The 218631-nt window shown below is 41.5% G+C and overlaps 5 protein-coding genes, 1 non-coding gene and 1 pseudogene across 9 annotated transcripts; 1 reads left to right on the forward strand and 6 right to left on the reverse strand.

The window, feature by feature from the left end:
• Nucleotides 1-319: 319 nt before the first annotated feature.
• On the reverse strand, nucleotides 320-17765 carry GSTA4 (glutathione S-transferase alpha 4). Of its 2 annotated transcripts, none has more exons than XM_518543.6 (7): nucleotides 17636-17765; nucleotides 16542-16646; nucleotides 9743-9794; nucleotides 7832-7964; nucleotides 6839-6980; nucleotides 4945-5076; nucleotides 320-959 (listed from the first exon to the last, which is right to left on the reverse strand). In XM_518543.6, exons 2-7 carry the CDS (start codon nucleotides 16626-16628, stop codon nucleotides 837-839), a joined length of 669 nt encoding a protein of 222 aa, XP_518543.1. In that variant the 5' UTR covers nucleotides 16629-16646; nucleotides 17636-17765; the 3' UTR covers nucleotides 320-836. The 2 variants fall into 2 exon arrangements, with proteins under 2 accessions (XP_518543.1, XP_009449731.1); XM_009451456.5 differs by having other exon boundaries at nucleotides 16542-16786; nucleotides 17636-17740.
• Nucleotides 17766-23660: 5895 nt separating this feature from the next.
• Nucleotides 23661-63904, reverse strand: CILK1 (ciliogenesis associated kinase 1). Of its 2 annotated transcripts, XM_518544.9 has the most exons (13): nucleotides 63783-63904; nucleotides 60585-60639; nucleotides 55179-55300; nucleotides 53711-53790; nucleotides 41830-41962; nucleotides 40933-41104; nucleotides 38686-38853; nucleotides 36271-36591; nucleotides 34646-34836; nucleotides 34378-34526; nucleotides 32037-32165; nucleotides 28630-28752; nucleotides 23661-27618 (listed from the first exon to the last, which is right to left on the reverse strand). In XM_518544.9, exons 1-13 carry the CDS (start codon nucleotides 63881-63883, stop codon nucleotides 27464-27466), a joined length of 1899 nt encoding a protein of 632 aa, XP_518544.6. In that variant the 5' UTR covers nucleotides 63884-63904; the 3' UTR covers nucleotides 23661-27463. The 2 variants fall into 2 exon arrangements, with proteins under 2 accessions (XP_518544.6, XP_063669196.1); XM_063813126.1 differs by lacking the exons at nucleotides 60585-60639; nucleotides 63783-63904 and adding an exon at nucleotides 56155-56260.
• Nucleotides 63783-64032, reverse strand: LOC129144262 (uncharacterized). The gene has a single exon (XM_063813127.1). It carries the CDS (start codon nucleotides 64030-64032, stop codon nucleotides 63913-63915), a length of 120 nt encoding a protein of 39 aa, XP_063669197.1. The 3' UTR covers nucleotides 63783-63912.
• Nucleotides 64033-88102: 24070 nt separating this feature from the next.
• FBXO9 (F-box protein 9) lies at nucleotides 88103-123102 on the forward strand. Of its 2 annotated transcripts, none has more exon segments than NM_001160295.3 (13): nucleotides 88103-88436; nucleotides 93719-93805; nucleotides 96134-96292; nucleotides 99129-99186; nucleotides 101113-101212; nucleotides 103257-103387; nucleotides 104760-104874; nucleotides 114690-114808; nucleotides 114995-115085; nucleotides 115729-115824; nucleotides 116149-116242; nucleotides 117770-117921; nucleotides 119980-123102. In NM_001160295.3, coding segments are annotated over 13 exon segments (1314 nt in total). In that variant the 5' UTR covers nucleotides 88103-88433; the 3' UTR covers nucleotides 120089-123102.
• Nucleotides 123103-149165: 26063 nt separating this feature from the next.
• GCM1 (glial cells missing transcription factor 1) lies at nucleotides 149166-167931 on the reverse strand. The gene is made up of 5 exons (XM_016955676.4): nucleotides 167733-167931; nucleotides 156253-156505; nucleotides 154204-154316; nucleotides 153000-153128; nucleotides 149166-151146 (listed from the first exon to the last, which is right to left on the reverse strand). Exons 1-5 carry the CDS (start codon nucleotides 167805-167807, stop codon nucleotides 150406-150408), a joined length of 1311 nt encoding a protein of 436 aa, XP_016811165.1. The 5' UTR covers nucleotides 167808-167931; the 3' UTR covers nucleotides 149166-150405.
• A 2080-nt stretch (nucleotides 167932-170011) lies between these two features.
• LOC112209548 (small nucleolar RNA U3) lies at nucleotides 170012-170112 on the reverse strand (annotated as a pseudogene).
• Nucleotides 170113-175974: 5862 nt separating this feature from the next.
• Nucleotides 175975-176078, reverse strand: LOC112209588 (U6 spliceosomal RNA). The gene has a single exon (XR_002944424.1). It is a non-coding gene; the product is annotated as a U6 spliceosomal RNA (small nuclear RNA).
• Between the last annotated feature and the right edge of the window lie 42553 nt (nucleotides 176079-218631).

Raw genomic sequence — 218631 nt, forward strand, 5'->3', positions numbered from 1 at the left:
CAGCATTATATTAACAGACCATACTCTTAGTTCTGAAATGCAAAAAATTAGAAGCCTACAAATAACCATTTTGGGTAGTAAGAAGATAAAAATAATATATATTTGCATTTTCTTATACATGTGTCAGATGTAACTGGAAGGGTACACAAATAGTAACTGCATTTGCCTGTGAGAAGCAGGATTCGGTTGCGGGGAAGCAGGGTTGAAAAGACTTCCAAGACTGTAGACCCTTTTATACTTTTTTGATTTTTGAACCGTGCAAATGTATTCTATATTTGAAAAAAACTAATTAAAAAATTCTCACAACAAGACAATGAGCAATGACTCATAAATTCTTTATTTTGGCTAATACTGATTGCATTCATTACTACCATTTTATTTATTACAGCTCAGAGGAGAGTCATTTACTAGACATTCGGTTGTTATTAAACACTAAAAATTAGGCAGAGACTGGAGGGGATAAGGATAAGAGAACAGGATAAGGAGAGCAGAAAGACGCTCAGGAGAGTAGAAGGACACTCAGGAGAGAACAAGAGATCCTGCCCATTCTTATTATGAGGATGAACTGGCTACAGGACATGAGTAGCCCAATCAGATCTAACTTAAATACCAGCCTCTCCAAAAAAGTTTTCCAATAAAGATCCCCTAACAATTATTTACTGGACAAAAAAGGTTGATATTTCTAGAAGAGATGATCTCTTTGACACAAAAGACCCAACTTAGGACCCAACTTAATACATAGATAGCACCATGACAGAGCTGGGATCCATTAAGACATGACTGTAGATAGTACCATCTCTAGGAACACACTGTCACTCACACATGGATGTGTTGTTTTATGGCCTAAAGATGTTGTAGACGGTTCTCACATAAATTTCATCAGGGGGAGGCTTCTTCTTGCTGCCAGGTTCAAGGAATCTCTTAATTGTAGGGATATTACTTAGTTTCACTGTGTACTCCTGAAAAAGGAAAACCAAAACTTTAAGGCTAACAAAAATGGTATTAGATACTACGAAGATATGGTTATGCAAAATGGCCCATCAAAATTTGTTCAATAAATACTTGTTGAAGAGTTCCAAGCAGAAATGAAATCTAGCATTTGTTTAGCAGGGGTGTCCAATCTTTTGGCTTCACTGGGCCACACATAAAATACACTAACACTAAAGGTAGCTAATGAGCTGAAAAAAAACCCTCAAAATATCTCATAATGTTATAAGAAAGTTTATGAATTTATGTTAGGCCACATTCAAAGTTGTCCTGAGCCACATGCAGCCCGCGGGCTTTGGGTTGGACGAGGCTAGGTTAAGATCTGATCTCTATGATTATTTACAATCTCTGTCATCAATCACTGGTATCAAGATCAGGGTTTACACAAATCTCCAGGTTCACAAAAAGGTAAGCACTCTTTACAGAAATGGCAAAAGTAAAAACATACTCAAAATAGAATTATGACACTTAAGGTGAAAAAAAAGGAAGGGGAAAACTCACTGAAAACACCTCCAGTGTATTGTTTTGTATTGTTTTTTAACAGTAGTCAATTTGAAGCAGTGGGAGTGGGGAAGGAACAAAAATCTGTAACTGGTTGTGATCAATTAGCTGTAAACACCACTCGGACTAGCCACCTGAAGTGCACTGATCTGCTGGGAGAAAATGCATGAGCCACTTAAGTAAAGGTGCTTTAAAAAATCACTAGATGGTACAATTTATATCTTAAGATTCAACTTCTTCAGAGTTTTTACTCCTATCAGTAAATGAATCCTCTTTCTGGCTATGTGCAGGAAATAGCCAGTTGCATTTTTTTCATAGCCTCTGGCTCAGATACCAGATATTTATATAAACTGGAATGGAAGAAAAACATTGTATTTTTCATTCACAGAATCAAATCTTACCAATTCTCAGTAACTGAGAAGAAAAGCCCATTTGATCTAATGAAAAATCTGAACTATATGAAGAAGCATATGCTCATCATATATAATTATTCTAATAAAACCTTTTAAAGATATTTAAATAAAACCATTTATTTAAAAGTGAAGAGGTCATTTTAAATAGCTACTATTTATTAATTGCCTATTATGTGCAAGGCACAGCCTTAATTAAGCACACACACAAACATACATACGTCACTAATAGTAACAAAAACCCTAATGATGCCAATTAATTATATATAAATATGACAATTTTCTCTTTTCATTACGTACTTAAGCTCTACTTGTATGATTTTAAATATTATACCAAAATTTAGAATCTTGTTCCAAATGATGTATTGTTTCAAGATTTATCTGGGGTTCATAGTTATCAAAGTATGGTAAAATTTTTGTGACTTTTTAAATCCATTAATCAACACAGGAATAACCCTTTAAATTCAACACAGATCTGGTGTCCGATTCTGAAGTTTTAAAATATTGATGCTCAATCTGATCACAGATTAAAACTGTATTTATGCAGATAATGCTTGGGGCTTAAAAAAGGTTGTTATTATAGTATCATCAATGTAAAATACCAATAGGTCCTGGTGCTACAGTTTACCAAAAAACCTTGATCTCTATCATTTACCCTAGACTTTTAAAATCTTTTGTGTCCATTCAATGAAAAGTACTTTACTGCCTGTGAGGTGTGTGTGTATGTGTACACAAGCATGTATATATATGCATGCCTGGAAAGATTTCACTTTTTTTGTTTTTTGTTTTTTTTTTGAGACACAGTTTTGCTCTGTCACCCAGGCTGGAGTGCAGTGGCATGATCTCGGCTCACTGCAACCTCCACCTCCCCAGTTCAAGTGATTCTCCTGCCTCAGCCTCCGAGTAGCTGGGATTACAGGCACATGCCACCATGCTCAGCTAATTGTTTTGTTTTTAGTAGAGATGGGGTTTCACCATGTTGGCCAGACTGGTCTTGAACTCCTGACCTTAAGTGATCCACCCACCTCAGCCACCCAAAGTGCTGGGATTACAGGTGTGAGCCACTGCGCCCGGCCTAGATTTCACCTTTAATAAGCTTAGCATTCTACCTACTTCTGGGTTCAGCATCCCACCTATTTGGGGCCAAAGGTACTTCTAGTACTTCTAAATGTGTTTCTCAGAAACCACACAGTCTAGTGGAAAGAGTACAGACTTAGATCCCTGACTCCCCTGCGGCTCCCAACTCAGTCATCCACAGTCTTGCAACTTTATGCAGAATGTAATGTTTCCAAGCTGGTAATTTTCATCTGTAAAATGGAGATAGTGAAGCCCATCTCCTAGGGTTATTGGGGTGGGGTTGACGGGACAGATGAGCAAATGCATGTAAGTGCCTAGCAGACTGACTGGAATGAAGCTGGCACTCAACAAGTTGCAGATCCCTTCCTCTAATTTCCCTTCTCTGCTAAACAAGTAACTTTTTTAACAGTGCAAAAGAATACTTCAGGTGAAAAGTATCCTAAGTTCTGAATGAATAAAATCAAATTAAGGAAAGTCAATCTCTGTGTCTGCAAAAGTAAATGAAAAAAAATTGAAAAAAAAAATAAACTATAACATAAATGATATGGTGGTTTATTGCCTTGTTGAAGATTTTTATTCTCATTTTCTGGGTGTACTTATTGAACTGGTGGTAATTGCTCTCATTAGTATATCAAAATATTTAATAGACTTGGCAAAAAATTGTTTTAAGTATGTGTGTTACTCTTCGGAGAGTTAGTGTATCTCTCTTGGCTTTTGATAACTTGGTCAAACATATAGCAATTTGGTCTGTATCCGGGCTGTTTCAGGGATTGGCAAGCTTTTTCTATAAAGGACCAGTCAGCAAATATTTTAAGTTCTGCAGGCCATATGGTCTCTATCAGATCTACTCAACTCTGCTGTAGAAAAACAAAAGTAACCTTGACATTGTGTAAATGAGTGGGCATGGCTTTGTACCAATGAAATTTATGAATACTAGAATTTGAATTTCATATAATTTTTATGTGTCATGAAATATTATTCCACAGATTTTTTTCAACCATTTAAAAATGTAAAAACTATTCTTAACTCACAAGCTGTATAAAAACAGGTGGCATGCCAGGTTTGGCCCAGGAGTTACAGTCTGCACATTAGACTTGGAGATAAAAGGCTAAGGTTCTAGATAAAACTCAAGCATCCACTGGCTAAGCCAGCTTGGCTGCTGATTTCTTTATCCTGGGTCTCTACTTCCTCAAGTGAATATTGAAGTCATTAAATGAGTTTTTTTTTAAAAGCCCTTCTCTCCTTTAAAGTTCTATGATCAATCCTGCCAGAATAACCCTGAGGGATAATTTGAACCACACAAGTCTTTCCTTGGAATTCTCAGAAGGAGAATGGTAGGAATCCTTTGGGGTGATGTTTAGGGTGCTAATATCTCTCATTTGCTCTCAGAGCTCAGGCTTAGAATTTCCTAACTTGAGACCATACTATTTCTGAGAAAGGGGGTCATAGCCTGATGAATGAGACTGTTTTGATGTTTATCTCGCCCACTATTCCATCAGTAGATACATGTGAGTGTGAGACCACCTCATCTCTATGGTTATTTCTGTGGAAAGTCCCCTGAGGCAAACTCCCTGTGCATGGAGTTTTTTCCAGGAGTGCAGTTACGGAACAAAATTAAGATGAAAATTTCTGAGCTGGGTGTGCTGGCACATGCCTATAGTCCCTGCTACTCAGGAGACTGAGGTGGGAGGATCTCTTGAGCCCAGGAGTTCAAGACCATTCTGGGCAACATAGTAAGATCCCACCTTAAAAAAAAAATCTTTTACACTTCAATGATCTTTCAACTTGAAGAATTTAAGGACCAGAAAAATAACTTTGGGTCCTTACTTTCATTTCATTTGCCAAACTAGAATCTTAAAAATATTACACATACACACACACACACACTCCCCAAAGCCAACCAAACAATAGGCACTGAAGGAAGGCCCAAGAGTTCTAGGCCAATCTTCTAATACATAGTTTTATTTACCTGGAGGAAAGGAAATGCAGACAGGATATTAGGAATTTTCTCTTCTAGAGCTAAAATGGTTTGGAGTAAAATCACATCTGCAAGACTCAGCTGATTACCAACAAGAAAACTTTGTCCATGACTCCTTAAAATCTGTAGGGAAATGGTGTGCATCAGTTACAATATTCCACATGGAGAGACTGATGAGGCTATTGAATCAGTGCAGTATCTGAGAAGAGGTGAAACTATGACCTTGTCATTTCATGCTTTCATAAATAACATCAATTAAGAGAACGCACCCTATATCTGACAGAGAGAGTGAGAGAGAGGGGGAGAGAGAGAGAGAGTGAGAGAGAGAGAGAAAGAGAGAAAGTACAAAAAAGGTGTGGAAATGAAAGCATCCTTAAATATCTGCTGTGGATCTGAATGAGACATTGAAGTGGGGAAGGGAAAATTCCTTATTTCTGGATTTAGCATCTGGTGTTTTGAAAGGATATATCTACTCCAAAAATGTATCTACAGAAATGCATGCAGGAGGCTTGGGGAGGGGCAGGGTGATTTAAGAAATCTAAGTGATAGATCATCTTCAAGGGGCCCACTCTTATTTCCCAGTTCTGTTGCTAGAACATCAAGAGGTGTAGTCATAAACTCAACCCAATTACAAAATTAGACTTCCTCTTACATGTCCCAAAACAGAGAAAATGAAAAGCTTGAGTTCATCTTGACTCCCATTCTGAGGGTAACGTATAGGTGTGGGGCTTATAAGAATAGATTGTGATTAGGGAGAGGCAAGAAGCAGTGGTAGCAAAGGGGAGATCCCCTTCACAGTCAACTCTTGGATGCCCATGGGTGTCTGCATGTGCACAAGTGTGTGTGTCACAGGGACTCCGAACACAATTCCAGGTCAAATATAGCTACTGGAGCCAGAGTGGCATAGTACAATGCATCCTGAATTTGTAGTCAGAGGCCGGAGTTCCAACCCTGCTCTCCATTTTCTGGCCATGTTACCTTGGACAGGTCACTGAATCTCTTCATGACTTCATTTCATTATGTGTAAAAGGGACAATGGTTCTCACCTCATAGGCGTGTTGCAAGAAACCCTGACACAGTCTGGGCCCTTGGGACCTAAGAATGAGCAGTGAACCTTTGCCAAAGCACCAGGTCCTCTGTGCCCGTTCCAGACCACATTTCTTCATTATCCTATTTTACATTCACAAAGTGCCTGTGGGAAAGATACCATAAAACCTAGCTACAGAAACCCCAGAAAATACCTCTCCTTTTTCCTAAATCTAGTTCCATAAAGATGGTCAGAGGAAGCTTGCCAAATAGGTCTTCCCATATTTTCACACCCTCTTCTTTAGTGTTTGCATTGAAACACTAAAAAAGTTCCTCCCAGTTCAGGAATAAAGAATTTGAAGCTCAGAAAAGCAGATATAACAAGAAGAGAAAAACAACAAAACCAAAAACAAAAAGAGCAAAGGGAAGATAAATAAAATGGAAATGGTTCTTCTACTCATATCAAATTATCAGGGAGGATGTCAGCTATGAGACAGCTGTTCGACAACTTTTGTTGAATGAATGAATGAGGTAGTTTTTGTTTTCTGTATCTTCTGAAGTGTCTGCTGTATCCACACAAGGTGGGAACTTGGTGAATGCAAGGAACAATAAGGAACAAAGGCAGGGAGCCCATACTTTTTCTAGACTTCTGAATCATGTGGTCCTAGCAGAGTCCAAGGGGCTCTAAGACACCAGCTTTGTGCTGTGGCTACTATTAGCTCTTAGAAGTCCATTAGCTCTTAGGTTAGTTCAACTGGGCTCAGTTTTAAAATCCTTGGACAGAAAAGGGTGTTTGTGGCAGCTTCTTTATGGTTTGTGGTTTGGTTACTCTGTGTATGTAGGCATCTCTGCCACCTACCTTTTCAAACACAGGAAAGTATCTAATTATAGCCTTCTGGGCCATGTTAACCACTTCCTTTTGTTGATCATCTGGTTTTAAGAAAGGATGCATGATAAGCAGTTCCAGCAGATCCAGTGTCCCCTCCACGTACATGTCAATCCTTAAAACAAAAAAGCAGTTGTCTCAGTTTCTCCTCTCTTTGAAGCCATCAGTTTCCACAACTAAGAATTCAGAGTGCTTTTTTTTTTTTTTTTTTTTTAAGATGCTGCAACTTAAGTCCCTAGAAGCATTTACCTATACCTGTCTCTTAAAAGCAAAGATATAAGGTCAATTCTAGTTGTAACTCAGAAAAATCTGTCACAGATCAGACAGCTTGACAGTCATGAGTGCTCTCTCTCCTGGCATCCTACTCCACTTTTACCCCAGCATCCATGTTTTGGTCTCTTTGTATGGGTCAAACTTCAACTTTATAAAAATAGTGAATACCACTTATTGAGTGCTTAGAGTGTACCAGGCATGGTGCTAAACACTCTCTATCCATTATCTCATTAAATCACATGACACTATGAGAAATGTACTATTCTTATACCCACGTTGCCCAGGGTCATACATCTAAGGGGTGCAAGGACCAGGCTTTGATTTCAAATTATAATCTAATGCTCACTCTCCCAGGCCTTGAATGTCACAGCAGCTCCTCATTCCTAATACTTAACAATAGTGAATGTGCAAGAAAGGGAAAAAGCAGTATCAAAGCATTTAAAAATGTTGAAATCTGAAACAATGACACCCTAGATATAGTATTCAATATCTGAATCCAATTCTTTTCTTTTGTTTTACTCAGACTCTCTCTACTGAAGTTCCAACTGGTCTTCGTGACCTTCTTGGGTTTTTGTTCCCTGATCTCACTAACTATGTAAGACATAAAGTAAATGTGGTGTGCTACAGAGGTTGCTAATCAGCTAAGGCATCAGTAAGCTGACAAGTGACAACACTCGAGAGGGGCCACAGTACAGGGTTCTCTCCTTGAGGTTCTTGCCAAAGAGATTGTGCTTGTCTGCTATGTAGTGGAGAATGCTTCGGGTCTGTACCAACTTCATCCCGTCAATTTCAACCATGGGCACTTGTTGGAACAGCAGGTGGTTACCTGAGAATGGAAGCCCAGAGTTAGAAATGATCTTTTCTTCTCTGTCCCCCAACCCCTAAAAAATGCTCTGTGGAATGAAAAGAAACGGTGGAATCATGGCCTTAGGAAATAGTGTAAAGCTTCCAGATGACAGATAACCTTAACTTCATTCAGGAGAGCAGATTTAGCCACAAAAGAAGCCTGAAGGGGCCAGGTGTGGTGGCTCAAGCCTGTAATCCCAGCACTTTGGGAGGCCAAGGCAGGCGGATCATGAGGTCAGGAGTTCAAGACCAGCCTGGCCAACATAGTGAAACCCTGCCTCTACTAGATATACAAAAATTAGCCGGGTGTGGTAGCAGATGCCTGTTGTCCCAGCTACTTGGGAGGCTGAGGCAGGAGAATTGCTTGAACCTGGGAGGCGGAGGTTGCAATGAGCCAAGATCGTGCCATTGCACGCCTGGGCAACAGAGCAAGACTCTACCTCGAAAAAAAAAAAGAAGGCTGAAAACTAGCATTGTTATAAACGTTCCCTTTTCATTTTCACCCCAGGAAAAATACCTATCCACAGTGATAAGGGATTGAGGGGAATGTAGTGAAGATATTTCTTCAGTGCTACACTGGCCAATACAGCAGTCACCAGCTACATGCAGCTATGTAAATCTAAATTTAAATTAATTACAATTTTTAAAACTTAAAATTCAGTTCCTAAGTTGCACTAGACATATTTCATGTGCTCAACAGTCACATTTGCCTAGTGGCTACCATATTGGACAATGCAGAATAGAACGATTCCTTCACTGTAGAATGTTCTGCTGGACAGCACTGTTTTTAGAGAATCTGATCATGAAACCTAAGTAACTAGCTGAGACTCATGTATACTCTTTGGCTCATGTATACTCTATGGCTACTCTGTAGCCACAGAACAGACCGTTTACTACCAAGTTTGCTGTCACTAGTTAAAAAAACAACCCATTGTTTTATTTAACAAACCTGAATCCAACACTTTCCACATACCAAACCCTGGGGAGAGATGCCGGTATAGGGTACAGCTTGGCCCTTGAGGGTTTGGGCATTCGGAGCAGGTGAGGGGAGAGGCAAGAGGAGTACTTAGCACATGCCTAGTGGCTTCCAGCCACCGTCACACACAAAAGGTGGCCTTACAGCCCTGGAGAGCTGGTACCACACAAGGGAGCCTCCAGCTGGGCCTGAGGACCCTGCTGTGGGCTGGGAGGGAGGCTGCTCACAGGGTTGATGGGCGCATTCTTTATGGGTCTGCTGGTGGCTCCTGCTATAATGGATGGGCAAGGAGGGAGCAGGGCTGACCAGGAATTAAAGGTGAAGGGAGGGGGCAGTTCGTTGATTTCACTTCTGTGTAGTATTTACTTCAGAAAGTATCCCCATGTAAATGGGGATATTTATTTGCATACTTCAAGCAGGCCAGGATGCCTCAGATAGTATGAAGGAAGTAGGGAAAGATGAGAAGGAGGGAAGGGGCAAGGGAGAGAAAGAAAGGGGGAGGAAGAGATTGGAGGGGAGAGAGGGGAGAAGAAAGGGATGGAGAAGAGCTGTTCGCTTGGATGGGGAAGGAACTGCTCACCCCCTTCGGCCAGCTTTTATGGCACTATTGAATAAGAAGTGATTTCCTGGCAATTTCAACTATTTATTCCCTCTTGCTTTTTTTGGTTTTAGGATACTGTTCTGAATGTTCAGTGTCATTGAATACTTTTGCCCTTCCACATAAACAGCAGTTCTTAAAGGAAAATCAGTATTAGAGGCAGTTGTTTCATTTTCATACTCACCATCCTGCAACTTGTACAACTGTTCTTTTGTTTCCAGAAATTCTTCATCAAACTAAATTTTAAAAAAAGAAACGTATATATACATAGTGGAATATTATTCAGCCATTAAGAAAACAAAATCCTGTCATTTTCAGCAACACCAACAGAAACAGAGGTCATTACGTTAAGTGAAATAAGCCAGGCACAGAAAGACAAAGACTGCATGTTCTGATTCATATGTGGGAGCTAAAAAAGTGGATCTCATGGAAATAGAAAGTTGATTGGTGCTTACTAGAGGCTGGGAAGTGTAGAGAGGAATGGGATGTGAAAAGAGGTTGGTTAATGGTACATAAATACAGCTAGACAGAAGAAATAAAATCTAGTGTTCGATAGTACAGTAGGCTATAGTTAACAATAACGTATTACACAGTTCAAAATGGCTAGAAGAGAATTGGAATGTTCCGCCATAAAGGAAAGATAAATGTTTGAGGTGGGTGATGGATATCCTAATTACCCTGATTTGATCACTACACATGATACACATGTATCAAAATATCAAATGTATTCCCCAAATATGTACATTATGCATCAATTTTTTAAAAAGATATCCTCACCCTCCAAAAGGGGGTAAATATCATACAGGCTCAGGACAAAAAATGCCAAGTTAAACAGTCTTAAGAAGCAGAGAGAAAGAGCAGACTTAGCATCCACATCTTGGTTTCTAAATATCACTGCCCCCTAAAAGGAACTAGGGCTCCTATAAGAGAAGGTTGATTTTGTTATGCCAGAAAGCAAGGAAGTGCTCAAATGTGAAAGAGAAAGGCATGGAGGGCCCTGTAAGGGGAATCCCTACCAAATCTGGGAAAATTTAAGCATCAAAAAGAATGATGTCAATTATGGATTATAACACCCAACAACAAAATCTCTATGTCCATAAATGATGATGCTAAAAAAAAAAAGGTAGGAGGAAGGAAAAGCTCTTTTTTACAGAAGACTTAATTAAGTTACTTAATTATGATAAAGGGAAAGTGTCGATTTATAATGGAGAGATCGGGAGATCTCTCACCCTCTGTCTAACCAAACAATCAAACTTGGCTCCCCAGTGGAGAACACTCTGACATCCTGAGGCTTCTGTTGTTAACATAGTGAGAAGGGCACAGTCACACCTGCTAAAACAACACCAAAAATATTTACCCTGAATCTACACACAAGGTGAAAATCAGGTATATTCAGGATGTGGGACCTTACGAACATAATGGCCTGGACTTCTCAAGAGTCGAGGGCATGAAAAAAAAGTCAGGTCCTGTTGATGAAAATCAACTAAAGAGACTTAACCAAATTGGAAGTAGATTTCAGAGGAGAGGAAACTGTTATAACTGCTAAACAGACGTGTAACCATTATATAGACATTTGGGGGAAAACGGAACATTTGAATATGGATTGCATATTAGATGTTGTGAAGGCAGTGTTAATTTTCTTGGTGGTGACAATGGTATTGTGGTTATTAGGACAATTATTTATTTTGCCTTGGTGTCAGAGGCGTGTGAACCAGAGCAACTCCATCTTGAACAGGAGCTGGGTAAGATGAGGCTGAGACCTACTGGGGGGGCTGTATTCCCAGACAGTTAAGGAATTGTAAGCCACTGGATGAGACAGGAGGTCAGCAAAAGATACAGGTCATAAAGACCTTGCTGATAAAACAGGTTGCATTAAAGAAGCCAGCTAAATCCCACCAAAACCAAGATGGTGATGAGAGTGACCTCTGGTCGTCCTCATTGCCACACTCCCAAACAGCACCATGACAGTTTACAAAGGCCACGGCAATGTCAGGAAGTTACCCTATATGATCTAGAAAGGGGAGGCATGAATAATTTACCCCATTGTTTAGCATATTATCAAGAAATAACTATAAAAATGGGCAACCAGCAGCCCTTGGGACTGCTCTATAGAGTAGCCATTCTTTTATTCCTTTACTTTCCTAATAAACTTGCTTTTGCTTTGCACTGCAGACTCGCCTGAAATTCTTTCTTCTGCAAGATCCAAGAACCCTCGGTTGGGGTCTGGATCAGGACCCCTTTCCTGTAACATTGGGAGGAAGACACATGCTGATGTCTGCAACTACTTTGAAACAATTCAGAAAAAAAAGGAAGGGAGAAAGCAAATGTAGCAAAATGTTAACAATTGGTGAATTTAGTTGAAAAACATTCAACTTGGAGGGGTGGGGGAGAATCAGGATCATAGGCTTGGCTTCTGCTACTTGCCAGAGTGGGTGCTCATGGTGTGAGGAAAGGAGCCTCAATGCTCCCAGAGGATCTCTATCTAATGCTCATGAACAGTATCCTTGGGGCAACAATGCTCGAAGCCTAGATGGTCAGATGTAGTGCAGGCAGTACTCCTGGATCAATTGACAATTTGTCTCTCAGATAGATTCAGTTGAGGAATTTGTCCCTGGATATTTGTACTACAACATACTAAAATCAAAAGTCAAAACATCATATTAGTTAACAGAAAGGGTTATTTATTTATTTTTTCTTAGAGGTCTGTCACACAGGCTGGAGTGCAGTGGCTCAATCACAGTTCACTGCAGCCTCAACCTCCTGGGCTCAAGGGATCCTGCCACCCTCAGCCTCCCAAGAAGCTGAGATTATAGGCTCAAGCCACCACATTTAGCTCAGAAAGTTTATATGATATATGCAGGGACAAGGTGCTCAACTGATGCTCCCAGTTAATGGTAGAAATGGTGTAAATCCTCCACGTCTCAAAGGGGATTTGCCTGGGTTTTAAGGGGTCTTCGGGCAAGTAAAGTTCCAAGCATGGAAGAAACAACCAACATAGAGCAATGTCAGTGATGACTCAAATTAAGTGACTGACCAACATTGAGAACTCCCTGAATTAGAAAAGGCTGTTTTTCAGTAGGTTTTAGTGACCTAGTTACTCAGATGTGTGTGCTTCAACTTTAGGTTCAACCCAATCGTGGGATATTGAGAATCATGGACTTGTCTGGTGGCTGCCAGCTGGTCCCTCCCGACTGTCTCAGATCTATGTGAGCACAAACTTAACTGGCAAAGAGATGGGGAGGGCCCCTCCCCACCACCTTGTAAACCATGTGGTCACCCTGGGAGAGAGACCAATCTAGCTTCATCCAGTCTGGTCTGAGGAGTGGGCTCATTACTCTACCTGATCAGCCTGTTCCTGTGATTGGACTGGGGTAGGTGGGTCAGATGACTCATGTTCTTTTTTTGTTTAACTTACTTAGGGTTGAGTTTTTATTACTGTAACTAAAAATGTTGACTCATAGGTGAGTAGGAGGGGCAGGGTAGAATGAAGAGAGAAGATTTGACAAAGGGTTATATTACATACATATATAAGACATCCATTCAAAACCTATGAAATAAATCAAGAATTACAAACTCAGAAGCCTATGGGGGTTAGAAAAATGACAGACACAAGTGAAGTTGAGCAGGTTCAGGGGACCATGAATGTTTTTCACTTTCCTCTTAACAGTTAGCAAACACACACTGAGACAAGAGGGCGAGGTGGGGCAGTCCTTATTCAGATCCAACAATTGCCGCCCTGTGAAAATGAGCTCAGGATCACCACATCTTCCAATTTCTAAAGACAAGTCAGAAATCAGAATTTGCATATGAAAATGATGTCAACTCATTTAGAAAATTGTAAAACACCATGTGGCAAGTTGTCATAGGCAAAAAATAAAAACAAAGAACAAACACAAAACGCATAACCCAACAACTCACATTTGCATCTTTGGAGGTTGCTAGGGCAACAACGCATTATTGTGAAAATTTATAATCAAGCATTTACCTTGCCTTTCCTATATGAAGCATATTTTAAAGTAATTAAATAGTTAATGAGTGACAAGTACTCTCTTAGAAGAGAATCACAGTTCATAAACATAGGTGAAATGATGGAAATGGAAAGAATTGCCATTTTGTAATCCCTAACAATGATGATGATCAATAGCTAGTAAAACCACAAGTTGAAAAGAATATGGGAGAAACTATAATGTGTGGATTGGGGTTGATATCACAGGAACACACTGATGAAGGTCGGCATCACTGAAAACGAGACAACCCCTGATGTGATACAATAGAAGTGTGTTCACAGTATCTCTTCTGACATAGTCTGGCAGGGAAAAAAAAAGTTAAAGAGAAAGAAAAAAGGAGGCTGAAGTGATCATGCCTCTGGGTCCAGCTAGTAATTTATGGGAAGTACAGAGAATAGAGGAGCACGTTAAAATAAAGGTATCCTCACTTTACCATGTTACCTCAAGGCAACACCTGGAGGGTAAGTAAACCAAATCCAGAATGGGGAAAATTCTACAGGGCAGTTTCTTCCAAAAATAAATGGCACTAGAAACAAACGTAGACATCTAGCACCCAGATCTTGGCTATTAATACCTTTTTTTTTTTTTTTTTTTGAGATGGAGTCTCGTTCTGTTGTCCAGGCTGGAATGCAGTGGGGCAATCTCGGCTCGCTGCAACCCCCGCCTCCCAGTTCAAGCGATTCTCCTGCTTCAGCCTCCTGAGTAGCTAGGACGACAGGCACATGCCACCACACCCAGCTAATTTTTGTATTTTGGGGAGAGACGGGGTTTCACCATGTTGGTCAGGCTGGTCTCGAACTCCTGACCTCATGATTTGCCCACCTCGGCCTCCCAAAGTACTGGGATTACAGGTGTGAGCCACCGTGCCGGCTGGTTAATACCATTTTTCTATTGAAGAAATTCCTGATTCTAGGGCTAGGGCAGGGAAAATATTAATACAAGATGAGCACAGAGCATTTTATACTGTCAGAAAGTGCTGAGAACAAAAAAGAGGCCAATCTGAAATAAAAAAGGGTAAACCTGAAAGAGCACCAGTGGCTAAAGCTGAAACAATTTAGGCAATTTAAGTCATCAGACTATAATCTAAAGTATAAAATCAATATACTTAGGTCTATAGTGACACAAAGAATTGAATAACTGAATAAATGAGTGGAGATAAATCTTCCTTATATAAAAATTCCAAATGTAGATACTCCCTCATCCAGGAGGTAGAGCTTAATTCTCATCATTTTGAATGTGGGCTGGACTTCATGATCTGCTTCAGAAGAATACAAGGAAACATAGTAACTTTAAAATGCAGCAACCTGGCAGAGACTACCTTAACCATGTGATCCAGGTTAATATTGCCAGTGACAACTCATGTTGATACGTAACCCCTAATATGATGACGTGAACATACTTCACCTCTGTGGCATTCTTTCCCCAAACCCATAACCTCAGTCTAATCATGAAAAAAACAAGATAAACCCAATTTGTAGAGGATTCTACAAAAATATCTGACCAGTGCTTTTCAAAACCGTCAAGATGGTAAAATGAAGGAAACGACTGGGAAATTGTCATGGATTGTTGGCAACTATGGAAACAGGATGAATAAATATAATGTTGGATCGCGGGATAGTAAAAGGACATTAGCAAAGGGCCGGGCGTGGTGGTTGACACCTGTAATCCCAGTACTTTGAGAGGCCGAGGTGGGCGGATCACTTGAGGTCTGGAGTTCGAGATCAGCCTGGCCAACATGGAGAAACCCTGTCTCTACTAAAAAAATACAAAAATTAGCTGGTCGTGGTGGTGTGCACCTGTAGTCCCAGCTACTAGGTAGGCTGAGGCAGGGGAATTGCTTGATCCTGGGAGGCGGAGGTTGCAGTGAGCCGAGATCACACCACTGCACTCCAGCCTGGGCTACAGAGCCAGCCTCCGTCAAAAAAAAAACCCAGAACATTAGTAGAAAAAACAGTGAAATCTGAATAAAGTCTGTAGTTTAGTTAGTCATGCACCAATGTTAATTTCGTAATATGACATGGTGATGTAAGATGTTATCATTAAGGGAGACTGAATGAGGGACGGTATTATTTTACAACTTTTCTATAAATCTGAAAATATTCCCAAATATAAATTTGTAAAAAATGAAGAGGAAACTTACAGGTTTTTAAAACACCGAAAGAAACATAACCATTTTAAATGTAATGCGTAGACCAATGTCTAGATCCAAACTAAAACAAACTATAAAAACAAACAAACAAACAAAATGCCTGTTTGAGACAATCAGACTGAAGGTTAGATGACAAAGAATTGCTAATTTTGTTGGATGTGATAATAATATTGCTACATTTTAAAATCCTCATCTGTTAGAGGAAAATGTTGAGGAACTCCCAGATGAAATGTTATGATGTTTGGATTTTGCTTTAAAATACTCCCACAAAACAAGGGGAGGGAGGTGATAGATGAAACAAGATTAGCATACAGCTGATGATTGCTGAAGTCGGGTGATGAGTACATGGAATTCATGGCAATGTTCTCTCTACATTTATAGGTATTTGAAAATTTCCATAATAAGAAGCTAAAAGAACAGAACGAAAACAAAAACAGACACACACACATATGTAAGCAAGATACCAAGGCTGCCAGTTTGAAGCCACTGAAGAAAACAAGAAATTTACCCTGAGAATGCATAATTAATAAGAGCTCAGAGTAACTGACAATTTTCAGGTAAATTTCCTTTCTTCTTATTAATAAATATTCATTGGTGCTAGATCAGAAGCCAATAATTAAGTAAAAGTCAAAAGGAAAATAGAATTCCATCAACTACGTTCTAATTATAAAGAAAAATCCCTTCAGGGATGGTATCTGACTCAGTGAAGCGTGCCTGTGATTTTGGTGGACGAGAACTAGAACTGAACGGTGCTTCAAAACGTATTTTTCTTTCAAAGGTCTCAAAAGCTGTATGACAAATCCGTGAAGAAACAGCATATAAGGTACCTCGACTCCGGCGGCAGCTAAAACCCATCTCACGGACTCCATCCGGCCTCTTCCGTTGGGATAGTGGAGCTTGGGCCTTGCTGCCATGATAGCTTTTCAGGCTTTCTGAAATACAAATGCAGCAGCTCGTCGCAGACCAACAGCCCCAATTTCGCGTCTTCAACCCAGTGCTCAGGGGCGAAATGAATATTCAGGATTTTGGCACGGGAAACTGTTCTTTATTTTTGTTGCTGCATTTGCCCTCACTCAAGAAAAAAAATACCACCATTTTAAAACACGGAGAAAAAAACCTTGGCTTTTATATGATTTCTATTTATGACTTCTTATCCTGGATCTTGGGAAGCTGGGGCCATTTGTTGTAAAAACATATGTGCTAGCAGTACGGGATTTCACAAATTCAGAATATTATATATTTTGACCTCGAGAATCTCAGATTTTCCAAATTCAGCTTGGGGATAGGGGGTGGCAGGCGTTGAAGAGGGTAGCGAAGGAAAATCGCACAGCCACTGGAAGCTCTTCAAGTATTCATGCTTTTACATACATCATCATATTTTATTATCACGGCAACTGGAAGGTGAACAGGCCGAGTACTACTACTGTCTGCAAAATGTGCGTCCACCGTCACGCATGCGGTGGCTGCCCCCCCCGGGTCCCGCGTGTCCACCACCCCTACTGGGAGATGAGCCCCCGGCCTTGTAAAACGAGCCGGGGGCCAGGGCTTGGCCATCTGAGATCGCACTCTCCCATGCTCGTCTTCCCCGCTCAGCCCACGCAGGGGCGTAGCGGCAGCCCAGCCAGGCCCGGGGACGATCCGAGCCCACCTTCCACCAATGCATTCAGACTCCGCAGAAGGGGTTTAAAAAAAAAATATGCACACTGAGCCAAGAAGGACCCCAGCTCCAGCCAAGGGGCCCACCTCTGCCCAGACTGGATGGAGCAGGAGGACAAAGGACAAGAGGAAAAAAAGACAAGAGAAGGACTGAACTGGGGGAGTGAGGGAAGAATGCGAGAGTGAGACTCAGAGAGTAAAGGGGAGGGAAAAAAAAGAAGAGAGAAAGGGCGAGGAAGGGGGCGACCGCAGGAGGGAGACAGACCTGGAGTCCACTCGGAGGCCTGGAGCCGCACAAAGCGCAAGGTCAGCGGTCCCGGCTGGGTGAGACCAGCAGGCGGCTCTAGCGCGCGGGAGCTGGGCGAGGCTCCGGGACGACCTCACCAATGGACACTGCAGTATTTAGCATGCCCCACCCATCTGCAAGGCATTCTGGATAGTGTCAAAACAGCCGGAAATCAAGTCCGTTTATCTCAAACTTTAGCATTTTGGGAATAAATGATATTTGCTATACTGGTTAAATTCGATTTTAGTTAAAATTTCCTGCTGAAGCTCTAGTACGATAAACAACTTGACCTAACTGTAAAGTTGAGATTTCCTTCAGGTTTATATAGCTTGTGCGCCGCCTGAGTACCTCGGATGTGAGGGCGATCTGGCTGCGACATCTGTCACCCCATTGATCGCCAGGGTTGATTCGGCTGATCTGGCTGGCTAGGCGGGTGTCCCCTTCCTCCCTCACCGCTCCATGTGCGTCCCTCCCGAAGCTGCGCGCTCGGTCGAAGAGGACGACCATCCCCGATAGAGGAGGACCGGTCTTCGGTCAAGGGTATACGAGTAGCTGCGCTCCCCTGCTAGAACCTCCAAACAAGCTCTCAAGGTCCATTTGTAGGAGAACGTAGGGTAGTCAAGCTTCCAAGACTCCAGACACATCCAAATGAGGCGCTGCATGTGGCAGTTTGCCTTTCTTTTGACCCATTATCCATCTAAGTTAGATGCTTTTTTTAATGTTTTTTTAATTTTTAAATTTTTAATTTTTTTCATTATTTATTTATTTTTTATTTTTGAGACGGATCTCGGCTCACTGTAACCTCCACCTCCCGGGTTCAAGCGATTCTCCTGACTCAGCCTCCCGAGTAGCTGGGATTACAGGCGCGCGCCACCATGCCCGGCTAATTTTTCTATTTTTAGTAAAGACGGGGTATCGCCATGTTGACCAGGGTGGTCTTGAACTCCTGACGTCAGGTGATCCTCCTGCCTCGTGCTGGGATTGCAGGCGTGAGCCACCGCTCCCGGCCCTTAGATGCTTTTTAATCAGCAAGTACGCAATGCTTTCCTGACAGGAATGTCAAGTCCGTCAGGAAATCCACATAAGGGTGTTAAGTAGGCAAAGTACCACATACAGATTAAAATCAAAAGCACTGTCAACCCTTATTTAATTTATACAGTAGACCCTAACTTTTCTAATTTTGTGTATACATGTATATACATGTATACATACATACATATTTTCTTCTTTCTTTCTTCATCTCAGTGGGACATCTTGAGATTTCTCTTCATTTTGTACATTTTAGAGACAAGTGCTCTATAGTCACGGTCTCAAGTCAGCACCTGTTTGGAAGGGGGTCTTTGGAGTTGGGGGTGGTGCTAAAAGAATAATTTGGCTGGCAAGTTAGTTAAAACATTAAAAATATATTAAAACTATCAGGGCTATATTATGGAACAATTGCAAAATTCACATAGATTTCAAAGTTTGAAATATATGCCTTCGAAAATAAATTTTGTTTTTAGAGGCAGCTTCTGCTATTTCTCAGGCTATAGATGTTGTTATTTTCTTCACCCACGGGGGCGCTCGAGAGTACCTTGCTTGACAAGCCTGGGTGCTGAACAATTGCAGCAGCTAACACGATCAGATTTTATTTTCAGTAGGTTTCTCTGGCCAAAGTGAGGCGAATGAATTGGGGTAGTAGGGGTAGAGAAAGAAACCTCTTGTGTCTGTGTAAATTAAAGTAGCACCATGAGTTTGAAGAATATGAGTAAGAAAAGGTGAAATACTAAGGAGGTAGGTGGTAAAGCATTTACTAATCAGATCAAAGGGAAGGGAGGAGGAAGAAAAGTCTAGAATGATGCCCTGTCCAACACACACACACACACACACACACACACACACACACACACGCACACACACACACTTCTTGTCTTTTTTTTAATAACATGTATTGTCATCTAACAGGACATTTTTTATTTATTTGTCTGTAGATTCCTAGAATGTAAATTCCACGAGATCGAGGATTTTTGCGCTTTTGGTTTTCCTTTTGTACATCCTGGTTAGTATAGAGTAGGTATTCAGAGAACACTTGTTGAATGAATGAATGAGCAATGCTTTGGTTTCTAGTTCCATAAAGAGCGGAGAAGGAAGACAAAGTTTGGGGAAAATGGGTTGACTTGTCTTTTGTTGCTATGAACCATCCAGCTGGAAATGCCCACTAGACAGTTGAAAAAGCCATTGAGGGCTGGGCGCAGTGGCTCACGCCTGTAATCCCAGCACTTTGAGAGGCTGAGGCGGGCGGATCACCTGAGGTCAGGAGTTCAAGACCAGCGTGGCCAACATGGTGAAACCCTGTTTTTACTAAAAATACAAAATTAGCCGGGCGTGGTGGCCTGTTCCTGTAGTCCCAGCTATTCAGGAGGCTGAGGCGGGAGAATCGCTTGAACCTGGAAGGCGGAGGTTGCAGTGAGCCGTGATCACGCCCCTGCAGTACAAGCTGGGCGAGAAAGTAAGACTCCCTATAAAAAAAAAAAAAAACAAAAAGACAAAAACCAACCCAGTGAGGACTCAGTAGAGAGAACTGAAATCGGTTGAATTGGTGGCAAAAGAATGAGCTCATCCAGAGAAGGTATGCAGGGTAAGAAGAGAGGTAAGTCAAGGACCACTGGGCACCCCAAAAGTCAGAAAAGTCGTTTTCAAAAAAGACTTAACAGTGTATATCCAATCATATTTCCAGTTCTGATTTAACAGCAATTACTCAGTTTAACAGGAGTAGGAAGCCATATTTTCCAGCCTTGCTGAAAGTGGTCATTCTTTTTTTCTTGCTTTTAGTTTATAATTAAGGAAGCTTTATTGAACATCTGTGCTGAGGTCTACTGGATTTACTGAGACATAAAAAATAAATTATAAAATCCAGTTCTTGCCCTCAAGGAGCTTATTTTTTAATTGACAAATAAAATTGTATATTTTTACTGTGTACAACATGATATTTTAAAGTACAGTCATCCCTCAGTATCTGTGGGGGATTGGTTTCAGAACCCCCTCAGCTACCAAAATCAGACCATGCTCCAGTCCCTTATATAAAACGGTGTAGTATTTGCATGTAACTTAACACACATCCTTTGGTTTACTTTAAATCATCTCTAGATTTTTTATGTTAACCTAAATAACAAACAGAAAGAGGCTCTTTAAAAATATTTATTTGGAAATTGAATTTTGCAATAGGAATATGCATGCCATAGTAAATTACGTGTGTATTCAGGGAGGTAAAATAAAACAAAGATTTTTAAAGGACAAAAATGACGATGGCATAATTGTTTTAAAATAAGTATCCTTTGTTGCAAAGATGAATAACAAGGGCAATAATACCAGTATTTTTTTGTGTAAGACTGCAATGGCCATTGTGGAAGGTTGTGGTTTTTATAGTCTTTTGTGATTGTGTGTTGTTGTTGTTGTTGTTTGTCTTTTGGAGACAGGGTCTTGCTCTGTCTTGCCCAGGCTGGAATGCAATGGTGCGATCAGGGCTGACTACAGCTTCAAGGCTCAAGTGATCCTCCCACCTCAGCCTCCTGAGTAGCTGAGACTACAGGCGCATGACACTACACTGGCTAATTTTGAGTTTTTGTAGAGAAGGGGTCTAACCATGCTGCCCAGGCTGGTCTCAAACTCCTAGGCTCAAGTGATCCTCCCACCTCTGCCTCTTAAAGTGCTGTGATTACAGGCATGTACCTCTGCACCTGGCTTTTGTGATTGCTTTTATTAGACATTTAAGCCAAGCACTTGTCTCCATTTGCTTAGTTCCAACTGGTTGAATTATACCAAATTGCTAATATCTTACTGTTTTTAACCTTCAAAAATGGCAGTTTCAGATGTCCAATCTTATAAAATAGAGGCAACATCATCCTAGAGTTAGGGAAACAGGAGTGTAGGAGAGCCAGGGTGACAGCATTTTAAAATCAACTCCATTTTACAATGAGAACACATAGACACAGGGAGGGGAACAACACACACCAGGGCCAGTCAGGGGGTGGGGGGGTGAGGGGAGGGGGAGCATTAGGACAAATATCTAATACATACCGGGCTTAAAACCTAGATGATGGGTTAATAGGTGCAGCAAACCGCCATGGCACACTTATGTAACAAACTACACGTTGTGAGCTTGTATTCTGGAACTTAAAGTAGATTAAAAAACAAAAAAATCAGCTCCATCTTAAGATGTCTACAGCTGAGGAAATAGCTTAATAATACCTGGAAGGACAAATTCCTATGACAGTAGAATGTCCAGATGTTCCAATATTGCATAATGCTAAACACATTTAAGGTAATTATAGTCATGCTTTCACGTACTTACGCATGAAAATGCCAAGGATACCTTTCTTTAAATTAACAAAGTACTAATTTTTTTCATTCTGTTAGCCCACTCGCACGTAGACATTGCTTAGCTTACCTTTTACATAGATAAGACCCCTATCGAATAAAAACAAAGAGGCATTCCTCCTCTTGCTTTCTGAGAATGCTCTACTCTGTAACTGAGTAGCTTTCAATAAACTGTTACTTCTCATGGCACTGTGTGACTCGCCTTACATTCCTTCCTGTGCGAGATCCAAGAACCCTCTTTTAGGATCTGGATCAAGACACCTTTTTCGGGTAACACTCAGCCTTGTTCACCTGAAAGTGTAACTAAGGTAGCAGCATAAGTGCTATTACACAGGCTTGGGGAGAAATGAAAAATCCTGTTATAATAGTTCTGGCACTCTATGACAGGTACCCCAAAGGCATTTTATTCCTTTGAAGCCCCTGACATCATCAACCTACTTGTTCTTGAAGACCCTTAGAGTTGCCCTCATCCTGAGACAGTCTTACTCATTTTATCTATCTATTCTACCTACCTACCTACCCACCTACCTACCTGATACATTTTCAGAGGCCCTGAGAAGTCTTCTTAGCCTCAACCCTTCACTCATCTGCTCAGTAGTAGGTAAAATTGCTTGCACAAAAGTCAAGAGCTTCAAATCTCAGTTTAAGAGCTTTGTATACTCCCAGAAGAGGGAAACATTTGACTTAAATTCAGCCTTAGCTATAAGCGATTGGTGTAAGACCCTATTCTAACAAGTGGGTTTTCTTATCAGGAAAGATGGTTGAGAGCTTGAAATGGCTTCTTCAGGGTTTCCGAAGGGGCAACATGGGCCCAACGTGATGCCAAAAAGACAAATGCCCATGACTACACAGTAAAGTCACTGTTCTGATGGCAAGAGGCACACTTAGGGATTCACCAATGCAAGTTTGATTGGTAGATCATGTTCCTAGAAAATCCTGTCAAGGAGTCAAAGAATGTTTAGAAAATGAATTTCCTGTGACATTCTTTATGTAGTTCATGAAGTTATGAACTTCTTTTGAAGGTTTATATTGTATATGAGAATGTGCTGTGAAAAGCTAAAAGACATACAAGGCAGGTTAAAATGATGAAATCAGGAACAAGAAACTGTTTCCACCTGCTTTTGCTTTTTTTTTTTTTTTTTTTGAGACAGGGCCTCACTCTGTTGCCCAGGCTGGGGTGGAGGGGGGTGATCTGGGCTCACTATAACCTCTGTCTCCTGGGCTCAAGTGATTCCCCTGCCTCAGCCCCCCAAGTAACTGGGACCACAGGTGCACACCACCACATCTGGCTAAATTTTGTAATTTTGGTAGAGACAGGTCTTGCCATGTTGCCCAGGCTGGTCTCAAACTCCTAGGTTCCAGGGATCCTCACGCCTCCACCTCCCAAAGTGCTGGGATTACAGGTATGAGCCACCACTCCCAGACGCCTAACTTTCTAAAAGCTGAACTTTAAAAAAACCTCCACATTGCAGGATAACTCTTCATTCTGCTGCTCTAAGTGCATGCATCTAATTTCATAGCAGTAGCACGACAGATACTAAGCATTCAGGAGAAGTTAGAAAACATCGAAGTTCCAAATGAACAAAGGACAAAAATTAGAAAATACTAATGGAAGAACATGAAAACAAAAACAGAACACTCAAATCAATTTTTCTTAAACTTCAACTTTATTTGGACCAGGAAATTTTTCCTTACATAAGGTTGACATGTTTAAACACCTTAGGACAAACTATTTAAAAAGCAACATTTTTTATTTCAGAAGGGTCTTGCTTAAGTGGTTTTCTGAATTCTCGTTATTATGAATATGTGCTTTATAAATAAATATATTGTCGGTTACTCCATTGTAATCAAATCAGCTGACTAATTGCTATCTGTACTGAGTTATCTGAGATCAGAAGACTTGATGCAGGTCATTTAAAATTCACATTAGCACAGTGTCTATGAGAAACTGATAATGCAGATTAATGTGATATTTACCTCTAGTTTGTTTTCCTAATGGCTTCCATGAGAAGGTCCTCACAATAAATTATATAACAGTACAGTACATTTGGTTGGAAATCGTAAAAATAATTCTAAAAATTAGCTCCATATATTATGTTGCTACAGTATGGTTTAAATGATATAAAATAATTAGTATGTCAAACATCTTCTTATAAACATATTGCTTTTGGTCATACACTGAACTGAAATGTACAGCATAAATTCCTTTTTTTCCTCTCCTGAATGGCACAAAACAATGGCTTGATGGTAGGGAAATGCTACTTCATGAGAAAGCATGGTGCCCATCAACTCCAACAGTACCTGTATTTGCACTCAAAAATAAAATAATTCTTATTTTGTGTTGTCTTGATTGTATACAATTTTTGATAACTCCAGAAGATGACATAGTGTTACTTTATTAGATGTATATAGTCCTTTAGGCAAGAGATACATTTAAAAAATTATTTGAAAATCAAGTTTCTTCCTACATAAATCCTATCACACATGAGCTGGGTGAGGGCTTGGTAATTAATGGAATTTTTTTGTAAAATGAACAATCATGTCAAGAGTAGTTTTTATGCAAATGCAGATACCCCTACAACGCACCTTCGTCACTGAATTTCTGTCTCATTTCGGCACGAAATGAGAACCAACCCTGTATCATTTCCTGACATCCCAGTAAGCTTTCTGACTGTAAATGAGGTATAGTCCTGATAGGTACAGTTACAGGTATATCATTTCTGTTGGTGTCTTACATTACATTTCATAATTCTATAGTAACAAAAAATAGAGGTAACAAGTAGCATTTTGTTTTCATGTAACAAGAAATGGCTGCAGGTTCTCAGTCAGAACAGAAACAGAGAGACAAAAGAAATGGTTACTATTCCCTTCTATAGTGCATAGGTTTTTTTACACAATTTGTCCTTTACCCATTTCAGAGAAGGGGAGGAAGAGTAATTCACAGCATTTGCTAGTTAAAATTTGTTTTTTCAGTCCTTTAGTTTTCTCAACTGCACATCAGCTACTTGATTTTTTTTATGAATATGTGTTTGGCTTCCCCAGGGAAGTTGCTTGCTGGTAAACAAACGAAAGCATAAAAAGAAAAAAGCGAAGTATTTTCTGAAGTTGGGCCCTATAAAGTATTAGAAAAACAATTTTATAATGTGCAATAATCAGGTAACTAGGTTTTTCAGTTAAAAAATGTAATGACCTTATATAAGCTAGATTACTGAGACTATGGTATTAAACAATCCATTTGCTCCTCTAAGGAATATTTACAATTTAAAACCTGCTTTCCAGCAAGCTGGGCCAGGTTTCACATTAATTTACTTTTCATATATAATACAGAAAATGAAAATAAATATTAACCTTATAGTAAAGGACTCATCTCTGAAAACACATGTTCTGATGCTTTAGATAACGAGTTGAGAATATAATACAGAAATGAATTCAGCTTCAAGTTGTGCTTGCATATATATTTTCTGAAGCTTTGCTGCCAGCTTGTTAACAGGAAAAGACCACCTATCACATCCACATCCATTATGTGCTTTTCTCATGCCCCTAGGGATCATGGTGCTTGGTCAAGTATATATTTGAGTCAGATTCTCCAAAGCATAAATTACTCTCCGATTTTAGGTTAGGGCCCTTTGGAAGCCATGGTAATTTGTTCAGAATGCAACATATTATTAATACACCAAGGCAATAATTTACCAAGTCATTAGGTTGAACCATATGAAAGTGTCTATATTCATTTCACCTATCATTTTAACCTATAAAAATGATCACTTGGCTGGGTGCGGTGGCTCATGCCTGTAATCCCAGTACTTTGGGAGGTGGAGGAGGGTGGATCACAAGGTCAGGAGATCGAGGCCGTCCTGGCTAACACGGTGAAACCCCGTCTCTAATAACAATACAAAAATTAGCTGGGCGTGGTGGCGGGCGCCTGTAGTCCCAGTTACTCAGGAGGCTTGAACCTGGGAGGCAGAGGTTGCAGAGAGCCAAGATCGCGCCACTGCACTCCAGCCTGGGTGACAGAGTGAGACTCTGTCTCAAAAAAAAATAAAAAATAAAAGATTACTTACATATGGTTCAATTTGTCATTATCCTGGAACCAATAGAGAGTAGTTTGAGCCCTAGGAGAATATGAATCAATACACTGTTGAGATTGCATTGCGTTCACTGATGGTGACCTTCCCTCTTGCCTTTAAGGCAACCATAACTGAGGCAAATGTACCATATAGAGATGGATGAGACTGGACCTTTTGTCTTTTTCTGTCTCCAAACTGACTTTGTCATTTTTGAAACTGCTGTAAACATTCCTCTCAATGGAACAGCCTCTGCCCAACAAATAAAGTTCTCACTCTTGAAAGAAACTACACCAGGGTTAGGAGATCAAATGTGGCATGTGACTGTGACTTTGTAGATGAGTGGAACCTCTGCCATAACTCTTTCTGCTCCCCAAATTGTCCTGAGAATTTGGCTAGGACAGAACATTAGTCATTGACTGCTCCTAGCCAGATCTGGAGAACTGAGCTAGGCACAAAATTCCATCTCAGTTACTATAATCAAAAACCTTCTGCTGCTTTGATACTTAGTTTTTTGGCCATGCATCTTGGCAGGAATGCAAGTTTGATTGACTGTGTTAACCTTCATGTTGAGAGCCTTTTGAAGCAGAAATCTCTTTTATTGGTACACATACAACTTGATTTCAAAAATGGAATAAATTAGAATATAATGGCATAGTATAATTAAGCTTGGTTTCATCTGAGATCTGCAACCACATTAAAGGGTGTCAGAAAAATTTTTAAAAATGTATTTACTTAGAGTTCTTTCATCTGGGGAACAAAAGTAAAACAAAGTGAATTATATAATAGTCCTTTTAGAACAGCAGAGTGGTATCCAAAAATCAAACCAATGACCTATTAAGAAAAGCAGAGGATCACTTTTCTAACAACAGTCCAAGAAGGCCTGAAGTACCTAGTGAGCCACACTTGAAATTTCACCACTTCATAAATATCTGCACACACTGAGTAAATAACCCTCTATCACATAGCCTTAAATTGCACCCCTGTTGCAATACTGCATTAATATTATTACATTTTTCAAAATCTGTAGAAAATATTATCTGGAACCCCAAAGGAAAATCAATTAATTTTTAAAAAGTTCATTACAAAGTTGACTGTATAAAATGCTAAAACATAATCCATATATACAAAATGCTGTTGTTTAAGAAAATAATGGGACCCAGTTTTAGAATAAAATAATTTTATACAAAAAAGCCTACTGCATTCAAATCAATATTTAAAAAAAAAACTTTAAAAAAGAATATTGACATGTCTTAGTTCAGAAGAATAACTATAAAGTGTTGATTTGCTTTTATGCCCTCTGCACATCTTGCAGGTAGAACACCAGTCAGCTGAGGGAAAGTATCCTGCTTCTCCCTAGGAAGAGATTCATCACCAAGGCAGACAGTCATCGCCGAGATGCGTACTTGGAAGCCCAGTCTGTCCGGCCATGCACTGGCTGGGCGGCTGGAGGCCGTGGTATCAACCCAGGAGTGCTTCTAGGCTGGGTGTGGAAGAATGGTCGCCCAGGATGAGGTCTCATGGCCTTCAGGGAGGAATAACCTGCAATGAAAGAAAAAGGCCGGCATGACTGATATGGGGCCAATGTAAGCAAAGTACAAATAAATGCATTTTGGTGACAAAAACATGAGAAAATAAGGAGTTCAAGAGGAGCATCTTGTCTCCTACTTATAGTCTTCTCTACTGCAGTTAAAGACATCGTTTTAAAGTTGTCAGGCCAAAAATAATGGCATCATTCTTGACCCCTCTTTTTTTCATATCCCACATATAATTTGTCAGGATATCCTATTAGTTCTACCTTCCAAATATTTACAGAACCTGGCAACTTTTTACCAACTGAACTACTACCACGCTGGCCCAAGCTAGCATCATTTCTTACCTGGATAATTTCAACATCCTCCTAATTGGATTCCCTGCTTCCTACCTTGCCCCTACTTCAGTCTCATGACAACAGCAGCTTGAGGGAGCCTGTGGAGATGGCTGTCAGATCACCTCACTTATGGACTCAAAGCCCTCCAGGGACTCCACGTCACTCAGAATCCATGACAATGTGCTTACAGGCATCGTATCACCCCTGACCTCATCTTGCTACTCCCCCTCTCACTCCTGTCACTCCCACACTCTGGCCTCCTTGCTGCTCCTTGAATTTGCCGGGCCAGTTCTGCCTGAAAGCTCAAGCACAGAACAATCTCCTGTCTGGAAAAGCCTCACTCATACTGTATGCTTGCTCAATCACCTCCTCCAGGTCTCTACTCAACAACTCCTTTGCAGTGAGCTCTTCTTTAGCTACTCTATCTAAAATTGTAACCTGTACCCCACACTCCAACCCCCACAATCCCTACCTCCTGTCTGCTGTATTTTTCTCCTTAGCACTAAGTCAGTAAGCATCTGACTTACTATATGTTATATAGCACTTATTTAGCTTACTTATTGTCTGTAGAGTGCAAGTTTCATTTATTGGTGGATCCCAGGCCTAAAACAAGCCTGGCACAAAGCAGTTGTTGAGTAACCATTTGTTGAGTAAATTCATGAATAATTTAAAATACAACTCACCAGGGGAAGGGTCTGGAATAGGTGCTAGGTGTACCCTCTGCATAGCAGAACCGATTTCTTTTTTCAGAAAGGAAGGGACATAGTTTCCAGTCAGTCCACTAGAACTTGTAGAGCTGGAACCAACTGATTTGCAAAAGCAAAAAGCTCATTACTACAAAGACATGTACCCAGGACACCAACAAGGTTAAATGACAGCACTGCAGAGCAATAACAAACTAAGTTTTTACTTTTAGGGAAAAGAGCAAATCATGATAAAAATGAGTTCAGAGCCAAGCATCCCACCATACTACCCTGTCAGAAAGACCGCGGGGGCCAAAGACAGTGCTGCCACTTTGGGAGGCCGAGGCGGGCAGATCACGAGGTCAGGAGATCGAGACCATCCTGGCTAACACGGTGAAACCCCGTCTCTACTAAAAATACAAAAAATTAGCCGGGCGTGGTAGCGGGCGCCTGTAGTCCCAGCTACTCGGGAGGCTGAGGCAGGAGAATGGCGTGAACCCGGGAGGCGGAGCTTGCAGTGAGCCGAGATCGCGCCACTGCACTCCAGCCTGGGCGACAGAGCGAGACTCCGTCTCAAAAAAAAAAAAAAAAAAAAAAAAAAAGACAGTGCTGCTCCTGTGAGGGGCAACCAAATAGAGGGTGGGTTGGTTGTGAAATTTTTTTAAAAAAGGGAAATGTGACATTTGTTCTTTATTTTCTTTTGTAAAAGTAGATTTAGACTGTTCTAAAATTTGCTTTTTTCACTCCATAATATAGAATAGTTATCCTTCCATGTGAGTACATATAAATTCTAGAGTATGGCTAAACCATAATCCATTTAACCATTTTCTTATTGATCAACACACAGGTTATATTAAATTATTTAGCTGTGACAAGTAATTACACACTAAATATTCTTATCCACATCAGAAAAATTAACCATTTTTTAAAATGTGAAATACCTTAACTTTTTATGTCATTTCCACTTGGGAGTGCTTTAAGGGCAGGGACTGTATGCTACTCGTCTTGGTATTCTGGGGAGGATAACAGAATGCCTTGCATATAGCAGGTAATCAATTAATTTTGGATGGGTGAATGAATATAATTCTTATTATTTAGGCTTAAAGGTACACATGGAATAATGAAGACTGTTACTATTGCCCGTTATAGAAATGGAAATTCTAACCATTAAGAAAAGTCAGTAAGTAGTAGAGTTGCTCTGTTTTCACAACACAGAGCCTTTTCAGCAATTGTTTAAGGCAGAGTGGAAACACAGTCTAGAATGCCTGCGTGAGGAGTTGCGTTGGTCAGCTGGGGTGTATTTTGCACTTTGGTGAATGAAGAAACATGAAGAAAAATGGGAAGAGAATTTGAACAGCTAAGTCACAAAAGAGAAAAAACTTATAGTCAATAAACACAAGAAAAGATGATGAACCTCATTAGTAAATAGGACATGCAAGTTTAAACCACAATAGGATACCATTTCTCACTCATCAGATTAGCACAAATTTTAGTCTTGACAGTACCAAGTGGCATCAAGGATGCAGAGCAACTCCCATATCCCGCTGGAGAGCAAGTAGTTTGGCAATATCTGTGAAGTTGAAGATGAGCACACCCTTTAACCTAAAATGTTGACTCTGGCTGGGCATGGTGGCTCACACTTGTAATCCCAGCACAATGGGAGACCCAGGCGGGTGGATCACCTGAGGTCAGGAGTTCGAGACCAGCCTGGCCAACATGGTGAAACCCTGTTTCTACTAAAAATACAACAACAACAAAAAAATTAGCTGGGTGTGGTGGCACATGCCTGTAATCCTAGCTACTTGGGAGGCTGAGGCAGGCGAATTGCTTGAACCAGGGAGGCAGAGGTTGCAGTGAGCCGAGATCATGCCACTGCACTCCAGCCTGGGCAACAGAGCAAGACTTCGTCTTAAAATAAATAAATAAATAAAAATAAATAAAATAAAATAAAATAAAATAAAATGCTGACTCCTAGTTCTCGTACCCAGAGGAATCCTCACACATGTGCATAACAATAGGGGTACAATAATCATCTCAGCACTCTTTCTAATAGCAAAAATTGCAATCAACTTATGTATTTATCAAGAAGAGAAGGCATACATAAATTATGGTCCATATAAATAATAAGTTATGGTGTTGTATAGATATATATTGTATATGTTATATAATATATAATATGATATATATCTCTATAATTGCTACACATATATTTATTAAAATGCATGAAGCAGTGATCCAAGATTATCTTCACATAAATTTTAAAACCTGCAAAACCACACTATGAAGTTTATACAAACCTAAATAAACACTCGATCAGGCTGGCATGGGGGGAGGTAAGGGGAAGCAGGGAGGCGGGAAAGGCACAGACACTGGGCTTTATGTGTATTTGCCAAGTTCAACTTTTTTTTTTTTTTGAGACAGAATCTCACTCTATCACCCAGGTTGGAGTGCAGTGGCGCAATCTTGGCTCACTGCAACCTCCGCCTCCCAGGTTCAAGTGATATCCTGCCTCAGCCTCCTGAGTAGCTGGGATTACAAGCCTGCTGCCACCATGCCTGGCTAATTTTTATATTTTAGGTAGAGACAGGGTTTTACCATGTTGGCCAGGCTGGTCTCAAACTCCTGACCTCAAGTGATTCACCTGCCTCAGCCTCAGCCTCCCAAAGTGCTGGGATTACAGGCATGAACCACCACACCTGGCCAAAGTTTGACTTCTTAAGCTGGGTGATGGCTACACAGGTGTTGCTATATTATCTCTTTCTTTTTTGTTTTCCTTAAATTAAACAAACACCTAATGGATGAAGCAGTGCACTTGGCAGTGCAGAGGGGAAGCAGCACATGGCAGGGGCTGCCTGCATCAGGGAAAAATGACGCAGGAAACGTCTCTACTGTGAACAGGGTTTGTCAGCCTTGGGACTCAGTAAATTCATTCATCCATTTAACAAAAAAAGTGGGGAGGGTCTTCCAAACTGTCCACCTTCCAACTAGAAGGGATCTTGATACTCTGGGCCTGCAGCTGGGTCATCAGAAGGAGGGGACAGGCTGGAACAAGGCAGACACAGCCAAGGGTGACTTCCACCTCAGGAGGAGGGTGCCTGCTGCAGCCAGGGCTTTAGCCATCAGGCCTAGTAAGAGTCTGTAAAGGTATTTTTGTTTTTCCCTTGAACCAGGGATGACTATGCTCTACTCCCCAGCTACCCTGGAAGGCAGACTCCCATGGGAGCTGGCTGAGTCCCAAGGGACTGCTGCCGAGAAAGAGAGGAGGATAGGGCTGGAAAAGAGGCCTGAGCTTTCAGACGACAAAGGCCCCTGTGCTTCCAAAGCCCGTCCCATGACTCCTTGTGCCCACCTTCCTGCATCCAGGGAATTTGCTTTTTGCCATTTAGGGGTTAATGATCATTACTCACCTGAATTTACTTTGCTGATTACTGACATTGTCCCTGAAGATTTTCCAGACAAGCCAGAACTAGACCATGGATTAGGTGGAATAAATTCCTTGCCTGGATTCGAGAGTATGCCATTTCTTATACTGATCCCTGATAGAGAAGAAATGATTTTAAAATGCAAAATACACAATGAATCTTACACTAGACTACAAAGATAAAATTAATGCAGAACTCAATTTGTCAAAAACTCTCTATGATGCAATAATCAAAGCAAAAACTGACTGTGATGATGTCATCTGACAGATGTCCGAGGAAAGATATCTCACTGGTTGGTGGCCCGAGAGAGGCCTCTTATGCTTCTAAGATCCAATGGATCTGTCCCACCTCTTGGCCCTCTGGTGCCATCCTGGGCTTCACTGCTGCTGGACATGCTGTTCTTCCCCTTCACAGACTACTTCCTTTCAGTCACCTTTTCAGTTTCTTCTCCATCCCCCACCCATGGCCTCCAACTCTGCAGCCCTCTGCTCTCCTCTCTCTGTCTTGTCCCCAGAGTTCCATCTTCTTACCTGACCTGGACCATTACTCCCATTCCCACAGGCACTGCAGCTTTTTTTCAGAACTGAAAGTTTAAATTCCCCCTTTATCCTTCTCCTTCTTCCCCTACAACCAAAAAGAAATAAAATAGCTCTCTGATTCACTCCCTGCTCCTTTTTGCCTGTGGTCACTGTAATTCGAGGCTTGGCCACTCATACTGGATCACTCTATACCTGTCATCTGGATCTCTCTTCTTCCGGATCATCCTGGGGCCTGTCAGGCCAATCTTCTAAGAACAAAATGTCAATCCTGATGAAGTCTAGCAATATTTAGAAGCCACATTCCAAACCAGAGGGTGAGGAATTTCATGCATCAAGAGGGCCTGCCATTCTCACCCCATTCCTCCCTTCTGACTCCAGCTCAGCCTGTGCCGCCTTCTCCCTCACCTGGATGACAGCTACAGCTTGCTGGCCCCTCCCCTACTCAGCACACAGGTGTTGATACAACCACATCACTCCTTCAGTTAAAACCCTTCAGGGACTTCTCATCGCTCATGAAGCAAAATCCAAATTTCTTACAAGGCCCCAAAAATGCCTCATACTACACATTACTCACCTCCTTTCTCACTATGCTCTGGCCACACTGGCTTCTGCCATTCCTCTCACAGGACAAGCTCTCTCCTGCCTCTAGACCTTTGCACTTGCTGTTTCCTCTCTCCCTGGTGTGCTCTGCCCTCAGCTCTCTGCACATTTGGTTCCTTCTCATTCTTTGGGGCCCAGTCAAGTTGCTTATTCAGAGAGGCCTTACCTGACCATTCTTTTACAATCTGTGATTACTATTTGTCTATTTGTTAAAGTCTCTCTCCCACCACTAGCAGATAAGCTGTGTGAGGGTGAGATGTTGTTTGCAAAGCTGCTGTATAAAGCTGCTGTATAAAGCCACTGTGTAGACTACAGTGTGAAGGAATTCCCCAGGGTTGTGTGACCCAGTGGCCCTGCCTGGCTGTTTTGTTCACAATAATATTCGCAGTGCTTGGCATGCAGTAGATGCTTGATACATATGTACTGAATGAATGATTCACTAATGCTGTAAGTTTGGAATATAGAAAATCAGGAGAGAGGCTTGGATACCCACCAAACTATCGCATTGACATTTAACCCCCATAGTACTGCCAGGACAGTGTGACTAAGCTCCTACCCTGGTTTCCCTATTGGCCATTTCCCCTAAACCTGGTCTGGTAGAGGGGCCTCAGACATGCCGCCCAGCTTTTGCCAGTTCCTCCCTCCCTGGAGGCTGGACCCAGTTTCCTATACCATATTTCTTATCTTGGGTGACTATAAAAGATAAAAATGTGAGGCCTGGGCCCAGGCACGGTGGCTCATGCCTGTAATTCCAGCACTTTGGGAGGCCGAGGCGGGTGGATCATTTGAGATCAGGAGTTCAAGACCAGCCTGGCCAATATGGTGAAACCCTGTCTCTACTAAAAAATACAAAAATTAGCCAGGCATGGTGGTGGGCACCTGTAGTCCCAGCTACTCAGAAGGCTGAGTCAGGAGAATCGCTTGAACCCAGGAGGTGGAGGCTACAGTGAGCCGAGATGGTGCCATTGCACTCCAGCCTGGGTGACAGAGAGAGACTCCAACTCAAAAAAAAAAAAAAAAAAAAAAGTGAGGCTTGGGCTTCAGCAAATATTTCTATGATGTTCCCCTCAGTTCTGAAGGGAAGCCCCCTAGTATCTGCCCTCTAAAACAGAACCTTTGTGAATATGTGATTCCAAGGACAGGGTTTCTTATTAATAATCAAAGTAAAGCCAAGTCATTTATATTACCAGGCAAGTATCGAGAGTGCTTCAAATAGTGCTGCTTGGCTGCAGATCTCAGGGTGGGCGTGTCTCGCCGCTGATATGACGTCTGGGTGGGGGCACTGTTTCCTGTGCCCACAGGCTCAGAGGGCTTCAGGTCCAAAACACTCTCAAACCTGAATGAAGAGAGCATGGCTTGGGTCAGCACGAGAGACAGTATGTATTCTCGGATATGTACCCATAATCTCATGAATTCCAGATTCAGTCTGTTTACAAATGTGAGCAGCACACTTGCCTGCAGAGAGTGTCATCACTCTGTCTTTTCTTGTTTTTCAGGTCAATCCTGCTGAGGGATGGACTGAAATCCAAGTCATCCAAGTCAGCCCAATCATCTGAATCCTTTGTTGACCTGGAAATAAGACCCCACCTTCTCCTACTCTTTGGCTTTATCTCACCATTTTTGTGCTCCAGGCCAGCTGTGATTTTCTGTGTAAACAAAGGGGTGGGGGAAAGCAATACTTGGCATTAACAGAACTCATCCATGAGTAATCTCCATCTGAACTTTCTCTGCTATGCAAAGGAGGCTCCTGGGGCATAACATTGCTTATCTGAAGGGGCAACTGTAGAAAACACATTCCCAATCTTTCTGTCTCACTCATCCTTCACGGATTGTATCAGCTGCCATCCATTGATGATGTTAAAGTTGTATAAAATAAGGATAAAAAAAATTTTTAAGATACTTCTTACACACCAGGAAGATGGCTAAATTCATACTCAGTCTCATCCTAGATGAGTTAATATGATCTCTGTTATAAATATGGATGTAAGAAATTAAGGCTAAGATGTCAGTTAGCCTGTCCTTTTACAGAAATCAATGCAAATAATGCTTTTTTTTGCCTTCTCAGTATATATAGTTACTATCTCTTAGCTATAAAGAATTAGCTACAACAGGACATTTCCATACACATACCACTTCTAAATTGTGTGCTGCAATAAAGTGACTAGGCCAGAGATACCACCCTTGCATCTCACATTGTGGTGGTTGGGAGCCAGCAGTCAGCAAATACTAACTGACACAGAAAGTGCCACTTTTTCATAAAGGATAGACAGTTGGCCTCTTCAGACAGCACTGCAAAGCTAATAAAAAATAGAACCCCTTGTCAGGTTATTATTTTACTAAATCTAACACTCATTGTTTTCTTTTGAAAAGCAGCCAAAGAGGAGCAGAAAGATCTGGGCTCAGTTAATAGCCCAGCATTAACGTATTGAATAACAGCAGTAATGTGGATAACAATCTACAAATATTAACACAGCACTTTATGCTTTTCAAAACATCTTAAAAACATCATGGCCTTTGATCCTCATGAACAACCCTGTCTGGTAGGTAAGACATGCACTATAATCTTCCTTTGATAAATGAGGAAACTGAATCCATAGGGATTAATAACAATTACTGACCTTTACAGAGTTGTAACTAGGTACCAGGTATTATTCTAAATTCTTTTCAAGTATTAACTCATTAGTCCTCAAAGCAATTGTATCAGGTAAGTACTATTATTATCCTTATTTTACAGATGAGGAAAATGAGGAGCAGAGAAGCCAGATAACTTGCATAGGTATCAAGCTACTAAACAGCAGAGCTGAGATTTGAGCCCCTGGCAGTCTGGCTGCAGAGGCCAGCTCCCAGCCACTACCCTATAGCTGCCTCCATTAGTGACAACGGTTTTAACAGGCACAGCCAGAACTTGAATTTAGATCTTTCACTCCAAAGCCAAGCGTCTTTACAATTCCATGCTGTTGCAAACATAAATCTACCATAACTGGACCCTGTATACTGAAAAAGAAAATATTTCACACAATAATGGGGTCAGAAGAGGAATAAACAGACACGAAGCTCACTGGTGAATCTGGGCTGCTCACCGACTGTGGATGCTTGTTGTGGAGGGATGGGAAAAGCAACGGGCTTGGCTTGTCCTCCTGGAGATGGCTTGGGTGATCTGTCCTGGAGATCTCTGCTTTGTAGGGGTACGTGAGATGCAGAGGGGGCTGGCTGGCTTGATGCTGTCGTGAAGAAATTCGTGTCTGTGGCTTGGTTGGCGGCTGGGCAGGTGGGACTGGCTTAATATGAGGAGGTGGGCCTGCCTTTTCCAGGATGCCTTTCTGTGGTTTTTCTGAATCCTGAAGGTTTTGTGTGGTGCTGCCTAGTGGGTGTCCAACTTGGAAGTAAGGATATCGAAGTGCCTGGAATGACAAATAAGGCTTTAGGAGAAAAGTCTAGCCAGGAAAGTTACCACTGTCTTGATTACTGGGTTATATTTCATTGTGACCAGTTTACTACTGTTTCTTAGCCCAACTAGAAAACAGTACCTTGAATTTTTAACACCCCTTGTGATTTTTCTTATCTAAGATACCATAAAATATATGTAATGATTGCAACACAAAGTTATTTATATATAGTAGGCAGTTACACTGCTGTTACCCTGGCTACTTCTAAAAAGCATTCTGGATCAACACAGATCCTGGTTTTGTAACTTATTTGCTATGTGTCTTAAATAGAGTATTTCATCCTTCCAAGCCTATTTCCTCATTCCACAGAAGAAGAAAAAAATAATACAAAACTGAAAGAGCCAAACATAATGATCCTGGAAGACTCTGAAGAATTGAGTACAAAATAAGCAGGCACATATGCTTTTATCCCAAAAGTGCCAAGAGTGTAATACATGATATAGTTAATCCTTCCCTATCAAGAACAAAACCGTGTCAGTTGTTCTGGATAACTGAGTTTTCTGGATAGCCAAGAGATAACTTAAAGTTTAGGGGGTTACAATTCTTTCTGAAATATTTCCTGTATTCTCTTGTCTTTCTGAATGAAAGTTATTAAGCATAACATAATCTTTCTGAGTAGGCCTGGGACAGTTATAAACATCTGTAATGATTATATGCAAGTGTAGATACAGAGGCAATTAATGGGAATAGCCTGGTAGAGGTCCCAGACTCTAGCATCTATTATAACTTGAAAGCCTTCTCTGTAGTCACAGACATTTTTGCAAGTCTTAACTGATTTGGGGGGTATTTTTAGCTTTTCACACTATTCTTAAAAGCATACATTCCTCTCTCGCTTCCTTGTTACAGAATCTTTTTCTTTTCATTTCTTATATGCATCTGTTAAAAAACTGGGTTCATCCAAAAGCTTCTTTTCTGCCCTGCAGCCATTTGTGAATTTCACCACCAGAACTGCATTCCTGAGAGCTTTCCAACCCTTGAGCCATCCAAAGTCTTACGGCACCAAATTGTAGTTCTTTTTTCCTTGAGCTTTCAGAAAATTGCTTTTCTACACTCCTTAATTATTCCTCCAATTATTGTCTCCCCAGCTATCACAAATTCTACCACCACATTGGCACTTTTCTTCAAATATCCTCATCACTCTTCTTCTGAACATCTTCTCTGATTAGAATTGGTTACTTATATGATCCTCTGAGCAATGTAATTGTCAGTGAGACAAGTTGAGAAGGGGCCAGATGTAACTACCACAAAAGGAGGCTTGCAAGATGCCTGTGAGTGATAAGAGTCCCCAGCGTTACCATACCTCTTTTGGGTATATTTCATTATTTAAGTCTAAGTGGCCCATGGGAGGATGGATTGGGAAAGGAGCTATGAAACCAGTGGACCTGACTTCATACTTCAGGTCAGTTGGTTGAATTGTAGTTAGTTGCACTATTTGAACTAATTAATGGATGAGTGATTAGAGCAAATTGCTTAAACTTTCCAAGATTGAGTTTTCTCACTCACAGAATTGAAAACAATAATGCCTGTCTCATGGAGTCTTTATTGGATTAAAAATCATATAAAATATATTCAAGCATTTGCACACTGTAAAGTGCTATGAAATACTAAGTGCAGTTACTATCCTAGGTCTATCTCATCTGTCAATCTCTTCAGGTCATGAGTCAGTTGGACTTTTACATAATATGAAGTTCAACAACCAGTACCGGCTTATAAACAAACTACTATATAATTGTAACTCATAGAGAATAGATTTGAAAACATTCTCCAAAGACAGATAAATATATGTTTATTTCCATTTCCATATAAATGGTGATATAGCATGTGAATTACATGCCAATTTTCAAAGCAACTATATTGTTTACATTGTAACTACTTTATACCCAGTAAGTTTCAAACTATTTTAAGTTCTCATACCTTATATAGTACACCCTTAGTGGTATTCTGTACTATTTCTCACCCATAATACTAAATATTAAATATTTCCTGTGCAATTCATAGAAATTATTCAGAGTTAGATATGAACGTTATAACAAGAAAATGGAAGAAAACCTGACTAGCTGTTGGTCGTTTCTTGGGATCCCACTGAAGCATGTCTCTCAGGAGCTGGACTGCTTCACTGCTAGCATTGGGAATCAAGGTCTTTAAGTTATTGGGTACACACTGTGGCCAACGGAAGTTCATTGCACTTGAAAGTTGATAGCCTTCAGGCCAGTCAGTCTGAAAGAAGGAAAAGATAGAAAATCTTGCTCAGCCAATTGCTGTGATATAAGTTTGTATTCTGGCATGTGTGCCCCAAATGGAAAGGCAACCATGTCATTACCCACCCACATTCATTAACCACCCACATTCACTACTGTGGCACTGTATGGAATGAGACATAGATTTAGATTAATAGAGAGACCACCAAGACCATGAAATCTGGGGGAATAGTGGAAAAGACACTGGATTTGCCAACTTAATTATCTTTACATAAGAGATTCTCTTGAGATTTTGGGATTGAAACAAATTAATGTTTCCCCAACTGTGTTCCATGAGACAGAGGTTTTGAAAACCGCCAATGAGATATTCTTTTGGGGAAAACAAAATAAAACAAAACATTTTGTTCCTGGACAAATAAATTTGTGAAACTCTACCTACAGTATCTTCAACTTGATGATTGAAAGTATACATGTGGAGAAGACCAGCAGTAAAGAAAGGTGTTTCACCCAGTCTCAAGCTTTCCACTTTTTCATGCATCATTTCTATGGGACACTAAATGCTGGAGGGAATGATGGAACATGCTAAAGAAATGGTCTTTAAGGTACCTTCTAGTTCTAACACTCTACTATTTTATAACATACAGCCTAAGGTAATTGTTCCTCCACTCCTTTTTAAAGCCAAGTGGCAATACATATAGCTTTTATCGTTCATTCACTTGACAGTTCTGGAATGCCTACTATATGCTTAGTGTTGTTGGAGATCCAAAAATGATCCAATATAAATCCTGCGCTTAAGAGTATTATTGTTCTTAAAAGAGAAAAGAGCATTTATTTAAAAATGGTATAATGCAGAGTAAAAACTGACAAAAGCTGCAAGAGATGTACAGGTAGAGATATGCAGAGGAGAAAGATTCCAGCATTGGACTCAGGAAACTTTCTTGAAGAGGTGGCATTAATAATTCATTCAAATGATTAAAAAATTTTTTTGAGGATCTAGTTTGCACCAGCAATGGTGCTGGGACCTGGGAAAATAAACATACAGCAAATCCTTGTCCTGAGTGAGCTTATGGTCTAGGAAACAACTATGTACGCAAATAATAATATTAATAACGTAGGACACAGCTGAAGATGGGGAGGAGATTAGAGAAACAGTGAGGAGGGGGATTACTGACGGCCATGTGACAGATATCACTCAGGCAGAGGGTGTTATGTGCAGAGCACAGAAGCAGGGAAATTTCAGGGCATGCAGCTGTTAGGTGTATAGGTATGAAGTGAGCGATAGGAATAGGAGTTATGAGGCTGGGCAATGGGGAGTCAACCAATACTTTTATGAGGGGAAGTCAGTACCAGAGCTGTTCTTTAGGAAGCTGAATCTGGCCACAGACTGAACAAGAAGCCAGAGTGAAAATACTTCAAGGCAGAAAGATGGGGAAGATGACATTAGACACAGGGGGGTGACTGTGGTCCAGTCTGTAATGGCAGCAGTGGACTTGAAGGAACAAGAGCCATGTGGCAATATTCAACAGGATTTACCCACCAACCGCTTAGATGAAGGGAAAGGGGAGCAAGAGAAAGACAGAAGGTAAAGCTGAAATTCAGCCTCAAGGTGGGGGCTCTGGGATTATGATTAGACCACAAATGAAAATGGAGAATGAAAGAAGGAAGCTAGTAGGGTGTTAAACAAAAGGCAATGATGAGTTTGAGGTGATGGTGAGGGAGTCAGGAGAAAATCCCATAGAGCGTTGTAAACATGTGAGTGGAGTAATAATGGAGGGAGGCAGGGGCTAAGGATTACATTCAGGAGACTTCTGAACAGGCGTAGGAGTTGTAGCAATGAGAACTGAGAAGTTCTGCAAGGGAGGTGAGATGATACAGAGAGGAAGGCAGAAGGAGCCATGACAGATGTCATACTTAAGAACAGGAGGAGGAAGAGAAGCCGACCGTATCTGAGAATGTGGGCAGTGGAGAATGACTGAGGTCAAGAGAAAGAGCCTAGAATGGGCAGGTGCTCAATCATGCCAGTGCTGAACAGGGCTGAGCGGAGGAAGCATGGGAAGCTGTTGGCTTTGGCCCACTGGCCTTTGTTCTGTATCATTACCTTTTTTGGTGTCCCCAGCACTTGGCAAATTTTAAATATTGTGTCAATTTCACTGGCTCCAGGGAAGAGTGGCCTGAGGGTGTAAACTTCTGCCATGATGCAGCCCACCGCCCAGACGTCAATGGGGGAGCTGTAGTTGGTAGACCTCAGGAGTACTTCTGGAGCCCTGTACCTGGAGGAACAAAGGTTAACTGCTAGCTATTGCTTCCACCACTCAGACATTAAATTAAATAACAATCAGTTCTCAGTGAGGGGGTGTATATGTTCCTATTTTCTCTCTAGTTCACTGTGGTGTAATGGAATTGTGAGAACTTGGCAACTGCCGTGGGCTGCTGTTGACAAGTAGTGCTTCTCTAGTTCACAATATTTTCTACTGAGCATTTCTCTACAGGAGACTTCTCTATGGCATCTTTGAGAAACACAGAGAAAGTAAGAATTAGGAAAAAAGAGAGAAAAGAGAAAGTGGAAGGGAAAAACTAAGAGAGAAAGGAAGAGGGAGGAAAAAACCTACAACTTGTGTGTAGACTACTTGGTCATGGCAAACTGCTTAAATCAAATTCCCAGTGTCTCAAAGTTTTCACAATAGCAATTAGATGGTTCTCAGACAGGTCTTTGCAGAATATTTTACATAATTCTTTTGTTAAGCTGTCCTCAGGAAGGCCTATATATAAAACTTTATTTACATTATAGAAAAGCATAATAAGTTTTCTTTTAACATGATTTAGAACACAAGATTTTTAACCTTGTACATTACCAACATATCTATAAATATATGTTTCAGACTGCACTGTTTCTCTTAGTGAAAAGTTAACGTTTGTGACTTTAATATTATCCTTAGCATAATGATATCTTTTTAAAGAAGTGCAATTAAATAATTTTGAGAAAAATGGTATTCACCATCTGGTAGATACATAATCTGTATATGGAGGTTTTGATCGTATTTCTCGGGCCAAACCAAAGTCTGCAATTTTCACAAGTTCTGGTCCCATGCAGAGGAGGTTCTCAGGCTTTAAGTCTCGATGAAAGAAGCCTATAGAGACAGTAGAGGAGAAGAAATCCAAATGCAAGTTTGCTTCGTATTATTCTTTGCAATTGTATTGCTCTCTGCAAAATAGTTATAATTTAAAAAGTAGTCTGGCATGGCACCAAAGGCTTTATGCATTCATCCCACAGATAATGTAGAGTCCTTCGAACTTCTCATAGGATTACTACATTCATTTCCCTTTGCAAATCATTCAAAGGTGATCTTCATAATTTTTTTTAACTAGAGAGAAAATTTCTTTTAAAATATCAAACTGGATTATAGGCTGAGATAACTTTGCAAAAATAAACTGTCACTCAAGGGAAAAATATCACTGATGGCATCTCATTCTATTGCCTAGGTTGGAGTGCAGTGGCACAATCATAGTTCGCTGCAGTCTGGGCTCAAGTGATCCTCCTGTCTCAGCCTTCCAAGTAGCTGGGACTACTGGCACAAACCATGGTGCCTGGCTAGTTTTTTTGTTTTTTTTGTTTTTGTTTTTGTAAAGATAGGGTCTTGCTCTGTTGCCCAGGCTTGTCTTGAACTCTTGGCTTCAAGCTATCCTCCTGCCTCAGCCTCCCAAAGTATTGGGATTATAAGTGTGAGCCACCATGCCCGGCCCAGATAACTGTCTGATGGGAATTGAGAGTTTATACCACAGCAGAAACACAATTATAATTTTTGTTTAAGAAATAATTTATGAATATGACCTACTCATATCTGAGATTGTGGTGTATGTTGCAACATATGTTTAAATGTTAAGTACTTATTACTTTGCCTAGTGAGGAAGTACAATGGTACATTTGCAGCTCACATGAAAGGCAAAGATAACTCATCACGTAGGAAGCCTGTCTCAGCTATAGCAGAGCTCTGGAGGTACAGGCAGGAGATAGTCAACATGGCAATCTTCCAAGCTCACTCAAACGCCCAGTGAATTGCAATATATGTCTCTGAAAACCCCAAACCTCCCACTTCCTGAGAGTATCACCAACCTAGACATCATTTAATGTGGCTCCAAATCTCAATGGGACACCAATACTGGAAATACAACTCAGCTGCTGCTGATGCTATTATTTGTTACACTTTATCATTGCTATCATTACAGGCTGAGTATTCCCTACTCTGAAAATTCAAAATCTGAGATGCTCCAAAACCTGAAACTTTTTGAGCACCAACCTGACACATAAAGAAATTGCTTACTGCAGCATTTTGGATTTCGGATTTTTGGGTTAGGGATGTTCAACTGGTAAAATATAATGTAAATATTCCAAAATCTGAAAAAATCCAAATTCAGAAACACTTCTGGACCCAAGCATTTCAAGTAAGAGATACTCAATCTGTATCAATGTTGTGAAAGCTGGATTCTAACTAGCACATTATGGGAGAAATTAATAGCCATCACTGAAGATCTACACGATTCCTTGACAACCTGTATGTTGACAACGCTCAAGTCTACATTTCTAATGTGCCTTCTCTACCCTTCTGAAGACCTAAATCTCTATTTGGACAGCAACTGGATGTCACTATCATCCCTATGTTAACTTATCCAAAACCACTTTTGTCCTCTCCCAAATCATCTCCCCTTCCTAACCTTTGGATAAGATTTCTAGGTACCTTGCAGTTATGTTGGATCCATCCTTACCCAGTTATGAGATTGTGTCGTATTTTCTATCAAAACATCTCATATCAGCTAGGCGCGGTGGCTCACGCCTGTAATCCCAACACTTTGGGAGGCCGAGGCGGGCGGATCACTTGAAGGTCAGGAGTTCGAGACCAGCCTGGCCAATATGGTGAAACACCATCTCTACTAAAAATATTTTAAAAATTAGCCGGGCGTGGTGGCACATGCCTGTAATTCCAGCTACTCGGGAGGCTGAGGTGGGAGAATTGCTTGAACCTGCGAGGTGGAGGTTGCAGTGAGCTGAGATCACACCACTGCACTCCAGCCCGGGCAACAAAGCAAGACTTCGTTTTGGAGTGGCGCGGGGTGGGGGTTGGGGGGGTAAATCTCATATCTGTCTCTTTCTACTTTCTCACTGCCTATGCCTGCATTGCCACTTTCTTGCAGACCTTCCTTGCTCCAGCTTCTCTCCTATAATCCTGACCACTTAAACACTATCTTTCCCTTGTCACTCTCTCATTCACCCACAAAAACCATCCATGACTCCTTTTTATATTTAACAGGGCTGAACTCCTTTCACTCTACCTAAAGAGAGGAACTTATTTTCCAACACTTATCAATACATGTAAAGTGTGCTCCAATCAGGTGCAACTCCTCATTCTTTGTAAGTTCACTGTATAGTCATGCACTGCATAACGAAGTTTCAGTTAATGATGGACTGCATATATGATGGTGGTCTTATAATATTATAATGAAGCTGAAAAATCCTTATCTAGTATTCACTATACTATACTTTTAATCATTATTTTAGAATTGTACTCCTTCTATTTACTAAAAAAAAAAAAAAAAAGGTTAACTGTAAAACAGCCTGAGGCAGGTCCTTCAGGAGGTACCTAGAAGGCTTTGTTATCATGGGAGATGACAGCTCCCTGCGTATTATTGCACCTCAAAACCTTCCAGTGGGACAAGATGTGGAGGTGGAAGGCAATGATACTCATGATCCTAACCCTGTGTAGGCCTAGGCTAATGTGTGTATTTGTGTCTTAGTTTTTAGCAAAAAAGTTAAAAAAGTAATAATAATAATTTAAGAACAGTAAAAGCTTATAGAATAAGGATATAAAAAAATATTTTTGTATAGCCATATAATGTGTTAAGCCAAATGTTATTATAAAAGAGTCAAAAAGTTAAAAAAAGTATAAGTTTATGAAATAAAAAGTTTCAGCAAGCTAAGATTAATTATTGAAGAAAGAAATTTTAAAAATTTAGTGTATCCTCGGTGTACAGTGTTTATAAAGTGTCCTAGACCTTCATACTCACTCACTGATTCACCCAGAGCCATTTCCTGCAAGCTCCATTCACAGTAAGTGCCCTATACAGGTGTACCATTTTAAAAAAAATCTTTTATACTATATTTTTACTGTACCTTTTCTATGTTTAGATACACAAATACTTACCACTGTGTTACAATTGCCTATAGTATTCAGTACAGTAACATGCTGTAGAGGCTTACAGTCTAGGAACAACAGGCTATACCATATAGTCCAGCTATGTAATAGGCTATACCATCTAGGTGTGTCTAAGTAAGTGTACTCTATGATGTTTGCACAACAACAAAATTGTCTAACAACACATTCTCAGAACATATCCAGTCATCAAGTGATGCGTAACTGTACTTATTTCCATTAATAATGTGCCCTTTACTCCTTTTTGTCTACATCAATCCCAACTTTTGCCATCCTCCAACACCTGTTTTGAGTTTTGCTTCTTCCATCATGCCATTCTAACATGGTAGCCTTCATTCATTCATTCATTCGACCAACACATTTTCACTGAGCATCTACTCCATGCCAGGCAACAGATTAGGTTCTAAGGATTCAGAAACAATGCAATGGACATGACTCTTGCCCTCATGGACATAATAGGCCCTCCCCTCTAACTCCGGTTGAGCTCTATCAACTTGAGGTATGTTAACCATTTTTTTTTTTTTTTGAGACGGAGTCTTGCTCTGTCGCCCAGGCTAGAGTGCAGTGGCACAATCTCAGCTCACTGCCAGCTCTGCCTCCTGGGTTCACGCCATTCTCCTGCCTCAGCCTCCTGAGTAGCTAGGACTACAGGCGCCTGCCACCACACCCTGCTAATTTTTTGTATTTTTAGTAGAGGCGGGGTTTCACCATATTAGCCAGGGTAGTCTCGATCCCCTGACCTCATGATCCACCCGCCTCAGCCTCCCAAAGTGCTGGGATTACAGGTGTAAGCCACCGCGCCTGGCTAACCATTTTTTATGAATTAGGCGGAAGCACTTTAAGGGCAGAGGCCACATTTATATTTCTTATGAATGCCTGGCACAGTGGCAGGAGCACTGTGGTCTCATAATATATTCTTGCTGATTGAACAAAGGACTTTCGTCTGTAGGGAACATTAAACAGCTTAATGTTAACACATCTACCTGAGCCAAGCACCAGGGTCAACTAGAGAGCAAACCAGAGCTGTGAGGAGGATGGGAGGGAGGAAACCCATGAGACAGCACTGAGAACTGAGAGAGAACAATGACCCAGTAGTGCAGGGGACAATGAGGGCTCAGAGCTGGTTGTCCTTGTGACAGAGGGAGTTGTATTAGTTGAATGAATGAATGAAGGCAGGAACTCTAGTAGGACTAAATCTTAGTCAAGGTTGTTTTCCAAAGACTGTCACTGCCCTAGAGCAAAGGGAGGGTGATTGTGATGTGGTTATATGTGAAAATACACTAATTGCCATTATCATGGAAAGGAACAATATTTTAGTAATAGGACAATCCTCTCTGTTCATCATTCTAAAGACAACAGTACTTAATACTGGGTCAAGTTCCAAATGGATAGTATTATACTATGGCATAATGGCGGATCTGTAGGAGAAGTAGCTGGCATAGATGGACAAAGTGAATGTAATTACAGAGCCTAGAACCCAGTAAATACAGAAGGGGATGAAGGTATAGAAGTGATCAGATACATTCAAGAGGGCATAAGTGAGAGGAGGAAGTACTTCCTTCCCATCACGGGGTTGCTTTTATTTTCCACAATCCAAGGCATTGATGAGATCAAAAAAGTTTGACATGGGTTAAACCAGAGACAGGCACAGCAAGTTTGCTATTTTATAGCACATGCATACACGGGTTTGTATGTATATTGTGAAATATTTATGAATATATATTCCACTGCTCATTCTTTATCCTGCCATTGTACTGGTACATACCTAATGGCCTTCCTCATACAATTCCTTGAAATATCCTAGTGAACTTAATAGTAAAATAAACCAAAATTATACATAAGAACCAAACTTGAGGTTGTCAACTCAACAAATGCAAAGAGCGTTCAGTATCAGTCAAGAATGGCCTTTAAAATGAAAGAAAAGATTTCTGATATGGACACATTTAGATGCTTATGATCAGCCTAATTAAATAAAGATTTATTCATGCCCACCACAGTGGGTGACATCTCTAAGACTTAGTATAACTGAGTCATTGTGTTTGGACCCTCTGTTCTTCAGAGCACCCTCCAGCTTGCAGAAGGCCTGATTGTGTGTTTCCATTTTGGAATTGGCTTAAGAATGTGTAAGGATACAAGCAGTGATTACAGTGATCTTTTGTCAATGCACCTGCGACCTCTGAAAATACATGAATTGTGAGACCATGGTTTGTCTTCCTAAAAACTCAGAGTGTTCAAAACATTCCAGTGAAAAAAAGGAATGGCAGGCATCATTTTCTTACTCAACAGATGGGAAAACTGAATCATGGTGGCAGGGGGCGGTAGATGAATTACTCCCAATTCCACCAAGAAATGTGTCATAGCTATTATAGTGTCCAGCTCTACTCTCCCTTTCAATCCATATAGCTAAATCTTTTTTTTTTTTTTTTTTTTTTTTTTTGTAAGACAGAGTCTTGCTGGTCGCCCAGGCTGGAGTGAAGTGGCATCATCTCAGCTCAAAGCAACCTCCACCTCCCGGGTTCAAGCAATTCTCATGCCTCAGGCTCCCAAGTAGCCGGGATTACAGGCCTGCACCACCATGCCCGGCTAATTTTTGTATTTTTAGTAGAGACAGGATTTTGCCATGTTGGTCAGGCTGGTCTCCAACTCCTGGCCTCAAGTGATTCACCCGTCTCAGCCTCCCAAAGTGCTAGGATTACAGGCGTGAGCCACTGTGCCCGGCCCATATAGCTAAATCTTGATTTGTTGTTTTGATCCTCTCAAGTCTAGATTAATGCTATTTCCCCTCATAGACTCCCTTTTTCTCATTTAGTTGGGGTAATTATTATTTCCAAACTTATGTGGCAGTTCCGTTATAATGGGTCCTTTGTTCTGCAGCCCCTACCCACTATGGCAACTCCCTCTGGCATCATCTAGAACACCCACCACAACAAACTTGTGTCTTCTCTCTGCTCAGTTCTTCCTATCATCAATTCATACTCAGATGCAAGTATCGTGCTCACACTCCAGACCTCGTTCTTTGTTTCCACCGTAGTCATGCTCCTGTAAACACTGGCCACTCCTCCCATCAGCCAAGCTTTATCCTCTCCCTCACTGCTAACTCCTCTTTAATCATACACTTCCACAGAGGACATGCACACTAATGAAATGAGGGGAAGGAAGATTCCGATTCCCCACATATCCCTTTAAGCAGCTTCTCTTTTTATGGGCCCTACTTCAGGCTCAAAAAAAGCAAGGGAAAATGGCTGGGAAAGAAAATTAATTGCTAACAGACTATAAAAATGACTGATGAAAAACTGTATCTGTCAGTTGACATATGCTGTATTTGTTATATTGACTTCAAGTAGAAGTCTTTATAACAAATTTGTGAATATATCTGTAGACTATCTAGCCCTCTGTTAAGTACTGAATAATGTAGCAATGGGCTGTTATTAGCCTTATACACATGAGATCTATTCCTGGTAATTAAAAGTATAAGATCCTTATGTCATATACAGGTGCTTTTCATGTCTATTTTAACATGACATTACTATTTCCTTACAAGCGGCAATGCCGCATAGTGGGTAGGTGTGCAGATCAGCCAAGTTGCCTGATTTCAAATCATAATTCTGTTACTCACTGGCTGAAAAGTACTTATCCTTCCTGTGCCTTAGTTTTCTTATCTGTAAAATGGGGAAATAATAGCATCTACCTAATAGGGTTGTTCTGCAGGATTAAATGTGTTATATTTGTAAAGTTTTTTTTTTGTTTGTTTTTTGTTTTGTTTTGTTTTGAGACAGTCTCACTCTGTCACCCAGGCTGGAGTACAGTGGTGCCATCTCGGCTCACTGCAACCTTTGCCTCCTGGGTTCAAGCTATTCTCCTGCCTCAGCCTCCCAAGTAGCTGGGATTATGACCAGCTAATTTTTGTATTTTTAGTAGAGACGGGGTTTCGCCATGTTGGTCAGGCTGGTCTCGAACTCCTGACCTCAGATGATCCGTCCACCTTGGCTTCCCAAAGTGCTGGGATTACAGGCATGAGCCACTGCGCCCAGGCTATAAAGCTTTTTGAGCAGTGCTTGCACATTAATACCTTGCAAGAGCTGGTCATTAACAGTACTAATATTAACACATTCTCTCATTTTACTCTCCTACAACCTGTTAAAGTAGGGAGGCAGACATGGCTCCATTTTTTGCTAATAAGAATTACATCTGACATGCTCCATCGGTGAGGAGGTAGTACTAAAACTCTGATTCGTAGCAGGGTTCCAGTTCTGCTGATGTGTGCAATGTGACCTAAAACAATAAGCCTACTTCTTCCTTTGGGCTTCTGATTCACAATGGAAACCCTTTTAGTTGGGGTCATTCAGAGATCACGCAACAGCAAAGTGCTATTATGATAAGAACCTTCCTGTTCAAAACTGTTTGACTTCCAGAAGACAGGAACAGACCTTCAATTTAATTTCACCCCTATATGCCAGCTGAATAACAGAGGGATTTTCTTTCATCCTGGCAGAAAATGTGTGTGCTTACTTTTTCATTAATAACCCTTGGGCAAGGAAAACATCAAGCCACAAAGAAGGCTTTCTCCCCTCTACCACATTTTGTTATTGATGAATCAGATATGAATATATGGAAATAACCAGAGAATCTTCAAACACTATGAATTTATACAGGACACTTTCCTGCTGTGGAAACTTTAATTTCCCAGATATTATTAAATTCAAACCTACAATGTTTTTATCAAGAAGGCTAGAACGACGGCAATGCATAGAAAGGCAATGGACTATCTCAAGGTCATGCACAGCAAGACAGTGAGGAAACACAGAGGCAGAGAACCATCTCTTGGTGCAAAACATTGTCCTTCAGACTGTCCAATGCATTTCTATTTCTGGCACGAATAAGTGTGACCTGGATATCTGTAAGGTCAAGTCAGAGTTGAAACAGACCATTTGCATTAATTATTTAATTCCTGCAAAGGACATATGCTTTGGCATTGCTCAATCAGTACCAAGTAGAGCTGTATTTTCATTCCCCGTAGGAAGGAAATAGTGACATGAAGTATGGCCATAGCAACTACCTGCAGCACTGTTCTCCCCTCTCAGAGGAGTCTACCCCCCAGAGGCAGAATGCACCTCCTCACAGTGAGAATGGGCTACCAGAGAAAAGCCTGAAATTTACATGACTAATCTTTGAAGTGCTTTAAGTGCTTTTTTTCCATTGCTGAAGGAAAGAAATATAGAGGTACACGTGCACTTAACCAAAGTCAATACCATACAAAAACCATTAGACAATTTCTAAAAATCATTTAGCAGTGAAAATGGGATAGGGGCTGGGTGCAGTGGCTCACTCCTGTAATCCTGGCACTTTGGGAGGCCAAGATGGGTGGATCACTTGACAGCAGGAGTTCGAGACCAGGCTGGCCAACATGGTGAAAACCCCATCTCTACTAAAAATACAAAAATTAGTCGGGCGCCGGGTGCAGTGGCTCACGCCTGTAATCCCAGCACTTTGGGAGGCTGAGGCGGGTGGATCATGAGGTCAGGAGATCGAGAACATCCTGGCTAACATGGTGAAACCCGTCTCTACTAAAAAATACAAAAAATTAGCCGGGTGTGGTGGCACGCGCCTGTAGTCCCAGCTACTCAGGAGGCTGAGGCAGGAGAATGGCGTGAACCCGGGAGGCGGAACTTGCAGTAAGCTGAGATCGCGCCACTGCACTCCAGCCTGGGTGACAGAGCGAGACCCATCTCGAAAAAAAAAAAAAAAAAAAAATTAGCCAGGCGTGGTGGCATGCACCTGTAGTCCCAGCTACTCAGGTGGCTGAGGCATGAGAATCGCTAGAACCTGGGAGGCAGAGGTTGCAGTGAGCCGAGATTGCGTGACTGCACTCCAGCCTGGGTGACAGGGTGAAACTGAAATTAGTCTCTATACCACTTACAATGATTATTATTTTCTTCACCTCTTATTCTCTTGTTCTCGGTGAGCACAGGCAGGTTTTTCTAATCAAGCATGGCAAACAGGCATAGGCTATCTGAACTAATCTCCACTCAACCACTTTATTGCAATGGGACCTTTCACAGGTTTTTGAACTTCTCTGAACCTTAGTTTCCTCTTTTTTGTAAAGACTAGATAACACCTATTTGTTCTACCTGATAAATTGGCAAGGAAATAAGGTAACAGATAAAATGTTAAGCTCAAACTGGAACTGGGCACTTAATTGCTGAGGAAAAGTGTCAACAAGAATCTCTGGTAATGGCAATGGTGTTGAGGCTATAAAAGCCAAGGTCCGACCTTCTCCATAAACTGAGCCTTCCCTGGTACCTTGTGGTCTGAGTGTCTAGAGCATGGAGGGAAACACAGTGCAGAGTTCCAACAAACTGTTTTGACACAGTAATATATGGATGCTAAATTATGTGCTACAGATGAGTGTGTGTGTGTGTGTGTAAGATGAATGTATATGTAGGTATATATGCATGTGGGTATGTGTACATGTAGATGTTTGCATGTGTCTGCATGTGTCTTGGGGTGCTTATGTGTGGTCTATGTGTTTGTGTGTGTGTGTGTGTGTATATATATATATATATATATATATATATATATATATGCATACATTTGATTAGGTAGAGGCCTGGACAGAAGGCTACTTTCTGGCAACAAGTATCTGGGTCTAAAGAATAGCAACAAAAGTGAGAAAGAAGAGAAAACCAAAGAATATTAACTTTTGTTTAAGTCTACCACTCAGTTCCCAGTACTGAGAAAATAGCCTGAACAACTGAGACACTATGACTGGTCTCTATCTGAAAATGTGTTATCTCTTTTGAGAATCCCATTGAATTCTCATTATTTCTTTTCCCTGAGCTCTTAATCTAATAAGTGACCTTTCTCCTACTTGTCCCTAAGATACCATGCCAGAAGTTTTTAATGTTTTGCAAATTCACACCATCTCTTGTGAATTCTTGTGAATAAAGGCCCAAGTGCTAGTTCTACAAATGTCAGTGGAATCAGAGAAAACTTGTACTAGAAACTTTTGACTAGAACTGGTTCACAATTTGACTCAGTCTTGCATAGTACATGCTGATTACTCAGTATGTGCCTGAGGCAGACTAGGATTTGCAGATAGCCTAGGTTTGTCTGTGTTTCATTTAGTCTCTAATTGTAAGCAGCTACCTCGGAAGTAAAGGACAGGCTGGTAATGATCCCAGATGCACTATGCCACCTTCTTCAGCACAAGGTCTTTTCTACTCACTGTTAATTTACATCAAATCTAAACTAGCTACTCAGGAGGCTGAGGCAGGAGGATCGCTAGAGCCCAGGAGTCCAAGGCCAGCCTGGGCAGCATATTGAGACCTTCTCTTAAAAAAAGTTTAAAAATCTGAACTGACTATATTATCAAAGGGCTTCCACCCAGTCTCCTTGAGTAATAAAACTTATTTGTTGGTGCAATATTTACAATGGCAACAACATCCTTGGACTGAGAGTAAATGGATTTCTACCTATGCAAAATCAGCTTCGCCCATCTGTCTGTATATTACAATGACCTCAAATGACCTCCTGAGAAGACTTCTGGCCCACCTGTGGATACGTCCATCTGGTGGCTCTGTGCTCACAAGAAGTATTGATCCAACCCCAGCTGGGTCTGTGTCTAGTTAGTAACAACAAGCAGCAATACTCCAGGTAGTTGCTGGAAAATAGAACCTCAAACTCATTGCTGCTTAATACCTTTCAAAAGCTCAGCTAAGAACAACGGTGATGGGGGATTTCCAGAATGGTATGTGGTCATCGTTCCTTTGGATATTCTAAATTTCTCCCCAGCCTAACCAGACCATCTGTAGAACAACTCAGACTGGTCCCCGTAGAAATGTTTTCTCTGATTAGGTGATGTAATTGGCCTCCATTGAGGGATATGACAAAAAACTGCCCTCTAAAACCCATCACTGTGTTTATGATAAAGTCATGTTACATACCGTCCTCTCTAAAGGGTCCATGAAAAAAGCTTCTCTCTGGTCTTGGTATCAAGAATAGTTCTGCTTTTCTTGGGTAACTGGTCTCTTTTTACCTACGTGTGTTGTAACTGGTAATATTTCACATTTTGCATGGTCTGACAACGAGCTCACAATCAAATCTTAGCCTGCTTCTTCTACTGAAATGAAACTTGCTGGCATGCATTTTGAGGACTAACCTCACCTCTGGCTATATCCACACCTTGTTTTGCCTTTGTCTCTTTTTTTAGTTGGCTAATTTTTAATTTATTCTATTTTCCTGTGTCGCACACATTTTGTTAGACTACTTTTAAACTCACTTGAAACAAGTTGAAATATAAATACATTAGAAAAATGAGAAGTAACAGTGAAGCACTGTTAGTGGACCAAACATAATACATGAAACTGCTCAGAATTCTAATTGTAGGTTTCTCATTTAACATACTACTCAATGGTCAGAAACAATATTTAGATCTATAACCAACAAGCTTAATGTTAAAGCCTACAGAATAAAAACATGCAGACACAATAAGTAATGAGGGAAATTCAGAGATCAAGTTATAAAAGTTAATATATTTTAAAATCCATTGTCAGCCTCTCAACTCTTCAACCTTTTCTGGGAGTCAGCTACAAAAAATATTAATGTTTCCTACAACTTCTACTTGATAACAACATTTCACTGCTCTTCAAAAGCACAACACTCCGAATCACCTACCGTGTTTGTGAATAAATGCGAGTCCTTGTAATATCTGATACATGATATTCCTTATAGCAGACTCAGGAAACAACTTATTTCTGTATGAGGCAGAGGAAAACAAAGTTATAAATCAGAGGCCAGATCCTTTGATAATAAATACTAAAGAATACCATTTGTCCATACAGGAGAGCTACCTTATAAACACCAAATATATTCACATGTTACAAAAACAAAAAGATTAAACATTTGATAGTAAGCCAAAAAAAAGTTTTTCCTCCAACATAGCATATAAATATCAAAAAATCTCCTCTCTCCATGATTCAAACTAAAACTTTAAAAATTTTTGGTGGGGAAAATTTGAGGTCTTCCAGATGAAGCCCTTATGCAATGCAATGGCTAACATTTTCCTCCTGGCTGGGCAAAACACACAGCACACTGCTGTCATTGTGAATAAAGATGATATTTGTTCATTCAGATCACTCAGAGGAGTACTGTGAATGGCATTCATTTTGCCACAAAAAATGTGCCCAAGAGGCTCCATACGGTTCACCTTTGAAGTTCAAAATTACCGTCGCAGGTAAATTTCTTATTAGCCTCCTCTTGCCAGCATGCAATTACCTGAGTACTGCAGCAAGAGAGGAACTGAAATAAACCTAGAACTTTTCAACAGAGGTCTCAAAATCCAGGAAGCTGTGTCCACCCTTGACTTCTAGTTGCTCTGCCCATATGTCCTAGTGGTAATGGAAAACTGCAATGTCTATTAAGTCTGAGCTTCTTTGGATGAATAACTCTTCTTTTTTTTTGAGATGGAGTTTTGCCCTTGTTGACCAGGCTGGAGTGCAATGGTGTGATCTCCGCTCACTCCAACCTCCGCCTCCCATGTTCAAGTGATTCTCCTGCCTCAGTATCCCTAGTAACTGGGATTACAGGCATGCCCCACCATGCCCAGCTAATTTTGTATTTTTAGTAGAGACGGGGTTTCCCCATGTTGGTCAGGCTGGTTGTGAACTCCTGACTTCAGGTGATCGCCCGCCTCGGCCTCCCAAAGTGCTGGGATTACAGGCGTCAGCCACTGCGCCCAACCTGGATGAATAACTCTAAAATAAGAAAATGACTGCATTGAGAACAGCTTCCCTGAAGCTATCAGAGGGCCTCTAAAGTAGAAATATGGGTGGGCCCCACACCTAACTGGCAGCTTTCAACATGAAAGCCCAGTAGCGTGAATGTTAAAGGATTGGAGAAAAAATCAGAATAATGCAATAAGAAAAGAAGAGCACACCAGCATGGCACATGTATACATATGTAACTAACCTGCACATTGTGCACATGTACCCTAAAACTTAAAGTATAATAATAATAAAATAAAATAAAAAATAAAAAATAAAAAAAATAAAAAAAGGAGAGAAAGAAAACACAAAAGCAGAAAGAAAACACATCTGCTTTGCCTATTTATTTCTATAATAAGATAATGATGACCAAACTGTACCTCTCTTTAATGAGCTGGTAAAGATTTTCCTTCATGTACTCGAAGATAAAATAAAGATGATCATTTTCCCTGATAACTTCTTTTAATTTGACTACATTGGCATGGTTGAGCTTCTTTAAAGACTAAAAGGCAAGGAAGAAACACAAAACAAAACAAATATTAGAGAAAATCTGTTGTTGAAAAAGAAAAGTAATCCTATGTATACTTGGAAAGAAACAACTAATTTTAGAACCACAGAAATGTCCTAAATTATATTTTATTGACAATTTAATAAATAGTATACCTCTGAAATTTATAGTAACTTTACATAGAAAAACTACTTCAATGAACTGAGTAGAAGGTACGTATTCGACCAGTAAATGGTATTTCTGGCTGCCCCCAGCACCAGGCAATGTACCAGGGCTATTTTGGGCCTACCCCCTCCAGATGATGGAATTCAGGCTGTGGAAGAAGCCAGAGGGGAATCAATAAAAGCAGCTTAGATTTTTCTAGCTGCAGCTGCAGTGGGCTGAGATCACCAGCTAACAGTTTGCAGACACTCTGAATAGGAAATTGTTCAAAACGACGAAGGGTTGATGGCCTGCTTCTCTTGACTTTTGTCTGACTCATGTATGTCCATGAGGCATAGAGCACTCCTTCTTACAATGTGAGTTTGAGTTACAGAGGACCAGAAGGAGACGGAAGGACCCTGAAGTAAGACAAGAGAAATCCCTCTGCTTCGAAGAACAACGAAGGCAAAAAGTCAGGCAGTGGATGAGGAATGAGAGGGTGGCTCAGAAAATGGTGCGTGGCCTTATATGTGTGAAGATTACTCATCTTCACACATATGTACCTTTCCTCTTCCTGGAACATGTGCATACATGTGAGTATAGCCATGTGCACACTGTTTTCTGTTTGTATTGCTAGTTCTGTTGATAGTGAACAAATCAATTTTGTATTAGTAAGCAGCATCCATCTTCTTGTACAGCAGACATACCTAAAACTGTTGGTTTGGATAATCAGAATCTGATCGACTGTCTCCTTCATGAAAGCCTCCAAGTGTCACTTTGGCCAGTGAGATGAATCCTTTAATTAAAATAGCCCTTTCCTCATACATAGAGAAGGGAGTCCAATATTAAGTTATCTTCGAATTTCACTAAAAAGAACATCCTTTTTATAAAACAAAGAAAACATCTGAAGAGGAAAGTGTTAAAACAAATATCCTCATCTAGAAGAAAACTCAGTGATAAAGTACCCAGGGTTCAAAGCTTGGGAATGTGTAATATAATCAGTTACTTCAAGCAGCTGGCGAGAGAGAGGAAATATGGTCAGTAAAAGAGAACAAAATAAGACTCTCTGGAGCTTCCTCCCCAGAAGAATAGTTCCTGCCAACATACTTCTCTGGCAGGGAATCCTCAGCTGTTTTGGCCAATTGTTTTGCTAGATCCTTCTAGTATGGACCAAAGGGGCTGATTACTTCTTTTAGTCGGGTTGGATTCCTGGTTCTCCATGAGTAACAAATATAAACATTGCTTAACTTCTAAGTATTCACTAAACTCTCAGTGATCACAGCTATCTTTTATGCCTGTTTGCTTAAAACGCATCACAAGCAATGGCTGAGGTAGCTAGTGGATGAGCAGCCTTGGGGAAAATTCATTCAGCAGAAAATGAAGTGGTTTTAAAGCTTTTCTGGGAGAGAATTCTAGGCAAGGAGTGGGGTGCCTCCAGCTCTTAGCCTGAAGTGTGTTTGGAGCCATGAATTACTGGCCCAACTCTATGGCAGCTCACAGCTCTTGTTTCTAGGTGAGGCTCATGAACAAGAAAGTCCCTAGTAGTTTAATATAAAAAGAATTAATTTTGTGTGGGGGACGTCAAGTGACTGGCTTTATGAAGATGTATTTCCAGAAAGAGGCATCTTATTTTGGCTCAGGAAAGGATTCCAAAGCAGAGATAGAGGCAGGTCAGTTGTGTCAGAGTGGAGAAGCAGAAGTAGCAAATTAAGCCCAATCAACAGTCCAAATGTGGACTGTTTATCCTCATGGATGAAGCTTTCAGTTGGATATTACCAATGTTGTCCACATCAGGGACTGAGCAACACTTTCTAACTATTAAAACAACAATGTACTGGGCCCCCAGGGTATCCTGGGGCTTAAGATGCAGTGCTTGCTCTTAAGAGGCAAACAACCTAATTGGAAAGTCAGGACATGGATACAAAATACATCTAATAAAATAAAGAAGATCATATTAAGTGTCAAGGGAATGACAGAAACAAGGACCATCAGAGATGTGTCAAGGAGTAATCAGCAAACCCTGAGTGGTCAGTGGGAGCATCACCAAGATGTGACTTGAAGGAAGAGTGACACCTGGATGAGCTTGCTGGGAGGGAGCGGGCATGTCAGGAGGGAAGCCCACTGCAGGTAAGGCATGGAAACTGAGTGGAGGACTCTGTGTCTGGGGGATGAAGGATGAGAATCAACCTAGTTTGGTTCTGAGGGAGACTCATCTGTAAGACTTTGGCTGGAGAAGTGGGCAGGGCGCAAACCATTTGGATGCCACGTATATACCTGCTGAGTTCTTCTGGTGAATCTGCTGCCTTAAGTAGAGTTGCAGAGGGAGATGCCTGACTTGATGAGGTTGAAAAGTAAATGGCGTGTGGGAAAGCTGCACTGAAGAAAGAAGTTTGGAAGGTAATGTAAGAAAAGGAAAGAGGTAGAAACTCAAGGGGAGAAGGGCTTGGGACTTTTTTGGGTTAGAGAGAATGGTGGGCACATTTATAGACTAAAAAGAATGAGCAGGTGGAAAAAAAAAGAGTTTAATGATATGGGAAGGAGGGGGAAATTGTTGCAGCAAGAACCTACAGATATAAAAAATTAAGATGGTTAAAGAAAACCAAAACAGCAAAGGAACACGGTAGGCAGAATATAGGCAGCCTATGGTTTCAAGATGGTGTCTAGAACAGCATAGTGCCATGTAAGACTATGCTTCTAAGAAAAATAGCACCAGGTGCCATTCCCCGCATGACATCATGGGAGCAGGGATTCCCCTCCCTGCCATGGCCGTGAGGTGCAGAATATCCCTGAAGTCCACAGGGTCTTCATGGGCAGACATGGAAATATACAGGCAGGCAGCAACGAGGAGAAAGGAAGAAGGAACAGTGGCGTGGTGAGTATCCAGGATTTCCCTTCAGTTCCCTTTGCTGCTGGAATGAAGCAGCTGGCAGGACATGAGAAACGATAGTGATAAGAGGCCTTCAGTGACCTTCCTTTCCCTTCCCCTTCTGAGTCAGCAGGCACAAAAAAGAAGGACCTCATCAAGGAGGAAGGGATGAGGAATCTTGTAAGGTGCGCCTCCTTTCTACCCGCTTCTGCCTTCCCTCCCCGCTGTGTTCAGGGTTAGGCTGTGGCCCAGTGCTGGTAAGTCTGTGTGAGGCCCAACAAGCGCGTGGGTGTGGGGGTGGGGAGGATCCCAGTTGGCAGCCGATGTGGCATCTGTGCAGGCAAGGAAAACGAGTGGGAGTTGTCTGGTGGTCATCAGCTAGAGGAGCAGTTTCTTCAACTATCTTGCCGAGGCAGTCACTTGCTTCCTAAGACGCTATGTGCCCATAGTTTTTCTAAACTGTATATATGAGTAATCTCTTTTGAATTAGAACTAATACACAATTAGCTGTATGGAAAAATAAAGGTTTAACATCCAAGCCATGGATACCTCTCAGAACTTCATGTCACAGAGAAAATGTCCTTGGATTATCTTTGTTTTTTATCTCTGATGTTTGTTTTTTTATATCTGATGTTTTCGGATCATCTCAAACTTTTATTTTCTAGAACAGAAGTTGGCAAACTATGTCCCATGGGTGAAATCCAGCCCACCACATGTTTTTGTATAGTCCACAAGCTAAGAATATTTTTGTTTTTGTTTTTTTAAGACTGAGTCTTGCTCTGTCACCCAGGCTGCAGTGCAGTGGCACAATCTTGGCTCACTGCAACCTCCACTTCCTGGGTTCCAGCGATTCTCCTGCTTCGGCTTCCTGAGTAGCTGGGATTAGAGGCGCCCACCACAACACCTGGCTAATTTTTGTATTTTTAGTAGAGAAAGGCTTTCACCATGTTGGCCAGGCTGGTCTCGAACTCCTGACCTCAAGTGATCCACCAGCCTCAGCCTCCCAAAGTGCTGGGATTACAGGTGTGAGCCACCACACCCAGCCCAAAAAAGATAAAAAAGAATACTTTTATAAATGAACGGTTGCAATCAGTTTGATGACAGGGAACACTAACTTTGAACTCCAATTAAGTTAAATATTATGTCCCCTCAAAAAGAATATCATTCTTCTCACTGGAAGACCTCTAATACAGAAAATTATACTAAATTATTATTACATTTTATATTTTATAAATAAAAATTTTATGGAAATTTGTTTTTGCTCTTGTTACACATGTATCTATATAACATCTTCAATATGACCTTTTAGTCCTAGAAGCATAAAAGACTGACTATCTGGCCCTTTACAGAAAACGTTTGCTGATCCCTGCTTTAGACTTGTAACCTCACTTCCACATACAGGACCCCTTTGGAGAAAAAGAAAGGGTGTTTTTCAGTATTCTATTAGGTGTTTCAAACAGGGCTGGGTGAGAGGACTAAAATTAGATGAAGCACCACTCCACTGCACAAGAAGAGAATTATGCATGTAAAACTCAATGTGATCAATCTACTCTGACAGAGAGAAAAATTGGAACAAAATCAATAGAAGAAGGGGCAGGGGGAAAGGAGGAGAATAATGAATCCCAGGGGCAGGGGGAAAGGAGGAGAATAATGAATCCAGTCAGAAGGCTGAATAAAAGTAAAGATCGGTGCTCCACAATGCTTGACATGGCACAAAAGAAGGACCTCAGCAAGGAGGAATGGATGAGGAATCTTGTAAGGTGCCTCCTTTCTACCTGCTTCTGCCTTCCCTCCCCTCTGTGTTCAGGGTTAGGCGGTGGCCCAGTGCTGGTAAGTCTGTGTGAGGCTCAACAAGCGCAAGGGTGTGGGGGTCAATGAATTTCCTCACAGAAAGTGGAGTGCAAATTATTAGAGCAAGAAACTGAAGTAAGTACTGCTATTATGTCTAGGAAAAACACTCCACAAGTGATTTTCCTTTACGTTAATAATTAAGAAAATAATTAGGCAATAATAATTCACTAAATCAACACATTCAACTTCTTTATATTGAAATATATTGATATAAGTGATCCATTAAAGATGAAAGCTTTCTAATAACAGTATATACAATTATACCATAATCTTCTGCTTCAGCTGTAATGTTATCATTTGCCTCCCTTTCCAGCATTAGTGAAAAAATTCAAATGAAATGACTATATCAACTATAAATCTAAGCATGTACAAAGCTATTTTAATCATCCATAAATTATTCCTTGGTATATTAATATATACCTTAACCTCCCGAAGGTTCATGCATTCCTCCCAGGAATAAAATTTTCTTTTCATTCTAGAAGAGAAGAAAGAAACAAACAGCACACTTATTCTCAGTAATAGGTTAAACTTTGCTTTTAGAAAAATGCTTCCATTCTGATCCTAATTAACAGTACTTAAAGTGGGTTTAAATTTCTACCCAGTATTATACTATCCCAAACCAGCACTTATTTTCAAACGGCAGTGCAATAATCCTAAGTCACAAATTTTGCCAGTAGCAGTGGTGTGGTGCAGTCCAAAGAGGCCTGGACTGCTGTCTTACTCTACACTAACTAACTAACCTTGCTCTGGAAGGAAATTGCTCAGGCTTATTCTATTTAGACCAGAGCTGTCCAGCAGAACTTTCTATATTGGTGTAACTGCTCTGTGCTGTCCAGGACGGTAGCCACTAGACACATGTGGCTACCGAGCACTTTGGCATGTGGCTAGCACAATGTGGGAACTGAATTTTAATTTTAATTAAATTTAAATTTAAATGCCACATATGGTTACTTGCTATCATACTAGACAGCAGAGTTCTAGACCCTCTAGTGCAGGAGTCAGCAAACTATGACCCATGGGCCAAAACCTCACCACCATCTGTTTCTGTACAGCCCACGAGCTAAGAATGGCATTTACCTTTTTAAATTGGGGGACAAGTCAAAAGAAGAATAATATTTCATAATGTGAAAATTTTGTGCAATTCAAATTCCAGTTTCTATAAGTGAAATTTTATTGGAACACAACCATACTCATTCATTTATATACTGCCTGTGGCTGCTTTCAAACTACAACAGCAGAACTGAGTAGTTGCAAGAGACCATATGGCCTGTGAAGCTTAAAATATTTACAGCCTGGCCCTTCATAGAGAAAGTTTGCCAACCCCTGGTCTAGAGCCTCAATGGAGAAAAGAAAACTCCAGAGTTAATCAGAAATCCAAGTTTCAAGGTTATATTTTTCAGTGCATTTCAATCACATTGTCTCATTTGTCTTATAGCAGTCCTGTGAAACAGATAGGACAGCTGAGGAAACAGAAACAGAGAAGGTACACGACTTTCCCGAGGTCTCACTGCTGGCCAATAACAAACTTCCCATCTCTCCAGCTCACTCTGTCCTTGTCACACTGTCTCCCGGTAGAGTGATCAAATCCTTTATTCATGCCCCAAATATTATTTAGCCCCTGCTATGTAGTACAGTAGGTGCCTTGTCAGGCACTGGAGAGACAATGATGAGAAAGACATCCCTCATGAAACTGACATCATGGCAGGAAGGTAGAAAATAATTTTATGTACCAAGTGCTGTGAAGAAAGGAAAAGGGCCTATAAAAGTGAACCTGACGGGAGCAGTGGCTCAGCCAAATGATGCAGCAATTTGTAGGTCACATTAAACATTTGGGGCTTCATCCTAAAACTGCCAGGAAGACATTGGAAGCTGTCTTGGTTTGGATTCCTCCAAAAGCAGGGCCTGGGCAAGAACTTGGGTGCAGGTAGTTTATTTGGGAGGTGATTCCAGGAAGCCAGGGCAAGGAGCAGGAGACTGAGAAAAGAGAGGTAGGGAACCCAATAATGGGTGTATGAGTAAGCCAATAACAGGGTTGGCAACTGGCTCAGGCAGGCTGGGGACCTTTTAAGGAGCTGGACAGAATGCACCTTGGTTGAAAGTCTCCCACATGCACTTGGGATGGGGTGCTGGCATGGGCATAGAGCTGTGCGCTACAGCTGCACTGACATCAGGTGGGAGCAAGGGATGTGTTCATGCAACACAAAGAACATTTGGTCAAGTAGTTTTTGATGATGGAAGTTGTATGTTTAAAATAATCCCTTTGGTCTGATATGAATAGGGGGAAAAAAGCCAGGAGCCCTAGTGGCGGAGGACCTCATGGTGGAGGTGGCAAATGGTAATGGGTTGAATGGAGGTTAGCAGTGGGAATATACAGAAGTAGGTGGATGACATAAATATTACGTAAAATTGACAGTACTAGATGACTAAAGGTGAGGCATAATGGGGAGGGAAGGCAGGAGGACTCCCAGGTTTTGAGGGTATAGTACCAATTATTGAAATAGGAAACACTGAAGAAGAAACAAATTTGGGGTAAGAGAGAATATGCTAAGTATGAGTGTAGTTTTGGGCATGGTGAGTGTGAAATGTCTGCAGGGAATTCAAATATAGATGCTGACAAGGCAACTGGATAGAGATGGTTGTGGCAGTCTCCAATGTGGTTCCCAGAGACTCCCACCTCCTGCTACCCAGGGCCTTTTAGAACCCCCTCTCCTTCAACGACTTGCTTCTAACCAACAGAATATAGCAATTTGACAAGGATGTCACTTCTGTGATTAATTTACAAAAGCAAGATATGACTTCCATCTCAGTACAAGTCTCTCATTGCCTTCAAGACTCCCAAGTTTTGATGAAGCAAATTGCCATGTTGTAAGCTGCTTTTTAGATGCCCACATGGCAAGGAACTGAGGGCAGCCTCCCACCAACAGCCGGCAGGGAACTGAGGCCCTCAGGCCAACAACCCATAGATCAACTCACAATCACAAAATGAGCTCAGAAGTGGATTCTTCCCCAGTCCAATCTTTGGATGAGACCCCAGCTTTGGCCAACACCTTGACTACAGCCTCATGAGAGATACTGAGGCAAAGAACTTAGCTAAGTTGTGTCCAGACTCCTGACCCAGAGAAACTGTGAGATAATAAATGTATGTTGTTTTAAACAACTAAGTCTTGGAGTAAATTGTTACACAACAACAGATAACTAATACAATGTGTCTGGATTCAGGTTGTGAAGGGCAAGGGGGGGCAGAGGGAACAAGACAGCAGTCACCAGACCACCATACGCATGTAGATGGCCCAAATGAAGTCATCTTATTTCTTAGAGTTTCAGTTTCCTCTCATGTAAAATGATGTTTATTAACCTGCTTGTTACTACCTCACAATAAGAGAAAACACACTTTGATAACAAGTACTTTTACTATGTGCAAAGTAGTAAATCTAAAGTGGAAATGTTTTCAGACCTCTAACATGAGTGTTACAGAGTCAATAATCATCTAACCCACAGCCATCATTATCTAAGGTTCTTCTCTAGGCATCCTACCCACTCCCCTTTAGAACTGTTACAAAGATGGGTAATGGTGAGGGTAGAGTTAAAATTATCATGGCAGTGAAGGATCAAACTTACTTTTTAATAGCAATCAGCTCCCCAGACTCAATGCTTCTTCCCAGCAGGACGGAACCGTAGGTTCCATCCCCGAGCTGCCTGATTGTTGTGTATCTATTCATGGTGTGCCTGCTCAGGCCGGACACTCATCTCATGGCCGAAGTGGTTCAGTTCTGCAGTGGTAGCAGTCCTCCCCGGAGTGTAACCAGATTTTTCGATGGCAGCACCAGCACAAGGTATTCAATAGGACGTGACTGTCTCCCAAATACATATTTTCAAAAATCAGTCTTCTGCCTGCAGAGAAAAATGAGAGACAAGGATAAACGTTAATATACATTTTGAGTATACGTGTTTTTGTAAGTCTAAATCTGTGTTTTATTGGAACACAGTCATACCCACATACTTGCATACCATTCATGACTACAACAGCAGAGCTGAATAGTTGTGTGACGCTGTAGAGCCTGCAAAGCCCAAAGTACAGCAGGTTTTGGAATAATGTTGTTTCATTATAATGTTGATGAGGGACAAAAACTTGATTCCCGGCGGGGGCTGCTGTCCATGTGGAGTTTGCACATTCTCCCTGTGTCTGTGTGGGTTTTCTCCAGGTGCACACTAGGTGAACTGGCATGTCTACACTGTCTCAGGCTTGAGTGAGTGTAGGGTGGGTGTGTGAATGTGCCCTGCAATTGGTGCCTGTCTAGGGTTGGTTCCCACTCTGGGCCCTAAGCTGCTGGGATAGGCTCTGACCACCCACAACTATAAACTGGATTAAGTAGGTAAATAATTACCTTACCTTTTTTTTTAATCTTTCTTAAATGTATTTATAGCTCACATTCATTCCAATGTTTAATATTCAAAGTGTTTTAGTCTTTATTTGGAAGTTTGGTGATGTTTTTATGACCAGAAATATGCTGTAGGAACTTAACTCTTGTTTATATCAATTAGCCTATGGCAAAATTGGTTTTGTTATATGTTGTTTAGCATAAAGTCACAGTTTCCAAAGAACCTATTGATAAGTTAAATGAGGACTTAGTGTATTGACTATGTTGCCCTTTACACAGTTCACTAACCCTTGGTCTAAATAATGCTCTTTTCTAATTTCTTATACAACTAGAGATATTACGCTTGGAAAGTAAATTTGTCACTGACTCAGAAATGAATCAGCTCCAATTCAATGCTTTTCTGCTGACTAACCATTCTGGGCAAACACTGAGAGATAACTGTGGTCGATGAAAATTGCCAAGCTATGAAAATTTCGCTAAATATACTGTGTTCTATACACTTGAGCTACAATTAACAATGTAAACATACAAAAGCTAAGAAATGCTAAAGTTCTCCTGATACAGAACTTAAGTGTGCTCCATGAACTATGTGTGGCTAAGCATCAATGGTATTATTATCACTACTAGACATTCAGAAGCTAAACAAAGAACTAGGAATTCAAGGCCTATGTGCAGGGTATGCTCCTTTTAAAGTCATTCAGTTTGTGTCTTAAAAATAATGTCATTGATTTTTCATTTATATAATTCAGTCTGCCTATAATAAAGAAACTGTAGTAATAATGTAAAGTGACTAGTATTCCTACAAAGTGTCCAGATCACAAAAGACAAGGACAGACTAAGGAACTGTCACAGATTGGAGGCAATTAAGCAGACATGCCAAATAAATGCAATGTGGGATCCTTCACAGGACCCTGGAATAGAAAAGGACACTAGTGAAAAAGTTGGTAAAATCTAAGTAAGATCTGTTGTTAGTAGTATTGTGCCAATGCTAATTTCCTGGTTTTGATCATTGTTCTATGGTTATGTAAGATATTAATATTAGGGAAAGTGGGGTGAAGGGTTTCTAGGAACTCTGTACTATTTTTGCAAGTTTTCTGTAAGTCTAAAATTAGTTCAAGATTAAAAATTTAAAAATAGGCCAGGCGCAGTGGCTCATGACTGTAATCCCAGCACTCTGGGAGGCTGAGGCAAGTGGATCACCTAAGGTCAGGAATTTGAGACCAGCCTGGCCAACATGGTGAAACCCCGTCTCTACTAAAAACACAAAAATTAGCTGGGTGCGGTGGCATGTGCCTGTAGTCCCAACTACTCGGGAGGCTGGGGCAGGAGAATCGCTTGAACCCGGGAGGCACAGGCTGCAGTGAGCCGAGATCACGCCACTGCACGCCAGCCTGGGTAACAGAGTGAGACTTGGTCTCAAAAAATATATATATATATATAAAAAAATAAAATAAATAAATAAATCCAGACTGTGTTCTCCTGAAAGCCGTGTGTGAGCTTGAAAAATCTTAAGACATATAAAACTCCTGCCTGATTTTACCATGCTTTATCACAGAATCAAACAAGCTTTTAGAGATCAAGCCCCACTCTACCCACCCTCAGCTCATTCCCTTTCCCCTAGAACCACTGTAAGGCCTCTGGTTGGAGGGGCATTTTCCTTCTTGAAACTCTTCAGGATCAGACTCCCTACAACCTCCTTCAGTAGCTCTTTAGGGTGATGTATTCCATTGATGACTAATAAATATTTATAAAGCACCTTCTGTGTGACAGATCCTATCTTTAAGCTCTGAGGATATAGAGACCAATAAAATATGGTCCCTTCTTTTAAAGAGCTTAGAGTCTCCTGGCAGGGGATGGGGGTGTGGATGGGAGGGGGGAAGCAGATATGTACCACTCATGAATACAAACTAAGATATTTCAAGTATGCTTAGGGCACAGGATGTGGAGGGGAATTAAGGAGAAAGCCCTCTTGGTTTCCAGCTGGGTTAATTCCATCTGAGCTTAGGGAGGGCAGGAAAAATCTTCATAAAAGATTGTCTTAAAAAAGAGAAAAGTAGGTGTTTTGTAGGGCAAATGGGGTTCTAGCACTCCAAGAAGCACAAACTAAGAGGCAGGGCTTGAAATTAGGGGGTGGGAAAGGGGGAACTTGTGGAAAGAGTTGGCAGAGTTTTGTTTATGGAGGAACCCAGATGCCATTTTTTAAAATACAGGTTTTGACTGGATTCTGTACTGGAGAAGAAAATGCAATAAAGCAGGGGTCCCCAAACCCAGGGCTGTAAACCAGTCTGTGGCCTGTTAGGAGCTGGGCCACACAGCAGGAGGAGAGCAGTGGGTGAGTGAGCATTACTGCCTGAGCTCCACCTCCTGTCAGATCAGCAGCGGCGGCATTAGATTCTCACAGAAGCACGAACCCTACTGTGAACTGCCCATGGGAGGGATCTAGGTTGCGTGCTCCTCAGGAGACTAATGCCTGATGATCTGAGGTGGAGCAGTTTCATCCTGAAACCATGGACAGTAGATTAGATAAAAATATTTATCTGTGTTAAAGTTATTGTAGTTGTAGTTACTGTCCTGTGATTCAGAAAGAATATAGTTTCATTCTTGGGAAATATACTCTGAAGGGTTTACAGGTAAAGGGCCATGATGTATGCAATTTATTCTAAAGTGGGTAGAACAAAAATTCTGTGTGCATTGCGGGGAAAACAAATGGGGTAAAATGTTAACAACAGGTAAATCTGGGTAAAGGGTATGCTATGGACTGAATGATATCCCTCCTCCAAATTCACATGTTAAAGCCCTAACCTCCAATGTGATTGTATTTGGAGACAGACCTATGGAAAGGTAATTAGGCTACAGAGGTCGTAAGGGTAGGGGTCTGATACAATAGGGCTAGTGTCTTTTACCTCTCCCCCACACACCCTAGCACATGAGGACACAGGAAAAACGCAGCCAGGAAGACAGCCCTCACCAGAAACCAAACCATTTGATCTTGGACTTTCCAGCCTCCAGAACTGTGAAAAAAATAAATTTCTGTTAAGACACCCAGTCTATGTTACTATGTTATGTATGGTAGCCCAGGCAGACTAAGATAGGATCTATGGGTATTCTTTTGGTATTCTTGCAATTTATGTAAATTTAAAATTATTATAGATTAAAAATTTCAATTATCCCTAAAATGGTAGAAGAAGGGAAATTTTTTAAAGATACAGGCATCTTAAATGTTTTATCTTAGATCAAAACATACAAACGCAGACTTATTTAATACAACTTGTTGAGAAGACAGAACACTATCATATACCATGGTTCCTCCACTTCATGATTACTGTATTATGGAATAGATTGGATTCAGGCTGTGCCTTAACCCAAAAAGTATATTTGGACCACAGCACAAGCAATTTTGGCTCTGCATTTGTTTTCCCCTTTTTCTTATCTTCAACTATTTTTTTCATATAGCATACACACAGTCCTCAACTTATGATGGTTTGACTTACGATATTTTGACTTTACAATGGCGCCAAAGCTACATGCATTTAGTAGAAATCGTATTTCGAGCACCCATACTATTCTATTTTTCACTTTCAGTGCAGTATTCATTATATACATGAGATATTCAACACTTTATTATAAAATGGGCTTTGTGTTAGATAATTTGCCCAACTATAGGCCAATGTAAGTGTTCTGAACATGTTTAAGATAGGCTAGGCTTACAATGATGCTCAGTAGGTTAGGTGTATTAAATGTATTTTTGACAATGATTTTTTAACTTACAATGGGTTTATAGGGATGTAACCCCACTCTAAGTTGAGACACATCTGTGTATGAATCCTCCATCATTCATTATTTCACTTTCCAACAAATTAAGACTCCCAAACCATCGTTGTATGTCATCTTCCTAAAAAAAAAAAAAAATTCCTGGAAGCTTGATTTGTCAAAAAAAAAAAATCAGCCAACTAATAAACAATGTCTTTATTTTTATTTTTTAAAGAAGGCTTTGCCCTATAGACAATGGGAAGTCAACTAAAGTTTTGTAACTAGGGACTAACATGATCAGATCTGCATTTTGTAATCCAGTTAGAATATTTTTCTTCATGTCCAACCAAAACTTGCATATTCTAACTTAAGCAAATTTCTTCTGCCTAGTTTTCTGTGGATATAAAGAAGCTATGTCATAAAAATGTCTATGCACATGAAATGAGTAATCAAGCGTGTGTCTCTCAGCCTTCTCCTGCCTTAATTACATGACCTTTTCTCAGAGGAAGCATTTTCCACTCCTTTAATTACCTTTGGCATTCATCTCTGAATCCTCACACATTTCTCCATCTCCTTGATGAACTATAGTGACCAAAACTTAATAGTAACCTATATTACAGTAGCATGTGGGCTCCCTCATGCTTTTTGCAATGGCATTATACTACTGATTTATATCAGTTATTAATAATAAAGCCTTTTTTGGATAATTAATGTCCCTTCCTCATCCACTTAAATTGTACAATTGGAACAATGGTTCCTAGATTATCACTGAGAAAGCTATCTGTGAAAGAATTAAGAGCTTCATTGAAATCCAGATAGAGTGGGTCATTCATTCAATGCACAGTCACCCCAACAATTCCTCCTTGTTATAGTCTGTCATATTATCAAGGAACAAAATCTAATTACTCTGGCAAGATATGACTCTCACCATACCATGGCAGTTACTTTCTAATTTCTAATGCTACTTCAGGTAATTACCTAACAACTATACAATGGATCAGACTAGTGTCTCTTCAAGCATTGATGGCACATGGTATAATTTTATTTAAACTTTAATAAGATGCTAAGCATTATGCAAGGCTCTTGGGCACATTATGGATAAGGCTAGGGTCTCTCCTTTAAATGACTCACAACTGACAGATACACAAAAAATGTAGAAACTGCTATGAGAATGCAGTAGACAGCAACCAACTCTTGGGAGGAGGAGAGAGATCTGACAATCCTTCAGAGAAGAGGTAGTATTGAGATATTAAAAAATGAAAAAGGTTTTCTTACACAGAAAAGGAGAGAAAGAAATTATAAGTGGAGGAAACTGTAAAAATGTTGGCGAATACAAGAGCTTGGTGTGTTCACAAGAGGGCAGGCACAGCCTAATGTTTCTCACCCTGGTTGAATACAGAATCACCTAGAGAACCTTTAACATTTACTCATGCCTAGCCCCAGCCCCAAGAAGCAGGTCAGGATGGGGGCTGAGCTTTGAGAGTTCTGAAAGTTTTCCAGGTCTAATGTGCAACCAGGGCTGGGTACGAGGCTAGAGCGTAAAACCAATTCAATAGAGGGCAATGGGGCAAATTGCAGGAAATAGCTAGAAAGTTAGGGTGGGCCCAATTATGAACGAGTATGTGTGTCATGCAGGAGTTTTTTGTTTTTGCTTTTGTTTTGTTATTTTTTTGAGACACGGTCTCACTCTGTCACCCAGGCTGGAGTACAGTGGTGAAAATCACAGCTCACTGTGGCCTCAACCTCCTAGGCCCAAGTAATCCTCCCACCTCAGCCTCCCAAGTAGCTGGGAGTACTTGGTGTACACTACCAGGCTTTTTTTTTTTTTTTTTTTTTTTTTTTAGAGATGAGGTCTCTCTTTTTTTTTTTTTTTCCCAGGTTGGTCTTGAACTTTTTGGCTCAAGCAATTCTCCCACTTTGGCTTCCCAAAGTGCTAGGATTACAGGCGTGAGTACACCTGGCCTCACGCAGGAGTTTGATTTTTATCCTACAGAAGGGAGTTCCTCAGAGTTTTTAAAGCAGAGAAACAGCATGAATAAAATCCCTCTGGAGACTACATAGATGTTAGAATAGAGATCAGAGGCAGAGACTAATTAGGAGGTTACTCCAATAGCCCAGGTGAAATATGATGAAAGCCCAAACAAAGGCACTGGACTGGGTGAGTCTTAGATACAACAGGAGACTATGGGTTTGAGATAGGGAATGTGTGTTTTTGTGTTATTTGGACAATGTACAGAGATGTGGGTTCTGTTTTCTCGGGGGCTGAATTTGAGGTATGTACAAAACCTCTCACTGGAGATGCTCAACAAGCAAATAGCTCTAAGGTTGTTTTATTTTTCCCCAAAGATAGAGTATTATTGGAGTTCTTATTGGGAACACAGCATTCAGACAAGGCTGATACACTGTGTAACTCCAGGGTACTCCATTCACATAGAACACAACGTGAAAGGTGCCCACTGGAGTTGTTAAATAAGGCAGCCTGTGTTCAGAACAAGGAATGCAATAGTCCCATCACATCCTTGGTTTACTGCTCCAGAGGCCAAACTTCAAGAGAAATATTAAAGAACATAGTGAGGCATCTAAATGAAAGTACAAGAAGGGTAGATGAAGAAACACCGGATGCTGGAAGCAAAGGAGACTTGGAAAGCCATGATAATTGTTCCAAGTGTACAAAGGATATCAGAGAGAAGGGTTAGTTACACTAGGTATGGTTCCAGAGAACAGAACCATGACCACTCTTTGAGCTTTCTATTATTCACATTAGTGAATTATTTCCCATACTGAAAAAAAGTGAATGGTATTAGCCAAAATAGCATTAGACAAGAAGCACCAGTCAGCTCACAGTCCAATCTGAGCATATCCTAGCAGGATGTGGTTAAATACATTTGAGAATGGTATTGTTCAGCTATTCATCCTTTTTGTGGTGGCCAAATATGATGAGTCACCTCATAATCTGAAAGTAAAGAACAAAAACTTACTGTTGCTCTGGGAAAATAGGGCGATGGACAATGCACTAGAAAAAAGAAGGGAGCCATGGTAGGCGCCTTCGCTGCTCTACTCCATAGCAATGCTCCTCTTCTTGCTTAGTTTACAGAACCTGATTTTACTCAGGATTCGACATACTCAGGCACAGCAGCCACCCCAGGGCATGAACTATGATAGATCTAAGCCAAGCAAAGGAATTCTACTTCCTTACTAAAATCTGTTTAGGAGTGGTGCCATGGCTCGGACTTATGAGAATGAAAGGGAAGTGAGCTGGTGAGGACGAAGAGCTTCTGAGAAGGAATCTACTCCCTAATAAAGACAGCTGACAAAGAAGCGGCATTGAACATGGCTGTGTAAAGTGTGATATTTAGGGCTGAGGCAGAGACGACTATGAGACATCAGCTCTAAAGATGAGAATCCCAGCTGCAGAGGGTGTATTCATAGAAAGAGGTTGAGTCCTTGATGACATCAGTGAGCTGCTGCTTGAACCCTGAAAATATATGCCTTTGGGCTTATTGTTCTACAACCTAATTGAAGGTCTCTGTTGAAGAAGTCACTGTTAATCTATCCACTACAGCTCAAAGCATTCCTGATACTATGGGCTACACCCACTTACAGTGGGCTATACTAACTTTTGTATTTTAGGTGACAAAATACAAAATTCTCTACAGGAGGTGACAGATAGACCTTTATGGTTAGCATAGTTTTGAAGACTGAAAGAGGTGTACAGCTGGAGACAAATTAGAAGTAACTATTAGCCTAATGTTCATTTGCTTTCCATTATCTGCTTCCATTTTGAAAGAAAATAAGATGCAAGTAAAATACAAACCTATTGTGGTAAAAGAATGTCCAAAAACGGCCCTCAGTATCACTCCAGGTTGCTTGGACAACTAGCTAGCTGAAGCTTTGTGACCTTGTGCAATCCAGTCATGTGCCTGTAACATGGCAGGTGGGAAACATGAAAGGATTCCACTTTGCATGACAAGTGGGGCCCAACATGGGGACCACTCTGCATGCCATCCATAGTGACATTTACTACAGATAACCACAGAGCTTCAGTCAAAGGCAACCAAGGCAAACACAGAACTCTCAAGCTGAGTTCTTTTTTCTTTTTGTGAGACAGGGTCTTGCTCTGTCTCCCAGCTGGAGTGCAGCTGTGTGATCATGGCTCACTGCAGCCTCATGGGCTCAGACAATCCTCCCACCTCAGCCTCCTGATTGGCTGGGACTATAGGCATGCACCACCAGGCCTGGTTAATTTTTGTATTTTTCGTACAGACGGGGTCTTGCTATGTTGCCCAGGTTGGTCTTGAACTCCTGAGTTCAAGCACTCTGCCCACCTCAGCCTCCCAAAGTGTTGGGGTTACAGGTGGGAGCCCCTGTGCCCAGCCTCAATTGGAGTTCTAACAGGAAAAAAGGTTTCAGCACTCTAATGACTATTTTTAGTGTATTAATGTTAATACATCCTTCTTTGATACTTAATGGGAGACATCTACATCTACAGAGTCAGTGCTTCAAAGAAAGAAGCAGGCAAATATCAAAAATTTGATACTTGACATCACAATTCCAGCCTGAAATCTCTGAGTATATGACATTAGCATACAAAGATTTCACACTGTGTAGACCAGAGACCACATACTGGCAGCATAATATTTCACCCGTAAGTCACTCCATTGAGACCTCACTCCACAAGTAGAAGACCATTTCTACTGTTGGGTTCTTTACAATTTGTTAAAAAAAAGAAGCCAACTATTATCTTTTCTATGGTTGTAAGGTTTACTCGCATTTGTGTGTGTGTGTGTGTATATATACACATTTCACATACATATAATATTCATATATTATAAATACATTATATATAAGTATATATGTAAATATGTGACATATTTATTTTATAAAATTATATAGGCTGGGCGTGGTCGCTCACACCTGTAATCCTAGCACTTTGGGAGGCCCAGGTGAGCATGTTGCTTAAGTCCAGGAGTTCAAGACCAGCCTGGGCAACAGGGCAAAACCCCATCTCTACAAAATACAAAAATTAGCTGGGCTTGGTGGTGCATTCCTGTAGTTAGTCCTAGCTACTTATGGGGCTGAGGTGGGAGGATTGCTGGAGTCTGGGAGGCAGAGGTTGCAGTGAGCCTAGGTCACACCACTGCACTCCAGCCTGGGCAACAGAGCGAGACCCTGTCTCAAAAAAAAATTTTTTTTAATTTAAAAAAGCATATAAATATGCATTTTTGATATACAGCAATATCTGAAATATGCTTAAGATACTTAAGTGTCAACAAAGCATCACTCAAGTGAAAAATTAAGTATAAGGCCCTACGTTCAGTACTGAGATATAAGATCCACAGAGCTGTGGGTGGCAGATCTGGCCTCTGGGGACTTCTCACGCAGTTGGAGAGGTGGGAAATACACAAATGACCAGAAGACATGGACACTGGATTAAGTTCCTACATGGAGTGGAGATGAGAGTGCTACCAGTGCACAAGGAAGGAGTCACTTTGTGGATCACTGGCTAGGAATCTCAAGGAAGGCTCTGGGCCACCAATTTCTAAACTACAGCTAATTTTTCTTGTTAAGGACATGTCACTTATCCATATTTTAATCCAGGTATAAATAACAAAAAAAATTTTTTAAACTATACAAAGTTTTCCTTGTCAGTTATATTAATTTCCCACAGCTGCTCCAAAAATTTTCACAAAGTTGGTGGCTGAAAATAGCAGAAATTTATTCTCTCAGGTTTCTGGAGGTCAGAAGTCTGAAACCAGTATTCCTGAGTTGAAGCAAAGGTGCTGGCACTTCCTCCAGAGGCTCTAGAGGGAATCCATTCTTTGTCTCTTCCAGCTTCTGGTGGTTGCAAGCACTCCTTGGCTTGTGACCACATCACCCCAATCTCTGCCTCTATGATCACATTTTCTTGTCTTCTGTTTTTAAATCTTCCTCTGTCTCTCACTTATAAGGACTTGTGTTTTCATTTAAGGCCTACCAAGATACTGCAGGATAATCTCTCCATTTCCGATTTTTTGATTCAATCACATCTGCAAGGTCCATTGTGTCATATAAAGTAACACTCACAGGTTCCAAGGATTAGAACCTGGTATCTTTGCAGGCTATTATTTAGCCTATCACTCCCTAGGAAAACATCCCAAAGACTTATACAATCATCTAAATTACACAGCAGCAGTGTTATTCATTCAAAGTTGGGTGTTTTAGAAATGAAATCAGAAATCTGTGCTTACTTACCCAGCAAACAAGGACATTCTGTTTTAAAATACAGAATGTACTTATCTCTTTTATTTTACTTCAAGTTCCGGAATTCATGTGCAGAATGTGCAGGTTTGTTACATAGGTATATGTATGCCATGGAGGTTTGCTGCACCTATTGACCCGTCCTGTAAGTTCCCTCCCCTCGTCCCACCTACCCCACAACAGGCCCTGGTGTGTGTTGTTCCCCTCCCTGTGTCCATGTATTCTCATTGTTCAACTCCTGCTTATGAGTGAGAACATGCAGTGTTTGGTTTTCTGTTCCTGTGTTAGTTTGCTGAGGATGATGGCTTCCAGCTTCATCCATGTCCCTGCAAAGGACATGATCTCATACCATTTTATAGCGGCGAAGTATTCCATGGTGTATATGTACATTTTCTTTATCCAAGCATACTTCTCTTTAACTTTGCACAGTGAACAAGACTTGAAAATTCTAGCCTGAAATCTCTGAGTATACGACATTAGCATATGGAGATTCCATGCTATGTAGACCAGAGATGGCACACTGGCACTCTGGGGGCTGAATCCCAGATTTAAAAATAGGGAATTTCGGCCAGGCACAGTGGCTCACACCCGTAATCCCAACACTTTGGGAGGCCAAGGGCGGCAGATCACGAGGTCAGGAGTTCGAGATCAGCCTGGCCAACATGGTGAAACCCTGTCTCTACTAAAAATACAAAAATTAACCGGGCGTGGTGGTGTATGCCTGTAATCCCAGTTACTCAGAAGGCTGAGGCAGGAGAATTGCTTGAACCCAGGAGGCGGAGGTTGCAGTGAGCAGAGATCGCACCACTGTACTCCACCCTGGGACAGAGTGAGATTCTGTCTCAAAAAAAAAAAAATCAATAAATAAAAAATAGGGAATTTCCTATATAAATCCCTATTTGGAGCTTCTCTGGAAACACTGAAGGTCTAACCACCTGGGGTCCTTAGCCCTTCACGGTAATAAGAAGTGGAAGAAATGTCCGTACCTCTTCAGGCTGGGCGTGTGCTCTGCAGCTCACCACAGTCCCCATTTTTTGCCTGTTGCCACTTGCCATTTTTTTTTTTAGCTGTCCTTTTTTTGTGTGCCTTCATAGCCACTTGTTTTACTGGATGAAAAATATTTCTCTGTTCCTATGCCTATAACAAAACTGACAAAGTAAAAGCCTGAAAGAAAAAAAAAACCTTATACTTAAAGAAAAATTGGAAGAGAAGAAAAATTGTTCTTTTTTAGAAGAGAAGAGCAATTTCTTACTGTTTGACAAGCACACACCCAGCTTCCTTGAGTCTTTTATTTTCCTCCTCTGCCCTGACAGCATTTAAATTCAGCTTCTGGTACAGATAGTTAACACTGCTTGAGAAGTGAATGGAATGTAGCAGCCTGTCCATTACCTTGAGAATTAGCATGTATTTCTAACTCGCAGTATTTCTAAATTCTGCTTTGACTCCAAGAATTAACTTGGATAAATCATTCACTACAACGAATCTACACTTAGCACCCTCATATATCAAATATGCCCAAAACATGATAATTTTAGTACTTAGTATGTGCATAGTACTATTATAAGTGCTTATGCATATATTAGTACATTTAACCCTCATAATTCTACCAGGCAGGTACTATTACAATTATCCCTATTTTACAGAGAAGGAAACTGAGACACAAGTTACATGTCTAGATTATACGACTAATGTGGCAGAAATGAGACAGGAACCCAGGCTGACTGTACCAAACTTAAGGGAAAGCTTTCAAAAGATCATGAAATCTTTGGAGGATCTGAAAATGACAGGAACAGAAGTAGTACTTTGTATCTCAAAGCCCAAATATGGAAATGAATGATATGGCTATGTTCTAATTGTCTTCATTCTCAATCAAATATCAGCGAATCCACTGGAGCCATCGGCAGCACCAACATGCCCACAGTGGAGGCAAAGTGAGGGACTGGTTCCAGTTTCCACTCAGCACTGATCTGCTGTGCCTCGGGGCATCTCTTGGTCCTTGAGTTTACTTTTGGTGGAATTAGGGCATGGGACTTGCTCTAAGGTGGTTTCTTCCTCTAAAGCTGTGTGATTCTGTGACTCTGTATCAGGAATTGAGCTAGCATTTGTCTAAGAAAAAAAAACGGATAAATGTTTCTGCTTTTTGCATCACATGAACAAAGGTTAGCGGAGAAGACAGTGCCACCGAAGGACCCTGTATGCTACACACCTTTCTTTCAAGAGATGCACAAGTGCCCCAGTGCCTCGGCCAGGCCCCAGTAAACATTAAACATCGATTCCTTCTCTTTCGAGCTCACATGTCACCTCTTCCAAGCCTCCTGCCCCAACCTACACATATAGACCCGAGAATGGTCCTCTCCCTTGATGCTATAGTGCCTTGTCCTCACCTCACTGCCAGCCCCTTCCCCGTGGCAATGACCTGCAGGTGTACCCTCTGCTTCAGCTTCGACACTCTCCAAGACTGCTTCATCTTTGTCTTCTCACTCCACTTGCAGTAGCAAGTCCTCAAAGATTGTTTGAAGGGCCCAAATGTGAGTTTTAGTCTTTGCTATTATTTTCTGTACCACCTTGGCTAAGTACCTCAAAATTCTCAGTGCTTCTATTTTGTCATACGCAAAACAAAGAAACTGTTGGGCCCAACTAAAAGTTCTGAAGTTCTGAAGTGGAAGAACAGTGAATACCACAGAATAGCTGGGGCAGGCAGGCAGCCTGGGCCCTCCCACAACAATGCCAGGATGACTGAGTCTCAGAGGATCACAGAAAGTCCCCCTCCATGCGGTCAGATCAGGCCTTTGGCCTTTGGGTAAGGCTGTACTCAACTAACAAAGAAAGACAGCTTTATCTCTCTTTCAAAGAGTTCCAGCAAACCTTTGAAGTCAATGTTATGATGTTCCTGGCTAGGTGACATTGGGGAAAAGCTTCCTGTGATTTGCCCCAATTCCCTCCCCTCAGCGTCAATCCTCGGTGGAGGCAAAGAACATTTGCTCATGGCCAGCAGCTCACATCAGGTGCCTTGCTCATTCACAGCCTAAAAAATGGAGGCGAGGGGCAGGGAAAATTGTAGTTCATTCTTTATTTTGAAACCTTAATCAATGAATTAATGCCATCATTACACATTTTCTAAGACAGGAGACAAAAAATTACAGCAAACTTGGGGTTCTCTGGGAGTTGTGGTTTACCAGGCCCACTGACACCATTCAGTTCCTCAGAAGGAGCTTGTCTCCCTTTGCATTAATTATCTTACATTGAAAAGATTCTGTTACTTTCATTTATCCTCCTAGGAAAAGTGGATTATATGCAAAATCATTAGATGACCCTTCTCATGGTACTTCTGAGTTCCATTTTACCTTTACAGGTTTATAATTACACTTCGTATTCTAGGTTTGAATGTGTCCTAACTTTACAAAAGTCAGTGAATACTGTTAATTTCTTTTAAAAAGGTACTAGAAATAGTATATCCGGGTTTATGTTTTTCTCCTGGACCTAATTCTTCTGCCTCTGTACATTTTAGCAAGCCAACCTTTTAAGCATTTTGCCTCTTGGACTACTGCTTTTTTTCTGCATAAGGAATAGCAGTTACAAAGCCAAAAGGACCTTCTTTACATGGATCTTGCTTTGTCTTTACCTTGACAGAGGAGTGAATTAAAGATGCATTCAGCTATTGCATCAACTGGATGTTAACAAGAGAAGATAATCCGTTACATGATGTGCCTTCTTCTGTGCCCCAGAAACTTCTTCATACCTTTACCATCCCTCTCCTCTTTCAATCCCAGCTTCTGAAAAAAGAACTCGTCCTGCACTAGGTCCTTAATCCCATGAGAAGCTTCCACAACTCCCTGTCGCTTCTCTTACAATATAAAAGGTGCTCACGCCTTGAACCTTAAAAAAGTTCTTCGATCACTTGCAGATGATTTTTAAACTAGGACACATAGTTGGCTTTGGTGGACTGTAAAGAACTGAGGTAAAGGCGAAATGTTAAAAAAAAATAAAAAATAAAAAAACAGCCAGAAAAACAAACCTTTACCCTGCCATGTGTGAAACTGTAGATGAGCTAGAACGAGAGTCCCCAGCTTAATGAAAACTGCCGAGGGTGGCAATAGTCCTGCTTGCCTGTGTTTCAGGGGTGGGCAAGATAAGGGATAGTGAAGATAGGGGAGTGACTAAGAGCATATCACAAGTTCATGTAGATAGTAACTTTCATGATACTGGCAAATAACTAGCTGGACGTTACACAATAATACTTTACCTTTCTAGTTCTAACGCATTATCTTTTATGGTAGTTACAAGGACAGCCACATGTTATCAGTATTTATATGCTATTACAACACATTTGACTAAGGAGCTGATCTCAGTGTAAGATGCTTTGCTAGCATGTATACAAAAAATCAAAATGAATTAAAGTAAAGGAAGTAAAGGCTTAATGTAAAAATAAAATAGGGCAGGGATAAGCACATTTTTTCTGTGAAGGGTCAGTAAACAGGATAGGCTTTGCAGGCTCTCCATCTCCGTCACAACTCCACTCTGCCATTGTAGCATGAAAGCAGTCAAAGACAATATGTAAATACATGGGCATGGCTGTGTTCCAGTACAAATTTATTTACAAAAACAGGCAGCAGGAAGGACTGGCACACAAGCCATAGTTTGTCAAGCCCTGAAAATGAGGAAATCTCCCAAATAAGCAGGAGCACTTTAGTACTCTCCATAGAGCCCTCACTTACCCCTAGGTTACAGGGCTACATACAAGCTGTGTTTAACCTTAGAATATAAGCTCTGTGAGGGCAGAAACATTGCTATATTCACAACTGTATTCCCAGTACTCAGTTCCCAGAGAACTGGCATAGTTGGCACAAGTACGGACTCACAATAAAGACATGTTGAATGAATTGACTAATGAATGAACAACTTATGGAGCTTTAAAAGGCAATCCTGACCATAGATGATTTTCCTATACTACCACGTCCACCCTCACTGTCATCCCGTCACGCCCCACTTCTTTGCAAACTGGACAACTGTACTGGGACTAGGGTACCAAAATTATGACTCCTTCTAAAAACTTTTACACTAATTTAGGAAAAAACTTGCTTTTCAACAGCTAAGATCACATGAAGGCATGTATATCTTACATTTTTCTTACTCCCCTTTGTCTTAGTTAAATGATTCTCTAGTAAATTCTCTTTCAAAGCAAAGGCAATGTCCAAGAGGGCAAAACCATTAATAACTATCTTTTGGGAACCACAAGTTCATGCAGATAGTAACTTTCATGATATGGCCAAATACGTATTTGGGCATTATACAATAGTACTTTCCTTTCCGGTTCTCAGGCATTATCTTTTATGGTAGTCAAAAGGGCAGTCACATGTTATCAATACTTTATCACAGGTCATGCTTCACCTATAGAAAGGTAAAAAATAACTCACACTGATCTCTCCTAAAAAAACGTGTGGTTCTCATAAGCTCTGGGCCATCGTTATACATTTATTAAGTGGCTACTAAGGGTTCTTGACATGGTGGAAAAAGCACCAAATGAAAAGCAAGGCACTATTGTGGCCCTTTCATTTCAAAAAAAGTGAGTTAGGATGACAATCATCTGCTAGGAACTACAAGTTCACGCAGATAGTTACTTTCATGATATTGTCAAATATAGTTGGACATCACACTTATAATACTTTATCTTTTGGTTCAGAGGCATTATCTTTTATAGCAGCCATGATGAGCTTATTTAAAGATAAAATATAACTGAATGCTAATTAACATAGATTTGAATGCTAAATTCATTAGGAACTATGTTCAAAGCCTAATGTTGAACAAACTTCAGACAATAGAGTTAAGAATTTTTTTTTTCTGTAAAGGACCTTAATGATTACTTGACATTCTCACTCTACAGATGAGATCCAACTAAGAAGAACAGAATACTTGCTATCTTCAGAGTAGAATATTTTGAAATGTGTGAGTATAATACATGTTTTATAGCCAACTAAAGATGTATCAAATGTTCCCCACGTGCTCCTTAGTAAAAAGCATATGAATATTTTGCTAATCCTGAGCCCATATAGTTTAAAAAAAGGGGGGAGCAGATGTTTGAAGATGTGCTATCCTGAAACTCAAACATGACTTCACATGTCAACATATGTTGGATTTGATTTCAGCCTGCTCAGGTAAGTCCCACGACAAGACACTCTTCCTACCCAGGAAGACTTCAACTTTCAAAGCACAGAGAGTCAGCTACTTAATGTGCAAAGATAGTTCAGTTTCCTTGGAAGAAAATCAGGAATAGAAGCCTTCTGTTTGGGTTGAGTGTTTCCCTAAAACCTGTTGAGTAGTAGTTTTTCCTAATATTGGACAGTAGTTAACTAGGAGCAGACAGATTGAATGAAGATGCCCATATCAACCTTGGTTACCATCTTGAGGTAGACCTGAGCTGCTGCTTTTACTTCTTTGGCTGCAATCAAAGGCATCTCTGATTTTCTTCCTGCCACAACATTTCCTTAGCATTTTAATGCAATTTGCCCCAGAAAATGATTTGTTTCACCAAATTCTTTTTACTAGGTAATTTTCTAGAACACATGTGCTTTTATAAGGAAGTTAAAACTGTATTTCAAAGGTAAGCACAACCACAAACTAAGACACAATTACACTATAATCCCAAAACGTGTATAAGTCATCCGGCACACACCTCTGTTTGCGCATTCTCCCTGATTCAACCACATCAACTATAAACACAGGTTCACAGATAGGAGAGTTCTAATACTCTAAACATACGCCCTTCTCAGAAAGCCACAGTCATCAAAGACCACAGGTGAAAGACAACAGTTAAATGAGATACTATTCACAGGCTTTCAGATCAACATACACAGAGAGGTCATTATACCCAGAATTCTCCCAAGGAACCACCAGGCAAATACACACACTCACATAGATCCCACAAGCAGAAAAATGCATTTTATAAGGGCAGACATCAATAGAACGGTTAGGTACCACTCCAACTCTGCAAGATCCTACAAAATGAAATGGAGGAGACTGCTGCAAGAGGAGCAGTATAAAAAAAAAAAAATTAAGCAGTAGTGTTCCTGGCAAGGTTCAGATGGAAAAACAGCAACAGATCCCAGAAGCAGAGCTGCAGCCAGGAATAACCTAAGCTCAAGCCATTTTAAGTAAGGGCAGGATAATACTTACTAAGGATTCACTGCATGGTTACCCTGGTTCTCTAGGCCTCCAGGCTGAGTGTTCAGGAATTGGACTCTGTTAAGTTACTGTCAAGGGATAAGCAGACCTTTATCATGTATATGCCAGTTATGGGTAGGCACTATAGACCATCTTCACACCACAACTCGGGGGTGAAACTGGGGGGGAGCATTTTCCCTATTTTGCACATGAGATTAATAGTAGGAGAATTACAGAAGGCCACACAACTAATAAGTGGAGTCAGGCCCTTGCCCCAATTCTGCTGTACTTCAAAGCCCACAATACCACATTACCATGCATAACATATGGCTCCGGCCCTAAAGAGGCTTAAACTAACCTAAACCAATTGGAGATCAATACAGCCAGTATAATGAAGGGCTAACAAGCAAGTATCTTGAGAAATAGAAAGAGGAAATATTATAAGAGAAGTAGACTTAAGCTCCTCTGAGGACAGGTAGGAGTCGCACAGGAGAGTAAAGAGAAGGGAGGTAGTTTCTAGGGAAAGCACTATGAGCAGTGACACTGCAGTGGGAAGAAGCCTGGCACCATTAGCAGGACAGCAAGAAGACCAGACTGCTTAGAGTGCAGAGATGCATGCTGAAATGAAAAGAGGATTTTAGATAGGAAGGGCAAGGCTGATTATGATAGGCCTTGAGAAGTCAGGCATATTATTTTAGACTTGAGATAGTACATAATGGAGAGAAACTGAAGGTTGCACGTCCAGAATAGATATGATGAAGTGATCATTTTAAAGATTAGACAGGCAATAGAACACTGAAAAGACCACAGGGATGCTTCTCATTCATTCATTCATTCATTCATTTAATGAGAGCTTACTAAGAGTCAGGCTTGGGAGGCTGTTGCAGTACTGCAGGAGTGGAAGAGTGAGGACTAGATTAGAATATAGAAGGAGGGATCCATATAAAACATATTTCAAAGGTCTTGATGACTCATTGATACAGAGGATGAAGGAAATGAAGGAAAAGATGGTTAAAGGTAATTCCAATGTTTCAAGATTAACATAATTTCCACTGTTCTAGGAACCTCAAAAAGCAATGAGAATAACAAACAATAAAGTATAAAAAGGGCTCTGATGATGTTGAACAGTCAATAAATAAAACTGCTAAATGGCTTGTTTGATATCCTAGTAGTTCATTTACACTTAGTCTGTGGAGAAGAAACTTCAGTGAAAAGGCCTTTTCTTTGTGATTAAATGCTGAGTTCCCTTGGCAAGGACAGCAGGGGTCTACCTAATCAGACAGGCTCCATCAACCCTCCAGCACACTCCTCCACCATCTGAACCTAGATTGGTTTCATTAGGAAATGTGACGGCCTCCCTGCTGCCTGGCCACCAGTTTTGACTTTGGAGAAGGGGATAAGGCAAAGCAGAAAGGGAGAAATAAAAAGTGGGCAGGGTCACTTAGAGAATGGGGAATGGTACCGGATGTCATTTTAAATAAGGATCCCAGTACTGCTTTCCTTTCTACATCTACTTCTAGTGTTTTACAAGTCCTGGTCCTCAAGTAGATAGGAAAGCCTTAAACAGTCTTTACCAAATTGTAGCGCATTGTTCAGAAACTATTTTAAATGTGCATATTTATGCATATATTAACTCCCAGCACAGTTCAGCAAATGATTGAGACACAAATTCTTCTTAATAATTTATATGTTGACTACAGAAATTTAAAGCTTATTTAAACTTTATATTCGGCAATGGTGCCATTCACTATTGAAGCACACCCTGAAACTCCACTCACTGGGAAATGTGAGAAATGAAAACTGTAACTATCAAACTTCTGTTACTACAAAGAGTTCTACCGGCCAAACAAACAAACAAAAAAAAAATTCAAACCCCACAAGCGCCAATACCTTAGAGAAATCCATCCCGCTTGTAAAATTCAGTGTGGAATTCCCTCAGCCTAGCACAGCTCCAGCAAAAGCAGGTCTTATTTAGTTGCAAGTGGAAAGGAATACTCTTCTCTGCAGAATGATGCATTAGCTATATTACATATAAGTCCTTAATGTTAGTGTCAAAGTCAAACTTTAAAAGGTTAACATTACAAAAGAATCAGTTGTTCTGGAAAATCCGTCAATATCCTTCTCATAACAGCTACTCAGATTAGTAAGAAAGAAATCAGAACAGAAAGAAATCCAGTAAAAAATGGTTGCAAATAAGTACTCGAGGATTTTTGCTCAGATCCCTTGTGGGACAGCCAAGGGCCTAGTCAGGGAAATTCCGAAAGCAAGTCCTCAACGTGCCCCGCAACGAGGCTTCAAATTAGCTAGGGTCTTCCCCCTCCTTAAGACTAAAAGATAAACACCCGTCAAAATCCTCCAGGCTCCGAGTTTTCATACCAGGAAGGAGAGATCCACAGGATCGCGGAAAGAAACTATAACCCATTAGCCTCTTCCTGCGCCTCCGATCCGTCGCGGGGCCACGGCCAGGGGTCTCCCCGCCGCCCCATCCCAGTGGCCACTACAGTGACAGGTCGCCCGGCAGAAGCCCCTAAATCCCAGAGCCCCACTTACTGGCGCCGCGAACGCAGGCGGGGGCCCGCCCCTGAGGTGAGCGCAGCTCCTCGACGAGCGGGGCGCAGCCGCCCGCTCCGGAGCTGGAAATGGGGACAATCCCTGCTAGGACCGGCCGAGGGCTCCGTACAGGGACGCCCGCGAGGTCCGGCGAGTCGCACGGGCCGCACGGCGCATGGTAGTGCAGCAGGAACCCGGCCGTTTTCCAGCCTCCGGCAGGAAAACAAACAAAAGGCTGGGTGGCTTCTACTGGGGACGACCGGCCGCTTTCCCTGGGAAAAGTTACCCTGCAGCTCCCCTCGCTGGCCCTGCGCGTCCCTGCACTGCGTCCTGTTCGCCCTGGCTCGCGCGGCCGAGCCGCCAGGCGCAGCTCTGGGCCGAGGGCAGCACAGCGCCCAGGGACCCCTAACGCCCGCTGACCGCAAGGCGATCTCCGACTCCGAACGAACGCCTCGTTGCAGATCGGCTAGATCAACCATCAAGACTTAGAAATGGAGGCTGTCGATGGACGTTCTGAGCACATTAAATTAAAGATAATCGTTGTGAAAACATTTTTCTGATTTGAAAAAACGTAGATGAGGTGGCACGACATTGTGAAAGTAATCAATGCCACTGAATTGTATTCAAAGTGGTTAAACAGCAAATTTCATGTTACCTTTACAGAAAAATAAAATGAAAACGCAACTGATTGCCTGTTAGCATTCCTTTGAACTCTTAAGAGTTTTTATGTTGTTAGCAAGTAGTTGTAAAGACTGGACTCTTAACCCAGGTGGGAAACTGACTCTAGTCAGATATCCTCTACACAACAATCGTCCTCTGTAACTAGTTATAGGGAATCTGACACTAACATGTAATTTTATAACACATTGATTTATGTCATAAGTGATATTGTAGACATTACCTTAAATCATCCTTATAAGGCTAGAGCGGTTTGAATAAAGAAGTTGCTTCCAGGTCTCTGATTTTAAATTTACATAATTGTTCTAAGCCAACAGTTCTTAAACATTAGCGGGAAGCATCAGAACCACCTGGAGGACTTGTTAAAACAAATTCCTGGGCTGCACTCTCAGAGTTTCTGGTGCTAATGTTGCTGGGTCACACTGCTGTAAGCAACACAAATTTAATTAATAAAGCAGTAACCCTTTAACACTTTGTGGACTGTTCTCTGAGTTTACAATTCCCAGCTGATCATATCAGTTTTTTTCTCACTATTTTTATTTTTGAATTCTACAGACTGAAGATTGTTTTTTACTGAAAAAATCTATACCAAGGCCTGAATCCTTCTCTCCTCTTGATCTTGTGGAAGAAACATGCAAGATATAAGACAGTCAAGCTTCTTTAGATTTCCTCTCCCAAATGGAAAAAGGTCATCTGGCCACTTGACATATGTATAACATTGATATCTACCTTTGTGTTTACCTATTTAACAGCCAGCCCATATGGCAAATGAAAACTGAAAATCATTATCAGTGAAAAGATAGAGACACGACAAGGAATCTACCAAGTCATATACTACTCCCATGAAAAGCAATTTCTAAAGTAAAATGATCAGTTTTAGTCAAATTGTCCAAGCAGGTCTACCTGGCAAACAAAGGTACTGTCTTGGTCTACCTTTTAGCAAGAGTCTGCTAGGCTAGTAAGTAGCCTAGATCAGTAGTTTTGGCCTCAGGAAATTATAATCCTGTAAATATAATATGAGAATATAACCTTGTAATGAGGTCTAGTGGATACTGTGGAACTGACTGAAAATAGAAAATTAGTAGCTATGAAGCATAACAGTATTTTAATGCTCAATTTATCTTTACAAATATTATTTTATTAAGCTTTAATTACTTGCTAGAATAAAAGAAACCATCTGTGTAATTGACCAGGCTATTTTAAACTAGCACTCAACATTTTAAATGAAACAGATTTGTTCCCAAACTATTTCAATACTTCATTCTCAGTATGTAAAAGAGTCACATTTATCATTTTATTCTATTATAAATCTTAGATTTAACCTTTCCCCCCAATTTAAATTTCAAAATTCAATTTTAAGGAGTTCATTGGGAGGAAATTTATCCTTAAAAAGACTTAAGCCCTAGAGTCTCCTTTAAAACAAAAAATTTAAATTTTTGCCCTCTTTTAAACAGTAAGGCATTTTTTATAGGTAGCTGACTTAGGGTGCAAATAAAAACACACGCATCCGAAGGGTGGATCCCAATATTAAAACATGGCAGGCCGGGCGCAGTGGCTCACACCTGTAATCCCAGCACTTTGGGAGGCCGAGGCGGGCGGATCACGAGGTCAGGAGTTCAAGACCAGCCTCACCAACATGGTGAAACCCCGTCTGTACTAAAAATACAAGAATTAGCTGGGCTTGGGGGCGCTCGCTGTAATCCCAGTTACTCAGGAGGCTGAGGCAGGAGAATTCCTTGAACCCGGGAGGCGGAGGTTACAGTTAGCCGAGATGGCGCCACTGCAATCCAGCCTGGGCTACAGCGAGACTCTGTCTCAGCAAAACAAAACACGGCATTTGGACTTCCTTATTGTAGCTCGTTCTCTCTCCCCTTCACTCTCTCTCTCTCTCCCCTCCCTCAGCACTTTCACCTCCATTTCTGTGCCAAAGATGTACTACAATTTTTTTTTTTTTGAGACGGAGTCTCACTGTGTCGCCCACGCTGTAGTGCAGTGGCGCGAACACTGCAACCTCTGCCTCCCGGTTTCAAGCGATTCTCCTGCCTCAGCCTCCTGAGTAACTGGGATTACAGGGGCGCGCCACCAAAGCCGACTAATTTTTGTATTTTTAGTAGAGACGGGGTTTCACCATGTTGGTGAGGCTGGTCTCGAACTCTTGACCTCGTGAGCCACCCGCCTCGGCCTCCCAAAGTGTTGGGATTACAGGCGTGGGCCACCGCGCCCAGCCGATGTACTGCATTTTTAATCTCTCCAGAATAGAATGGATTAGAAATTTAAACTCTGTAAACTCATTGAATGTTTGGAAGCCTATTAGTCCCTGGCACCACTAGAAACTTTAAAAACTCAGTAAATGTTTGCTAAATTAAGGTTATAGGCTATGAAGCCTATCAGTTTTCACAAAACAGGCAAACCCGTAGTTTAAAAGATTTAAATTGTGTAAAAGCAAAGTATCACCTTATGAACAAGTACATTCACTCAAGAAGAAATCAGGTAGTTTGGGCTTTAAGAGGTGGGGCCGAGGACCAAGTGTAAGTTCCGGTGCTCAAACCTGAGCGGCCGACTACAAATCCCAGAGTGCCTCGCGGGCGCCGTCTCCACGGCACTTGGGTTTCAGGGCCATGGAATCGCAAGCCCTTTTCGCACTGCATTATGGGATCTGTAGTGAGACATGCCTTGCGTTGGCTCTTTCCTCCTGCTGGGCACCAAAGCGCGTCTTTTCCTCAATCTCCAGTCTGTCTGTGCTCTCAAAAACTTTAGTTGTTATAACAACTGTGACTGTTGAGAAATTTCACTGTTTTCCCGCATTCCTGGCGCGGGACTCTAGCCAGAGGCTCCGAGGACTTTGTAGCGACTGTCCCAAACGTCCAGTTCGATGCTTCTCAGGGCGGCTTGCTTTAAGGGCCCACCCCTAAATTTGGGTTGTAAAAATTTTTGAGGTAATGCTTGTTCAAGTTCGCTTAAGTGTTCACTCAGCCCAACACGCGGGTTGGGCTTGAGGTTCGGCACCCGGGCAGCCTCACCCCCCGCGTCAGGCGCGCGTACACAGTAGGTCCGCGACCCTTAGCCCTCCACTAGGCAGCCCGCGGGGATGGGTGGCCGGGCCGCGCACACGGGCAGCACCGGCACTGCGCATGCTCGGCGCGTCGGCGCAGATTTCCGCAGCTGAGGGGGCAGCTACGCGGCGGCGTCCGGGGTCTCCAGTAGGGCTGACGCTCCGGTGCTCGCACAATCCCCCGCCTCGGCTGGCAACGGGCGTCCCTCCACTCCCCGAGTCCCCGGCAGCCGCCGCCACCCCAGCGCGCCCCGATCTGGCCCCCTGCCCCGCGAAGATGGCTGCCGTACGCCGGGCCCGCAGTTATTGCCGCTGCCTGGTGCGCTTCTCCGACCGAGAACTCTGCTAAGCTCCGCTGCAGAGACAGGCAGGAGTAGACACCCGGACACCCAGCACCCCTCCTCCGGGGGGCGGTGCAGAGGGGGCACGGAGAGCCCCTCGAGCGCAGCAGGCCGCCCCGCCAGCATGGTAACCTGGCCAGGGGGCTCGAGGGTGGACGCCGCGGGGCGGGAGCGTGGTGTGCAGAGGGGCCGGGCCTAGGGCTGGGGGTCGGCGGGGACTCTGGGAGGAGTGGGAGCTTCACGGCTGCCACCCGTTAGAGGGCCCTGGCCTGAGAAGGAGTGCGTCGGGGGGCGGGGGTGCCAACCCTGGCTTCTCCCCAGGATTCCTTCCTGCTGAGCCTCCCCAACCCCCGCCGAGCTCGATGTGAGGAGGAGGGTTTGCAGGACAGCCGGGGAAAATGTCCCTTTTCGGCTCACTGAGTATATTGAACCGGTCTCGGTCCTCTCGAGGGATTTTATCAGAAGCATTGAGCATAGATTGAGGTAAGCTGTCACAGCGCCTGAATTCGGGAGGGAGCTCTGGCAAGAGGAGACACTTGTTGATTGCTCTTCTGCCGAAAAACCAGGCCCACCGACAGGCCCTGCCGGCACCTTGAGGAGCCCTGGGTGTAGGACGCATCTGCCCCGCGAGGCGTCATTCCCTGGGTAGGATGTTGGCAGGCGGTCCTGGCGGAGTGGGGTTGGAGGGTTCGTCTCCGCGGCGTCGGTGCCGTCCAAATGAGAGACTGAGCTAAGTTGCAGAGCTTGACAGTGAAGATTCCATGAGACTGTTCCATATTGGAATACGTAGTCTCTGCCCTATGCCTTTCTTTGGTTTAGAATAAATTGTTCATCTGAGAAACTAATCTCTGGCTGGGGCTTAAAGAATCAGGGATGCAGTAATTCCAAACGATTTAATTTATAGTGGACTCAAATATTTATTGCATAAATGAATGGCTGAATTTATTTTTATTAAATTAATCTGGAGGATAGAAAAGGCAATTGCCCCTGCCCCTAAACTTTCAGAAGTAGTTCTCTGACCGGGATTAAGTACTTAGCCTTTATAATTTATTAATCGCACCTGTGAAACAGGAGTAACATGATGAAGACATGGACTACTCATACACGTGAGCTATTCAAGTGAAGGTGATATTTAGGTCAAACTCGATTATGAAAAATAAAAGGAAAACCTCCAGGTGGCATCTGAGGCCCTACTTATTTCAAGTAGTAGTTGAATTGACCAAATGTCAACTCAGCCGATCCCAGATATAATAGTTTGTTTTTGTGATCATACTGTCAAAATCAAAGTAAGAATGGTTTAGAGCTCCACTGTAACACAGGGGAGAAGAAAGATGCTGTCTATATTACACTTCTCCCATTTCCTTTCCTCATCCTTCAGATACACATTATCCAGATGGCATTTTATTTGTCGATTCAGCCAATATTTTTGAGTACCTATTAGCCTGGCATAGTGTGAGACTCTGGTACAATACTAGATCTTCAATATAACCAAACCTGCAAGGTGATTTATGATAAACTTTTAATCACAGAATGTCACATGAAAAGGGACCTCAGTAGATCACCATACCTCTTTATAGATGTCCCATAGACATGACAGCTGAGGCCTAGACAGGCCTTTACTACAAATCAAGCAATGTGTTTGACCTTATGGTTACAGAGGTAACTGAGATGTGTTCCTGTCCTGGATGCCTTAAATCTAGTAAATGAAACAGCCAACCTCAGTACAAATGTTGTGATAAAAGTAAGCACAAGTGTTATGGGAACACAAAAATGTTGAAAAATGCTTCTGACTAAGATGAACCCTGAGCTGAATCTTGAAGAATGAGTAGAAATAGCTAAGTGAGGAAGAAGGCATTCCAGATAGAGCAAGCAGCGTATGCAAGCCAACTGGACAGAGCAGGGGAAGCTCTTGAAGTCAGTTTAGAATGACTGCTAGGCAAGAGTTAGAAAACTAAATTACAAAGGATACCCCACAGAACTCAGGTCCCCTCGCATTACCTGTACTTAGAGTTTGCAATAATAAAGCAGACTCTTGAGAAGAGAGAGAAATACACTTCTCAGTGGGATTTATACGCTCAGTCTTTCATTACATATTTTCCTACTAATGGTGTTCTTAGTAGGAAAAGCTCCCAACTTAAAGAAACTAAAAAATAATGTACTTGACAATACATTAATCCTTAAATTTTCCATTTTTCTAGAAATTCATCTGAGTTCTTGATCTCATTTATTTCTTCACAGATGTGTGCTTTACAGTGTGCCCAGCATTTTACCATATACTAACTGGTTCAAGTCTGAAAGGCACCTCTGCTTTGAGTCTGCTTGCCAGAGATAAGATAGGAGGCAAGGCTAATTTATGTTCTGTAATATAGTGCAAGTATATCTGGTAGCTGTGTTAAAGATGTGTGTTAATATAAACATTACCCTCCCCCCACGCCACCCTGAAATAACATATGACTAAAATTTGCAATTGTAAAACTTACCATCTTTGGAACCAGTAAAATTAAGTGGGTTTTATTATTATCTAGCTTACCTTGAAGGCCATTTCCCTGATTGCCACATTTTTTTACAGTAAGTGTTGAGCAAGTTTCATTTGCTAATAAATCTATTAGCTAACAGACTGAACTGAGGCAACATGCCATTTTCACTGGAAGGTAGGATTTAGTTTAATTTAGCAAACATTTATTGAGAATAAAAGGATAAAATTAAAGTCATCTGATTGAAACCTTTATTAAGCTCCAAGTCACACACAGTAATTCCAGTCTAGCTTTATTCCACTGAAGCCGATCCAATATATAAAAATTGGATTTATAGACAGATAAAATAGAAGGGGTTTCTTTACAAAAGCATTTACTATTAAAAGTCTTTGACTAAGCTTTCCTAGTACATATAAAATACACAGAAGTCATATTTGCATAGAACACATTTAATAACATGCTAGCTGTATAAAAGAAGTGACATCATCTTACGGAATATATATATATATATATGTGGGTTTTTTTTTTTTTTTTTTTTGAGACAGGGTCTCTCTCTGTCTCCTGGGTTGGAGAGCAGTGGTGCAGTCTCGGCTCACTGCAACCTCCATCTCCCAGGCTCAAGCGATCCTCTCACCTCAGCCTCCCGAGTAGCTGGGGCTACTGTGTACCACCACCCCCTGGTAATTTTTGTATTTTTTGTAGAGACGGGGTCTTGCCATGTTGCCCAGCCTTGTCTCAAACTCCTGGGCTCAAGCAGTCCTTCCACCTCAGCCTTCCAAAGTGTTGGGATTACAGGCATGAGCCACCACACCCTGCCTGGACTGTATTCTCTTAAGTGATCCATGAAGGAAAAACTATCTGCTACAGCCAGGTATGGCTGCACAAGCCTGTAGTCTCAGCTACTCAAGAGGTGGAGCAGAAGGATCTTTGGAGCTCAGGAGTTTGAGGCCATCCTGGGCTGCATAAGGAGACTCTGTCGCAAGAAAGCAATAACTATTTGCTGAACTCCATAGGACAACTAAATGTTACTATTTTCTGAAACAAAGTTGTTATTTTTAGCCACCTAACAATACATTTTAACCTAGAACCCAGTGGATTTGTTTATTCTACAATATCAAAAAAAATTCAAGTATCAAGTTATATCTGATTGGTATCATTAAACTTACCTGTGAAGAAGATAACTATAAAGAAGCAATGTTGTATTACATTAACATGAAACATTAGAGTATTTTCTGTTTTGGGACTTGTAGAAGTTTATGGACACTTAAATTATTTGGGCTTTTTGCCTTAGACTCAATTATGTTTGGAACATCTGTCACAGCACCTTGTCAACTGCATTCCAGAACATTTCTCCTCCTGATGGAAAATACAATATGACCTATGAGGCAGTCTTGCAAAAGAAAAAAGAAATAGCAGAATCTAATCTAGCCTTTCAAGATCCTGCCACAATTTATAGGAAATAAGAGTAAGAGGTCAAAGGAACATATTTATTGACACCTCAGCAAAATCTAGCTTCTACAGAAAAACGACCCAGTTTCATCCCAAATAAATTACAAGAAAAAAGAGTGAGGATTACAAAAGACTTGAGACATAGCAAGCAATTACAATGTGGACTTTATTTGAATCTTGATTTCACAAACTGTGAAATATATGTATTTTACATATGACATCTTGAGAAATATGAATACTGTGACTTGATATTTGATCTAAGGAATTACATTGATAATTATTGAAGTTGGGTCATGAGTACTTAGGGATTAATTCTCTTTAAGTGTTTTTCTCATAAAAAGTTTTAAAGTCTTGTAGAACTAAAAAAATACCAAAGATGTTCTAATTTTATTTCATTTTTTTCTAAGAAGAAAAAGTGAAAATAATATTTTTCTTTTCTTTTTTCCTTTTTTTTTTTTTTTTTTTTTTTTGTGATGGGGTCTCTGTCATCCAGGCTGGAGTGCAATGGCGCAGTCTCGGCTCACTGCAACCTGCATCTCTCAGGCTCAAGCAACCCTCCCACCTCAGCCTCCCGATTAGCTGGGACCACAGGCGTGTACCACCACGCCTGGCTGATTTTTTGTATTTTTAGTAGAGATGGGGTTTCACTATGTTGGCTTGGCTGGTCTTGAACTCCTGACCTCAAGTGATGCTCCTGCCTCAGCCTCCCAAAGTGTGGGGATTACAGGTGTGAGCCACCGCACCTGGCCAGAAAAAGAGAAAATAATTTTTATTATAGATTATCAGTAGTTATGTATATTAATGAAGAATTTGGCTTCATTTACCTAATTAGATTAATCATAAATCATTTATGAATAGTAATAGACTTGAATTGTTACTTTATATAACACAGTTGGCCCTCTGTACCTGCAGGTTCTGTATCCTGGGATTCAACTGTGGATCAAAAATATTTGGGGGAAAAAAAGCAATACAACAATAAAAAATAATACAAATTAGGAAAAATATACTACAAGAACTATTTACATGGCATTTACATTATAAGTAACCTAGAGATGACTTAAAGTATATGAGAAGATGTGCATAGGTTATATGCAAATATGCCATATGAGGGACTGGAAAACCCAGGGATTTTGGTGTCCTGGGGGCTCCTGGAACTAATCCCCTGTGGATACTGAGGGACAACTGTAATTAAATTGATTTTTGGATGGATGCAACTGATGTTAAATTTGGCGGGGGGGAAATGTTAGGATTCACAATAACGTGAGTACTGTGGGTTGGAGTAGAGAATATGCTTTTCAGACTCATTTTCCTTTGGAAATTAATAGTAAGGTCTCAAGTGCCCCCTACAGCCTTGCTACTCAAAGTGGGTTCCACAAATTGTTGACAGTATGGTACTAAATAGAAAGTGGCTGAATGAGAAATGTAGATTGCAGAGGGCAACTGGTGTGTTTATATTCCTGACATTATTTGGGTTTTCCCCCCTCAGGCAGAAGCTGAGGAAGATTGTCATTCTGATACTGTCAGAGCAGATGATGATGAAGAAAATGAAAGTCCTGCTGAAACAGATCTGCAGGCATGTTTCTTCAATTGTGTCTTTGATTTTTATTCCATTGTTCCCATACATATGCAGAAATTGATCATAATCATGGGTATTTGTAGGTTATTACTGTTTGCATTGAATTTAACTGTTTCCATACTGGTTTATAGAATACTTAAAACTATGTTATGGCTTTCTTTGTGAAAAGAAATATCAATAATGGCTGCTTGTAGTTTAACATGGGTTTAAAGTATTCAAACTAAGGCTTACGCATGACTCAAAACCCATAATCTTAAAAAGATTGATGGGTTTGACCACCTAAAAGTTTAAAACCTGTGTATAAGAAAAGGCATCATAAATAAAGTTAAGAGAAATAGCCAGCTGGAAAAACTGTTTATTATATATGGGCAGAGGATTCATCTCATTACATAGAGCACTCATATATTTGGAAGAACAGAGGATAAAAAGATATGAGTGGACTGTTAATGGCAAAATAATACAAATGGCCATTAAATATTTGAAGAGATAATTAGCCTCATTAATAATTTAATCAGATTGGTGAATAATGTGCATCGCTGTCCAGGCTGTGAGAACACTCATGCAGTGCACATGAAAATGTAATCTTTCTGGAGGGCAGACTGGTGATATGGATCAAGATGAAAAACATGCATTCCCTTGATACAGCAATTCTACTTCCAGGAAATTAATTTTAAGGAAATAGTGGGGAAAGTAAATATGCAAGTATAAAGATGTTTAGTATAGCATTGTTTATCTGGAAAAACATCATACAACTTAAATATTCATTACCTGTTATTAAGTAATGATGCATCCATACAGTGAAAACACTACAGCCATTTAAAAGGATGAAGTAAATCTTTATACATTAAAAGAGAAAAAAAGTTGCTGTAACTAGTTAAGTGTGTCTCACTGCACTTGTAAGGTTAATAATAATTATTTGGAACAGCTCATCTAGTAGACATTGAATGCTGCTAAAGATTCTGCAGGTCAGAGATCTATGTGTAACAGGTTAAAAGCGTAGCAACAAAGCAGTGTACAGAATATAGAGAAAAATTAATTTAAAACATTCTAGATACGTCTTTTTTAAAAAAAAAAGGAAGCCAGGAATAACATATGCATCCCTGTTAGCAATGGCTGCCTTTGGGCAGAGCGTGTAACCCAGTTTGGGTTCCCCAGGAAGCAGACTAGGTGAAGATTGCTGTGCAGGAAGTTTATTAAGTAGTACTCTTGGGATCAACACCTATGGAAGGGAAAGAGGGAAACAAATGGGCAGGGAGAAGACCAGCTGCAATGCAGTCTTAATGGACTGCTTAGCCATCCTCGAGGGAGTTCTGAAGATGAAATACCCTTTCAGAGATGACCTGAGTTGCAGAGAGCCAAGACTTTATTAGCCGTTGATCAGTCATTGGGTGGGGATTGAGAGGACAGTGTGATTTTGCTGAGGCAATACCCAAAAGGGCTGACAACTCAAGTGTTTTCAGATAGAACTCTCAGCAGTTTGGGTAACAAGTTCTTTATTTCTGAAAGGGAATCTGGGCAACACACCAGAGTCTACCTTATAGGGTTCACTTTTTATGTGCTTTTAATTTTTTTTTTTTTTTTTGAGATGGAGTCTCGCTCCATTGCCCAGGCTGGAGTGCAGTAGCACGATCTCTGCTCACTGCCAACCTCTGCCACCCAAGTTCAAGCAATTCTCATGGCTCAGCCTCCCAAGTAGTTGGGATTACAGGTGCCCGCCACCACACCTGGCTAATTTGTTTGTATTTTTAGTAGAGACAGGGTTTCACCATGTTGGCCGGGCTGTTCTTGAACTCCTGACCTCAGGTGATCCGTCTGCCTCGGCCTCCCAAAGTGCTGGGATTATAGGCATGAGCCTCTGTGCCTGGCCTTTACATTTTTGAAATAATAAATATTTGAAAAAACATTTTCTTTTTGAAATACAGAATGTTAATAGATTTTGGGCTTACCTACAGAATTTTTGGCAGCATTCTTAATGTCTACTAGATGATATAGTCATTAAAAAATTATTGGAAGCTTATAACTTCAGTCTGTAAGTGATGGCTTATATTTTCAATTCTAATTAAAATTTGGTTCTCCAATATAATTTGACTTTTGGTGTACTGACATGTATTTTATGCTAATTTTCTTGATTCTTTAAGTTTTGAGCAGAAAATTATTTTAAAAGATGTATTTAATGGATATTTAATAATTCAGAAGACAGTGATTTCTGGACTTAGAGTAATAAGTATATACGTGGAAGTAGATAGATGTTGGACATATTGATACATTGTTCCAGAGTTGAGCTACCCTTCCTTGATGAGTCCTAAAATGCTGTTCTCCCCGTAGGCACAACTCCAGATGTTCCGAGCTCAGTGGATGTTTGAACTTGCTCCAGGTGTAAGCTCTAGCAATTTAGAAAATCGACCTTGCAGAGCAGCAAGAGGCTCTCTCCAGAAAACATCGGCAGATACCAAAGGAAAACAAGAACAGGCAAAAGAAGAAAAGTTAAGTATTATAGATATTGTAACAAATTACATTTTTTTTTTGGCACATGGAAATTTTCACTGACACAGTAAGTAGGCATTATAACCAGACTTTCGGGACATAAACACATACCTTGTAAAATAAAAATTTTGACTAGTATACTAGTTTATATATTTCTCACAATTTCTTCTAGGTACTTTGGATGGTACCACTACTCCTGCATGGCTTTTTTCTCTGTAGGTACACTGTCTTCATTGAGCTGTCTTTTGTTAATTTATAGACCTCCGGGATTCATGTGGTTCCTAAAAGATTGGTGTCTCTGAATGTATTAACAGAACCAAAAAGAAAAAACAGAATTTTCTGAATTTATTAATAGAACCAAAAAGATTGCTCACATGTTAATGTCTTTCCAGAGGTCTTAATTTCATGCAGTATTTTGTTATATTTTGAATTGATCAGCTTACAATAATGCATTAATCATTTCCTTATTCTGGAAAATTTTGAAATATTTTCACACTGAAAATATTTTGAATGCTGTCTAACATTCATATCTCTTCTGGTACTTACTCACACAGAGTAGGCACAGCATACCATTTCATTTCTTATTCTTCTTCCATAGAGGCTGCCATCTTTTTACCATCAGATCCAAGTTTGTGTTTATAATTAGTCATCAAATAATTGGCATTACCATGATGACTTACCTTCTATCTCCTCTTAATTTTTATTTTGAAATAATTACAGGTCCACAGGTATAGGGAAGTCCTGTGTGCCCTTTAACCTCCTCCGATGGTAACAACTTGCATAACTATAGTACAATATCAAAAACGAGGAAATAGACATTGGAACAATCCACAGTTTACTTGGATTTCCTGAGTTTACAATCGCTTGTCTGTGTGTATGTGTATAAATAGTTGTTTGCAGTTTTATTACAAGGTAGCTTCATGTAACCACCACCACAATCAAGATACAGAACTGTTTTATAGTTATATACTCCCTTTCCCTAGCCATTCATAACCACTGGCAACCACTAGTCTGTTCTCCGTTTTGTAATTTTGATATTCCAAGAATGTTGTATAAGTGGAATCATCCAGTATGTAACCTTTTGAGATTGGCTTTTTTCACTAAGTATAATTCCCTCAAGATCAGTCCAAGTTACTATGTATCAGTAGTTTGTTCCTTTTTATTGCAGAATAGTATTGCATGGTATGGATGTACCCCAGTTTAACCATTTATTGGTTGAAGGACATTTGAGTTGTTTCCAATATTTGGCTATTATGAATGGAGCTATGGAAATATGTGTGTAGGTTTTCGCATGAACATAATTTTCACTTCTCTGGGATGAAACCCCAAGAGTACAATTGCTAAGTTCTATAGTAAGTACATGTTTGATTTTAAAAGAAACTGCCAAAGTGTTTTCTAGAGTATCTTATACTAAGTTCCCACCAGCAATGTATGAGTGATCCAGTTCATCCTCATCAGCATTTAGTGTTGCTACTTTTTAATTTAATTTAATTAATTTATTTATTTATTTTAAGACAGAGTCTCACTTTGTCGCCCAGGCTGGAGTGCAGTGGTGTGATTCCAGCTCACTGCAACCTCTGCCTCCCGGGTTCAAGCGATTCTCGTGCCTTAGCCTCCCAAATAGCTGGGATTACAGGCCCTGTCAGTAACGCTGGGCTAATTTTTGTATTTTTACAAATTTGTATTTTGTATCTAGAATGCAAAAAGAACTTCCAAAACACAATATTAAAAATATTAGCAATCTAGCTGGGTGCGGTGGCTCACTCCTGTAATCCCAGCACTTTGGGAGCCTGGGGTTTCACCATGTTGGTCAGGCTTGTCTCGAACTCCTGACCTCAAGCAGTCCACCTGCTTCAGCCTCCCAAAGTGCTGGGATTACAGGAGTGAGCCACTGCACCTGGCCTTTAATTTTATTAATAGCCATTCTGATAGGTATGTAGTGGTATCTCCTTGTCATTTTAATTTGCATTTCCCTAATGGCTTGTGATGTTGAACATCTTTTCGTGTGCTTATTTTTCATCTATTAATATATATTCTCTCTCTGAAATATCTGTTGATGTCTTTTCTAATTGGATTACATATATATATATATAATTTTTTTTTTTTTTTTTTTTTGAGATGGAGTGTCACTGTGTCACCCCAGGCTGGAGTGCCGTGGCACGATCTCAGCTCACAGCAAGCTCCGCCTCCCAGGTTCAAGTGATTCTCCTGCCTCAGCCTCCAGAGTAGCTGAGACTGTAGACGTGTGCCACCACGACCGGCTAATTTTTGTATTTTTAGTACAGATGGGGTTTCATCTTGTTGGCCAGGCCAGTGTCGAACTCCTGGCCTCAGGTGATCTGCCGACCTCAGCCTCCCAAAGTGCTGGGATTACAGGCGTGAGCCACCGCGCCCAGCCAGATGCTAATATTTTTGATGTTTTGGAAGTTCTTTTTGTATTCTAGATGCAAGTCTTTTATTGAATATGTGGCTTGTAAATATTTTCATCCTCTTAACAGGGCATTTCACAGAGCAAAAATTTTTAATTCTGACAAGGTCCAGTTTATCAGTTTTTCCTTTTGTGAATGGTGCTTTTGGTGTCAAGAACTCTTTGCCTAGTCCTAGGTCTCCAAGATTTTCTTTGTTTTCTTTTCTTCTAAAAGGTTTATGGATTTTACATTTAAGTCCATGATCCAGTCAAGTTAATTTTTATGTAAAGTATGAGGTTTAGGTCAAGGTTCATTAATTTGCCTATGAATATCCAGTTATTTTGCACAATTTATTAAAAAGGCCCTCCTGCCATCCATACTAATTTTTAATGCAGGTTTTCAAAAATTTTTACTTTATATTTTTATAGGCTCGAGAACTCTTTCTAAAAGCAGTAGAAGAAGAACAAAATGGAGCTCTCTATGAAGGTAAAAATTCAGAGCCCAGGTTCATATCATAACATTTCTGAATAATGACTCTGTTATTAACCATATTTTTTTTTCTATAACTTATTTGGTATAGAACATCACTTTTCTTAATACATTCTTCCTTCAGTACTCATTGGAAATTGGTTCCAGGACCCTTTGTAGATACCAAAATGCTCAAGTCCTTTATATGAATGGTGTAATATTTACATATAACTTACTTATCATGTAAATAGTTATTATACTGTATTTTTTTTAAAATTTGTATTTATTTTAAATATTTTTGATCTGTAGTTGGTTGAATCAGAGAATGTGAAACCCATGAATACAGAGGGCCAGCTATATTTGAAATTGTTTTTTAAAAAATAAAAAATAGAAATTGTTTTTCTATATAACCTGTCTTTTTGCAAAAAAATATTGCTGGGAAACATCATCATGTTGGTAGGATGAGCAAAATAACTTTTTTTTACATTTAGCTTTAGTTATTCTTCATTAATAAAGTATTTAAAAATTATTCATTTTAAAATATGCTCTTTTTATAGGTGAAAATTACTTCAGAGGATGGGAATATAAAGGATAAATTGAGGAAAAAATACATGTTTTTCTTTCTAAGTTCCAATTTACATATTACCAACAGAAATATGTGGTAATATATGTGTCAGCTTTGTGTCTTTTATTAACCCAATAGAAATGTGTAAATAAAGTGATAGGACTATTTGCCATATTAGGTTTGTAATTATGCTTTCCTTTTGTGATAGTAAAGATAATAATTGATGCATAGGAAAAATCCTTGTGCTTGAATCGTTTGAAAATGCCCCAAAACTAACATCATTCAGAGTTACTGCATTTATATGCAAGTTTCTTCTAGTGATATTTTTCTTTAGATTTTTAGAAAGGCCCAGTTGATCAAGTCCCTGTGCAGCCTTCATTGGTTTGTGAAATTCGCATCTCCACTTAGTGTATGGTAATTCATCCAGAATAATAGAACATGGCAGAATATATTGAATCATAAACTCCTTTGTAGGGAAAAAGAACTAGTCAGCCTCTATAGCTCCAAGTTCTACTGGTGTATCTCTGTGGGGAGAGTTATTGAATATTACAGCTCTAAACTACCTGTCTAGGAAATTTGTAAAAAATAAGTTTTGAAGATTACTTAGGTAAATAAGAGGCAGCTGGGCTAAAAGAAGTTAAATTTAAAGGATAATTAAAAAACAAAACCAAAAACTATTTATTCCACCCAGTAGGAAGCATTTAATTTTCCTCAACTCTGTGTCTTAGAAAAGTTTGCTTAGAAGTGTTTTTGGCCAGGCATGGTAGCTGACACCTCTAATCTCAGCACTTTGGCAGGCTGAGGTGGGAGGATCGCTTGAACCCAGGAGTTCAAGACCAGCCTGGGCAATATAGCAAGATGTTGTCTCTACAAAAAATTTAAAAATTAGCTGAGTGTGCTGGCTGGGGCATGCCTGTAGCCCCAGCTACTCAGGAGACTGAGGTGGGAGAATCACTTGGACCTGGGAGGTGGAGTCTGCAGTGAGCCAAGATCGTGCCAACTGCACTCCAGCCTGGACAACAGAGTGAGACCTTGTCTTAAAAAAGAGAGAAGTATTTTTGTTGGCTATAGCAATTGCATCTTCAGAGCCCAAAGAAAGACAACTATTTAAAAATCATGATACGTAAGAGGGTGAGGAAAAATATGGGAAGGGCTAATATATAAGAGTAAAATACAACATCTTAAGTTTAGGGAAAAGTTTCTTTCTGAGCATTAAGGTTTGGAAATAGTTTTGTGTCACTGAACTACTGTTGCATGTAGAAAAACAGAATTTGGCCGTTTGTAAAGAAAGTTACCAAATTAAACCACAGTTAAGGGTAATCAAAGGAAATGACAAAAATGTGTGGTCACAGCTAATTTAGCTTTATTTCTTCTTTTAGCCATCAAGTTTTATCGTAGGGCTATGCAACTTGTACCTGATATAGAGTTCAAGATTACTTATACCCGGTCTCCAGATGGTGATGGCGTTGGAAACAGCTAGTGCGTATATAATTTGATAGATAGTAATGCATAGAGTTTGTTAAAGTTAAGCATCTTTGCCATGTTGACTCTTAAGATGGTGCTAATTCTGTTGAGCTCTATACTCTTTAGTATATCTTTGTTTATAAAGTTGTAGAAATTTTTTAATTAGGGAAATTGCAAGATAACACATAGAAATGCACCTTTTAAACAGATACAAAAATAAACATACAAAAAAACGGTTTAAAAAAATAAAAGCAGTAGTTACTGAAAGGAGTAAATTAAAGGACACATTTCAACTTTCTGAAACCTATTTGAAGTAGAAAGTTTTAAAATGTAATTAGGCTAAATTTGGCAAAATATTAATAATGGTTAAAATTGAGTGATGGGTACATGGGAGTTTATTACACTAGTTTCCTTTCGTATATGTTTGAAATTTTACATTTTAAAAAAGGCTTCTAATTTTATTAGGAAAATGCTGAACTATAAAAGATGTTATTATTCTCTTAATGTTTTTAGTAAAACATTAAAACTCTAACATTTATTTAAAAGCACAGGTGCAGAATATATTCCTAAAAGAAATCATGTTTGAATTGTATAGTTGCCACTGCATCAAAGCCATGAAGTAGCGTTGGTTTTATATGGATAAAGATCAAGAAAACTTATTTTTAAGGCAATACTTTTGCAAGACAATTATAAAATTGTTTTGGCTTAATTGCACTATCTCCCAAAACTCAATTTGCTGATATTAGAAGAGAAGGGAGTCTGTACCCATGAGAGAATGTCAGGTTAAAAATAGACAGTACAGAGAAAAAAGTTTTGGTAATGAAATATTATATTAGCTATTATATTAATATATTCCCTCTGTCATGAAATAATTGTCACCTTTATTGATAACATATGCTTATTGCCAATGTTTTTTAACTGCATATGGTATTAACACTTAAGCTTTGGATAAGTCATATTAAAAACATTCCCAACGAGGTCAATATTAATAGCCTGTTTAAATTTTCAGCTAATAATATTGTTCACCAAATTAGAGTTAACAGTGTGAGGTAGTTCATACTTAAAATGAATCACTTGGGTTTTTTCTAAACCTTCTTTAAATTTGGGTAGAGTCGTTTAGACTCAGCTCTTAGCCAGTTTTATAAATATGTGCCAGATGCTGTTAAGAAAGATTGTATTAAAATATTAAAGAGGCATTTCTTTTCTTTCCCATTTTTTATACAAACCCAGACGCTATGAAAGTTCTTTAAGGATTCATCTTTTTTTTAAAATAAGATCTGATAAGCCCTGAAAGTTTGCCTTTTTTTTTCTTTCCTGTAACATGTTTGTAGAATAGCCATTGAGTCCATCTCGCCTCAACCACACTTATATTTTGTTGTATTACAAAATGCCCTTCCTGGTTTTTTTTTTTTTTTTTAAGTCTACATCACTTGAAACTTCCTGGTTTTCTAACTTCGCCTTCATCCAATCCTCTTTGTAAGTCTGATCATCTTTAAGATTTACTTCAGTAAAAATAGAAAGCTCATTTTTCTAGCACCATTCACTACACATTTGTGTATACTGGTAGATGATTTGTGAACCCTAAGATGTTTTCAAAGTAGGTATTTTCCTCTCTAAAGGTAGGCTGATAAGGCAAATCTGTTAGAAAACCCTTGGTAAGTAACTACCTCAGATGACATCTGTAGATTTGGTTTTTATCCAGTTAGAAAAAATTAAGGTTAAAGAACATACTACGTTAAGATTTTCGAAATCATTTGAAAGCTTGCAGTAACTCATAAAATCTCTACTGTACAATAAAATTAGTTAAATCTCAACACCTGTATCCAAAAATTCTAACTCTTTCTGGATGATAATTACTGAAGCTTTTTTCTTTGAAAAACTTGATACAGTATTCCTTTGTAAGACAGGATAAATTCATCACATTTAAAAATGTATCACATGTTGAATAAGCTTTAGGTGACTTTTTGTAAAGCAAATTTGAAAATGCTATGAAAAATCAGTTTCTAAACTGTACGCTTGTAGACTGAGGCACTTAATTTATTCACCTCCCTTTTTTCAGCATTGAAGATAATGATGATGACAGCAAAATGGCAGATCTCTTGTCCTACTTCCAGCAGCAACTCACATTTCAGGAGTCTGTGCTTAAACTGTGTCAGCCTGAGCTTGAGAGCAGTCAGACTCACATATCAGGTGTGAATACTTGTTTTTCATAACTCAGTGAGAAATATCTTAACCTTAAAGATTTCCAAATTTATAAGGTCAGATAATTTGCCAGATAACTGCTGCTTTAGTTCAGAATATGGTGGAAGATCTAGTTATAATTATCATTTGCATATACTATTAAGCTGTTTTGTGTTTTGTTTTGTCTTGTTTTGTTTTTTGAAATGGAGACGTGCCCTGTCACCCAGGCTGGAGTGCAGTAGTGCAATCTCGGCTCACTGTAACCTCCGCCTCCTGGGTTCAAGCAATTCTGCTGCCTCAGCCTCCCAAGTGGCTGGGATTACAGGCGTGTGCCACCACACCCAGCTAAATTTTTGTATCTTCAGTAAAGACAGAGTTTCACTATGTTGGCCAGGCTGGTCTCGAACTCCTGACTTCATGATCTGCCCACCTCGGCCTCCCAAAGTGCTAGGATTACAGGCGTGAGGCACCGCGCCCAGCCCAGTAGTAAGCTGCTTTACAATCTGAAGCAGAACAGTTTGTAGTGCTGTTGTTTAAGGATGCCATACCTTTTTCAGTAAAGATCTAACAGGGTAAGTCTGAGTTGTTGAGGTAGCATTTCAGCCATGTTGGACAATTGTCCTGAGACAGACTGAATGTTTAGGAATTAATGGATTTTTGTTCGGGCATGGTGGCTCACGCCTGCAATCTCAGCATTTTGGGAGGCTGAGTTGGGAGGATCACTTGAGGCCAGGAGTTCAAGATAAGCCTGGCCAACATGGTGAAACCCCACCTCTACTAAAAATACAAAAATTAGCTGGGCGTCGTGGCGCATGACTGTAGTCCCACCTACTTGGGAGGCTGAGGCACGAGAATTACTTGAACCCGGGAGGCAGAGGCTGCAGTGAGCTGAGATTGTATCACTGCACTCCAGCCTGGGCAACAGAGCAAGAACCTGTCTCAAAAAAAAAAAGAAATTCATGTATTTTTAATATGTTAAATATTGTTTGGTTCAGGGCTTTTTCAGAGGAGGACAATTAAAAGTTTTCAAGGAGATGAAAATAACTTTAGTGTTAATAGATGCAATATGGATCACACACACATAGATTATTTTTCTAAAACATTTATTTTAATATGTCTGGCAAAATAATCTTATGAGGGAAAAGAGTGCTTTATAAAAAGTAGCTTCAGATCTATACTGAAAAAACAAAGATATTTATGTCTTGATGTTAAGAACCATTCATTATTATTATTGAGTAGCTAAATACATTCATGCTTTAGCTCTGAGCAATACAGAGGGTGTGATTATAAATTTCTAGGAAGGTATAAATGTACTGGGAATGTAGTTGTGACAATAGAATGACATAGAGGAGAGTCACTGAAGGATGATTTTCTTTTGCAGTGTTGCCAATGGAGGTCCTGATGTACATCTTCCGATGGGTGGTGTCTAGTGACTTGGACCTCAGATCATTGGAGCAGTTGTCGCTGGTGTGCAGAGGATTCTACATCTGTGCCAGGTACTAAGTTTTTGTTTTTGTTTTTTAAACAACTGAGGCAATGGTGAAAAGAAAGATGGTCCTTTGCCAATCCTGATAAAATTACTTGATTGGTGTTCTGAGTTAAAGCTTAGAATAAACAAGTTTTGCTAAGCTGTACTTAACTTTCTCAAATAACTTAGAATTTAAAGGCTAGAATATGCTAGGTTTCTAGGGTATAGAATAATATGTAGGACAGATGTAGTAACCCATACTACTACCATAGAGTTTGCATGCTAGCTTAACTGATTTGGGAAAAAGAGTTATATTAGAAAAATATATTCAAGTCATTTTTATACTAACTGTAAACTCATTGTGGTAGTGGTTTAGATTAAAACAGCACTAGCATTTTCTTACGGCTCATTAAAAGTTATTCTATATTTTGAAAATTTTGCTATGTGTGGGAAAGGACTCTATTCAATAAATGGTGCTGAGATAAGCGGCTAGCCATGTGCAGAAGATGGAAACTGGATCCTTTCCTTACAGGACACACAAAAATCAAATCAAGATGGATTAAAGACTTAAATGTAAAACCTAAAACTATATACTTAGTCCTTATATAGAATTTTTAAAAACAACTTGTTCTTAAAATTCAGATGCATTATTTTTAAATTAATTCCATTTGGAATCTTGTAGTTTTCATAAAATATTTGAATTTCTTGAAGACTCTTTTTCACAATTCTGTGTGCTAGTATATTTAACAAGTACCTATTAAACACCTAGTGGATTGCCACTAGAGTCTCTAGCACTGTTATGTCAACCTAAATAATAAGCAGATAGACTCTCTAAAAGACATTTATTTGAGAATAATACATTGCAATGGGAATACACATGCCATAGTAAACTATTCAGGGAAACAAAAGTTTTTAAAGGAAAAAATGAGGATTACATAATTGTTTTGAAATACTTAATCCTTGACTACAAAGATCAGTAACAAGGGGGACGCCAGTCTGAGATTGTACAGACAGTTTCTTGGGCAGATGTCCTTAGCAAAAATATTTTTTGTATAAGGCTGTGATGGCCTTTGTGCAGAGCTGTGTTTTTTGTAGTCTTTTTTGTTAACCAGTCATAGAAGCCTGAGAACCTTCTCTTCATGGCCTTCCTCAGCTCTCTTTGTCAGGGTTTTCTTAACATTAGTGGCTCCATTTTTATTTTAACAACTTTCACATTTTCCCCTTTTGATCAGTAACTTTCTCTGATCAGTCATCCTGTAGTTAGGTTTTGACATCCCATAGTACCAGCATAGACCAGTCCTGGTTTCTAGTCTCATCCCATGTTGGGGAGAATGATTAGCAACTAGGAGTCCGTGTCAAAACCCTTTTAAGCCACATTTGGGCAAGAAGGGACGTTTGAAGGGAATGACTCTCAGGCTGTGTCTACCTGGATTCCATTATTAAGTTTGATTTTTGTCTATTCCATAGTCTTTGTTACTCAAAATGCTGGGCCAGCGTTATTGTTAGGTGTGGTACTTCTGCAGAAATTTAACAAGTAACAAAGTTAATAGTAATATGACAATTCCAATTTGCATAATGGTTTTGAGCCATGAACCTAGGCTTAAGAACAACTAATTGAGTAGACCAGTGACCGCAGGGAATTAGGTGAGACCATGTAATCATGCGACCTGTTTTCTTATTTTGTGTACATGGGTCTCAACTTTATCAGAGGGATTTATCTAGGTACAGCATGTACTACTAGCAATAACACAGATATTTTCTTTTTTAACCAATGAGTACTAAAGGATTTCTTGGGTTAGGTTCTGTTAAGTTACCAGCAGAAGCTATTGATTATGAAATTTCAATTACACCATTATCCTGTCAAGTGAAAAAAGTAGCATTAAGTGGGGGTAAAAGTCTTATGATATGGTTCTGATGTCATGGGAAAAGCTGTCTACAGCTTTCACAAAAACATCAGATTCTCCTCCTGATTTATGTTTGAATGTCTCTGGTCATGATATTGTTGTGTGGCTCATATATCAGGCATGAGACTTGTTTCTTAAAATTTGAATAGTTTCAGCTTAAAGGGCTTTACGAACAGAAGCTTTTGTTTTTAGTTGGCGTGTTGTAGTCCAATCCTGGAGGAAACTAGGAGAATTCATGAAACAGTCCGGTGTACGTGTGGATAACAACAGGTGTATTGCAGTTTTTTTTAAGAAACTTTTTTTTCCTACATTGATCATATAGGAATTTCAGATTTAAAAATCTCTTGAGGCTAGGAAGTCAAAGAGAGGTAGACTTTAGGCTTCACTTAGGGTCTTAAGGTTCTTGGGCCTGCTAGGAAGTGACAGGTTTTACTCACGATAAGGCTGAGAACTCTTAAAGCCGGATGTTTTATGCACATTCTTAAATATGACATTTTCAGTCAAAGCCTTGGTAATATAACTAATGTTTCTAATTGTATCCTCATATAAAGAGAGTAGATTTTTATTGAACTTATATAAATAAAAATAATATGAATAGTTTCTGAATTTTGGAGAAATCAAGTAGGGAGAAAAAGCAAATTGTTCCACCTTTGTTCACAAAAGTCTTCTAACGTCATAAAGACATTCTCTTCATCATTTACATCAATTTTATGTAATTTTTTATTATGCTTGATCTTTATTAGCAGTTCAATGAACCCATGAATTTATTAGAGTTCTGGAAATTTTTATTTAGTCCATTGATCTTAAAGTTAGCAAAAATCTTTGTTCAAGAGTACTGCTAGAGTCTTTTCCATAAACAGCAGTTTTGGACTGTAGCTGATTGCAAATGTTTTTAGAGAATTCAAAATAATAATTGTGATGACAAAAACTTAGAATAGCCATGTAAAATCTGATGAAAGTTCTCAGTTGATGAGGGAATTTAGTTATTTCTAGTACATGTAGCATTTTAAGATAACCAGAATCATGACTGACACTGTCACATCAGGACTATCAGACTTTTATATAAATTTCATCTAGTCTTTAGAATACTCACATTAATAACATCTATACAAATATAACTTTAGAAAATATTTGACATAATAGAAATTTATAACTAATAGCATACTAGATTTTTATGAGTTTACATAGTTTTGGAACATTTATATCAATAATATACCCATAAATGTAACTGAAAGAGGATCTAATACTTATTATTTAACAGTGCCTCCCATACAGTTTACCAAGTGAGGTTAATCATTTGATATATCTACAGGATGAGAGATATGTTCTTTGAGGCTTTCCAGGAGCCCAACTAGAAAATCCCAAAGTTGGCTGGATGTGGTGGCTCACGCCTGTAATCCCAGCACTTTGGGAGGATGAGGCGGGTGGATTACCTGAGGCCAGGAGTTCGAGAGCAGCCTGACCAACATGGAGAAACCCCGTCGCTACTAAAAATACAAAATTAGCCGGGCGTGGTGGCTCATGCCTGTAATCCCAGATACTTGGGAGGCTGAGGCAGGAGAATCGCTTGAACCCGGTAGGCGGAGGTTGTGGTGAGCTAAGATAAGATCGCACCATTGCACTCCAGCCTGAGCAACAAGAGTGAAACTACATCTCAAAAAAAAAGAAAAAGAAAATCTCAAAGTTAATTTTAGATTGGAAAGCCTTAATTTAGGATCTTGACTCTGGGGAAACCTGCCAGAGATGTCAAAGGTTCAAAACATTTGATCAAAGCAAAATTGCTGGCCACTGTGAAGTTACTTATTTAACCATACTGATAATCAAAAGATCTTAAAAGCAATGCAGAAAGTTACATGGATGTAAAAGCCTTAATCCTTTCAAAGCTCAGTTTTCCTAAGTAACCAAAAACCTAATAAAGAAAACACAGGCGTTATATTGATAAAACAATAAATTTTTTTTTAGGCCAGTTGCCAAAAAGATAAAGAAATACCTTTTATATAGGGTATTTGCTTCTCCTTGTGGGAAACCTGTTTAGATAACTTGTAAGTTAAACCTGATTAAAAGGGTACTTGAATTTACTTAGGGACAGGAAGTATCCAGGGTTATATGTCTACATTAGAGAGGAATATAAACAAGAAAACTAGTAACTTGAGCAGGAGAATACATGGCTCTTAAATAGCATAGGAAGTTTCCTGGTTACATGGAGTAATTCAGATGTCACATAAAGCCAAGAGTACAGAATCAAGTTATATTGGAGGAAAACATTGCTCTTCTAGACCTTTAAACTAAACATTTCAGGCCGGACATGGTCACTCATGCCTGTAATCCCAGCACTTTGGGAGGCCAAGGTAGGAGGATTGCTTGAGGTCAGGAGTTCAAGACCAGCCTGGACAACATCTCTACTAAAAAAGCAAAAAAATTAGCTGGGTGTGGTGGTGCACGCCTAGCTACTTGGGAGGCTAAGGCAGGAAGATGGCTGGAGCCTGGCTGCAGTGAGCTATGATCATGCCACACCAGCCTGAGTGATGGAATGAGACCCTGTCTCAAAAACAACAACAACAACAACAAACACAGGTGCAGTGGCTCACACCTATAATCCTAGCACTTTGGGAGGCTGATGTGGATTGATGGGTTGGACCCAGGAGTTCAAGACCAGCCTGAGCAACATGGCGAAACCCCGTCTCTATGATAAAATAGAAAAATTAGTTGGACGTAGTGTGTGTACCTGTGGTCCCAGCTACTCAGGAGGCTGAGGCAGGAGGATCACCCGAGCCCAGGAGTTCAAGGCCGTAATAAACCGTGATCATGCCACTGCACTCCAGCCAAGATGACAGAGTAAGATCCTATCTCAAAAAAAAAAAAAAAAAAAAAAAGAGATAAACATTTCAGTGTCAGGCTATTAACAGCAGAGCTAGAACTGGAGGGAAAAAATTAAGAGGAGTTGACAAAAAGGTTGAAAGAGAGAGTTATCACCCTAGCCAAGCAAAAAGATACACTCTTTCAAGGGGAGAGAGAACAGAAGGCAATGGTGTATGACCTGCAAATCATGTGCAGGAGGGGTACAGCAAAAGTTGAACTTCTGATATAAATCTGAGAAGCTTCAGAAAGAAAAATTTTACCTTGAGAAGTGAAATTACCATTCTGAGTGAAAAAGACAGCATTTCCAACCTGGAACTAGGGAAATTAATTAGATCCCAGGAAGAAATAGAAACTGTAGTTTTGCAGATGGCTGTTCAACAGATTTTAGAATTTAAAATCAAAACCTCTTATAGTTTTATTTATACCAAGAGCAAATTAATACTTTAAGAAAACTTCATTGTTCTAACAGAGGACCAAGTTTTTTAGTTTTGTATTAGTGTATTTCTAATAGCAAAGCTCAATCTTTAGAAAGACTTATAAACAATTCTCTTCAATTATAGCCAACTTGACCACACACAAAATCTTTTATGAACCTTATCACAACTTATATTGATGACATGCTTGGACTTTCTGCTCTGTTGTATACCTTCCTCTTTCTTAACCAGTCATTTTACTTTAGGACAAAAATCTACCATACAAGATTCTTTTTTGTACAAAATTATTCTCTTTTTCATCTTTTTTTAACCAAAAATATATCCTTGTAACTTTCTTCACATCTCTGTCTCCTACTTACTGATTTGTTTCTTATGCCATATTTTGAAATAAGCTTTAAATAACTTTAAAATTACACAAAATTCTTCATTATTTAATCTTGGTCACATGTCATAAGCAGTGAGTTTTATCTCAACATGAATGGAAAAGTCAGCAGATTCAAAGTGTGAAGAAAAAAAATAGAGAACTTAGACTATATATATTCTATAGTTGCAGGTTTTTGAATGATGATAATTTGAGTTGTAAATTTTTCTTGATGTAATTTTGCCCATCAGTTTAAAAATGTGCACAACAATAGGCTATAAGATGTAGTCAGCTGGAATCCCAGAAAACCTGGCATGTTTTAACATTTGAGAATCCCATTCTGTTTCTTACTACTCTCTCCAGAGGAAAGAAAATTCTGCAAATCCTGTCAGAGAAAGTCAGGAGTTTAGACCTGTGTTTTAGGTGGTGGTGACTGACCTAGTGTTTTGTCTTTTTTTTTTTTTTTTTCCTTTTGAGACAGTCTCACTCTGTCGCCCAGGCTGCAGTACAGTGGCACGATCTTGGCTAATTGCAACCTCCGCCTTCCGGGTTCAGGCGATTCTCCTGCCTCAGTCTCCCGAGTAGCTGAGATTACAGGCATGCACCACCACCGCCTGGCTAATTTTTGTATTTCTAGTAGAGACGGGGTTTCACCATTTTGGCTGGCCTGGCCTCTAACTCCCAACCCCAGGTGATCCGCCCACCTCAGTCTCCTAAAGTGCAGGAATTACAGGCGTGAGCCACCGCCCCTGGCCTTAGTGGTTTTTTCTTTTTCTTTTTCTTTTTTTTTTTTTTGAGACAGAGTCTCGCTCTGTCGCCCAGGCTGGAGTGCAGTGGCGCAATCTCGGCTCACTGCAAGCTCCGCCTCTGGGTTCACACCATTCTCCTGCCTCAGCCTCTGTAGCCCTAGTGGGGTTTTTTGTTTGTTTGTTTTTGTTTTTGTTTTCCAGGCGGAGTGTCGCTCTGCCGCCCAGGCTGCAGGTGCAGTGGCGCCATCTTGGCTCACTGCAAGCTCTGCCTCCCGGGTTCACACCATTCTCCTGCCTCAGCCTCCCCAGTAGCTGGGACTACAGGCGCCCGCCACCAGGCCCGGCTAATTTTTTGTATTTTTTAGTAGAGATGGGGTTTCACCATGTTAGCCAGGATGGTCTCGATCTCCTGACCTCGTGATCCGCCTGCCTCGGCCTCCCAAAGTGCTGGGATTACAGACGTGAGCCACCGTGCCCGGCCAGCCCTAGTGGTTTTTAATTAGCCATCTTCTGCCCACCATTCAGAATCTTTATTTTTGCTTATGGAAGATTTTCAGAAGAAGCAAGGGAAAAGAGTCAAACCAAATCAAAAACCAAAATAAGAACATTCACAAATATTTTATCCCAGGCATGCAGATCAAACAAAATATTAAACTGAATGCACAGACCAAATCAAAAGTAAATTCACCAGAAGACGTGAACAGAATGTAAATGCTGTAGAAACCAAGAATACCCAACCTAAAAAGACACTTTTCTTTACACCAGAAAGGACTTACCAGGAAAGACAAAAAGTTTATCATCTCAAAAGGGATGTATGGTCCTTTATTAAGGTGACCTTATCCAAACCAGATCCCAAATGATATCAAGAAGCCTCTACCAAAAGGAAGGAGGCTCAGCCTGAAAGAAGATTCACCAGGGCAGAAAAGGCAAGCCGTGGAAGTAGAGTGCTCAGAGCACTCAAGTAAGTACTGCACACTGGTTCCAAGAATCTCTGATTCCTTCAGTTAATGATCTTTTCAGATCCCGCTTCTGACACTTCTGTATTTCAACCTAAATAACAAATGCCCAAAAGTTATTTGGGATTAGAGCATCACAATGGGAATACACATGCCGTAGTAAACCATGTGCTTATTCAGGGAGGTAAAGGCAGGCAGGTTTTTAAAGGAAAAAATGAGGATTACATAATTGTTTTGGAAATAATTATCCTTGGCTACAAAGATCATTAACAAGGGTAATGCCAGTTCAAGTTTGCACAGGCAGTTTGCTGGGCAGATGTCCTTGTAGAAGTATTTTTTGTATAAGGTTTAATGGCCTTTGTGCAGGGTTGTGTTTTTTGTAGTCTTTTTTGTTATCAGGCATACAAGCATGAGAACCTTATTTTCATGGCCTTTCCCAGCTCTGTCAGGATTTTCTTCACATTCATGATTTAATTTTGATTTTGACAACTTTCATAGTTATTCCATTAACTTGTAATTGTATGTGAGAAAATACTATAAAGAAGGAATTGGGCTGGTCTGAGTGCAGTGGTCGTTTACATCTAATTGATCACAACCAGTTACAGATTTCTTTGTTCGTTCCCCACTCCCACTGCTTAATTTGCCTAGCTTAAAAACAAAAACAAAGAAAGAAAGAATTGGTTAAGCAAATATTCAGGAATAAAACTTCATGTGTCATCATAAAAGTAATTCTTTAAAAGCAAACATTTTAAATATACATTTTAACATAAGTTTGAGGGGACTTATCTTTTTCAATCTGACACCGATCTAAGTAGTTTTTGCTTCATTTACTTATTTATGAATGAATGAACAAGACAAGGTCTTGTTCTGTCGCCCAGGCTGGAGTGCACTGACACCATCATGGCTCACTGCAGCCTCAAACTCCTGGCCTCAAGCCACCCTCTTGCCTCAGCCTCCTGAGTAACTGGAACTACAGGCATGTGTCACCATGCCTGGTTAATTTTTTTTTTCATTTTGTATTTTTGCCTAGTTAATTAAAAAAAATTTTTTTAAGAGATAGGGTCTTGCTATATTGCCCAGGCTAGTTTTTACATCTTTAAAACTGAATACTTAGCTGGGTGTGGTGGTGCACATGCCTGTAGTCCTAGCTGTTCAAAAGGTTAAGGCAGGAAGATTATGTGAGCCTAGGATTTCTGGGCTCTAGTGCACTATGCTGACTGGGTGTCCACATTAAGTTCAGCATCAGTGTAGTAAACTCCAAGGAGCTGGGAGCCACCAGGTTACCCAGGGAGGGGTGAACTAGCCCAGGTTAGAAATGGAGCAGGTCAAAACTCCCATGCTGATCAGTAGTGGGATCATACCTGTGAATAGTCTCTGCACTCCAGCGTGGACAACATAGTGAGACCTCATCACTTTAAGAAAAACAAACCCTGAATATTTTAAGTTAGAGATGGAGTTAGAAATACTTTTAGTTATAGCAGAATCATGTCAATTTTTAGTACATCTTTTACTTAGCTTTTTGCACACTTTTTTTTTTTTTTGAGACGGAGTCTCGCCCTGTCCCCTAGGCTGGAGTGCAGTGGCACAGTCTTGGCTCGCCACAACCTCCGTCTCCCAGGTTCAAGCAATTCTGCCTCGGCCTCCTGAGTAGCTGGGACTATAGGCACCCACCACCATGCCCAGCTAATTTTTGTATTTTTAGTCGAGACAGGGTTTCACTATGTTGGCCAGGCTGGTCTCGACCTCCTGACCTCGTGATCTGCCTGCCTTGGCCTCCCAAAGTGCTGGGATTACAGGCGTGAGCCACCATGCCCAGCCCCTGCACTAATTTTTTAAACAAAGTCCTGTTGGTGCTCCCTTCAAAATTTATCTCCAGTCTGACCATTTTACCACTTCTGCAACAACCCTTCTGACTCAGCCACTGTTCTGTTTGGTTTGGGTTACATAGTGGCATCCTACCTGGTCTTCCTGTTTCCACTCTTATACCACTAGACCATATTCTCCATAAACCACCAGAGTGATCTTTTAAAATAAAAGCATAAATTATGTTCAAAACCCTCCAGTGGCATCCATCTCATGTAAATAACCACTCCTTCCTACAAGATGCCACCTCACCTGCCCCGACTGCCTCATCATAGTTCCCTCTGCACAATGCCCACTTTGCCACAGCTGTGTGCTCCTGCTGGCTCTTGGATGAGCCCACCAGTCACACTTCTGCCTGAGGGCCTTGCACATGCTCTGGTTGCTGCCTGAGATACTTATCCCCATCACTATGATCACCTTCCCAGAGAGGCATTTCCTGGCCTCCCTATTTCCTCACCACCATCATTTCTGTCTGCTGACTCTACTTTGTCTGTTGATTGATTTTTGCACTAAGCATACTACCAGAAGCTTTCCTCTCAATTTGCTTTCCCACAGTAAAAGAGCAGGGCCTTTGCCTTGTCCATTAGTTTCTCCTCAGAACAGTGCCTCCCAGGTGTTCAACAAATACTTGCTAAATAAAAGATGGCTGATAGCAAAAATATTTATGTCTATGTATAGGGACTTAGTTTTTATTGACATTGCGCTTTTATTCCCTAGAGACCCTGAAATATGGCGTCTGGCCTGCTTGAAAGTTTGGGGCAGAAGCTGTATTAAACTTGTTCCGTACACGTCCTGGAGAGAGATGTTTTTAGAACGGCCTCGTGTTCGGTTTGATGGTAAGTTGGATTCTGTAGAACTCAGCAGAAATACTGATCTATAATGCTGATTTTTATAAATACGCCGTTTAAATTTTCTGTGATGAACGTGAGTACTGTAAGCATGTTTAAAGGAAACCACAGTAAATATAATGCTGGGAATATCTGAATATTATAATTTTTAACTTTTTAAAATTATTTTCATAGGAGTGTATATCAGTAAAACCACATATATTCGTCAAGGGGAACAGTCTCTTGATGGTTTCTATAGAGCCTGGCACCAAGTGGAATATTACAGGTACAACTGTAGTACACTGAGTGAGTGGAAAATTCTCTCTCTCCATGTATTAGTTAAATGGACATCTGTTCTTTGTTGCTTTTGATTGACCCGCAAAATGGCCCTCAGTATTTTTATCTAGTACTCAATGTAGGAATTGCACTAAAAAAAAAAAAATAGGCTAATATAAATTACAGAATTTCTTCTGGCCTCTTTTAGATTTCTCCTTGTCTTTTGCCCTGGGTGTATTTACTTGCCTTTTCAAATAGCTTGTGCTTTTATTCCACCTTATTGCTTGCCAAATATTATTGTCATTTAGAAAAAAATAGACATGTTAACCATTGTGTGTGGCTCTCACTTTGTTTGAAATTGTTGCTTTGGGAAAAACACAGAACTTTAATAAAACAATATTTGACTTTTATTCAGTGAGTAAAACTTAAAAGTTCAACAGTTTCCCCTGAGGAAGATAAAATATCTTTGGTTCTTTGTTGCTGGACTAACAGGTAGTCAGTCATATTTGTTTTAATGTTTTAGCAGTTCTTTAGCCCGTGGTATTTCAGTGTTGGTTTCATAGCTATGAATAGGCATAGGTACTAATAGATAAGGACATATTTTATACTTTGTGTGTGGGGTGTGTTTTGGTCTTCTTTTTCTTATTACATAGGTACATAAGATTCTTTCCTGATGGCCATGTGATGATGTTGACAACCCCTGAAGAGCCTCAGTCCATTGTTCCACGTTTAAGAACTAGGAATACCAGGTAGCATTTATTTTTTAAATGGCTTTCCATCCAGTCTATGTTTTATATGGTTGCTTGCAGGTTAAAGTAATCCAGTGCTTCTTTCACGTAATACTGGATGATTTTAAAAGCAATCATTCGGGGTCTTAGGAAAAATACCAATTTCTGGGCTTTTCCTTAGAAAATCTACTTCAGCAGGTCTTTGGAGCCTTGGAATTGAGGTTTACTCAATCCTAGCTGATTCTTTTCAAGCAAGAGTAAACACTGTTGTAATTTGTTACTTCTTAGATTACTTAAATCCACTTAATAACTGATTTAGATTCAATTTGTTTTTTTTTTTTTAAGGACTGATGCAATTCTACTGGGTCACTATCGCTTGTCACAAGACACAGACAATCAAACCAAAGTATTTGCTGTAATAACTAAGAAAAAAGAAGAAGTGAGTATACGAGGTGTAATTAATAGTTTTCTTATCTTAATAGCCTATTCATCCAAGCAGTCTCGATTAGAACAACAACAAAAAAAACCCTTTCTGATTATTTATACTGTTATATAAAATGTATATTAACTTCTAGCAATCACTGAAGAAAGCTGGAGAGTTTTCTAAAATGTTATTTTTTATTGGATCACCTTTTTTGTTTTTTACCAGATAGTTTGTTTTTTATATATGAAAATGTAAAGCTGAAATCTCTTGTGAAATAACTAGTAAAATTATACCTGAATATGTTTTTGGCTCTGCTCATGTCGAATCACAGGGGATTTTTTTTCCTAAATTAGCTCATATAGATAATTCTTTCCATAAGGATATTGTTAGAACTTCAGTTTCTACTGGAAATAACCTAACTTCAGATAATTTTCTTCTTCCTGTTCTTAAAAAAGGAAAAAAATGCCAAGCAAATATGATTACTGACATTATTACATTCTAGAGTGCTTTAAATTGTCCTAACAGATTGGTAGCCTAATTTTTTCACCTTTCTCCATATGCACGTTTTCAGTCCTGGTTAAAAATTGTTATATGTACCCAAGAAGCCAGTTGTATGGTATTTGGAATAAATATTAATATTTACTTGTTGCCTTTATAATTAATACAGCTTTTGAAGGATATTTCTCTTGTATGAAATTCCCCCTTCTCTAACATCATATGTCCAGACAGGGCAGAGTTTCATCTGCGAGTCCTATCACCTTGTGGCCACCTGTTGCTGGCGTCTCCACTTCCCTCTGATGGGCTCCTGGAGCCTGGGCAGCAGCAGCCTGAGAGACAGAGAGAGTTGCTTTGACTGTGACTGCAGGTTTCCTGAGGTCAAAATTGGGAATTTGGAAGGCCTTAGTTGCTTAGGTTTTATCTAATTAAAAGAGTTTAGGAACTCCCATGTAGAATGTCAATTTTCTCTTCAGAATATGATGAAATATTCACAGTGTTTACATTTTTTTGTTTTTAGCAGCAGTATTTGCAGAAGTGTAATTCTAATGAACCTTGTCACAGCTGTTTGCTCATTTATTTTACTGTTATTGCAAAAGATAAGTTATACTCTGTGCTTTTTCAGCATCCTTCACCAATTTATCACTTTCCCTCTTAAAAAATGTCCAAGTGTTTTCCAGTAGAAGGAAATACTAGGCTTAGAGATAGGAGATAATAATTTTATATCCCATCTATGTAATGTTGGTTACATGGTAGTTTTACCTCCCTGGATCTTCATTTTTTAAGCTAGTAAATAGAAATAATGCAATCATATTTAACACATGAGGTTATTATGATGATTAACTGAGATGATGATGATGGGGGGAAAAATCTGATATTTTTAGAGTATTTAACAGTTTTTAAAGCACTCATTCTTGTGATAGTCAAAACAACTCTTTACTGCATGCAAATATTATGTTACTTTTAGTGTCACTGTTGCATAATATTTCTATAAACATAGAAGTGAGGTAAGGTTTCATTATAACTTATGCATCTTTTCTTTTGCAGAAACCACTTGACTATAAATACAGATATTTTCGTCGTGTCCCTGTACAAGAAGCAGATCAGAGTTTTCATGTGGGGCTACAGCTATGTTCCAGTGGTCACCAGAGGTTCAACAAACTCATCTGGATACATCATTCTTGTCACATTACTTACAAGTAGGTGAATGCAATAGAAATAACAAGGTTACACTATAAATGTATACTTCGTATCCAGCTTAAGAATTTCAGATATGTTTCTAATTTCTCAGAGTTAACACTACATTACAAACTAAAACCAGTACTACTACAAACTACTACAAACCAAGAAAATGGCCCAAACGAAAAAGACTAAGCATGCTTGAGGAAGCAGAGCATCTGGAACACTCATATAGTACCCATTGGAATGTGAATTGGTACCACCACCACTTTGGAAATGAAAGTAGCATTCCATGGGAAGAATGGTACTTAGTCAGCTGTGAGCTGTCCATGTATGACTTAAAGCCATTTTAAAATACCAGATCATTTTTCTTTTCCCACAGTTACCATTTTTTGCTTTATTTCCGTTTGTTTTATCCTCAGGGATTATACACTGATTTAATAAAATTGTAGTTAGGAAAGTAACTCTACTAAAAAAATAAGAGGTATTCCAAAGCCAAATTTGTTAGGTGATTCCTATTTAAAACTCTTTGTTCTATGCAGTAGCATTTACCTGTACATCATAATCAGTGAACTGAAGAGGGGAGGTATGAGAAAGGAGCCATACAGAAATACATAAAACTTAAAAAGGAACCAGGGAAGTGAAATATCAAGTCCCGTGGCAATTAAGGTTAGCTCTTGTTCAATTTGAAAGAATATTGGTACATGACTGAAGGCTCTTCGTTCTGCTTGAATCTAAAATTCTGAGAGAGAAGTTTTGAGGTCAGCTTCCATTAGCCTCTTTGCAACCTTAACCACATTGTTGAAAACTGTGTCACATTTCCACTTTACAGATAACTTTTCCCTGCTCATTTGGAAGGTCCTGACAACAGAACGTTTTTCTTTCTCATCTTTGCCTACAAATTCTACTATATCTCCTTTTTGCTTCTCTCTCTAATACTGTGGGATTTTTTTTTTCTACTTTTCAAAGAAAGAAACCTAAGCAGGTGTGGAGGCTTATGCCTATAATCCCAGGACTTTGGGAGGCCAAGGCAAGAGGATCACTTGAGGCCAAGAGTTTGAGACCAGCCTGGGCAAAACTGGGTGACCCCATCTCTACAAAAAATAAAAATATTTGCCGGGCATGGTGGTATGCACCTTGAAGTCCCAGCTAATTTGGAGGTTGAGGTGGGAAGATCATTTGAGCCCAGGAGTTCAAGGCTGCGGTGAGCTATGATCACACCACTGCACTCCAGCCTCGGTGATAGAGCAAGACCTTGTATCAAAAAGAAAAAAAGAAACCAAACCCTGAAGTAGAGCCAAGCAAATGAACAATGGATGGTTATAGTTTATACTTGACCCATTAGAAAAACATTGTTTATTTAGGAGAAAAAAGGACATTACCAGAGGCATTATTTGTAGCTACTAATTATCACATTGACTTCCTTGTAATATTTATAAAATCACTTGAATTCTCTGCTTTCGTTTGTCTCTCTCAGTGGTAGCATAACTTACCACCTACTTTCCCTCCCCCCTGCCTATAATTATGCTGTTGATCATGCAATTATTAAATAATCAAATTCTATTCTAGGAATATAGTTCTTTCTGAAACATTTTAAGAAGAACCTAATGTCTATAGCTTCTGACTTAAAAATTCTATCTTAGGAATCTCTGAAGGACATCAAAATCACATAATTTTTAATTGAGAAATAGTAGACACAACCTAAATCTCCAATTAAGTAAACTGTGGTACAAGCAGACAGTGAAATATCATCCTGCCACTACAAATGGTTTCTGAAAAATAATGATGTGGGAAAATACAAATAATTAAATGAAATAAAAAGAATTACTAAGTTTGATCTCAAGAAACACTAGAAAATATCCTTCATATGGCTCTGAGTGTTGGAATTATGGTGATGTTTCTGTATACATTTCTAAATTTTTCGAGTTTTCTACAATATGCCTATATTATATAGAATTTCCTAAGATGAATTAAAAATAAAAAAGGCTAAAGCATAGAATAACCTTCCCCAAACACACAAGGATTTTAAATGAATTGAAATTTCCTCATACTAGTAATTTTGTGCTTTTTTTTTATAGATCAACTGGTGAGACTGCAGTCAGTGCTTTTGAGATTGACAAGATGTACACCCCTTTGTTCTTCGCCAGAGTAAGGAGCTACACAGCTTTCTCAGAAAGGCCTCTGTAGAGCCTCAAGTCCAGTCCTCTATCACTTTTGCATGAATTAAAGTATATAGCGCAAAAGAGCACCTAAGTTATAAATGTGTGTGTGTGTGTGTGTGTGTGTGTGTGTGTATATATATATATATATATATGGAATTGGAACTTATTTTAAATTGTTGGAGTTCTTTTAAGAAGAATATAAATTGATTATTTTTTTTATTTAAAGGGATAGTTGATTCTTGGGGTGTTTTGAAATTAAGTTGGAATTAAGTTGCTTAAGCATATTTATGTTGTGAGAAACCTTAATATGAGGTTTATCATGCCCTTTTTCAAGCAGATTTATGAGCAGATTTCTGTCACATAAGTCGTCTTCTGCTTGAGTATCCTAATATTTCAATGCATCAGGGGAGCGCTCCACTGGATAAGCATTTTATTTCCCGCATGGCATAATGTTTTTGCACTAAAGGCTCAAAGTGTGAGAACCTGTTCTGGATTTGTTTGAAATTATTTCACCAATAAAGATCATAAATAAATGTTTCTTTCAAGAAAATATATTTGGATGGCCTTTTTAAAGTAACAGGATATTTAATAAGAGTCCTAGATAGCCAGCGGAGACTTTAAGAATCATTGCCTCTAGCTGGGTGTGGTGGCATGCACCTGTAGTCCCAGCTATTTGGGAGGCTGATGCAGGAGAATAGCTTAAGCCCAGGAATTTGAGTCTGGGAGTTTGAGTCCAGCATGGGCAACATAACAAGACTCCATCCCTTATTAAAAGAAAAAAAAATTCCTCATTTCATCATTGGTCTTTATATGTAGCCACAAACACTGACCTCATGTAGGCACCTTACCAATATATGACATTAAGTGAGAGTGAATCCCTTAGGACTGGAACACTTCAAGCTCAACCAACTGACTCAGTTGTCATTCTTCACAAAAGAATAGTAGAGGATCATGTAAACCTGAGCCTAACTCTTGTTCCAGTATGAAAGTTGGGGGAGAGCACCAGCCACCTAGGAAAACTGTATGTTACCTTTTTACTCAAAGGAGTCCCCCTGCCCAGTAACAGTCCTATTAGTGTTTAATTTCAGAGTTTGTGTCTGGTAGACCTCTACCTGATTCAGATTTGGTTTTGTTGTTTCAACCATAGTTAGAGACAAATTCTCATGTACTTTCAGAAATCAATATCTGCAGCCACTGTTACTTTTAATTGACATTAAGAGACACTTCATAGGTTCCCACAATTCAGTATGGGATAGGCTTTTTAAAAAGCACATACAGACCAGGCGTGGTGGCTCATGCCTGTAATCCCAGCACTTTGGGAGGCTAAGACAGGCAGATCACCTGAGCTCAGGAGTCCAAGACCAGCCTGGGCAACATGGCAAAACACCGTCTCTACAAAAAAAAAAAAAAAAAAATTAGCCAAGTACAGTGGGGCACACCTGTAGTCGCAGCTACTTGGGAGGCTGGGGCAGGAGAATTGCCTGAGCCTGGGAAGTGGAAGTTGCAGTGAGCCAAGATCGTGCCATTCCACTCCAGCCTGAGCAACACAGTGAGACCCTATCTCAAAAAAATAATGATGATAGTACACGTTATGTTAAAGGTGAAATGTGCATAGAGAAGGAAGAGAGTTGGCCAGGTGTGGTGACTCACACCTATAATCCCAACACTTTGGGAGGCCAAGGCAGGAGGATTGCTTGAGGTCAGGAGTTTGAGACCAGCCTGGACAACATAGCAAGACCTCATCTCTTCTAAAAATTAAAAAAAAAAAAAATAGGCATGGTGGTACACACCTGTGGTCCCAGCTAGTTGGGAGGCTAAGGCAGGAGGATCACTTAGCCAGGAGGCTGAGGCTACAGTGACCCAAGATTGCACCACTGTGCTCCAGCCTGGGTGAGGAAGCGAGACCCTGTCTCAGAAAAAAAAGAGAGGTTGGCCTTTTGTAGCAATCTGAGAAGTGTGTTTTTCACATTGGAAAGGAAGGAGAAAAGCAACTTGCCTAAGATAAGGTAGCTCTTCATGATATGACTGTTATTTCTGATATACAAATAAATAGAACATGATTAGGACATAGTCAAATATAGCTAGAAAAATATATTCCTAAGGAAAGTGAGATTTGAGGAGTCCCTGTTGTTCTGCAACATCCCTAGATTGAATGATCTGTTGCAGATGGTGGATACCAAGTTCAAATTTAAAGATTTCTTTGTAAGCAGTAAAGTGACTTTCACTTATTTAACTTGGAACTGGAAAAAGTAACTTTTTTCCAGATTACATTTTCTGTATATTTGTAAAATGCAAAAGCAATATATATTTGTTGTGAGAAAATTAGAATATACAGATAAAATAAAATTTAAAAAAACACCCAAAGATAACCAGAAGAAAATTTTTGCTATGTAACCTTTTTCTTCTGGTCTTTGCAAATCCTGCCGTAGAAACTTTTTAACTTCACGGGTGTCCTTCCTTTGCTCTATTAGGACATTACAGAAACCAATACTATGAAAAGCTGACAGCAGTATCTGGATTAACTTTTTAAAAACAATGAAAGCATTTTACAGAAATTACATTTCAGATCGTGCTGGAACTGTGTTCAGGAGATATCCTCAGAGGGAATCTGGCCTGAGCACCATCATGTTTAATCGCCTCCTCCTGTCTTGCATTTTCCTCCCAGCCCCCTTCCTACCCCTTAGCAGAGGGCCAGGTGAGGGTGCTTGGGGCCCATGGGGGCTGGGAGTGTAGACTTCAGTTACACCCCCAGCCCCCAGGGGAAAGCATTAGCCTTGAATCCTCAATCCCAGGCCCTCTACTAACCACTCTCAACCTATGGTATTTATCTTTTGATTATTCTGTGCATCTATAAAAATGGGATTATATTGTACATAATGCTTTGTAAGCTTTCTCTCCCCACATAAGAATGCCCTGTAAGCATTTTGTTAAATATTTTTAATGACTTTAGAGTCCAACTTTATACTCCTCTTTATGCATTTTGGTTTTCTAATTTAATGCTAGTGTAAACGTTTTTGGAATAAACATTCCTGTGGCTAAATCTTTGCATACTTCTTGAATTATTACTTTAAGATGTTTCTAAGAAGTAGAATGACTGAATCAAAGAGTGAACATTTTAAAATATCTTAAAATATACATTTTTGGTAAATAATGTATACACTGTAGAAAAACTGGAAAATAGATGAGCAGACAGAATAAAATGTAAATCACCTGTAGTCACCTCACCCATTATTCACTTTTTGATTTTAATCATCCTGGCCTTTCACATGTATGTGTGATTTTTCAGTCATACAGTGAAACACTTCCAGTTCTGTCTCCTTTATCTGATGCTTTCATGCTCTGGATCTTAAAACCTGGCCAATCATTTCCCCAGTGATGGATGCTGAGTGTCAGCAACAGCTCTAGGTAAGTTGGCAACCATGACATGTATGGGCTAAGGCTTGCAAGGCTTCTCTGGCCACAGAGGATCCAATTGCAGTCAGAGCAGAAACAGAAGCCAAGGTGATGCAGTGGGATCCCAGTTTCACAGTGACCATCCATTGGTCACTGTGACCAGTCACGATAGCCTCCACATCCAAAAAGTGATTTCAGTCTTTGGTTATGTATAGTGAACAACACCTGCACATTTATCTCCACTGTCTCCTGAAACTCCACTAAAATAGTAGTAAAGAAATAGGGCTGGGTGCGGTGGCTCATGCCTGTAATCCCAGCACTTTGGGAGGCTGAGGCCAGGGGATCACTTGAGTGAGGGCAACATAGGGAGTTTGAGGGTAACATGGGGAGACCTCTGTCTTTCAAAAAAAAAAAAAGAAAAGACTTAAGTCCTTCAAGACAGGGAGGACAGGAGAGGTGCTGAAAGCAGACAGGACAGGTTAGAATTTGGAAAATAGAAAGCAGGTAGGCAAGTGGTACAGTGGCATTAAGCACGGGCTGTGTGTTGAAGTGCTAGATCCACGACTGAGTTCGAGCAAGTTAGTTAACTCTCCATGTCATGATAAATTAGAGGAAATATTATCATAATACCTACCCACAGAGTTGAAAGGAGTAACAGATAACACTCCACGTTAATTGCATAGGACAATGCCTGATCGAGTTGGTGCTCAGTAAATAGCAGCCATTATATGTATTATAACTGTTGCTGTTCCAGAGAGATCTGAGACCTCAGCCAGAAGCAGGGGAAGCTAAAAAGTGCAAATCAACTCAACTGGCCTCCCACGGAAGGTAAAGTACCACATGGAAACAGCAAGACCCTGCGGGAAGTATCCCCAGCCAACTCCCAGAACTCAAGTTGTCAGGCTTACACCATCAGGCAGGAAAGTGGAGGCTTCCCCTCTAGGAAAAGACCCCTTCCCACAAAAAAAAGACCTACGGATACTGACATTTAGGAATCAACAGAATAGGTCCTCTCCCACGCCTCTCAGTCAGCAAGTACCACCTACCCACGTAGTTTCTAGTTAACATCGTAGTGGCTCCTTCTTGGCTATCAATGGACAAGCAAGGAACACCAAGTATTTGAAGACAAAGTCTAAATGAGTGACAGAGAATCAGACTTTTTAAATAAGCAGAGAAAGGGGACATGATGGAAATAAAAAAATGCAGGTAGTAGAAGAAATCTGAAAAACAAAATTCTATTTCTTCAAAGACATGGAAGAAGAAACAAGAACAAAAGGCTATGAGGAAACATTGGAAGTCAGAGCCTTTGAATAATACTTACGTGATAGTGAAATATTTTTAAATGTCAGATGACACATAGAATGTCAAAGCTGGAAGTTTCCCTAGAAGTCACTTACTGACCAACTATCCCCATGTGGAGGTGAGGAAATGGGGGCTCATGAAGGGTGAAGTTGTTTGCCTCAGGTGGTATAACCAGGACCCTCACAAATTAAAGGCGTGTATTCATGCAGAGGGCCTGGCAGTTGTAAGCACTCAGTAAATTCTAGTCTTAATAATGTTTATTAAGAACTTAGATGTTACTGCATGATCTTACTTATTTGTAAAATCTAAAAAAGTCGAACTGATAGAAGAGAGTGGAGTGGTGGTTACCAGGGGCTGGAGGGAAGGGTGGATGGGGAAAGCAGAGATATTAGTTCAAGGGTATGTAAAGTTTCAGCTAGGAGGAATACATTGTAGTGATCTGTGGCATAACATGGTCACTGTAGTTATTAACAATGCATATGTTTAAATGGCCAAAAGAGCATATTTTAAATGTTCTCACCACAAAGAAAGGATAAGTATATGAGGTGATAGATAGGTTAATTAGTCTGATTTGCTCATTTTGCAATGTGTACATGTATCAAAACATCAAACTGTACTCCACAAACATGTACCATTATTTGTTAATTTAAAAATGCAGAGAATCAAGAACTTATATGTTCAACCTGGGCAACATAGACCTCATCTCTAGAAAAAATAAAAACAAAATTGGCCAGGCATGGTGGTACGTGCCTGGAGTCCCAGCTATTCAGAAGCCTGAGAAGTGGAGGCTGCAGCGAGCCAAGATCACGCCACTGCACTCTAGCCTGGGTGACAGAGTAAACCCTGTTTTCAAAAGAAAGAAAGAAAGAAATTATATGCAAGTAATAATAAAGTTGTTTAAAAACTTTGAGAGATTATGTGTTAAGTATGGGGCAGAAGGCCTTCTTTTATATGGATTATCTCATTTGTGCTCACAACACACAGGTATTATTGTTCCTATTTTATAAATAAGAAATTTCAGGTTAAGAGAGTTTAAATAAACTTGTCAAGCTCATCCTGGTTACTGAGTAGTGGAGCAAGGCTAACTCCAGAATGCTTTCTCATAGCCAGAGCCAGGAGTAGAGTCCAGTTCTAAAGAAATAACATCAAAACTCCAATATGTTACAATTCCCACTGGAGCTTAGACCAGCGCTGCCCACTAGAAATATAATTTGAACCACATATGTAATTTTTAAGTTTCTAGAGCCATTTTTTATTAAAAAGGTGAAGTTAATTTTAATAATTTATTTTAATCCAGTACTATCCAAAACAGTATCATTTTGACACGTACTCAATATAAAAATTACTAATGGGATTTTTTTACACTTCAAAAAATTCTAAATCTTTGGAATCTGGAGTGTAATTTACACTTCCAGCACACTTCTACTGGCTTAGCCATGTTCCAAGTGCTCATAGCCACATGTGACCAGTGACTACTGTAATGGACAGCACAGCCATCAACCAAGGGGTACATCATAAGAAAGAGAGTCAATGGATGGTGTGTGTCAAGTTCAACCTCACAGTTTCTCTCCTTGTGTAATTGGCATAGGGATAGGTAAGCCGAGCAGGGAGCTAATACCCAATTAATTGTTAGGCTCAGTACCTATGTATACTTTTCCTGATTCCACCAGAAGGTGTCCCTTGTCTGTCTCCAAAATATTCCACATTGCCTCTATCCCAGCAGTTATCACATTCCATGTTAACTCTGTTTTTACATGCGAATGCCCTCCATCAAACTGTGGTTGAGGACAGGGTCCATTTCTTTTAAATCTCTGATTCCAAAGCACCTCTCTGTTGTGAACATGAGATAAAAGGATCCCTATAAAGCACTGGACACATTTAATGGGCTCTTGATGCTCTATTGGAAGAAACTAACAAAAGCATCCTTTTGTCACTAGGTGACACTCTTGTCCCAGCCTTTTTGTTTTTGCTCTTATTCTTCATAGTGTTAGGGGGAGCTGATTTTCACATTCACAAGAAAATAGGAATACCCCAGATCTTTCTGACTGACTTTCAAAGCTGCAAGTGACAGGATCTAAGATTTAAGGTGTATATTCAAACAGAAATGCCATTTTTGTGACAGTGCCCTAACTCCTGCCATGCCAACTCTTCAGCAAGTAGCCCAGAAATCTCAGTTTTCTTGGCCATTGTTTTTTTTTTTTTTTAATCTGGCCAGTTTGTCCTGGCTGCATGAGGAAATTGAATATCCTGATTTGGAATGAATAGGAAAGGGATCCTGGGATTAGTATCTGAGGTTGGGGTTGTTGAGATCCAGAAGAGGGGCCAACCTGTCCCCATTTGACAAGCGAGTGGCCTGATTTGTGACTCTCTTGAGAGGCCCACAGCCCCTCTTGCTGTGGTCTAATGCTCAGTGCAGAGTTTTTGGGGGATCACTGTTAAATTCACTCAAGGCTTCCATATTTGCACCTTCTTCTTATGAATCCAGTAAATATCTAGCAGCAGAATTGAGATTCAGAAAACTGTGCAAGACTATCCTAAGAATGCTGGCCAATTCTGGACATGGTGTGCATGTGTGTGTATGGTAGATTGAAGAAGGATAGTGTGGAGATTGCATAAGCAGCACAGGCTTCTTTTGCTGAAATGGCTTTTCTGTGCAGACTAACTTTTCCTCAAGTCCTGGAAATACATCCAGCCCAATTTATTGTATTCAGGCCAAAGGAGCAGTAAGTTGAAACCTGCTCTATAAGTAGGGTGGTCAAATAGTCAATTTATTGTCAAAATCAGGACACTTTTTAGAGGAAAGAGTAGTGTTTTTTTTGTAATTGCACTGGAACAGCAAGCATAAATCGGGAGGCTCCTGAGCGAACTGGGATGGATGGTCACTCTATACTCAAGGCATGGCCAGTGCCCTACATTTGGCTTTTTGTCAGATGTAACTCAGAATGAAGGTTATCCATTCTTTTCTGGTTATTTTTCTTCCTCTATAGAAGAGAAGAAAATACCAGCAGTGTTTCCTAGTGTGTGACGAGTAGAGTGACGATTAGACCTCACTAATTTCCATGATTTTACCAGGAAAACCACTTTGCAGAAGGGTCCAATGTATCTGTTGCCCTGCACTGGATTCTGAAGTCCCTCGGAATGCTCACTGACTTCTGCATTTGGCTAACAGAGGCTTTAGTACCAGGAATTCCCAACAGCTTAAAAAAGTGAATCCATATCAGATAACAGTTTCTACTTTTCTCATGATCTGTTCTTTATTTCCATCTGATTTCTTTAATGACTAGCTAATTTCCTCCAGGCCTGGACCTATAATCCCAAATTAATGTGGACAGTTGCAGAGAGCTATCTTTCTTTGCCTTATAGTTTGTATGTCTTTGAAGTGTGTAGCTAAAAGCAAAGTCTCCTCTCTTTGCTTGTTCCTTTGTCCCCCACAGGGGTGTGTACCTCTGCACTATCTCCTAGAGGAGTGGATTTATTTTGAGCACTGCGATATAAAGAGCCAACTGCATGGTGTGGTGCAAAGACCACAAACTGGATCAGAAGACATGAGCTCAGTGAACCTAGCACAGATCCTGACCCTAGCAGATACTCAGTAAATGTGAGCTGATTCCCAATCAGATCATTATAGTTAACCATTGCAGTGGAGGGGAGACTTCTGTGGCTTCTACCAACACTGTGTCAGAGGAGTTCTTTGCCTGGGTGCCCCCAATTCAAACCTAGTCGATGCTAGGACCATTCAGAGCAAGTGAGAACTACCAACACTGAGGCCTCTACAGATCTTTCAGCTTTGGATCTTTCAGCTTTGGAGCCTTTAAATCTTAAACATGATTCCTTTAGGTCCCTGGGGACCTGAATAAGAAAGAATCATATTCTACCCAGACATGAACGAGTAAGGCCTTCCTCTAACTCAGAATTTGACAGGAGAAGTAGGGAAGTATCATAAAACAGTGGACAGAATCTGGACTTTGGGGTTAGATAGCCCTGGGTTTTTAGTTGTTTTTGTTTGTTTTTTTTGGAGATGGGGTCTCACCCTGTCGCCCAGGCTGGAATGCAGTGGCATGGCCTCCTGAGTTGAAGGGATTCTCTTGCCTCAGCTCCTGAGTAGCTGGGACTAGAGGGGCACCATGCCCAGCTAATTTTTTGGTATTTTTAGTAGAGATGCGGTTTCACCATATTGGCCAGGCTGGTCTTGAACTCCTGACCTCAGGTGATCTGCCTGCCTCAGCCTCCCAAAGTGCTGGGATTACAGGCATGAGCCACTATGCCTAGCCAGCCGTGAGTTTGAACACCCACCCTTACCAGCATCTACTTAGTCAAAGTCACTTACCACCTGGAGCCTCATTTGTAAACTGGGGATAATGAAAACTACCTGCAGGGTTGCTATGGCAATAAATACTACAGATGTTAGGTCCCAGCACATAATAGGCTCTCCATATGGAATCTATTATTATCTAAAAGGACAGTAACACTTAGGGTCAGTTGAGAAAATAGCTCTGTGCTAAGAAGGGACCAATGACTGGGAGATGCCAGAAAGCAGACTCTAAAATCATAAATCTCAAAACAACAACCCTAAGACTGTACTTGTGAGCCATTTCAACTATGTAGTTTATAGGAGCAATCCCTTTACACTACAGCAAGTTAAGCTTCAACTTAAATCAATAGCTGGGCTTGATCCATTGGTAGTGGTTGTCTGAAGTGCTGGTTAAGAAATATTCTGCTGCTGAGTCAACTCAGTAGGGATGCGTGACATGGCTGACTGATCAGCGATGCCTGCTCTGGGCACAGGATTGGGAAGCAGAGGGAAGTATGCCAAATAGTTACCCTGTGTTCCTCACCCACCAGCGGATGAGACTGCCCTTAATACAGGGAAGAATTTGCAAGTCTAGAGTAGCACTCAGGCTTTGGGTAGCTTAGGGGAAATAAATGAAAGGTAGTGATGCGCCAAAGACTGATGCAAATAGGAAGGTTTGGGAGATTGTGGGAAATCTTGATAGTATGTAGGCAAATTTCAATGATTTCCTAACCCTACCCAGGAGCATCCCCACAACAGTAGTCAAAAGGGCCTGAGCAATTGCCTCTAAGAGTCAAGAGAAAATTCTGAATATTGGGAAACCCTAAGTCAGTCCACAGAGCCTGAGTTAAAGTGCAGGAGGAGATGGGAAGCACAACAGAGTATAAGGTAAAATTAAAGCAAATGCCCAACCTTGTCTTTGGAAACATTCGATTAAGAAGCAGTAGCTTGGGCCGGGCGCGATGGCTCACACCTATAATCCCAGCACTTTAGGCCAAGGCTGGTGGATCATCTGAGGTCAAGAGTTAGAAACCAGCCTGGCCAACATGGTGAAATCCCGTCTCTACTAAAAAATAAAAAAATTAGCTGGGTGTGGTGGTGCATACCTATAATCCCAGCAACTTGGGAGGCTGACGCAGGAGAATCGCTTGAACCTGGGAGGCAGAGGTTGCAGTGAGCCGAGATCATGTCATTGCACTCCAACCTGGGCAACAAGAGCGAAACTCCATCTCAAACAAACAAACAAATAAACAAACAAACAGAAAAACACTAGCTTGGAAACAGCCAAAATGGTCGAGAGCAAGAAAGCCTTAAATGTCCCACAAAGTAATGCTCCTTCCAAAAATCTAATGGCCTTCCTGTAATTGCTGAATGATGTCTCAATACATCTGTTTTGAGAGCTCTAATCTTGAGCAGAATTGAGTAAGAAAAAGTACAGCCTGTTTCTTTCTTAATGATAGAGTAGAAAAGATGACCTTTATAGAGGTCATGGAGATTATAAATAGCAAATTCCTATTCCTAGCCCTGCGTGCCCCCTGCCCCAACTCAACAAGAAATAGCAGCATTTGAAGCAGACCTTCTGAGTTAGGAAAAATAATCCTGAAGAACTTGAAGAGTCAGGAGAAAAGTAAAGATCAAGAGCCTTAACTTTAAGAAAGAACAAGTTTTGGAACAGGCTCTTCTTCTCCTACCAAGACTGTCATTAAGCAGGTTTCTCTTGACGTGAGAACAGCTGCTCATGTGGCCACTTTGTTGCTTGTACCCTGAGGGCCAGCTGCATGAAGGGGCATGGTACAGCTCTCCCCCTAATCTTTTTAAGTTTTTTTTTTTTTTGTAAATCTTTTTAATTTTGGTACCATTCCTACTGAACTCTTTCTGAGACAGCCAATATTCTTTTGTCTTTTCTTCCTACATTTTCCAATGGCACAGCAGACTGGGAAGCACCTGTGAGTTTTTCAAAGTTTTTGGCAAACATTAATATATCAATTCTGGCAAATGCAGAGAGGCATTAAAAGAAATTTGGAATTGCCCATAAACTTACCATCAGAGATAACCACTGTTTACTTTCACTAGCTTAGTATATATCATTGACTAATGGGTGCCCCGGTCATCCTTCTCCATACGTGCTGTGGGACATTGGTATGTTAGGAAGGGGTTCTTAGTGTCTCCTTGCCACTTTCTCACCAGGAGCAGTACTGGCAGGGTTTAGGATGGGGGAGGCAGAGGAAGGGGACAAAAACGGTGATCACTACAATGCTGAGAAGTGGGGGAATGGAAAGTATTTGTGAGCATGGTGTAAATTTAATGCATTATGCTTATAGATGTGGCAACACTAATGGTTGAATGGGGGAATAATTTGGTGACAGTCTTCTCTGATGCGTTCTGGCAGGTGGAGAAGTATTTCACTGTTTGAGAAACATTGTTTTTCACGGTTTAAGAAACATCTTTCAAAGCCTAATTTCTTTACTCCTCAGGTGTCAAGACCTTTGTTTACACCAGATCAATTGTTCAAAGTTCCCTGCAACCTAGAAATGAAGCAATTATTTCAAATCTATTTATGGGACACAGAGGACACACAGTGAGATTTTGCTGATAGTGCCTTTAAATCTCAACCTTGGGTCCCACCCCTCTGCCAGGCCACATTTGTCTAGGTAGGCAGTGACTGCCCAATTTACCTGGATTGGTAGGGGTGATGGGGGAATACAGAGGAAGAAAGACTCATTAGATGCTGTTCTAAGATTAGCTCTAGTTCCTGATCATTGGAACAGTCTTTGGAATTCTCTGCTCAGTCCTGGGAAGATGTTGTCAAGGGGATAATTGTCAGAATGGTGCAAACACTGCAGGAGAAACAGTAGATACACTCACCAAAAAGATAAGGAGGTGTTTTCTGGAAAGATGGCCCCTTTGCACTTAGTGACTATTCAAAATTAAAACTACCTCCTTTCAGTTACCCAAGTAACTGCCATTCATAAATGCCTGAGTTGTGGTTGCATTTACCTGTGTGCAGAGAAACTGACCACAAGACTTTCAGGACTCAGAGGACTGAATTGAGGGGTGGCTGCCTCTCAATGAGGAGTCAGAGGAGCAGGGTGTCTTCCTCAGGACTCACCAGGAACAATAGGACCCATGTGATGAGATTGGGCCCACCTGGATAATCCGGGCTAGCCTTCCCATCTGAAGGTCCTCAATGTAATGACATCTATAAAGTCTCTTCTGCCACGTAAGGTTTTGTCACAGGTTCTAGTGGTTAGGATGTGGACATCTTTGAGGGACCATCATTCTGCCTATCATAGCCATGACTTCCTGGGTATAGCAACACTGCTCAAACTCTATGCCTCCACTTCTAGGGATCTGGACACAGGTCATGAGCTCAGAGTTTTTAGAAGATGGTGTCACTAGGGTAGGTATTAATATTAGCCTCAGCACAATACCAGCAGTTTGGCACCCATGATTATCCCAGCAAGCTTCAGACATCTAGTCTTCCTTCAGGCATCTGTAGACATTTGCATTTTGGCACTTCCATCAGCTCCCAAACCCTTTCCTTTGGCTGGCTCAGAAATACCTAGCACCATGCTTGACCCTCTGGTAGGGAGGTCTAAAGAAAGGTCCACCCCCATTTTATCCCTTCCCCTCACTTTCCACCACAGATAACAACCCAGATGGATGCAGCTGCTGTGTCTTCCTGTTGACAAACACCATGGGGAGTGAGTTGTGCCAATTCTCTTGCCACATCCACGTTATGTCTCCCCTGACTCCTCTGTAACTCCCTCCCTCCAATTCTCTCCTCATGACAAAAAACCTGGGACTGCAGACTGGCTTATGAAAAATGTGGATAACAATGTGCAAACAGATGGGTGCGGTGGTTTATGCCTGTAATCCCAGCACTCTGGGAGGCCAAGGTGGGCAGATCACTGGAGCCTAGGAGTTTGAAACCAGCCTGGGCAACATAGCGAAACACTGTCTGTACAAAAAATACAAAAATTAGCTGGCCACAGTGATGCCCACCTATAGTCCCAGCTACTCAGGAGGCCAAGGTGAGAAGATTGCTTCAGCCCAGGAGGTTGAAGTGGCAGTGAGTGGTGATCACACCATTACACTCCAGCCTGAGTGACAGAGCAAGACTCTGTCTCAAAAATAAAATAAATAATGTGCAAACACTCACACAGCATTTTCTATGTGCTAAGTGCATTATTCACATTAACTCATTGAATCATTGCAGCATCCCTGTAAAGTGGGTGTTATCACCTTTTCTTAAAAGTGAGGAAACTAAGGCACAGAGATATTTAGTAACTTACCCAATGAGTGGTTATGATGGGATTCACATCTAGGTAGGCTGGCTCCAGAGCCTACACTCTGTCCCCAATGCTAGCGTGCCTCTAGACAAATATAGATCCAATGATAATATTCAGACCATCACTGGGAGGTGAAGTGCTTTCTCCTACCTTCCTAGATGTATTTGCAGTTTTAAAAAGCACAGAGAGTGATGCTATGTGTCACACGAGTACACCCTGCCCAAGGGAGATGGATTCAGACTGGGAGCCCATGGGTAAAGGTTTGTTCTGGTTCTGCCATTTTGCTGGCTGAATGATTGTAGACAAATAATAGATCATCTCTGAGTCTCAATTTCTTTATCTGCAGAACGAGGATGACAGTCACAATACCAAGCTCACAAGGTTCTGGTGGGGAATGACATTCCTGATCTCATTGGATAGAAGTGTTAAAGTATTATTCACTACCTAGAGCTAAGGTCATTTGTTTTCTTTTTGTTGAGACAGGGTCTCACTCTGTCACCTAGTCTGGAGTGCAGTGGTGTGATCACATCTCACTGCAGCCTTGACCTAGCTAAGGTAGTATTCTTATTAGAGCATGGGATTCAAGCTTGTTGAGCATGAATCTGAGACAGAGAGCTTGTTGGCCCTCAAAGCACAGCACTGGGCAGCCTCTGTTCCTTCTGCATATAAGGCCACCTCTTTATTTTCATTCACTGCCACTGACTGGGTCAGGACCTCACCACCTCTAGCTTGAACCTATAAAACAGTTTCCTATCAGATATTCTTCCTGTACTCTCGCCCCTTCCCAATCAAAACGCTGGCATCAGGTTAGTCTGAGGCACAACCTTCCTCTGTTATCCGCAAGTTGTGACCTTCTAAACTTTCTACAGCCTGCTGTCTCTGGCAAGGGTGATGAACTCAAACACCTGTGAAGGTCCAGAGGACACTACAAGTGAGTGAGGTGGACCAGGTGTGCAGGCAGTGGCAAGCCAGACCCTGTGTCTCTTGCCTGAAAGGGAAGCGGCTACTCAGCTTCCGTTCGAAGATTCTCTATAAGGCCTGACCTTCCCATTTTTAAAGAGAAGCTGGAAATCCATGTTGTATGTGAAATGTTGTATGTTTAACCAAACTCAAGTTTAAAAGGAAAAAAATAAAAGCACGATACAGGTCAAACAAAAGCCATCTGCAGGATGAGTGGAATCGGCCACGTTTTGACCCTTGGTATGCAGGTTAAAGCCCAAATCATAAACTTCGCATTCTAGGTCTGTACAGGTTCGACACTGACCTACCTTTCCAGCTCGCCTCCTGCTCCTCCTCCAGGTCTGCTCCTAGCCAAGAGTAGTTCTGGTTCCCAGGACACCCAAAGCCCTTCCCTACCCCTGCCCCTTTGCTCTGCTGGCATCTGGAATGCTCTTTCTCTCACCTTCCCCACCCTCCAGCTCCTCCTGGAAGTTCTACTATTCCTCCTGGAGGCTTTCCACAGTTTAACTCCAGCCAATGAATGATTAAATAATTACACACAATCTACTCCCCCTGGGCCTCCAGGGCACTATCAAAGAGCTCTGTTTCACCTATGTTTACTTTCTACCACATCCTGGCCAGTGCCACACCTCAGAAGGCTTCAGAGAAAAATTGTGACTAATTGACTTGTGTCACTTCTCTCCTACTAAATCATAAGCAAGTTGTCTGCAGAGCCCCCCACTGCCAGCTCCTTGCCCCAGCTCCTCCCACCACCACCATGACCCAGGACAGCGCCTTATAGGTCCCAGATGACTGTCAAGGCTTCTTGAAAGCTTTGGCTCTAAGGGATTAAACTGGAAGACTGCAGCTGATTAACTCACTAGGTTTAAATTAAGTTCTTGGGCTTGCTGCAAGCAGAGCAAAACTCTCCCGTCTCTCTGCAGCCCCTTCTCAGGCCTCTGCTCTCTTTGTGGGCATGGCCAGCGTCTCTTAGCTGCATCCTGGGTCACTCAAGGTCTCAGGGTAGGAGAGCTGGATGTACAAATCACACCCTCATCCTCCTGGGGGAGTGGATCCAGGTGCTGGTGGAGGGATGCCAGCATCACCTGGAAGCAGAAAGTTATGCCCTGAGGGAGCTGTCCCTTGTTTGACTAATCCAAATTAATACCACTATTATTGTCTTACAGTGTTAGGGCCATGAGAGGCCATATAGCCATTTAGACTGAAGGAGGAAACTGAGACCCAGAGAAGCATGATTTGCCCAAAGACAAGGTAAGGGTGAACTCTAGATAGGATCCAGGACATCTAACTCCAACTCTGGAGACTTTTTTCCACTAAGCCAAAGATTTGCTGCTATCATTTGAAGTGTTCTGATAAAAACACAAGTGAGATATCTCAAGACTACATTTTTCAGACACTCCATCTCACAGCTGTGCAAAAATGGGCTGCCGATTTGTTTTTGTCCTTTCTGCTTCTGTGAATGTGGCATTTGGAGTGTGACATTTGCTGCTCCAGCCACTTCTGATCTCAGTGTAATTTCCTTAGCTTAGGAAGATGCGTGGTATGTGTCTGTGTGCTTGTCCCTACATTTCAAACTCCCCGGAGAACATGTGTCGCAGAAGTAGACAAAATGAGAAAATAATCACTGGTAGTTTGCTGCAATGTCTCTTGGTCTGTTCTCTTTCTCAACCTTCCTAAGTTTGTAGTTGGGACAGACTTCTGCAACAAAGGACAGATTAACAAGAGAACAGTCCAGCTTATCAACACGTACAGGACACATCACGTGGGAGAAACCTCAGTGAAGAGTTAACTCAAGGCAGTGTTTACGAGTCTGCCATATATAGAACAATATATGCTAATAAAGAACAATAAATTTCAGAGAAGTGACAAGACAAAGGAAAGTAGTCCTGGACTTCCAAAGATGGGAAGCTATGGGAAGGTAAATATATGGGCAAACACTAATGGAGTAAAGTCTGCTCACAGGTCCCTCTGGCACCATCTCTGAGCTGATCAAGGGTTGTCTCCAGTAATGAAGAATGTACATCTTATCTTTAGGTAAGAAAAGAGACAGGGAGGATAAAAAGACCTTTTGTCTCTGTAAATCTCTGTCCTGCTTTTAGGCAAGCAAAGGGAAGACACAGAGGTCCCCTGCATCTTAATTATCTTCAGCTCAACAATCCTCTTATTTTGAGGAGGCATATTCTGGTCTCCCACAGTTGCCATATTTCCCTGGGAACATTCAAACGAGGAATAGCTGCCATGAAAGTCAAGGAAAGACATTTTGGGAGCCTCTCCAAACCTATTCTGGGTCAGAGGCTGCCTGGTTTAAGAAAAAAGGGAGAGAGAAAAAAGGAAAAGATAGTTTACACTTACACTACTTTTTCAAAATAAGAGATTATTCTGTTTATTCTCATGCCCATGATGGGAATCTCTGCTGAAGAGTAAGTCAATGGAGGAAGGCATCTATTGAAGCGCTAAGACAAGATCATTACCTTCATTTTACAGATAAGGAAACTGAGGCTCAGGGCAACTCAAACTAAGCACCTACTATGTGCAGGTTGTGTTTTAAGGACTCTATATTTATTTACCCAGTTAAGATTTACAGTAACACTATGAGGCTAGTGCTAGTATCATCACTCCCATTGTACAAGTGATAAACTGTGGCTCAGAAAGAACTAATATTCCCAGGAGCATTTAGTTCATAGCTTGACAAAGCCAGGATTTGGACCCAGGTGGTTGTACTCAAAGCTGATGTTCAAAATCATTCATCTGTTAATTTTTAGTCAAATGAATGGGCCAGGCACTGTGCTAGGTTCTGCAGATACAAAAGTGAGTGAAATAGACACAGTTCCTGCCTTCAAAGTGCCTCCAGCCTAGCAGGAAAGAGACTGTCAATAAATTATATAAAACTGAAAGGGATCAGAGTGTATTGCCTTAGTAAAAGGATTGTTTTGAGCTGAAGGCAACTGGGAAAGAGCAGACTGCAGAAAGGCTCTCTACTTTTCCCTATTTGCTTAAAAGCAGGGCATATATTTTTCTTTGTGAGGGTGTTCCCCTTCCCTCTCTCATACCAGGAAAGGCAGAATAACTCTTAGTCACCAGAGATAACTCTAGACTCTTTTCATCCCAAAGATGACCCCAAAAGGAATCTATAACACAAACCCTACTAAAATAACACTTACCTTCCATTAGCTTCCCCATATATTTACCTTCTCACAACTTCCTGCCTCTAGAAGCTCAACTGCCTTTTCATTTGTCTTATTAGTTCTCCAGAAATTCATCGCCCTTTGTTAAAATGGTATATACACCTCCAACTCTGACTATGTCTTTGGGATTTTCATTTCATTTCTCTAAGGTACCTTACATGCCCACGAAATAAACTTTTTTCTCCTGTAATTATGGCTTTTGTCAATTTAATTTCCAGGGCCACAGCTGCAGAATTGAAAAGCATAGAGAAAAAAGCTTTTTCCCTCCCCTACAAAATCTCCTGGCACTTAATCCTATGCCCTTTCTAGTTCATGATGTTGATATCACACTCCTGAGTTAGCAGTGAATGACATTTCCAAGATTGTTTGTTCCATCCTTAATTCTCATGTGCTCCTTTTACCCAAACCTGACCTTCTCACCACTCTGTCTGCCTTCCTAAATGGGCTTTATTTTGTGAGGTGAGGCTTGAGATCTCAGTCTTCATGGCCAGCATTTTGTAGGTTTCTTGGCAGCATCTTTCAGAGTCAGTAGCCCAAAGCAAGCTGTGGCCCACATCTCATCAACATTGTGATGATGTGGCCCAGCCAAGGGAAACCAGAAGCCAGAGAGAGAGAGACAGGTTCAAATTGTGTTTTGTTTACAATTTCTTAGTGACACAAACAATGCCAAGCTTTGATGGTTTCTAAGAAATGGCAAGCATTTCTATGAAAGCTATCATTTAAAGTCAGCCGTTGACCTCTGCTCATGCAAAGCATGTTTCCACATCTAGGCCCAGATTTCTTTACCTCAGCCCAGAGTGCCATGTCTCTATCCTAAGCCCTGGCGCCTTCTGCTACTACAGAAGCAATAAAATCCAGCCAGAGATACCACAACTCTAGTAGATTAAACAGGCAGAGGGAGACAGAGTGACAACTGATATGCAAATGTATGTGTTTATTGGAACCTTGGGGATACCACGGAATGTAAAGAATTCTTATTTCCAAGTATTACAGAGGGGGCTTTGCTGGGCCCTAATGGTGGGACCTAGGTAAGTGTCACTGGATGTTGTGAGCACATACCTGGCCACAGTGTCTGAGTCCCTAAGCACTGTGTGACAGGTGTAACCCAGGTGTGCCTCAGGCTTACCTGCTTGAATGTCAGTTATAGTTAGTCACTTGGTAGTTACCCTGAAGTCTACTCCACCTGCTATGTAGCAGTCCATCTTTTTTCTGCTTCTTGAGCCAGGGAGCCCTGCAGTTGGTCAGGAGCTCTACAAGAGTGAAATCAAATCCTTCCATGGCTAGGATAAAGGTGTGTACAAATATGAATGAGGGACTTGAGAAGGGTGGGGGAGGATTGCAGGAAGTGAGGCTATTAGGAGGAAGAGTGGGGATCCTAGGGGGAAAACTCCATGACTGCTAAGGAGTATGGCGGAAAGGCCAGACTCAGCACCGAGACCCAGATCCTCAAAGAAACTCTGAGGGCAGCACACCCCAGACACCACTCTTGCCACAGACTTGGGCCTTCCGGCCCAAGCATCTCTGCAGTGGGACTCCCCTGGAAACAGTTGTGTGTGAAAAGGAGAGGGTCTGCCCCTATTCTAGGAGAGATTGCTGAGTACTGGTGACTAGGAGCAGGTGGTGAGGTAGCCAAGTGCTGATGCTTTACACCCTAATGGTGTCAGAGCAATTGTTGGAGGTATGCACTTCTCCTTTATGCATGAGCAATTCCTCCCCCTTCCAAAGGTTTTAGACATCATTGAGCTTTGAGGGAACGTCAGCTTTGAACACAACTACCTGGGTCCAAATCCTGGCTTTGTCAAACTGTGAACTAAATGCTCCTGGGAATATTAGTTCTTTCTGAGCCACAGTTTATCACTTGTACAATGGGAGTGATGATACTAGCACTAGCCTCATAGTGTTACTATAAATCTTAACTGGGTTAATGAATATACTGTCCTTAAAACAGAACCTGGCATGTAGTAGATACTTAGTAAATGTGAACCACTAGCTAGAAAATAAGCAGGGCCAGTGTGATGGAGTGCCCATAAAGCACCCCCCGGTCCTAGCATATCTCAGCATCCTGCTAAGGTAGACTTTCCATCCAAGTCCCTCCAGGCCCAAATTGTTGTCCCACAAGGGCCCCTACTAGGATACAGTCATTAAATCTTTCAAGGGTAACTCGTTCTGACCTTTAGCAGAAAACTGAACAGAGAGGATAGTTTTCACAGAAGTGGAGGGTAGTTCTCACACAACCCTGTGGGGAAGGTTCCGGGGTCCTAAGGAAAGGACACACCTAGATTGGCTCCAAGAGAACACAGATGGGGACTGTGCTTGTGAAAAGAATTTTTTTATTTTTTATTTTTTGAGACGGAGTCTTGCTCTGTCACTCAGGGTGGAGTGCAGTGGCGTGATCTTGGCTCACTGAAACCTCTGCCTCCTGGGCTCAAGAGAGTCTACTACCTCAGCCTCCCCAGTAGCTGGGATTGCAGCCGCATGCCACCATGCCTGGCTATTTTTTTTTTTTTTATTTTAGTAGAGACGGGGTTTCGCCATGCTGGCCAGGCTGGTCTCGAGCTCCTGGCCTCAAGCGATCTTCCTTCCTCAGCCTCCCAAAGTCGTGGGGTTACAGGTGTGAGCCACTGTGACCAGCCATGAAAAGAATTTTGAAAGAAGATAGGAGGCCGGTGGTTGTACCAGTGAATACCCTCACCATCAATGTATATTAGAGTACCTGGCCACCAGGCTGTATGGTCAAAATCTTGGATTGTTGCTAATCTGGGAGGTGAAAAAAGAATCTTAATGTAGTTTTCCCTTGCATTTCTGTGATTATAAGGTTGAATATCCTGAAAAGAGTTCAAAAGGGATACTGAAGTAGGATATCAAAAATAAACTTACGTGATTCACACAAATGTATTCCAGGCTAGCCCTTTATATATATATACATATATATATATATATGTTTTATATGCTCTCATGTATATATATATATATATATATACTCTATTGTGTGTATATATATATATGCTCTATTGTATATATATATATGTATATGCTCTTATGTGTATATATATATATATGCTCTATTGCCCAGATACTGGTCTGTTGCCCAGGCTAAAGTGCAGTCGCACAATCATAGCTCGCTGCAGCCTCAGACTGTTGAGCTCAAGCCATTCTTCACCTAGTGTGCCACCACACCAGGCTACTTTTTAATTTTTTGTAGAGAAAGTGTCCTCCTATGTTGCCTGGGCTGGTCTCTAACTGCTGTCCTCAGGCAATTCTCCTGCCTGACCTCCCAAAGTGTTGAAATTACAGGTGTGAGCCACTGTGCCTGGCCTCTAGGCTAGCCTTGAGCACAATTACTTGCAGCAGCAAATACCCCTGCCATTTCCTCTTCAAGCAAAGACTGCCTTGAAAAATTTTCCCAAAATTGAAAAGCAAGGTGTCTGGGTACCCCATCCGCCCACTCAAACACACATACACGAGGCAGTATTGCCTGGTTTGAAGGCTCATACTCTTCACTAACCATTACTCATACTATCTCTTAGGCATCCTTGTAAGTTACCTCCTTGTATCTCACAGCTCAGTTTCCTTGTTTGTTAAGTGAGGAAAACAACATGTTCTTCGTCATGATTGTAAGGATTAAATAACTATATAAAGCATTTGGCACAATGTCTGCCACACTCCACACTCTCAATAAAAAAGTATTAGAATATTTAACCTCCTGTCCCAACTGCCATAAAAAACGTTCAGCATCTCAAAACGGAGTTTCAACAGCTCGGGGACTTGAGTTCCCCAAATGAATGTTCTCCATCTCTCTTATGTTCAGAGCAAATACCAATGGGTCCAAACAGCCTGGAAAAAAACAATCCTGGTCTATCGAGGGCATGTGAAGACTCTGGACTGACAGGGAACTAGATGCAAGTGATTTACTATCCTCAGAGAAGAGGATAGCAATTCTGTTTTTGTAGTACTCACAAAGAGAAAAATGCTGGCATGAAGTCCCACAAAGGAAAGGTGAAGAAACAAGAACACTCAGGCTTTTAAATCTTACCCTCCATCAGCCCCCAAAATCTTATGTCTTTAGATTACAATCCAAATATCATTTTATTTTAAACCAAAAGGAACACAGGTGCTCTGTGACAAATCAAAAATCCCAAGGCTTAGCAGGAAATGTTTAGATTCCAAAATCACTTTTTCCTGGCAAGGCAAAAAATAGCTAGGAAAAGAACTCTATGGGGATGTGTCTTCTCTCCTGGTCAGAAAAAAACTGTTGTGGAAGTGGCTTCTATGTAAATATTTGCAGAATGAGCAAATAAACCACTAAAATCACCCAGGGCCTGCCACATTCTGTCTTCCCAGGACAATGCTCTAAATTTAAGGGTGGGACTCTAGTCAGAATCTGAACTTTATTCTTTCTGTTTTGAACATCAGAATTAAAGTTTAGAAGTTGGTTCTGCTTTTAAAATTTGTCCCATTTTTTTCCCCTTCATCATGACATTAAATTGTTTAGTTTCCACTCTTTCTCCCCCAGTCCTCCCCTCTCCCTACTTTTGAAGGTCTCTCTCTCTCTCTCACTCATCCCAGGAGGTTGGAAGGACCCATTTGGCCACAAAGACAGCATTTCCACCTACCAACCCAGCCCAGATGTCTAAGTCCAGCTTAGCTGTGACCCCTGCTTGTGGACTCCATGGCAGAGACAGGTGGACAAAAGCAATGACTGTTAAGGTGCCATCTGGGGTCAAGGCCACATACAGTCTGGCAGCACCTCAGCCAATTGCCTTCACCCCTATCCTACTCCATTGACAAGGCCAGGAATATCTTCTCCCTTGCCTGTCTGAGCTTAGTCCTCTTCATTTACACATTTCCTAATTAAATAGTACCCACAAGTGAACAGGAAAGCACTCCCCTAAATGGAGGGCCATTAGTGTCCTTGGGATCAGCTAATATGTCAGTAGTTGTTTGTAGAAAAGTACTGAATAGTAGCACAGCTGTTACTATTTATATGTAAACACAAATGGTGGCTGGCCGTGGTGACTCATGCCTGTAATCCCAGTGCTTTGGGAGGCTGAGGCGGGAGCCTCCCTTGAGCCCAGGAGTTTGAGACCAGCATGAGCAACACGGGAGACCCCTGTTTCTACCAAAACAAAACAAAACAACCTCCACAAATATTACTAATCATATGCAACTAACAACATAAGCTATTAAAAATATGTGTGACCAATTTACATTAAGATAAGTCCATCTAGTGATTTTTATTTCATTTTTGGATCAAAATCATTTGTACGTGGTAAAAAAATACAATAGTACACACAGAGTTTATGCTAAAAAGTATTGCCCCTCCCCCAATGCTCCCCAAGACATGGCAAATTTAAACCTTTTCTAACTTTGGTTTTTCTGAGGTAACCCTGATCATTCTAAATCACATGCTTATTCCTCAGTTTCTTAATGTATCAAATCTGGATCTCTATTGATTGCCCAGGATGAAAAATGGGGTTTACCTCACTTGTGTTTTTGCTCCTTTCCCTGTCTCTACCTTCTTCTTCTTGACGTTTTGCAGTCATATGCTGTTGTATGATTATTCTCCATGCCTCTACTAGACATCTTTGCAACTTAAAGAAACATTAAATCACTGTTTATTATTCCATCCTTAGCCAGTGTCTCTTGATACCCTCCCACACAAAAATGTGTTGACCCTAACCAAATCTTCCACTTTTTTTCTCTTTTGCCTCTGTCAACTACATCTTTACCACAGTGACATTCTGTGCTGGAACTATTATGGGGTCTTTTGTATTTCATCTGCAGTTAATTAAAAAGTTGGAACCCAATAATTATGTCTACACAAGTGGCTTAGGACACAGCTACATAGCAGCAAGGGCCATCTTTTCTTATCTGTGGCTTTAAAGTTTCCAGCATCAAGATCAAATGTCAGACAGCCTTCACTTCAGAGTGCCTTTAGACCTTCACCTCCAAAATGCAACAATACAAAATACTTTATTCTCGGGAACAAGTACCCAAGTTGAAGCCTCAGTTCCCCTAGAATAGTTAATTCAATTTCTCTTGAGGCAAGTCTTACTTTTAGTATTTTTATTATTTTTTAACTGTTTGTATTCCCTGGGATGCATGTTTGGGTGAAGTCCTAACTGGTAGCAGTTGATCTGCAGAAAGACTTTCAAGTATTGGTCCTGTTTCCGGTGCCCATCTCTCCTCATTCCTACCCTTCAGCTCAGTGACATCAGCCTGCAGCCTTTCCAGGGTCCTGCCTTTCCATTTCACTTCTTTGGGACTCCTCATTGTATGTCAATATACACTTCATCCACTTCCCATCTCCCAGAAATTTGTCGACGTTTCTGATGCACTCATTATCCCTCTTATGTTCTCTTGGCTCATTTTTTTATACTTCATTACTGACATTTAAGATCTCCAGCAAAGGCATACATTTGGTCTGCCACCTTAAGCTAAATAATAAATGACTTTTTATACTAAATAGGCAGTGAAACAAGTCCCTACTTTGGATATTTTATTCATACTACGTTTTTATTAAGATCAGAATAATAGTCCCAACAGTGGTTTGTTGTTGTTGTTGTTGTTTGAGATGGAGTCTCGCTCTGTCACCCAGGCTTGCTGGAGTGCAGTGGCACAATCTCACCTCACTGCAACCTCCATCTCCTGGGTTCAGGTGATTCTCCTTCCCAGCCTCCCAAGTAGCTGAGACTACAGGTGCACACCACTACTCCCAGCTAATTTTTGTATTTTTAGTAGAGACGGGGTTTCTCCATGTTGGCCAGGTTGGTCTCGAACTCCTGACCTCAGGTGATCCACCCGCCTTGGCCTCCCAAAGTGCTGGGATCACAGGTGTGAGCCACTGTGCCCAGCCCAACTTTTGATTGGCCTTTGATACTTCTTTACATTTGGGCCATTCTGAGGCAGTTATGCACACTGAGCATCTCTAGGAGCCTGGCATTGAGCCAGGTGCTAAACAGGAAATGATTTACACATACAAATCAAGACAGTATCAAATATAATACATTTTAGTGCTGTAGTAATATCCATGTTCCCATTTTATTTGCCTTTCATATTTTTTATTTCCTTTTCTCTTTTCTTTTTTTGAGACGGAGTCTCGCTCTATTGCCCAGGATGGAGTGCAGTGGCACGATCTCAACTCTCTACAATCTCCACCTCTCGGGTTCAATCAATTCTCCTGCTTCAGCCTCCCAAGTAGCTGGGATTACAAGCATGAGCCACCATGCCTGGCTAATTTTTGTCTTTTTAGTAGAGATGGGGTTTCACTATGTTGGCCAGGCTGGTCTTAAAGCCCTGACCTCAAGTAAGCCACCCACCTTGGCCTCCCAAAGTGCTGGGATTACAGGAGTGAGCCACCATGCCCAACCCCTTTCACATTTTTCTATTTGTATTTTATCTTAACCTTAACAGGTTTGAATCCTTACACTCAGGATTCAATGTAATATCCTGTAACATTTTCTAGGCCCAAGTGTCTTTCTTGCCCTCAGTCAATGCTTACTAAACAGAGCAGATGCCGTTTTGCCTGGCAGAGCAGCCCACATAAGCACAGCACCCAGGATGAGAGCATTCTTAGGTGCTCCGTGAAAATTTGTTGAATGCAATACTCATCTGAAAAAAGTTCCAAAAAGACAACCGGAAAAAAGAAAGAAAAAAAATTTTTGAAAAATATAAGCACATATCCAAGAACTAAAAAATATGAATGATTATATTAAAAGCCACTGGCTGGGCGCGGTGGCTCATGCCAGTAATCCCAGCACCTTGGGAGGCTGAGGCAGGTGGATCACAAGGTCAGGAGATGGAGACCATCCTGGCTAACACAGTGAAACCCCGTCTCTACTAAAAATACAAAAAATTAGCCAGACGTGGTGGCGGGCGCCTGTGGTCCCATCTACTCAGGAGGCTGAAGCAGAAGAATTGCTTGAACCTGGGAGGCAGAGGTTGCAGTGAGCCGAGATCATGCCACTGCCCTCCAGCCTGGGCGACAGAGCGAGACTCTGTCTCAAAAAAAAAAAAAAAAAAAAGCCTCAGGGCCTTATACAATGAATAAGAAATGAAAAGGCCCATTCAAGCCTTATTGTCATGAAATTTCAAGTAACAAGAAATAATAAAACTATCTGAAAGCTCCTAGAGAGAAAAAGCAGGCCATGTTCAAAGGACCAGAAATCTAAATGATATCCAGACTTCTCAACAGCAGCTCTGAAGTATTCTAGAGGACAGTGGACCAGTAACTTCAGATTTTTGAACTTTTTTGAGACAGTCTCGCTCTGTTGCCCAGGCTGGAGTGCAGTGGCACGATCTTGGCTCACTGCAACCTCTGCCTCCCAGGTTCAAGCGATTCTTCTGCCTCAGCCTCCCGAACAGCTGGGACCACAGGCATGGGCCACCACACCTAGCTAATTTCTTTTTTTGTATTTTTAGTAGAGATGGCGTTTGACCATATTGGCCAGGCTGGTCTCGAACTCCTGACCTTGTGATTCGCCTGCCTCAGCCTCCCAAATTGCTGGGATTACAGGCAGGCGTGAGCCACTGCGCCCAGCCTTTTTTCTTTTTTTTGGATGGAGTTTTGCCCTTGTACCCCAGACTTGAGTGCAATGGAGCGATCTCAGCTCACTGCAACCTCTACCTCCCAGGTTCAAGTGATTCTCCTGCCTCAGCCTCCCCAGTAGCTGGGCCTACAGGCATGCGCCACTACACCTGGCTAATTTTGTTTTTGTATTTTTAGTAGAGACGGGGTTTCACCATGTTGGCCAGGCTGGTCTCGAACTCCTGACCTCAGGTGATCTACCCACCTTGCCCTCCCAAAGTGCTGGGATTACATGCGTGAGCCACTGCACCTGGCCATTTTGTATGAAAATTACTTTCAACCTGCATTTCTAATCTCAGGTAAACTCTGTGCCAAGTAAAAGAACAAAAACAAAAACCAAGTATGTGATTAAGACATTTCCAGACATTCAAGTGCTCCAAAAATGTATCTCCCATGGATCTTTTCTTAGAGAACTAGTAGGGTGTGTGCTCTACCAAAATGATGAAATACATCCAGAATGAGAAAGATATGAACCCAATCAAGAGGGGAGGAAAGTAAGCCCAAAGATGAAGGAGCAACAGGATCAGACAACAGCCTGCCCACACTTGTTCAGAGATAAAAGGCTCCAGGAGTTGCTGGGGGCTGGGGATCCCAGAGGGAATTGACTGCAAAAGGCACAGCAGGACTTTTCAGGGGAACTGCCATGTTCTATATCTTGATTTTGGTGAGGTTTCATTGTATACAATGACCACATGTACAGTGTTCAAAACTCTGTAAAATGAGTGGAGTTTTTTGTTTGTTTGTTTTTTGTTTTGAGACGGAGTTTCGCTTTGTTGCCCAGCCTGGAGTGCAATGGCGCAATCTCGGCTCACCGCAACCTCCACCTCCCCTGTTCAAGTGATTCTCCTGCCTCAGCCTCCTGAGTAGCTGAGATTACAGGCATGTGCCAGCACGTCCGGCTAATTTTGTATTTTTAGTAGAGACAGGGTTTCTCCATGTTGGTCAGGCTGGTCTCAAACTGCCAACCTCAGGTGATCCGCCCGTCTCAGCCTCCCAAAGTGCTGGGATTACAGGCATAAGCCACTGTGCCTGGCCGAGTTGAGTTTTATTGTATGTAAACTGTACTTCAATACTACTGATCTTTGTAATTTGCTGGAAGAATGCATGATCTAGGCGGAGAGTGGTGCATATGTCCTAAATCCTAATCTATAGTCAGAAAACAATAGACATATAAAACTAAAAGATGTGTAAGCACATTCTCTAGTAATACAGAGGTAACTACTAGAAATAACTCAAGGAGTTAAAAAGTGGAAACCTCTTGGAGGGGTGGGAATAGGACTTGGGAGCAGAGACAGCTGTTATTCATAGTAAGCTTTGTGATGCCAGCTGACCTTTAAGCTACGTACATGTTCTTACTTTGATAAATATCAATATAATAGTTTTTGGATTTTATTTATTTATTTTTATTTTTTTGAGACAGGATCTGGCTCTGTCACGCAGACTGGAGTGCAGTAGCACAATCATGGCTCACTGCAGCCTCGACCTCTTGGGCTATAGCAATCCTCTTGCTTCAGCCTCCCGAGTAGCTGGGACTACAGGTGCACACCACCACACCCAGCTAATTTTTAAAATATTTTTTAGAGTCTTGCTATGTTACCCAGGCTGGTCTCAAACTCCTAGGCTCAAGCGATCCTCACACCTCAGCCTCCCAAGGTGCTGGAATTACAGGCATGAGCCATCATGCCTGGCTAAGATTATAGTTTTTGAAAGTGAGAAAAGGTTTGGAATAACAGGATGCCTAGTCTGGTGGAGGTAAAATGTTTGCAATACCCAGAAAGCTTTGGACCAACAGGAGCTAAAGTTTCCTTCAGACAGTTACTGTTTATTTAGCTCTTTCATTTCATTTAGAGTGAGAATAAAGAAATGTATTACAGCAATGAAAATAACAAATTACAGCTACCCTCTTATGGATACAATGTTGAGCAGAAAAGGCAAGATCATAAAAAAATGTACACTAACTAGATGATAGCTAGACTGGTGTGTTCTTATGACAATTGAGCTCTATGCTATGAGCTGTGCACTCTTCTATATGTACATTACACTTCAATTAATTCTTTAAAGTATACCATATGATTCTATTTGTTAGGCTCCCCAAAAAGACCAAACGAAACTATAGTTTAGGGATACATACAAAGGTAGTAAAAATGTAAAGAGCCAGTCTAGTGATCACCTTTGGGATACAGGGAGAGGGTTGTGGATGGGATTGAAATCCACAATAAGGGGAACTTCTGCAGTGCCAGTAGATCCTATTTCTTGGTCCAGATAGTGTTTACACAAGTATTCACTTTACAATTCTGCTAAACTGAATATAAAAGGTTTTTATTGATTGATTGATTGAGACTCTGTCATCCAGGCTGGAATGTGGTGGCACAATCATGGCTCACTGATTTGATAAGCATCGACCTCCCTGACTCAAGTGATCCTCCTGCCTCCCAAGTAGCTGAGACTACAGGTATGCATGATGACATCCAGCTAATTTTTAATTTTTTGTAGAGACGGGGTCCCGCTATGTTGCCCAGGCTGGTCTTGAACTCCTGGGCTCAAGCGATCCACCCGCCTTTGCCTCCAAAAGTGCTGGGGTTACATGTGTGAGCCACCATGCCTGGCCAATATATAAGTTTTATATATAGTCTTATCACTTAGACAAATGAATTTAGAAGATTTGAACAAATCTAAATGTTTATCAATAGGGACTATTTAATTATAATAGTCATGTAATGCATAATGCATCATTAAAAATGAAGCAGCTGTGATCCTATATGCTTATAAGAACTTAATGCTCAAATTGGCTCCTAAAACGACAAAACCATGTTAGAAATGAATCTGATATGATACCACTTATGTCGTCTCTCTTATATATATATAAAAATATATTTTATATATAAAAGATATGTGTGTATTTTATGTAATGTATTTCATACACATTACATATAATTATATATATGCAGAGAACATCTCTAATATCTGGAATAATAGACAAGAAACTAGTCAGTGTTGCAGAGAGGAGACTAGAACTAGGAGACTTCTTTTTTTCACTTTTGAATTTTGTATCATGTGCATCTATTACTATTCTAATAAAGAAGAAGGAATAATTTATTTCAAAAATACTTGTTTATTGCATGGTTCTCTCCAGATTTTATGCCTAGGCTTACTTTTATCATAAAGTACTTCAGCAAAGAAGAGAAACTGGCATTCAAACATGGCCAGCCAATCATTGCCAGGCTAATTGCACAAGAGCTTCTCCAAGCAAATATTTCTCACCTATTACAAACCCCACATTGATGTAGGTGCCACAAATAATAAATGGGACAAAACAGAAGCCCCTGTGCAAGGGGAAGTCAGTGAGGAAGAGGGAAGGAAACGAGAGGCAAGGAGACCACGCACATCACTGGTATTTCTCTTCATATGGCAATTTAACATTGCTGTTCTTTGTCTTTATGAAAAATCGGGTTAGGTCAGGTTCCTTGTCATCACAAGTCTTAGAAATCATCTAGAAAACATATATTTTACACACTAATCTCACAACTAGACAACATATTCAGTACTTCAGTGGTAGAATCTTCAGCTTTTCACACCTTAGGCAGTTCTTCCACCATCTATTTCTGTTTCTTCATTCTCAGTTCCCAAGAAGGCATAGATCAGGTCCTAGATAGGTTAGCATTTCACATGTCTACTCCATTTCATTTGCAACAATGGCAATGAAAACCCAGCATGCAATGTGGCTGAGGTGCTGGGAACCCCAAACAATGTGGGGGAAAAAGCAGAGGGCATTTCACATCCCAGACGGGACAGGTTTCCATTCCTTACTAAGGGTGGAAATACTAGAGTGGAGGAGAAGAAGCCAAAAAAATTACTCATGTGAAGAAAAAAGCCTTGTCAGCCGGGCGCAATGGCTCACGCCTGTAATCCCAGCACTTTGGGATGGTGAGGTGGGCAGATCACTTGAGATCAGGAGTTTGAGAGCAGCCTGACCAACATGGCAAAACCCTGTCTCTACTAAAAATAGAAAAATTAGCCAGGCGCAGTGGCAGGTGCCTGTAATCCCAGCTACTCGGGAGGCTGAGGCAGGAGAATCACTCAAACCCGGGAGGCAGAGGTTGCAGTGAGCCGAGATGGCGCCACCGCATTCCTGCCTGGGCAAAAGAGCAAGACTCTGTCTCAAAAAAAAAAAAAAAAAAAAGAAGGAAAAAAGAAAAGGAAAAAAGCCTTGTCTACTGCTTATCATGATTCTCATTTATCTGTGGTTATGTTTTAAAAATTATTTCCTAAGGAAATTCTTTCAGCCCTTCCCCATTTTTGAGGGGCTGGGGTGCACATAGTGAAAGATTTGGGTCATCTCAAAGGACACAGGTTCAGAAGCATATCATTGTTGCAGTGATCCAAACCCAAGTATGTCATTTCTTCCTCAAAATCCCATTTGCTGCTCTTGCTTGGCAGTGAATATTGCTGATGAGGATGAGAGGCGTAGGTGAAGAGAAAGGGGTCTTCTTGAGGTGAATGGTATGCAGGAGACTGGACGTAGCTGTTAAAATCCACATGTACTTTCTCTTCATAAAGATTACCCGCTGGATTTGGCCATAATGGGGGACAGCCAGTTTTGGCTGCAGGTGGCTCCAATGGAAGCTGCTGGTAAAAGGGTTCTGAAGAGTTTTGGGAAGGAGAGAAGCTGCAAGGCCAGCTGGTCAGAGGAAAAGGATAATTGGAATAACAGTTGTCAGTAAGATGATTTCTCCCCAAAGCAGCATTTTTACTCCACGCTTGTAGATCGCCATGATCAGAGTAGACTCCGGAGGCAGAAGGAGGAAGCAGGTCTCCACTACTGTAGGTTCTGCTACTGGACAATTTGCGCTTTTCATAGAGCTTCGTGGGGTCCACAGTGGAAGTCTGGTCAGTCAGATCTGTGATTCCTCCCAGACCATAACTCTTGGAGAAGGAAAAGCAATCATTTAGTGAGTTCTGCTGAGGAGTGTTAGCTATTAAATGTCCACTGTAACTACCAGGCAATTGGACGCCTTCCTGGAAAGACCAAGTTAAAGGTAAACTCCCCTGACTTTGTGTTTCACCTGGAAGAGACTGGAAAGGAAAGTGAAATGCTCGTGTTAATAAGTTAAGCAAATCAAAACCACTGCCATAGGCACCCATGAGTTACTCTGTACAAATAAGAGCTCCATCAGATTTTCCTCATTCCTTACACATTAATACTTGACGCACAAACACATGCAGCGGCTTGACCACAACCACGAAACACTTGAAAAAAGCAAAGGCTGCCTCTGTTTCCATGTTAAAGCTTGCTAACCAGTAAGAGCCAAATTTCCCTACATTCAGTAGAGACATGAGTGTGTTTAAGATGTTTCACACTCAAACACAAATCTGATATCCTAATTGCTTTTTATTTATTCTTTTTTTTTTTTTTTGAGATGGAGTCTCGCTCTGTTGCCCAGCCAGGCTGGAGCACAGTGGCACGATCTTGGCTCAATGCAACATCTGCCTCCCGGGTTCAAGCAATTCTCATGTCTCAGCCTCTCAATAGCTGGGATTACAGGTGCCTGCCACCACGCCCAGCTAATTTTTGTATTTTCAGTAGAGATGGGGTTTTGCCATGTTGGCCAGGCTGGTCTCGAACTCCTGACCTCAAGTGACCCACCCGCCTTGGCCTCCCAAAGTGCTGGGATTAGCGGCATAAGCCACAGTGCCTGGCCTCTAATTGCCTTTTTAAGAAACTTATAAGGAACTATTTACAAAATATCAAAGTATAACTTCAAAGATTTATATTATACTCAGCACAACTCCCAGGGTCTCTGTCTCTCAACATTTCCTCCCTTGACTATTCTATTTCTTAGTGCTGGTTGGAGTGTGAGAGACCATGGTTGCTATTGTTTTTTAGTTTTTCCTTTCCTCAAGAGATTTTTCTCTGAATTCGTGGGAATTTTGTTGAACCATAAATCAGACCTCTAGAACACGAGTGGTACATTCATTTATTTTTCTAAATGGAGGAGGTATATTGTTCTTTAGTTAATCGTTAAAAAAAGGATCTGGTTGAGAATTAAGTTATGCTCTTGTTTAGGTAAAACTACTAGCTGTTAAGGGGATACTTTTAGGGGGTAGAGAAAAAGGGCTGTGACCAGGTAGATTGGATGAGAGACTGAAATGCCACTTGACTTGTCCCATGGCTGGGAGAAAGGATGAGGAAATAGCCATTTGGGTTTGGGGGGCTTGCATTTCCCTGCAACAGATCCACATTACAATTGTTTTAAATAAAGTACATTTACAGCCTCTAGGGATGGACCAGCTCCATCTCTGTTCTCCCAAAAAGAAATGTGCACCTTTGAACAGTAGAAAAAGTATAGGAACTACTATCAATATTAAACAGACAAACGCAAAAAAACCTATGATCTGCTGCCCATAAAGCAGTGGACTTCACATCAGTTTGTCTATAGGGAGTAGCCTCCACTCCACTATTGCCACCCTGGGACAGCTATCATTTTCGGAAACTGCTTGCTTATTTCATCTTGGTAGAGTGTGCTAAGAAAACAATCTGTTTGGGGACATATGGAAATTCAGGAGGGGGGGGAGGGGGCAGGCGGTGAAATGCATAAGGCTACTATTTTGTGGAGATTGTTTCAATTGTTTTTGGTTCTTGCCAAATATAAGTTAAGTGCTAATTCAAGTTTCTCTTTGTAATTGTAGTAGGGAAGATGATTCTCCAATTACATGGACTTTATGGTTCCCAGCATGCTACAAAGATGGTAGAAAGTAAGAGTAAAGCCTCAGATTTAATTTCTTTAGCAGATGCTTGTTTGTAGATGAGCCTGATCATCCATGATTTCTGGCTTTCCTGCGTCAGCAAGGGACCCAGGAAATCTACCGCCCCCAGCACAGGCGTGGCAAGCTACTGCATGTATTGAACATACATAATGAAGGATTACCCTGGTCTCTGTGCTCCCCTTCAGGCTCAATGAGACGGAGGAAGGTGCTGTGTTCACTTTCTTCATGGCTCTTCTTGCCTCAGCTTCTAACTTGGTTTCTGGTTTTGGATGATCATGCTCTCCCTTTGACTGAAATGAGACAAGGAAGTAGAAAGGAAATGATATAACACTGACTAGACTGTGCTTCATGGTGCATCAGTTTTTATTTACTGTGTGTCCTGCCCCGGGGGTGGTGTTGCAGTTGCCTATGGTAACCAGACTGGATGAACTTCTGAAGGCGCTCCCAAGAGCACCATGCTCCTGCCTGCCTGCCTCTCACCCACCCAGCAAAGCCATAATCACAGTGCTAAGTAACACTTACTAAATGCTTCCTGTGGTATGTGCCAGACACAAATAAACACCCTGTGTGCCTTATATCTCATTTCATCTTCAGCACAACCATTGAGGTACACACCATTATTATCACCCCCAGTTTACAGAACAGGAAACTGAGGCATGGAGTGATTACGCCAGCTGGGTAACCTCCTCTAGAAGTGAGGGACCTAGGATTCCCCTACCTGGAGCTGGCCAAAGCTGAGAGTCAATAGTTAAACATTCAGGAATTTTGTAGGCTGATTGTTAAAAATGACTGCTGGCTTGAAATCAGCCACGGTGAGAATATTTCCATTACAGAAGTTGGCAAATGCTACAAATCAGGACATTTTCTTTTTGGAGAGCTGGTTTACCAGCATCCCACTAATTCAAACCCAGGCAGTCTGAGTCAGGGTCCATTCTTCACCACTGTTGGTGCCACTGCCCCATTAGTACTCTTACACATTCTACAGAAAACTGGGACGTGGAAGAGGAAAGTCACCTGCTCAGGTTTAAAGAGCGAGTAAAAAGTCAGAGCTGGTGTTCAAACTCAGATTTGCTGAAGGCTACCAGCAGCATGCAGCATGCGGCATGCTTAGAAGCACTGTGCTAACCTCAGTGTGACTAGATTAGCTGCCACTTCTCCTGAGAAGTAGAAGCAGAGACAGGCAGCTCCCCTTCTAGAGCTCCCCAGCACTTCAAACATCTATTAGAAGTGCAGGGGACAGATACTTGCTCTCTTAGAGTGTGAGCCCTCGGGGATGGTGCAGGATCTCATTCACAGGTGCATCTCTAGCCTCTGGTGAAACTCCTCAGTAATGAAACTCTCATGTAACTAACTCAAAAATCCAACCTGGAAAAATATAAAGCGTCCGTCGTGCCTCCAGAAGTTGGTGACCGGGAAGCCCCCATGACCTCGGCAAGGGATGAGCTTCAGAGGCCCGTCACAGTTGGGACAGCGTTTCCCTACAAAAGAGCAGAGGAAAATGACCACACCTGGCTGAACCACGTCTGTTGTTGACTCCTGTGCAGTCTTGAAGATTTTAGCCCTGACTCAAGGACGGCAGAGGATAAATCTGGGCAGAGTTTCATGGGCTGAAATCCACTAGATATTACCCCTGACCCTCAGAAGCCTGGCCACTAAAATGGCCCAGATGGGTCTCACACATGGATAGGGGAAGTGGTTGCCTACCAAGTAGGATATTTCGCAGGTCAAGGCAGAGCTCTTCTGAGCAGAAAATCCCTCCCTACTTATTTAGTGATATTTGAAATTCTGACCAGGCACAGTGGCTCACACCCATAATCCCAGCACTTTGGGAAGCCAAGGCAGGCGGATCCACCTGAGGCCAGAAGCTCGAGACTAGCCTGGCCAATATGGTGAAATCCCGTCTCTACTAAAAATACAAAAATTAGCTGGGTGTGGTGGTGCACACCTGTAGTCCCAGCTACTAGGGAGGCTGAGGCAGGAGAATCACTTGAACCTGGGAGGTGGAGGTTGCAGTGAGCCGAGATGGCACCAATGCACGCCAGCTTGGGTGACAGAGTGAGAGTCTGTCTCAAAAATAAAAAAGAGAAGTTCTTTCACCTCACAATTAGAACTAAGGGTCAAGGGGCCAAGCTACATGGGAGAGTGAATGCAGCTACTACATTTTCACAGAGGTGTAAATGACTGATACCAGGTCCTGACCTAAGAGCAAGTTTTTAAAACAAACTACTGGGAAAAATATAAAGTAACTTGAGGTTTGAAGTGGGCAAGGTACAGGGCATGCTGAATGTATCTATTTCATAATCCAGTGAATGTGTTTTAGAAAATGAACAAATATCTCAGCACGTGATTATGATGTGAACCTAAATGAATGGAATTGAGTCTAACCTTTCACAGCTGCCAATCCACATTGATGCACACATTGAGATCACTTAGGGACCCACAAGAAGTCCAGTGGCAAGTCCAATAAACTACTTTCTTCTAAATTTTACATGGGTCATTGATGAATTAACATTAACCCCTTAAGGGATACATTTTTCCTTTTATTTTTGGATGGAGTCTGTCACCCAGGCTGGAGTGCAGTGGCACAACATTGGCCCACTGCAACCTCCACCTTCTGGGTTCGAGTGATTCTCCTGCCTCAGCCTCCCGAGTAGCTGGGATTACAGGCACACGCCACCACACCCGGCAAATGTGTGTGTGTGTGTGTGTGTTTTAGTAGAGATGGGTCTTCACCATGTTGGGCAGGCTGGTCTTGAACTCCTGACCTCAGGTGATCTGCCTACCTCAGCCTCCCAAAGTGCTGGGATTGTAGGCATGAGCCACAGTGCCCGGCCATTTTTCCTTTTTTTTTGGAGACAGCATCTCACTCTATTGTGCAGCCTGGAGTGCAGTGGCTCCATTATGGCTCACTGCAGCCTTGACTTTCCAGGCTGAAGCAATCCTTCTGCCTCAGCCTCTGGAGTAGCTGTGACCACAGGCATGTGCAACCACACCCGACTAATTTTTAAATTTTTTTGTAGGGGTTGGGGTCTTCTTATGTTGCCCCGGCTGGTCTGGAACACCTGGGCTCAATTTATCCTCTCATCTTGGCCTCCCAAAGTGCTGAGATTACAGGTGTGAGCCACCACACCTGCCATCTTCTCTTTAACAGGAGCCTTCAGTCCAGTGCCTTAACCCAAGGAGGCATTTTTGATGGTGGGTGCTCTGGGTATGGCAGATCTGTGGGGTCCTTGCTGGAGCACAAGGGGTCTGGTTGGTTCCCCTCCATATGCTCCATGTCAGAACAGCCTTGGCTGCCACTACACTCCAGGATGACGGTTTTGCCCTTGGGCGGTGCTGGGACACAGTGACCCATCTGGCAGGGGCATCTAAGGGATGCCAGCTTTTTTGCTGGTGCCACTAAGCTCTACTCACGCTGCTGCTTCTGCCGGGCCTTGTCACAGATGGCAGGTCTCAGGTAGATCTTGCGCCCCTCCTCTGCGAGACAGTCGCGGCCGCACACCACCACACCCAGGCAGGACTTCTTGAGGATGCGGGAGTTGTGGTTGTTGGTATTGCGCATGGCCCAGCTGCTCAGGTGCCGCTGCGCATTCTTGTCCTCCGAGCTGTAGATGTGTTTGGCATAGGAATCTGGCCACTCCTGGAACCAGTCGGTTTTTTTCACATTCTGATAGAAACACGAAAGATACGACTATACTTTAAGCTAGAAAACACAGCTGTCACCCACTGTGGAGTGAGTAGATGGGAAGGATGTTTTGGCATTCAGGAGCTGGGCAAGAGACCTTTGGCAAAAGCCTCCCTACATTTAATTCTGACAGTGGGATCAGCGAGCCCAGCACAACAGTGGCAACTGAGTGCTGTGTCTGTCAGGCATTCAGCTGCTGGACCAAAATAAATGATAGCCCCTGTGAGTTCCATCTGATTGACACTTCCCTAGCCCTCAGTGACACAAGAAATGACCATTTCTCAGTAGGAATTTTTGAAGGTTAAGTAATGCTATGCTCTTACACAATAACTATAGAAAACAGGGCCCAGTGTGGTAGGGTGTGCCTGCAGTCCTAGCAACTCAGGAGGCTGAGGTGGGAGGATGGCTTGGGGCCAGGGGTTTAAGACCAGCCTGGGCAACACAGCAAGACCCCTTCTCTAAAAACTCAAAATAAACTGTGGAAAACATTGTGGCGGGATAGTGAGATAATGTCTCGTACCACGCTGTGGTTATCTTACTGGGAGTCACACAGGTTTATGCAATGTCGCCAGAGATAAGCAGTGGGAGGGATGAAAAGCCCTGGTTCAGAGAGATCAAAGAGCCACTTTCTTCCCGAGAGATTTTCTTCCTTTATCTTTAACCCTACATTCACGTGCCTCAAACATGACAAGGGAGTAAGAAAGAGCTTGTTTTGACTGAAAGCGTCTCTGTTATTGCCCAGGATTGGCGCTATGCCCTGTGTATGAACATTTGACTAAACTCTCCTTTAAAACACCACAGACAAGGAGAGTTGTCATTCAACGGACAAAGTTTCCATTTGCAAGATGAAAAGGTTCTAGAGCTCCTTTGCACAACAGTGTACATATAGTTACCACGACTGTACTATGCACTTAAGCATGGTTGAGATGGTAAATTTTAAGTTGTGTTTTTGACCAAAATAAAATAATAATTAAAGAAAGGCCGGGGACACCGGACACTCAGTCCTTATAGCATACATTATTTTGCTCTCTGTGCCTCTGTTTCTTCATCTGTAATGTAGGGATAATGAGACCTGCCTACCTGAAGAGTTGTTATGAAGATTAAATATGATTATATATATTAAATACTTAGCACAGCACCTAGCATGCTGTAAGCTCTAAATAATTGTTAGTCACTGATGCTGTGGCTCATATTCCTAGGCCCTACATTGGTGCACAGATGCTGCATTTGACAGACCCTTCCTTGTTCTTAGAATGAGAATCAGCAAGCAGTGTCAGCACTCAAACTTAGGCTGTGCCCATGCCCTACGGCTTTCAGAGACTTAGCATGGTGTAAGAACATTTTTCATCTAGAAGGTTCTAGAAAGTCAAAATAGAAGATTCTAGAAGGTCCAGAAGAAGAGACTAGGCTGCTGCTTCTTTGCTTTCCCAACCAGAAAGCACAGCCCACAACATTAAAAAATGACAAATTTTAGAAGAAAAAAGTAAATGTTAGTGTCAGGATTGACGGGCATTTATTGAGTTAGAATTCAAATTTAGAACGTGCCAAAGAACTTTGTAACTTGAGACTCTGGGCAAGTAACTTTGTCTTTAAAGCCTGTTTTGCTCTTCTCTAAAACTGAAACATTGATTAAAACTGCCTCACAAAAGTGCTGTGAAGAGCAGATGTGTTGTAAACTATAGATTCCACATAACGATACTTGTTGAATGGAATGTCATGGGGCCTGAGGTGGTCTGAAGAAATATAAATGAGAGGTTTTAGGTACATGCAGGGTAGTACTGTTTAGTGGTTAAGAGCTGCAGTGTGCAAACTAGGGCCCATGGGCCAAATCCTGCCCATTGCCTGCTTTTGTAAATAAAGTTTTATAGGAACACATCTATGTTCATTAACTTAAGTGTTGTCTATGGATGTTTTTACACCACCGCAGCAGAGACTGTATGGCCCACAAAGACTACAATATTTACTATCTGACTCTTCACAAAGAGTCTGAGATTCCTAGCTGCAAGCTTGGACTCTGGAGGTATACTGTCTTTCTGGATATGAGTCTTGAGGAAGTTCTTTTCTTTTCAGTGCCTCTATTTCCTGCTCTGAAAAACGGGGTAACAGGAGTACCCCACAGGGAGGTTTTGAGGACTTACTGAATTAACATACACAATGCACTTAAAATAGTGCCTCACACGCAGCAGGTTCCACCTCAATGTTAACTGTTATTCTACCAGATCTGGAACTGCCCTCAGCCAGTCAATGTGGTTGTAAGAGTCACTGGCTTTTGGGAGAGAGAAGACCCAGTAGAGGTCACTTCATGCTTTAAACCTTGCCAAGCCAAATGCAAGATAAGAGTCCAAGTCCCAGCTGGGCACGGTGGCTCACACCTGTAATCCCAGCACTTTGGGAGGCTGAGGCAGGTGGATAGCCTGAGGTCAGGAGTTCGAGACCAGGCTGCCCAACATGGCAAAACCCCGTCTCTACTACAAATACAAAAAATTAGCCAGGCGTGGTGGCGGGCACCAGTAATCCTTGCTTCTTGGGAGGCCGAGACAGGAGAATCTCTTGAACCTGGGAGGTGGAGGTTGCAGTGAGCCAAGATCATGCCACTGCACTCCAGCCTGGGCAACAAGAGTGAAACTTTGTCTCAATTAAAAAGAAAAAAGAGTCCAAGTCCCTATAAAATAAAAGCTTAATTGGTGCACCTCTTGTTCCACAACCTTCCTTCTCAGGGCATGACAGTGGCTAGCCCTTTGTGTGCTATGCTGTAACTACTGTGGTTTGGGAAGGGGGAAGGGTATAAATAATAGGAGGGTGGCATCTGGAAAAGTTCCCTGTGGTCCATCAGGCAGCTGCAGCAGAGATTCCCGAATGGCCAGGCCAGGATGCTGGTTGGACCATTTGCTTTTTCCAGACTGTCCCCTCTCCTCCCCAATTCTCTGGTAATTTTGGGCTTGCTGAGACTCAATGCCCGGGGTGAGAGAAGCTCCCCAGGCAGCATGCCTCCTGCTCTCTCCACCCACCTTCTCTTCCCTTCCTTCCTTCCTTCTTCTGACCCAAAGCTGCAAACAATGCTGTCTTGTTTTCTGTCACAGAAATGCCATAGAAAGCATAATAGAGTATTTTATCTTTTGAAATAATAATGTAGGTTAAAACATTAAAATGTCTACTTTTGGCCAGGAATAGTGGCTCACACCTGTAATCCCAGCACTTTGGGAGGCCAAGGCTGGAGGATTGCTTGAGTCCAGGAGTTCAAGACCAGCCTGGGCAACACAGTGAGACCACGTCTCTACTAAAAAAACAAAACAAAACAAAATTTGAGTGTACTTTCCTCTAATATTGGACTGTAAAAAACTACTGGTGCACTTGAATTATTCCAATATAAAACACAGTTGTCAGGATAGCAGAGATGAGGGCAAGGTGGACTTAGAGGAAAGCTGAGATTTTCATGCTTTAAAGGTGAGTGGCCACTTGAGGCTGGTCAGAGCCATAGATCCCATGAACCAGAAGGAGTGGAATGTATTTGTGAGAACATCTCAGATGTTCTGATTAAAGCAAAGACTCCTTGCCTGTAGAGGAAGAAATGATCTTTATCATCCTTTAAGCTTTTTTCTGACAGTCCCTCCACTGGTACCTTAGTTTTCCAGTTCTATTAATAATGCAGTAATGGCCAGGTGCAGTGGCTCACCCCTGTAATCCCAGCACTTTGGGAGGCCAAGGTGGGTGGATCACTTGAAGCCAGGAGTTCAAGACCAGACTGGCTAACATGGCGAAACCCCATCTCTATCAAAAATACAAAAATTAGCCAGGCATGGTGGCACATGCCTGTTATCCCAGTTACTCAGGAGGCTGAGGCAAAAGAATCGCTTGAACCTGGGAGGCAGAGATTGCAGTGAGCCGAGATCATGCCGCTGCACTCCAGCTTGGGTGACAGAGTGCTTTGTCTCAAAAAAAAAAAAAAAAAAAAAAAAAAAAAAAAGCAGTAATAATTTGGACAACGTATGGACTGAGAACATTACTAGGAGTAAATATACTCACATCAAGCTAGTCTCTGGGCCATTTATTCATGCCTAGTCTTTGACCTGGACATTTAGTGGGGTCTTTGATGTCTTTTTACACTGAAATTAAGAGAAAACCCAGATCTCAATAATGCAGAGGAACCCAAGTGTCAGATGGATGACTGTGATTTCTGAAACTTGTTAAACCAAGACCTCAGAGAAGTAAAATTTAATAAGAATCAATAATCATTTCTTCATCATGTTTAGCGAATCCCCACAAAATACTTTCTTCTTTTTAGATCCTTTGTTTGTTTTAATTTCTAACTTTTCATGAGTAACTCTTTGTTTTTCCTCTTAGTTAAGAAGTTTATAATTGAAAGGGAATATTTCTGAGGTTTCCAACATGTAGACCTAGCTAATTTGTATTTTATTATCTCCTGGGTAACATCACTGGGGGGTTAACTGATATTTCTATGACTTCTGGGTATAATTTTTTACTAACGGATTTAATCCTCTAACTCAATCAAAATCTTTGTAGCTCTATGCACTTCTAGAACACCCTTCATACTCACCTCATTCTAACTTATTCAACTACTTGAAGTTTTCAGAGGGTATCTGAAGAAATGAAGTATGTATTGTTATATAAAACTAATCAATTAAAATACAAATTCTGAAATAAAGTATCAAAAATATCTACATTATCATATGATCATATTATGAAATTGATTTTCTTTTGGAATATAGTCTGCTCTTGCATAAAGTAAATATCTTCCAGGTTTTCATTAATTATATAAATAGCTTATTCATTACTTATAAATAAATATTTCTAAATAGAACAGGAATATCAAACAAACATACTTTAAAGCAAATTATATAGAGGTACAAAAATCAGATATTATGGAAAACAGGAAAAAAAACCTTCAACCAATGTTTTGATTTACATACAACTTTTCAGGAACTTATCTCTTCTGGGCCAACTGGAAATAAAACTCCAAGTGTTACCAAAGAAAAAAATTGAACTCAACAAAATGCTTTTGTGTTTGTTCAAGAATTACTCCTTAGGGCAGGCATGGTGGGGAATGTCTGTAATCCCAGCTACCCAGTAGGCTAAGGCAGAAGGTTGCTTGAGCTCAGGAGTTCAAGACCAGCCTAGGCAAGATAGTAAGACCCCCATCTCAAAAAAAAAAAAAAGAAAAAAAAGAGGAATTACTGATTACTCTTTAGACTAATCCTGGTATTTCTTAGTCCAGAGATCAAGACTCAGGACAGGCCAGGCGCGGTGGCTCAGGCCTGTAATCCCGGCACTTTGGGAAGCTGAGGTGGGCAGATCACGAGGTCAGGAGATCAAGAACATCCTGATCTTGAAACCCCATCTCTACTAAAAATACCAAAAATTAGCCAGGCATGGTGGCACATGCCCATAGTCCCAGCTACATGGGAGGCTGAGGCAGGAGAATCGCTTGAACCCAGGAGGCAGAGGTTGCAGTGAGCTGGGATCACACCATTGCACTCCAGCCTGGGCGACAGAGTGAGACTCCGTCTAAAAAAATAAATAAATAAATAAAATAAGACTCAGGACAAAGTTCCTTATTTACTCTGAAAACACTAAGTTATGCCAAGTTACCCCAGCTTTCAAACCCCGTCTGTCTTCTCTTTTCGCTTCCCTTTTCCTTCCACCCAGCTAAGCAAGGGACCTACTGCAGGGTACCAGCAGATGCAATAATGCTCCTATCTGTATCACACCAGAAGCACAGAGTGGCAGAAGAATTCTGGTCCAAATAGCAGAGGCCCCAGTGATCATGGGAGCCCATATAGGTAGAGCTCTCAGGGAAGTTCAAATGACCCTTGAGGTCAAGGAGAATGTCTGGCAAAGGGGGCAAAGTCGCAGGAATCCCCATCAGAACAATGACAACGTGACCTGCTCATACAGGGGATAATAATTGACAAGAAATCCACAATCTGGTTTACCTGTTAGCTCCCTAGCACCAAGACACATCTGAGTACTACAACTGGCTTGTTCTGATTACATGCGGCCACATGGATTCACAGAGAGAGCTCAAATATTCATGTTTGATCACAATTTGGGGCTTATCTTTTGCAGAGACAAAGGAAGTTTGGCTGGCTAAAATCATAGTCCAGGAATGAACTCATCAGAACTGTGGCCCTTTTGCAGTTGACTTTACTATTCTATACTAGAGAATGTTCTCTCTACCAAAAAAAAAAAAAAAAAAAAAAATACTTAAACCTTGTAATTTTGTGAGTTAATGGCTTGGAGTGGCTTTGGCCATGGGTTTAATTTGCAAACTGCTCAGTGTGTAGGAACAAAATGATCCAGGGTGTTTGCTGGCTGTGGTGCTATTGGCACAACCCGAACTGAGAGAAACTGGCTGGTATTTGAAATGGAGTGGATGTTCTCCTCTCGCTAGTGAAATGGGTACTATTTAAGAGAAAAAGGAACTGAATTTCTTCCCAATTTTCAACCAGAAGAAAACAATTCTTAGAGATTCAAAGTTCTCTCAAGTATTACAATCAGTACTAATGAGAGTGTGACACTCTCCAGGACCATGTAATCCACATTTTAAATCAAGACTAAATCAACACCAGACATTTGCTGCTTGGATCAAGCAAACCTTAAAGCAATTAGATTTGACCTTTCTAAGTACAAATAATGATATAAATAATAGATGATTGATCTAATTTTTTTTTCCTCTAACCTTACACAAACTCTTCTGGCCTTGCTCCCCATGCCAGAGTCATGTTGAATTACACACTCATTCTTTCAAACTCCTCTAGCATTTTTCTACATGGCATTGATTCTCTATTTAAGCAGTAATCTTGTTCCACCAGCCCAGAAGATCATGAGCATTTCCACAGAAGTTAACATAGCTTAATGGCCCCAGTATCCCTGAGCCTACTACAGTGTCTCCTGCATTTCAGTTTCTCAAAAATGTCTGATATCTTAGTAAGGACATCACTGCTCACTGTTGTCAAAATTAACCCATAAACCTTGATGTATCTGAACTATTTAAAGACACATGGAGTTTCTCAGACCAGAAGATGTAACTGGTATTTGGGTAATCATTTTGAAACTTGAAGGGCCGGGCACGGTGGCTCACACCTGTAATCCCAGCACTTTGGGAGGCCAAGGCGGGTGGATCACGAGGTCAGGAGATCGAGACCATCCTGGCTAACACGGTGAAACCCTGTCTCTACTAAAAATACAAAAAATTAGCCGGACACGGTGGCAGGTACAAGTAGTCCCAGCTACTTGGGAGGCTGAGGCAGGAGAATGGTGTGAACCCGGGAGGTGGAGCTTGCAGTGAGCCGAGATAGTGCTACTGCACTCCAGCCTGGGCAACAGAGCGAGACTCTGTCTGAAAAAAAAAGAAAGAAAGAAAGAAAGAAACTTGAAGCCTGGGTGCAATGGTTCATGCCTGTGATCCTAGTATTTTGGGAGGCCAAGGTGGGCAGAGCTCTTGAGTCCTGGGGTTCGAGACCAGCCTGGGCAACATGGCAAAACCCCATCTCTACTAAAAAGACAAATAATTAGTTGGGTGTGGGGTGCACGCCTGTAGTCCCCACTATTCTAGAGGCTGGGTTGAGAGAATCACCTAAGCCCGGGAATTCAAGGCTGTGGTGAGCTATGATTGCGCCACTGCACTCCAGCTTGAGTAATGAGAGTGAGACCCTGAAAAAAAAAAAACAAAACAGAAAGAAAAAGAAAGAAAGAAGGAAGGAAGGAGAGAGAAAGAAACTTGAAACTGGAAGCATGTGAAAGGATAAACAGAAAAGGAATTTTCCTACATGTTGTATAACTAATAATTCTGGCAAGAATATAAAATTATGAAATATAAACTATAAATGATCTAGATCGATGGGACAGAGAGTGAAATTAGAGAAATTTATAATCATAACAAGCCATTGCATTTGATCCTTTAAACCACATTTGTTAAATGCCAAAAAGGTAGTCTGGGGAACATCAACCCCTGAAGGGCTTCAGGAAAAAAGTTTCATGGTCAAAAATAAGTTGGGGTAATACTGCCTAATACAGCCTCCTTCGGAGAACCACCAATGCACAGGATGGTGAAAAAGACTCCAAGCCTGCAGTCAAGAAATCTGTTTAACCTTGTTGAACTTCGTATTGCTCTTTTTCTTTCTTCACAGTACCTATTAAAATTCCATGTAACTTGTACTCTACAGAATATATTTAGGGAACACTATTCTAAACATCTTAGAGACTGAGGCAGGATATGTGGAGAATTCCTATTTTCATTCTACAGGAGGTAACTAAGACTTAAGAAAATCAATTTCTCCAGGCTCACACAGATTCTAAACAATGGAGCCATTCATTAATGAATTCCATATTCAACATTTGTTGTTTCATACATGTCAGGCACTGTGCTAGGCACAAGGCTGACATTTCTAGAATTCTAGACTATTAGAACTAATAGGTACATACCAGACCATTTGGCGCAACCCCCTCATTTTCAGAGAGGAAAGGAAGTTTCAGAAAAGGTAAACAACTCAAGGCTCTCCAAAAAAAAAAAAAAAAAAAAAAAAAGGGAGATGGAACTAGAATTCAAATCTAGGGCATTTTTCTCCAAGTCCTGTACTTTTCATAATACACCCCTCTGTCTCTGGAGATGCTCACACAATATAAACAATATAAAATCTAATGTCTGGAAATCTTTCCAAGAGCTCAAGTGTTTCTTGGTCTGATGACAAAGCTAGCATTAAACCTAGACGAGGATGGTATTCTCTCTATTCAGAAAATACTAAGGAATATTTGCATTTTAAATCATTTCCCCGACATATTTAACAAATTGGAAGACAGCTATTTCCGTGAGCAATCTTACTACTTTTTAATGAACTATAAATACATTTCTAAAACCAAATGTGCATTTTTTGCTATACATTTCTCAGTTTAATGTCATGGGTAGCTGCAAACACTTTCATTTTTGGAAATTCATGTTGGAACATGAACTTTTATGAGCCTCAAGTTTCCCTATAGGAAAGAGGTCTTCATCTCTTGTTTATGGATCTCATGAAGAATCCTGTCCCAGAAAAAAATGCCTGTTAAGACACAGTGTCACCCACCATTTCATGGGGTTCTCAAACTCACTAAAACTCTTGCTCTAGAATGTGACATTGTAAAGTCTTCTACATATCTGTTTACTTCAACTCTTGATTTCGTGTCTGTCCAACTTCTATTTGGGTGTTGTAATCATGAAGTTAGAAAAAGGTGAAAATATGGGTCCTGGAGCCAAGTGAAATTAAAGTTTACTTTAAAGTTTCCCTACAACAGTGACAATAATTGTAATACTAATTAAGAGCAACAACAAACACAAATCCCTAAAATCGATATTTGCATGATTTAACCGTGGTTTCTAGAACCATTTGTAAATGGATGGGAAGTGGGGCACACTTTCTGTTCTCCAGCTCTGTCCCAAGATCTACGAAGAGAGGATATAGATGTGGGGTCGGGGGTGGTGAGAGGGGTAGAGGGGGTGGGGTTGGAAATTAAGGAAAAGCATAAAGAGAAACAAAAGGAAGTCTTCGTTAGAAATTCTGGAACAGTTACAAAGATAGAGGAATCTCTATTCCTTCTCCCCTTCTTCTGATAACTCAAATTCCTTATTACCCAGAATCAGGCAGACTGGATTGACTTTTTCATGACTTGGTACTGGTGGTGTCCAGTCCTAGCCTTCTAGTCACCTTTTCAAACAACTTCTAGTGAGATCATCTTAAATGTTAACAAAGGAAGTCAAGGAAGTAAACAGTGATACATGTCGAAAATCAGTATTCAACAACCAATGTGTGCCTATAATTCCAGATACTTGAGAAGGTGAGACGGAAGGGTTGTTCGAGGCCAGTAGTTTGAGACCAACTTGGGCAACATTGTGAGACCCTCCTCTCAAAAACATTTTTTTTTCAATTAGCCAGGAGTGGTGGCACATGCCTGTGGTCTCAGCTTCTAAGGAGGCTGAGGCAGGAGGATCACTTGAGCCCAGGAAATTGAAACTGCAGTGAGCTATGATGGTATCACTGCACTCTGGCCCAGGAGACCAGGCAAACCCCATCTTAATTAAAAAAAAAAAAAAAAAAAAGTCAATTGCCAAAGAAAATGTGAAATGAAGTCACTATTTCAGTGCATGTATGGTATTTCCAAAATAGGAGCAGAAGAGGCCAGGCTGTTTATGCCTGTAATCCCAGCACTTTGGGAGGCAGAAGCGAGTGGATTGCTTGAGCCCAGGAGTTCAGGACCAGCCTGGGCAACATAGCAAAGCCCTGACTCTACACACACACACACACAAGTACAAAAATTAGCTGGGTGTGCCTGTGGTCCCAGGTAGGCAGGGAGATCACTTGAGCCCAGGAGTTCAAGACCAGCCCGGGCAACATGGCAAAACCCCATCTCTACAAAAAATACAAAAATTAGCTGGGCTTGTTGGCGTGTGCCTATGGTCCCAGCTACTTGGGAGGTTGAGGTGAGAGAATCACTTGAACTCGGGAGGCTGAGGCTGTAGTAAGCTGAGATAGCTCTACTGCACTCCAACCTAGTTGACAGAGCCAGACCCTACCTCAAAAAAAAAAAAAAAAGTAGAGGAAGAAGAAAGAAAAGAAAAGAAAAGAAAGAGAGAGAGAGAAAGAAAGAAAAAAAGAAAGAAAGAAAAGAAAGAAAGAAAAAAGGAAGAAGGCAGGAAGGCAAGGTAAGGCGAAGGAAAGGGAAGAAAGAAAGAAGAGGAAAAAGAAAAAAGGAAGAAGAGCATGCTGTATTCCACAAGAGAACAATATCATCTGGATTCCAGCACATTCCAGTTAGACATGAATCTGAGTTAAAACTATCACTATAGCAAATAAGGTTGTATGAGGACTTGTGCATAACAAAGAGTCAATTTATGGCCAAATAAATCATCACGGATTTTATCATACTGTCTAGCCAGAGTGAGTGCAACCTGAGTTACGCCAACTTTGAAAGAGAAGGGAAGTAGAAATTTCTTTGCATCAGTCTCCAAGTGTGGGAGTCTAGTAAGTAAAGACACACTCAAATCATAGGTCTTGCCATCTCTTCTTAAAATCCCTCAGTCGGCTGTCTAGCTGAAACTCTAGGGGAGAGGAATTTACCCAGCTGGAATCCTCACCAATTTCCTTCCAGGTCTCTGCATGTTAATAGTCAAGACTTCACAGCCCAATGTTGAAGGCAGATTTTTATAGCAAGTACATACCTGTGGCAGTTTCACATCATTAATATCCCAGCTTAATATCTCTTTGTCTTCAGAATCAAAGTCGTCAGGTTCCATGATAAGGTCAGGCCAGCCAAGGTTTTTACCTATTCGACTCCCCTCAGAAATGCTTGAGAATTTTGTTCTCAAAGGTTCTTGATATAGCTGGATCGGCTCACTCAAGCACCTTGGACCAGGAGATTGTTTTCTAGGGCTAAAAAAATAAGTTATATTAGTATTGGCCATTAAAGAGATTTAAAAAAAAACCCAATGCTCCTCTGCCAGAAAAACCTGTTTCACTGACATTTTTGCAAGTACCAACATACTAGTAAAAGACAAAACATAGGAGCCATAAGTGATTTTACTTAAAACTTGGCCATCGGGAATTAGAAGCGTGTGATCACTGCTTTCACCCTTGGGTTTGGGCTTGCTTTCTCATTGCAAGATCCAGGTTGTGAAGGCCTTAGCAGAGACAGTTGTCATCTGTAACCAATGGCTAGGACTTTTCCTGCTAGGGCAGGAGGATACTGGCTTGGAGTTGTTTCCATAGAAATGCCTTTATAAATTAGCTAATGTGTGGTTGAAGCTGCAAGAGGAGAACATCACACTGAATTTATCTAGGAAAATACATATATGTTATATATATATATATATATATATATATATATATATATATATACATTTTTTTTTTTTGAGATGGAGTCTCACTTCTTTACCCAGGCTGGAGTGCAATGGAGTGATCTCAGCTCACTGCAACCTCTGCCTCTTGGGTTCAAGCAACTCTCCTGCCTCAGCCTCCGCAGCAGCTGGGATTACAGGCATGTGCCACCACGCACAGCTGATTTTTGTATTTTTAGTAGAAATGGGGTTTCACTCTGTTGGCCAGCCTGGTCTTGAACTCCTGACCTCAAGTGATCTACCCGCCTTGGACTCCCAAAGTGTTGGGGTTACAGGCGTGAGCCACCGCACCCGGCCAGAAAAAAAATATATTTGAAAATCCAAATCACTGTAAGGATTAGGTTTGGTCTCTGCAATAAATCCTGTGTGCATGATATATCTTCAGATATTATCAACTAATATGCTTAGATCTGATTCATCTGAAACAGGGTTTCTTAACTTTGGCACTATTGACATTTTGGACCAGATAATTCTTTGTTGTGGGGAGCTTTTTTCATGTTGTAGACTGTTTGGCAGCATCCCTGGTCTCTACCCATTAGGTGCTAGCAGCCTGTAATCCCAATACTTTGGGAGGCCAAGACAGATGTATCACTTAAGTCTATGAGTTCAAGACCAGCCTGGGAAACATGCAGAAACCGTGTTTATACAAGAAGTACAAAACACTAGCTGGGCATGGTGGTGCACGCCTGTAGTCCCAGCTACTTTGGGAGGCTGAGGTGGGAGGATTACCCGAGCCCAGGAGGTTGAGGCTGCAGTGAGCCAAGATTGTGTCACTGCACGCCAGCCTGGGTGACAGAGTGAGACCTTGTCTCAAAAAATAAATGAATGAATGAATGAATAAATAAATAAATGAATGAATAAATAAAAGTTTGTTCAAATGGCATTTCTTCCCTCACGAGAAATACTGCTCTAATTTCTAAATATAATTGGTTAAAGGAGGTTTACCAAGAAAAAAAGAAAGAAAATTTGAAGTGTTCTACCCTGAGGAAAAAAATGAATAATTTTGCAGATGAAAGCTACTTGTTAGTACGATTTGAAGTGAAACATGTTCACATGTATAACATTTCATTTATTGGTACTCTTATAAAAACAAGAGACATAATGATGTTATGTAGAGCTATTTAATAGTGAACTCAAACTATAAGGTAGATTAATAGTCTAAGCTTTGGCGAGACCCATGAACTCTTTTCTTTAGTTGTTATTGTTTTTTGTTTTTTTTTTTAAATGGAATCTTACTCTTATCACCCAGGCTGGAGTGCAGTGGCGCGATCTCAGCTCACCATAGCCTCCACCTCTGGGGCTCCAGTGATTCTTTTATCTCAGCCTCCCAAGTAGCTGGGATTACAGGCACGCACCACCACACCCAGCTAATTTTTGTATTTTTAGTAGAGATGGGGTTTCACCATGTCGACCAGGCCGGTCTTGAACTCCTTTCCTCAGGTGATCCACACGTCTCTGTCTCCCAAAGTGCTGGGATTACAGGCATGAGCCACCGTGCCTGGCCTGTTCTTTAGTTATTTAGTGTTATATAATCCTAATACTTGTCAATCACTGAACTCTACCAAGGGAAAGTGTATGTATATAAAAGACAGTTGACCTGAACATAAGAATGAGGTTCCTTTTTTCTTTTTCGTGTGTGCTCTAGATGTCCAGAGAAATTTCTCTAGTAACAAACTATAGAAATGATCCCTGAAAGTATAGTCTTTATAAATAAAGTTCTTGACCATTAAATGACAAGCTAATGAGAGTCTCTTCCTGTCTGTTCCACATACCCATACTGAGCTACAACCTAGTGGTTGCAGAGCACGAAGTTTCTGTTCCCCAACTGAATGTTGATTTTCAAGACTAAATCCTCATGGATTTTAAGTAAAATTCTATGTTTAGGAAACAAACATTGTGTTACTGAAGAAATGATGCCGCAAATCGACTCTAATTCAAAGGACTTAAATATCAGGTATAGAAGATGCAGATACCAAGCAGCAGTTCCGTGTACTTACCCCGAACAGTAACGATATCGTCTCTGATGGTGCAAATTTTGTTATAACTAATTGGAATAGATCTACTTTTTAAAAACCTTGGCAAATAAGATTCATATTTTCAAAAATCAAAAACGTTGTTATAAAGCCTAGGCAATATAGACATAATTATTTTGTTTTTAAATTAAGGGAAGAATAATAAAGAAAATTTTATTACAGAACAACTATGTTACATTTTAGATTTTTCTCTCGATATTAACATTTGCTAAGCGAATGAGCATTAATTTAATATTTCCCTAAAAGTTAAGAACAAAACATAGAAAAGAAGAAAAAACCATTTTACAGCCCTTAAGTAAACTCTGTTTTCCTCTTGTAGGATTGAAAAACTACACTTGTCAAGACTACTTTTTTTAAAGCAACTTGCGCAAAGTATATTCAATTTTCATCATTTCTACAGAAAAATGAACTAGAACAAATGAAACCCTGTAGGAATAGAGTGGTCGTTGCCACATCCCTTACATTTGCCTCTCCACGGGATTTCTGGCTTTCTTACCTTCTAACTTCTTACGGAGAAGCAGACAGCACTGTGTCGTGAAAATCTTACTGCTGGTTCAAGTCCCAGCAGGCTCTGGTCATTTTCTGAGCAGACGCTGTTCCCTATTCCAGGTCAGGGTACACTATGCTAATGAGTTCTGGCAATGGTCCAATCAAAATCTAGATGCTCTAGGCTCTGGATAGGTAAGAGCAGCCTGGGAGTCACTTAACCAGCCTGATTCTTCCCAGAATGCCAGCAATGTGATGAATATTCTATGATGTGTCTCTGAACTTCCCCCTCCCTTTATGTTATGAGGACATTTGAACTAAAATGGACATTGAAAAGAACCTCATAAGGAAGTACAGATGTTTTTCTTCTTGTGATGTTACAGGTTGGGCCCCAGGCAGACGATTCACAGTAGATCCTAATTCTCCCACTATTTACCCGGCAGGTAATAGTTCTCTCTCGTGTGTGCAAGAGAGAGAAGACAGACAGACAGAGATAGAGAGATATTATGATGAGGAAATTTACTGGAATAGACAGTGGATAGCCAACATCCTCTATACCAGAAATACTGAAATGCTATCTTAACCCTAGCAATAATGTCCCACTAATTCTAAGTGTTCTGATCCCCTAAAAATATACAATTCTTGGCCGGGCGTGGTGGCTCACACCTGTAATCCTAGCACTTTGGGAGGCCGATGTGGGCGGATCACAAGGTTGGGAGTTCAAAACCAGCCTGGCCAAGATGGTGAAACCCCGTCTCTACTAGAAATACAAAAATTAGCCAGGTGTGGTGGCGAGCGCCTGTAATCCCAGCTATTTGGGAGACTGAGGCAGAGAATTGCTTGAACCCGGGAAGCGGAGGTTGCGTGAGCTGAGATTGCGTCACTGCAGTCAAGCCTGGGTGACAGAGCGAGGCTCCATCTCAAAAAAACAAAAACAAAACAAAACAAAACAACAAAAAAACGAACAAACAAAAACCAATTATTTCTTCTAGAGATACCCTCAGTGCTATTCTTCCTTTTAGAGACATCCGCAGTACAGCCTAAATCAGTTCAGTTCATATGTTTTGTTCTAGGTAGTCTGCCAGGCCTTGGCAACACAAGAGAGAATGAAAGCCATTAAGAAGTTCATTCTAGTAGAAAAGATGATTAAAGCTACTAAATAAGGCCGATTTAATTTGATGTATAGAATAAAAGTGATATAAATGAGAAGGCTATTAAGCTGGAGGGAGGAGAACCAAAGGAAACCCACCAAAATAATGCTCGATGAGCCTTTTGAAGGACAAATAGATATTTATCAAGGCGTGAAGGACTGGAAGAGGGTGTTTCGGGGAGTGACAATATCCTGGACAACATGACGAGGGATCAGTACCTGTCAGGAAGGTCCAGACTTTCAAGGATGAGGCTTAGAAGGCAGAGATGAGAAGGCTAGAAGGCAAAAGGCTTGGAAAGCCTCATAGTTGCATTCGGCGGCCCCTAATAGATTTCTCATTCGTCTTTCAGTTCATGAACAAATTCCTTTCCTGCCTGAAGTTTAAGACCCTGCTTCATCTTTTTTTTTTTCGAAACGGAGTTTTGCTCTTGTTGCCCAGGCTGGAGTGTAATCGCACTATCTCGGCTCACCACAACCTCTGCCTCCCGAGTTCAGGCGATTCTCCTGCCTCAGCCTCCTGAGTAGCTGGGATTACAGGCGCACACCACCACGCTCGGCTAATTTTGTATTTTTAGTAGAGATGGGGTTTCTCCATGTTGGTCAGGCTAGTCTTGAATTCCCGAACTCAGGTGATCCACCCGCCTCGGCCTCCCAAAGTGCTGGGATTACAGGCGTTAGCCACCACGCCTGGCCAACCCTGCTTGATCTTATTGTACTTTATCTGGCCAGTCTTGGTCTCCGCTCTGTAATCCCTTTGTTGGTCAGGAGGACATTTCTCCATCCATCAGATACATTGTATCAGGACAAAGCCTAAAATTATGCCAGCTGGTGAAAGAGGATGTCTACAGGGTCTAGCTCCAGAATCACAAGCGGAGTAAAGAGTGGATTTAGTGTCGACAGGCAATAAGTCAATCACTGGCACACCTGTCGTGCTTATTCACTTACTTAGGTAAGTCTATTCTCTAGTGTATTTTTCACATCCATATATCTGAACCCTGTCTACCCTTCAGGATCCCCAAAATGCCACCTCCTTATGAGAGCTTCCCACACTATTCAAGAACACATGATTCCTCATTTCTGTGATGCTCTTTTGTTTCTTCTTTGAGACAAGGTCTCACTCTGTCACCCAGGCTGGAGTGCAGTGGTGTGATTATGGCTCACTATGGTCTCGCTTTCCTGGGCTCAAGTGATCCTCCCGTCTCAGCATCCCAAGTAGCTGGGGCTACAGGTGCTCACCACCACGTCCCGCTAATTTTTGTATTTTTTGTAAAGATGGGACTTCACCATGTTGTCTAGGCTGGTCTTGAATTCCTGGGCTCAAGAAATAGCCTGCCTTGGCCTCCCAAAGTGCCGGAACTACAGGTATGAGCCACGGTGCCTGGCCATGTTGAACTCTTAACTGTGAATTATATGCTGTCTTGTATCACTTGGATCTAACAGTGTTTTTAAATTACAAAATAAATTCATGATTTTTAAAAAAGTCATATTCTCATCTCCCATAGGTTTCCACTGTTAACATGTCAGGCGTGTCCTTTCAAACTTTTGTTTTCCCATATCTTTTTGTTCCCATATAGAACAAAAGATATTATTTTTATTTGCAATCCTATTTTACGTGCTATTGCCTTTAGTTGTTTTGTTTTGTTTGTTTGGTTGATTGGTTTTGTTTTGCTTTTTTTGGAGATAGGGTTTCCCTGTGTGGTCCAGGGTAGACTCAAACTCCTAGGTTCAAGTCATTCTCCCCACTGAGCCTCCCAAGCAGCTGGGACCCCAGGTGCCCGCCACCACATCAGGCTATTGCTTTTCATTGTTGATGAGTGTTGGTTCTGGCTCCCCAGTGAGGCTGCTAGTTCTTTCACGGCCAAGTTGGGATCTTCTACTTTCCCTCTCCTCATAGAAAGACTTGCTGAGTTTCCAGCTGCAGCATCACAGCCATCCTTGTCCCAAGCACCAACCCTACTCGGACACAGGAGGGCGCTGAGAAGCTCTGCCTCCACACTCTGATAGAGGTGTGACATGATGTCCAGACTAGTAAGGGTATTTTTGCTTTGTTAAGGCCAAGGTCCCAACTTATTACCCAAATTCTCCTAATTGTTTTTGTTTTGTTTTGTTTTTTGACACAGGGTCTTGCTCTATCGCCCAGACTGGAGTGCAGTGGCACAATCTCAGCTCACTGTAGCCTCCTCTTCCCAGGCTCAACCTATCCTCCCACCTCAGCCTCCCAAGTAGCTGGGACCACAGGCACATGCTACCACACTCAGCTAATTTTAAAAACTTTTTGTAGAGACAGGGTCTCTCTGTGTTGCCAGGCTGGGCTCGAACTCCTGGGATCCAGTGATCCACTGCCTCAGCCTCCCAAAGTGCTGAGATTATAGGCGTGAGCCACCTTGCCTGGCCAAATTCTCCTAATTGGATCTCTGTCATTGTTATTAATAACAATAATCATAGTAGCTTCCCTTGACTGCACATTTACAATGAATCAGGCGCCATGCTTAATCACCTGTCTGTATTATCACTCTTGATCCATACAGCATCCCTATCAGATAGGTACTATTTTTATTATGCCTCCTTTGTGGAGAAGGAGATCAAGGCTCAGACAAATAGCTTTACACAGAAATGTAAGTAGCAGAGCTGGGGTAGAACTCAGAGACATGCCTGTTGACCACGGTACTGCATGAAGAGCCCTATGTGTTCAGCATCTGGAGTCTTTGTCTCCACTCCTATAAAATCTGAGTTCTACGTCACTCTTTCCACCCTGTGCCTCCTCCCCTAGAGACAGGAATCCTGCCTTAAGCCAGGTGGCTAGAGGCCCTATTACTTGGTAACTGACCTCAACCACTAATGATTGGATTTCTCAGTATCTCTACTCTTGCATTCCCTGACACTCTGAGGCCTGCCTATTGAGATCATTCTGGGTTTTTTTTCATCAATAGTGGTGCTTTAGGCATTTTAAGCAGGATAATTATTTGGGTCAGACTGTCCCATGCGCAGAATTCCCAGACGCAAGATGCCAGCAACATCCCAGTCACAATATCAACCATAACCCACACCTTCATATTTCTACATGTTCGGGAACCAGGGAGGGAGCAGTATTGTGCTGCCTTTGGTTTGGGGTGACCATGCCAGACTCTCAGGGCTGACAAGTTTGCCTAGACTATTGCCTGCGGTTTCCAATTCACAGCCTACAAGATACCTTGTTCTACCTAATGGATGAACTTCTACACTTACAGTTCTATCCTTCTGGTATCTACCCTATCTAGTTTCAGCCATTTGCCCAGTTCTACTGTGGACTTTTTTTTTTTTTTCAAGACAGTGTCTTGCTCTGTCACTCAGGCTGGAGTGCAGTGGCGCAATCTCGGCTCACTGCAACCTCCGTCTCCTGGGTTCAAGCGATTCTTGTGCCTCAGCCTCCTGAGTAGCTGGGGCTACAGGCGCATGCCACCATGCCCAGCTAATTTTTGTATATTTAGTAGAGATGGGGATTCATCATGTTGTCCAGGCTGGTCTCGAACTCCTGACCTCAGGTGATCCACCCACCTCAGCCTCCCAAAGTGCTGGGATTACAAGCGTGAGCCACTGTGCCCAGCCGTTCTATTGTGGACTTTTATTTATCATTTATTGTGTATCCGGCATTTTTCCAAACATTTAGTTCTCACAACCACTTCATGAAATTAATATAAATTTTTAGTTGTTGTACATATTTGCTGGGTACATATGATATTTTGGCTACATGCATAGAATGTGTAATGATCAAGTCAGAGAATTTGGGGTGTCCCTCACCTTGAGTATTTACTGTTTCACATGTTGGGAGTATTTCAAGTCCTCTCTTCTAGCTATTTTGCAACATACAATACATTGTTATTAACTATAGTCATCGTACTCTGCTACTGAATATATTAAGAAATATATGGAATGCTTCACTGACTTGCATGCCATCCTTGTACAGAAGCCATGCTAACCTTCTCCATATCATTCCAATTTTAGCGTATGTGCTAAAGGGAGTACTGGTATTATTAAGCTATATAAGTATGAAATTAGTATAAGGAAACCGAGGCACAGAGAGGTAAAGTAGCTTGATGTTTACAAGGTGGTGTAACCAAACTTTTGGCATCAGCAAATTGACATAGGTCAAAGGAAAAATATGAACTGGAGAAGAATGATGTTAAAAGTCATTTCCTTCGTGGGAGAGTATGTCTATCTAACATTCTGATCCCTTCTGGTGTCAACATTCCCCTGCCTCCTTACCTCACCATTTTTTAGGAAATTGCCTTTCCCCCAAGGCTGTCCATTAGAACGTTCTGTCCCTTCTGACATAGAGCCTGACCTATTCAGTCTTTCCCTGGAATTTTCCAAATTAGAGGTGGAGGAATTGCTCTTTCATCTCAGATGCCAAATTGTAAGCCTGACCTCAGTCTTGCTGATGGTCATCTCTGCTGCACATGGCAGAATCTGAGAGAATGGAGACAAGAGATGAGCGACGGAAAAAGGAAGGAAGGAGGGAGCACTGAACATAGCCAAGCCCGAGGCCAGCTCCAATCCTCTCTGTTCCAGTTATGTGACCCAACAAATATCTTTTATGCTTTCATTCCTTGGAATTGGGTATCTCCAACTTACCCCTATGAGAGATCTACTAACACACTTCTCACCCTCCTAATCTAGGTAAGCCTACATCTCACCCAGATTTCAAAGAAAACACTCTCCTTTTCATTGATACTTCAATGAAAGTGAAGTGGGCATCAAAAGTGACTTCTCTGACACTGCTTAAAATTGGAAACTTTTCTGTCGTGTCTCACTGGAATCAATGTGCAGGACACAGGGAATAGTCATTGTAGGCCTCAGTTTACACCTACCCAGCATGCGCAGTTGCTAAAGCAGGTAATCAAATCACTTTTCTGTGTTGTGTAAAACTGAACTTTGAATTTTTCCTTTAGGGTTTCTCAGTTTGGAAGCCATTCGTGGCTCTCATGCGGAGTTTCTACAAGTTCTGTATAATTTACTTCAGTGCTCAAGACCAAACTGCATCATCTTAAATTGGATTCTGAGCTGTATCTGTTCTGAGAAACAAGAAGTGTTCTCTTTCTAAATCTCTGGGCAGACAAGACAAGCCTGGATGACTGTTAAAATCCCTAGACGATTGTGGGAATGTTCCTGGATGTCACGGTCCTCTTTGGAAAATATTGTGAAACTTTAAAATACGTAATTATAAGACTTGAAAACTGTTTTACCAATAGAAACTATGACTAACATATGTATATGCAACAACAGAATCATGAACCATGAACCCAAGAGTCAACCCCAAAAAAGGAAAACATAAAAAACAAGCTCCCAAATTCACAGTGGTAGATTATTTCCAATTTCCTGTAAATACTTGGCTATCCTTTTGTTTTGTGCTAAAAGGCAAAAAATGGGGTGTCCTATAAGTTAATAAAAATGCAGCTAAAAGCAGAATTGATTCCATTTCTTAAATAATTTTACAAACTGGGAAATCAACAACAACTTTTTAAAACTTAAAAACCATGACCAAACAAAGCTGGAATGTGATCCTACCATTTCCATGAGGCAGTAAGCTACCCCACCCTGGCTATTTTTCATACAAATATTATTTATGCTAAAATATAATGGGTTGAGCTGGGCGCAGTGGCTCACGCCTATAATCCCAGCACTTTGGGAGGCCAAGGTGGGTGGATCACCTGAGGTTGGCAGTTCGAGACCAGCCTGACCAACATGGAGAAACCCCATCTCTACTAAAAATACAAAATTAGCTGAGCATGGTGGCACGTGCCTGTAATATCAGCTACTCGGGAAGCTGAGGCAGGAGAATCGCTTAAGCCCAGGGGGCGGAGTTTGCAGTGAGCCGAGATCGCGCCATTGCACTCCAGCCTGTGCAATAAGAGCGAAACTCCATCTCAAAAAACAAAACAAAACAAAACAAAAACAATATATATACATATATACATATATATATAAAATGGGTTGTTACTCTTACTTGAGGTAAATTAATATTTCAAATTATTTTTTTCTAATTTCTAACATGCTAAACATAGAGATAGCCATATAAGTAAAAGCCTTTTGAGGTCCACATGAATTTTTAATAGTAAAAACTGGTCCTGAGACCAAAAAAGGAAAAGTTTGAGAACTGGTGCCATAAAGTACTAAGTACTAAATTTTTTTTTTTTTTTGAGACAGAATCTCACTCTGTTGCCGAGGCTGGAGTGCAGTGGTGCGACCTTGGCTCACTGCAACCTCCACCTCCTGGGTTCAAACAATTCTCCTGCCTCAGCCTCCCAAGTAGCTGGGATTACAGGCAACTGCCACCACGTCCAGCTAATTTTTTTTAATTTTTAGTAGAGATGAGGTTTCACCATGTTGGCCAGGCTGGTTTCAAACTCCTGACCTCAAGTGATCAGGTCACCCTTGTCTGCCACCCAAAGTGCCAGGATTACAGGCGTGAGCCACTGCACCCAGCTCTAAGTACTAAAATATTAAGCCCTGATCATCAAAGGAGAGGGCTGTTTCTGATGATATTCAGTGCTCTGAGTACAAACTGCCCCATCTCCTGCCTTCCATGGGCTCCTATCTCCGGACTAGAAAGACACAAGAATCAAAGGGAGGAAGACAAGGAAATAGAGATGTTTTCGGTGAAACTGCACACTATCAATACCTATATGACAAAACTTCTATCAATGGGAGGGAGGCCCTGCCCACAGCAAGGCTTTGGGACACCCAAGACTGATTCCAATAGACCCCACCATTCCCATAGTCCAAGCTCCTACCTATCATCAGTGGAGGTGCCCAGCACAGCCCATAGGAGATGGCATCACCAAGGGCAACCGAGGTATCTCCTTTGGCAGGCCATTGAGACCTTAGCAACCAACATCACCAAAGAGGGCTACAACAGTAGAAGAAAAGGGTGGATGCTATGTGGTAACTGAGAAGGCTCATTGACGAGCACATAGGAGATATCCACTGAAGACAAAATTTAAAATACCTGGAACAGAGATGAGGTCCTGAAGGTAGATCCTAGAGCCAGCAAAATACAGTCTAAAACTCCTAATGTCACCCCAATTTAAACTCTGAAGCCTGGTTAAATTACAGGTTAGGTGTTTACAATTAAAGAATACTAAGAAAAATGCTTTAAAAATGGCATATTGGCTGGGCATGGTGGCTCATGCCTACAATCTCAGCACTTTGGGAGGCCAACGTGGGCAGATCACTTGAGGTCAGGAGTTCGAGACCAGCCTGGCCAACACAGCAAAACCCTGTCTCTACTAAAAATACAAAATTAGCTGGGTGTGGTGACATGCACCTGTAATCCCAGCTACTTGGGAGGCCTAGGCAAGAGAATTGCTTGAACCCAGGAGGCAGAAGTTGCAGTGAACCGAGATCATACCACTGCACTCCAGCCTGGGCAACAGAGTAAGACTCCATCTAAAAAAAAACAAAAACAAAAGTATCTTGTTATTTGCATGATGGGATTACAGATAAAAATGTTTATTTCCTTTTTTATATTTCTCTGTAATTTTCTAAATTTTCTATAAGAAGCATGCACCCTTTTTAATAATGTGATACTTTAAAAAAAATCAATGGTACAAAGTAAAAATATGTACTATTTATATGGTACCTTATAGCAGCAGTGCTTAAATTTTTTGGTCTCAAGATCAGTTTACACTCTTAAAAGGCTTTGAGAGCCTCAAAGAACTTTGCCTATGTGGTTATATCTGACAATATGTACCATATCAAAAATTAGAATTAAAAAAAGTTTTAGGCCGGGTGCAGTGGCTCACGCCTGTAATCCCAGCACTCTGGGAGGCAGAGATGGGTGGATCACCTAAGGAAAGGAGTTCAAGACCAGCCTGACTGACATGGTGAAACCCTGTCTCTACTAAAAATACAAAAATTAGCCAGGCGTGGGTGGTGTACGCCTGAAATTCCAGCTACTTCGGAGGCTGAGGCAGAGAATTGCTTGAACCCTGGGAGGTAGAGTTTGCAGTGAGCTGAGATCGCGCCACTGCACTCCAGCCTGGGTGACAGAGCGAGACTCTGTCTCAAAAAAAAAAAAAAAAAAAAAAAAAGAAAAGAAAAGAAAAAAGAAAAAATTTTAACAGATTTTAGATTATTAATTAATTAAAACAATAGTAACAACACATTACATTTTAACATAGATAACATTTTTCTGGAAAATATTTTATCTCCAAAAGAATTAATGAGAAGAGTAACAATGTTTAACATATTTGTGAAATCTCTTGAATGTCTGACCTATTAGAAGACAGTTGGATATCTTCCATCTCCTTCTGCATTCAATCTGTTACAAATATCACATGTCCCATAGCTTCTGGAAACTCCGTTGCATACTTGTGAAGAAAGGCAAATAGGCCAGGTGTGGTGGCTCACACCTATAATCCCAGCACTTCAGGAGGCTGAGGCAGGAGGATCACTTGAGTCCAGCAGTTGAGACCGGACTGGGCAACATAGCAAGACCCCATCTCTATAAAAACTACAAAAAGTTAGCTGGATGTGGTGGCACGTGCCTGTGGTACCAGCTACTTGGGAGGCTGAGGTGGGAGGATCACATGAGCCTAGGAGGTTGGGGCTGCAAGGAGCCATGATCATGCTATTGCACACCGGTTTAGGCAACAGAGTGAGACTCTGTCTCAAAAAATAATAATAATAAAATAAAAAGAAAGGAAAATAACATCTTAATATTATCATAAATGTAGTTTTGATCTTGGGGCCAGGTGCAGTGGCTTACACCTGTAATCCCAGCACTTGAAGGCCCAGGCAGGATTGCTTGAGCCCAGGAGTTCAAGACCAGCCTAGGCAACATGACAAGACCCTGTCTCTGCAAAATATACAAAAGTTAGCCGAGTCTGGTGGTGCACACCTGTAGTCCCAGCTACTTAGGAGGCTGAGATGGGAGAATCACCTGAGCCTGGGGAAGTTAAGGCTGCAGTGAGTTGTGATCACACCACTGTACTCCAGCTGGGGTGACAGAAAGAGACCCTGTCTCCAAAAAGAAAAAAAAATAGCCAGGCATGGTGGCTCATGCCTGTAATCCCAGCACTTTAGGAGGCCAAGACGGGTGGATGACTTGACGTCAGGAGTTCAAGACCAGCCTGGCCAACATGGTGAAACCCCGACTCTACTAAAAATACAAAAAATTAGCCAGGCATGGCGGCGCATGCCTGTAACCTCAGCTACTCGGGAGGCTGAGGCAGGAGAATCCCTTGAACCCGGGAGGTGGAGGTTGCCGTGAGCCGAGATTGCGCCACTGCACTCCAGCCTAGGCGACAGAGCGAGATTCCATCTTAAAAAAAAAAAAAAAAAAAAAAAAAAAGTTTTGATCTCGGAAACCTCCTGCAGGGGTCTGGGGAGCCCCAAGACTCCCTGGACCACACCACTGCTTTATGCTTTACAAAATACAAATACATTCACAAATTTCATTCAACGCTCCCCAAAATATTTTAGTTGGGCATGTTTTGAAACAGATGAAGAACCTGAGATTTAGAAAGATTAACCAGTTCATCCAGATCACATGCTCAGATTTCTGTGTTTATACTCTGAATCTAGGACTGGATTCCAGATAACTACGACATCTCCCCTGTAAAAGCTTTTTGATCACTCACCTTTACCTAGATAAGCAACTGCCTGGGACACTCAAAGAATTTTTACACAATGATTAGAATAGCTAATATTTTAACTCTAGAATGTGGTAGAAAAATAGAGATCCAAAGAAGTTACATAAAACAGAGCATGACAAGAGAAAAAAAGCACAAGTCTTGGGAGGCAGTAGCCCTGAAGTCTGGATGCCAGTCCCTCACTTGCTGTGTGACTTGAGACAGGTGGCTTTACCTCTCTGGGCACTAGGATTGCCTAATCTGAAAAATGAGCTGATGATCTCTTACCAGCCTGAAGGCATGGGCTGGATCGGATGATTGCCCAAGATCCCTCCTAGTGGAAAGGCTGTCATTTACGAAAAAATCCCAGTCATTTAGAAGGCTAGGAATATAATTCAACTGAGATGGACTCTCCTCTTGAAAGTGTAGTCCCTATGATTTTGCCATTTTCTCTCATGTAATATTTGGAATTTAGGATTTATTGAAAGAAATTTTAGTCACCTTTTCTTTAACTCCTTCAAATTTTGTCCAGAAAACTCAGGCTTGAGAATAATTTCAGCCTTGAAATCACTTGAAAAACTGGTATGTAGGAATCCAGTGCAATTCAACACATCCCACAAATGTACTGTTTACTGTTGTGTAGCAGATGTCATGAACACTTCATTTTCTTTCCTTCTCTTTCTTTCCTTCTTTCTTTCTTTCTTTTTTTTTTTTTTTCTGGAGTCTCGCTCTGTTGCCCAGACAAATATACTGGCGTGATCTTGGCTCACTGCAACCTCCGTCTCCTGGGTTCAAGCAATTCTCCTGCCTCAGCCTCACGAGTAGCTGGGATTACAGGCGCATGACACCACACCCAGATAATTTTTGTATTTTTAGTAGAGACGGGGTTTCGCCATGTTGGCCAGGCTGGTCTCAAACTCCTGACCTCAGATGATGCACCCACCTCGGCCTCCCAAAGTGTTAGGATTACAGTCATGAGCCACTGCGTCCAGCCACTTGATTTTATTTCTAAGCTTTTTCTTCATTTTTTTATTATGGTAAAATATACACAACATAAAATTTACTCTTTTAAACGTTTCTAAGTGGCAGTTCAGTGGCGGTAATTACACTCACATTGATGTACAACCATCATCACCATCCATCTCCAGAACTTTTTTATCAGCCCAAACTGAAACTCTGTACGCATTAATAATAACTCTCAATCTCTCACTTCCCCCTTGTCCCCAGCCCCTGGGAACCACTATTCTACTTTCTGTCTCTATGAATTTGCCTATTCTAGGTATCTCATATAAGTGGATTATATAATATGTGATCTTTTGCGTCTGGCTTATTTCACTGAGCAGAATGTATTTAAAGCTCACCCATGTTGTAGCATGTATCAGTACTTCATTCTTTTTTTTTAAGTGGCAAAATAAAAATCACATAAAACTTACTATGTTAAACATTTTTAAGTTCGGTAACAATGAGCACATTCACACTGCTGTGCAACTATCAACACCGTCTATCTCCAGAACTCTTTTCATCTGTAAAACTGAAATTCTGTCCACTAAATATTAACTCCCCTTTCCTCCCAGCCCCTGACAACCATCATTCTACTTTATGTCTGTAGGTACCTCATATAATCGGAATCATATAGTATTTGTGTTTTTGTGACTGGCTTATTTCACTTAACATCATGCCCTTGAGGTCCATCCATGCTTGTAGCATGTATCGGAATTTTCTTCCTTATTAAGGTCGAATAACATCGCGCTGTAGGTATATACCACACTTAGTTTATCCAGTCACCCATGGATGAACATTTGGGTTGTTTGTACTGCATTTCATTTTTTTAAGCCTTCATTTGCAGATTAGAGCAACTCCTGAAAACTGTTGGAAGTACAATCTAGTACTGACATAATGTGCTATACAGAGGTAAAGGAAGTACAATCTAGTACTAATATAATGTGCTGTACACAGGTAAAGAAAAAAACAAAATAGAGTTAATGGCAGTAGGCATGAATCAGAGAAGTATGCACTGAGTTATTTCAAGTTTGAAAAGGAAATTCCAGTGTTAAAAAAAAATGAAGCCAGATTTTTGTCTGTTGTTTTTCTCTCTAAAGGGATGTTACTAAATTGTAAGTTTCATAAGGTCAGAGACTGTACAACTTTTAACTGCGCATTCCATATTACACCTTGCAAAGTTCCTGGAAAACACCATTAACTTATCTATAAATACACCAGCATAGCGTACAATTAAGAAATATCTTCATCTAAATTACCACATTTGATTTTACGACAACCTGACAAAATGGGCAGGGCAAGTATTTGTGCAATCTTATGGACAAAGAAGCTGAGGATCTCAGCCATTAGCTCATTTCCAGGCAATGTGAGAGCAGGGACACCAACAGAGGTTTGTAATGCCATTCCCAGCTCTGTCCTTCTGTTTTCCCATCTCTCAGCAGTGGTGAATGAGCATGTGAAGTCACTTCCTAAGTATAATTTCATTTTAAGACACAGAAATATAAGCTAGACAACATCTTAAGGTCCTTCTGATCATGAAATTTTTTTTTGTGTGTGACAGAGTGTCACTCTGTCACCCAGGCTGGAGTGTAGTGGTGTGATCTCGGCTCACTGCAACCACTGCCTCCTGGGTTCAAGAGATTCTCCTGCCTCAGCCTCCTGAGTAGCAGGGATTACAGGCATGTGCCACCACGCCCAGCTAATTTTTGTATTTTCAGTAGAGATGGTGCTTCATCATTGTTGGCCAGGCTGGTCTTGAACTCCCGACCTCAAGTGATCCACCCACCTTGGCCTCCCAAAGTGCTGGAATTACAGAGGTGAGCCTCTGCACGCAGTGATCATACGATTTTATGTGATAGTTTCCCTGAGAGCAAATACTTATTTTTGAATATGAAGGTATGTCTATGTGAGATCAGGCCTACTAACATATATTTAGAAAATAATAAAGTGACCTCAACTTCTGTGAAAGACCCTGCAAAATGAGAGAAAACCAACAAAAAGGGACAAGGAAAGGAGGGGGTTATATAGGTTTGATAGGAAGAACATTGATTGTTCTTTGATTCTTGTGCTTAGTTTAGAAAAGGTAGGTATTAGATTGATTATAGGTATGATGATTGGTTCAAGCAGGATTACCTAGAATGAAATTACGAGTGCTCCTTGAGTGCTCCAGCCTTCTTGGGTTTCCTCTCTGCAGATCCTTGGAAGGCACCTTTCTCAGCTCTACCCAGGGGCTCTATACTTTCAAGCTGCCCAGTATGCCCAGCCCTCCGATGCACCATCTGAGCCCTCTTCCCAGATAAAGCCCCACCCTCTGTTTCCTCATGAAAACTTGCCTACTTAGAACTTCTGGTTAAAAATGACAGACTGTTCACACACATTTATTTCCCCTCCTTCCCAAAACCCTGCTAGAGTAACTGTAAAACAGTGTAAAATAGTGTTAGACATCACACTGATCAGGCAAAAGTTAGAGGTACTCCCCCTAAGAACTGGAACAAGATAAGGATGCCCACTGTCACTATTCCTATTCGACATAGTACTTGAAGTCCTAGCCAGAGCAGTCAGGCAAGAGAAAAAAATAAAAGAAATCCACATTGGAAAAGAGGAAGACAAACTATCTCTCTCCACTGGTTATATAATTTGATACTCAGAAAGCCCTAAAGACTCCGCCAAAAGACTCCTAGACATGAAAAACAACTTTAGTAAAGCCTCAGAATACAAAATTAACATACAAAAATCAGCAGCATTTCTATACACCAATAACATTCAAGCTGAGAACCAAATCAAGAAAGCAATCCCATTTACAATAGCCACAATAAAATAAAATAAAATAAAATAAAATAAAATAAAATAAAATAAACACTTCAGGATACATCTAACCAAGGAGGTGAAAGATCTCTACAAGGAGAACTAGAAAACATTGCTGAAAGAAATCAGAGACAACACAAATGAATGGAAAAACCATTCCATGTTCATGGATTGGAGGAATCAATATTATTAAAATGTCCATATTCCCAAAGCAATCTACAGATTCAATGTTATTCCAATCACATTACCAACATAAGTTTTTTTGAGACAGAGACTTGCTCTGTTGCCCAGACCAGAGTGCAGTAGCGTGATCATAACTCACTGCAGCCTCGACCTCCCTTGCTCAAGCAATCTTCTCTCCTCAGCCTCCTGAGTAGCTAGGACTAAGGTGCATGACACCGCACCCAACTAATTTAACAATTTTTTTTTTTTTGAGATGGAGTCTTGGTTTGTTGCCCAGGCTGGAGTGCAATGGCACGATCTCGGCTCACTGTAACCTCTGCCTCCTGGGTTCAAGCAATTCTCCTGTCTCAGCCTCCCAAGTAGCTGGGATTACAGGCATCCGCCACTACGCCCGGCTAATTTTGGTATTTTTGGTAGAAATGGGGGTTCACCATGTTGGCCAGGCTGGTCTCGAACTCCTGACCTTGTGATTCGCCCACCTCGGCCTCCCAAAGTGCTGGGATTACAGGCGTGAGCCATCGCACCTGGCCAACAGTTTTTTTTGTTTGTTTTTTTTTTTGTAGAGACGAAGTCTCTACAAAATGTTGCCCAGCTGGTCTTGTACTCTTAGGGTCAAGTGGTTCTTTCACCCCAGCCACTCAAAGTGCTGGGATTACAGGTGTTTGCCACCAGGCTCAACCACGGTTTTTCACAGAATTAGAAAAAAAATAATAAAACTCATATGGAACTAAAAAAAGAACATGAATAGTCAAAGCCATCCAAAGCAAAAAGAGCAAAGCTGGAGGCATCACATTACTTGACTTCAAACTATGCTACAAGGCTATAGTAACCAAAACTGCATGGTACAAAAATAGACACACAAACCAATGGAACAGAATAGAGAACACAGAAAAAAAGCCACACACCCACAACCAATTGATCTTTGATGAAGTCAACAAAAATAATCACTAAGGGAAAGGATACCCTATTCAATACATGGTGCTGGGAAAACTGGCTAACCATATGAAGAAGAATGAAACTGGACTTTTACCTATCACCATATACACAAATTAACTCAAGATGGATTAAAGACTTAAATGCAAGACCTCAAACTATAAAAATCCCAGAATAAAACCTAGGAAATACTCTTCTGGAGATTGGCCTAGACAAAGAATTTATGACTAAGCACTCAACAGCAAATGCAATAAAAACAAAAATTGATAATTAGGACCTAATTAAACTTCTGCACAGAAAAAAAAATTAACAGAGCAAACAGATAACCTACAGAATGGGAGAAAATATTTGCAAACTATTCATCTAATGACAAATATCCAGAATCTAGGAACTTAAACCAATAAGAGAAAACCAAAATAACCCCATTAAAGAGTGGGCAAAGAACATAAACAGACACTTCTCAAAAGAAGACATACAGGCCGGACATGGTGGCTCATGCCTGTAACCTCAGCACTTTGGGAGGCTGAAGTGGTGGATCACTTGAGGTTAGGAGTTCAAGACCAGCCCGGCCAACATGGTGAAACCCCGTCTCTACTAAAAATACAAAAATTAGCCAGGCGTGGTGGCACATGCCTGTAATGCCAGCTACTTGGGAAGCTGAGGCAGGAGAATTGCTTGAACCTGGGAGGTGGAGGTTGCAGTGAGCCGATATCACTCCAGCCTGGGTGACAGAGCAAGACTCCATCTGAAAAAAAAAAAAAAAAAAAGACATACAAGTGGCCAACAAACATGAAAAAATGCTTGACATCTTTCACTAATCGAGAGTTACAAATCAAAACCACAATGAGGCCTGGCACGGTGGCTCACGCCTGCAGTCTCAGCACTTTGGGAGGCCGAGGCGGGTCAATCACTTGAGGCCAGGAGTTCGAGACCAGCCTGGTCAACATAGTGAAATCCAATCTCTACAAAGCAAAAGTCAACAAAGAAAACCCACAATGAGATACCATCTCACACCAGTCAGAATGGCTATTATTAAAATGTCAGAAAATAACAGATGTTGGCAAGGTTGCAGAGAAAAGGGAATGTTTATATACTGTTGAGAGGAATGTAAATTAGTTTAGCTCTTGCAGAAAGCAGTTTGGAGACTTCTTAAAGAACTAAAAATAGAATTACCATTTGACTCAGCAGCCTCATTACTGGGTATATAACCAAAGGAAAATAAATTGTTCTACCAAAAAGGAACCTGCACTCATATGTTTATGGCAGCACTATGCACAGTAGCAAAGACATGGCATCAACCCAAGTGCCCATCAATGGTGGGTTGTATTTTTTAAAAAGTGGTACATATACACCATAGAATAATACACAGCCATAAAAAACAATGAAATTATATTCTTTGCAGCCACATGGATGCAGCTGGAGGCTATTATTATAAATGAATTAATGCAGAAACAGAAACCAAATACTACATATTCTCACTTATAAGTGGAAGCTAAACATTGAGTACACATGGACACCAAGATGACAGCAATAGGCTGGCGCAGTGGCTCACTCCTATAATCCCAGCACTTTGGGAGGCCAAGGCAGGTGGATCACCTGAGATTAGGAGTTCAAGACCAGCCTGACCAATATGGTGAAATCCCACCTCTACTGAAAAAACAAAAATTAGCCAGAAATCACTTGAACCCGGGAGGCGGAGGTTGTAGTGAGCCGAGATCGCACTACTGCACTCCAGCCTGGGTGACAGAGTGAGACTCCATCTCAAAAAAAAAAAAAAAAAAAAAATGACAGCAATAGATACTGAGGACTCCAAAAGAGGGGAGGGTGGGAGGAGAGAAAGGGCTGAAAAACTACCTATCAGGTACTATGTTCACTACCTGGGTGATGGGATCAACAGAGGCCCAAACTGCAGCATCATGCAATGTAACTGCACATGTAACAAACCTGCACATGTGCCCCTTGAATCTAATTTCTAAAAAAATAGTGTTAAGCACCCCCCCAAAAGAGGCTAGAGGATCACAGTGGAAGAAAGATTTCAATGAATTTTTGAAAGACAAAGTAGACACCAGAGGAACCAACTTAACAAGGGAGAATGTTACAACATAAACAGAGGTAGATATGGAAGAGAAGAAAGCCAGCTGGCTCACAGACTTAGTGCCTGGATTTCCCAAGTACCACGAAGGAAAGACTTACATGAAACTAAAGCACTGGCTGAATGTTGAAGGGCTGAGCAGTTGGGTCATTCTCCTGTATCCACTCATAAGACAATAGCCCTCTCCGACCCGTAAGAGATCTGAGGATTGTTCTCTTGGGAAGCTGAATAACCAAAGCTTTGGATTTGGAAAAGTTCTGAATTTAGGGACATAAAGAACAGGGAAGGCCAGGCATGGTGGCTCATGCGTGTAATCCCAGCACTTTGGGAGGCCAAGGCAGGCAGATCATGAGGTCAGGAGTTCGAGACCAGCTTGGCCAACTTAGTGAAACCCTGTCTTTACTAAAAATTTACAAAAATTAACTGGGCATGGTGGCGGGTGCCTGTAATCCCAGCTACTCGGGAGGCTGAGGCAGGAGAATCGTTTGAACACAGGAGGCAGAGATTGCAGTGAGCCGAGATCGCGCCACTGCACTCCAGCCCAGGCAACAGAGCGAGATGCCATCCCCACCCCACTCGCATAAAAGAGAAGGTTGGGAAGAGCACCAGACTGAATTCAGCATGATGAAAGTCTCCTAATAAACTGTGGGGACCACAGTTCTTTTCCCCATCCCGTCCTCAGAAGATCAGAGGTAAAGCCTGCCCTGGACACCACTGCTGGCTGTAGGAAATGAATGATGATCCTTCTTTTCTGCAAAAATGGAATGGCCTTAGAAATAAGAAGTACAAATAGCTTAGGGCTCCCCCACGAAAAGGGTGGCTCACAGATTGATTACGTAATAGGGAACCCACTAACTCGTCAGTAAGTCCCACATAGAACTTCAAATCAGCTTATTAAAAAATGACCTCACTGTCTTAAATAGGAACAGACAGTCAAGGAAGACTACACATTTGGGAAAAGTCTCCAACATAAAAGAGATTTAAAATCAACCAACTAACTAAGCCTTGGAGGAAAGAGAAATATTGCAAGAAGATGCAGCAACGATGCCATTAAGGTCCTTGAGAATGGAGCAACTGAGATACAACAGTGGAAAAAAACCCACAAAACATCGGAAACCAAGAAAGGGTTCTGGGAAACTGAAACTGTAAATATAACAGTGTAAATAAAAAATTCATAGTAAGTAGGAAAATTAAATCAGGGAATTCCACCAACCAGAAGATTAAATAAAAAGTCAAAGGGGCTGGGCGCGGTGGCTCACGCCTGTAATCCCAGCACTTTGGGAGGCCAAGGCAGGCAGATCATGAGGTCAGGAGCTCGAGACCAGCCTGGCCATCATGGTGAAACCCCATCTCTAATAAAAACACAAAAATTAGCTAGGCATGGTGGCAGGAGCCTGTAATCCCAGCTACTTTGGACGCTGAGGCAGGAGAACTGCTTGAACCCGGGAGGTGGAGATTGCAGTGAGCCGAAATCACACCACTGCACTCCAGCCTGGGAGACAGAGCAAGATTCCATCTCAAAAAAAAAAAAAAAAAAAAAAAAAAAAAAAAAAAAAGTCAGAGGGAAGAAACACAGAAAACAAATTTAGAGGATCAAGGCAGAAAGTCCACTCAGCTAAAATTAAAAGCTGCCAGAAAACGAAATCATTGAAAGTGGAAAAAAGAAATGAATTAAGTGATACAAGACATTTTCTTGATGGACATGAGACTCCAGAATGAAAGTTCTACTGAGTGCTCAACACAGTAAGTGAAAAAAACCTGCTCTGGACATGCCACTGTGAAAGTTCAGGACACTGGGAATCAAGAGAAAACATTCTTAAACTCCCAGAGAGAAAAAGGAAATTATAAGCCAAAGGTGGGAAATCAGAATTTCACTGGATTGTTCAAAAGCATCAACTTCAGAAAATGAGAAGAAAATGGCGTAATACTTCCAAAATTCCAAGGGAAAAGTATGTTCAACCCAGAGCTGCTAGAGTGAGCCATGATTCTGGAGTGACCCATGTCAGTTAAGTGTGAGGGAAGAATAAAAACATTTTGAAACATACAATGGCTTTGAAAATTCACTTTCTGTGCACTGGAAGCTACTGGAGGATATGTTCCACCAAAATGGGGGCAAGTGAATGAAAAGAAAGCATTCCAGAGAGCAAGGAAGAAAAGCTCAGGATGTTCCAGCAGGGCAGGAATGCAGAAGGCCATATTCATGAACAAAGAATCTGGGAGAGAGGTCATGATGGTTAATTTTTTTTAAGCTATGATGATTAATTTTATGTGTCAACTTGGCTAGGCCATGATACCTAGATATTTGGTCAAACACCAGTCTAGACATTGCTGTGAAGGTATTTTTAGATGAGAGTAACATTTAAATCAGTAGACCATCACGTGGTCTCATTCAATCAGTTGAAGGCCCTAAGAGCCTTCAGAGACTGACGACCCTCAAAGAAACAGAAATTCTGCCTCTAGACTGCCTTTGGAATGAAGCTGCAGCAGCCACTCTTCCCTGGGTCTCCAGCCTGCCAGGCTGCCCTGCAGATTTTGGACTCGCCAGTCTGCACAATCGTGTGAGCCAATTCTTCAAACTGAATTCCCCTCTCTCTCCACCGCCCCCACACACCCTCACACTGCTCCCCCTTCCCACAACACATACTCCCTTAGTTCTGTTTCCCTGGAGAACTCTGACCAGTACAGAAGTACATATAGGAAAAAAATGGAAAGCAAAGCTTTGTGAATATAGAAAATATTATTGCTGGGCATTGTGGCTCATGCCTGTAATCTTAGCACTGTGGGAGGGTGCGGCTGGTGGATTGCTTGACCCCAGGAGTTTGAGACCAGCCTGTGCAACATAGTGACACCCTGTCTCTACAAAAAATACAAAACTTGGTTAGGTGCAGTGGCTCATGCCTGTAATCCCAGCACTTTGGGAGGCCGAGGCGGGTGGATCACCTGAGATGAGGAGTTCGAGACCAGCATGGACAACATGGTAAAACTCCGTCTCTACTAAAAATACAAAAATTAGCTGGGCATGGTGGTGCATGCCTGTAATCCCAGCACTTCGGGAGGCCGAGGCAGGTGGATCACCTGAGGTCAGTTCAAGACCAGTGTGGCCAACATGGCAAAACCCTGTCTCTACTAAAAAATACAAAAGTTAGCCGGGTGTGGTGGCGGATGCCTGTAATCCCAGCTACTCGGGAGGCTGAGGCAGGAAGAATTGCTTGAACCCACAAGGCGGAGGTTGCAGTGAGCTGAGATTGCACCACTGCACTCCAGCCTAGGCAACAGAGTGAGACTCCATTAAAAAAACAAAAACAAAAACAGAAAAAAATACAAAACAGTGTAGGGCATGGTGATGCATGCCTGTAGTCCCAGCTACTTGGGAGACTGGGGTGGGAGGATCACCTGAGCCTAGGATGTTGTGCCTGGGCAACAGAGTAAGACTCTATCTCACAAAAAAAAAAAAAAAAAAAAAAAAAAAAAGAAAGAAAAAAAAAGAAAGGAAGGAGGGAAGGAAGATCATTGCTCAATGTGTGTCAGAGAGTCACAAAATTAAATTAATTATGGATACATTGAAAAGCAGGTAAATGAAAAAATGAGGCAATTATTAATTCCAGGAAAAACAAAGAATCATATCTTAGCAATGAACAATATTTGTCAAAGTAGTGTAAATGCCAACCACTAACTAAAGAAAATATTTATGTAATTACCTTGGGAGGGGCAAATGAATCAGTAAAGTCTAAAACTAACAAATTGAGAAACACAACATGAGCATATTATTCAGAAACACGGAGATAAATGCTTAGGGAAATTCCTAAAAGAGATAAGGATAATTTTCTGTGGGTGTAGGGCTATGAGATAAGAAAAGGCAGTTAGCTGGCCAGGCATGGTGGCTTATGCCTGTAATCCCAGCACTTTGGGAGGCCGAGGCGGGAGGATCACCTGAGGTCAGGAGTTCGAGACCAGCCTGGTCAACATGGTGAAACCTCATCTCTACTAAAAATACAAAAAATAGCTGGGCGTGGTGGTGCATGCCTGTAATCCCAGCTACTCGGGAGGCTGAGGCAAGAGAATCACTTGAGCCTGGGAGGCAGAGATTGCAGTGAGCCAAGATCACGCCATTGTACTCCAGCCTGGGCAAGAAGAGTGAAACTCCATCTCAAAAAAAAAAAAAAAGAAAAAGAAAAAAAAAGAAAAGGCAGTTAGCTATCTGCAGTTTTTCATGACAAGCCTTTTTCACTACTCGAATTTACATGCAGGTATTGCTTTGATAAAAATAAAAAATAACTGAAAAATATTTGCCCACTTGCAGCTCTGTCTCTTTTGGGCTGTAGTGTCAGGTAACTAATTTGATATATTAGCAAAATAAAGCCTGATATATTGTCTAGCCCTATCAGATAATTTACTTAATTTTTCTTTTCTTTTTCTTTTTTCTTTTTGAAACGGAGTCTCACTCTGTCGCCCAGGCTGGAGTGCAAAGGCACGATCTCGGCACACTGCAACCTCTGCCTCCCGAGTTCAAGCAATTCTCCTGCCTCAGCCTCCTGAGTAGCTGGGATTACAGGGGCCTCCTACTACGCCTGGCTAAGTTTTGTATTTTTGGTAGAGACAGGGTTTTACCATGTTAGTCAGGCTGGTCTCGAACTCCTGACCTCAGGTGATCCGCCCACCTCCGCTTCCTAAAGTGCTGGGATTACAGGCGTGAGCCACTGCGCCCGGCCAATTTACTTAATTTTTCAAGGGCTCCAATACTTCTGTGCTAAAACGACTAATAGTAAAAATTTTAATCAACACAGGAAATTAGTGTGAAGAGTGGGGAATATTTGAGGTTTCCGAAACCAAATCACTGGGCAATGCACACATTATCCAGAGCCTAGAGCATCATGGATTCTCAGTTAACATCTAATGGAATGTGTGACAGAAGAGCACAAAACTCATTACCCTGAGTGTGGTACCCTATCTACGGGGTAGGATATTGGGGGCAGTGTGGACCCTTGCATCTAAAATATTTCCTGCATTTGTATTCCACAGATGCTTGAAATTCAATGATAATTTCATTTCATTGGTTCTCAAGGGTTTTTTGATATTTAGAGTTGTCTGCTAAGATGGGAAATTTCTCAGGAAAGGAACACCCCTTAGTAGGGGGTAATTTGCTTGTTACTGAGAATAAGAAGGGAACCAGGTATGGCAGCTGTGCCCATAATCCAAGTCACTTGGGAAACTGAAGCGGGAGGATAGCTTGAGCTCAAGAGTTTAAGTCCAGCCTAGGCAACATGGCAAGGCCCCCGTCTCTAAAAAAATAAAATAAGAGAAAAGAAATTTCTATTAAAAACTTATTTTAAACATAAGTAAAATAGAATAAGAATGGAAAAGTGAAGGGTAGGCAAGGGCAGGGGTAATGGCCACACAGGACTAGCCTTCGGCTGGGTCATCTTTTCTACCAGTCACCAATCCAGGGCACTGAGAAAGTCCAGCAGCGCCTGTGAGCCTGCTGTACTTGCAGTAGCAGGGACTGGCCGGAAGATGACAGCCCTGTCCCAGGTCGGGTGGTGCCTCAGCCGCAGTTCCTGTCACGGCCATCGGGAGGCAGTGCAGGAACACGCACTGATGTGTAGCAACTCAGCCTAAAAAGCAGTTTTTATTATAATACATTGCTGCTGTGATAAGCACTCAGCAAATATTTGTTTGAGTGAGTTGCCTCTATGTCAGTCATTAAGATCACTCTCTTGAATGCACCCTCAACACCTTTGCAGGTACCACAATCCTGGGTCATCACTTTAAACCCATGTCCGTGAATGTTACCCTGTATCCCCGCCGTCCGTTCATTCTCACACTGTTTCACACTTGCAACTCACTCAGCTAAGCTCCGACACCTCACTCTGCTCATGGCCTTGCTTTCCAGTTCACTGAGAAAACGAAGCAGATAGACGGGACTTCACAGAGCCCTACCACGAGCACAGGTCGGCCTTCCTGCCAGCGAAGGTAGGTGAACTGTCCTGGCTCCTAAGGGCAACCCTTCCCGTGCCCTAGGTAAAATCCCTTCTCACTTCCACGGAAACATGACTCCAGAAAATTTTCACGACCTTTTCCCCACGTCATCAATTTTCCTTTCTCTACTAGATTATTCCTATTAGCACAGAAACCTGCTGTTATCTATCCCATCATTATTTATCATTCCTCTTGGGCCCCAATTTTCTATCAGCTATGACCCTATTTCTGTTCTTTTTTCCAGTAATTCCTGGGGTTTTCCATACTTACTGATATTCACCAACTCCAAAGCCTTCCCTGCTATTCTCGGCTACACCCACTGTAATCAGCTTTTGCTCAGACCGTTCCAAAGGAACTTCTCTTGACCTCTGCATCACTTACATCCATTAGTCAACCCTGTCCTCATCTTCACTTTATCTATAAACAGCACTTGATTGCTAGCTCCTCACTTCACCGATCCTCAGGGCACCATCAACTGGCTTCTCCTCCCCTCTTAGTTCTTTGTGGAGTCTGCCTTTTCTCCCCAATCTATCCTTACCAAGTTGTCTAAGGCATGGTCCTCGCACTTATTTATACCTCTAGCTCAGACTTCTCCCCTGAGCTCCATACTCTGACACCTAACTGTTCAACTTCTCTACATGACCATTTAATCGGCCCCCATACTGTTATCCTCATATTCCCCTGCTCTGCCCACAGTCTTCCTGTCTCCGTTAATGGCTACCCATCCTTCCAGGCTCTCAGGCCAAAATCACTGCAGGCATCAGTGACCACTTTATTTCTGTCACACTCCATATCAGCTCCCTCAGGAAATCCTGCTGGCTGTACCTTTAAAATGTATTGGGATTCAAGCCGGGTGTGGTGGCTCATGCCTGTAATCCCAGCACTTTGGGAGGCTGAAACAGGTGGATCACTTGAGGTCAGGAGTTTGAGACCTGCCTGACCAATATGGTGAATCCCTGTCTCTGCTAAAAATACAAAAATTAGGCCGGGCATGGTGGCTCATGCCTGTAATCCCAGCATTTGGGGAGTGTGAGGTGGGTGGATCACCTGAGGTCAGGAGTTTGAGACCAGCTCGACCAATATGATGAAACCCCGTCTCTACTAAAAATACAAAAATTAGCCAGGTGTGGTGGCATGCACTTGTAGTCTCAGCTACTCAGGAGGCCGAGACAGGAGAATTGCTTGAACCCAGGATGCAGAGGTTGCAGTGAGCTGAGATCACGCTTCTGCACTCCAGCCTGGGTGACAGAGCGAGATTCCATCTCAAAAAAAAAAAAAAAAAAAAAAGAAAAGAAAAAAAAAATATATATATATGGATTCTTACCATGTCTCACCACCTCCACCCACTACCACTCTGAGATAAGCCATCAATATGTCTCCCCTGGATTACTCAATAGCCTCCTAGGTGGTCTTCCTACATCTCCTCCAATTTGTTGTCAATTGAGCACCCAGAGTGACCTCTTTTAAAAAGGCCAGACCATGTCACTCCTTTGCTCAAAACTATCTATGGGCTCCCCACATTAGTCAGAATAAAAGCCAAAATCCTTGAAAGGCATGCAAGATTCTAGACCAACAAAGTCCAATCAAAACAGGGCATTTTACATTTCCCAGGAGTCACAATGGAAAAGTAAAAATAAACAGATGAAATGAATTTTAATAATATATTCATTTAACCCAATATCACTAAAACATTATTTTGACATGGAATCAAAATTAAAATTGAGAAAAATTACAACTAATTCTCATTCAAAGTCTTTGAAACATGCTGTATTATTTAATCATGCAGCCAGGCTAGGCGCAGTGGCTCACACCTGTAATCTTAGCACTTTGGGAGGCGGAGGTGGGTGGATCACCTGAGGTCAGGAGTTCGATACCAGCCTGGCCAACATGGTGAAACCCCATCTCTATTAAAAATACAAAAATTAGCTGGCTGTGGTGACATGTGCCTGTAGTCCCAGCTACTTGGGAGGCCAAGACAGGAGAACTGCTTCAACCTGGGAGGTGGAGGTTGCAATGAACTGAGATCATGCCACTACTGCACTCCAGCCTGGGTGACAGAGAGAGACTCCATCTCAAAAAAAAAACAAAAAGCCATGCAGCCCATGTCAATTTGGGCTAGCCACATTTCAAGTGCTGAGAGCCATCTGTGGCCAGAGATGACCATATCGGGCTATACAGCCAGAGACCACATTTCTCAGATCATCTGTCTGATCATGCCTTCAGCTACCCTCTGCCTGGCTCACTCTGCTCCAGCCAGGGGGCATGCCTGACACTCTGCACTGCCTGTTCCCTCTGTCTCCACTGCTCTTTCCCCCAATATCCATAGAGCTGCCTTCTTCACATCTTGTCATCTTTGCTCACATGGTCAACCTGTTTAAAGGATAGCCACCACACGTCCCCTTCTGACACTCCTAATTCCCCTTACACACCCTATTTCTCCCTCTAGCATTTAGTACCTTCTAAAAGACTGTATATTCATGATGTGATCTCTGTTTTCTCACACTAGAAGATAAGCTCTGCAAGGGAAGGTGTCTATTTTGTTTGGCAATATGGGCCCAACACTTACAACAGTGCCTGGTACATAGTTGGGCACTCAATAAACACTTCTTGACTGAACAAAGTAATGAGAGACTAAATCAATCTTCCCAGAGGGTTTTCAGGTCAGGGCTCAGAGCCAGCTTCTCACATAGCACAATAGCAGCAGTGACCTTGGCGTGATTGAAATGGGAGCTATTTTTTTTGTTAGTAATCACTGCAAGAAAGGGCAAAGCTAGATTCGATGCAGCAAGCATTTTCTGAGTGTCCACTGTGTGCAAGGCTGTAACTTTCATACATGTCTGCAGGAGCCATCACTAGGACATAGCCTCACCTTCGGGCTGGTACTAGGTTTCCTCTGTGCAGCTCCGGAGAGCAGCCCCAGTGTCAAAAGCATGAAATTGATAGAAACTGATTCCAAATTTTTTGGAAAGAAGAACTTTTGAGTAACCAGCTCCATTCAAAATGAATTGGACTGTCTTAAGAGGTGCAACTATTGTCCCAAATCTAGAAATAAATATTACTTAGAAGATATGGGCACTGAGAGGGAGGTTAAATTAAACCTCATAAGCCAACTCTAACTTTAATATTCTAAGATATTAGCCTACATTTTGATATAGTAGAAATAGTATGTGTTTTAGTATCAGGCAGTCTGGGTTTGAAATCCTCTTCCATGCATCACTTAGCCTGCTTCTGGTTAGCCTTTTCTTTTTCTTTTTTTCTTTTTTTAGACAGAGTCTTGCTCTGTCACCAGGCTGGAGTGCAGTGGCATGATCTCGGCTTACTGCAACTTCCACCTCCCGGGTTCAAGCGATTCTTGTGCCTCAGCCTCCCGAGTAGCTGGGACTACAGGCACATGCCACCACGCTCGGCTAATTTTAGTATTTTTAGTAGAGACAGGGTTTCACCATGTTGGCCAGGATGGTCTCGATCTCCTGACCTCATGATCCTCCCACCTCAGCTTCACAAAGTGCTGGGATTACAGGCATGAGCCACCGTGCCCGGCCCTGGTTAGCCTTTTGCATATGTTACATTTTTTTAGAATGGTGCCTATCCCCAAGGATTTTTTTCTAATATCAGATGAGATAATGTATATAAAACTGGCTTCCATATGAGTTGACATATAATAGAAAATAAATAATAAACTTTACTTGGAAAATTTTCTCCTAAGTTCCAAGATTTCCAAAATTTTTCACGGTTTTCCTTTAAAAAAAAAAATTCTGATTTCCAATGGCAGGGCCTGGGGAACGGGTGATAGGTGCCATGTCCGGCCTCGAAGGCGGGAAGAAGAAGCCCCTGAAACAACCAAAGAAGCAAGCCAAGGAGATGGACGAGGAACAAGAGGCCTCCAAATGTGAAAAAAAAAGGAGAAGCAGAAGAAACCCAGGAGCTAAAAGTGAAGGCCAAGGCTGTAGGGAAGGGCCCTCTCCCTGAACATGGGTGAAATCTGGCAATCTCCATCTCTTTTCCTATCAGTAACAAGAACAATCACTACTCACAAGTGTTAGGTGCTGTGTCATTTAATCTTTGCAAAAGGCCAAGAGATGTTGGCCCAAATTAGTCTCATTCACATGAGGAAACTGAGGTTCAGAGATGCTAATTAACTTGCCCAAGGCCAATATCTGGGTAAATGGCCAAAGCTAGCCTAGGAGATTCCTAAGGTAGTCTTTCACTATTTTGTACTAATTAATTCACTCAAAAAGTGTTTATTAGCCAGGCATGGTGGCTCATGCCTGTAATCCTAGCACTTTGAGAGGCAGAGGTGAGAGGATTGCTGAAGCCCAGGAGTTTGAGACCAGCCTGGACAACATAGGGAGGGCCCTATATCTATAAAGATTTAAAGATTAGCTAGGGCATGGGGGTGTGCTCCTGTAGTCCCAGCTACTTGGGAGGCTGAGTCAGGTGGATCACTTAAGCCCAGAAGGTCAAGGCTGCAGTGAGCTGAGATCATGCCACTGCACTCCTGCTTGGATGACAAAGTGAGACCCTGTCTCAAAAAAAAAAAAAAAAATATATATATATATATACACACACACATACATATATATATACACATACATATATATATATAACATATATTACATATAGATAGCCCTCCTAACTGTGCCAGGAGCTCTGTGCAATTGAAGACACAGTTGTGCACAAACGTCTTCTCTGCCCTCTGGGAACTTAGTCCCTAGGGTTAGGCTGGAAGTTCTTGACAGTCACCTGTTCCCTTTCAAGAAGGCTTTGCTTCCCCTCCAGTCTCCATAAGAATGTCTGTAGATACTTTGGTTTTCTGCTCCTCTGGTAAGTCTGTAGCATTTTCCTGAAATTATTTTATCTTATAATTATGCAAATAACTTACGGAAATAAGTTGGAAAGATAATTTTCCATTTGTGATTGGATGCCAATGGATATTACTTTTTCCTTTTTTTCAGATAGAGTCTTGCTTTATTGCCCAGGCTGGAGTGCAATGGAGCAATCTTGGCTCACTGCAACCTCTGCCTCCCTAGTTCAAGCGATTCTCTTGCCTCAGCCTCCGGAGTAGCTGGGATTACAGGCACGCACCACGCCTGGCTAATTTTTGTATTTTCAGTAGAGTGTTTCATCATTTTGGCCAGGCTGGTCTCGAACTCCTGACCTCAGATGATCCGCCCGCCTCAGCTGCCCAAAGGGCTGGGATTACAGGCATGAGCCACCGTGCCCGGCCTACTTTTTCTTTTTTCGTTTTTTCTTTTTCTTTTGTTTTTTTTTTTGAGACAGAGTCTCGCTCTGTTGCCCAGGCTGGAGTGCAGTGGTGTGATCTTGGCTCACTGCAAGCTCCGCCTCCCGGGTTCACACCATTCTCCTGCCTCAGCCTCCCGAGTAGCTGGCACTACAGGCGCCCGCCACCACGCCTGGCTAATTTTTTTGTATTTTTAGTACAGACGGGGTTTCACTGTGTTAGCCAGGATGGTCTCAATCTCCTGACCTGGTGATCCGCCTACCTCAGCCTCCCAAAGTGCTGGGATTACAGATGTGAGCCACCGTGCCCGGCCCTACTTTTTCTTAAGTGGCCGCACATCACAGCCTAACATCTTGCAGAGCAAACTGTAATTTGGAAACCTAACTTCTCTAAAGCCCCCTCCATGTCCTCCCTTGACTTCCAGTTTGTTTCAAAATCCCAGTCACATCATGTATATACGATGTGGAAGGGGAACGTGTGCACACTTAAGCAGTGCAGAGTTCTTAGTTAGTAAAAAATGTTGGCTTGCTCCTTCTGTCTCCTGAGGGGCCTGAACCTACACCTCTCCCTGTTCAGGTCACTGACCAAGGGCTTGCTGACCTATCCCTTAGCCCTCCTTAGAACAACCTTACAGTACCAACCACACCTATCCAATGCATATTTTAAGGGCTCAACCTTCCCCTTTTCATTCAGTCTGATTTTACTCATTTGTTTTAGAAACAAGCAAAAAAGGCTGGGCGTGGTGGCTCATACCTGTAATCCCAACACTTTGGAAGGCCAAGGTGGGAGGATAACAGGAGTTGAAGACCAGCCTGGGCAACACAGTGAGACGCAGTCTCTACAAATAATTTTTTTTTTAATTAGCTGGGTGTGGTGGCGTGTACCCGTGGTCACAGCTATGCTAGGGAGGCTGAGGCAGGAGGATCGCTTGAGTATCAGGAGGTCAAGGCTGCAGTGAGCTGTGATGTGTCACTCACTGCACTCCAGTCTGAGTGACAGTTTGAGACCCTGTCTCGATAAATAAATAAATAGGAGGAAAAGCAGAAAACATGTCCTATTTTCTTTAAAAAAATTAAAAAGCAACCAGAAGACTAAGAAGGCCTGGAAAAAAACTCACCGCAATTTTTCTAATCCCAATTCATATGATTCTATAACACACATAAAACAGAGATATAGTTAATGCTCCAAACCCCTGTAGCTACATTACACGGCAATAAAACCACGAACCATGCACTTGGAATGTCTTACTTTTAACTTTGGAATAAAAAGGCTCAGGGACTAAGAGAAATGTGTTTTAAGTATTTAAAACACTCATATTCAGGTATGCCAAATGAGATGGAGATGTACTGATTTAATTGATTTTGCTATTTTCTTTACAGGAAGAGGGGGGCGCTATTAAACTAGTGGTACTAAATTTCTTAGCATAGCGTTCAAAGGCCTCCCTAATCTAGAGGACTTTGCCAGCCTCTGTGGGTCCACAGATCACCCTAGATTGGAATACTCTTGATAATAATCTTTATTTTGTGTTCCTACACAGTCCTGGTCATATGATAAGCATGCAGTTATTTCAGTCATTTTATGGTATTATCAATACACTATCCATGTAGACAAACCTCTGAACCCTCAGTTCCTTGAATTCCTTACCTCCAATGATCTTGTCCACTGCCCAATGCCTCACACTCACCCCCATGGTTGGAACCTAAACCTTATCAAGACCAGTAACTGCAACTGGTCATAATCTCAAAGTCAAGCATTCGATCCATGCCTCCCACCTTCTATCATTTCAGATCAGCCTTTCCAGTAGCCTGGTAGCCCTCTTCAAAAATCTTTCCCCAACTAGAACCTCAAATCTATTGATCCTCTAACTCATAACACTCCCTCACCTGCTTCATGTTCTTTCCCTTCTAACCATGGGACACTAATTTTTATACCAAAAAATTATTGTTTGTCTGAAATTCACATTTAAGTAAGCATTATGTTGTGTTTTGTTTTGAGAGACAGGGTCTATGATGCCCAGGCTGAACTTGAACTCATGGGCTCAAGCAATCCTCCTGCCTCAGCCTCCTGAATAGTTAGGGCTACAGGTGCATACCACCGTGAGCAACTAGTCTGTATTTTTATCTGCTACATCTGGCAACCCTGCAATCATTATAATCACTCCCTTGCATTAACTCCCAGCCTCCTTGGCTCCCTCTGACTTGAAACTCCCTCAGCAAAAGCACAGCTGAGGTTAAAGCCCAGCTTCCTGACCATTCTGTGTCCCCCTCATTGCAGCAGACTGTGGCTGGGGGAAAGCACAACCCTGCTGGGCAGGTCTCACTTTAAATTTACAGCAGCAGCCCTTGAATAGGGCCTTCCTGCTGCCTGGTGAATCGTCCTACTTAGATTCCTCTACTCCATTTACACTGTGTTTCATGCCTGTGCCAATTTCCTCAAATCTTCTGTATATTCTCCCTCGTCCCCATCCTCGGGGTCCTACTTCACTGAAAAAACCGAAGCACTCAGGAGAATTTCCTGATTCCCCTCACCACATCCGTCCAACTTGTTTGTACCCATCTATGTTAACTTCTTGTCCATGACGTAGATCAGGGTAGGCAAACTATTGGCCCTGAATCAAATCCAGCCCATTGCCTGTGTTTGTACAGCTGGCTAGCTAAGGATGGTTTTTACATTTTTAAATAGAGGAGATTTTTTTTTTTCTTTTTGAGACAGGTTCTCAGCCTGTCTCCCAAACTGGAGTGCGGTGGTGCAATCTTGGCTCACTGCAACCTCCGCCTCCCAGGCTCAAGCCATTCTCCTGCCTCAGCCTCCCGGGTAGCTGGGATTACAGGCACGCACCACTACCACCCAGCTAATTTTTAAATTTTTGGTAGAGACGGGGTCTCACCATGTTGGCCAAGCTGGTCTCGAACTCCTGACCTCAAATTCAAATGATCCACCTGCCTCGGCCTCTCAAGGTGCTGGGATTATAGGTGTGAGCTACCACACCCAGCCTGAGGCGAATATATTTTATGACATGTGAAAATTATAAGAAATTAAAATTTCAGCAATCCTAAATAAAGTTTTATTGGAACACAGCCATGTCCATTCATTTTGTATTGCCTATATATTGCTTTAGAGCTGGGACAGTAAAGTGGTTTCAATAGAAACTGTATGACTCACAAATACTAAATCATTTACTATTTGGTTCTTTATAGAAAAAGTTGGTGGGCATGGAGGCGCACGCCTATAATCCCAGCACTTTGGAAGGCCTAGGCAGGAGGCTGTCTTGAGCCCAGGAGTTTGAGACTAGCCTGGGAACATAGGGAGACCCCATCTCTATAAAAAATTTAAAAATTAGCTGGGCATGGTGGTGCATACCTGTAGTCCCAGCTACTCAGGAAGCTGAGATGAGGATCGCTTGAGCCCCAGAGGTTGAGGCTCTAGTGAGCCTTGATTGTCATGCCACTGCACTCCAACCTGGGCAACAGAGCAAGATCCTGTCTAAAAAGGAAAAATGGAAAAGTTTGCTGATCCCTGCCATAGACTATATGCTCCAATCCAAGGCCAATAATTTGCATCCCTCTCCACTATTCAAGGATATTGCCCTACTAATTCTACCTTATCCTGTGTCATCATTTTTCATTAGCAAACCAAAAGGCTGTTATTTCTCCAATCTTTTTTTTTTTTGAGACAGAGTCTTGCTTTGTTGCCCAGGCTGGAGGGCAGTGGTGCAATCTCAGCTCACTGCAACCTCCACCTCCTGGGTTCAAGCGATTCTCCCACCTCAGCTTCCCAAGTAGCTGGGACAACAGGTGTGCACCACCATGTCTGGCTAATTTTGGGATTTTTAGTAGAGACAGGGTTTCACCATGTTGGCCAATCTGGTCTCGAACTCCTGACCTGAAGTGATCCGGCCGCCTCGGCCTCCCAAAGTGCTGGGATTACAGGCGTGAGCCACTACGCCCGGCCTATTTCTCCTATCTTTAAACAAAACAAACTCTTCCTTGGCTTGCCCCTGCCACCATCAGTGAGTGCTCTTTTTGGCAGCAAAAAAATCCCTAAAGAATAAACTGTACTCGAGGTCCACAATTCTCCAAATTTCTCTGAAAACATCCTCCATCACTACCGAAACTGCTCGCTAAGTTACCAATGACCCCCACATGCTAAATCCCGCAGCCATTCTTGGTCTCCTCTCATCTTACCTGATCGTTGGGCAGGCAGCGTGTGACATGGTGGCTCACTCTTTGTGCTTCCAAGCACTTTCTTCGTGCTGCTTCCGAGACACCACACCCTTTTGATTTTTCTCCTCGCTCCTGGATGCTTCCTTGTCGTCTCCTTTCCTTGTTCCTCTTTTTCCGCTCTTATCACGGGAGGGCTCCAGGACCTCTTGCCAGACTCTTCTTGCTTTCCCCTTCATAGACTCTTTCTGTCTCACCCTTTAAATTATCTCTGTCATGCTGATGACTCCCAAATATATGCCTGCAGCCCAGACCTCACTCCTGAGCTCCCTGCTTCACTGTTGAGCCCCCTACCTGTCGTCAACACATGAGCATCTGTGTTGCTCATGTGTTGAGCTCGTGTGTTGACAACTCAAAATCGCCATTCCAGGAACAACCGGGGCATCTGCACTTGATTACCACTCTCTACTTTCACCCCCGACACTGTAGCCCCTGTCCCCTCAAAGGATCACTGCCCCTAAGGAAAGTATTTCAACACTGTGATGTGATTTTTTTTTTTTTTTGAGATGGAGTCTCACTCTGTCACCCAGGCTGGAGTGCAGCGGCGTGATCTTGGCTCACTGCAACCTCTGCCTCCTGGGTTCAAGCGATTCTCCTGCCTCAGCCTCCTGAATAGCTGGTATTACAGGCACCCTCCACCAAGCCCAGCTAATTTTTGTATTTTTAGTAGAGACGGGGTTTCACCATGTTGGCCAAGCTGGTCTCAAACTCCTGACCTCAGGTGATCCATCTGCCTCGGCCTCTCAAAGTGCTGGGATTACAGGCCTGAGCCACTGTGCCTGGCCTGTGATGTGATTTTTAAGATTTCCTTTCATAGGCAATTTCCAAGCAAAGCTTAATTGGACCAATCCACCACAGATCACACTGCAGATTTTCCATGTTAACATTGTGGATGATTTTTAATCAATAAACGCTGGAGATTTCTTCTCACCTGTCTCACCACTTGCCCAAGCTGCCAAAAACCTGTGGTTCTGTGTGCCAGGCCTTCACTTTGCAGTAAAGGATGGAGTAAGGGAACTCTGTGGGCCTCAGAAGGTGGGTGCCAGAGAGGGGGCTGCAGGGCTTACCAGTAGACAGCCCCACCTGGTCCAGGGGAGCTGGAGGCCGAAGCAGGGTCTCTGTCCTCATGACTCTCCGGCTGACTTCAGGCCCTGAGAGGCGTGTGCAGAGCTCAGGGCTCCTGTGTGAGGGAGGACGTTCTTGACTCTGAGCCAGGTGAAGCCAGTGTGGGGGTGCTTACAAATTCGAGCAGTAAGAGAGGAGGTTCTGGGAGCTTCCAGCCCAGGATAGAAGCCTCCATGGCTTCTGGCAACTGGGTGTCCAGACCCAGGTAGTAGGGTAATTTTGGTGACAACAATGTGCCCGTCCCATTGAGTGTTACACCCCTGAATGGGTGAAAGACTCAGGGCTAGGCCTATGTGACCTGATGTGAAATTTCTGTCAAATAACAAAAATTTTAAATGGTTTGCTAGGATTATTTCTATATTGAAAGTTTCTGGCTGGGCGAGGGGGCTCTCGCCTATAATCCCAGCACTTTGGGAGTCCAAGGCCAGTGGATCGTTTGAGCCCAGGAATTCAAGACCAGCCTGGACAACATAGTAAGACCCTGTCTCTACAAGAAATAAAAAAATTAGCCGGGTGTGGTGGTGCGTGCCTGTAGTTCCAGCTACTCAGGAGGCTGAGGTGGGGGGATCACCTAAGGTTGAGGCTGCAGTGAGCTGAGATCACGCCACTGCACTACAACTTGGGTGACAGAGTGAGACCCTGTCTCAAAAAAAAAAACAAAAAAAACCTTCTAATTATACTTTAAAAACTACTAAAGGTTCAAATTGCCCCCCAAAAGACAAAACAATGTTCTAGTCCAACATTGAAGTCCAGCTTCCTCTCATCCCCAACCTGTCTTCCTTCCCTCAAATACTGGCAACCTGTCCTTCCTTCCTCACAGTCCTACATCCTTGTAATCATCTTTGGTCACTCTTTCTCTCAAGCTCCATCTAGCATCTGTGAGGACATTGTGTTGACTTCGCATTCACAATGAATCCAGCACCTGACATTTCTCACCCAATCTCGCCTCACCTCATCAGTCTGAGCTAGATGACTACAATCCTTCCTAATAGGTCTCCCTGCCTCCTCCCATGTCTGATAGTCTCCTCCCCACCAGAATAATCCTTTCAAAAGGACATCAGATCCACACCCTGCAGTGGCTCCCCATTTCCCTCAGAGCCAACGCCCAAGTCCCTTAGACAGCTTCCAAAGCCCTTCTTGATCTGGCAGGCAGCCCCACCAGCCCTCACCTCTTCTGCCCTGTCTCCTGTCATTCTCCCTAACACACTCAGCACAACACATTGGCCTCCCTGCTGCTCAGGAGACAGGCCTGTCTCCACCTGGAGACCTTTGTGCTGGCTGTTCCATCTACCTGGAATGCTTTTCCCTAGATAGCTGCTAGGCTGACCTCTTCATCACCTTACAGTCTACTCAGATGTCACATTTCAGTGTGACCTACCCTAGCCTTCTGACCCCTCAGCCATACCCACCGTCTGACATCACTCTATCAACTTGCAATATATTATACAGCATACTTACTTATTATGCAGTTTAATAGAGCATTATCTTTACAAGGCAACATGTTTTTATCTATTTTGTTCATTTTGATTATTTTGGTCCAAGTGCTTGGAACTAAAAAGCATTCAATAAATATTTGTGGAATGAATGAATTGAATATCTACTTGTTAAATGACTTCACCTTCATGTTTTTACTTAATTTTTCAGCCACCTTGAGAGTTATGTGTTACTCCATTTTACCTATAAAGACAGCAACCTTTAAAAAGTTTAAGTAACTTATACAAATCACAAGTTACTAAGTTGAAAAGTGAAATTGGGGACCAAGGTGTTCTTTTTCACCTCATAACTAGTGTCGTTTCCAGGCTCTCCATGTGGCTGCGTCCCACTTTGGTATTTGTGAGAATCAAAGGAAAGTCAAGTTCATTCACACCAAATTTCTTTCTTTGTTTTTTGAGATGGAGTCTCCGTCTGTTGCCCAGGCTGGAGTGCAGTGACACAATCTCTGCTAACTGCAAGCTCCACCTCCCAGGTTCACACCATTCTCCTGCCTCAACCTCCCAAGTAGCTGGGACTACAGGTGCCCACCACCATGCCCAGCTAATTTTTTGTATTTTTTAGTAGAGACAGGGTTTCACCGTGTTAGCCAGAATGGTCTCGATCTCCTGACCTCGTGATCCGCCCGCCTCGGCCTCCCAAAGTGCTGGGATTATAGGCGTGAGCCACCGCGCCCGGACGTTTCACACCAAATTTCTGTAAATCAAGGCAGAACTTCCCAAAATAACCGCTAAGGAAAAGTTAGAAGTGGGCACTTACTCATAATTATAAATGCATTTGTTCTTAAAATAATTCAACACATTTAAATAACAGAAATTTAAAAGTATTAAAATAGGTAGAAATCATTAAAAAATATATAAAGAAGTAAACATATAACAAATCACTTGCTTTTATCAGGTTTAAATATATCCTTGATGGAGTTGTGGTTAAAAAGAATCAAGATGAACTTCATGGGCCTGGCGCGGTGGCTCACTGCTGTAATCCCAGCACTTTGGAAGGCCGAGGCAGGTGGGATCACCTTAGGTCAGGAGTTCGAGACTAGCCTGACCAATATGATGAAACCCCGTCTCTACTAAAAATACAAAAATTAGCCAGGCATGGTGGCAGGTGTCTATAGTCCCAGCTACTTGGGAGGCTGAGACAGGAGAATTGCTTGAACCCGGGAGGCAGAGGTTACAATAAGCTGAGATTGCACCACTGCACTCTATAGAGCCTGGGTGACAGAGCGAGACTCTAACAACAACAACAACAACAAAAAACAAGAACTTAATGAAGTCTGATTGGAGGTTTTGGGCCAGGAAAAGTGACGGGTTTTTTTTTTTTTTTTTTTTTAAGAATGAAGGAAGACGAAAATAATAAACCAAAAAAAGTCATCTAAATAATTTGGACAGATGACATTCCCTAGTCTGCTAGAGGCTGCTGATCTCAGAGAATCGTCCTTTGTTTTAAAAAATCTAAAGACTATTGCCGGGCGTGGTGGCTCACGCCTGTAATCCCAGCACTTTGGGAGGCCAAAGTGGGCAGATCACCTGACGTCAGGAGTTCGAGACCAGTCTGGCCAACATGGTGAAAACCCATCTCTACTAAAAATACAAAAAATTAACTGGGCGTGGTGGCGGGCACCTGTAATCCCAGCTACTTGAGAGGCTGAGGCAGGGGAATTGCTTGAACCAGGGAGGCAGAGGTTGCAGTGAGCCAAGATCATGCCACTGCCCTCCAGCCTGGGCAACAGAGTGAGACTGTCTCAAAAAAAAAAAAAAAATCTAATGGCTATTTAGCCTTTATCTTTGGGACAACTAAAGGCTATATAGTCCAAATAGAGATTATCTTTACCTAGAATAGAAAACCAGAACAAAACCAGTAGAAAAGCTCTTACCTTCTCATCCCAGGGCCTGTCAACCTAAAACCCAAGCTCCTCCCATTCCTGTGCCTGGAAAGCCCTCAGATTTGCATCAGAAACTTTGGAAAAGGTTTCCTTTGGTTCACATGGCAAACTGAAAAGTGGCTGTGCTAAAGGGTACACTCATCCCACCAATCTGTAGATATGGCTTTAATTAATTTGCCCCAAGATTTATGGGAAGAGAGGAAGGAGACAGTTTTTTTGTTTTTCTGTTTTTTGCTTTTTTTTTTTTTTTGAGACAGAGCCTCACTCTGTGGCCCAGGCTGGAATGCAGTGGTGCGATCTCAGCTCACTGCAACCGCCACCTCCCAGGTTCAAGCAATTCTCCTGCCTCAGCCTCCCAAGTAGCTAGGATTACAGAAGCCTAGCGCCATGCCTGGCTAATTTTCATATTTTTAGTAGAGTCAGGGTTTCACCATGTTGGCCAGGCTGGTCTTGAACTCCTGACCTCAGGAGATCCACCCGCTTGGCCTCCTGGAGTGCTGGGATTACAGGTGTGAGTCACCACACCTGGCCTGAAAAGGACAGTTTTATGTGTCACCATGACTTCCCATTTAAAATCAATATAAAAACTGTAGCATCTCTGCTGGTTAATCATTAAATAAAAGAAGCATTACTGGTATAGCAATATTGGTATGATGCATTTTTAAATCACATGCTGCAGATAACTGATTAAGTGCTGTCATTGCTCTAACAATGCAATGTACAAAAGGATAGCCAGGACACTTCACAGGGCCTCAAGAGCCTCCACCTGTATTTCTTCCTCATTCCTCCCAAGTTTACTTGTCGCAGGTAGAAATAACAAGAGGCGGCCGAGGGCGGTGGCTCACGCCTGTAATCCCAGCACTTTGGGAGGCCGAGGCAGACAGATCACCTGAGGTCAAGAGTTCAAGACCAGCCTGGCCAACATGGCAAAATCCCGTCTCTGCTAAAAATACAAATATTAGCCAGTTGTGGTGGCTCACGCCCGTAATCCCAGCTACTTGGGAGCCAGAGGCAGGAGAATCACTTGAACCCGGGAGGTGGAGGTGGCAGTGAGCCGAGATCACGCCATTGCACTCCAGCCTGGGCAACAAGAGTGAAACCCCATCTCAAAAAGAAAAAAAGAAAAAGAAAAAACAAGAGGCAACCACCTAAATAACCCAATGGAATAGGAGGGTGTGGGGTCAGGGCCATTAAGCCTGAACTGCCCCACCTGCCTAAGATAATTGCATTTGAAGGGATCCTTGAAATGGTTAAACACACAAATTTTGAAGAAGAATTTAAGTGATTTCCAACCTGGAACTCTGTAATCCCAGCTACAGGCAGGAGAATCGCTTGAACCCGAGAGGCGGAGGATGCAGTGAGCCAAGATCGCGCCACTGCACTCCAGCCTAGGCGACAAAGCGAGACTCCGTCTAAAAAAAAATAAAAAAATAAGCCGGCCGGGCGCCATGACTCACGCCTGTAATCCCAGCATTTTGGGAGGCTGAGGCGGGCTGATCACGAGGTCAGGAGTTGGAGACCAGCCTGGATAACATGGTGAAACCCCTTCTCTACTCAAAATACAAAAATCAGCCGGGCGTGGTGGCAGGCGCCTGTAATCCCAGCTACTCGGGAGGCTGAGGCTGGAGAATCACTTGAACCCGGGAGGCAGAGGTTGCAGTGAGCTGAGATTGCGCCAATGCACTCCAGCCTGGGTGACAGAACAAGACTCTGTCTCAAAAAAAAAAAAAAAAAAAAAGCTAAAGAGAAGCCGGAAGTGCTTCCTCTGAATGAAAAGGTGAAAGTTCTCAGCTTAAAAGAAGAGGAAACCATCGTATTTTGAGGTTGCTAAGATCTGCAGTAAGAAGGAATCTTGTATCCCTGAGATCGTGAAGAAAGAAAAAGAAATTCATGCTAGTTTCGTTGTTGCATCTCAAACTGCAAAGCTCACAACAGTGTGTGATAAGTGCTTAGTTAAGGAAGAAAAAAAAAAACATTAAAATGTGTGGGTGGAGGTCATAAACAGAACTGTGTTCCGCTTGATGGCGATCAGGTTCAGTGCTATGGGCAGTTTCAGGCTCTGAATTTATCCCCTGTGGATAAGGGAGCGGGAGGGCTACTGTCATCCCTGTTCAGGAATCAGTTGCAGAAGAGATGTCTCTAGAACTCCTCCCACCAAGGTGAAGCTCCACCAAAAGCACCAAGAACCATAATACTGGTATGTCTGATCTGGTTTTGTTTTTGTTTTTGTTTTAGAGACAGAATCTCACCTGTGACCCAGGCTGGAGTGCAGTAGCTCACTGCAGCCTGAAACTCCTGGGCTCAAGAGACCCTTCCAGATCTCTTGGGACCGTAGGGTCCCAAGTAGGACCACAGGCATGCACCACCACACCCGGCTAATTTTTTATATTTTTTGTAGAGACAGGGTCTTGCTTTTGTTACCCAGGCTGTGATCTGTTTATTAAAATATGTCACTAGAGGTTAGAGCTACATCTCCTACTATTCTGCCTAGTAAGCATAATTAAGTAAAATATTCACTAAGTATAATTAAGTAAGTATTCATTTAGTGAAATAACTGAGTAGGAATCTAAGAACTAGGTTCCAGTCTAATCTATACCCGATGTGTAAGATATTACATGGGATCTGATCCTTAGCAAATGTCTTTATATTGATCCACAGTAGATCAACAGAATATATTTTTTAAAGACCTGTTCAAAGTTTTAGACAACTAGGGCCAGGCGTGGTGGCTCATGCCTGTAATCCCAGCACTTTGGGGGGCTGAGGTGGGTGGATCACAAGGTCAGGAGTTTGAGAGCAGCCTGACCAATATGGTGAAACCCTGTCTCTACTAAAAATACAAAAAAATTTAGCCGGGCGTGGTGGCACATGCCGGTAATCCCAGCTACTCAAGAGGCTGAGGCAGGAGAATTGCTTGAACCCAGGAGGCGGAAGTTGCGGTGAGCCGAGATCGTGCCACTGCACTCCAGCCTGGGTGACAGAGGGAGACTCCGTCTCAAAAAAAACAAAACAAAACAAAAAAAACACAAAGTAGATCATACAAAGTTAAAATATAACTTTCTTGAGAGTCATGATTATATTTAGCAACTTAAATCATTGCCACTGAAAAGCTTGGCTTCAGTTTTAAGCAACTAATCTAAAAGCTATGGCACAGAGCTTGCAAGGTGTGGGCTCTAAAGGGTTACATTCCATAGCTAAATCATATAGTTGCTTGGCTGCCTTTATGCTAGACATCAAGTCAGGCAACTGGAATTCAACTCCTGGCAACCCCACTTACTACTTAGCTCTTGGACAAGTCACTTAATCTCCTTGCATTTCATCTGTAAAATAAAAATGATAATACATTCCTGCCTCATTCCACCACTAATGTAGGTGGAATAACATAAGTATGCAATAACTCTAAGACTCTAAGGCTCTGTGAAAATGTTAGTTATTTTTAACATAAACTACAATAATGGTCAAAATGGCCAATATTGGCTAAAACCACACAGGATCCTTCCCAATCCCTTGAAATCACCTTCTGATAACATTGTATATTATTATATTTTATATATTTCTAGTAGATGGACACCCACCTTCCACCCTCAAGTACACCCCAGCGCCTGTTGTTCACCTCCTAGTGTCCATGTGTTCTTGATGTGTAGCTCTGACTTATAACTGAGAACATGCAGTATTTAATTTTCTGTTCCTGTATTAGTTTGCTTAGAATAATGATCTCGTTCTTTTTTTATTGAGATGGAGTCTGGCTCCATTGCCCAGGCTGGAGTGCAGTGGCACGATCTCGGCTCACTACAAGCTCTGCCTCCCAGGTTCACGCCATTCTCCTGCCTCAGCCTCTGGAGTAGCTGGGACTGCAGGTGCCCATCACCATGCCCGGCTAATTTTTTTTGTATTTTTAGTAGAGACGGGGTTTCACTGTGTTAGCCAGGATGGTCTCGATCTCTTGACCTCGTGATCCGCCCGCCTCAGCCTCCCAAAGTGCTGGGATTACAGGCGTGAGTCACCGCACCCAGCCAATCTTGTTCTTTTTTATTGGCTGCATAGTATTCCATGGTATATATGTAACCACATTTTCTATCTTTTTTTTTTGGAGACAGAGTCTCACTCTGTTGCCCAGGCCTGGGCGACAAGAGTGAAATATGTCTCAAAAAAAAAAAAAAATTAGCCAGGCATGGTGGAACATGCCTGTAGTTGCAGCTACTAGGGAGGCTGAGGCACAAGAATCATCTGAACCCAGAAGGCAGAAGTTGCAGTGAGCCGAGATGGTGCCACTATACTCCAGCCTGGGCAATACAGCGAGACTCTGTCTCAAAAAAAAAAAAAAATAGAAAATGTGATTACATATATACCATGGAATACTATGCAGCCATAAAAAAGAACAAGATCATGTCTTTCACAGCAACATGGATAGAGCCAGGGCCATTATCCTAAGCAAACTAATGCAGGAACAGAAAATTAAATACTGCATGTTCTCAGTTATAAGTGGGAGCTACGCACAAGAACACATGGACACTGGGAGGTGAACAACAGGTGCGCTAGGGCATACTTGAGGGTGGAAGGTGGGAGCAGAGAGGGGATCAGAAAAAATACCTATTGGGTACTATGTTCATTGCCTGGGGACAAAATTTTCTGTACACCAAACCCCTGTGACACACAATTTACCTATTTAACAAACCTGCACATGTACCATGAACCTAAAATAAAAGTTAAAAAAATGGGAGAAAGAGAGAGAAAAGAATCTGGTAAAGCTTTCTTTTCTTTTCTTTTCTTTTCTTTTGAGACGGAGTTTTGCTCGTCGGCCAGGCTGGAGTGCAATGGCACCATCTCAGCTCACTGCAACCTCTGCCTCCTGGGTTCAAGCAATTCTCCCACCTCAGCCTCCTGAGTAGCTGGGATTACAGGTGCCTGCCACCACCATGCCCAGCTAATTTTTTTTTTTTTTTTTTGTATTTTTAGTAGAGACGGGGTTTTGCCATGTTGGCCAGGCTGGTCTCAAACTCCTGCCCTTAGCCTCCCAAAGTGCTGGGATTACAGGCGTGAGCCACTGCACCTGGCCTCTAGGTGTATATACTTCGGTAAATAAATATTGATATTTATATGCATTAAAATCCTTGGAAGAATAAAAAAGAAACTTGTTTTAGGAAGGGAATGCTGGGTAGATGGGGGACAAGTGTAGAAAGAAACTTCACTCTGTAATTTTCTCCTAGTTTTTTAGACATAGGAATGAATTACACATTCAAACATTTTTAAAAATAAACAATTTGGCTGGGCGCAGTGGCTCACGCCTGTAATCCCAGGATTTTGGGAGGTCGAGGTGGGTGGATCACCTGATGTTAGGAGTTTGAGACCAGCCTGACTAACATGGTGAAACCCTGTCTCTACTAAAAATACAAAAAAAATTAGCCAGGCATGGTGGCGCATGCCTATAACCCCTGCTACTTGGGAGGCTGAGGTAGGAGAATCAGTTGAACCTGGGAGGTGGAGGTTGCAATGAGCCGAGATCGCGCCACCGCACTCCAGCCTGGGCAACAAGAGTGAAACTCCGTCTCAAAAACAAAAAACAAAAAACAAAAAAATAATTTAAATATGAAATGAAAGTAACCCTCTTCTAAAATTCTTATAGTGTGGTTTCTTGGTGGCCACCAAAACCCTTGTCACAACTAGCTCTGGGAGTTGAAGATGTATAGGAAGATAAGTGGTTTATTTTGCTATTTAATCAACTTTAAGTCTTTAACAAGTATACTTTGATTTAATGAAAATGGCAACTCAGCAAAGGATTTAGGGCTGTAATTCAGGATGAAACAAACAGGTTGTGATGAGGAAACTCCCCTGCCTGAAGGGTGTCCTGAGAGGGTCAGAGGCTCCAGTCTAGTGAGATAGGAAATGCATTTGCCAAAACGGAATTTAAATTTTTTTTAAACTTTTATTTTAGATTCAGGGGATACATGTAGATTTGTTACATGGGTATATTGTGTGAAGCTGAGGATTGGGATACGGATGATCCCATCACCCAAGTAGTGAGCATAATTTTTCAAACCTTGTCCCCTTTCCTGCCTGCATCCAAAATAGAAATTTGAAAATAATTCTCCACACACTGCAGTGGATGTTGGCAAGGGAACACCATTGTTTCCTACTTAACCCTTGCTGGATGTTTTTAAGAGTTCTTACCAGATTGCTGGCAGCAAAACACTAATGTATTCATTCATTTACTTAGATCAGTACAGTCCGATTCTTTGCCAAAACCCTTGTGTTACTGCTTGTCCTGTCTCTCGAACAGGGTGTTCTGGTCAAATCAAGAGGAGATCAAATGTCTAGGCCTTCACTTTCAGCAGCTGGAACTGAGTTGAAAAAGAGAGACTGCCCTCTGAAGCGAAATCACAAAACAAAGGTGAAGGGAGAGGGCCATCAACAAAAGAAAAAGAGAAGCTGAATTTATTATCTTTTTGTTTTTCTCCCTGAGGCAATGGAAACAGATAGCAGAGGCGTGGCTCTCCAGGCGACTTCTGTGCTTGCCTGGTCGGCGCATACAGGACATTCTTCCTAGCTTCCAGCCTGCTCTGCAGAGTCCTCCCCTCCTTCCTTCCTCCCAACCTCCCTCCCTTGCTCTCTTCCTTAACTCTTGGCTTCATTCTGGGTTTTTTTGTTTGTTTGTTCTAAATTCTGTTTGTTCTTCGTTCCGTTTTTTCGTTTGTCCTAAAAGTCAGGTTTATTAAAATATAACTTACATAGAGTGAAATTCACCCTCTTTTGGTGTACAGTTCTATAGTTTTATAACCACCCAGATATAGAGCATTTCCATCAAGACATAGACCATTTCCAACTGGGTATGGTGGCACACACCTGTAGTCCCAGCTACTCGGGAGCCTGAGGTGGGAGGATGGCTTGAGCCCAGGAGTTTGAGGCCGCAGTAAGCTACGATCATGCCACTGCACTCCAGCCTGGGCAACACAGTGAGGCCTCATCTCTCAAAAAAAATTTTATAATAAAAATAAAATATAACAAATTAAACTTGGCTACAAATAGTTTCAAAACTGCTCTCTGGGAAACAGTTCTCCACCTTTGACATTTAATTTTATAATTAAAAAAATTTCCATCACCCCTCAAAATTCCCTGTGCCTCTTTGTAGTCAGTTTCAACAGATGGTCTCTGTTCAAAGTCATCTCTCTGCTTATTGATTTTGTGCTGTGGACAAATGACTTGGCTTCCCTGTGCCTCTGTTTCTATATGTTTTAAGTGGGGATAATGATACAAACTAGTTCATGGGGCTGTTGTGAGGAGTAAACACTCAAAAATGACTTGTCATCATCGTTATTGTGTGCATAGTTGGTGCTCTATAAACAACAGTCTGTCATATGGGCAGGCACATGCTGAAACATTGGTACGTTGCATACTTGCTTCATGTTCAAGAGTCTGGCACCAGCATACAGTTGGTTTTCTCTAATTCATAGGATTTTATGATCCCGGAACTGATAGGTACAAGAAATTAACTAGTCCAGTCCCCTGCCTTCCATGACAGGATAAAATATTATTGTTCTCATCTTAAAGAGGAGCTCACTGGGCCATCAAAGGCAAATCTGTTCACCTAAGGGGTAGAAAATGAAAGATTTAATGGAAAATGAGAAAGATCAGGCAAGGGATACATTGCTCAAGGTAATCATAACAGCTAAGAAGTGCTAAAGGAGGAACAGATTTCAGATTTCCTGCTTCCAAATCTAGAGCTCTTTTGACTACATTATAGCATTAATAGATGTATCCTTTCTAGATCTTTGGTTGTAGTTAGTGACAGTAACTGTAACATTGAGCAAAGACTAACATTAATAGATGTATCTTCTCTAGATCTTTGGTTGTAGTTAGGGACAGGAACTGTAGCATGGAGCAAAAACTAAATTAACATTAATAGATGTATCTTCTCTAGATCTTTGGTTGTAGTTAGGGACAGGAACTGTAGCATTGAGCAAAGACTAAATTAACATTAATAGATGTATCTTCTCTAGATCTTTGGTTGTAGTTAGTGACAGTAACTGTAACATTGAGCAAAGACTAATATTAATAGATGTATCTTCTCTAGATCTTTGGTTGTAGTTAGTGACAGTAACTGTAGCATGGAGCAAAGAATAAATTAACATTAATAGATGTATCTTCTATAGATCTTTGGTTGTAGTTAGTGACAGTAACTGTAACAAGGAACAAAGATTAAATTAGAAGGGGAAAACTTGCAAGACCAGTTTGGACAGTTCACTTCTGCAGCAGTTCATTTGCTGTCAGTTTTGTTGTAGTCTTTTTTCCTGCCTTTCCCTAGTAAATATTTCCAGTAGAAAGAGAGAAAATACAGCTTGAGCAACATGGCAAACCCTGTCTCTACTAAATATATAAGAAATTAGCTAGGCACAGTGGCGCATGCCTGTAGTCCCAGCTACTTGGGATACAGAGCTGGGAGAATCACTGAGCCCAGGAGGTCGAGGCTGAAGTGAGCCGAGATCATGCTATGGCACTCCAGCCTGGGAAACAGATGTGAGATCCAGAAAGAAAAGAAAGAAAGGAAAAAAAAAAAAGAAAGAAAAGAAGGAGGAAGCAAGGAAGGAATATAAGAAAGAAAGGAAAAGAAAAGAAAAGAAAGAAGAGAAAAGGAAAACAAATGCAGGAGGTAGGAAGGAAAGGAGAGGAGCGGAGAGGACAGGAGGGGACGGGAGGGAAAGGAAGGGGAGGGGAGGGGAGGGGGGGAGGGGTGGCCAGGCGTGGTAGCTCACGCCTGTAATCCTATCACTTTGGAAGGCTGAAGCAGGAGGATCCCTCGAGTCCAGGAGTTCAAGACCAGCCTGGGCAACATAGGGAGACCCTGTCTCTATTAAGAAAAAAAGAAAGAGAAAGCATACTTTTTCCTGCTTGAATATCTGTATGAGTAGCTATGGGGCTGTGTTCAGGCCTGGGAATGAGTAGTCTATCACCCACATACCTGAATCTCTACCTGTGGGGCCAGACACTTTAGGATACCGTAGGATGTATTATCTTCAGGAAAACACCACCTGATCACCCAGACCTAACCCTAAGGCATCCGTGCCTTACCTTTCCTGCCCCCACCAGCCCTAGCACCTGAAAAACAACTTGGAGAGAGTTTTTTCCCTTCAGCCAAGCACCCAATTGCTTCATTAAAGTGCAAACAGACCCTAAAAGAGGTATGACAATAATTGTACTAAGTAACGATGACTCAGTGTTCCTCCAGTCATTCTGATTAAATTTAGGAGAAGATCCCTAACACTTGTTAATTATCCTTTTAACAAAAGATCCCACCCTTCAGCAGGCAAAGGTATTAAACTAGATTTAAGAATACTGTTTTATTTCTGTGGTATTTATTTTAAAGTTACTTTCTATTTGTGGCAAATACCTTTCATTTTACGATGTCATATAAATTTTCCTTTTTTTCTTAATTTTTGAGACGGAGTCTCACTGTGTTGCCCAGGCTGGAGTGCAGTGGCACGATCTTGGCTCACTGGAGCCTCCACCTCCCGGGTTCCAGCGATTCCCCTGCCTCAGCCTCCCCAGTAGCTGGGATTACAGTCGCACGCCACCACACCCAGCTGATTTTCGTATTTTTAGTAGAGATGGGGTTTTACCATGTTGGCCAGGTTGGTCTCGAACTCCTGACCTGAAGTGATCCGCCTGCCTCGGCCTCCCAAAGTGTTGGGATTACAGGCGTGAGCCACTGCGCCGGGCCTGAATTACTCTTTGTCTATTGCAATTCCTCTGTCTTGATGAATCAGCTGTGTCTAGGCAGCAGGCAAGGTGACCCACTTGGGCAGTTACAAGTACAGTGTTTAATATTTATCACATTACATTTTCTTTTTCTCTTTTTTTGAGATGGAGTCTCATTCTGTCACCCAGGCTGGAGTGCAGTGGCTCGATCTCGGCTCACTACAACCTCTGCCTCCTGGGTTCAAGCGATTCTCCTGCCTCAGCCTCCTGAGTAGCTAGGATTACAGGCTCATGCCACCACGCCTG

Source organism: Pan troglodytes, chromosome 5 (genome assembly GCF_028858775.2).
Source record: "Pan troglodytes isolate AG18354 chromosome 5, NHGRI_mPanTro3-v2.0_pri, whole genome shotgun sequence".
NCBI lineage: Eukaryota > Metazoa > Chordata > Mammalia > Primates > Hominidae > Pan > Pan troglodytes.

Bases quoted from the DNA above. Each gene is read 5' to 3' on its own strand.
- GSTA4 (XM_518543.6), bottom strand. From the start codon at position 16,628: ATGGCAGCAAGGCCCAAGCTCCACTATCCCAACGGAAGAGGCCGGATG. The intron at 7,965-9,742 runs GTGAGTATGAAA...TTCCATTCTCAG, and splicing joins GTTGTACAAGTTGCAGGATG to GTAACCACCTGCTGTTCCAA. The intron at 960-4,944 runs GTAAATAAAACT...TTCCTTTTTCAG, and splicing joins CTGCATTTCCTTTCCTCCAG to GAGTACACAGTGAAACTAAG.
- CILK1 (XM_518544.9), bottom strand. From the start codon at position 63,883: ATGAATAGATACACAACAATCAGGCAGCTCGGGGATGGAACCTACGGT. The intron at 36,592-38,685 runs GTTTTCTTCCAT...TTGTCATTCCAG, and splicing joins AACGACCAACAGCTAGTCAG to GCACTTCGATATCCTTACTT. The intron at 34,527-34,645 runs GCAAGTGTGCTG...CTCTTCATTCAG, and splicing joins AGTGATGACACTCTCTGCAG to GTTTGAGAGTGTTTTGGACC.
- LOC129144262 (XM_063813127.1), bottom strand. From the start codon at position 64,032: ATGTATTTGGGAGACAGTCACGTCCTATTGAATACCTTGTGCTGGTGC.
- FBXO9 (XM_054685473.1), top strand. The intron at 93,806-96,133 runs GCATGTTTCTTC...TTCTCCCCGTAG, and splicing joins CTGCTGAAACAGATCTGCAG to GCACAACTCCAGATGTTCCG. The intron at 114,809-114,994 runs GTAAGTTGGATT...TTATTTTCATAG, and splicing joins GCCTCGTGTTCGGTTTGATG to GAGTGTATATCAGTAAAACC.
- GCM1 (XM_016955676.4), bottom strand. From the start codon at position 167,807: ATGGAACCTGACGACTTTGATTCTGAAGACAAAGAGATATTAAGCTGG. The intron at 156,506-167,732 runs GTATGTACTTGC...TGTTTCTATCAG, and splicing joins ATGATGTGAAACTGCCACAG to AATGTGAAAAAAACCGACTG. The intron at 153,129-154,203 runs GTTGGATTTTTG...GTCTCATTTCAG, and splicing joins GACGCTTTATATTTTTCCAG to TCAAAGGGAGAGCATGATCA.